We start from the raw sequence: 278,994 nt of genomic DNA, 5'->3' as shown, positions 1-278,994 counted from the left end.
AATTACCCAAGATCAGGCAAGATCCATGGCAAACACCTGCCCAAATTGTCAGCAACATGCCTTTGCTTCTGTCACAGCTGCACTCAATCCAAGAGGACTAAAGACTCTCCAGATCGGGCAATCACACATCACACACCAAGCCCCTTTTGGGAGACTAAAATACAACCCCGTCTCAATCCACACCGACAACGCTGCGGTTTTCGCCTCTGCCCATGCTGGTGAGAAATGAAAAGATGCTATAAAACGTTACATTTTAGCTTTTTCTACCTTCCCAGCTCCACAGGAAATGAAAACTGATCATGGTCCTTCTTATACCTCCCACTGATTCCAACCATTTTCTGACCAGTGGGGTACAAAACATGTCACAGCCATACCACACTCTACCACAGGACACTCCACAGTCCAGAGGGCCCACTGGTCCATCCAAAGGATCCTTGATCAACAGAGACAGGGAGTCCACATATTATCTCCCATTGAGACACTGGCCAAGGCCCTTGATGTGCTCAACTTTTTCGACACCTCATTTATGGAGCCAACTCCCCCAGTCATCAGGCCTTTTGCATTTCATGTGACTGCAGCCCAGTTAAAAGAAAAGCCACCTGTGTTGAACAAAGACCCTGAATCAAAACAAATTATGGGCCCTTTATCATTCATTACTTGGGGGAGAGGATATGCTTGTGTCTCTACAGCAGCAGGCCCAAGACGGATCCCAGCAGAAACATAAAACTCTTCTGCAAATGGCGAGGCAAACACCAGAGCCACCATCAGAAGAACAGAATGAAAGCCTGAGAGAGCAGCAGCCTGGAAAAGAAGAAGATGGACAGAAGAAGATCTCCTAAGCAGCGTGGACCACACAGACCAACACCAAGAGAGCTCAGACACCACTAAGCGGGATATATCACTTAACATTTGGAAAAACTATATTGTAGCATTTATATTTGATTCTTCTCAGAAGCTGAGTTCAAACTCTTGCCTTACAGAAGAGAAAGTTTAGTGGGACCAGAATTTAAGTTTCACATGGGAATCTCCCTATCTCTTTACTTTCAGGCCACCCAAGCCTCCAGCCACTACAAAATTAACTAAAGTCAAAGGATGCTGTCCTTTGTTGCCGCTGCAGCAGGCAGCCGCAAGCAGCAAAGCTCCTCACTATGCCACGTGCCGTCAGCTCGCTGCTTCCACAGCCAAGCCACAATTTCTTGCCCATGGCCACGCTTGTCAACCTCTTCTCACATAGGGACTCAGTATACCAGAGCGTCCAGCTGCTCAAAGACCAAATCAACAAGATCCAGACAAAAGGCAACAACGACTGGCTCACTGGACTTTTGAAAGACTGGGGCATGAAAGGCTGGCTTTCACCTTTACTTAAGACTCTTTTGTGGACTTTGTTTCTTGTATTCATTGTGTTGCTTATTCTATCCAGTTTTGCTCAACGCTTGCAAAAGTCCATGGCAGAAGCCTTCATTCTTGAAAACAAAAAGGGGGCACTTGTGGAGGCCCAGGGGCCTCTCATTGCAACTGTAATACCTTAGGGCAAAGGGGACCAAGGTGAAACAGAGAAACCCCTCTGAATGCAAGGCTCTCACCCATGGCCACTTGCAGCCTCTTGCAATCTGCAGCTTTTCTTGCTATCACCCACTTCAACTGCCATTTTTTCCTTATAGCTACTCTCCAGAGAATGTTCTTCCCTCTCTTCTCCCCTGCTGGTCCTGGCTTTGCCCCTTCTCCACCCCCCATATGAAACCCTCAGTCTCCAGCCTCATTTTCTCTCCGTCCCTGGACCCTCTTCATGGCCATGCACAGCGTTTGGAGTTCCACACAAAGACCCGTCTCTGGCCTCATGCATCAGCACTTGAAGCAAGTGTGCTCCGGGCTCTGGCAGTGCAGGTCGCTCACACGGGCTCACTGTGGACACGCTGCAATCACACAGTCATTGAGTGCACCAGAGAACCTGGCCTCTAATAAAAGGCATGAATCCCACAAATCACACGACCCAATGCCTTGCATGTCTCTACATTTTCCTTCTTCTCTCATCTCTCATGTCACTTTCCCCATTTCCTCTCTCTGCCAGCTTGGCTTCTCTCTCTCTCCTGGCTGCAAGCACATGTCTGGGACCATGCCGGAATACCCTGACCTACAGGGAAGTGGGAGAGGACTCTTTGTCAGGAACTGAAGTGACAGAACAAGGGGGAATGGGATCCAACTGCAAGAGCTGGAATCCATTCCATGATGGGAAGAAGTTCTTTCCTCTCAGGGTGCTTGTCCCTGACACTGGGACCAGTGCAGAGAGGCTGTGCATACCCCATGCCAAGGAACATCCAAGGCCAGCTTGGACAGGGGCCGCAGCAACCTGCTGTGCTGGCAGCTTGCTCAGCTTGGAACCAGATGATCTTTAGGGTCCCTTCCTAGCCAAAGCATTCAAGGATTTCATCATTCCACCATGCCCATCTCCCAGTGTGGAGTGGCCCTGAATCTTCTGTGACATCACAGCTCCCACAGTGTTCCAGGTGGAACGTCCAGCACCTGGAAACCAGCAGAGCAGACACTCTGCCTGCTGCCAGTGGTCAGTTGGCGCTCGCTCTGCGCTCTGCCCGTCAGCGCTCTCTTGCTGCTGCCGCCTGGGATTTTCCTGACGCCTCCTCTGGAGCGCCAATCCCAGCAGGATGAGCACTGCTGCTCCAGTGGAGGTACAGTGCCATTCCAGGGAGGAGCCACCTTGCTTGAGCAGGCTGCAGCCATGTGGGAATGGATGCTGTGGGACAGGAACCCCACTGTCAGATTGTGCTGTCTCTTGCAGACTGCCAGAGACACTGAGGAGGAGATGCAAGTGGACATGGTGCTAGGTGAGGAAGAAAGGATGGAGGTAGACATAGAAGAACCACTTGAGGACATGGAAGTCGACATGGAGGATAACATTGAGGAGATGGAAGTCGAAGAGGAGAACATTGAGGAGATGGAAGTTGACGAGAACGATGAGGAGGAGCCCATGGTCCTTGGATGAAGATGGAGCCCCACAAGTAAGACAGGCAGATGCTCCCCATGCCCTGCCCACAGACACAGTGGCTGCCCTGACGCCAGCCTGGGGCTGGGCTGGATGGCCCCGCTCAGGGACACGCTGCCCGCAGGGGGCCTGGATTGTGCTGCCACAAGCACCAGCCCTGGCCTGCCCTGCACTTGCCTGGGGCCACACCAGCCCTGCCAGCCCTGTCCCAGCTCCTAGGGCCCGGCTCCCAGCCCAGCTGGGCCCAGTGCTGGCAGCAGAGGCCAGCTTTGCTTCTTTCTTCCTTCCAGGACAGATGGAGATGATGGCTGGAGATATGACGACGGTGTATATATGTTGGAAAAGTTAGAAGATTACTGTAAATATGTTCACATGTTAGTAGTTCTCTGTAAATATGTTTTGAAGATTGTTACTCCATAGGATCCCATGTAAATATGTTCAGTAGATCGTTGTTGTTGTTATAAGGATTGTTGTAATGAAAAGTGTTCTGTAAATCCTAGAGTTTGCCAATCTTTGGCAAATAAATACGGCTTCTTTTTAAAACCTGGCTTCTCTTTGCCATTCCTTTGAGCACAGGCAGCCTTTGCACAGTTGGGATTTCCACTTGTTCCGGGATCCCGAGGCTGGAGCTCCCTGGGGCTGCTGCCACGGCCACCCCACGGCTGGGGGTCCCTGTGCACAGGGGGTCCCACTGACACCACTGCTGCCGCTGGGCACTGCTGCTGCTCCTGGGCTGGGGCACAGCGGCGTCCCCAAGAGCTGAGCTGTCACCAGCACAGAGGGGGCTCTCACTGCAGTTATCCCTGCAGCCATGCCACCAAAGCAAGGCAGGAAACTTTCAGCCACCCTTCCTGCTGCAGCCACAGGCACTCCTGGCTCCAGAGCCGCCATCAGGCCACAGGGATGCAAAATCCACCTTCCCGCTCTCAAGGCCATGGCAGCCTTGGCAACTGTGGCACCTGCATCTGGGCTGCTGCAGGGGCTGATGTTTAAGGCTTGCAGCCTCCAAAGGCTCCGGGCTCTGCTTCCCACCCTGCTCTGCACTGCCCTGGCTCCGCATTGCTCAAGAGACAAAAGCCAAGCCAGGGGATCCTCGTCCTGCCCAAATTGCTGAATTGACTGCAGTCCTTAGGACCTTCTCCACTTTCAGAGAACCTATTCTTTTGATCACTGATTCGGCAGATGTCTATGGCCTAGTGCAGCAGGCCGAAAATTCCATTTTCAAAGACATTTCTAACCCCAACTAGAGCATTTGATTTCCCCTTTCATTATTCTTTTGTCACACAGACAACACCCACACTATATCACGCACACAAGATCTCATACTACCCTTCCTGCATTTATAGTAGGCAATGCTAGAGCAGATGCCCCAGCAATGGTTGTCCAAACCTCCCTAGGGAATCTTTTTGACCAGGCTAGGACCCGCCACCACTTCTACCATCCAAACATTCCTGCACCGCTCAGCATCTTTAAAATTACCCAAGATCAGGCAAGATCCATGGCAAACACCTGCCCAAATTGTCAGCAACATGCCTTTGCTTCTGTCACAGCTGCACTCAATCCAAGAGGACTAAAGACTCTCCAGATCGGGCAATCACACATCACACACCAAGCCCCTTTTGGGAGACTAAAATACAACCCCGTCTCAATCCACACCGACAACGCTGCGGTTTCCGCCTTTGCCCATGCTGGTGTGAAATGAAAAGATGCTATAAAACGTTACATTTTAGCTTTTTCTACCTTCCCAGCTCCACAGGAAAGGAAAACTGATCATGGTCCTTCTTATACCTCCCACTGATTCCAACCATTTTCTGACCAGTGGGGTACAAAACATGTCACAGCCATACCACACTCTGCCACAGGACACTCCACAGTCCAGAGGGCCCACTGGTCCATCCAAAGGATCCTTGATCAACAGAGACAGGGAGTCCACATATTATCTCCCATTGAGACACTGGCCAAGGCCCTTGATGTGCTCAACTTTTTCGACACCTCATTTATGGAGCCAACTCCCCCAGTCATCAGGCCTTTTGCATTTCATGTGACTGCAGCCCAGTTAAAAGAAAAGCCACCTGTGTTGAACAAAGACCCTGAATCAAAACAAATTATGGGCCCTTTATCATTCATTGCTTGGGGGAGAGGATATGCTTGTGTCTCTACAGCAGCAGGCCCAAGACAGATCCCAGCAGAAACATAAAACTCTTCTGCAAATGGCGAGGCAAACACCAGAGCCACCATCAGAAGAACAGAATGAAAGCCTGAGAGAGCAGCAGCCTGGAAAAGAAGAAGAAGGACAGAAGAAGATCTCCTAAGCAGCGTGGACCACACAGACCAACACCAAGAGAGCTCAGACACCACTAAGCGGGATATATCACTTAACATTTGGAAAAACTATATTGTAGCATTTATATTTGATTCTTCTCAGAAGCTGAGTTCAAACTCTTGCCTTACAGAAGAGAAAGTTTAGTGGGACCAGAATTTAAGTTTCACATGGGAATCTCCCTATCTCTTTACTTTCAGGCCACCCAAGCCTCCAGCCACTACAAAATTAACTAAAGTCAAAGGATGCTGTCCTTTGTTGCCGCTGCAGCAGGCAGCCGCAAGCAGCAAAGCTCCTCACTATGCCACGTGCCGTCAGCTGGCTGCTTCCACAGCCAAGCCACAATTTCTTGCCCATGGCCACGCTTGTCAACCTCTTCTCACATAGGGACTCAGTATACCTGAGCGTCCAGCTGCTCAAAGACCAAATCAACAAGATCCAGACAAAAGGCAACAACGACTGGCTCACTGGACTTTTGAAAGCCTGGGGCATGAAAGGCTGGCTTTCACCTTTACTTAAGACTCTTTTGTGGACTTTGTTTCTTGTATTCATTGTGTTGCTTATTCTATCCAGTTTTGCTCAACGCTTGCAAAAGTCCATGGCAGAAGCCTTCATTCTTGAAAACAAAAAGGGGGCACTTGTGGAGGCCCAGGGGCCTCTCATTGCAACTGTAATACCTTAGGGCAAAGGGGACCAAGGTGAAACAGAGAAACCCCTCTGAATGCAAGGCTCTCACCCATGGCCACTTGCAGCCTCTTGCAATCTGCAGCTTTTCTTGCTATCACCCACTTCAACTGCCATTTTTTCCTTATAGCTACTCTCCAGAGAATGTTCTTCCCTCTCTTCTCCCCTGCTGGTCCTGGCTTTGCCCCTTCTCCACCCCCCATATGAAACCCTCAGTCCCCAGCCTCATTTTCTCTCCGGCCCTGGACCCTCTTCATGGCCATGCACAGCGTTTGGAGTTCCACACAAAGACCCGTCTCTGGCCTCATGCATCAGCACTTGAAGCAAGTGTGCTCCGGGCTCTGGCAGTGCAGGTCGCTCACACGGGCTCACTGTGGACACGCCGCAATCACACAGTCATTGAGTGCACCAGAGAACCTGGCCTCTAATAAAAGGCATGAATCCCACAAATCACACGACCCAATGCCTTGCATGTCTCTACTTTTTCCTTCTTCTCTCATCTCTCATGTCACTTTCCCCATTTCCTCTCTCTGCCAGCTTGGCTTCTCTCTCTCTCCTGGCTGCAAGCACATGTCTGGGACCATGCCGGAACACCCTGACCTACAGGGAAGTGGGAGAGGACTCTTTGTCAGGAACTGAAGTGACAGAACAAGGGGGAATGGGATCCAACTGCAAGAGCTGGAATCCATTCCATGATGGGAAGAAGTTCTTTCCTCTCAGGGTGCTTGTCCCTGACACTGGGACCAGTGCAGAGAGGCTGTGCATACCCCATGCCAAGGAACATCCAAGGCCAGCTTGGACAGGGGCCGAGACAACCTGCTGTGCTGGCAGCTTGCTCAGCTTGGAACCAGATGATCTTTAGGGTCCCTTCCTAGCCAAAGCATTCAAGGATTTCATCATTCCACCATGCCCATCTCCCAGTGTGGAGTGGCCCTGAATCTTCTGTGACATCACAGCTCCCACAGTGTTCCAGGTGGAACGTCCAGCACCTGGAAACCAGCAGAGCAGACACTCTGCCTGCTGCCAGTGGTCAGTTGGCGCTCGCTCTGCGCTCTGCCCGTCAGCGCTCTCTTGCTGCTGCTGCCTGGGATTTTCCTGACGCCTCCTCTGGAGCGCCAATCCTAGCAGGATGAGCACTGCTGCTCTAGTGGAGGTACAGTGCCATTCCAGGGAGGGGCCACCTTGCTTGAGCAGGCTGCAGCCATGTGGGAATGGATGCTGTGGGACAGGAACCCCACTGTCAGATTGTGCTGTCTCTTGCAGACTGCCAGAGACACTGAGGAGGAGATGCAAGTGGACATGGTGCTAGGTGAGGAAGAAAGGATGGAGGTAGACATAGAAGAACCACTTGAGGACATGGAAGTCGACATGGAGGATAACATTGAGGAGATGGAAGTCGAAGAGGAGAACATTGAGGAGATGGAAGTTGACGAGAACGATGAGGAGGAGCCCATGGTCCTTGGATGAAGATGGAGCCCCACAAGTAAGACAGGCAGATGCTCCCCATGCCCTGCCCACAGACACAGTGGCTGCCCAGACGCCAGCCTGGGGCTGGGCTGGATGGCCCCGCTCAGGGACACGCTGCCCGCAGGGGGCCTGGATTGTGCTGCCACAAGCACCAGCCCTGGCCTGCCCTGCACTTGCCTGGGGCCACACCAGCCCTGCCAGCCCTGTCCCAGCTCCTAGGGCCCGGCTCCCAGCCCAGCTGGGCCCAGTGCTGGCAGCAGAGGCCAGCTTTGCTTCTTTCTTCCTTCCAGGACAGATGGAGATGATGGCTGGAGATATGACGACGGTGTATATATGTTGGAAAAGTTAGAAGATTACTGTAAATATGTTCACATGTTAGTAGTTCTCTGTAAATATGTTTTGAAGATTGTTACTCCATAGGATCCCATGTAAATATGTTCAGTAGATCGTTGTTGTTGTTATAAGGATTGTTGTAATGAAAAGTGTTCTGTAAATCCTAGAGTTTGCCAATCTTTGGCAAATAAATACGGCTTCTTTTTAAAACCTGGCTTCTCTTTGCCATTCCTTTGAGCACAGGCAGCCTTTGCACAGTTGGGATTTCCACTTGTTCCGGGATCCCGGGGCTGGAGCTCCCTGGGGCTGCTGCCACGGCCACCCCACGGCTGGGGGTCCCTGTGCACAGGGGGTCCCACTGACACCACTGCTGCCGCTGGGCACTGCTGCTGCTCCTGGGCTGGGGCACAGCGGCGTCCCCAAGAGCTGAGCTGTCACCAGCACAGAGGCGGCTCTCACTGCACTGGCCCCTGCAGCCATGCCACCAAAGCAAGGCAGGAAACTTTCAGCCACCCTTCCTGCTGCAGCCACAGGCACTCCTGGCTCCAGAGCCGCCATCAGGCCACAGGGATGCAAAATCCACCTTCCTGCTCTCAAGGCCATGACAGCCTTGGCAACTGTGGCACCTGCATCTGGGCTGCTGCAGGGGCTGATGTTTAAGGCTTGCAGCCTCCAAAGGCTCCGGGCTCTGCTTCCCACCCTGCTCTGCACTGCCCTGGCTCCGCATTGCTCAAGAGACAAAAGCCAAGCCGGGGGATCCTCATCCTGCCCAAATTGCTGAATTGACTGCAGTCCTTAGGACCTTCTCCACTTTCAGAGAACCTATTCTTTTGATCACTGATTCGGCAGATGTCTATGGCCTAGTGCAGCAGGCCGAAAATTCCATTTTCAAAGACATTTCTAACCCCAACTAGAGCATTTGATTTCCCCTTTCATTATTCTTTTGTCCCACAGACAACACCCACACTATATCACGCACACAAGATCTCATACCACCCTTCCTGCATTTATAGTAGGCAATGCTAAAGCAGATGCCCCAGCAATGGTTGTCCAAACCTCCCTAGGGAATCTTTTTGACCAGGCTAGGACCCGCCACCACTTCTACCATCCAAACATTCCTGCACCGCTCAGCATCTTTAAAATTACCCAAGATCAGGCAAGATCCATGGCAAACACCTGCCCAAATTGTCAGCAACATGCCTTTGCTTCTGTCACAGCTGCACTCAATCCAAGAGGACTAAAGACTCTCCAGATCGGGCAATCACACATCACACACCAAGCCCCTTTTGGGAGACTAAAATACAACCCCGTCTCAATCCACACCGACAACGCTGCGGTTTCCGCCTTTGCCCATGCTGGTGTGAAATGAAAAGATGCTATAAAACGTTACATTTTAGCTTTTTCTACCTTCCCAGCTCCACAGGAAAGGAAAACTGATCATGGTCCTTCTTATACCTCCCACTGATTCCAACCATTTTCTGACCAGTGGGGTACAAAACATGTCACAGCCATACCACACTCTGCCACAGGACACTCCATAGTCCAGAGGGCCCACTGGCCCATCCAAAGGATCCTTGATCAACAGAGACAGGGAGTCCACATATTATCTCCCATTGAGACACTGGCCAAGGCCCTTGATGTGCTCAACTTTTTCGACACCTCATTTATGGAGCCAACTCCCCCAGTCATCAGGCCTTTTGCATTTCATGTGACTGCAGCCCAGTTAAAAGAAAAGCCACCTGTGTTGAACAAAGACCCTGAATCAAAACAAATTATGGGCCCTTTATCATTCATTACTTGGGGGAGAGGATATGCTTGTGTCTCTACAGCAGCAGGCCCAAGACGGATCCTAGCAGAAACATAAAACTCTTCTGCAAATGGCGAGGCAAACACCAGAGCCACCATCAGAAGAACAGAATGAAAGCCTGAGAGAGCAGCAGCCTGGAAAAGAAGAAGATGGACAGAAGAAGATCTCCTAAGCAGCGTGGACCACACAGACCAACACCAAGAGAGCTCAGACACCACTAAGCGGGATATATCACTTAACATTTGGAAAAACTATATTGTAGCATTTATATTTGATTCTTCTCAGAAGCTGAGTTCAAACTCTTGCCTTACAGAAGAGAAAGTTTAGTGGGACCAGAATTTAAGTTTCACATGGGAATCTCCCTATCTCTTTACTTTCAGGCCACCCAAGCCTCCAGCCACTACAAAATTAACTAAAGTCAAAGGATGCTGTCCTTTGTTGCCGCTGCAGCAGGCAGCCACAAGCAGCAAAGCTCCTCACTATGCCACGTGCCGTCAGCTGGCTGCTTCCACAGCCAAGCCACAATTTCTTGCCCATGGCCACGCTTGTCAACCTCTTCTCACATAGGGACTCAGTATACCTGAGCGTCCAGCTGCTCAAAGACCAAATCAACAAGATCCAGACAAAAGGCAACAACGACTGGCTCACTGGACTTTTGAAAGCCTGGGGCATGAAAGGCTGGCTTTCACCTTTACTTAAGACTCTTTTGTGGACTTTGTTTCTTGTATTCATTGTGTTGCTTATTCTATCCAGTTTTGCTCAACGCTTGCAAAAGTCCATGGCAGAAGCCTTCATTCTTGAAAACAAAAAGGGGGCACTTGTGGAGGCCCAGGGGCCTCTCATTGCAACTGTAATACCTTAGGGCAAAGGGGACCAAGGTGAAACAGAGAAACCCCTCTGAATGCAAGGCTCTCACCCATGGCCACTTGCAGCCTCTTGCAATCTGCAGCTTTTCTTGCTATCACCCACTTCAACTGCCATTTTTTCCTTATAGCTACTCTCCAGAGAATGTTCTTCCCTCTCTTCTCCCCTGCTGGTCCTGGCTTTGCCCCTTCTCCACCCCCCATATGAAACCCTCAGTCCCCAGCCTCATTTTCTCTCCGGCCCTGGACCCTCTTCATGGCCATGCACAGCGTTTGGAGTTCCACACAAAGACCCGTCTCTGGCCTCATGCATCAGCACTTGAAGCAAGTGTGCTCCGGGCTCTGGCAGTGCAGGTCGCTCACACGGGCTCACTGTGGACACGCCGCAATCACACAGTCATTGAGTGCACCAGAGAACCTGGCCTCTAATAAAAGGCATGAATCCCACAAATCACACGACCCAATGCCTTGCATGTCTCTACTTTTTCCTTCTTCTCTCATCTCTCATGTCACTTTCCCCATTTCCTCTCTCTGCCAGCTTGGCTTCTCTCTCTCTCCTGGCTGCAAGCACATGTCTGGGACCATGCCGGAACACCCTGACCTACAGGGAAGTGGGAGAGGACTCTTTGTCAGGAACTGAAGTGACAGAACAAGGGGGAATGGGATCCAACTGCAAGAGCTGGAATCCATTCCATGATGGGAAGAAGTTCTTTCCTCTCAGGGTGCTTGTCCCTGACACTGGGACCAGTGCAGAGAGGCTGTGCATACCCCATGCCAAGGAACATCCAAGGCCAGCTTGGACAGGGGCCGAGACAACCTGCTGTGCTGGCAGCTTGCTCAGCTTGGAACCAGATGATCTTTAGGGTCCCTTCCTAGCCAAAGCATTCAAGGATTTCATCATTCCACCATGCCCATCTCCCAGTGTGGAGTGGCCCTGAATCTTCTGTGACATCACAGCTCCCACAGTGTTCCAGGTGGAACGTCCAGCACCTGGAAACCAGCAGAGCAGACACTCTGCCTGCTGCCAGTGGTCAGTTGGCGCTCGCTCTGCGCTCTGCCCGTCAGCGCTCTCTTGCTGCTGCCGCCTGGGATTTTCCTGACGCCTCCTCTGGAGCGCCAATCCTAGCAGGATGAGCACTGCTGCTCTAGTGGAGGTACAGTGCCATTCCAGGGAGGGGCCACCTTGCTTGAGCAGGCTGCAGCCATGTGGGAATGGATGCTGTGGGACAGGAACCCCACTGTCAGATTGTGCTGTCTCTTGCAGACTGCCAGAGACACTGAGGAGGAGATGCAAGTGGACATGGTGCTAGGTGAGGAAGAAAGGATGGAGGTAGACATAGAAGAACCACTTGAGGACATGGAAGTCGACATGGAGGATAACATTGAGGAGATGGAAGTCGAAGAGGAGAACACTGAGGAGATGGAAGTTGACGAGAACGATGAGGAGGAGCCCATGGTCCTTGGATGAAGATGGAGCCCCACAAGTAAGACAGGCAGATGCTCCCCATGCCCTGCCCACAGACACAGTGGCTGCCCTGACGCCAGCCTGGGGCTGGGCTGGATGGCCCCGCTCAGGGACACGCTGCCCGCAGGGGGCCTGGATTGTGCTGCCACAAGCACCAGCCCTGGCCTGCCCTGCACTTGCCTGGGGCCACAGCAGCCCTGCCAGCCCTGTCCCAGCTCCTAGGGCCCGGCTCCCAGCCCAGCTGGGCCCAGTGCTGGCAGCAGAGGCCAGCTTTGCTTCTTTCTTCCTTCCAGGACAGATGGAGATGATGGCTGGAGATATGACGACGGTGTATATATGTTGGAAAAGTTAGAAGATTACTGTAAATATGTTCACATGTTAGTAGTTCTCTGTAAATATGTTTTGAAGATTGTTACTCCATAGGATCCCATGTAAATATGTTCAGTAGATCGTTGTTGTTGTTATAAGGATTGTTGTAATGAAAAGTGTTCTGTAAATCCTAGAGTTTGCCAATCTTTGGCAAATAAATACGGCTTCTTTTTAAAACCTGGCTTCTCTTTGCCATTCCTTTGAGCACAGGCAGCCTTTGCACAGTTGGGATTTCCACTTGTTCCGGGATCCCGGGGCTGGAGCTCCCTGGGGCTGCTGCCACGGCCACCCCACGGCTGGGGGTCCCTGTGCACAGGGGGTCCCACTGACACCACTGCTGCCGCTGGGCACTGCTGCTGCTCCTGGGCTGGGGCACAGCGGCGTCCCCAAGAGCTGAGCTGCCACCAGCACAGAGGGGGCTCTCACTGCAGTTATCCCTGCAGCCATGCCACCAAAGCAAGGCAGGAAACTTTCAGCCACCCTTCCTGCTGCAGCCACAGGCACTCCTGGCTCCAGAGCCGCCATCAGGCCACAGGGATGCAAAATCCACCTTCCCGCTCTCAAGGCCATGGCAGCCTTGGCAACTGTGGCACCTGCATCTGGGCTGCTGCAGGGGCTGATGTTTAAGGCTTGCAGCCTCCAAAGGCTCCGGGCTCTGCTTCCCACCCTGCTCTGCACTGCCCTGGCTCCGCATTGCTCAAGAGACAAAAGCCAAGCCAGGGGATCCTCGTCCTGCCCAAATTGCTGAATTGACTGCAGTCCTTAGGACCTTCTCCACTTTCAGAGAACCTATTCTTTTGATCACTGATTCGGCAGATGTCTATGGCCTAGTGCAGCAGGCCGAAAATTCCATTTTCAAAGACATTTCTAACCCCAACTAGAGCATTTGATTTCCCCTTTCATTATTCTTTTGTCACACAGACAACACCCACACTATATCACGCACACAAGATCTCATACTACCCTTCCTGCATTTATAGTAGGCAATGCTAGAGCAGATGCCCCAGCAATGGTTGTCCAAACCTCCCTAGGGAATCTTTTTGACCAGGCTAGGACCCGCCACCACTTCTACCATCCAAACATTCCTGCACCGCTCAGCATCTTTAAAATTACCCAAGATCAGGCAAGATCCATGGCAAACACCTGCCCAAATTGTCAGCAACATGCCTTTGCTTCTGTCACAGCTGCACTCAATCCAAGAGGACTAAAGACTCTCCAGATCGGGCAATCACACATCACACACCAAGCCCCTTTTGGGAGACTAAAATACAACCCCGTCTCAATCCACACCGACAACGCTGCGGTTTCCGCCTTTGCCCATGCTGGTGTGAAATGAAAAGATGCTATAAAACGTTACATTTTAGCTTTTTCTACCTTCCCAGCTCCACAGGAAAGGAAAACTGATCATGGTCCTTCTTATACCTCCCACTGATTCCAACCATTTTCTGACCAGTGGGGTACAAAACATGTCACAGCCATACCACACTCTGCCACAGGACACTCCATAGTCCAGAGGGCCCACTGGTCCATCCAAAGGATCCTTGATCAACAGAGACAGGGAGTCCACATATTATCTCCCATTGAGACACTGGCCAAGGCCCTTGATGTGCTCAACTTTTTCGACACCTCATTTATGGAGCCAACTCCCCCAGTCATCAGGCCTTTTGCATTTCATGTGACTGCAGCCCAGTTAAAAGAAAAGCCACCTGTGTTGAACAAAGACCCTGAATCAAAACAAATTATGGGCCCTTTATCATTCATTGCTTGGGGGAGAGGATATGCTTGTGTCTCTACAGCAGCAGGCCCAAGACGGATCCCAGCAGAAACATAAAACTCTTCTGCAAATGGCGAGGCAAACACCAGAGCCACCATCAGAAGAACAGAATGAAAGCCTGAGAGAGCAGCAGCCTGGAAAAGAAGAAGAAGGACAGAAGAAGATCTCCTAAGCAGCGTGGACCACACAGACCAACACCAAGAGAGCTCAGACACCACTAAGCGGGATATATCACTTAACATTTGGAAAAACTATATTGTAGCATTTATATTTGATTCTTCTCAGAAGCTGAGTTCAAACTCTTGCCTTACAGAAGAGAAAGTTTAGTGGGACCAGAATTTAAGTTTCACATGGGAATCTCCCTATCTCTTTACTTTCAGGCCACCCAAGCCTCCAGCCACTACAAAATTAACTAAAGTCAAAGGATGCTGTCCTTTGTTGCCGCTGCAGCAGGCAGCCACAAGCAGCAAAGCTCCTCACTATGCCACGTGCCGTCAGCTGGCTGCTTCCACAGCCAAGCCACAATTTCTTGCCCATGGCCACGCTTGTCAACCTCTTCTCACATAGGGACTCAGTATACCTGAGCGTCCAGCTGCTCAAAGACCAAATCAACAAGATCCAGACAAAAGGCAACAACGATTGGCTCACTGGACTTTTGAAAGCCTGGGGCATGAAAGGCTGGCTTTCACCTTTACTTAAGACTCTTTTGTGGACTTTGTTTCTTGTATTCATTGTGTTGCTTATTCTATCCAGTTTTGCTCAACGCTTGCAAAAGTCCATGGCAGAAGCCTTCATTCTTGAAAACAAAAAGGGGGCACTTGTGGAGGCCCAGGGGCCTCTCATTGCAACTGTAATACCTTAGGGCAAAGGGGACCAAGGTGAAACAGAGAAACCCCTCTGAATGCAGGGCTCTCACCCATGGCCACTTGCAGCCTCTTGCAATCTGCAGCTTTTCTTGCTATCACCCACTTCAACTGCCATTTTTTCCTTATAGCTACTCTCCAGAGAATGTTCTTCCCTCTCTTCTCCCCTGCTGGTCCTGGCTTTGCCCCTTCTCCCCCCCCCATATGAAACCCTCAGTCCCCAGCCTCATTTTCTCTCCGGCCCTGGACCCTCTTCATCGCCATGCACAGCGTTTGGAGTTGCACACAAAGACCCGTCTCTGGCCTCGTTCATCAGCACTTGAAGCAAGTGTGCTCCGGCCTCTGGCAGTGCAGGTCGCTCACACGGGCTCACTGTGGACACGCCGCAATCACACAGTCATTGAGTGCACCAGCGAACCTGGCCTCTAATAAAAGGCATGAATCCCACAGCCCACCCAAACCAATGCCTTGCATGTCTCTACTTTTTCCTTCTTCTCTCATCTCTCATGTCACTTTCCCCATTTCCTCTCTCTGCCAGCTTGGCTTCTCTCTCTCTCCTGGCTGCAAGCACATGTGTGGGACCATGCCGGAACACCCTGACCTACAGGGAAGTGGGAGAGGACTCTTTGTCAGGAACTGAAGTGACAGAACAAGGGGGAATGGGATCCAACTGCAAGAGCTGGAATCCATTCCATGATGGGAAGAAGTTCTTTCCTGTCAGGGTGCTTGTCCCTGACACTGGGACCAGTGCAGAGAGGCTGTGCATACCCCATGCCAAGGAACATCCAAGGCCAGCTTGGACAGGGGCCGCAGCAACCTGCTGTGCTGGCAGCTTGCTCAGCTTGGAACCAGATGATCTTTAGGGTCCCTTCCTAGCCAAAGCATTCAAGGATTTCATCATTCCACCATGCCCATCTCCCAGTGTGGAGTGGCCCTGAATCTTCTGTGACATCACAGCTCCCACAGTGTTCCAGGTGGAACGTCCAGCACCTGGAAACCAGCAGAGCAGACACTCTGCCTGCTGCCAGTGGTCAGTTGGCGCTCGCTCTGCGCTCTGCCCGTCAGCGCTCTCTTGCTGCTGCCGCCTGGGATTTTCCTGACGCCTCCTCTGGAGCACCAACCCCAGCAGGATGAGCACTGCTGCTCCAGTGGAGGTACAGTGCCATTCCAGGGAGGGGCCACCTTGCTTGAGCAGGCTGCAGCCATGTGGGAATGGATGCTGTGGGACAGGAACCCCACTGTCAGATTGTGCTGTCTCTTGCAGACTGCCAGAGACACTGAGGAGGAGATGCAAGTGGACATGGTGCTAGGTGAGGAAGAAAGGATGGAGGTAGACATAGAAGAACCACTTGAGGACATGGAAGTCGACATGGAGGATAACATTGAGGAGATGGAAGTCGAAGAGGAGAACATTGAGGAGATGGAAGTTGACGAGAACGATGAGGAGGAGCCCATGGTCCTTGGATGAAGATGGAGCCCCACAAGTAAGACAGGCAGATGCTCCCCATGCCCTGCCCACAGACACAGTGGCTGCCCTGACGCCAGCCTGGGGCTGGGCTGGATGGCCCCGCTCAGGGACACGCTGCCCGCAGCGGGCCTGGATTGTGCTGCCACAAGCACCAGCCCTGGCCTGCCCTGCACTTGCCTGGGGCCACACCATCCTGCCAGCCCTGTCCCAGCTCCTAGGGCCCGGCTCCCAGCCCAGCTGGGCCCAGTGCTGGCAGCAGAGGCCAGCTTTGCTTCTTTCTTCCTTCCAGGACAGATGGAGATGATGGCTGGAGATATGACGACGGTGTATATATGTTGGAAAAGTTAGAAGATTACTGTAAATATGTTCACATGTTAGTAGTTCTCTGTAAATATGTTTTGAAGATTGTTACTCCATAGGATCCCATGTAAATATGTTCAGTAGATCGTTGTTGTTGTTATAAGGATTGTTGTAATGAAAAGTGTTCTGTAAATCCTAGAGTTTGCCAATCTTTGGCAAATAAATACGGCTTCTTTTTAAAACCTCGCTTCTCTTTGCCATTCCTTTGAGCACAGGCAGCCTTTGCACAGTTGGGATTTCCACTTGTTCCGGGATCCCGGGGCTGGAGCTCCCTGGGGCTGCTGCCACGGCCACCCCACGGCTGGGGGTCCCTGTGCACAGGGGGTCCCACTGACACCACTGCTGCCGCTGGGCACTGCTGCTGCTCCTGGGCTGGGGCACAGCGGCGTCCCCAAGAGCTGAGCTGCCACCAGCACAGAGGGGGCTCTCACTGCAGTTATCCCTGCAGCCATGCCACCAAAGCAAGGCAGGAAACTTTCAGCCACCCTTCCTGCTGCAGCCACAGGCACTCCTGGCTCCAGAGCCGCCATCAGGCCACAGGGATGTAAAATCCACCTTCCTGCTCTCAAGGCCATGACAGCCTTGGCAACTGTGGCACCTGCATCTGGGCTGCTGCAGGGGCTGATGTTTAAGGCTTGCAGCCTCCAAAGGCTCCGGGCTCTGCTTCCCACCCTGCTCTGCACTGCCCTGGCTCCGCATTGCTCAAGAGACAAAAGCCAAGCCGGGGGATCCTCATCCTGCCCAAACTGCTGAATTGACTGCAGTCCTTAGGACCTTCTCCACTTTCAGAGAACCTATTCATTTGATCACTGATTCGGCAGATGTCTATGGCCTAGTGCAGCAGGCCGAAAATTCCATTTTCAAAGACATTTCTAACCCCAACTAGAGCATTTGATTTCCCCTTTCATTATTCTTTTGTCACACAGACAACACCCACACTATATCACGCACACAAGATCTCATACCACCCTTCCTGCATTTATAGTAGGCAATGCTAGAGCAGATGCCCCAGCAATGGTTGTCCAAATCTCCCTAGGGAATCTTTTTGACCAGGCTAGGACCCGCCACCACTTCTACCATCCAAACATTCCTGCACCGCTCAGCATCTTTAAAATTACCCAAGATCAGGCAAGATCCATGGCAAACACCTGCCCAAATTGTCAGCAACATGCCTTTGCTTCTGTCACAGCTGCACTCAATCCAAGAGGACTAAAGACTCTCCAGATTGGGCAATCACACATCACACACCAAGCCCCTTTTGGGAGACTAAAATACAACCCCGTCTCAATCCACACCGACAACGCTGCGGTTTCCGCCTTTGCCCATGCTGGTGAGAAATTAAAAGATGCTATAAAACGTTACATTTTACCTTTTCCTACCTTCCCAGCTCCACAGGAAAGGAAAACTGATCATGGTCCTTCTTATACCTCCCACTGATTCCAACCATTTTCTGACCAGTGGGGTACAAAACATGTCACAGCCATACCACACTCTGCCACAGGACACTCCATAGTCCAGAGGGCCCACTGGTCCATCCAAAGGATCCTTGATCAACAGAGACAGGGAGTCCACATATTATCTCCCATTGAGACACTGGCCAAGGCCCTTGATGTGCTCAACTTTTTCGACACCTCATTTATGGAGCCAACTCCCCCAGTCATCAGGCCTTTTGCATTTCATGTGACTGCAGCCCAGTTAAAAGAAAAGCCACCTGTGTGGAACAAAGACCCTGAATCAAAACAAATTATGGGCCCTTTATCATTCATTGCTTGGGGGAGAGGATATGCTTGTGTCTCTACAGCAGCAGGCCCAAGACAGATCCCAGCAGAAACATAAAACTCTTCTGCAAATGGCGAGGCAAACACCAGAGCCACCATCAGAAGAACAGAATGAAAGCCTGAGAGAGCAGCAGCCTGGAAAAGAAGAAGAAGGACAGAAGAAGATCTCCTAAGCAGCGTGGACCACACAGACCAACACCAAGAGAGCTCAGACACCACTAAGCGGGATATATCACTTAACATTTGGAAAAACTATATTGTAGCATTTATATTTGATTCTTCTCAGAAGCTGAGTTCAAACTCTTGCCTTACAGAAGAGAAAGTTTAGTGGGACCAGAATTTAAGTTTCACATGGGAATCTCCCTATCTCTTTACTTTCAGGCCACCCAAGCCTCCAGCCACTACAAAATTAACTAAAGTCCAAGGATGCTGTCCTGTGTTGCCACTGCAGCAGGCAGCCGCAAGCAGCAAAGCTCCTCACTATGCCACGTGCCGTCAGCTGGCTGCTTCCACAGCCAAGCCACAATTTCTTGCCCATGGCCACGCTTGTCAACCTCTTCTCACATAGGGACTCAGTATACCTGAGCGTCCAGCTGCTCAAAGACCAAATCAACAAGATCCAGACAAAAGGCAACAACGACTGGCTCACTGGACTTTTGAAAGACTGGGGCATGAAAGGCTGGCTTTCACCTTTACTTAAGACTCTTTTGTGGACTTTGTTTCTTGTATTCATTGTGTTGCTTATTCTATCCAGTTTTGCTCAACGCTTGCAAAAGTCCATGGCAGAAGCCTTCATTCTTGAAAACAAAAAGGGGGCACTTGTGGAGGCCCAGGGGCCTCTCATTGCAACTGTAATACCTTAGGGCAAAGGGGACCAAGGTGAAACAGAGAAACCCCTCTGAATGCAAGGCTCTCACCCATGGCCACTTGCAGCCTCTTGCAATCTGCAGCTTTTCTTGCTATCACCCACTTCAACTGCCATTTTTTCCTTATAGCTACTCTCCAGAGAATGTTCTTCCCTCTCTTCTCCCCTGCTGGTCCTGGCTTTGCCCCTTCTCCCCCCCCCATATGAAACCCTCAGTCCCCAGCCTCATTTTCTCTCCGGCCCTGGACCCTCTTCATCGCCATGCACAGCGTTTGGAGTTCCACACAAAGACCCGTCTCTGGCCTCATGCATCAGCACTTGAAGCAAGTGTGCTCCGGGCTCTGGCAGTGCAGGTCGCTCACACGGGCTCACTGTGGACACGCCGCAATCACACAGTCATTGAGTGCACCAGAGAACCTGGCCTCTAATAAAAGGCATGAATCCCACAAATCACACGACCCAATGCCTTGCATGTCTCTACTTTTTCCTTCTTCTCTCATCTCTCATGTCACTTTCCCCATTTCCTCTCTCTGCCAGCTTGGCTTCTCTCTCTCTCCTGGCTGCAAGCACATGTCTGGGACCATGCCGGAATACCCTGACCTACAGGGAAGTGGGAGAGGACTCTTTGTCAGGAACTGAAGTGACAGAACAAGGGGGAATGGGATCCAACTGCAAGAGCTGGAATCCATTCCATGATGGGAAGAAGTTCTTTCCTCTCAGGGTGCTTGTCCCTGACACTGGGACCAGTGCAGAGAGGCTGTGCATACCCCATGCCAAGGAACATCCAAGGCCAGCTTGGACAGGGGCCGAGACAACCTGCTGTGCTGGCAGCTTGCTCAGCTTGGAACCAGATGATCTTTAGGGTCCCTTCCTAGCCAAAGCATTCAAGGATTTCATCATTCCACCATGCCCATCTCCCAGTGTGGAGTGGCCCTGAATCTTCTGTGACATCACAGCTCCCACAGTGTTCCAGGTGGAACGTCCAGCACCTGGAAACCAGCAGAGCAGACACTCTGCCTGCTGCCAGTGGTCAGTTGGCGCTCGCTCTGCGCTCTGCCCGTCAGCGCTCTCTTGCTGCTGCTGCCTGGGATTTTCCTGACGCCTCCTCTGGAGCGCCAATCCTAGCAGGATGAGCACTGCTGCTCCAGTGGAGGTACAGTGCCATTCCAGGGAGGGGCCACCTTGCTTGAGCAGGCTGCAGCCATGTGGGAATGGATGCTGTGGGACAGGAACCCCACTGTCAGATTGTGCTGTCTCTTGCAGACTGCCAGAGACACTGAGGAGGAGATGCAAGTGGACATGGTGCTAGGTGAGGAAGAAAGGATGGAGGTAGACATAGAAGAACCACTTGAGGACATGGAAGTCGACATGGAGGATAACATTGAGGAGATGGAAGTCGAAGAGGAGAACATTGAGGAGATGGAAGTTGACGAGAACGATGAGGAGGAGCCCATGGTCCTTGGATGAAGATGGAGCCCCACAAGTAAGACAGGCAGATGCTCCCCATGCCCTGCCCACAGACACAGTGGCTGCCCTGACGCCAGCCTGGGGCTGGGCTGGATGGCCCCGCTCAGGGACACGCTGCCCGCAGGGGGCCTGGATTGTGCTGCCACAAGCACCAGCCCTGGCCTGCCCTGCACTTGCCTGGGGCCACACCAGCCCTGCCAGCCCTGTCCCAGCTCCTAGGGCCCGGCTCCCAGCCCAGCTGGGCCCAGTGCTGGCAGCAGAGGCCAGCTTTGCTTCTTCCTTCCTTCCAGGACAGATGGAGATGATGGCTGGAGATATGACGGCGGTGTATATATGTTGGAAAAGTTAGAAGATTACTGTAAATATGTTCACATGTTAGTAGTTCTCTGTAAATATGTTTTGAAGATTGTTACTCCATAGGATCCCATGTAAATATGTTCAGTAGATCGTTGTTGTTGTTGTTGTTATAAGGATTGTTGTAATGAAAAGTGTTCTGTAAATCCTAGAGTTTGCCAATCTTTGGCAAATAAATACTGCTTCTTTTTAAAACCTCGCTTCTCTTTGCCATTCCTTTGAGCACAGGCAGCATTTGCACAGTTGGGATTTCCACTTGTTCTGGGATCCCGGGGCTGGAGCTCCCTGGGGCTGCTGCCACGGCCACCCCACGGCTGGGGGTCCCTGTGCACAGGGGGTCCCACTGACACCACTGCTGCCGCTGGGCACTGCTGCTGCTCCTGGGCTGGGGCACAGCGGCGTCCCCAAGAGCTGAGCTGCCACCAGCACAGAGGGGGCTCTCACTGCAGTTGTCCCTGCAGCCATGCCACCGAAGCAAGGCAGGAAACTTTCAGCCACCCTTCCTGCTGCAGCCACAGGGACTCCTGGCTCTAGAGCCGCCATCAGGCCACAGGGATGCAAAATCCACCTTCCCGCTCTCAAGGCCATGGCAGCCTTGGCAACTGTGGCACCTGCATCTGGCCTGCTGCAGGGGCTGATGTTTAAGGCTTGCAGCCTCCAAAGGCTCCGGGCTCTGCTTCCCGGCCTGTCCTGCACTGCCCTGGCTCCGCATTGCTCAAGAGACAAAAGCCAAGCCAGGGGATCCTCACCCTGCCCTCATTCCTACTGCTGGCAGCGGCCACTGGCTCCTGTCTCCCACTCGGGTGACAGCAGGACGGACAGGACAGGCTCTGCTGGGCAGGGGGTGGGAGGCTTTGGGCCCTGTGGGTGCTGCTGCTGGGGACCATGGGCCCAACAGGGCCCCCAGCTCAGCCCCTGCCCAGGCTGCTGCCCCCAAAGCCCCACACTCCCTGAGCATCACCATCACTGGCGGCAGTGGGAAATCCCACGTGTTTCAGGAAAGAAATTCCCCACAGGAACTAAACCAAGGGATCCATGGGGAAAGTTAGCACCAGCTGATATTTAAAGCACCTTTGCAAAGGTGGCTGCAGGGCAGCTGTGATCTCTAGGGACTCTGGCACTGCCTGCTGTGCACCTGAGCCTGTGGGACACAGCACTGGGCTCACACCAGCCCTCAGCCCCTCACAGCTGATCCCAAGGAGCAGGCTCAAAAAGCAGCTTCACACCACTTGCTGCAGATATTTCAAAGGACTTAATGTCATTCAGAGAAGCCACAATGCAAATTTCATTTTGGTGTTTTTGCATACGAAGCATGAAGTTGGGTCTAAATGTGCACTCAGGGCACTTCTACCGCCATCCCAAAGGGAACCCAAAGGACAGGGCTCTGCTTTCAGCACTGCTGAGCTCCTAACACAGCAATGAAGTCTCAGGAAGAGGCAGTCTTGACTGTACCAGAGAACCTGGCCTCTAATTAAAGGCATGAAGACCACAGCCCACCCAACCCAAAGCCTGGTATGTTTGTACCTTTTCCTTCTTCTCTCATGTCACTTTCCCCATTTTCTCTGGCTGGCACCTTGGCTTCTCTGTCTCCTGGCTGCAGGTTCAGCCGCACGTGTGACCCTGCAGGAACAGCCTGACCTGCAAACAAAAGTCACATTATTTCAGAGTACTGCACTGCTCCAGCTTTGGGAGGGACTGTGAGCTGAAGGCACATGCTCCCCCGTGGGAGTAGCTCCTCCCCGTGCCACACAGTGAGGAGTGGAATGTCCACCACTGACCCCTCTCCCATCCAGCAGCACCCCTAAAGTGCTGCTTTTCCCTCCCAGAAGTGCCACCCCAAGCCACCAAAGGTGTCCCTGTGCTGCCAGGCTGGCTCTGATCCACAGTGGAGGTGGAACCATGAGCCCAGCAGACACTGTATCCTTCCTCCCTTCTGGCCCAGGTCCTAGGAGAGCACTAAAACTCCACACCAGCTGTGGATTTGGCGGCTACATGGAGAAAGGGGAATTGTTGCTGATTGGGGCAGACAGAATAAAATGCAGCTGCCAAAGGGAAATCAAAGCATTCCACAGAGTACAGCCAGGTATGCTGCACATCAAGGCTGTGCTGGTGTGGAAATACTGTATTAAAATGAATTTATGTTGACTACTATCTGCCAACGAAAATACACAGAATACATTAAGCTTGGGTTTTAAATGCAGAAAAGGTAGAAAATTCAGAGTGCTTTTCACCAGTTCACCACAAACACATCTCAATGGTCAGCCCAGTAGTGGGTGAAGAGGAGGCAATATTTGGTTGCTACTTCTTGATGGCAATTCTTCTTCTCTTAATGCAGGAATCCTGCCTGTGTAGGACAGTGAAGTTGCAGCTGAACAACCACAGAGCTGCTCACAGATGAACAGACAGACCACACGTGCTCACCCTCCTCCCTCCTGAGGAGGATTCTCAATTCAGCCTTTCCTTTCTATCTTCCTTTTACCTAAAAAGATACCTGAGATAGAGTAACAGCTTGCAGGAGACAGGGAGCATCTCCTACCAAAGGGAAGTGAAGACAAAGGTAATTATTTTGTACAATAAATACATGTACTCACAGACAAAAAGCTCTGGTCTTGGGAACAACTGGAATGATCCCTCCCTGTTCAAGACCAAAGAGACATTTCCCTGATCAAAGGACCTGGTGCATCCTGCGTAACGCTGGGATGTTTGTCACAATTCAGTCAGAAACATTTCAAAGCCTGTAGTCATCCAATAGGTATAAATGCTTTTAGAAAATGCAGGGAAATACATCTTGGAGCATCTCCTTTTAAAAGAGGGTTTGCATTTCTGGTACACTCTCTTTCTTTTCATCAGTCCTGTACACTGCAAGTTGCATTGGTTGGATATGTGAGAGGACAGGTGTGATTATCTCCCCATTCCAAACTAGGGAAGGACAGGTTAGATGCGCCTCCTCCACACTTGGAATCCTTTTCATGGACAGATCCCAACCTCCTCCTGCTCCTTAAACTTGTGATGCACAGACCTTTCATCTCTGTCTATCTATGGGAGCATCCTCCCACGCTGAGAAGCTGGGCTCTGCAGGAATTTGGTGCCGTCACAAATCCCTGCCCCTTGCTGGTGGTGGAGTGCTGGTCAGAAAGGAGTTTGTAGGATCTCCATGAAAAGGGCAACACCACATCTGCTGTTCCTGCCTCGGGCACCGCTGGGACACGGCTCTGCCAATGTTAACCTGCTGCAGTGGGAGATGTCCCTGCCCACAGCAAGGAGGTGGAACAAGGTGAGCTTTAAGGTCCCTTCCAGGCCAAGCTCCTGTAGGATGAAATGCCATTGCGTGCTGAACAGGAGGCAAAAGGACGAGCCCCTCTTCCGCAGACACCGAGGCCTGGGGCAGAGCCAGGGCCCAGCTGGCTGCCTCCCCCAAAGCCCAAAGCTTTCCTGGCCGTGCCACCAGCGCTGGGCAGCCAGATCACAGCCCCAGCAGTGGCTGTGGCAGCTCTGAGGAAAGGCCTCTCACAGGGAGCACAGCACAGCTCCAGCTGCATCCAGCCACACTGGCCTGCCAGGGGAGAGGAAGGAGGTGGGTGGAATCCCATGGAGGGAATCACCCCAAGGAAAAGCACTGGAGCAAGCTCCAGAAGGGCAGGGGCCTGGGGGGCCCAGCCCTCCCGCTCCTATTCCCAGTGTGAGAGATGCTACTCACTTCCAAAAAATTTAAAAGGTTTATTAAAACCTTTTCAAAAATACAACAGAAGACTGAATGGAGAAAATATTACAGCACCCAGGAGCAGATGATTTTCCCCACCATGTGCTCACCCACACAATGGAGGTTTCACCTTTTAACCCTTTAGCCCCCCCAAAGTTCTGTCCATGGACTCCTCCTTCCCTGCCCAGTGCTGGAGATCCCTGCCTGACACCTTGATTGGGGGTCAGGGGCTGCCACAGTAACGAGCGACCCTCCCAAATGCCCCAAACCCAGGGCACCCTGATAACAACACAAGGGGGGGTAAAACATAACTGCAAAACTTCTCTTAACATTTCCCTTTTAATTGTGAGAGTCAACCATGGCATTACTCATCTGTCACACCAGCAAGCAGGAAATAAAACCAAACCCAGGCCTGGTGCTCACGAGCTGCACCCCCAGTACAGCCAAATCTCAGAGGCTGCATCAGCCAAGGCACAAACCCTTCCTGCTCCTGCTTTGCACACTGAATGGGGTTTAACCAGGAGCATCCAAAGCCCAGAGCAAAACTTGCATCCCTGATATGTTTCAGCAGCTCTTGGTGCTCCAGGGATTTCCCCTGGCCGCTCTGCACAGCAGCCCAGGTTCATGGCACAGCAGGACAAACGTCCTGCTTTAATAAATAAACCATGAAAAACATCTCTGTTTTCAACAAAAAGATTGACATTGACACTTAAAAATGTTACAGCTCTTCAAGGAAGGTCTTCTGTCTTATTTAGTTTGGGGTATTTTGAAGTCAAAAGTGTGTTTGAGGGTGGCTTGACTTGAATAATGTGATTAAAATTCCTGATTTAGACAAGTAAGCTGGAAATCTGGAATTTTAATCATGTTTCAGTATGTAGCTTCTAGACATTTCCCTTAAAAATAGTTGATTCTTTTTCATTCCTATAATTTGATACTATTCAACAACTGGGAGCACACACCGGAGCAATACATGTGTAAGCAATTACACAGCTTCACATGCTGCTAAAACAGAAACCATTCTGTTAATAGCTTTTTCCCAAGAGAAATTAATTTTTTACTTATTGTTTGCATTAAGTTGCATTTGGGAAATGAAACTCAATTTAAAAAATACAAAACCACATTTTCATTTAAGCCATTTTGTAACATTTTTTCTCCTTGACACCTCAGACAAATAAAATATGTCTATCCACAGGTAGGCACTGCATAGATGTGTTACTGAATTGTCCCTCTTCCCTGAGAGCTGCAAATCCTACAGCTGCCAGACCTCATCCCTTGCTTCTCATAAAGGGAAAGAAGAGTTTCCATTCTAGTTAATTTCCCAGCTCTAAATCAACTACCCAGTGAGTATAAATAGCTGTGAAATTCCCTCCACAAATGTGCCAGAAGGGCCTCCAGCTGTGGAGGGGGAAGCAGCAAACTCTTGCCCCCACAATTAGTTTGGAACTCTTACCACTTAAAAAATATCCCACTCTTGGGATTTTTTTAACCACAACTAAAATAAATTAAAATAGATTAAAAATAAGATCACAGAATCACAGAATGGTTTGGTTGGAAAGGAACTTTAAGTTAATCCAGCGCCACCCCCTACCAAGGCAGGGACACCTGCCACTGTCCCAGGCTGCTCCAAGCCCCATCCAGCCTGGCCTTGGGCACTGCCAGGGATCCAGGGGCAGCCACAGCTGCTCTGGGCACCTGTGCCAGGGCCTGCCCACCCTGCCAGAGAACAATTCCTCCCTAATAACCAATCTGAACCTGCTCTCAGTTTGAATGGGTGTTATTGCATTTCCTTGGGATGATGGGTTGAGAGAATGCCCCAAGGGTCTGAGCAGAGCTCCCAGTGCCTCTGCTGGGGATGTGCCACCCACCTGCCCCTCAGTCACTCAGCTGCCTCGCAGCCAAAAAGACAGTGTCCAACAGGCAAAGTACTCCCAGAGGATAAAACCCTTGTCACTTCACAAATGACAAGGTCTTTATAGGGAATAAATGTCAAAGAAGAGTGACAGCATTTATTTTCCAAGCAGGAGACACTAATCCTGTGGTGACACTGCAGGGATGGTGTTATTCCTGTTCCTGATCTAATCCCTTTATCAGCTGCAGAAGCACCAGGACAGGCTTTGGTCTCCCATGCCAGCTCTGACTGACACTGCTGTCCCCACAAGCCGTCCCACCCCTGGGTGCTGCCTCTGCAGCCCAAAGCACCTGGAGGTCCCTGGAGCATTAACTCTCCTTCATTTGGATGTGCTCTGTCTATAAAGTTGCTTAAAGAGACACCAAGGAAGAGTTTAATTTATAGCCCCATTCTTTTAATCTTGGTCAGCCATATTTTTTCAGACATCTGTTTGTATCTCCTTATAATATATTGGCTGGAGCAGCAGCACCAGGCAGCAGCTCCCTTGCAGGGGCTCTGCTGACATTTATAAACCGAAGCGATTTCTCTCGTGTGCTTTATGTTATCAGCTAAACCTGTCCACTTAAATTATTGCCTTGTAACCAAATCACAACTATCTGTTACTCTGCTCTGTGCACGTTTCCCAGGCTCTGTACCAATATCAAGCTTTGCAGAGGCTAAAAACAAGATGATAAATTAATAAACAAATGGAAAACAGGACATGCTTCCATCAGGCTCACAACTGAGGGAGGATCAGGCACATTGTGCACCACATTACTAAAAGCAGAGGGCTGCTGTGTGGAATATGCAGCACGCAGTGATATCCAAAGAACCCCATCTCTCTTCTTCTAGACCAACCAAATGACCAGCTGTGTTTCCTCACTGAAGAAGAAAGGTCTCATCCTGCCCAGCTCCTTTCCAGCACATCATTTCACGTTCCACAAGTGGGTTTGTGTTCCAGCATGGGGACAGGGCTGAGCCCCAACTCACTGCACAGCTGCAGGCTGGGAACTTGTACATCACACACTGACCTGCAAACCTCCCACCAAGGCTGTGCAGTAACTCACTGCACTCCTGGCAGTGGCTTCCCCATCCCATCCCATTCCATCCCATCCCATCCCATCCCATCCCATCCCATCCCATCCCATCCCATCCCATCCCATCCCACCCATTGGACAAAACTGCCGGCCACTGACTGCCCATCAAGAGAAGCCAAAGAGGGACAGGAGACTCTCCCCTTGCAGCACTATCCTCTCCCCCTTGGCAGAGGAATGTCCCCAGGGAAGGCTGGAGCAAGCAGAACAAAGGTGATCCAGCTTGCTGAGGCAGATCCTTGGCTTGTCCCCAAGTGAGCATCCTTGTCTGCCATTGTAAAAGAATTCAAAAATCCATCAAGGGTTTGAAAACAAGCCCCAGTTATGAGTCAGTAAGTGGCTCTGCAGCTCTCAAAAATTACCTTGGTGTGTGGGCAAGCCTCAGATGACATCTACCTTCCTTTACTCTTTGTTTCTCTCCATGAAGGGAGGGAAATGGGACTTTCTTTCTAGTACAGGCAACAAAGGAATCTGGAATCAATATGTGAATGTTCCAGCAAAACACACTGGCAGTGCTGCAGTACTGAAATAATCACACTGCCAGAGCATCCATAATAAGTTATCTGATGGCACCACACCTTCTCCCTTAAGAAAATAATGATTAAAAACTACCAGGAGACAAATCCCAGGGAGCAGCAGAGCTCCCCACAGCTGCGGCCCTAGCTGCAGGAGCCACCAGTGCCAGGGCTGGGGAACTGCCTGAGGCTGGGGCATCCCATGCTGGTGGCACACAGGGGACACTGTGCCTGACTCCAGCTGTGCCTGGGTGGATGGGATGTGCCACACCAGGGTGCTTGGAGGAAAACACAGGAGCCAGGCCCAGTCTGGGGGCTCAGCTCATGCCCAGGCTCTGGTTAGAGCTGCTGAGCAAGGAACCAGCAAAGCCTGTGGGGTTTTTTTTCCTTTCTTTCCTACAAAGGCAAGTCCTACCGCTCTGCAGATTGTTTGTTACTTCAAAACAGAACATTTTTACACACAAAAGGAAGACATGTAGCAGACACAGGTAAGAAAGAGAAGGATTACTGATGAGAAGAGTCCCAGAGCCTGAATCTCGTTTTATTTCTTTTGGTCCTTTTTTCACTCAGCTACAGCCTTTTGCATTAGTTCACTGTCTGGCACTCACTGCTCCTCCAAATTAAGTGCCACTAGAAAATGTCATTAATATGCTCTATGTCACCTCCTCCTGATAGCTGGTGGAGAGGTTTCACAGCACTGGAAGCTCCCCCAGCAGCTGCCCCAGCACCCCCAGCATTCCCCACCTCGGGCAGGGAGGAAGCTCAGACACCTGTGTGCACATCCCAAGTACAAACTCCCGTGATGCTGGAAGAAATGCTTTACAAATCCACTCCCTGGGCAGCTCTTCCTCCCACTGCACTGCTGGGAAGCCACAGCTGCCTGCTGAGTGCAGCATCTCCTCAAAGAAGCACCAGCCTGGTCACTGCCTCTCGATTTCTCAGGTAACCAGTAACAGCAGGGACTCTGGTACCTACTGCAATTAATTAGAGAGAAAACTCTTTTATAGAATAACTGTCTGCTGTCCGTATTCATAAAGGGTTCCCTAAGCAGGATGAACCTGCTGGGGTGATGCACCTTGCCCAGTGCCATGGTGCCACCTCTCCCAGGCGCTGCCCAGCTCGGGCTGGAGGAGCTGGGCTGCCTCTGCCTGCGAGTGACCAGCCCTGCTGGTGCCAGCCTGGTTTCATCACTGCTGCTCTGTCTGATCATTGCCCAGAGGGCTGACAAGGACAGAGATGTCCTTCTCTGCCTGGGATTGCAGAGGAAACCCTAAGAAAGGAGTTTTGTCCTTACAGCATGAGCAAACAATTGGCACTGCTGCTTCCTTCTGCCTCCCAGGGCACCCAGATGTAGCAACACGCGGGTTTAGATGGTGGTTGCTGCTACCTCTTCCCCAGTAAGCATCTCCTGTGGAAAAGCTGCCTGGGTAAACATTCAGGGAAAGCAGTCAAGTCCACACACCACACTCACCATGGCCAGCTCAGCCACAAGAGGCAGAAGAGCCTTTTGTATGATGAATTCCAGCCCAGGTTTATTCCAGCATGCCAAAGGGGAATCAGGGACAAAGACCTGGCCATGTGGTGTGCACAAGGTTACGCAGGGGTCAGTGGCCAATGGTCCAAAGGCACCAGAGTGGCACAAAGGGCAGGACAAAGGGCATTGCTCTCGAGGGAAGACACGGAGCCTGCCACCAGGGATACCATAACCAATGGGGGATCAGGGAAAGGAGAAACGACCAGAATTTGGGACATATGGGGAAAGGAACTGGGGTGGTTCATAGTGTTGTGCAAGGCTCCATGGGGAAGTCTTCTCTTTCAGCCTAGGTGAAGACTCTACAGTATATTCTTCCACAGCAAAGCCCTGGGGATTGCCCTGAGGGATTCAAAGGATTCCACACCCAGACACATTGGGAGCAGGCAGGGCCTGATCCCCCAGCCACAGATGTTGCAGAGGCTCTTCCAGAAAGGCCTGAATGGGATGAGTTGTTGAGAGACTGAATGAAGAGTTCAAAGCACCTCAACAAAACCAAGGAACTCTCATGTAAGAACTTCAGTTGGTTAGTTTATCTGACAAACCTTTCAGTAACATTCCAAGCTATGTTAATAAACATCCTGAAAATCGACCTGTCAGAAGAGTGATGTCTAAGTAAGACATCTTCTCCAACACTGATTTTGTTCTGTGCTGCAGTGGAGCAGGGACAGAAGCCATCTGAAATGCTTTCAAGCTTGTCAAGGGCTCCAAAGCCACCCTGTTCCTATACATCCCAACAGCAGGTGTGCTCCTGCCCAGGCTCCTCACAGGTCCCAAAGCAGCAGCACTGCTTTCTGCTGGACTTGAACCCCACTTGAACAGGGGCAGGAAAAGAATTATGGAATGGTTTGGTTGGAAGGGACCTTAAAGATCATCCACTTCCAGCTCTCCTGCCCCAGTGATGCCACCCCGAAAGAGCTGATCCCATGGCAGTTTCTCATTTAGCAAGACAGAAGTGACTCACTGGTGCTTGCTGTGCTATGCTATCCTGTGGCTGATGCCACAGAGCTCACTGGATGGACTCAGGGTGATAAGGCTCCTCACACCAGGATTACAGGGAGACACCCCCACAGCAGCCCTTGGGAGAACTTTCTTGTACCCTGTGATTTTTAATGCCAACCTTGCTGCAATAACCACATCTCTAAGCACCATCCATCAGGCCTTCAGCTCAAACACTTGTTTGGCTGAAAAGGGTTTTAGAGGCACTCTTTTGTCACAGTGCTGAGAGGTCTTCTCTGTAATTTGTTCCCCTCAGCAAACAGAATGAAAATGTTTTTAAAGTGATGCCAGAATCCAATCCCTCCTCCTGTGATTCAATCCACAGCTAGCAGAGAACAAAGCCTCACAAGGAAGGGGCTCTCCACTAAGTAACCCTTGATCAGAGATGTGAAAGCACCATTCCATTTGGACATTGGGCTGGACAGTGCTCACAACTGACCCTTTTCCCTGAGCCAGGGCTGTCCTTTGGCACTGGGATTTATGTTCTCCCAACTGATCAGCCGGTGCCGAGTGCTCTGAACGCTGCTATTCAAACAGAGGCACCCGTGAGGCTGGGCTGGGCTCCCTCCTCACCGCCTGCCAAATCCACTTGGCTTCTCCTGCACCTCCTGCAGCAAGAGGGAAGGAGGGGCAGGCGAGCCCCTGGGACAGGCAGTGCCGTGGGGACAGGCAGGGCCCTGGCTGGCAGTGCCAGAGCGGGTCCCTGGGATTGCCGCCCACCCTCACTGGCAGCCAAGGTGAGGATGATGAAGATGGGCCCAGCCTCCTGCTCAAGAGCTGAGCCTGCTGAACACACACCAAACCTCATCCCTCTCGTGCAGGGGAGCCACGAGGACAGGGGGGTGGCTGCCACACACAGGGCACAGCGTGGCCATCCCATGAGGTGCCTGGGCCCCCTGAGAAGTCTGGAAGTGATGGAAGAGAAGGTGGAGGCCAGTGAGGTGCCTGGGGAGGAGGGATCTCAGGAAAGGAAGGGGTGACAGGAGGGCTCGAGAGGGAAATACAGTGCCTCTGATGGAGGCACTGCTGCAGCATCTGCTGCTGTGTCTGCTGCTGCAGGAGGGAGATGCTTCCTGTGGCAAAGAGCTCCTCCAAGTGCTCTGCCTTCCCACCTCCCTCCTGGAAGGGCTGCTCTGCCTTGCAGTGCAACAGCAGCAAACACACCAGGAAAAAAATAACCACAGGGCAGGAAGAAGGGTTGTCCTTTTGCAGAGTGGGCACAACATGTTTTCACTTTCCCAGCAAACCCTTCTCCCCAGTCTCAAAGCAGGCACTGCAGTGAGTTGCCACAGGCCCGGGGGCAGCAGGAGCCATGTCCTCACGATTTAATACGAGGCACTTGATTTATTTTTTCTTCTGATACTGGGCTTGGAGTCTGTGAACTGCAGCAGTTCAGAGTTTAATCCCACAAAGATCCAAGCAGAAGAAACAGAGAGACCAAAGGAATCCAGCCACACTCTGATATTTCATCTCATCAGCACACCAGGCTGCAGAGACACTGCAGCGACCTTTGTCCCCAAGTCAACATCCATGAGAAGTTTACTTACAAAAGCCAGTTTTAAACCCTCTCCAACTCACTACATTATTTATCCCCAAGCCAATGCTACAATCCATTTAATAACTGTCATTCCTCGGGTCTATTTGTTACTCCAGAGAGCCCATCTGGGATGTTGAAGGCTTGGCTACATTCAGAGAAGATCAATGCAGGATGTGGGCAGAGAAGGACAAGGCAGCTGACCAGGAGAATTGAGAACCTGACAAAAGGAACTGAGGATGATATTAATTATGTGGAATTTTAGGCATTTAATACCTTTTGAGACAGGCTTCTTTACTATGATGGAGGTTAGCACCTCCAGAACATCATCAACCATCATGACTCCCACATCTGTCACTCTCAGAGAGCCTCTCCTCCTCTCTCAGGGATTCAGGAGATGGCCACCAAAGAACCTGGCAATGTGGAGGCACAGAAAGGACATAATAGGGAGGGATAATCCAACACCAGTGTGAGAATCAGAAGGTTTAAAATGGCCATGGTTAACCTGTGTTGGAAACGAGGAGTTAAAGGCTAAAAGGGCTCAACTTGAGAAGGGTAAAGGAGCAAAAGAGGAAACTATTTTCCAAGGGAGGGCTGGGAAGCTCAGGAAGGGACGTTCATGACCAGGCCTCAGACCTCTCTGTTCCTGTCCTCAGCTTCTGAGTCTGTAACTCAGTGCTGAAATTGCAAGGATGAGACGTGTACGACACAAACTCCCTTCTCCCAGCTCCAGCTCCCAGTGGGAGCGTTTCAGGACATGTTGTGCTGCTGTCAGGGCATGCGGCTGACTGCCTTGGATCCCATCTCTGCTCGATGTCTGTCAGCTGGCTCCCCTCACCCATGTCCCAGCACCGGTGTCCCCCAAGCCCAGAGCCTCCCCAGACCCGAGGGCACGGCTCCGCAGTGTTTGGCCAGTGCTGCCCAGTCCAGCCCTGGAAGGTGCTGGTCCCACCAGCCTGGCTGTGAGACAAGCAGGATGGATGAGAAGAGCTGCCTGCCAGCCCCGCTGCCAAGGCAGAGTGAGAACAAATTTGGATAATAAAAGCTGGAATTAGGAGATGCCTTGGAGAGCGCGCTTTGCGAAGCTTCAATTTAAAACCTTGTTTCTACAGCTAACGCAGTCGTAAGGGACATTAGCCTAATTTCTGTCAAGAGAACTTGTCAACACTGCAGTATTTAAGATAGACACTAAAGATGTGTTTTATCTCACAGACAGATCACTAGGAAAGGAAGGAGCTGTGCCACACTTGGTTCACAGGAAAATAAATTGACGTTCTCCCTGGGCCTAATTGGTGGATGCTGCTTCATAACACCACATGCACAAGCAGCCTCACATTTTATCAGTGTGCAGCTGAGATTGGTGCCAAATCCACTGTGGGGTTAGATACAGGGACATGCTTCAAATGGGCAGCCAAGAACACAGAGCTGGGCATTTTCCAGTCACAAAGCAGATGAAACATTTGGCCGTGTCCTGAACAGTCAGGTCCTTCTACTGATGGTGCTCACCAGCTGAGCCACAGGTAGTGGGGTGGGATCTCAGGGCCAAGGGGAGAAAACTGGTGATAGAAGAAGAGAGCTGGCTTGGCTTCCTCAGGACCACCAGCAGGAACTTGCCTGGCCTGTTTTTTAGGGACACTCCATGGTGAGTCAACAGAAAGCAAAGAAAAGAGAGGCTGTACCCTGCAGCTTTAGGAGAGAAGTGTTAGCATGCTCCTGGTCCCATCATAGCCCACTTTGAGGATCTAAAATGTCCCCAGGAGTCCGAGTGTGTTAAGGCTGGCATGGCTCCACACATCCCACGTGCCAGCCTTGGAGCTGGGTTTGAGACATGCCCAAGATAATGCTGGTGCCACGGCACAAAGGTTTGTCCCAGACTTGCAGCTTCTGCAGTGGAAAGTTGAAAATGCCCTTTTATTTGCAGTTGTTACACAGAAATAACAGCCATGTAACCTTGTCCCAGCCTTGGAACAGAAATCAGCTTGCAAAGGAAGCCTGAGGGAGCACGACCCTGAGCTGCAGGCTCGAGGGCAGGAGGGTGGCTCTGCCCTGCCACGGATTCTGCACTTGCAGAAGAACTAAATCACTACAACAGCCAGAAATGTCCCTCGGGAAGGAAATCCTCTCAAAGATAAATCAATAACTCAGTGTAATTTTAGCATGCAGCCAGGAGAATTTACATTGCCAGGAAGACTGAGAGCTCTGCCACAGAGACAGAGGCACAGCATCATCAAACAGCCCTGCAGCAGACCCTGCACAAGAGCTCAGGCTCCGGGTGTTCACTGCAAAGCCACGAGGCTGGGCTCTGCATTTTGGAACCCCACAGACCCAAATCACAGGGACAGCAGTAGGGATGTGGTCCAGCCAAACTCCCTTGGGACAAACCCACCTTTCCCTTTTCTCCTCTACGGCAGCAAGGCTGCAATCATGGCAGTGCTGGCAAACACTCCAGATCCTGCAGGATGAGACAACAAAGCTCAGCTAAACCAGGCACAGGAGCAGAGGGGGAATGCTCCAGCCACAGCCTCCACCCCTGGCCAGGGGGTTCCCACCAGCCAAGCCACCCACAAAACAGCACAACAAGGATGTGCCACAGCCCCCGGTGATTAATGAGACTGCAAGTTACGTAATTATATTCATGCTAAGTACACTCAGAGCAGTAAGTTCAAGGGAACTAATGGCACTTTAGAGCACAGTTCAACACTGAGCAGTAACTCCAGCAAAAGGGACAAAAAAAAAAAGCCCCTAATTATTCAGTAGCTCTTCTCCCAGATTCTCAGGGTCAGCTTGGAGGAGAAGGTGGCCTGAATTATATTTTCGTTTCCAGAACATCAACAGAATTGCTAAGTGAGTTCCAGAGGCAAGGTCAGAGCCTGCCCATTGTTCTGCATGCCAGGCAGGGCTGGGCTGCTGTGTCCCCTGCCAGCGCTGCCACCACCATCCCTGCTATCCTGGGGACACAGAACCAGCTCCCGTGCCACTGTTTGTCCTGGTCCCCAGCACGGACAGAAAACTGCAACAACCAGTTCCTCAGAAGCCAGGTGTAGCCTCCACGTCTGAAGGTGCAGGAGCCTGTCCAGGATAAGCCTGAGGAGCAAACAGCCCAACCCAGCCAGCAGAGGTTTGTGTACACCCAGCCCACTCCAGAGTGCCTGTTGGCACAGCCACAGCCCCAGGCAGATGTGGAGCCTGTGCCAGGACATGCAGGGCTGGGAAGGACTGTGCCCACACACACAGAGCTCTTCCCTTGTACAGCCCACCTGGAGCTGTGGAAGCATTTTGGAGCACTCGTGCTGGCCACGGTCCTCTCACTCCTCACAGGTTCCTGTGGTGCCAACAAGCTCTCACACAGATTGTGCCATCAGTGCTGATGTGCTCCAAGAGCCTCTGTCTGGAAATCCAGCTTTACAGCAGTTACCAACACAGTCTGGGCTTCTGTATTACTTCATTGAGACTTGGACTTTCACAGGTGCCTGCAGTGGACAGGGAATGGCTTCCCACTGCCAGAGGGCAGGGCTGGATGGGATATTGAGAAGGAATTGTTCTCTGGGAGGGTGGGCAGGCCCTGGCACAGGGTGCCCAAAGCAGCTGTGGCTGCCCTGCATCCCTGAGTGTCCAAGGCCAGGCTGGACAGGGCTCGGAGCAGCCTGGGACAGTGGCAGGTGTCCCTGCCATGGCAGGGGGTTGGAGTTGGATGAGCTTTAAGGTTTCTTTCCAACGCAAACCATTCTGGGATCCAATGATTCTGCACCTCTGAAATGCTGAGATCTGCCCCAGAACTGCCCCAAGGGCCAAGGTCAGTGCTTGAAGCTGAAGGTCCATTATGTCCACCCCACACAAAGCCAGGACAATGACTTCTTTTGCTCCTACAACACAGAACACAAAGCTGCCTGAGAAGCCAGGGCAGAAGAACTCTGCAGAGGCAACACAAAAGAGGAGACCCCACAAGCCTTACATGACCCTTGTGTCTGGTTGAAAACCAAACCCAAATTAAATGAACAGTCACAAGTTTGGTGCCTCGGCATTGCACTCAGAGCTCTCCTGGTGCCTTCCAAGCTCAGCAATAGGGAACATGCAGAAGGCAACTCAGTGATGATTAGGAAGACACATATGAAGTTATCCATCACAGAGCAACCTGTGTGCACCTACATATCCTGCAGTACAATCAGAAATCAATAGCAAGATGCAGAAACCCTCAACCACTCAGTAAAATATAAAGAACACTTGCAATACTGATTTTAAAAGTACCTCTGTGAAGACAGTTGAGAAGCCTGAGAAAGCAAAGCAAAATGCCTGAATTGAAACCTTTTTCTTTTTTTTTCCTCAGAAAGACATTAATAATGGATTTTCAATGCAAGAAGAAAAACTGAAACCCACACCAGATTCTCCTGGTAATAACAGCTTTCTGCAAAGCCCAGCTATTAATGTAACAGGGACGTCCATCAATCAAGCACACAGAAAGTACTCTGAGAGCTAAAAAAAGAGCATGCAAACATCTGCTTTTGGCAACTTAAATTTTGCCCTTAAGCACATGGAACATAATAAATTATCACGAGGTTGGGCTTGAACTTGTTTTCCTCCATCCTGGACCTAAATGCTGAGGATAAGGATGAAGGTACACAAACGTGCTGCTGCTGGGATTTGTCCTGACAAAAAGTGGGCAAAAGGAGCACAGTTTCACTGGTGTTTTCATTTGAAAACAGCTGGTGCAAGAGGACACCAGACAGGGGTGTAGCATTTCCCTGGCTGCATTTCAGAGAGCTCCTGTGAGCCCTTTTCCACCTCCAGCATATCCTCAGCACATCCAAGACTGCTGGAGTGGTCCCACAGTGGAGTGACAAACGTGCCAGTGCGCTCCAAGGTGCCCATGGCCTCCCTCCTCACACAGCTCCTTCCCTGCTCCTCATGGAACTGGGGTGATTTTGGCAGGTCCTCAGTCCCTCAGTGTTCTCTTCACCTAACACATCACACTGCCTGAGGTGTCCCAGCAACCCCAGAAAAGCTGGATTGGCACCAAGGAAACGGCTGCAGAAAGCAGCTGGGGTGTCCCCACGCCTCCAGTGTCTCCTCCCTTGTAAAATACAGCAGGTCAGAGCAAGTGCTGGAGATAATGAACACAATTTACTGATTCCAGCACAGAAGGCTGCAGGCATGGCTGCAACTAAGCCTTAATAAATTCTGAAGAGTGACACCATAAAATGGCATTATGGAAGGCTGTATTTATTGTCTCCCCATGCTTCCACCTCCAAGGTGCCACGTTACACTTAATAACAGTTTTCTCCCCAGCTGCCAGTGTTGCAAACCCTGACAAGCTAATGGTTGAGCCAGCCCTCCCCAAACACACACATCTCCACCCAGCACACAGCTTCCATGGCAGGAACAGGCAAAAATTATTAAACCAGTGCTGCCCAGCCTGTCCCCTCTCTGCTGGCTCTGCAGGGCTCCCTGCCACACAGCAGGACAGAAGTTTTGTCCCTGGAAGTGATGCAGAGGAGGAGCAGCTGCTGTAGGGTGGTACCTGCGTGCCCAGTGCTCTGCTGGGACAGGAGCATCCCTGCCCTGCCCTGCTGGGAACACCAAGGCCCTGCCAGCAGAGCAACCCCACCTGAAACTACTGCCTGCTCTCACAGCTCTGGGCAAGGCATCAACACATCCTTGTGGAAAACCACGGGGAACCAGAGTTCCTCACGGAGAACCAGAGGTCCTCATGGAGGACCATGGAGAACCAGAGGACCCCTGGTTCCTTGTGCCAGAAGGGCAGGAAACCTCCCCATTCAGCATTCCAGCTCCACTACCACTGCAGTGTGCACTTCCATGGTTCCATATTTAGCTTTTGGACCATGGATACACTTTTTCTGGAGCATGGTCTCCACTGAGCTTCTTGTTCTCCCTGCTGGTGTAGTGTTCTAAACCTGCAAGAAAATCACCTTTGTGCTTCAGGCAGCTCCTCAGGTATGGATGGAGACTTGACAAGTATAAACATGCTGTTGTTCCATCCCTGCCTGCATCACCTGCACTGCAGAAGGCACAAAAGAAATCATGTGAACCATCTTTAGTTCTCTTCAGAATACAAAAAGGTAACAAAACCCCCCAAACTCACATATATCAGTTTATCAAGTACAGCAAGCAGTACAAACAGTGCAGGTGTGTTTGGCCTCAGAACACTCACAGCGGATGGAGGAGAGTTGTACATCTTCTCACCCAGTGCCCACCCCTCTGGCCACAGCTGGGCTGCACGAGTCTCCATGGCCCTCCACTCTTGCCAGCAGACAGCTACCAGCTCTCCTCAGCAGCCTGGCTCTGCTTCTCCTCCAGAACAAGTCCTTTCCCCTTCAGAAAGCAATCCAAAGGTTCAGAGAGCATCTGAAGAGATCAGTGTGTGAAAGGCTGATGAAACAGGAGTCAAGTGAAAGGCCCTTGACTTCTCTTCCAGCAAAGGCTCTGCCCTCATGGGGTGCCTTCCCTGCAGCCTCTGGCTCCTGCCTGCAGCCCTCTGGACTCACAACTCCCCAGCAGCTCAGACATTTCCTGCTGCCTCTTTTCAGAGAAGACCTTTCTGTGCTTGCCCCACTCAGACTGCAGCTGATGTTAGTGGGGGAGCAGTCAGCACCACCACCAGGGATCGCAGCTCTCTATGAAGCCACCATGAGATTTCTGTCTTAAAAAAGGCACTATCAGACAGTCCCTGATGGCTGAGGCTGGAAGCACCCCTGGGATCAGTCCCTGCTCAAGCAGTGTCCCCTCCAGCCCAAGGCCTGAGCTCAGAGGTCTGAGATGTCCCAGGACTCCACCACCTCTCTTGTGGAGCTGGCCCGCTCTAGTCACCCTGCAGTAACCAGATTTTTCTATCTTTAAGCAGTGTTTTCTGTATGTTTTGCTGTGGAGCTGTCTTGGAATGGCAGCACAGCCAGTGGGACAGCAGCCACTCCTCCACGTTCCCTCAGACACTCTATAAATACCTGCACTCCACCTGTAAAACCCATCACCATGTGCAACCCCCTTACAGCTCCAGCTAATCCAGATACAGCCAGGGATAACAATTTTTTGTGCATTATCTGGTGAAGAACAGACAGATAACTGTAATTAGTAGCACCCTGGTTAGCAGGTGAAATGATAGTGTAATTAATGAAGATCAGATGGGCTTTGTCTCAGATAAGAAAAGCAGCAGATTCTATCAAAATGTAAATGCAGCTTAAAATCCAACCTCTGTGATCACTTAGAGGTGCTTTTAGAAACACCACCAGCTTGAGATGCAGAGGCTGAATGACACATCCTAAAAATAAACGCTGGTCTGGGGCTAACATGTAAATTGTTGATTACATCTATTTATTCACACCCTGCAGTGATGAGGGAGACTTGCAGCTCCCTGTTCCTCCTCTGGCTTTGCAGGATCACAGGCACATTCCTGATATTGCTGCTTGCAAGGGCTCTGCAACCCTGGGAGCTCTCCAGCAGCAGAACAGCAGCAATTCCAAGTGACAGGCTGCATACGTTAATTCTCTATTCAGATAACATCCTGTTGCAAGTGAATGACCCAAGCAAAACTTCCTGCAGTCTTAAGGAGCTGGCAGAAAAATAAGGAGAGAGGAGCCTGAGTCTTTTGAATCAGAAATGTTGTCCCTCATTAGAATTTCCAACACCGCCACCCTTACTCCTTCCAAAATGTAAACACATAATAAAAAATTAAACATGAATCTGGCGTGGAAGAGCTCTTCCAATAAATGGGAATTAGTTCTATGAAACATCAGGACAGACCCAAGGAGATTACATTTCCTTCCCCAGCTTTTGCTGGTACAGCAGGGCTGAAAAAACAGAGCCATATTTATTTTTTAACTGGGAAGCTTCCTCAGGATGCTAAAGGAAGCAGCTTCAGTAAAGCAGAGCCATTTGTCTCAGTGTGTGTTCAAGTAAGAACAAATGCAAAACCAGCTTCTAGGCCTCAAGGAGCATCAAATAGCTTTTTAATTTATGTCCCAAATTCCCTGCAGATTCTGAAATGAACAGAGGGCAGGGTTCACAGAAAATGCCTCGCTCAGTCAAGACAGCTGGATGGATATTCTGAGTTTTACTCAGAGAAGCAAGATGCTTCTGCACCAAAATGGAGCAGGCACAGCACATGGCTCTGGAAGGATCTGCAGAAAAAGCAGACCTGTTGCTTGTGTGACCCTGTAAATAAATACATGGAAAATTGAATCACTTAGGAAAGAAAAAGGAGGGAAAAAAAAAAGCTGGAGCCCCATCTGAGCAAGAGGACAATTTGCAGGCAGGAACTGTGAAGGGGCAAGTGAAATATTCCTCACAGGAGCCATCTGACTGTGCTGACTGCCTGAAAATCCTCTGACTCTGTCCTTGCCCACTCAGAATCAGTTCTGTGGAAGTTTCAGTAAGTCAGGCCTTAGCCCATGGGGGAAGCTGAAGGGAGGAAGGGCCTGAGCAAGACCGTGGAAAATACTCCCTAATTTTGGAAAAAGATAATGATGCAAAGCAGTGGTTAAGGGATGCACATCATCCAGACTGAAAGGCAAGGAAAAACCAGGGATTAGCCCCTAGAGCAGCCACGTTCTTTTGTAATAACTGCCGCACACGACCCAGGGCCCAAATCCAGCATCTCCCGGAGCATATGGCCACATGCATCCTGGGAAAAGGGCTCAGAAATGGTCATCCTGGCCACAGGCTCAGGCACCTGTGCTCCAGCAAACCTTCAGCCAGGGCAGGGTCTGGATACAGAGCCAGCAATGCCAAAGGGACGGATGTGGAAGGAGCTGGAAAGATGGTGCATCCCCTCAGGGCTGGGGCTGCCTCCATCACCACCATCAAATGACAGCAAATACAGGAGGAGAGTGGGCTGAAAACACAATGTCTGCAAGAGATCTGTAGGTCAGGGTTAATTTATGAAATTATTGAATAAAGTCAACAAATTTAGGGGAAAAAAATCTCTGCAGAAATGCCTGGCCCCCAGAGCTGCCAGCCTCTCCCAGAGTGTGTGGTCAATCACATCCTGCAGCAAACACTGCAGTGCCTGCAGTGCTTGTCCCATACAAGATCACACATTTGAAGCCTGAGGCAGTTGCTGTGATTATGTTTGAGCAAACCTTCAGAACAGTTTCAGTGACTCTGGGACCCAAGTCCCATCTTTTGAAACTATATTCCCACAGAAATTGCCCATTTCCCAAGGAAAATGTTGGAGCCATGGGCCTGCTGTGGCTTGCTAGCTTTGGATGGAGGAGAGATGATAGCCAAACTGGAAATTCAAGATAACCAAGGCTGGAGGCACTGCCAAAACATTTTAGAGGAGAGAAAACATTTTTCTTCCAAAGCACTGTTACAAGCTTGAAATAAATGTGCAGACTGTCAGATAAAGACAGAGATAAAAAGAAGCCTGTTATTAAATACCTCTTCTTTAATGAGGTTCATCCTTCTAAACAGCCACACGAAAGTTATTGGAGCTACTGCAAAAAATCCAGCCTGCTTGCACATAAAAACCAGAGCAAGGTATTCCTCATCACCCAGCACACATTTAAGCACCTCTCAGCAGCTCACACGCTCACAGCATCCCTGGCTTGGCAGGAAGGAGATAAAAGCAAGGAATGAGAGATGTCTTCTCTGGGAAACAATCTCTCTTCTTTCAAAGCACTTCCCCCCACCAAACAATGTGCATTTAACCACAGGAATGGTTCCCACTGCTGATGTCTACTGCTATTACACCACCAGCAGCCTGAATACCATTAAAGTGAAGTTTGAAATTATTCTGAAAGCTGCAGTTTAACCTCCTCCTGTTGCACTAAAACCACTGCTTGACTCTCAGCACCTCATCCCCTGCTTTATGACCATTCCAGACCACCTGCAATACCCTGCAGGGCTCAGAATTCCACAAACCACTAGCAGGAGTCATGGCTTGGCTCATGAAAACACAGCACTGCACCCTTGTTTTGGTAATGCCCACAGCCTAATCCATGGCCGCATGTTAGAGAAGCTCAGGCTTTTATTCTGGCTGCTCAGAAGCACAGTTAATTTTTGGCAGAAGGAGCATCACTGCAAAACACTTTTGTAACCAGTTGGAAACCAGTAACATCACGGCCAGTAAGGGATGGGACTGACCTGACACACCAAAAACCCACCCCAAGCCCACTCTGCCCCTAAGCCTGAGCAAACAAGGTAGGGCTTTTTCTCTCCACACCAGTGCTGCCAGGACACTGCCATTTCTGGAAATGACAGAAGAGAAGTTTTACCTGCATTTGGGGAGCAAAAACTGGCTCCCAATTCATGCAATTGGGGCTCCCAATTCTTTACAGAAATGCTGAAACCAAGCTGCAGGGTGGGACACTCGTGCTGTGTCTCCCTGCCCAGAGCTGGCATCCTTCAGACACATCCTCCTGCTGGAGCAGGGGGCTGGGAATGCCTGCTCACTGTCTAGTGTATTTTCAAGGCATCCCCAACAAAGACAGGAATGATGCATCTGACTCCATGTTCTCAGAAGGCTAATTTATTACCTTATTATACTACATTATATTAAAGACTACTATACTAAAGAATACAGAAAGGATACATCCTGAAAGCTAAAAAGATAATCATGAAAACTTGTGACTCTCTCCAGAGTCCCGGCACAGCTTGGCACTGATTGGCCAAAGAGTCAAAACAACTCACACCAGAATCCAATGAAACAATCACCTGTGGGTGAACAATCTCCAAACACATTCCAGATGAGCACAACACAGGAGAAGCAAATGAGATAAGAATTGTTTTCCTTTTCTCTGAGGCTACTCAGCTTCCCAGGAGAAACATCCTGGGCAAAGGGATTTTTTCAGAGACTGTGAATGCCACAACTGGCCCTGCAGCTCCTGAGCCCCAGTCCTCTCCTTTCACCAACAGCTGGAGGGAAACATCACTATCCCTCTTACCCAGACCAGGACTTGGGCATGAAGGATGGGCTTGGTGCACCACATCTGCCTGGCACTGCTTGGTGTGCCACATCTGCCTGCACACGCAAGGCAGGAGCAGCATCTGGAGCTTCAGCCCTGGCACTTCTGCTAAGGACTTGGAATTAGGCACAAGCCAGTGTTAGGGACACTGTGCCTCCTGTGATGTGAAGATGAGCGGCAAAGAAAAGCTCACGAGGGTAGGAAACTGAGAGAGGAGCCCATGAAGGCACCTGGCAATAAAAAAGACAGGCACAAGATATATTTAGGAGATGAAAAGCCTCCTATGCAAGAGGTCAGATTGAAAACAAGCAGAGGGAGAGCTGCCAGGGACCATAACTCAGCTTCCAAGCACTGAACACTTGCTCTCAAGTCAGCCTGACCTTTCCTACCTGCTGGAATCATCCTCCAGCTCTCCTGCCACTGGCCAAACAAGATTATAACAACTCCACAGTTGAGATTCCTCCCCTCTGCACATCAGGAACAAGTCATTTTATAAAGAAACTTGGAAAAGAAGCATATCATCTAGTATAGATGAGGTTTTTAAAATTCCATTTGCCTTCCCTCTATATGCAAATCTGTGCTGATCTGATGAGGCTCCTATTGCCTGGATTAGACACGTCAAACTCTGCAAAAACGAGCATACCCTGGTGGTTTCACTCTGTATTTCACAGCCCGCTCTTGACCGTGCTGCCATAAATATTTCAGAGACCTGCCCACCACTGTCTGGGTCAGCAAGAAGCCCATGGTTTGGACAGTGATTCATTCAGCAAAGCAATTAGCAAGAGCTGCTGCAGCTCAGGACATCCCAGTGAGCAGCAGGAGCAAGGTCCCCACAGACAAGGTGTGAGGGGACCCTCAGCAGCAACCACATCACCAGCACGGGCTGTGGGACAGGCCTGGCACAGATCCCTCCTTCCTCCCCCTGCTTCACGAACCTCTTCTCAGTTTAAAGCAGTGCTGCCTCATTTGGCCACCAAAAGCTCCTGGAAGAGAGACTGGCAATGAAACTGGACTGGGTTATTGCCCATCCTCAGCCCTGCTCCTTCCACAGCCAGTCCTTCAAAGCAGCCTCTGAAAACACCTCCCTGATGTGGCTGCCTGGAGAACTGTGTTTCCACAGGTGTAAAACCTTGTTTGAGCAGCAAATGAGACAGGAGAATACCTGTGACAAGCAGGAGCAGCAAAGATAGCCTGAGGATCCTTGGGAGCTGCAGCCATGGATATTTAAATGCCAAGCAGTGTATCACCGGCTCCCTGCTGAACATAAGATGGTTTCATCTTTGCAGAAGCAGCACTAACAGCATGTTCACATCAGCTTCACTCTGGCAGCCTGATCAGCAGCAGCAGCTATGGCTCCTTGGTTTTTAACTGTGAAATAATTGGGCACTTCAGAAAATTACTCTGGGCAGCACAAACACCGAGGAGTCACTGCAGGTTCAGCTCTGCAAGGCAGAGCTTTAACCACAGCTGAAGGTGCAGGCCAGCTAAGCTCCCTGCTCTGCCCCGAGACATCCATCCAAAGCCCAGAGAGATCCATGCTGCACCATGCCAGTCACAGTGCCAGGCTCTGCTCTATCCCTCAGTCTGCAGGGAGCTGCTCTGCAGCAAAGGCAGCCTCTCTGCCCCACTGCTGCCTGTCTGCAGAGCAATCTGTAAATATTTTGATATTTTGGGCAGAGGAGGTTCTCACTTGTCCATCTGGATTGGAAACTGGACTCATTAACTCCCAACTGTCAGCTGGAAAAGCTGCCAGAGGGTTTCTGCCACATTAGGGAGCAGCAAAGCACTGCTGCCACAGGCATGGGCAGTGCAGAGCCCTGTGCAGCCCCAGCTCTCCACTCATCACTGCTGGGGGGTGGTGGTTAATGCCCTTTTCCTTTCCCAATTAAACCCCTGCCTCTTATATCCTTGCTCTGAATCTTCACAGCAAACTCTTCCCAGAGGAGCCACTGCTGGGTGGAAAATTTCCCACCATGCTTGGTAGAAAATCAGCTGCTCAGTGATACAACTAGATGGTCAGAGCAATCCAACTTCCAATCATCATCAGGAATGCTAAACAAAATATTGAGAAATTTGGTGCCCAAATAACAAAAGTAAAATACGTTCCAGTTCCCAAGGGTACTGTCACCTGGAGAAAGTGTATTCTGAAAGAAAAAAGACAGCAGAGGAAGCTTTTACCTGACATGAGGAGTCAGAGCAGTGGTGTGAACTTTCATTCAGAGGACACAGCAATCCCACTCACTAAACCCCAAAAAACCTCCTGGCTCCTGTGGGCTCCAACCACGGACAGAAGTAAAAGCCCCACAGATGATGCCCAGAAGTCCAACAGCAGAGGTGCTGGAAGCCTCTCCGAGGCACACATCTCCCTTCAGTCTGAGCCCTGCACCTGGTGCATTATTTAGCACCAAGTGAGAAAGAAGCAATGCCTAACGAAGTGTTAAAGGGCTTTGGGAAGTTTCACCAACCTTTCCAGAGCCATCAGCTCCGGCTGCCTGGCAGAAGAGACAACTGATCTTGCTTCCAGATTACAGGCAGCACAGCTCTTAGGGCAACTGTCTCTCTGTGTTTGCATCCAGCTACTTCCAGCAGCTTGAAGTGTGCTCAAAGTGCAAGGAAGCACTTGATCAAAATCCAGCTCACACTGTAGACAGCGAGGAACAAGTGCCCAAAGCACTGCAGACACAATAACAATCGAATTTGGCGGGGGATTTGACAGGTTACAGGTTGATGACACTGCTGCAGTCCCAGTGGAAATGTGGATTGATGCAATTAGCAACAGGGAACTGGAAACTCAGCAGAGGAAAACTGGGAATACATCTATAAAAGATGAGCTGCTGCACCATTGTAGAGAAGCTCAAAATGCTGCGTGAGCTCAGAACAGGAACAAGTTGAAACAGGAGTGAGATGGGGGAAATGCAGCTCCAAACTCCCTCCCAGTGTAAATCCAAATTCTAAATTCAAACATTTGCTTCCCTCAGAGAGACTGGCCTAGTTTGCCAGAGGGATACAACGGGAGAGGGAGTGGGGGTGTCCTGGAGAGATGGGCAGCAGAAGGCAAACTCTGAGCCCAGCCCAGCAGGCTCTGCTCAGCTGCCAGTGAGTGCAGCCACATGGAAAACACGGCAAGAAGCAGAACCAGTGGGTGAGAGATGCTGCCAAGGTGCATGGCTCTGCTGCAGCACCAAAAGGTACATCCCTGTGCAGCCACAGCAGCAGCTTCCCTCGTGCCAGGTCAGCTCCCTGCCCAGCCAGAGCTGTGCTCACACTGGGAAAGCGTGGGCCAGAGGCTACAGGGATGGGCTCATGCTGGCAGCAGGGCCCCAGCCTTGACTAACACGTGCTGAAGGTGTCAGTGCCAGTCCTCACAGGATTTCACTCCAGAAGAACCCCCAGGAGACAGAAACTCAGGCTGGCAACAGGAGACCAAGGCAGGCTCCTCTTTGTGCCATGTCCCCAGTGCTGGGATCTGTAGCAGTCAGAGCATGAGGCAGGACACCATTTAGGTCTTTAGAAGAGTAACCAAAATTACTCTCCTCTGTGAATACTGACAAGCTCCCCACTTCCACAAGCCCTTCACTGCATGTGCCCAACAGGAAATAACTACAAAAATCAAGCAGAATAAGGCACCCGAGCAGTGGAGAAGGTGCTTGTGAACAAACCCTGCAATGAGGTTTCTAATGATTGCAAGTATGTACATGTTCTGCTCCAACAAAGCTGGTGGGGATCTGCCAGGCTGGAAAATGAGCAGGGACACCACACGCCTTCCATACATAATGCTACAGAAATGGAATATAAGTATATACTGCAGCTCTGTGGAACGCAGGGGCTTTTGTAGCCATTTATGTTATACAAAGATTTACATTTGGAAAAGTCATTCTGCTATATCTGGCAGAAATTTCAAGACAAATGGAACCCATACTTATTCTTTCAATGATAATACTGAGCACAGGATAAAGCTCTTAAATTCAGAGCACTTTATAAAAATTAATTACTACTTAGTTCACCCTTGTGAGGTGGGAAGGTATTACACCTGCATATTACATGAGGACACCAAAGCACAAGTGGATTAAACAGCTCATTCAGGACCCCAGCAACAGGCTAATTGTTGAAATATGTATGCACACGTGTATCTGTGTGTGTTTGAATGGGTTTGGCTCCTCCAGAGACTTCCCAGCACACGGAGGCCAAGCTGCTCTGCTGGGCTCCTCTCACCACAGAGTCCCAGGCATGTCTAATGAAAGACACCAACCCAAAGAAAGGGAAGAGATTTTTTTGTGGTTTGCACAGATGGAAATAAAAGATAACTTTTAAACAGCCGAGGAACAGAAAACCCATTGTTAAAAAGCTGTGCAGTGCTCCAGTGACAGCTCCTAATCAGCTTGCCACTGAGCAGCACCACAGCGCAGCACAGCAGACTTGGGAATCCACGTGCCAACAAATGTTATAAAACCTGGCCCTTGACAAATGAAGAGAGAAAGGGCTGTGGAGCCAGTGACAGAGACAGCCCCCCACCTACAAGGGGGCTGGCAGCCCACTCCTCCTGCTCCAGTGACCTGAAAGCCCTGGGGCAGCTGCTCCCCTCCTTGGACGCTTTGCCCACGGCCTCCAGTCCCTGCACTGGGTCACTGCATCCTTCTCTTTATGTGAACACCAGCAAAAGCACACATTGTCATGGGAACAAACAGCTCTTGGAGTGTCTGCACGGCTCCTGTCAGTGCTGGCAGGTGGGTTCCAGAGGCATGCTATAATTAGCCAGCAGCAGTTACCTGGACACAGGGTTTGCCACTGATCCGTGGGGTAAAACACTTCCAGGTCTTCAGGATCAGCGTCATCCTCTGTCCCCAGTTCCTTCCCACTGTCATCTTTTATGTCGCTCTCTTCTATTTTTGTAAAGGCAAACTCCTTTTGGAGAGAAGAGATTCAGCTCATTAGCAATTGCATCTGGGTAATTTAGTGCTGGCTGAGAATACAAAATTTTTTCCCTCGCCAGCAGATTTTTTTTTTTTACATCTGAGATTCTTTCCACGTGGTTAAATTTAGATTTAAAATATATTAAAGGTTAAACATGCATAACTAGCATGACATTTGTGCTGAACAAAGCAACGCAGCTTATTTCCTATTCCAGATCAGGTTGCAGATTCCAAACCAGCTCTCACAGAGCCTCACCTGTATTTCAGTCAGAGGCAGGAGCCCTGGCTATTAGGGTTGTGTAACATTGTAAGACCCCATTTTCCTTTGCCTAAAAATATGTCAAACTTTTAACTTTTTCAGCTGAAATTTTCCACACAAATGGAATGCCTCAAGGCTTGTTGGTTGGTTTGGGGTTTGGTGGGGGTTTTTTGGGTTTTGTTGGTTTTTGGTTCTTTTTTTCTTTTTCTTAAATGCACTTATTTCAGGCTTGGAGAAGATTTCAGCTAAAATAGTTCAACTGTTTCCAAAATAGGACACGGGAAAAAACACACCGAGTTGCCCACATGATACAAATGTGAGGATCCTCTTCTCCACCCTCTTCCAGTGTTCTCCAAGGCTTTTAAAACAATGAGGCAGGGATTTAATCATCACCTCCATGGCAAGCGCAGCACGAGGCTGCCAGAGGTGTGGGAGAGCAGCCAGCACGAGCGGCTTGATGTTACACCAAGGGAAGAATAGGGGAGAACAGCAGGGAAAAAATATCCTTGCTGTGATGGAAAGCTTGGTGTTCAATGGAAAGCCTCCCTAGGGAGCTGGTGGGAGTCATAAAAAACTCTGGAGAGTGCACAGAAAGTACCTGTACTCTCACACCAGGCACTGATTCCTGGGTCTGGGCTGCTCTGGTTCCAACAGGAACAGATGAACTGGTCCAGGCTCATCATCCCCACAGCTCAGTGTCTGCTGAAGGGAATATTTTCAGCTTCTGAGATCACCAGTTCAGTCACCACTGAAGAATTTGAGATAACCAACCTGCAGGGAATGATTAGTCCTAATTGTTGGCAATTAAGATGGAGTTACAGCTCACTTCATGAAGTGTTTGGATCTTAATCCTTAGGATGTTTTCACAGCGAAAAATATAAGTAAATTCAGAGGTTAACTGGAAATTCTGGGACACATTTTGCCTTCAGTTCTTCCACTCTTTGGGAAAAAATGCATGCACATTTTCTGTCAGAATTTGGATGCTATGCATATAAATATCCATTTCCAGCCTAGAAGAGTCTTTCTAAGCAACAGAAATGTCAGCCTGAGCAAAACACACACAGTAGCAATGACAGTGTGGATGTGGCACTTGGGGACGTGGGTTGGTGGTGGCCTTGGCAGCACTGAGTTAAAGGTTGCACTCAATGATCATAAAGGTCTCTCCCAACCTAAACAATTTCACAATTCCATGATTGTGATAACACACAAAAGATGGTTGACAAACCTATAGAATGTTTTTATTTCAGCTGTGGAAAGGGACTGCGATTTCAGAAATACATGAGAAACCAGATCTTAACTCCTGCTTTTGCTGAGCACATCAGGGGCTTGGAATTGTTCAAATTATAACAAATGGTTAAACCTCAGGAACAATCACAGCCATAAAAGCCCAGGTTCTGCAGATGAAAATCAATGTTAACATTTTCTGAGCCAAGACTCAACAGGACTAAAAAGGAGTGAGTGGAGCAGTTATTACTTAGCTGATTTCCACAGCTCTGTGATTATCCAAGAGGGAGTTAGTGATACAGGCTATTGTAAATTTACCACCAGGCTTTCCAGTGCTGGATCTGTTCAAACACATAATGGAGACAGCTGATGTTTACCAGCTCTGCTCAGGAAAAGTGCCAGGGTTTAAATGCTCAGTAAGGATAAAAGGATGTGACTTGGTTCATTTAAGTGTTGCTGTCACTGTCTGGCCACAGTTACTTTGCAATACCCCATTTTCATTAGCATTTCTAGCAAAAGCAGGCAGCACCACACAAGCAATTCTTCATTTGCACAGAAATCAGTAGAATCCTTTCTGGTTTGTTTTCATAATTCAAGCAGGAAAAGACATTTCCTAAAGAATAATGGGCATTTCTTTAAAGGCAAAAAGCATCCATGTTTCATCAGTCTGAAAACAAGCTGGAGCAGCCAAAACTTACACATACTCTGTGGCCCAGGCTGGAGCAGGAGAAGAGCACAGACCCAGCAGCAGCAGCAGGCTGACTCTGGCAGTGGTGGAGAGGAGCCCGGCCCAAGGAGACATTGCCACCAGCCTGAAATGCAAAGCAAAACAAACCCAACAGTATTTTTTTTCCATTTTTGCAGGTTTCAGGACTCTACACAACACTTTGCAACACAGCATGGAATCAGGGGTGTGACACAGCAGGAAGCACAACACCTCGAAGTGTGAGCACAGGGGACTTGTGGGGGGCTCACTGCTAATGGGGTTTGTGACAGGTAATTCCAAGCAACTTATACTGACCCCACAGGGGACAATATCTCTCCTGGAAAATATGAGGAGACCTGCAAGACTTGTTTAAAATCACTGTGTCAGTGCCACGGATGACAACTGGAAGGAAAAATAAAAAGCAGTGCAATCCCGTGAGGGCTTTTTATGCCTGTGCCTCATTTTAAGCACAGAAGTAGCTACGTTAATTCAAATTAAACAAAACAACCAGCTGTCCGAGGATCAGGGGTTCACCTAATCCATATGTAGGTTTTTCTTGAGGAAAACAACATTTTGCAGAGATCAGCAAGGTTTACTTGGTGGTTCCTGCAGCACAAGGCTTTCCCTGCTGCTCAGAGCAGAGGCTCAGCCCAGCCGTGGGGCCAGGAGCTGGCTCTGAGCAGGCTCAGGTGGACCAGGGAGCAGAGCCATGGCACAGAGCCTCCCTGATGGACCACATCAGAGGGGAAATGAAGGGTTCTGGTGTGCCCACCCTGCATGTGAGCACACACACGTGTGCCCCCAGTGCCTCACACGAGGCTCAGGATCCACCCACAGCCTTCAGCTCACTGCTGGGCTAGGGAGTGCAGCAGCCTGCCAGCACACAGGCTGCACAAGTATTTCCTTTGATTGGCTCTAAATTTACATGCTGCTAAATTAAACTAAATGAGGTCTTTTGAAAGAAGATGGGACTGATTAGTTCCGTTCAAACACTCCTTCATTACTCATCCCTCCATCAAGTCTGCTCCTACTCCTATCCAGGTTTTGAAGAAGTTCCTCCCCTACACACAGTCCGAAATACCTCGCTTTGCTGTCCATCAGGATGGCACATCAGGTAGCAGAGTTTTCCCTCCTTGACAACCACTTTGTGTCCCACAAAGCAGAAAACCTGCTCACAGCAGCACCCAACACTAGCTCCTGCCATCAAAGAGCCTCTGCCCCAGAAGCCTTCAGGGACATGAAGGGGAAGCCTCCTCTCCTTCCACACTTTCACTGCACTCCACTTTGTTACTACAAACCCTGTTTCGTTTTTGCCAGAAAAAGAAAAAGCAACCCTCCACATCCCCCTGATCAGTGATGGACAGGAGAGGGACAGAGCAGAGAGCAGAGGTAACAGTGCACCTGATGTACTTCTGCATCTTCCAGAAACTCCTGAGCCAGGGTCTTCCTGAGCAGCAGCCTCTGCCTCTGAGCCACCTCTACCACATCAGCTGGATTTTTCTCATTAATTGGGTTTAAACAGAGATGGATTTCTGACACCACAGCATCCCTGAGCAATGAGTTCCCCTGCTTAACTCACACAGTGCAGGAAAGCATCACCTCCCATTTCCTCCCTCAGTGTCTCCTCTTTTCTAAAGGGTCAAAGAACCACCTCGAGGACCCACAAGCCCTTATTAAACCACAGCTGGAGTAGAAGAAAAGCTCCCTGTTTTCATAAGCCAACCTGTGGCCAGAGCCTCTATCTCTCTCCTGGGACATGGCCAAGCAAAACCAGGCTGCAACCAACACGCTGAGCTGCCACACCCAGAGCACCATGCACAGCCTCAGACTCCCTCTGCTCCCAGATCTTGATCTTCGTGCCCTTCTGGACAGTCCCACAGACATGACCTCAGTCCAGCATGACCACAATACACAATTCCCTCTCAGAACAAACTAATGCTTTTTACACAGGAAACAGGTTTTTGGGTTTGGTTGAGATTTTCTCCGTTATAAAACATGCAGCAAAACTGGAATAATGAAAAATAGATGTATCCCTAAAACTTTATCCGCAAGCCTGGAAATGAAAAGAAAAGGAAAAAAAAGAAGAAAAAAAAAAGAAAAGAAAAAAAAAGAAAGAGAAATTCAACAGAGCAGTGGCTGAAAGCAAACACACACTCCCAATAAAAATAGAGCTCACGTGTACCGAGGAGGCTGCTAGCAAATGACAGCACAGCCTCTTTCAAGCCTCCAGCCTCCTGCCTGCCTGGCAGATGACATCTGCACAACAATTAGCACTTTGCTTCGGTCCCAGGTAGGCAGGAGGAGCCAACATGTGAACGGGGGGCTCTGGAGCTCCTGGAGAGCAGGCTGCACAGGCTGACATCTCCTCACAGACAGATGCACGCAGAGGACAGGAGAGGATTTCCACACAGCATGTTCTGTGGACACAATGGATTTCCAGAAACAACCCTTGCAGCCTGTGAAGCAGAAAGGGTGGTCACGGTGACCCCACCTGCACAGGGAATGTTTGCTTGGGTTTGAGGGCATCTTTGGGGATCTAGCATGTACAGCAGCCAGGCAGCAGCAAAGCTGGACTAGGAAAGCCACAAATTCCCCTTGTGCAGCGTGGAGGGGCTGAATTTTTTCTTAATAATCCTTTTTTGTCAAACAAAATCAGATACTAGGGAAAGAGCAAAGGGTCAGACTCCGAGAAGTCTCCACTGCTGGCAGTAACTGTCCTGTCAGAGGAGGAGATGTTGCTGCCTGGGAGGTTCTGCTCCACAGCTCCAGAAATCCCAGCCTGTGCCAGCGGCGGCAGAAACAGCAGCCCACAGTTGTGCTCCCCATGAGCAGGGACATTCCACTGAGGGCAGAGCTGTGCACAGGCAGCTGCACAGCCCTGGGAATGCAGCTCCCACAGCCACAGGTGACAGCTCCAGGGAAGCCAGTGAGATGAGCACATTTCATTCATGCCTCCTGCTGCTGGCAGCACTGCGCTGTGCTTTCACATCCTGGCACAGAGCCCACCCTGCCCGTCCTGTGCCACTCCAACAAATCCGCCAGGAGCCTCATCTGAGCTCTGACCTGCTGCTCCAGGACAGCACACAGACATCCCCGACGCTCCTCAGCCCCAACATCAGCCTCTGGCTTTGCAGCCAGCTGGAAACAGAATTCCAGAATCATCAAGGTTCAAAGAGACTTCCAAGACCATCGAGTCCAAGCTGTGCCCCATGCCCACCTTGTCCCCAGCCCAGAGCACTCAGTGCCACCTCCAGCCCTTCCTTGGACACCTCCAGGGATGGGCACTCCAAACCTCCCTGGGCAGCCCCTGCCAAGGCTGAGCACCCTTTCCATGGGGAAACTCCTGCTGATGTCCACCCTGAGCCTCTGCTGGCAGAGCTTGCAGGCCATTTCCTCTTGTCTTGTCCCTTGATCCCTGGGAGCAGAACCCGACTCCAACCTGGCACCTCCCTCCTGGAGAAGGTTCCCTCTGAGCCTCCTTTTCTCTAGGCTGAGCCCCTTTCCCAGCTGCTCCTCACAGCACTGACTCTCCAGCCCCTTCCCAGCTCCATTCCCTTCTCTGGACACACTCCAGCCCCTCCATATTTTTCTTGCCATGAGAGCTCAGAACTGGACACAAGATTGGAGGTCCCTCAACACTGCCAGCACAAGGGACAGGCACTGTCCTGGTCCTGCTGCCACCCCAGTGCTGATACAAAAATACCAATTATCTCTAAGAATAAACAATAGCAATAAGCTAATCCTTGTTTTCACCTAGGGATAAAAAACTGTCTGCAGATGAATGGACTCAGGCCAGGTTTTGTCCAGCCAGCCTCCCTGAGATGGCAGTGGGAGCAGCAGCAGCACATCATATGCCTCCCAGCACACAGCACTGAAAGAGCTCTCTTGATGAGTGCAGGGCAGAGATGGGAACCCTCAGGAGCACAGCCCAGGCACCTCCAGCTGAACCAGGGCACAGAGACCTGCCGGCACTCACAGCCTCTGTGGCTGAAGGGGAAGTTTCCTGAGCAACAGCAGTTCAGGGAATGATCTCCAGCCAGCCGTGCACAGGGGCTGTGGGATTGGAGAGGCTCTCAGGACACAGAGTGCACTCACAGCGAGCTGAGATCCCCTTCACACACAATGTCCTTCCAACGGGTGGCATTCACGGCCAAGCCCACCGTGACAGGCTGAGTGATGTGCAGTGCCACGCAGAAAGAGAAGGAAATGCAGCTGACCTGACCTGCAATTTTCCTCCTCTGAGCAAGAGGGTCCCCAGGCCTGTGAGGAGCACTCATGTTCGCTGGTATGCTACAGACACCTTGGGATCACCCTGTGGCTAGCTGTCCCTCCCGCTTGCTGACTGTACAGCTACACCAACAGGAGAAAGAGGAGGCTTGGAGCTGAAATTCAGCCTGCGCCTAGGAGAGGAAACAGCTGGCAGGCAAAAAGGATTTTTGGGAGGCCACACTCTAATGCCCTTCCCCAGTCACGAGCTGGGTCTGCACAACCCCGTGCTTTCAAGCAGGACAACCTGCACACCCCATCACCTGAGGTATTGACCTGGATGATCGCAGCAGCTCTGCTCCTCCAGGCATCCTGTCCTCAGGAAAGCAGCCCTGTGCCTCCAGTGGGTATCCCCAGCCCATTACAGTGAGAGCCCCAAGCCCTACCAGAGGGTCCCACCTGGGCACGAAGCCCCAGCCAGGCAGGACACCCAGGGAGCAGCAGTTGTTTGCAAGCCCCCTCACACCTCCAGGATCTCAGCGGAGAGGGTGTAGATGCCATACAGGCCATTCCATTCATGTCGCTTATGAAATTGCTTTAAAAAAACATTTATTCTTCTTGCTTGCTCCTCATCATTTACTCCTATGAGGACTCTGCTCTGGCATGTTAAAAACACTCCTACACAAAGGGAAAAGTTGTGGAACACCTTCTTGCTGCCTACAGAGAACCTACACAGCAAGGAGGCCACACTTTGAGGTTGGCAGGAATAAACTGGGCTGGCTGGGCCCAGCCTGAGCATGGGCAGCAGGTCCTGCTCCCACCTGCAGCAGAAGCCCTGCTCCAAACTGGAACCAGCCCACAGGAGGGAATTGTGACACGGGCACAGGGTGGGAGGGGCAGGATAACCATGGTACAAACATGTTTACAGAGCTGGCCATCTACTGAGCACTCATGCAACCTTTGTAACCGCTGCTAACAAATAATAACAATAAAAATTAATAATCCCTCCAGGCTACCTGTGCAGCCATCAGCTCATATCAGCCCCTCGAGCAGCATCTTGGCCATGACACCACCCAACACAGCTCTGACAGCACTGCTAGGTGCCAGGAGCAGGACAGGGATGTGTGCAGCAGCAGGAGATAGCCCAGCAGTGCCCGGGCACGGCAGGGGCAACTCTTGACACCAGCAGCTTCACCAGCACTGCCACAGCTCCCCCAAGAGCAGGGGAGGGAGTTGTTGTGCATCACTTGGATAAAGCCAGAACCGCCCCTTCTACCCAGCCACAGCAACCCTGACCCTGCTGTTTACACAACTCGTGAAGTTTAACATTAAGCATCGTTTAGCCTATCATTTAAATTGACTTAATTAATTCGTTCAGCAAGCTGCATTCACACAAAACGCTGCTCTCCAGAGGGCAGGAGCACAGCTTTGTGCTGGGGTGGTTTGAAGCCTGAGCAAGGCTGCCCTCACCCTCCCCACCGCTCCTTAGCAGCCGTGGCACAGGGGCCATGCTCATTAGTGCTGCTGGCAGAAGGGGCCACGCTCCACCGTGGCTCAGCACGACCCCAATTCCATGAGCTGCCTCCCCAGCATCCCTCAGACCCTCCACGCCAGAGACAGACTGCTGAGTCCAGGATCAGGGATCTTCTCTGTCAGCATGGAGTGTGCAGAAGCAGAGCGTGCCTCGGAGATCAGAGGCTGAATTTATCATTTATTATTTATAAGCAGTGCATCTCTCTGAATTTCTGGCAGCTGCTCTCGCAGGGCTCTGCACTGCCTGCACACCACATGACACTCTCACTCCTCAGAGCTCTGGGGTTGGCAGGGACCTCTGGGCCCGCACCACAGCGCTAGTGCTGATTTGCTCCAATTTAGGACTTTAGGACTTGCCTGGAGATGAGAGATGCACAGGGACCTTCAGGACAAACTTCTTTCTGAAAGCTGTCACACTGCCTGACCTCAATCACATGGAACAGCTTTTCCCTTCCTCCTCACCTCCCCACCACCCCGAATCCCAGCCAAAACCACCTCTCGTCCTGCCTGTACCTATTCCCTTCTCCCACTCCTTGCTGCAACTTCCCATGCACAGCACATACAATAAGTGGTGTTTTCTCCCCCAACTCAGATCTATCCTTTCCATCAGTTCCTATTTGCAAGGTGACACCTTGACTCACACTATCCCAGGAGTCTCCCAGCATTCTGTGCGTTTTCATCCCCTCTGCTTTCCCAAACTTGGAGAATCTAACAGGAGAGAAAGCACATGCTGTGCTAACAAGGTCCCAGAGAATCCTGATGTCCCACTGCAGCTGGGCCCATGAATTGCCAAAGATTTAACTGGCTTATTCCCAGCCTCTCTGAAAACAGCTTTTTGTATTTTCCAGGTTCCTGCTGTTCACCCATGGTTCTCATGGGGAATAACAACCTCCTTCCCCTGTCAGATGCCAGCTTCCCTATAAAGAAACTCCATTAAGAGGTTAAGAAACCATGAAAAATTCCTGCCCAGTGTTACAGATATCCAGTGGTGATAGATCCAGCACATGACTCCCACAGCACAGTGCCTGCCCAGCACAACCATCCCTGCCCCTGGCTGTAGCTCAGCCTGTCCCAGCCAGGAGCCCCAGCTCAGCCTGCAGGTTCCCATGGGGATTGCCAGGCCAAGGAACCCCTGCCACTCCCTGTAGAGCACCTGGCACAGAGGTGCCCCAACTGTGGGCATGCAAAGGACTCCTCCAGCTGCCCTATCGATCTGCCAAGAACCATGAGCTGTGAGCCTTATGAAAAATGCATTTTCTCACCTCTCCACAGAGCACCAGTCAGTGGTGACAGCTCTGACTCCCCGTGATAACCGAGGGGACAGGGAGCAGCAGGGAGCAGGGTGGCAGCAAACGTGGGGCTCGCCTGCTACATGCTCTGGAAACGTGGTCAGGAATAATATGGCATAGCTGCTTGTGGATTGATTGCATGGGATGCCTGGCTGGATGTTCAGCCCTGGCTCATGCTTCCAGTTTTGTGGCAAGCTCCCAGCTTGTCACAAAAGGCAGAGGCCACTGGGATCCACCTTGTGGGTCAAACCCAGGCAGGAGCTGCCAGACTGGCAGCAAAACCTGGGATAAAGCCCTAACAAGCCAATCTCAAAACCGCCCCTGAAGGGGAATAAGGAGCTCTCTGGGGATGAACACAACCTGCTGCCACACAGGTTCCCTCAGGACCGGTCCTCACTTTCTCCCAGTCCTGCATCAATCTGGACACATCAATCCCCACGCTGGGGCTCAGCTGCTCGCTCCATTCCAACGTGGACACCATAGTTACAAACACTGAGGTCAGCAGCAATATCTCCCTGTGCTTGGATGAAAGGCTGGCTTGATGCAGGTTTGCTTTTTCCCTCCCTGCACTGGTCCTTTCTCAGTGGTTGCAGAGGATGCCTTTGTTAAGCAATTAAATAAGCCCTGGGACAGGAATGAGCACGAAGGGAGGGCTGAGAGACTGCCAGTCCCACCATCCAGAAGTGACTCTCGTGGTGGTTGCTATTCCTCTATCCAGGCATTTCCCACCAAGACTGAAAAGCAACTCTTGCTCCCCAGCCATCAAAGCTTCCCCAGGACAAAGCCAAAGCAGAACAGCCAGCCACTGCAGGCAGCATTCCTTCAACAGAGTTTTCCCTAAGGAAATTTAAATCAAAACAAGCCCCAAGGACTGCAAATGCAGAAGCAAATGCACAGACACAGAAAGCTGAAAGAGAACATAATTCCTTCCCTCTCCTGTTGTTCATCTGCCACCCCTGCTTTAGAGAATGGTTTTTTGCCTTTTAGAGCTATTTTAGATGTTACTTGCAGCGATGTATGGAGAAAACAGTTGAAATGGGATGGTGCAGCATTCTTTTTAATTAAACAGTCCCTCAGGCACAACAGAATAGCTCCACTCAAGCCCGGGACACTGCAGCTCTGCCTCCTCAGGGGGAGATGCTGGCCCCAGTCCTCCAGCAGAGCAGAAGGTCTCCCAGGCTCCTCTGGAGGTCTGCTATCAGATGGCCCAGATCTTCCACAGGGCTTGTGTCCTTCCTGCTGCCATCCTGGCTTTTTGCCCCGGCTTCTGCTAAGCAGAGCTTTGATCCCCCAAGCAACTCTTGGTTCAGGGACCTTCTTTCCTTCTGCTGCCCAAACACCAAGGACATGGAGCTGGAGCTCCCCAGCACCTCAGCTGCAGATGGGAAGGCTTTGATGTGGCACTGAGTGCCTGGATCTCAGATTCCTCTGGTCTTTTCAAACAGCAGCAGAGCCACAGCTTGTGATCCGTGCAAAAGAGCATTTTCCTTGGGAATGGAAGTCACGTCAGCGTTCATCTTCACCTTGCCATGGCAGAACAAGCTGCATCGGTGCTTCAAAGAGCTCCTCAGCCTTAAATCCTTATAAAACGTTGACTGAGTGGAGAACCTGTCTCTGAATGTCTCATGAATCCCAGCAGAGGTTATGAAACAGCTTTCCTGTGACTGCCTGTGGGACCCCATGCATGCTGCTGGAACCATTGTGCCACAGGGCTCCCCTCACAGGGAACACTCTGCTGCCCCAGGGAGATCTGCACTGATGGGTTATGGAGACAGAATTAAAGAGCTAGTAAAGCTCCCAGGACCCTCCTGGGCCCCGTGACCAGGCTCCCTGCTCCTCAGAGCTGTGGGGTTCACTCAGGAGCAGTACTTTAGCTCCATCCCCACTGGCCCTGAGCCACAGCACTCCAAAACCTGCTCTGAGGAAGGAGAACAGAGATGTGTGGGTTTCCTCCACAATTTTCTCTTCCAAGGGACAATTACTCTGTTTGTAACCTCAGTACCTTCCAGTCAATGCACTGTTTCTCATCTGGAGCTCAGACCAACAGCAGGAGATCAGACACTCAACAGGAAAATCCTTTTGGTGAGACACCCTATAAAGAGCCATTTCATGGACTGGTATATCTCAGTAGTTGAGCAGCACTGGTCCACAGACAGTTCCTTTGACCAAAGACTGGTTCCTTTGACAGTCCTGGCTGTCACTGCACCTCCTGGCTCTGCAAACACCCAAGCAGCAGCCAAAGGACACAGGGACTTTCACTCCCCATGTCTTGGTGTTTGCTGTGAGATGACTGGCAAAGCCAAGAGCTCAAAATCTGCTGCCAGAGTGAGCAGCAGGCTGTTCCCACACACACCCTCAGCTCTGATCAAAGAGGCACCTGCAGCACCTTCCTCTCTGCTGTGAGACACCAGAACATCCTGAGCAGCTGCCTGTGCATCCTGGTGGTGCCATGGCAGGTGTGGACATGGCACAGCCACCACAGGTCTGCCAGACCACATCTGTACATGTCTGAGCTTCTCCTGAGATGACCACAGCCCTCAGCTGTCCCCTCCTGCACGCAGATTTTATCCCCAGCTCTTCTGCATAGCTCCTCCATCAGCTGCCACCTAAATGAAGCTGCTCTGTGAATCCAGGCTGTTTCAGTGACAGCCTCCACAGTGACTTCCAGACACCACACATGTCACATGTCAAGACAAGTTTTGGCACTGACCCCAATGAGTGAGAAATCTCCACGCACCCAGAGGCAGGCAGGGGCAGTTCCTCATATGTCAAAGGGAACAGCAGTGGGAACAGCTCACATGTTTTCTGAGGCAAGAACCCCGTCATTTACGGAACAAACAGTACATTTATTGTGCTATTCAGGAAGAAATAATAACTACAGTGGCCTCCAGTCTCCAGCTCTTTTAAGTCTGTACTTAAAGAAAGGGCAAAAAAAGACCAAAGCAAACAAGCCTTCCACAAAACCCTATGAACTGGCTTTTAGCTGCTGGACAAAAGCGTGGCAGCAGGAACTGCTCTGCATTGTCCCCTCTCGTTCCTGTTTCATAGCAGCCCTGGCACTGCACGCAAAGCACAGCAGCAGCAAAGCCCTGCTCAGTGCTGGAGCTGCCCTGAGCTCCAGCTCTGCCTCGCCACCGTGCTCCAGGTGTGCTCCAGGTGTGCTCCAGGTGTGCTCCAGGTGTGCCCGGCTGCCTGCTGGGCTTGTTCATCCCAGGGCAAGGAGCAGGGAGCCAGCCCGGCCACCTGTGATGCCATGAGGATTTTTTGCCTTTTCTTTTATATACCTTTTATGTATTCTCAGGGCCCTTAACATGCACACTTGTAATTCCTTAAGTCTGATAACTTAGCAGAAACCTGGCGTTCTGGTAGGCCAGAAAACCAAACATCCTAAAGGCCTCTCAGCTGGAGGCTGGAAAGCCCTACGCTATCTTGAGAAACCAAGGTCCCCTCTAAAGTACATCCTGTAAACCAAAATTAAGCCCATCTAGTGAGGAATACTTCAAAAGAGAAAGATATCACACTATTCCTTCAAGCCTCCCATTGAGGCATCTTTGTTAAATATGCTCATTTGCAAGATCTATAAAATTGTATATGCAATCTACCATGTGTGTGCATTTCAGCACATTCCGCCTTGGTGAAGTGGTGCACCATAAAGATCCTTATTAAACACCAAGATAAAAACCCTTTATCCCCTAACCGTGTCTGGCTCTTAAGACCAAGGAAAAGGCATCACCTGGTGGGTTCTACGTGCCCAAGGGCGTGGAACAGCAGCACCCAGGGCTCCATGCACAGCGCCAGGATGATCTCCCAGGAACACGTTCCCAGCACACATAACTCTCTGTCTAATCAGGCACTCAGCCCCGTTTTGGAGGAGATTTACTGAGAGGTTTTTTTTCTCTTGGAAGCAATAATAGATGGACAGCAGGAAAGGGAAGAAATTAATGAACAAGTAATCATTCCCAAAGTTGCAAATAGGAACAATTCCTCACTCTGAGACAACTCTGGAAAACAAGATTAAAATGCTTAGGGGACATATTCTGAAAACTGAAGGTAATAGAACAGATAAAATGTATTTACACTATCTCACAGGGGACATGTACTTTTTATTCTGCTGAGGAATGTAATATTCTGCCGTTCATTGCACAGCTAAAAGGGTGTCCTAAAAAAGGAACTTAACAAAGCATTTTTAGTGGCAACTGGGTCTGGTTCCAGAACACAGGTTCTCCTCTGCCCCGCAGCCAACATGCCACAGGAACCACAACCAGCACCTGCAGACACACCCAGCACACAAACATCATTAATAATCCATGCCAACAGCACCGTTATCATCCAGCAGAAGGGAGGCTGGGATGGCGGGGGGTCAAAGTAATGCTCCCTGCGCTGATGTTTCCCAAGAGAAGGAGGCAGGGCTGCCTTCCTCCACTTCCCAGCGCCCGCAGAGCCGCGGCTGCCAGCGAACAGACTGTGCCTCAAGTAGCCGCCAGCAGAAACAATTTGTCATGTGTCAGATCAAATAAACTCTTATGAGGCACTGTGCTCCCTGAAGCAGACGGCTGCCAAACTCCAAAGGAGAAATCCAAGGAAGTGAACTGGCTGGTGGCAGCCCCAAGTGCTTGTGGAGCCCAGCACACTTCTTGTTGTGAGACACAGCTCCTGTGCAGCACCCCCACGCCAGGCAGCCACCAGCAGTTCCCATCAGGAACAAGGATTTGGTGTTTAAATTATCACTCCACATAGTCCAGAAACTCCACATTCCTCATCCAGTGGCACAGCACTTCGTTCATCCCAGGGAGGCCAGAGGAAGGCTGGTATCTGTAGGTGTCTGGAATGGGCTGCAATGGATTATCACTTGTCTGAGCAAATGTCCCAGCCAGCACATGCTGGAGCTCCCCAGCACCTCAGCTTCAGATGGGAAGGCTTTGATGTGGCACTGAGTGCCTGGATCTCAGATTCCTCTGGAGTGAACAGCTGCATACCACAAGTTACCAGCCTGGAGAGGAGGAAGACATGAACACCACACAGGAATCCTGTGTTATCCCTAAATTCGGTAAAGCCCAAATTTCACCCCACAGTTACACCCATGTGCAAAGATGGAACAGCGCTTCAGAAAAGGACCAATTCTTGAACTTCAGGCAGCTGAGCCCAGCAGCTCAGTACTCACAGAACTCGGGGAGGGTACAGCTGGTCCTGCTTGGCCAGTGATGTTTGCTCCAGTGAAATCTATTTCAGCTCAAGTAACTCCTCTTCCTTAAGCAGTTGGCACTGAGGTGACAGCAGAGGCCTGGTGCAATGAGGTATCCTGCAACCACACCCACCGTGACACACTATTTAGAATAAAAATGAGTATCAATTTCTCCAGAGCAAGTAATTTGCTCTCTTTCAGAGAAGAGCAACTACACAAGGAACTTGGATTGCCTAAGGAGAAAAATGTATTTTTGCTACCTTAGCCACTACTGACAAGCCCAAATATCACTGAGGAGAGACCTATGAAGAGAAAAGGGGAGCAGGAGATGCTGCACACAACTTCCCCCATGCACAGTCTGCTGCTGAGGCAGCTCTGAGTGGGAAGCAGGGCTGGGGATTGTCTCAGAGCTGTGCCAATCCCAGCAAACAAGAAGCCCCAGGTGAACAAAGTTCATGAAAGCTCTTAAAAATCACCTCAGCTTTCAGAAGGAAAGCACAACATCCCCCTACAGAGACCTGCCCGTCACACCTCTGACCAGCACAAAGCAGGCTTTTCACTCGATCCATCTGATGCTTTCAAAAGCCAGAGGAGCTGGGTCTGGCCGAGCTCACCTTCATGAGGCCCAGTGCTCATTAATAAGAAAAAAAAAACAACCAAAGCAACCCAACCCCACACACTTGAGGGGTAGCTATCAGCAATTCCCTGTCACCACAAGAGAAATCCTTGTGTACGAGTCCTGGGAGCTCAGCCCAGGTCTGCTTCTGTTCAACCTTTGCATTAATCGTTTGAACAATGAAAGAGAAACCACTTTTACAAAACCTGAAAGGATGCCCAGGAGTTAAGAGCTGGAAGCACTCTGGAGGTCATGATCAGAATTGATAAACTGAAGAAAAGTTCCCAAAACACCCACAAATCAATAGAAAGAAAAGCAAGGAAAACAATGCAAAGAAGTGCACTTGGAAATGGCACAGAGATCAAGTACACAAACAGAGTCCAGGGAAAAGCTCTCCAGACAGAGGGAACCTGGGGGAAACTGGGCACCAGACTAAATGTGCCAGCACTGTGACACCACAGCTCCAAAGAGCCAAACACCACTCTGTGATCCAGGAACATAAAATACCTAATTCTGGGCTCTGTGCTGGCTATCAGCTCTGAGTTACTGACAAACCAGAGGGTCTGGCCAGCCAGCAGAGCAGTCAGCAGTATAAAACATGCTGCCCCATACCAGCTGTGGAGGGGTTTCTCCATCCCTGCTCCCTCCAGGGCCAGTACCAACTCTCAGATTTTAACAGGGTTTACTTACAAGGAGAACCAGCCATGGGGCTCCCCACTCTATGAAGGCAAGAGACAAACTGCCTGCTCAGTTTGCTGCAAGGGCAAGTTAGATGAGCTGTCAGGCTCTGAGAGTGGGATTCCATCAAGGCCCAGAGGGAACTGGGCCCTGTCCAGATCTGCACTACCATCCACCACTGTGCAGCCTGGAGCCAAGTACCATTCACCTGGCTCAGGACAGGGGCACAGACAAGGAGGCTGCTCCAGCCCGGTATTTCATTTTAGCATCCTCCATCTGGCTACTCCTACAGCAGTGACAAAGCCAAATCAACAGCCTTCTCTTCCCCAAAATACAACAGAGCTCCTCATCCTGCAGAGGGACACCCACACAACACAGGCCCAGCACCACTGTGGCCTTTGTTACCCCTCACAAACAAAGCTCATCAAGCTTCATTTGCCACCTCGCTGTTGCAGCAGAGAAGCCAGCAGGGAATGGGATGCTGCCCTGGGCAAGGGCACAGCTTCCCTCCTCCCCTCCCACCCCACACAGCCCCACCCATTTCTGCACTGCCTGAAGCCCACAGGGGCCATGACCCAGCCCTGCCTACCCCAGACACCTTAATTTGAGGGGACAGTCGTTGAAAGCCATTGAAGTCATTGCCACAAGGTGCTACAAAGCAGGTGACACCAGCTGGTGCCACCAGAACACAGCTGCACTAAACCCAACCAGCAGCTTGGGAGAAATCCAGCGAGGGGGCAAAAGCTACAAATCTCATGCAAAAGCAGGGCTTAGCTCTCAGGAACATTTCACATTTCCCAAAGACTCCACGGGATTTGGGGTTTTGCTGAGCTGCCTCGTGAACCACAGCCAGCATGGATCTGACAAAGCTGCGGTGAGCAGGCGCCGTCTCCCTTGGCAGGGCTGGTTCCCAGAGATCCCCAGCCTTGTGTCACTTCCCACTGCAGGTGCTAAGAATATCTGCGTGTTCATAAAAAATAGCAACCAGCTATTGAGAACTTATCAACTAAATCCTGATTAAAGCTGATTCACCTCCCTCACGAGCCCGAGTCAACCGTTATTTCTCAGAGGAGAACGCTGAGTGTAAGAGCTGAGGTGGGTAACAAAAGCCACGGAGGGAGTCAGTAGCACAGAGGATTAGCACATGGAAAGGCTGACTATTATCCCTAAATTTATCCCAATATTCCACTGCCTCACAAATTCTCAAGGTATGGCTGCTGTGCTTTCAACCCCATCTGCCCAACCAAGCAGAAGCAGAGACAGGTTTGGGGGTGCTGGAGTTTTCCAGGTGTTTTATTGCTCAGGCTAAACGAATTCTCCACTGTAAAAATGAAGAAGGTGGTAGCAGTAGCACCAGCCCTGCTCTTGTGCTGCTTCAGGACATGGGGACAACACTGTGGGTTCAAAGGCTGTTCTGACACTTCACCAGGAATTGTTTCCAGCTGATTTCTTCCCAAGAATCATATTTGTATCCCTTCAAGTTTAGTAAACACATGGTCACACAGACAGCAGCCTCCAGGAACTCGCAACACTGCTCTCTCACCTCTGGTAGCTGGACTCCTACACTGAAGTGTCTGGGACAGTATTTTGGATACTTTCACCATAGAAATGCCCTAGAGGCTGCTGAAAAACAAAGGGGACCAGGCTGGGTCATTTTAAAGCAGGGTTGGGGGAAAGAAAACAGAGAAACTTAGAAGTGCATCCCTTAACAGTGCTACTTCCAGAGAACAAATTAATTCAAATGATCACAGGGAGGCAGGAGCACTGCAGCAGCACGTTGGGTAAATGACAAGGCGTGTCATCATCTCCTAAAAGAGTGTCCTCTGGACGCTTATCTGCACTTAAGAGGCTCCTGCCAGGCTGTGCATGGACCAGCCTCTTCCACAGACAGCTCCACCACAGAAATGCCTCTGCAGATTACCCTCCTTTGGCAGGTACACCGAGCAGCACCGGCACAGGCAGCTCTGCCTCTGCGCTGTACTTGGACTGGGTTAGTTCTAGCAGAAAAACACTGCAGAATAAATAATTTGGCCTTCAGAAATTGTGCCTATAGAACTTGACCCTCCTGAAGGCAGGCAGCACCAGAGCTCTGCCAAAGATCACTCCTAATGCAAGTGTTAGTCAACCACTGAACTTCAACATTTGAAGGCAACATTCCAAACAGTGTTTATATACAAAATCCCATTTGCTCAGTGTTCCCTTCCTGGCCTTGTGGAATGCATCATTTCACCAGTTCTCCAGCCAGAGAACCATATGCAGGCTTATACCAAAGCAATTAAAACAGTTTTAAAATTCAGACCTTGTGTTACAGAGCGCACACCCTGAAGAAACATCCATTTTAATATCCCAGAGATACTCCAATTTCTCCAGCACATTTTTATTCCACAGCAGCCTGGGCACACAGCAGGCGGGGGGTCAGGCAGCCCAGCCTCGTGCTCCGGGCACGATCCAAACTATGCCCCTTGGGGGAAACTTCCATTTAAATAGTTTTGTTTAAAACCCTTCAGTGTAAGGAATCCCTGACCTGCTCCGACTGCAGGTCTAAGTGCCCCTCACAGGGCCCGCTGCAGCACTCCAGCCGCAGACGCTCCTGCGCTGCCAGGCCCGCCGAGCCCCCGGGCCGCACACACACCGTCCCCAACGGCCCGGCCGCGGCCGCTCTGAGGGGAACCGCCCGGCGGGCAGCCCCCGCCCGGCGGGCAGCCCCCGCCCGGCACGGCCTCACCGCCGGCTCCGCTCGCGCGGGGCACAGCAGGGGAGGCAGCGGCCGGTGCCCATGGGGCCGGCAGCGGGGCTCGGGGCCGGCAGCGGGGCTCGGGGCCGGCAGCGCGGGTCCCCGACCCGGCACGGGCCGCCAGCAACACCACTCACCACTGCGCGCTGTCCCGGGCTGGGTTCGCCGGGCCGAGCCGTGTGCCGGGTTGGGCCCTGGCAGGCGGGGCTGCGCTGGGCGGGCAGGAGCCTCCCTGGCTGTGGGCACGGCCTGACCCGGGCTGCGGGCAGCAGCAGCCCCGTCCTGCAGCATCTGTCCCTCACGAGGGGACAGACAGGATTGCCTGGTTTGGCGCGCCTCTGTGCATCGTGTTAGGTTGGACTTCTGGAGGAATTTCTCCGTGGAAAGGGCCAAGGGAGATGGAGTGCCCTGCCCTGGAGATGTCCGAGGAAGGGCTGGAGGTGGCACTCGGTGCTCTGGGCTGGTGACAAGGTGGGAAGATCTGGGATGGGTGCTGGGGATCAGGAGGGAATATTCACAATGATCTGGAGATGTTGGCTTTACACATCACATCATACCGGCCACAGGCTACTTCACCACCCCGTTTATTTTTCACAGGTTTTGAGGAAGGTAGTGAGGTTTCAGGTAAATACAAGGCTGTAAATTCTCAGCCTTGGCACCCCTGGCTGATGCTGAAATGAGGTGAGAAAGTCAGAGAAGGCACAGGGAGCTCACTGGTGCCCTCACCTCGTTCACTCAAAGCACTCTGCTGATTAAAATCATGCCAAAGCATTTCCCACCCCTCTCCCAACTGCAACTGAGTGATGGCATTGCAGAAATGATGGAGAATCAGCCACAAGCTGTGCAGCCCTCCCAGGTCAGGGCTGGACTATGGCTGAGGAACAGGCTATGGGTTCCACTACATGCCAGCCCCAAAATTAAACCTGCAGTGCTTAATCATCTAGTGAAAGATGATCAGCGACATCAGGGGGACCTGTGCCTGGGCCACCATCCCCACGGCTCTGCTCACCCATGCTGTGCTTCACTGCTGGCACCCACAGAGATCCTGGAGGCAAGAGATTGACTGTAAGCAAATCTCAGCTCTCCTTGCCAGTAATTGAATATTTTCAATCTTTCCAGGTTGGTTGTAAACATCTCAAAAACATAATCTGGAATCAAATCCCTCAAAGCCTGTCAGGAGTGCACTAGAGCTTTATTGATGTTTATTATTTTTGTTGGGGTTTATGGTTTCTCAGGCAGCTACGTGATTGCTGCCTGGGTGTAAGTCCTGGCCTTTGGATGGGGGAAAGTACTGCTGTACTTCAGCCTCTTCCTCCTCCTTCTGGGCTCCACACACCAAGCCCAAGGCTGGCAGCCAGGTGGGACTGATCTCTCTGCTTGCAGCCCAGGAGCCAAATGCCAGCTGGGGCACTGGGAAGAGGATTTTCTCCCTGCTTGTCTCAGGATGCTGGCACACCACCACCAGGCCCTTTGGGAAGCCTCACTGAGGTGCTCAGTCCATCCAGAGAAGCACTGCTGCATCCCTAGGCAATCCCAACCAAATCCCACAACTGAAACTGCTCCCACGTCTAAGAGATAAGAAAATACACTCTGCATGTATTACCTGCTGCATCTGAAGTTCCTCTCTTTGGTCTGATGGGGTGGAGGGCTTTTTCAAAAGGTATTAGAAGATGGGTGTGAGAGAGTAATTTGGGACTGGGAGTAATTTTTCATCAGTGTACTTAAAGACAATCACAGCACTAGGAGGGAGGCCTAATTGTGGAGTTGTGTAATTAGTTTTTATGTCACTGCAGTTATTCTGTTGGCTACATATAAAGAACATGGGAAAATGCAGCACTTAATTTTAAATCAAGACTTGATTCTCTTTTAGTAGGTAATTGATGTTGATCACATCACTTAGCAGTGACTATAAAATGTGCTATTTAGATTGTAAAAGGATGGAGAAAAGGACTAAGCAGATAGGTAATTGATGAATCGCGGGCAGCGTTGGTGCAGGCAGCAGGAATCCTTCAGCTGGCTCTGTCTGCAGCTGCTCCTGGGCTTTGGCAGTGCCCAAGGCTTTGACAGGCACTGAGCCCCTGTCCCAGTCCCACAGCATGGCTCTGTCCTGGACAGCAGCGGCAACAGGACAACTGCTCTTCATGGATTGATGCCTCCTGGTTAAACCCCTTCCTTTAAGGAATCCAGATTTTCTTCAGGAAAAGGTGTGTGGGTTTGTTCCCAGGACTGCCATATACTCGTCTGGAGCCACCAGGCTCCTCTCCTCAAGGCTGTTTGGCTTCTCCAGTAGTTCAGTTGTGGCAATGTGTCCCAAACTTGGTCACAAATAAAACTACCTGACTGGTGCTAAACACCCCCAGACACATAATTGGACATTTAAGTCCAAAAGCAAAATTAAGTCACAAGGTGCCAGTGCTGTGAAGCCTCACAGTGCTGCCCCTTGACAGGTAACTCTTCATTTTTGGTGATATTGTCATACTAAAAGTACCTGCAAGTAGTTTTGGTTGGGGGAAGACCCAGAGAAAAGCCATGGATGCTGTTTAACACAGCAAGGCAGAGACATCCAGAGGGTTCAGTTGCCCTCTTCCCTCTGGAAGGATGCCAGGACGAGCGTGAGGGGTGTCTCTCCTGGGTTCAAAGCAAACTCCACAGGAGACTCTTGAGGTCACATTTCTTGGTGGCAGGTCCAGGCTTTGCACTTGCACCTAAATAGATGGATTCGTGGCCAGACAAGCCACTGCACAGAATCCTACCAGGAGTTTTAAGTGAAACACTTTTCCCCTCCAGCCTTTCCTTCCCCTGAGCCTTTTTTGTGTGCTGTAGCAAAATGTGAGATGGAATTTGAGCTGCAGTGGGTGTAATTGTTGAACAGCCTGCCCCGGCCGGCCTCACCACTGCCAGAGCGCTGCCCACAGCCACTTTCTGTGCTGACACAATGAAATGCATTTTTACAACCCAAGACGTGACCCAGGCTGAGTTCAGAGCAGAGCGTTTTTGGAGTACATGTGACTCCAAAGAGGCCAGAGGGGAGCCCTGGGCTTGAAATAGGATGGCATCACAGCTACAGAGTTTTCCCAGTCACTTTTAAAAATGCTTTTTCTCACCCATTTTTTGTGCTGGGACACGAAGGCTATTGCAGGACCTGCTCTGCCATGTCAGCATCAGCCTCTCTGAATTGCTGTGAGGATCAGATGGGTCCATCTTGCAGTCTCTTATTACCACCAGCAGAAACCCTATTTCATTCACCGCCGAAAAAAGACACTCATCCAAGGGCTTTTGCCGTCAGTCCCTCGGAGCTCTGGAGCCGTAAGTGGGATGCGATGAGCCCAGGGGCCATCCCTGCTCTGAAAGGGCTCTGCCGGCGGCGTGCAGCACAAGGGTCACGGCTGAGCTGCTGCCCACGCAGCAGCGGCACAGCTCGGGGTCAGCGCCCGCCGGGTGACAGCCCCTGATGGTTCCTCTGCCTCCGGCCGTGTCCGCAGGACAGCTCAGTCCCCTGGGAGCTCCAGCTGTGCCTGGGTGAGACGGGCGATGCCGGCTGGCTGCCACCTTTCGTTCCCGTTATTAACGGCGCCGCTCGGCACCGCCGGGGGCTTCGCCGCACGCAGGGGCCCCCGGGCTGCCCTCGTTCGCTCCCGCCTGGTACCGGCTTTGGATAAATCAGCGAAGGCTAGACAGTCATCAATTCCCAGTGCTCTCCTCCGGAGCTGGGCACGGATGAGGAGAAAGCAGGGAGGAGAATAAAGCCCAGAGTGAGAGCACAGGGACCTGCAGGTACAGGAGGGGTGTGAAGGGAAATTCAAATTTTTAGTGCCACCAGCTGAGCTGTGACCAGGCAGGGACAGAGACCCTAGGGATGCTTTTGTAGAAGCCATCATGCCAATGACCTGGGCAGGGGCCTTTATGGGTGCTCAAGCAGGGATCTGGGTGAAAAATTGGCCAGCACAGAGGCAGGCAGCATGCAGCATGCAGACAGCAAGGGGACAGTTCAATCCCCTGCCTCCTCCCCATGGAACAGACTCCGGTCACAGACACAGAGTCCTGGTTATCCCCCAGCAGAGTCAGACTCCACTGGCCTGGGGGCAGTCAGTCCCTCCCAGGGCTGAAGGCTTCAGATCACTGGACGGCCATGGGCAGCACTCATCCCTGCCTCCCTGGCTGCCTCCCCCAGGAGCCACATCCCAGCTGCAACCTCCGCTTCACTGTATTTGAAGCACGTCCACATCACAGCACACACGGGCTCAGGAGCAAGGGCAGGGGCAATTTATAAAACACCTCCCCTAAGGTGGAAACATGAGACCCCCCATCTCAGCAGTGTCACACCACTAAAGGAGAGGGGATGGTTATGAGCCATTATTCCCTGCACAAATGGGCTTTAAATCATCATCCGTCACCAACACCCAGCAAAGGATGTTCCAAAAGTGTCCAGCAAAGCCTTTGTGGCTCCTTTCCACCACGGCACAGGTGACCACAGTGCCCATCACCTGGAGATCCTTATGGAGCCTCCACAGCCACACTCTGTTGCTGCTCTGGGAAGAAATCAGCCCTGGCAAACATCAACAAGACCAAACTGCTGCTTTGGGGTCTCAGGTCCATCTCCCTGGGGTGGGATCACAGGAGGGCAGGGCTCCTCAGCTGCCCCACCCCTCCTGGCCTGGCAGGGGAATTGGGTTGTTATGGAGCAGCAATGCAGGAATTGAAAGCCTTTTTCCTTCTGGAAGCCCTTGAGGCTGCCAGTCTCAGCTGAGCTGCCGCTTGCCAGCAGTTTTTAATTTCTTCTCTGTTTCATCTAAACTTTCCATTGGGTTCCTCATCCATCTGAGCTGCAATGATAAATATGGAAATAAAGAGGCATTTACAGCCCCTCTCTTGGGCTGGTTTTGTATATAAACAAGCTGTGCTCACAGCATCTTCCTCTCCACGGTGCTGGTACAGGAGCAGCAGGGTCTGCCCAGCACTCAGTGGGGTGAAGGATTTGGGGGATATCCCTGGGTCACTGTGGGGAGAAAACTGCAGCAAAAGGGATGGGGCAAGCAAGGCCCACAGGCACTTCTGTAAAGGACTACATGGGAAAGAGCAACAGCTGAAGAGCTGAATGTGTGAATTTTGAAGAAAGGCTGTAATTTGCACAGAATCTCTTAATCCATTAATCACAGGGACATTTGTGTATGAAAACCTCCCTCTCATTTAATACTATCTCAGGTTTGTCCAAGAAGGCAATAACTGCTTGGCAGGGGAGTGGGAGGGGCGAGGTGGGACAGGCAGAGGCCATGGGCTTGTTTCCAGGGAGAGAAGATCAGCCATTAACAGTGTGGAGCCAGCACAGGGATGAGCAGCCATGAAAAGCACTGGACACAGCAGCACAGGAGTCACAGTGGCACTGGGGACACTAGTTCCCTGAAGGAGGATGCCCCAGTGCCTCTTGGCTCTCTGGAAGTTGCCTGCAAAGGCTGCACAAACTTGCCTGGGTGCCTGGAACAGAGGGTTTGGGGGTTTAAGAGCAGACTCTGACATCTTCCCTTCCCCTCCACCACAGTCCCTTCCTCTCCATTCACACTGCTCCAGTGTTCCTTCCCTTGCCCCACAGAGCTGGGGGTGTGAGGATCATCCTGGAGGCAGGGGGAAGCTGTGGCAGCACAGCATGGACTGATCTATTCCCTGATCCTCACCTGATGCTTCTCTCAGGTTTAACCTGTTCTGCTTTAATCTCACGTGCTTTCCCAGCAAAGCTGGCCTTGCACTAGACCAGCCAAAGCCTCCTCATGTCCCATGATGGTCCCACAGACCTCAGACTTCCCTGTCAACCAGCGGGTAAACAAAATATCTACAAACCCAGCTGCCTTCCTGGAGCTGCTACCTGTGTTCCTCAAGGGAGAGAATAGGAAAAATTAGTATGCGGCTTCTTCCTCAAGAAATCAATGCGATCTCAACTCACTGTGAAGTTCCCTGACTGTTAGAGATGCTGCACTGGTAAAAACTAACCCTCAGAGGGAAAAGGCCAGGAAAAAAAGAAAGAAAAATAAATTCCAGTGACTAGACAAGTCTAAAATGTTGCAGAAGGCTAAACTGCCACGGCTGGGGTTTGTTTGGAAGTCCGAGAGTGGAGAGGGCTGTGCAGTCCAGCTGCTTATCACCCCACCAAGAATCAGCTGTAATTGTTAATTCTAATTGGAGATGTTGGGTAAAAATGTAATCAAGAGTTTCCATTAGGAGAAAAAAGACATTTCATCAAAATTAAAAATTTTGTTTTTAAGAAAGGGGGTAAACGTTGAAAATTTTGTAACAACCCATTTCAGCATTTTCAAGATGAAAAGGGATGTATTTTTGCTGTGAAATGCATCATCAATTCAAATGTGTTTTATCTTACAGTCTGAAGAGCAAAAAATAGTTTTCAAATCAAAGCAAAAATGGTAATTTTAGGCATTTTCTTTTAAAAAGCCTATCTGGGGGTTTCTGTCCTAATTAAGAATGATTATTGGTTTTCTTTTTTCCTTAATGGAATAAGCTGTTCCTAGTTAGCTGTGCTGTAAAACACTGGGTTGATGTGCCCACCCATCTGTCCCCAGCACCTGACCCCAGGGCTGTGCTCACACCACCCCACTCTGGGTGCCAGCACTGCCTGAAATCCCTGGGATTTGAGTCGGGCTTTATAAAACTCACAGAATCAAAGCAAATCCCTTGCTGTCAAGAGACCTGGTGGGGCACTGGAAGGACACAGGTGTGTTTGGTGGGCCTTGTGCAGGTCTGAATTCCTAAGGTGAGCTGATTGTGGTGCTCACACTCGGGGCAAGGCAGCTGCAGCCCCCTCTTGTACGCCGTGGTTGATGCCATGGGATTGCCACAGCTCCCAGCAGGAGTTTGCTTCCTGGAGGATCCTCTCTCCAGGATTAGCAGATCACATTTATCACATTGAGCCAGTGGTTTAGGATCTGGTAGATGAATAGCAGAGCTTGTGGCTTGTGGTAGGAGCACTGAAGGAGAGGACAGAAAACATGGGTGTTAAATAGGAGCTGGGAGCAGAAGGGGGCAGCAGGGAAGGAGACTGGGCCAGGGAGAAGCTCAGAAGGAGGAGAGGAGGGTGGAAGAGGAGGGGAGCAAAGCTCAAGGGCTCTGCCAGCGATGAAATGGAAAAAGAAATTGCTGTGCAGCATTTTCAGCCCAGAACAGAGGGAGCTGCATGGGCTCCTCGAGCTGCCTGAGTGCATTTTGAACAACAAAACCAGCAGGCTTTGACAGGGCCAGGAGACCCAGGCGGGCATGGAGGGGGAACAGAGAGAGGGGCTGCAGGCCCGGGGGAGGCAGGGTCCCACAGGCAGGGCACACTCCTGCCCAGCCACATCCAGAGGGGCACTGCCCTTGCTGCTGGTGCACCACCCCTTTGGCAGACTGATCGGGGGTTATGTAACCCTTCCCGACTGCTCTTTCTTCTGGACCAAGTGGGGTTGCTGCTCCAGCTCCCTGCAAAGGAACAGCCCGAGCAGCCTTTCCCCCAGCTTCCCAGAGGGACACAGCCAGCCCCAGCCTGTGAGACAGCTGAGCAGCAGGTCCTGCCCCACTGCCACCCCAGGGGAGCTGTGCTGGCAGAGCTGGCACCCAGGGCATGGCACCAAGCCCCACTGGGAGGCTGCAGGCCCTTGGCTGGGGAAGGAGGTGGTTGGATCATGGGTTCTTCTTGCAGGGAGCAACTGGTGGATGAAGCCTGGAGCACCCACTCACTCGTGGGAGCAGACACAGGATAACACACTGCACCAGTGCTTTATGCACCTAACTCAAAATAAGCTTTCTTTTTAAAAAACATATCTGAGACGAATGATTTTTCTTCTTTTTTTTGTTATTATTTTGAAGTTATAAATTACTGAAAGACTTCTCACTACTCTCCCAAATCATTCTCAGGCAAAGAAAAGGCACTTCTACCTTCAACAGTGCTTTGTAACAAAATGAGTCAGGTTCATTTTGCTCATGATTTGCCCTTGGCTCCCTTTGTCCATGTCTTAAACAGCATCCTGGCTTGCTCTGATTAGCAGTGTCTCCTCGGAGGCAGGGGAGGCCCTGCAAGAGCTGGAGGTATTGCAGGTCAAGATTAAAGTGCTCTGCATGCCATTCACTGTCAAAACTATAACTGGCTTAACTCAGTGCAATTAGATGGCTCAGAGGTTATGGAGTAACGGCAGTAGTGTTTCAGTGCCGCTGATTAAAGCACAGCCCTGGCATTAAGGGATGGGATTAAAAGGTGGTGTCAGGGCTGAGACCTGGCAGAGGAGCTCAGCAGGCAGGGTTAAATCCACAGCTTCTTCTGGGGTTGGACACCTCAGGGCCTGGAAAAGGTCTCTTAAGTATCAGCTGAGCCAGCTCAGCTTTTAGGTCTGGAATGCCATCTTGTGATGGCAGTGGGGAAGTGGAAATGGCCCCTCTGTGGAGTTGGAGATGATGGAATTACAAAAAGGGTTGGGTCAGAAGAGACCATAAAAATAATTTTATTCCTCCCCCTGCCATGTCAGGGACACCTTACACTATCGCAGGCTGCGTCAAGCCTGGCCTTGGACAGTGCCAGGGATCCAGGGGCAGCCACAGCTGCTCTGGGCACCCTGTGCCAGGGCCTGCCCACCCTGCCAGGGAACAATTCCTAATTCCCAATATCCCATCCAGCCCTGCCCTCTGGCAGTGAGAGCCATTCCCTGCGTCCTGCCCCTCCATCCCTTGTCCCCAGTCCCTCTCCAGCTCTCCTGGAGCCCCTTTAGGCCCTGGGAGGGGCTCTGAGCTCTCCCTGGAGCCTTCTCCTCTCTAGGTGAGCACCCCCAGCTCTCCCAGCCTGACTCCATGGCAGAGGGACTCCAGCCCTGGGAGCAGCTCCGTGGCCTCTCTGGACTTGTTCCAACAGCTCCAGGTCCTTCTGATGCTGGAGCAGCACTGCAGGGGCATCTCACAACGGCAGAGTAGAGGGGGACAATCCCCCCCTCACCCACTGCCCACTCCTCTGTGGGTGCAGCTCAGCACAGGGGAATTTCTGGGTTCCTGCTGTACATTGTTGGCCCATGTTCAGCTTTTAATCCATGATATCCTCCAAATCCTTCTCTGCTGGTCAATGAGCTCTTCTCCCAGTCTGTGCTCATGTATGGGGTTGGCCTGACCTGGGTGCAGCACCTCAAAGCGTGCTGAATCTCCCAAGAGAGGAAAAGGCACCATCGAGGCCGTGGCTGCCCCACCACCTCTGCTGTGTGGGAGCCGAGCAAGGCTGGTGTCCCTCATAGGGCAGTGCAAGCACCAGCACCCACAAGGTGTCATCATCATGGTCCCCAGCCATGACAGACACCAGGGGGACAAAAGTTCTTCTCACCAGAGCCTGAACGTGCTTGGCTGTGGGTCTGGAGGTGACCACCATGGTAAATGATGATGTACACCCACAAATCTTTTCTTTCATAGGTTTACTGAATTTTCTTCCTCTTCCCACAGTACTACTCTGTCTTTTGCTCTGGTGACTGACGGTGTGGCCAAATGATGTTGAGCCAAAATCTGATCCGTACAGAAGGATCACAGGACCAACCCTGCAGTGCCAGAGCTGAAGGTGAGCAGTGACATGGGGCAGGCAGCGAGCCCTGAGCATGGGTGTGTTCAAGACTGAGGTGACAGTAAAGGATCTCTCTTGCTGCCACAGAAGCTGCAGACATTGGCTACATGGGGGATGTCCCACCCCAGGCTTGGAGCACACGTATTTTGAAGCACTACAGCTCCATGCCAGTGCAGATCTCTTGAGTGGATGCACTGTGCCAGCAGACCGTGCTCATGTCCTGGTTTAACCCATCCTGCTAATTTATGGGAGCAAAATCACTCAGATGTGATTCTCCTTTATGCTGCAACTGAGCATTCACAGGGCAGAGGTTACCCAGGCTTCTAGAGCCTGTTGAGTTGCTTTGAACACAAGCTGCAGGGCTGTGCTGGGATGCACACAGGGAGCTCAGGGGAGGCTGTGTCTAGACTAGAGGAACTCTCCTGAAGGCTAGCTGGGCTTTTGTTTTGTAGTAACTCATATCTCTAATCTGGCTTGCAACAAAGCATCTCCGTCCCTTCAGACCCTGCCACAACACTTGCAGGAGAAAAGGAGGATCTGTTTAGTGGTCAGCAAGCCAAGATGAACAACAGGGACTGGCTGCAACTAATGCAGAGAGCACATTCCTGTGACAGAAAAGGGCTTCACTCCCATGGCAGAGCTGCTGTGTTTCATCTGGTTTGATGCTTTTCACCCAAAGTTCACAAATTATGTGCAGGCCTTTGTTTGAGGCCCCCTCTGAGGCCAGCAAGCAGAGGAAAAGCTGTGCACACAGAGGGAATCTGTACTGGGAAGTGAGGGACTGGTCTTGGCACTGAGAGTTGCTGAGTTCTGGTATTTGGCATTCAGGAAGCTTTTGAAGTATCTCCCCAATCTTGCTGAAAATGTCTTATTAAAAGAGACAAAGCATATTAATTTGGGCCCCATCCTGCGCCAATGAATTAAACAGTTCCAGACTGAAGCTGTGGCTTAGGGTCTCAGCAGAGTCATCATCCATCCCTGTGTGGGCACGTGCCCTCGGTCATGGGCAGCGAGACCCCCAGGAACAAGAGCATGAAATGCTCTGTGTCTGCCCCTACCTGTCTCTCCCCCAGAGAGCTTTTGCTGTGCTGCACTGGGCATAGCTGGGAAACCTGTTCCTCACCAGGTTCATCACTTACAGGGGGAAGCACCGAGCTCCTTCTGCTCAGCACCAGCCTCTCTCCCTGCACACAGTCGTGTCCCGGGCACAACAAGCCCAGAGCTTCCCGGGACAAGGCAGGATCAGGCTGAGCTGGGGAGGAGCACCCCACATCCAGGAAGAATAGCTGCCTGCCTTGGGCTGAAAATAGAGCGTGAAACATTTGAAGACAGAGCTGGAGTGGATGATTGCCTGAGGCAAGGCACAGCTCCAGCTGAGTTCCTTGCTGAGCTCTGAGAGCATAAGGACATGAGGAGCATGTGGGAGGGATGCCAGGCTTTCTGGAAAGGCCTTGAAGTGTCTCACTGGGGCACAAAGCCCAGAGAAAAACTTCCTTTGAATGGATCCCCAGCGAGAGAGGTCACAGTTATGCTGCTGTGCCCAGACATCGATACACAGAGCACTGGGCTGATGTTAAGGCATCCAGTGGAGGCCAGGGAAGGTGTGGAATTGTGCTTCTCCCAGCAAGGCACTCGGCAGCACCCCAAATTTTTCTCTGCTTATTTCACGGCTGGATTTTTGTTGCTGGCAGCTGTTTCTGAGCTGACACTTCTACCTCCTGTGCCTGAAGTAGGACACATCAGGGACAAGCAGAGGCAGCTCACCAGCCCTCTGCTTTCCATGAGCTGGTGCTTGAGTTCAGCTCTCCCAGCTCTACAGATCCTGTGTTTCCTGCTCTGGCTCTGCCAGGGATGCTGGAAGTGTCCAAGGCCAGGCTGGACGGATTGGAGCAACCTGGGATAGGGGAAAATGTCCCTGCCCATGGCAGGGAGTGAGACAAGACGATCATTAAAATCCCGCCCAGCCCATGCCGCTCTGTGACGGATTATCGAGGGTTTTTCCCCGCCCCGGGGGGAGCGGCCGAGGCGAGCGGGGCGGTGCCTGTGGAATCACCTCGGCAGCGCGGGGGGGGCCGGCTCCTTTTGTGCCGCCGCCGCCGTGAGGCTCCGGAGCGGCTGAGGCGGGCCGGGCTTCTCCCTCAGCTCGCCGCCATGGGGGCAAGGAGCGGCTCGGGCGGGCCGGGCTCCTTCAGCTCGCCGCCGTGAGGCTCCGGAGCGGCTGAGGCGGGCCGGGCTTCTTCCTCAGCTCGCCGCCATGGGGGCAAGGAGCGGCTCGGGCGGGCCGGGCTTCTTCCTCAGCTCGCCGCCATGGGGGCAAGGAGCGGCTCGGGCGGGCCGGGCTCCATCAGCTCGCCGCCATGGGGGCAAGGAGCGGCTCAGGCGGGCCGGGCTCCCTCGCCATGAGGGGCCGCCGCCGCCATGAGGTGAGGGGGGAACGGGGCACGGGTGGCGGCGGCAGCGGGGCTGGAGACCGGGGCTCAGGGGAAGGAAGGCGCCACCTGAAATACTCACTTTTTCTTATTTAGCTGTTCTTGGTAGCCGGCAAGCGCTGCAGCCCACTGGGGCCTGGTGCCCGGGACTGGGGGTGTTGCTCGGCTGTGCTGTTCAGCATTAATTCCTCAGCCTCTCACTCGGTGGTGAGTGAGAGGCTGAGCTCAAAAGCCTTCACTCGGCTTTTGTGTTCTGCCATAAGCCAGGCCGCTGCTGTTGAGCTTTATGAATACAGATGGACCTAATGGATTATTTGCGATGTTTCTGCTGTCCTCTCTTTAGGCCTTCAGCCGGTGGGGGGATCGCGGTGACCCGCAGCTGTCGGTGGCCGGCAGCAGCCCTGAGGTGGCCCGACCTTGTCGTGTGTGAAACGCCCAAGCTGTGCTGTGCTGTGCTGGGACAGCCAAGGAGGCTCTCCAGGAGGGCACTTGAACCTGTGGAGAGGAGATGAGAAGGAATAACCTGCCCGTGAGAGACAGGGAGAGCTCTGGAGCCACGCGGGTGAGGTGTGACCATGAGCCAGTGAGGGGAAATGGGGAAAAATGTTTTGCTGTCTTGAATTAACTAAAAGGCCTCTGCTGGCTCCTGTGCTAGCCTCAGGTCCTCAGGGTGGCAATAACATTGCTGGTTTATCCAGCAGTTAGGTTTAGCTTATCCCTCTTGCTGGATGAAGCCTTGATGATAGTAGGCATCATCAGAGAAGTGCCTCCACGTTTTTTCTGCCCTGTAAACCCCCCCGTTTTGGTGGGTTTTTTCTGCCAGCAGTAGTCAGCTGCCCGTGGCTGCTCAGTGCCTGTGCCAGTGTTATGCTGCTGGGAGAGGAAGGTGCTGCTGAGCTTTCCTGGCACCGGTGGGGCCGTCCTGGTGCTCAGTGGTGCCAGGTTTTGGCAGCAACTCTGCATGCCCGAGAGTGGAGTAACCCCTGCCCGTGGAGTTACAGCCTAGATTGGATGCAGACAACACACAGAACATGGAAAATTCTGTTGCAGATATTTTAATGTGCATCTTTTATATAAAAATGAATGTCAGTTAATTAACTGGTCAATGCTAAGGTTTGAATAGGGGTCCTCTTTTCAGCTGTCTTTATTGGGTTTTTATTACAGGTAAATTGTTGGTGTGAGGCTTGCTGGAGCAGCAGGAGTGGTCAGAAGTAAAGCTGTCGATGCTGCTTTGAAGATCCTTGTTTGAAAGGTATTGAGAAGATGGAAACCTGGAGCCCACAGTTTAAATGGGGCAGCTGGAGAAGAATTTGTTTTCAGGATGTGGATGTAGGAATTGGGAACATCAAAGGTGATTTGGGGCAAAGTATAACAAGAATTATGTGTAGAGTTTATTGTTAATCTCCTCTCATTGTTTTTTTGGAAATACATTTTTATATGACCTCAATTAAACGTATTTATATTTAAGCTTGCTCAGTTTGCTTTTCATTATCTTACAAGGCTGTTGGATGCAGCAGGATTTGAGTGAAGACTGGAGAGGCTGTAGTGAGGCACCAGCTCTCATCCCTAGGCCTGGGGGGAAATGAGCCCACAAAGGAAGGTTGGAAAAGGCTGATGGATGTGTAAAATACATCAGAACTGGTGGGGAGGGACAGACAGGGCTTCAGACAAAAATGGTATTTAAATGCAAAAGCTGGAACAAAAGGAGTAATTTGCTTTCCAAAATGAGATTTTGATCCCTTTGCATTCCTTGCAGTCTTCTAGGAAACCCTGACTTTGTGAAATAATCCAGACTCCTTAAATGTCCCTGGCACTGTTAGTTTAGCCATGAGCCCTTCTGCCACCTGAATATCCAGAGCTTTGAATGCCCTTTTTTTGTACTGCACATGGGAATACATGTTAAAATACTAATCACTGGGGAATAAAAGTTTTTCTTGGTTGAAGCCTGAGTTCTGTTGTTTCTGTAGGAGCGAATCCCACCTGCAAAACTAATCAGGGGTTTCTCCATGGATTTATGTTGTGTCCAGCAATTTTCCTCTTTCCCAGGGCTGGGTGCCTGCTGCCTGTGTGGTGTGGGGGGGTCCTGCCTGCTGGCAGCCAAGGAACACTCACTTATGTCAGGGGGCTCTCCTGCTGGACCAGGTATTCCCAAAAGTGGTAAAAAATGGGGAATTTGGGCTTTTGCCAATATCCCATCCATCCCTGCTCTCTGGCACTGGGAAGCCATTCCCTGTGTCCTGTCCCTCCATCCCCTGGAAATTGTCTCTACTTGTTTCCTGTCAGCTCCTTCAGGTAACATCACCCCAAAGTTTCTCTCCAGGTGAACATTCCCAGCTGTGCCAGCCTTTCCTGCCAGCAGAGCTGCTCCATCCCTCTGCTCATCCTGGAGCCTCCTCTGGCCTGGCTCCAGCAGCTGCAGCTCCTCCCTGTGCTGGGGCAGCTCTGCAGGTGGGCTCCCACCTGAGCACAGAGGCACAGGTGATGCCTCAAGTTTTTAGCTTTTATATGTTTCAGATTCTATTCTGCTTTAGTGTGTAAGTTTAGGCTTCATATTATGGGATGGTGAGCTATCTTCACAGAGCAGGGAGAAAAAACAATTCCTTCTCTAGCTGGGGACCAGGGACAAATGATCCAAATCTCAGGCCCAAGAGCACAGACAACATGGACCAAAGAGAGAAAAATGAGAAGGATGGGACTGCATAACCTAAAGCTGTAATTGGACACTTAACTCTAATATGCAAATGGACCAGAACTGATAAGTGTGAAACACTGTGACCAGTCTTCTATCAACCCATTTTGGGTTGTGCTGCCCAAGGTGGATCTATTTGAGGCCTCTTAATAAATACCTACTTTATTCTTTAGCTCCTGCCTAGTCTCTGTTCTAGGTCAGCCTTCACAAGGCATCACAGTGACAGAATGCCTCCCTCCCCTGCTGGGGCTCATTCCAGGGCATGGGGTGGGCTTGTGGGGCATGTCCAGCTTCCAGCTTTGTGCACAACTGGGAAATAAAAAATGGGGATGTCCTGAAAGGTTCTCCAGTGGTCAGCACAAGCACAAGGTCTGCAGCTTGGGGTGTAACCTTTGGCAGGAGGGGGACAGTCTGCACTGTGCAGCTCCTTCTGCAGCACAAGGCGATCAATGAAGGTCAGGATGATTCACCTTGGCCCTGCTCTGGTGCCTTGAGCACAGGACAGCAAAGGGAATTGGGAGAGAACCCATGAGGTCCAAGACTGGCAGGGAAATAAAGCCAGGAAATGGAGCAGGACCTGCATTCGTACTTTGGAATTGACAATGTGATTTATGGTTCTGTTTAGGAGAACCGTGCATTTTGCAATCTATACATGACTTCTGCTAGGCAAAGTGGCTGGATTGCATGACATTTGCTCTGCTTTTACTACTCTGCAGTACCACAGCACAGGAGGATTGTTAACTGAGATTTATGGGCTTGTTTTTGAGCACTTCATTGTTTTTTTGCCTTGAGCTTGTTAAGAGCTGGATTTCTTGTGATTGTTCTCTGAGCATTTCAATATTATTTCAACATGTATATTGTACCACTTACATTTTTTAAAAATACCTTGTGTCATTGTGCTCTCCAGCCATTTACAGAGAAGGAAAATCAGCCTGTGATGAATTGAAGAGGCAGATTTTTCCTTTCCCCTGGAACTTTCCCTGAATTCATGTGTACACCCTCATCTTCCTAAAGCTGCTGGAGCACAGCAGCTTCCAGGCTAATGGGGAGACCGGTTCTTCAGCCACAAAATTAAACAGGGAAGAAATATGCTGACTGCGAAATAAATCCAAATTACGACTAGCACTTGAGGGGCTGTACGAGTACTTTGGTGACAACTCATGGATTTCAGGAGGGCAGCGGCACAGGGACCTCTCCTCATCCAGCACAAGGTGGCAATGTTGGATCAGAAGAACAGCACAGCCTTGCACATCGGCTGCAGGGCCTTTTTACCAGAATCTTCTAACGGCCTCACAGCCAGCGAGAGCCCAGAGTTTTGAATATTTTAGCGATGGTAACACCTGCGTTGTGCTGAGGAGAGCGGCCTCGGGCTGGGCTGGGCGGGGCTGGCTGCCCGTGAGCGTGCCCTGGAACACAGAGAACAGCGTAGGGACCAGAGGATACTGTGGATATCGCGGACACTCTGGATATCCCGGGCACCTTGGATACCCCGGGCACACCCCGGAGCGGCGGTGTCGGCAGTTCCCCTCCCCGGAAGCGGCTGAGGGGAGCCGCGAACCCGCGGCCCCGGGCCCCGCGCTCCTCCCGGGGGGCGTGGCCGCCGCCCCACCCCGCCCCCCGCGCCTTCCCATGTTGCCCCGCGGGAGCGCGGACAATGAGCGGAGCGCGGGCGGCGGGCTGGCGGCGCGCGGTGCAGCGGCGCTCTCGCGAGAGCACGGTGAGCGGCCCCCACCTCTCGCGAGAGCCGTACCGGCTGCGCCTCCTCCCGTCCCCATCCCACATCCCTCACGGCGGGCGGGGCGGGCGGTCCCGGCCAGCGGCGGGAGCGGCGCGGACTCACCGGCGATACCGGAGCCGAGCGGGGCGGCCGCCGCCGGGCACGTGAGCAGGCGGGCAGCGGGCGGGCGTGCTCTCGCGAGCGCGGCGAGGCGCGCGCGGGGCTCGCGCAGCCGCCTCAGTCCCTCTCTCCCTCTCTCAGTCCCGCTGTCCGTCCGTCCGTCCCCTTCCTCCGCCGCTGGCGCCGCACCGAGCGGGAGGCGCCGCCGCCGCGTTCCGTCCCCGCCGGCCCGCAGGTAGGAGCGGCGCCGCGCCCCCGGCCCGCCGCCATCTCGGGGTCCGGCGGCGGCCGCCCCGCCGTGAGGGGAGGGGGGCGGGGGGCGAGGCAGGAGCGCGCGGCGGCGGGGGGGGGGGGCGCGGGCCGGCGCGCGGCGGTCACGCGCAGGCCCGGCCCGGCCGGTGCCGCGGCCCCCGGGGCGCCCCCGCCCGCCGCCAGGCGGAACTGCGGCCGCGCCGGGCTCGAACAAAGCCCCGACCCCCGCCGCCGTCCCCCGCGCCCGGGGACAGCGGCTCCCGCTCGGCCCCTCGGCGCTGCAGCCGTGACCCAGCTGCACCGCGCTTCCCGCTGCCTGGAGCTCTCCCCTGCGCCGTGCCAGCGCCGCTGGCGCCAGCCGCGGCCTCGCGGGCGGCCTTGTTCCTCCCTCCTTCCTTAACTCTCTAAAGGCCGTTAGTCTAAAACTGCTGGTTTTGGTGCCCATCTGGTCTTAAGAATTAATGAATTGAGCAACAAGAGTCCTGACAGTGCAGGCAGCCGTTTGACCCCTCTTTCTACTCAGTTTCACTTTCGTATAATTCAGGCTGTGCTTACAAATCAACCCGCGGGGGTGGTTTTTTTTTTCTTGCTGTGGTGGGTTGATAACGTTCCGTTTCTTTAATGTACACACTCTGCTTCCAGAGTCAGAGTAATGAGCTACAAAGTTCACCTATTCTGAAAACATCCAGAAGTTGAAAAGAACTTTCTGGGAGCCTGAAATACTGCTTTGTTAAATGATAAATGAGGCATTTACGCTATTGAAAGAAAGCTGAACCATCCCTCAGATTCCGAACGTGTGGCTGTTTTTCTTTCCACTGTGCAGACCTTTGGGAAAAAAGTATCTAATACTGGTTCAGACTGCTGAACGATCTTTATTCTTAAAACTCAGCCTTAAATTCTTCAGGCTTTTGTGAACTGTAGGTGGTCCTGATTCCTGGAGTCAGATAAGTAGGGAGCAGCTCTGGTCGCAAATGTACGTTTCTTAAAGCAGTATGTGTAGTTTTCATGGGGAGAAGAAAAGGGTACATTTTCAGGATCTGCTGTAGAAAGAATCTATTGATCCAGTGATTTAATCTTCTCATATTTGAGATGTTAATATTTCAAGTTTTCATTGTGCTAAAATGGCAGATTGCTTTTATAACAATGTAGTGGAACATACTAACATTTTTGTTGTATGCCCAAGAAATTAGTGAACTTCTGTCTTGAATTTTATTTTTAAAAACTTCCCCAAATGATTAATTACTGAATTCTTAGTGAGGATACTGGCACTCAGACCTTGGATGTGTTTGTGAAGTGATAAGCCAGTGTTTGTACTTGTGCATTGTGCACTTGGTGTTACATCCTGGAGCTAAATGATGGGAAAAGAACCCCAGAGAAATTCCAGATAGGGCCTTAAAATGTGGATATCTGTGTTCCTATAGATAAAAACTGAAAATCATTTAAAGAGGAGGGGGATGAAGAGTCAGTGTTTGGGGTCCAGACTGAAGTTTTGTATAGCTGTTATGTTATGACCACTTGGTTTATTCAGGAATAAACTGCATTTAAATAAAAACACTCATTAATTGGGTGAGAAATTAGGAAAAGCTGTGTGCTGCCCTTTGCTGTGACTTGCACATGTCTCTGCTGAGAGATTTGGTGAATACAAAGGTATTTTATAATGTAATACTCAACAGGCTTCTGGGTGGCTCAACAAATCTGGGGGAGAAACTGTTGCAAGCAGAGCTGCAATGAAATTATTTCCATTCAGTTTGTTAATTTATGAGTGTTTTTTTCAATGCTGCTTCCTTTCTTCATCAGCTCTCTGAGTCAACAAGTCTTGAAAACAAAAGCAAATACTAAATGATGTTTCTGAACTCATTTAGTTTGTGAGTGTTTAAGTACCATATTGTGCAGTCATAATTTCAACAAAAGGGTTTTTATTTTGAGCACTGAACCAGTGAAACAGTTCTTTGATTTTTCTCTGCAGCTAGAATACTTCTTGCAACTTCAAGCAGTATTTCAGCTGGGAAAGACCAGGATTTTATCCCAGCCCTGGAAATGCCTCGAGGCAGATGGAAATTCAGCTTACCAGATCAGAACTGTTCTGTGTGAGGTTTTTCTTTTTTTTTTTTTTTTATGGTAAAAATTGGTCTGTGGTTTGTTCTGGTGTTGGTGTCAAGATTTTGGTGTCTGAGGGGCTGTTGGTCTCCACACCTGCTGGGAATGAAGGAAGATTGTGTCCTTGTTGTGCATGGGACACAGTTGTGTTGCTGGAGTTTCCCAGTGCAATCCCACAGCATTCCACAGAGACTCTGGTTTGGGCAGAGCCCCTCTGTTAGTGGCTTTCTGGAGCTGCAAGAACCTGTGTGCATCTTACTGGAGAGTGAGGGCTCTGAAGGTGTCCGTGGCAGTGAAAGCAGTAGAAAGGAATGGCTGGAAGCCATGTAGGTGTTTGTGGTGTGGTCACCACAGTGACAACAGTTAACTTTTGTTTTCTGGGTGTTACTCCTTTCCCTTTAAAAAAATAAATGGGGTTTGCCTTCTTTACTGTTCTTGAATCTTTTTGCTACTTCTGTTTCTATAAAGGAATGAATGCACTTTTAAAATGCACCTCTTATAAAAGAGGGCTGGTTGAATATATTAAATTATATAATGAGCAGAAAAAGGAAACCAGCCTCTTTTGTGTTCCTCTTTGCATTCGGGTGTTGAAAACTGTAGGTCCTTTTAAGATTCTTGATTGCTAAACCAATCATTTTAATTCCCCATTTGTAAATATGCCTGTTCAGAATGTCACACTTCCCTGTTCTGAAGCAATCCTCTGTTACAGTCACTTCAACTCTCAGATTATTTCGTGTTCCTCTGATCAAGGAAGTCCCTGGGATGAAGAAAAACATAATCCTAAGAATTGAAACTCCTCCAGTTGTTGTGTCTGAAGCAGACTGGTTAATCTGTGCCCAGAAAAAGTGTGAGTCCCCTGTGCCAGGTGCTCCTGAAGTTTCATGGAGGGCATGACCTTTGAGGTGGCTTGAACAAGATGAGTGCTTTTCTTGCATGTGGAACAGCAATATTAAATAACCACTCTGAGTATTGGGAGCTGAAATGAGCAAGAATCTGCATTTCTGTAAGGCAGCTGGGCAATTCCTCCTTTACCTTTGGACAATATAGTGGCCTTTTCTGTATTGTCCAAAAGTTAATCCCTTGGATTTGAGATCCATTGTACTTGGTCATTCAGCAACTAGATAACATCTCCTTCTAATTTCCTTGCAAGTTCTTGGTTTTGCTACCATTAATTCTCAGAGCCGCATAGGAGGGCAGCATGTCCAAATTCCAGATCTCTTCCTTCAGTAGCCCTTTTTGCCATGATGTGTTGGAGCCAGTTTTACCAAGGAGCAGAAGAATTCTCCCATGGCAGAATGGATTGGCACGCCAAGTACGATGTATAAGAGAGGAGGAGGAAGAGCTGTAGATGTTTATCCAAAGAGCAGAGTTCCAAAAACTTCTATGGTACTTTTTTCCCAAGGGTATATGGTCTGCAAAAGCATTGTGTTGTTACAAAATCAGGGTGTGTTTTTCAGCTTGTGGATAATTTCGTGTTTTTACTATAACTGAATTTATTTGTTCTAATTTTCACTTGAAGTGAAAGTGAAACTGACTAGAAAGTGAAAACAGTTATTTCTCATTTTTAAGACTTTTTTTTTTCTGTAAATACTGGAAGAGGAATGGGTAAAGGATGAGTTCTTCTAAGAATAAGATTACCATTAAAATTACAGTAATTTTGCATAGGTTAAAACTCCCTGGGAGTGGCAGAAGGAATAGGGAGCTGGGGACTTATTTTCAGCCTATTTGTGTTCCATAAAAGGTGGCAAGCTGAGGTTATTGTGTTCAGCATTATCAATATATTCCAAAAATTCACTGAATTAAAGTTGTTCTCAGGTCAAACATAATATTGGAGCAAGAGTTCATAAGCTTTATTGGAAAGATATGTTCAGATTTACACTAAGAGAAAAACCTTCATAGTGTTTGAAAATCAGCCTCATTTTGGGCTCTGTTTGATAGCAGTGTACTCTGTAGGATTCAAATTCCTTATTTTTGTTGTCTGCCTTTATAGAATACTCTTTTGCAACTTGTAGATAGAAATGGTTTTCATTGTCTGCATTTGTCTGGAAATCTAATAACGTTTTGACTTTCAACTCATTTCAAGATTGCTTAATATTATATATTTTCAAATCTTAGTAATGGCCAAATTTCTGCCCACAGATCTTAAAAAAAGGTGTATCTGAAAGCCTGTCTGTTCCCAATTAGCTGAAATCACATGGAGAACAAGTAGCATAACACTCTGAACTAACTCGTGTCTGACTCTCGAGGCAGCTCTGTTCAGTTCTGCCTATCTTGTTGCTGTGACTCAGTTGATGGCACCCTCTCTCAAAAACTGGCCCTGCTCCATGAGAACCTGTCCCTATTGGATACAGCATGGAATCATCAGCGCAGGAAGTGCTGCTTTAGGATCACATTAAACCTGACCCTGTGGAAGTTAAACATCTTTGGTGTGAGGGTAGAGCTCTTCCCCCACCTCTTTCCATTGTCTTAAAGGATGGGGTTGGTTAAGAGTGGAGTGCAGCAGCCGTTGAACAATGAGTGATGTGATAAATAGTGGGTTTTTGAGGATATTCAATCTCATTAATTTAAGTACTGAAGTACCTAATTGTATGTAGGGCATTTCCTGACTAGCACCAATTGCCAGCTTGTGCTGTGTCTTCATCACACACTTGTCTTTCTGTCCCACTACATGCTTTTCCATAAGATTGTCCCTCTCTGTGTCTTTGTCTTGGTCATTCTCCCATCTTTCCTATTTTTATTTTCCCTTTGCCCCTTCCCTGGGTGTTTGCAGCTGCAGAGCTGGGTGTGGTTTTGTAAAGCTCTAGTCTCAGCATGGCACCATCAGGTCCTGCAGCCCTGGTCCTGCCAGGCCAGGGTGCCATGGGGTTTGTTCCCTGCTAATCTCTGCAGCAGCACACAGTGAACTGCCAATTGACAGCTGTGACAAGAGGATTAGGGAGCATTTGTTCAAATAAAGGGTGTTTTTCAAAAGTAGAGAACTTTCCTGATTTAGTGACAACTTGAATAATGTGGGTCCTTGCACTAACAGAAGGACACAGTGAGCCTGTCCTGACCACAGGGGTATCTGTGGAATTGCTGCTGGTCAGACTCAGAGAGCCCTCTGGAATATCTGATTTTATGAAGAACCCAGTAAGTTCAGCTTCAGACCATTCTGAAAGTGTGTGAATTAACTAGGAGAAAATTTAGGTGTTACAGTTGAATGAGTATGGATTAGCTTGTACAGTTGTCATAAACGTACTTTGAATAATACTGAATGAATGTAAGATAAAAGCATGGTACCCAGGTGAATATTAGAGTTCCTCTCTGTTTGAACTCTGAAGAGTCTTGATTTTTATAATACAGTTCTTCAGTGCTTTCTGTTCAAGTGTCCTCCAGTGTGGCCCCCTTCTCTGGGACATCTCCCTTAGAATTTACCTGGTATGCTCCCCCTGTGTTCTTGTGTTACTGTTTTCCTCTGAAGCTTTCTGCAGTGTTTTTCTGTCTTCTGCCTTGAAATTTTCAAACTTATTTTCATCCCCATGTTTCTCAATCTCTTAACAAATGTCACATAGTTAAGCTTCCTTTTAGTGACTCCAGTGTATTTGAATCTTAAAAATGTAACTGAAATGAGCTTAGATGCATTGATAACAGATTATGTAGCAAATTGTGTGAAGGAGTTACTTTGCAGAGGTAGAGTTGTGTGAGTTATGTGTGCTTTGTGTATTTTTCAGGGAATCCCCCCCCCTTTTTTTTTTACATAAATTCTGCTATAGAGAAAAAACCCCAAGTGGTTTTCAGCTTTGTGCACTGTTGGAACAGGCTGTGTATTGAGCAGGCAGTGGGGCTAGAGATCTCTAACCTTGACCTTTTTCCTTCTCTTTCCAGTACAAGAGCCATTGCCTTCTGCAGAGCTGGTCTCTTCAAGGAAAAGTCCTTGCTTTCGTTTTGTCCTTTCCATTCCTCCCCAAACGTACCTGTTCGCTTGGGAGCTGACTTCATTTGCAGCTGTGCATCCTGTGCCTGTTTCTTTTCCCAGTGATTCTGTGTCTGATGTGCTCCTCGGTGGCAGTGCTGGAGAAGCAGAGCTGCTCTGCCCACACTGGAAAGGGCTTTGCAGTGTCGGGGACCCAAGAGCAGATTATTCCTGCTGGAATATTCTCACGTGTTGAATTGCTTTAAACTTTGTGTATCTGTCCCAAGGCTGGAGGAGGATGGGGTGAAGTATTGCAGTTATTTCTGCTCTGCCCTGAAAGAACATTTTATGAAATTTATTTGTTTCAGCATGCTGTGGACATTGATAGACTGTTTAGTTAGAACTTTGTGTAAACACAGTTGAACCAAATATTTACGTGCTAGGTTAGTATTTTTGTGGGACACTAAAGAGTCACCTCTCTCTTGTGAGCAGTGTTTTAGGATCTTTAACTCCCACAGGTGATCACGGTGTCAGTGCCAGCCACAGGCCGGCAGTGCCACTGGGATGTGGTGCCATCTCCTGACTCACTGGGGTCTCTTCCTGCAGGAGCAGGTTTTTTCTTGGGTCTCCCATCCCAGCACTAAGCCTGACCTTGTTTAGTTTGAGGTCTGAGAATACAGGCTGGTGTCATAGCTGCCATGTAACAGAGTAAAGAATCCCTTCAGAAATGCTGTTAGCAGTGTAACTGCAATTGGAACAAGAGGTCTTGTTTACTTCCTGCAAAATGTAAAACTTGTTTTTCTTGTTCGCATCTGTCTTCACATCAGTAATTGGAATTTTACTGCATAAAGACTGAATATAATGTTTGGTCTTATTTACAGATCTTGTAGCAGAAACTTTTTGCCCAAACTTCAGTTACTTTTAACTTCCTTTCGTCCTGTTCTGTGGTGGTAGAGGTTTCATTTTCAAATATGTGATACATGCCAAAGTCATCTTGGATTCTATGGGCCTAAGTTTTTTGTGTCCTTCTCACAGACACAGTACAGTAATGTAGGGTATGAACAAAGCCATTAACCAGAGATCAAGGCTGACATGTCAGTAAACTTTATAGATGCTTTCAGACATCGCAAACTTCTGAAATTCACTTTTCTTCAGTGTGAAAGTAGGTTTTTGTGGAAGAAGCATAGTATGTATAGGAAACACTACTGTATTTTTATCTGCAATAATATATGTAGGTTCTGGGTACCTCTTGAATCTGTGATGTGATAAAAGCCTTGTAAGATTGAGATCTTTAATGTTTTTTTAGCTCAACATGATGCATAAGTTTAAAACTGCATCTGTTTAAAGGGATTTATGACTAAAACTGCTTGTTTTTCTACAGAATTGTCTGGTGTTTCTCAGCTTGAAGAAGATCTGCAGTCATTATTGATCCTCTTTCTTGGCGTTACCGTTTTTGAAGTGAAGTTTGCCTAGCTTTCTAGTGTGAGCTCTCTTTGCAGCCATCTTAAAAAAAAAAAAAAAACTAAACAAAAAGAATTTTTTTGATCCATAAAGTAGACAAGCTCTAGTTCTACAATGTCCAAGTCATTCCAGCAGTCATCTCTGAGTAGGGATTCACAAGGTCATGGGCGTGACCTCTCTGCAGGAATAGGCCTTCTTGCTGCTGCTACCCAGTCTTTAAATATGCCAGCATCTCTTGGAAGGATGAACCAGGGTACTGCACGCCTTGCTAGCTTAATGAATCTTGGAATGAGTTCTTCATTGAACCAACAAGGATCTCATAGTGCACTGTCTTCTGGTAGTACCTCTTCCCATAATTTGCAGTCTATATTTAACATTGGAAGTAGAGGTCCGCTCCCTTTGTCTTCTCAGCACCGTGGAGATGCAGACCAGGCCACAAACATTTTGGCCAGCTTTGGTCTGTCTGCTAGAGACTTAGATGAACTGAGTCGCTATCCCGAGGACAAGATCACTCCTGAAAACTTGCCTCAGATCCTTCTACAACTTAAAAGGAGGAGAGCTGAAGAAGGTTATGGTAGAGATGGCAGATCATCCACACGGGAACCACCATACAGAGTACCTAGGGATGATTGGGAAGAAAAAAGGCATTTTAGAAGAGATAGCTTTGATGATCGTGGTCCTAGTCTCAACCCAGTGGTTGACTATGACCATGGAAGTCGTTCTCAAGAATCTGGTTATTATGACAGAATGGATTATGAAGATGACAGATTGAGAGATGGAGAAAGGTGTAGGGATGAATCTTTTTATGGTGAGACTTCGCATAACTATCATAAATTTGACAGTGAGTATGACAGAATGGGTCGTGGTCCTGGTCCCGAGAGATCTCTCTTTGAGAAAAAGAGAGGTGCTCCTCCAAATAGCAATATTGAAGACTTCCATGGATTCTTACCGAAGGGTTATCCCCATCTGTGCTCTATATGTGATATGCCAGTTCATTCTAATAAGGTGAGTTATGCACCAGATACTTCTATTTTCCTTTACGTTGTAGTATCTGTTCTGTTTTTACCTATTTCTTTAATTATTTCTATGGCCTGGTTGCTTTTGAAATGATCTGAAAGTTGGTTTGAGAGTGAAAAAGGCACTTGGTTTATTTGCAAGGTAATTGTTGACAAACATTGTAAACCAGGGCTTTACATTAATGTATTTTATTTGCCCAGATTGCTTAACTTCAAGTCAAACAGCTATCATCTACTGGGATATCTTGTTTATATTTTACATCTACATGTTCTCTTAACCACAAACATCTGGCATTCAAGCAGTTTTGGGGTGGGTTTTGGTATTTTTTTGTTGGTTGGGGTTTTTTTGCAGTATCTACTGTGCCATTCCGGAAGCTAGTTTCAGCTCTCCTCCACATCTGTCTTGATTGCTGATTTATATGTAGTTAAGATGCATTCTTGCACAGTTCTGCTTTTTCCCTGTCCAGAGGGAAAGAGTTAATGTAGAGCCCTGGAAGTTATTTGCAAAAGTAAAAACCACGTTTTAGATTAGCTCATTCTTGCCTTTTTAATTTCACTTTAACACTCTATCTCATACTATGGCTGAAATTTGTCGTCATTTTTCTCCTTTTTTCACAACTTTCTTAGAACACTTCAGACTCACTTTTTATTGTCACATGTTGCATCTATCCCTGTAGATTCTCCGAGCAATCAGTCTGCTGTTGCAGTACCCTGCTCTGTGTTCCTAGTAGTGTTCTTTACTTGGCTCACGAGTAGAGTGGATCTTCGGTGTATTCGGTGATGCTGAAACTTCCCTCTTAGTTATCCATGCCTAGTGCAGCTCTGCAAAGGGAGCAAGTTACTCAACATGATTCAGATGGTGTTTTCAGAGCCTTCTCACTTTCACCTTTTCCAATGTACTCATCTTGCTGATTTCTAGTATACTAGGCAATTTAATTGGCTAATTGGCTAATACAGTGCCCCTCTTGTCACAATTAGTGGCTAATGAGCTTGAAGGCCTTCAATTGAAAACATAATACGTGCTATTACTGTAAAATTGATACAATGTGGAATTACTGTTACTAACCATTTCTTTGCAGTTACCTCTCAAAAAGTGCTGTTCTGTACATCTGATCTTTTTGAAACACAAGAATTATTCTGTCCCTGCAAGGAAAGGATCAAACCAGTTCTAAAGCACACGCTGTATGACTCCACCTGATCTGACAGTTTATGAACTTGTGTTGCTTTAATTACTTTTGATATAAAATACAGTAATCCAGGTTTCTTGTCTCCTGTATTTGACGTTTATTTTCACTAAAGTTTTAAGTGTTAACAGTTTAGCTGCCATGCTCAGTTCTGTAAAAGGACTTCATTTGGTTAGATTGAAAACATTAACTTCTGAGGCCCTTGAAGATGGCAACCAGTAATCCTGTAAGTAGGGGTCTTTTTAGCTCTTTATTTTAAAGGCTCATGGCTGTTAGTGTGCTTTGGAGTGCAGATCTAATGAAAGGATATCCTCATGGAAATATCTTTCCAGGTATGAGAAATACCAAATTCTTTTAACAGCATAACCTAAGTGGCTGACCTCTTCTGTAACATGTAAGACTTTTTTTTCTTTTTAGGAATATACTTTGACATTAAAACTGGTAGTACACAATAAAATACTTGTGGTTGGATCATCTGGTTCTTATGACCCAAGTTGGGGTTTTATTTCTGATTTCAGAAATCATGTCACCGCAAGAATTTTTCTCTTTCTCTCCTTCTTTCCTCTGCTTTGCATACCCAACCATTACAGAATTCCTTATTTTGTGTCTTCCACAAAATCAAATCAAGTAAAACATAACTTTTAAAATTATCTGATTTGAACCGAAATGTATGGAAAGCAGAAAGGGAATGCTTTTCATAGCTGGGACTATGTAAATTTATTACTGTAGTAACAAAATCTCATTTTCCCCACCTCCAAATAAAAACATCAGTGATTTTTAAGTGTTTGATCAAGCTATGTATATTTTAAATGCAAGCAAAAGGTGTTAAACACCCTTAGTGTAACTTGAATTGGCAGAATAGTCTTCTAGTGCATTTTTTGTTTTTTGGTTTTTTTTAGTGATGTTCTTAATTGCTTCTTTAATTTGATGTGTGTATATTTTAAGACCATGTTTATTTTCTGTCTGTGAAGTAAATTGTGCCCCAGTTACTTCAGGCATTTTGTCAATCCTGATCCCTGTATCAGGGAATGAGGTGTTAGACATGGTGGGACTGTTTTCCTGCCAGAGACAAAGGCTGATGCAACCCGAGCAGATGAATTTGGAGGTGAAATGCTTGAATGTGGTACATCTCAGAGGGAGAACCTGGCTGTGGCCCTGGGAGAGGGTGGGCTAAAAATAGGTGCTCGAGTGTGGCCTCATTTTCTGAGGAACAGTGTGTCCTCTGGTTTGCATTGACTGAGCCAAAGGGGAATCTGGGTTTTCAGAAACTCATTTCAGGTTTTCTCTTGCTCAGCTTGGGGCCTTTGTGTTAATGAGTTATTCCTGTAAATACAAATAATCTGGTGCCCCAAAAGCCTGGGGAAGGAGTGCTTCCAAATGGGTGCAGGTGGCAAAGGGAATCCAGATCAAGAATTGTGTAATAAAAAATTAATGTAGATGAGCTGCCATTGTTCCCTGGGGGAGAAGAAAAATCTGAAGTTACAATCACATCCCCCTTTTTTGCCAATTGAAAAGCATTTGAATGAGAATTAAATCTGCCAAACTAAATCTGCCTCTAGTTTGCAGATAACTTCTACAACAGTTTTGTGTTGAGACATATTCAAAGCGTGTTATGCCTGGTGGAACCAGCCACTGAGGCTTTACTGACTGTACCCCTGAATTTAGAGGGGTTTGGGGTTTAAAGGACTATTTTCTAGAGTGTAATGCTAACACTTGTTAGCAGGTGTTGAACTGAAGAAACTTCATTTTGAATGGTTCATGGATTTTTTGTGGGTATTTTTAATCCTAATTGCCAGCCTATTTATAGTTGCAGAGCCTACATCTTGTGCAGTTAACAAGAAAAAGTGGTGCTCTCATTTTACATCTTGATAAAAGGCATGACTTCATCTTGCTCCAATATTACTCCATGATGCTCAGGAGCTTCATGGAGTAATATTGTAGTACTTTATGAGAGACTTTAAATTCAGATTTTTCTCCTTTGTAGGATAGGCATTTAACATATGGAAACACTACAGTGAACCTTGGGAATGTCTCATTGTATGCAGGATGGCTGTAGTGTGGCAGAGACCAAAAATTTGGAAAGATAAGGGATTAGGCAAAAGTCCTTTGTGGGTGCTGAGCAGAAGCAGACATTTAACAAGAGCCACATAAAGCAGTTGCCAGTGCACTTTGTGTTCATAGTTGAAAATGTGGCTGATAAGGAGAAACCTTCAATTGGAGAAAACCTTCAGCCCCAAGGTTCTTGAATGACTCTCCCCCCTGTTTATCTCTGCTGGTCCTTTTCTTCCCTGAGGAGCAGCAGAGTGAAGGTCAGGTCAGGCTGTGGCTCCCAGATGTGCAGCGGGGAAACTCCAGAGTTTCTGTCACTTTACAAATGTGAATAAAACACAGATTTGTGCTCTTACTTATAAGAATATAAAGATAAAGAGATCAGGCACTAAAATAACTGCCTTTGTAGTTAAAATGGTCAGCAGAGAAAAAGTAGAAATCCCTCATTCCTTTCTAGTGCTAAAACCAGAACCAGGAGGAGTTTTACCTGGATGATTTGGTTCAATTTCATTATTTCTCCTTTGTACCATCTTGGTTTAGAGCTGCTTTTTTCCTTTATTATTCCCCTCGAGTGGTGATATATTTTATATTTCACCTATATATTTGTAGTTTGTCCTAGCTATGCACTTAGGCTTCTTTTAGTCTTTCCTTTCTGAATTCCGTGCAATTTCTTGGCCTCTTTATGGTTCTAAAAATTGGAGTGTTTACTTCATATTAATCTGTAGAAATCTGAGGAATGAAGCAGAGTAGAGGAAATTCTGCAATGCCTGAAGACATACAAACAGCCTGCAGTTCCAAAGGCTGCCATGGCCCTCTGTGCCTGGGCTGGAGTTTTGCAGGGAGCTTTGCACTCTGAGGCAGGAGCAGCCCCATTCCCATCTGACACCTTTTCAGCCAGGTTAGCAGAGAAGAGGTAGGTCCAGTGTCAGTGTCTCCTCAGAGCACCACCAACAGATTCCATTCTCTATGGATCTGCAAAACTGCATCATAGCAGAGAAGACACTGCTGTAGGCCATGACTTTGTGGGAAGGACTCCCTTGTGTGGCTGCTAATTGTGCCTTGTTTACTTTGCTGCAGGAGTGGAACCATCACATCAATGGAGCGACTCACAGCCGCCGCTGTCAGCTGCTGCTCGAAATGTATGAACTGAAAGTACAGTAACTGGGGAGGAGGGCTCAGCCTGGGACAGCACTCAGGCACAGCCTGCCATTCCTGGGTGTCCTGTGCCGGGCCAGGAGTTGGACTGGATCATCCTTGTGGGTCCTTTCCATCTTGAGATGTTCCCTGATTTTAAATAACTGTTGCACAGAGCAAGTTTAGAAAACTTACTGTGCCTTCTAGGGAATAAAAGCAACTTGGAGCATCTTCAGGACGAAAAGGGATCCTGGTTCATAGCTTTGGAATCCTACTGATGTATATGTAACAGCTGGAACTTAGCAGTTGAGAATCTGTTGTAATTGTAGTTACTGATACCACTTGTACATTTTTATTGTAAAGCCAGCAGTTCTGCAAACAGAGTAGGGAGTTTGTCCTGAAGAGCAGCATTTCTGTCAGTGCTGCTCATGGCTCTGGCAGTGGGCCTGGAGTGTTGCCTGTGATGCAGCTGTGTTACACCTCCAGGTATTGCTGCTTGTGTTACACATCTAGAGGAGATTGCATGTTTCTGACATTTTCTTTTAATTTTGTTTCTTTTAAGATACCCAGAATGGAATCCTGACAGTGATTCAGGACATGGAATGTAAGTAGTAATTAATTTTGAAGTATTTATTAAAATTGTTTATTTGAAGCAGAGGGAGTTCCTAATACTTTATGTGAAACAACACATTTCCTTTGGTTCAAATGGATTCCTCCCTTTGTTTTCCAGCTGAAGGGCAGCAGTAAAAGTAGCCCAAGTTGTGTGCATAGAAGCTCTGCAGAAATTAGTGTGTTTTGTGAATGAAAGCTTCACAGTTTCTTGGTTTAAAATGACGTGTTTTCTCCTCTTTCTAGGGGTGATCCCTTTATGCTGCAGCAATCTACAAACCCTGCACCAGGAATTTTGGGACCACCACCACCTCCATTCCACCTTGGAGGACCTCCTGTTGGGCCCAGAGGTAACCTCAACAGGCACCTACACCAGGCTTAATTTTCAGCTAGGTTTTTTGTGGGGTTTTTTACTCTTATTTCATTTTGTCACTGGTGTTCTAAAACAACAAAGAGAAATGTTTTTCTCAGCACTGGAGCTAAAATACTTTGTCTGTGGTGGAACTAAGGACTGGTACTGAGTTCCCACACTTCACCTTTTTTGCCAGCTGCCAACTCCCTATGGCTGGTGATTTTTAACTGAGATTAATCAACGTGTGTTGAGCACTTGGATTTTTTTTTCCTATGTAGGAGATTTTTCTATCTGTCTTCTGAGTAGCTACGTATTGGTGGAGCTTTCTGGTAAGAATTCAGTGTCCTAAGTGTTTTTTCCTCCTATTTTCAAGGGAATATGAGAAATAAATTGGAATAGAAGTGAGAAGTGGGAACGTGGATGATGCAAGTCTCTTCCTCTCAGGAAAGGAGGCTAAGAATCAAATTCTTGCCTGATGCTCTTACTTCCTAGCTTTTAGATAGTTCAAATGACTAAAAGAGCAAAGCTGGTTAATTTACCTAGCTATCCTGACAGAGTACAAGTATTTTGGACACTTTTTAGATGATAGATGCACTCACACTTTATTACATTAAAATAGCACCGTTAATTTTTCAAAATATCTCAGATTTAACTATAGGCCAAACTATTTGAAAGGAGGTTTTGTTTGTGTTTGGGTTTTTTTGGATTTTTAATGGGTATTGTGATTGAATTGGTGATGTTTTAGAAGCTAAACCTTCAATTGTATAAAGAGTATCTTAGATAAAGAAATCTCACATCCTTTGTGTACAGAGATGTTTTCCTCTGGCGAATCTTGTTTAAAACAAGAGATTTTTTTTTTTTCCCAATGGGCTGTGCTTACTCTCTGCTGTTCCTGAGCACCAATAAATGCAGCTCTTTCTCTAGTGTTAGAGTGAAGAGAAGGAGCAGGAATGAGGACCCCACATGACAAGAGCTCTGAAATAAATAAAAAGCCTTTTTAGTTTTTAGAACTTGGTCTCCTTTTGCTATTACAAGTGACATATCTTTTAAGAACTCATGATGAGACATGTTAATCCCAGTCTTACAGGTTGAGCTAAGCTTGTTCACTCTTCTAATTTCTTAAAGGAGCTGGAAATGGAAATATGCAAGGACCCAGACACATGCAGAAGGGCAGAGTGGTTAGTATTGAAATTCTTTTTTTTTTAACTCACATTTTTGTTGTATAATTTTTCTGTGTTTTCTTAAAGTGTGGATTTTGCTTGTTTAATGAATTGATTGTCTTTAGAAGTGAGATTTTAGAATTTGTGTGGAAGTACTAAAGCTTTGGCATGAGATTGGGAGTTTGTGTTGAGTACTCTACAAAATTTTTATTCCAAAACTGTACAGAACTTCTTTAAATGTTCTCTTCTTGATGAAGCTGTGGGAAGTGAACTTAAGGAAAGGCAGCTTTGGCATGGCTGGCATCTTGCTCTGGAAATCCCTAGAAATTCTGTGCCTTTTCTGGATGCATCTTTTGGTCACTAGTGAAGACAGATAGAAATAGTTATTAAAAACTTAAACAGTTACACCAGCAGAGCAGAGCCTTGGCAGACTTTGGGTTTGCTGGTGCTCAGGTTTTCTCATGCTGTGTGCACATGCTTTGTGTTCAACAGGAAACAAGCAGAGTTGTGCACATCATGGATTTCCAGAGGGGGAAGAACCTGAGATACCAGCTGCTTCAGCTTGTTGAACCTTTTGGGATAATCACAAATCACCTGATTCTAAACAAAATCAATGAGGTAAGGTTGGGTCCCAGGGCTCTGCTGCTGGGGCCGACTGGTGTGTCTGGTGGGCTTCCTGTCACTGTCTGAGCTTTGCTTTTGGAAAAGGATTTGCTCAGCCACCCACTGAGATGCCACATCTATCATCAGGGGCATGTGGGAAAGAAGGAGTGTGTTTCCAGAAATGCTGCACAACTGCATTTTCACTTAAATATTGAAAAATCCTTCTGGATGGTTGTTCATTGCTTTCTCAACAGCACCACATTCTGCTCTTGTTTGAAAACTATCTGAAAACTTATTTGATCTTAAGTTTGTATTATGGAGTGTGACTTATTTTGGAGTGTGAAAAACAGCAATACCATAGAAGTGGAAAAAGCAGGAAGCAATTGAATGTTTTGAATTCAAATCTAGGTGGAATGTAAACAAACAAAATAGTTCTGTTTGTGCACCTAAATAAAGTATCTGCCAAGCTCTGCAGGTCAGTTCATGTTATAACCAAAAAACAGTTTTCATTTCTGATGCAGTTACTTTTAAAAGGAAGCATGGAAGAGCTTGAAAATTTGAAACAAAATTAGATTCCTGAAAGAGCGGTACTTAATTTGATTTTGTATGATTTCAGGCATTTATTGAAATGTCAACCACTGAAGATGCCCAGGCTGCAGTGGAGTATTATTCAACAACACCTGCCCTGGTGTTTGGTAAACCAGTCAGAGTCCACTTGTCACAGAAATACAAGAGAATAAAGGTAAAACACTTCTGCTTTTTTTAGCATTGCCTTATTTTAATCTGGGGTAGTCGGTGTTATGAGGCTGCTGCATTTAAGTTACTCCTAATTTCTGTACTTTTCAGTACATCAGATTAATCAAGGGACAGTCACTCTTGGATATTATACATACAGGTCTTAAAAAATGTCTTTGCTTTTTAATTTAAGAAACCTGAGGGTAAACCTGACCAAAAGACTGAGCCACCAAAACCAGAACTTGGTCGTGTGATCCACCTGAGCAATTTGCCCCACTCGGGCTACTCTGACAACGCCGTGCTCAAACTGGCCGAGCCCTACGGGAAGATCAAGAACTACATCCTCATGAGAATGAAGAGCCAGGTGACTGCAGGGGAGCCCCTGGGGCAGGGCTTGAAGGGGGTGTTAGCTGGAAAGAAATTACACCTTCAGCTGGGGCATGAGTGGGCTTTGTGCTCTTGACATAGGCTTGGAAATTACTCAGGGTCTGTCTAGGTTGGGGGTTTGCTTTGGAGCTTCCTGTGAGATGTCCCTGGAATATGAGCTGCTTTAAAAACAGAAAAATTATATTTCAGCATGGAGGTTTAATGATTGGATTATGCAGATTTTGTGGAGCCTTGGAATTGTTTTCTTAGGGCTGAAAAACCATTACCTGTGAATCACAAATATATTCCAATGTTACATGTTTCTTTATTTACTCTTTATTTTTCATTCTTTAAACAAAAGCAGTCCTGCTGTGCTTTTCTAGCTTAGAAAAGAAAGGTTTGAAGACGACAGACCATTGCACGTGTATAGGGAAATGCAAGATTTCTATAAGTATACAGGAGTTTAAACTATTTAGCTCTATCTTTTTAAGCTTTACTGTCCCAGTTCATTGCTCCCTTGAGTAAAAAAGGAAGTTCTACTGCTTTAACAAAGAGATGGGTGCCTGAATCCCTAATGCCACACTTGAGAAGTAAAAAATTACTAAACTATTGTGTGACCCCTAGGAGGTCCTCCCTGACCTTATGTCACTGGAAAAATAAAATTGCTTTGCTGCCTAAGTTGGCTGCTGAAACAGCTTTCAGTTTTTTGGCAAGGATACTCCAACACAGATGTGTTTGTTTAAAGCTCAATCTGTAGCCTTGTGAGACCTCCTCACAAAGCTGGAAGAGCAGCAGTTGCTGCCTTTCTGTTTCAGCCTTCTCTCAAAAACCAAAAATAAAATACTGAGGTAGTCTCACACTCCCCTAAAATTCCCAGGTACATAAGCACGAAATAGGAGTTTCATTGTCCTGATACTTTTTTATTTAAATCATATTTTACCTTATGGTGACACTTTTGGCAGATTATTTAAAAGCCAGAAATTAGCTTGAGGCTAATCTGGACTTGGACAGAATTGGATTTAATTTCGGAACTGTCTCTGGGACAGATGCTCTGAATGGAAAAGCTGGGGTTTGTAAAGCACTTGGGTAAATGTTCAAGTGTTTGGTGAGGATGGATATAGTTGAACCTTGTGATTTTGTTTCAGTATTTGGAATCTAGTATTTTTTAAGTTAAATCACTGCCTGGAAAAGTGTTGTGTGTTTCAGAGTCCTTTTTATTGAGTGTTTTGATCTTTTCAGGCCTTTATTGAGATGGAAACCAGAGAAGATGCTTTGGCCATGGTTGAACATTGTGCCAACAAAGCGCTTTGGTTCCAAGGCAGATGTGTGAAAGTGGATTTATCTGAAAAGTACAAGAAACTGGTGTTAAGGGTAAGGACTTTTTAAATTGTAGTTGAATATGTAAAGGGAAGTAGATGACAGCCATTGCTTATTGAAAATTCAATGTTGCATGTAGAACTGAGCAGTTTGCTTTAATATTTTCTGGCTCCTCGAGTACAGTTACTTGTTACAAGTAACTGTGTTAGGAGGACAAGTTAAAGGATATTCCTTTCAGATTAAACAAACCACAAACAGTTGCTATAATTCAGATTTTAGAGTAAATTATATAGATTTTAATTAAAATTACTCCATTTAGACCATTTTCTAATGTGGGATCTTTTTTTCCCTTTGTCTTTAAAAATGAAGAAGGTTTGTGAAAACTTTAAATGTATTAGAACTGCACCTCGGCCTGTGCAGCTCATGTAAAGGAGGGAAAGGTTGACTGAAGGGGTTTTTTTACATAACATCAGGGTAATATTCATGCAATATTCACCAATTATGGGTGTTTCTTCATTGGACTAGGGCAGTAGGTACAAAACTGAGAAGAGGTCAGCTGGTCAGAGCATGGTGCTGGTAATGCCAAGGTTGTGGGTTCAACCCTTTTGGGCCATTCACTGAAGAGCTGGACTTGATGATCCCTATGGGTCCCTTCCAACTGAGAATATTCTGTGGTAATAATAAAGTCCTGTGATAATGAAAGCAAGGGCAATCTGAACTGTCAGGCTGTCTCCTAGAAACATCAGCTTTGTTGTGGAGCATGAAGAAATCTTACTGATGCACATGGTAGTGCAGCAAAACAAGCAGTTAGTGGCAATTTGAATAGATTTCCTTGTTACTGCCTACAAGTGACATTTCCTGTTCAGTAATTCATACACAGGTGAAGTGATAGGAGTCTGCTAAAGGCTTTCCACTAATGATGGAGAAAAGTAGAGCTTAGTGCAATCTGTGCCAGTGCCTGCACTACATGATGTTGGTTCATAAACAAGCCAGGAATTGTGTGTGAGTTTTCTGGAGCAGGATATCCCATTTGTTTTGTATTGAATAATTACTATGAATAAAGGCAGGGCATTTCTAGGTTGGTCAGGTCCTGTGTGACAAGAGATAAAGGCTTACTGATCCAGTTGGTGGGTGGCATGGACAGAGTTCCTGGGGGTTAATGTAGCTGGAAGCACTGGGCTGGAGTGGATTCTGGTCTGAATTAATGCTACAGCACTTATGTAAGTCATAGTCTGCTGTGACTCACAGTTTTTTTTAAATTTTATTTTAGATTCCCAACAAAGGAGTTGAACTGCTGAAAAAGGATAAAACCAGGTAATTTCCTATTGTTAAAGCATGCTGTTGTTTAAAGGAAATATGAAAATACCTTATTCAGAGTATAGAAACAATAGAAAAGAGTCAGGCAAGCTTTGAGATCAAATGGCTGGAGGTTGTGCCCAGAGATTAACTGTTTCAAATATGCTACCCACCCTCTTCCTCTAACATTTCACAGCCTCTTCAATCTCCTAAGGAAATCCTTTGCAGTCCCTAATTAGCCTTGCCTTCCTGCAATTTAAACCCACAAACAGTTGTCCTGTCTTGTAAGGATAATTTCTCCTTGGAGCAACAATTTTGTATGTTTGAAGAATCATGTCCTTCAGGGTTTCCATCAGCTTTCTATTTTCTGAACTGAAACACAATAGTTTCCAGGCTTATCTAAAGAAATCTGATCTTTTTCTTTAGTGATTTCTGGACTCTCTCCAGGTTTACAAGCAGCAATGTTCTTTGTTCTTTACAGAAAGAGAACATATTCCCCAGACAGCAAAGATTCTCCCAGTGATAAGAAGTCCAAAACAGAACCTGCTCAGAAACCTGAAAGTGGCAATACAGAAGAAAAAGCGAAAGAGGAGAAACAGGAGGATGCTGCTGAGCCTTCAGGTGCCAAAAGTGGGGAGCAGACAGAGCAAGATGAGCCCAGTTTACTCCTGGAGTCTGAAGATGAGCTGCTGGTGGATGAGGAGGAGGCAGCAGCACTGTTAGAAAGTGGCAGCTCAGCAGGAGAGGATGCAGATGTTGCCAATTTAGCTGATGTGGCTACTGAAGAAAAAAAGGACACACCTGATGATGCAACTGTAAAAACAGAAGGGAATGTTGCAGTCACTCCAGCAGCCAAGAAAAAGCTTAAAAAGGTAACGCACACAGTGAGCTGCTGAGTGGGGGAAGCTCAGTCTAACTTAGGTAGAACACCACGTACATTCTGGTGCAGACCTTCCTGTGTGGGTCTTTAAAACACCTGTCTGGAAAGGAGCAGGTGTTAAAGCTCCTGTAAAGAAAGTGGAAGATCTCACTGGGTGGAACTTGCACATAGATTCAGTTAAAAAGCCCTGATTCTGTTTTGACAGAAGCCTTTAATTTGTGGGCTTCTACCCTTGTTGCTTGCTGGGGATTTGCTTGCTTTTCATCCTTTTTTTGATTAATACTTAAACAGGAACTATGTCCTTCTGAGCAGTTTCTCAGCAAACTGTCTGTTGTTACCATTGAGCCCAGAAAGCATGTTCAAAAAATAATGTACTGGGCTTGGACAGAATTGGATGTACAGCTACACCTTACACTGAGGGGCAGGTAGGGCTATCTGCAGTTAGCCAGGGCCCCTTTCCCACTGGAGAAAGACAAGAATGGGTTTCAAGATGTTTCCAGTCACAGGCTACTTGCTGTGAATTCCCTTTTTCTCACCACATCATCCCACACTCTCATGGGTTTTATGTCCTATCTGCTTTGTCAGTCATTTTGAGTTCTGTGGAGTAGTGTGCAAAGTTGCAGTAATTTGTTGACTTGGATTGTTGTTTTGAAAGAAAGGCATGTTCCTAATTAATTAATGAGATGTGCATGGATCTCAGTTTTGGGGGATCCTTGTCAGGAACCTGGTTAATGGTGCTGAGAATGATACTGGCCATGCAAATGGCATTTCCCAGTTTTGTTAGTGTTCCTTATTGGTATGTGGGCATTGGCTGTGATAAACTGCTTCAAAGCCAGACTTCACTCCTTTGAAGACCTACATTCACAAAGCTAATGTTGCCTCAGTCCTGCTCACAGTTGCTGTTAAGTATGTGGAATATTGATATTGGCATATCAGCAGGAGCATTTCCAAAAATTCTGAATTTAGACTGTCCCTCTTCTAACAAAATCTGGATTTTCAGAGGCTTTCACAGTTTGGGTGGTTGGTGGGTTTGGGCTGGGTTTTGTTTCTGTTCTAGTGGTTGTTTTAATGTGGATGCTCTAAGCTTTCAGTGGTTGAAAAGAGCTTTTAATTCTTTTTGATGAACTTTTATACCATTAGTGGGGACAGAATAGTTCTGGTAAGGTTTTGCCTTCTATTCAGGCCATGAATTCAAGGCTCTTACAGGATTTTCAAATAGAAACAAAATTGGTGCACTCCAAAATTACTTTCACTTAAGGTACTCATGTTAAAAGAACTTTCATCTTGAGAATTTAAGTGGTTTTGGCTCTGTTCTTAAGTTGAAATTATGTTGCTGTGGTGAAACAATGGCCATTCCTGATGAAAAAAAAAAAAATCATTGTGAAAGAGAGTCCTTGATTCTGGGGCAGTGGGGTACAAAAAGAGCTGGTTAAACCCTGAGTAACAGTTCGAGTGAGCAGGCAGCTCTCGTAGGAGGAGTTTGGAGCATGTATTTGTGCTGTGAAGCTCAGGAGGGTTGGAGGGGAGCACTCGGGCTGAGCTGACAGGGCCCTGCTGTCCCCGCAGCGCTACGTGGGCGGCTTCCCGCGCAGCATGGAGGGCTTCGTCACCCTGGACGAGGTGGGCGACGAGGAGGACTCCGACCACCAGAAGCTGCGCAAGTCCGGGCTGGCAGCCAAGGCCGCGGGCAAGAGCGAGGACAGCCTGGCAGAGATCAAGGTGGACAAGATTGAGGAGCCAGAGCAGGAGAGTGAAACATTAGAAAACGGAACGAAAAGCGAAGAGAACGCCAAGGCTGAAAGTGTGGAAGCTTCTGATGCTTCGACAGCACAGGATACTGAGAAAAACACCCAGGAAAACACAGACCCCCAGGCCGAGCAGGAAACAAAGAGTGTTCTGGAGAAACCTCTTGTCCCAGATGAGTTCAGGATTGGGCCATACCAGCCAAACATTCCTGTTGGTAAGGCTGTTTCCATTTCTTTTCCAAAATGTCTCTGTGCATCACAATAGCATTTCTCATTTCATCTGACTTTTGTTTTGGCAATACATTGCCCCATAGCCTTTCATTTTAGGGCTTCCCCCTCCTCCCCCTTCTTCACTCCTGCCCTAAACCCAGTATTTTCTTATTTTCTTAGTGTTTTTCATGACCCTTTCCTTAGGTAGAAATTGACAGAGGTATCTTTTAGCAACACAAATTCAATTGCTAGCACAAAGCACAACAGTGGTAATAGTTCAGAGTCATATTAAATACTCCAAAACTGATCACAAAACATTTTGAGTTCTTGAAGGTCCCAATAAAATTGACCCTTAATCTGAAAGGTGAATTTTTTAATTTAAAAAAACCCAAAACTGCACATATTTAGTTACTGTTAGGCCCCTGCTTGACTAAACTAAATCCAAGACTTTTAAAGATAAAGCAGCTTTTAATGTAAAGTGAATTATGGTTTTAAGATTTAGCTGAAATGACATATGACATTAAAAGAAATGATGTAGAGTAGATCTCTTAGTTTATTTTGTGGTGTTTACTCCTCTAGGTGTGAATTATGTGGTACCCAAAACAGGGTTTTATTGCAAATTGTGTTCCCTGTTCTACACAAATGAAGATGTTGCAAAAAAGACCCATTGCAGCAGCCTTCCTCATTATCAAAAGTTGAAGGTAAGGCAAAAACTTGTTCATTTTAAATGGCTTGATTCTTTCTGGGGAATAGAGCTCAACGAGACCGGACTGAGAATAAAAATACTTTTCAGGCAGTGGAAATTGGCTTTCTCAATAACTTTTAACTCTAGATGGACCTCTCCAAAACGTCATCTTGTGAAAACAATATGCAGAATACACAGTTTAAAGAGTGGCTCCAGCATTTTTTATCTTGTAAATTTGGATTAAAGAGGGAATTCCAATTGGCATAGGGCCAGGCTTAGAAGTAGTGATGCAGAGTAAATACAGATGGCCCGGATCCCTTCCAGTCATCCCTTTGAGAGTGTTTTCAACCACTCAACAAAGCTTAAGATGAAGTTTTTATATGTTTTAAAAAGCAAAAATCTTTGCAACTTCTGATTTTGTGAGCACTTTTCCATTTTCTAACTGGATGAGGTATCACATGATTGCATGGCATGAGTGACAATGCTGCTGCTGTAACCTCATACTGTGAGCTGCAAACATGACCTCCAAGAAAGGGCAATCCCAAAGGAATTCTGATAGTCCTGCAGTGTCACATTAATGCATTTCAGGGCAGTTGATCCCTGAGCTGAAAGCAAACCCCAGGAGCTCCACAGAGAAGGAGAATGTGGCGCCTCATAATTCAAACATTTGCCTTCTTGCAGTAACAGGGAACCCCTAAATAAGCAGAGGGCCCAGGAAGGCAGATGGCATCAAAATTGTCACCAAACAACACTGTGAAGGAGTAGATCAGAAAATCAATTCCTATGCAGGATCTTGTAGGAAGAAAATCACCTCATCCATCACCATAGTGTTTTTTTTCTTTTTTTTTTTTTTCCATTGAGGTACCTGCTTATGGGACATTAAAGCCTTGAAGTGAAAAGGGAAGGGGGGAAATGGCAATTTGTGAGCTTTATTACTTGAATGAAGTATGATTTGTTTTGTTTTTTCTGTGGTGGAAATTATCAGTGAGCTGCTTTGTGGGTGATTGTGACTGTGGTGGGGTTTGGAATTGGGGAGGGAAGGGGGAAATGCAGCTTCTGTTTCACACTGGCACTTGCTTGGAGCTGGGAGTCTGCTTGGAGAGCTGGGAAAATTAAATAGGTGAATTGATGTTGCTGCCAAATGTCATCAAAGTGGTACCAAATTTCTCAGACTTCTAAATTAACCCTTCTCCAGGGAGGGGAGATATTGTGTCCCTGCCTCTGTAGAGGGCAGATTCCACCCAGGTAAGTGGCTCAGTCATGTCACAAGTCCATGACAAAAGGGGAAGGAATTCCTTGGCTTGCCAAGGAGAGCTTCACTCCAGGATGGGGAGAAGTGCCAGCCTTGTTAGTTAGGATCTTTGCAATTGCAATTGATGCTCACAGATTTTAAACTTGGAAGTTTGATTTATGTTTCCATTCTTTATGTTGTGCCTGTGAGAAACTCTTTAAATATATCCCCAATATAACTGCTTTCTTTCAACAGAAAATTCTGGATAAAATGGCAGAAGACTTCAGGCAAAAGAAAGAAGGTTAAAAAGAAGGATGTAAGGAAAGCGTGGCTTTGTTTTTAATGTTAATCTTTTTTAAAAGCAGTACAAGTAGTAGATGGAAATACTGTATTCTTTTTTGTTTTAGTGAGATACAGTAGGCATTATAGGTCTGTTCATGTGTTAAATGTTGTAGCAAAAAAGCATATGCAGTTAAGTTAATGACAACAGTTTGTTCTTAATGTGAGAATGGCAACAACCTTTCATTTGACACTTCAAGCTATTACAGAAAAAGAAATCCTGCACCCTTGTGGAAAGCTCATCTATGAGAAGAAAACTGCGTTTAAATGAAACTTGCTACTTTCAAGCTTCAGAAATTGTCTTTCAATTCCATTCTGAATAAAAAATGAAAAGTAATACTGTATTTTTATTTTATCTAGAACATTCCGTATTTTGGTCTGAGCCTAGCAGCTGTTTAATTTTGAGTGTAAGGCTGTCATTGCATTTCACTTTGGAAAAGTCGTTAAATGTAAGTTGCATTTTTAAATGTTGAATTGCAGTTTCTTTTAATGTCACTGCTGTTATCTATAGCAAATAGGAAAATTAGTGATTAGTCAGCTTTACAACTTTGTGATTTTTTTTTCCTAAGCTCTTGCTAGACTTTCCTATTCAGCTATTCCGTGTATTTTAGTGAGAAGTAAATGCCCATTCTCTGACCAGTATTATTTCCTCGAGCTCTTCCTGCTTTTACTTGAATCTCGTCGCTGTCGTACATCTCTGGTATATCAAAAGCAGCATTTGAGTCCTAAAGGGACAAAGGTATCTTTATATTCTTCACATGGAAGTTTTCATACCTGCATTTTAACACCATTTTTTGTTAAAGCCCGGTTTTGTCAAGACTCTTTAGAACTGTGCACTTAATGTACCTGCACATGTGAGATGTGAACAGGAATTTGCATGTGTAACCTGTGTTTATCTGTAGTTTTTGTTATTTACTGCTTATTTGTGACTTCAGGTTACTAAAGTGATTCCCAATAAACAAAGCTAGACCACAGTGATTTGTTATAGATGTTTGGCATGTTAACCAGTGTTTCTGCTGAACTCTCTATCCTGTGTCACGTCACCAAATCAAAACTCAAGCTCTCTTTTTACAATGTGCATGTTTATAACACCTTTGCTTCAGCAGCTTCCTGCATAACTCTTCTTTCTCTTCCCTAAATCCTCTTGCATTTCCAAACAAATTAAAATATCACGTGTTAAAACCCTGGTAGGTATATTCTGCTGACACTTTTATTTCTGGAGTTTTGGGGTGTTCTCATCAAAGCTGAAGCCACATCCCATTCATGCAGACAAAACAGACTGGGGCCCATTCTTCCAAGCCTGAGCCTCCACCAGTGAGGATCTGGGGCTTGCAAGGGGTTTGGCATGCAGGAGGCTGAGTGTTGATGAAGTTATAATGTCCTTAGTTAAGCAGACACACCCAGCAGACACAGGACTTTGTGTTGTGTGCAAGTCAAGCCTCAAGAACTTGTTTTTCCAGCTGTGACTTTGTGTTGCACCCTCACCCGAGGGGATGCAGTCCCTCACAGGGCTTGAGCCACCTCCAGCAAGGGCAGCAGGTTGTGTGGGGGCCTGGAGAGGGGAGAAGTGCTGAGGAGCAGCTCCAGTGCAGGGTTTGCTGAAATAGCACATCCAAATTAAAGTTTTACCATGCAGTGACTCATCCCTGTACAGAGAGCAGTTACTGCTCTGTACACGATGTTCATTAGTATGCAAAGTGATGTTTGGGTTTGTAGGAAATGGATTAAATGTCAGGCACTGATAGAATCTTAAAGCTTTCTGAGACCCCTGAAAGAAATTAGAGGCACCAGCAGCCCTGCACTTAGAACAAAGTCAAGGATGGGCTTGGAGCCCCATTTAGGTGGCATTTGTCACTCATCTGTCACTGAGAGGCTGCAGACCAGGCACCCCTTCTCTCTGAGGGAGGCAAATAAATTGTTTGCAAGTTCTTCTAAGTTTCCTTACAATGTGCATTTAAGATTAATGTATTGAAATACTACATTCAATTTTTAAAGTAGCCTTTTGTTAGCTAATACTTGTGCTGATCTTGTAGCTTGTGTGAATGCTGACCTGTGTACAGTTAAACATGTACATGTTTAGTGTTTAAACATTAAAGCATTCCCAGGTGTGAGTGACTGTAATTGTAAGGATGCTTTTACATGTCAGAAGTCAAATCAAACCCACTGCTTTGCAAAGTGCCTTCTGTTCCCATGCAGAGGTCAGGGAGAATAGAGCCCTTAAGGTAATTTCTGAGAAAAAGGTGCCAGAAAAACCTGCTCTTGAGGACGGATTCCAGACACGTTGGTGTCATGGGCTGCTTATTTGGGAATAACTGCACTGTGAAGGGTGAGGAAAATCCCAGAGCACAAGGGTGAATGTGAAATGTTGGGCTCTGTGCTTCAGGCACAAATTTCAGCTGTGAGGAGGAACCCCTGGAGCCTGCTGTGGGGAGTGAGTAGAAAGAGAAGCCTTCCAGTGAGAAAACCACATCCTGCTGCATTTGTAGAGTTGGAAATTGTGGAAATAGGAGTATCAGGAGCACAGTGTCATTTTTTTAAGGATGATGCTTGCAGAGGTATTTTGCAGTGTTTGATGGGCTGTGGGGAAAGCCTTGGGCCCTGGGAACAAGTTGGTGATGGTGGCTGGAGGCTGTTGAATGGGCAGGAGAGGCATTCCCACCTTCCCCTAAGGAAAAGGGGAGAGGAGAAGCAAAACAATAAAAACTGCTTTTTGAACCTATTTTGTAAATTGGGCTGAAGCCGCGACACGTCTTTGGTAAAGAATCTCTATTATGTCCCATTTCCTGACACAGAGCCTTAAAACGCAGGAGTCCATGCACGAACAGCACTTTGTGAACAGGCTCGTTGTTCCCTAGCGTTCCATTATCGCCTCCCTCAGTGGGTCAGCCGCTGTCCCGAGGGAGGCTGGGGGCGTTTCGGGAGATGCCCGGTACCGGGGAGTGTCGCCATCCCTCTGAGAGCCCCGGGCTGTTCGGTGCCCGCCCCTCACCGCCGCTGCCACAAGATGGCGGCCGCCCCGCCGGACTGCGCTTCCCGGCGTGCTCCGCGCCGCCGCGCGAAATGGCTGCCAGCTGCCGCGCGGGACTGCAGCTCCCGGCATGCCGCGCGCCGGCAGGAGGGTGGGGGAAAAGACTACGAGTCCCGGTGTGCCGCGCGCCGCCCCCCCGCCGCCGCTGCGGCCTGCCGCGCGCCTGCCGCCGCCGCTTCCGGGGGAGAGGGGGCGGGGCCCGGCGTTGGCGGAAGTGACGCCAGGTCCGGCGGTGTGTGGCAGAGCGGGGCGGGCCGGGCCGAGCGCGGAGCGGGCGGAGCGGAGCGGGGCCGGTGGGTCCGGTGGGGTCCGGGCGGGTCACGGCGGAGCGGCGGCTCCTCTGCGCACCGCAGGTGAGAGGCGGGGGACGGCCCCGCGCACGCACCGGCGGCCCCGCCGCGGGGGCTCGAGGGCGCCGCCCCCTCCCCTGAGGCGGCGCCGGGCCGCGGCCTCCACCCCCCGCGGCGGGGCCGCCCCTCGGTATTGTCTGCGGCGCCATCCGGGGCCTGCGGGGGCGGCTGGTGCCGAACAAAGCGGGGCCGGGGGCGGCGGCCCCGCGGCGTTACCGCCCGCGCGGGGCCGGGCAGCGAGCGGCGCGGCCCGGGGCTACCGGCCCCGGCTCACCCACAGCCCCGGCCCCGCTGCTGCCGAAACGCGGCCCCGGAGCGGGGCCGGCCGGCCGGCCGTCGAGGGGCCCCGTCCCTGCCGGGGCGCTGCTCCCACAAGCCCCGGCTCGGCCCCGCGCGGGCGAGGCGGCTCCGTTCGGTAACCTCCAGCGCAGCGCTCGGAGGCGTTTGTATCAGATAGCGCTGGCGTCCCGCGTGGATTTGATTAAGAAATCTGTTTATTGGGCGAGTATAATTATGAGGCGGTTATAATCAGCTGCCTTGATAAGAGCCGTGTGCTAATCTCGATAGATAAGGAGGAGCTGGGCCGGCGCTGCCGACTCGCAGGAGCAGTCACGGCTGATAAACAAGTCATTGACTTCTGGCCGAGCTGCTCTAAAACACCTCCTTTGATCTTCTGCTCCCACAAAAACCATGTTATTTTTAGGTGCTTAAAGCAAATATCGTAATTTTTTTTTTACTTAATTATTCTCTTTTTCCCTGTGGCGGGTAAGGACCTGTAGTTGCTGCATGGAATTAGGCCTGACCTCACCTCCGGAGAAGGCAGTGGATAATCTTCTTTCGTGACTGGATTTTTAATGCAGACTCTTCAGTCACAAAGCTCTGAATTTTAATGATGGTCGGTCAAGGGCTCTTCATGGCTGTAACTGCAGCGAAATTCAGGGAAATGGGTGAATTAATGGGCCTTAGTGATGCTCTGGAGTAACAAGCTGCACACTGCATACAGAAAACAATTCAGGGTTAACTGAAAGCCTGTTGTTACAGGATTTTTTATTCCTGTCTTCGTTCCTAAGATACAAATCCTATTTTTTATTAGTGTCTTTCCTTATGCGTTTGCACTGTGCTTGCTCCACCACCCCCACTCCACACTAAAATCCCAGAGGAGCTTGGGTCAGAGCCTCAGTGTGCCACCATTGCAGAATTCTCCCTGTTTTCTGATCCTTAGCACTGCCAGTGTTACATTTCCTCTTCTACAGTGAGGAGCTTTGAGCTCCTCTGCTTCCCACCTACTCCCAGATGGAAAATGGGTTATTTTTATTCCCAGCAGCAGTGTAGCCTGGCACTGGGGCTTGTTTCCTGCAGCAGCCTGCTTGGATTGGGACTCTCTGCAAGACTGAAGTGGCATTTGGCTCTCCCCCTCAGAATTCCCTGACTGAAAAGGTTGTAGCAGTGCTGGTGGAACGAGACTGAGCTTGTCCCCGCACGTGAGCACAGAAACTTGCTCTGTGTCTTGAAGTGGAGAAATAGGAAGGTTTATTTGTTCTAGAGGGTTTATTTGTTCTGTTGGAAGCTGCAGAAAATTAAATCAGGAGTGCTGCGAGTGAGGAGCCAGCCTGGGGCTTCCTCAGAGTTCCTGCAGGATAAGTGAGTGTGGGCATGTTTCCTTGTGGGAAAAGCATGAATGGACTGAGGGTTCATCAGATAAACTTCAAATATTCAGGCTGAGCCTGGGTCCTTCTTGAAGATCATCCCCATCATCCTTGGGCAATGGTGGACAAAGCTGCTTTGGTCTAAGCTGGGCTTCCCTTCCTCCTAAAGCTGGAGCTCCTGTCTGGTGGGAACGCTTCAGAAATGGGAAAGCTGGCCTGTGATTCAACAAATTAACCTTCCAAGCTTTCACACAAACAAGTAGGGTTGGTTTGTTTGGTTTGGGTTGGTTTTTTAAATTATTTTTACTATTCTGGACTTGGCTGGGTACAGTCACCTTTGTGTAGAAGCTGCCTGAGCTCCTCACTGCTGAGGCAGTTACTTTCAGGAAAATAATAATATTACTAGCTCACAAAAGAGAAGGTGAAAATACATGCCGGTAAAAAGTGAGGGGAGAAAGAAATACAGTTTTTTAGGCTTTATTTCCTACACTCCAGCCCATGTGTTGGCTTGGGAACAGCTGAAGTGGCTTAAAGCAATTTCAAGCTTGGATTGGGGTGTTAAAAGCAACGTCCTTTCCTGTTTTATGTAAATGCTGCCAGTAATGCTCAGCAAGTTTGTTTTGAAAGAACATCAAAAAGAACCTGTTTTCCCTCACTGTGGAGTGCAGGCATCTGCTCCCAGTCGTGGCACTTCCCAGGGAGCTGCAGTGACTTCCATGCTGGGGTTTGCCTTTGATTGGGAAATGTGGAACACAGCAAGCTAGGCAGGTTCCTTCTTCTTTGTGCTTTCCTTAACTGGTCTCTCAGATGTGGCAGGTTTTTAACTGGTGTTATCAAGAGTTTTGAACCAAAACTTGCATTAATTCCCTAGATAACAGGACCAACTGGAATGCAAAGAGAAAATGTGAGGTGCTGTGTGATAAACCCTTGTACTCTAATAACAACAAGGCTGTATTTTGATACCCTCCTCTCTGAAGAAGTCACTCATATGCTGAAAACAAAGTTTTGTTAATGAAATAAAAATATTTCCGCTTGCTGCTGAAACTTCCATTGTGAATTTTAGCATGAGAAAAGCATTTAAATTTGACTTGAGTCATGGGGTTTTTTGGTCAGGTTTTTTTAGGTCTTTTTTATGATGTTGCCTCACTTTGTGTACTGTTTAAAGAAAATTTCTACTACCAGTGTTAGTTTCCAACAAATACTGAGCTTTGCAGTGTTGATCTGTGTATTTGGGCATGGTACAGAAGGACAGCAATGTTGTGTCACCTCAGAACACACAGATTTCCAGGTGGCCCTGTGCAGGGTCAGTTCCTCGTGGTTTCTGCTCCCTGCAAGGTTTCCCAGCAGGAAAGGGCTGTGAAACCTGGCTCGTGCCATCACACACAACACTTAAAAGTGTTTTGGAAAACAAATTCTCCTTTGAGTGTTTAAATACTTTCCTACTGGCAAGTTTCCTAGTGTTTTTTCCTGTCACTTTTCATTGGCTGTGGTGCTTGGCTTCGGTAAGGTTCAGTTTGGGAATTTAATTTGTCGCTGGAACCCGCACACAATGGGAGCGGTGCCTGTGATGCTGTTCCTTGTTGTGATCTCAGAGCTCTGCTGTAGTCAGGGCAAGGCTGCCTGGAGCCTCCAAATGCAGGTGCAGCCTCTGTTCCCTTGGGCTGGGCTCGTGCAGGGAATGAGGAACGTGCAGGTGTTGAATGCTGCCCTCCTCAGTTGCAGGTTTGGGATCGGAGTGGCAGCCATGAAGGACCCGAGTCGCAGCAGTACCAGCCCCAGCATCATCAGCGAGGATGTGATCATCAACGGGCACTCCCACGAGGATGACAACCCCTTTGCTGAGTACATGTGGATGGAGAATGAGGAGGAGTTTAACAGGCAGGCAAGTCACTCCCTGCTTTCCATGGCCCATCTGTCCTTTGCCATTTCCCAGCTGAGGGGACAGAACTGGGGTCCGCCACAGACAGCCCTTTGGAGAGGAGGTTTCAGATGGGCTCTCTGGAGTGATCCTGGGGAACAAGCAGGTCTCCCTTGCTCTGGCAGTAAATGCAGATCTTCTGTAGTCCTGGTGGAAAATACAGGAAGTGCAGCACGTTCTAATGCATCCATTAATTAATTCCCTGCTTCTGCAGGAGGGAGGGGAGAATGGAGAGTTGACAGAAGTACGTGGCACTTGGGAAGGGCTGGCCCAGGAGGTGTTCGTGTGTGGACATGCTGAGTGCCCCAGTGCTGAGCTGGGGAATTCCAGGTGCACACCTGCCTTGGGAACAGCACTGCTGCTCCACAGGGTGCTGGGTGACAGCTGCTCATTTTAATACTTGAGTCTTACAGCTCCCTTCTCCATCTGGTGGGAAGGAAGCCTTATCTTCCTCTGCCACCTCGCCTCTGTCACCCTTTTCTCTCATGCTCTGGAGACTGGGAACAGCCCACCTCTTTCCACACCCCTTTCCCATTCCCAGCTTGCTCTGTACTCTCCCTAGCTGTTGCCTGTGCTCCAGCAGCTGTGGCTGTGCTGGGTGCTGAGCTACCAGCATGGGATCCTCAGGGTGCCAGCAGCTCTGAGCTCATTCAGAGTCAGGTTTGCTCACAAAACCTCCGTTCTCTCTTCTCTCGTGCATTGTTTCCTGTTTGGTGGCTTTTTCCCTCTGGGAACTGTCCCACAGTTAGCATACAGGGGGTGTAGTTCTTTGGGAAGGAGCCGAGTTGTGCCGTGATTTTTCAGGCACAGATTCCACTGTCAGAGCAGAGGAAAGGTGGATGTGTGAGGGGAGAAGGGTCATGCTCAGACAGACACACTTGGTGCAGCCTGGTCACCTGCTGCTGCAGACACAGTCCTCTGGGAGCCTGAGCAAATTAAACTGGAGCTGGAAAATAAAAACAGGCACTCCTAATTTCCAGCTATTTGGGGAATTAAATGTTATTTAGTACTGCTAGAGCTGCCGTGGAGGCACCTGTAGGGGTACAGGCCTGTAACCAAGCCCCTGGAGCTGGGCAAGCCCTGTGTAACAGGAGCCTGTGGCTGTGTGCCCATAGCAGGAGGGAGGCAGTGCCTCCTGGAGGTGCCACCCAGGCTGGAGTGCTGTTCTGGGGAATCACTGAGTCAGCCTCCAGTGCTTCTGGAGTGCCTGGGTGGTGGCTGTTACCATGTGGGGATGAGTCCCTGCTCCCCAGAGCACCAGGTGAGTTCATGGGTGTGTTTGCCCCAAGGGCAAGGACCCAGATTCCACAGCATTCCCGATAATCTGGTGTTAATGTTTTTGATTTTGTGTTTGTGGTAACTGAATTTCCACTCCGGGATTGAGGAGGTGTTTGATTTCAGAGTGAAGGATAGATGGGAAAACTTGTTCAAGCTTCCACTGAGTGAACTTCTAAATCTGTCCTGAATCAATTTTCCATTCCCTTACATCTGGGCAAGTCCTTCATACCGGCTTCTGTTTCCCTCCTTTCCCCTCTTACACAGTCTGATTCAGGACATGGAAAATTTGTAGGATGATGTCGCTCCAAAGCTGGTTTACTGAACAGCCAAGGAAAACTGCTTTACTCTGTGCACTGCGTGTCAGTTCTGCCTGGATGGGTTTGTCCTGCTCCCAGGACAGCAGGGCTGCATTCCTCACAGCTGCTGGGATCAGGTGGGGTTCCCCAGGAGAGGCTGCTTGTTCCAGGTGACAGGCAGGGGTTATTTTTTCCCCAGGAGTCCCACAGGACACTTTCCTGGGGAGTGTTTCCTGGCTCTGTGTCTTGGCACAGCTCCCTTCCTCATACTTGTAGCGAGCTCAGTCCAGACTAGTTGGTACAGCTGAAATTTTTGCTGGGGGCCTACATTTTCCTTCTCCTTCAGGTGATAACAAGCTGCAAACAAAACGGCTGGGGCTGGGGGGTTCTCCTGCCTCTTCCTTTCAGCTGCAGCCCCAATCCCTTGGACAGAGCACTGATGTCCTTCTTGCTGCATGGACATGGTGCTGGGCTAGGGTGCTGCTGGACAGCTGGGAAGGTCAGCTGGATGGATGCACACACCTGGGAATAAACCCCCCTGGAGCTCACAGTAGATCTGTTGCTGAAGCAGTTTCTTTTCATTGCACAGATTGAAGAGGAGTTGTGGGAAGAAGAATTTATCGAGCGCTGTTTCCAGGAGATGCTGGAAGAGGAGGAGGAGCACGAGTGGTTTATTCCAGCCCGTGATCTCCCACAAACAATGGATCAAATCCAGGACCAGTTCAATGACCTTGTTATCAGTGACAGCTCATCGCTGGAGGATCTGGTGGTAAGCTCAGCTTCTCCTTCTATTTCTGAAGCTCAAGTCTTTGTGTGAGGCTGGGGCTTACTGCTGCTTATGGCAAGAGAAAGTCCTTTCCAGCAGGAAGGAGCCTGTTAAACCCTGCCTGGCTGTGCAGGATAGGTGGGAAGGAGGTGTCTTGATGGGATGTGACCTGTTTGGTGGCTTTCTTCATACCCACGTGGAGCCTTTCCCATGGCACAACTCCAGGAGTGGGTGGGATGTTATGAAAGAAAGGCACTGAGTGGAGGCAGGGCTGGGAAAGGGTCACAGGGTATCAGGACTGACACATTGGGCTGGTCTGAGCCCTGTCCCAGGGCCTGGGAGAACCACAGCAGATCCCTGGAACAATTCTAGGGAAGGAAAGGGCAGCATGTGCTGATTTTCCCTCACAGAATCCACAGTTGCTCGTACAGAGCACAGACCCCACACGATCCTGTCACACAACTGCTCTGAGATTCAGATGCAGACCACAACTTTCCCAAGCTGAAGCAGCTGCAGGCAGCAGTTTCAGCCTCAGTGAGGATCAGAAAAGCCTATGCTCCATTTCTTTGTGATAAAGAGCTCCTTTTGAAGGTGCTGGTGCACACCTTGAACTGCAGGACATGGAGCAGCAGCAGCTTGCCAAGGGGCAGGACAGGGTAGTCACAGACAGAGACATGTAAAAAATCAATACAGTACTCATACACATGAAATTCCCAGAAGTGGCTGAAATTCCTGGAACAAGTCACCTCTTGCTTAAATAAGCAAAATTTTAAAACCTCATGGCACGTTTTAACAGCTCAACTTGAGAAAAGGCTGTTTCAGCATGAGGGGAAGCTGCTGTGTTTGGTGCATGCCTGTGGTTTGCTGCTTATTCCCTGAGCCTTCATCCAGCTGAAACTTCAGGTGGAGCTAAGGAAGATTGGATAACTGGGGGAGTAGCACAGAGGAATGGGCTTTTCTGGGGATTATAGACTGCTGCTAAGTGTGAGAAGCCTGTTGTATACCTGATTGTTCCTCTAAATCCATAAACCTTTGCCTCTGATTGTCTTCCAATTGAAAATGGAAGCTGAAAATAATGATTCACCTTGATTTCTGTTCTTCCCTTCCTCAGGTCAAGAGTAATCTGAATCCAAACGCAAAGGAGTTTGTTCCTGGGGTGAAGTACTTAAACATTTGAGTAGACTGGGCCCTCTTTTGGTGGATGTAGCACAATTTCCACACTGTGAAGCCAGTATTAGAAGATTTAATTGTAAAAGCTCTCTCTTCTTGTCACTGTGTTACACTTATGCATTGCCAAAGTTTTGTTAGTCTTGCATGCTCAATAAAAGTGCTGAGACTGTTATTAAGTAAATCTGTCAAAAGTTTAATGGAAACATAATTGGGCCCTGGCTCTGTGCGAAGGAGGCAGTGAGGTAAGAAGCACCAGTCAAGTTGAGACAAAGTACCACGTTAATAAAACCTTCTGCAGACTCTGACTTTTTAAACAGGACTTGGAATTTGCGGTGAATGGTCTGTTTTTAACTAAAGATGTGTTAACTGGTGCTAGCTTGCACCTGATAATGCCTTAACTTCCAAGTGAAAGTGAGGAGATCTGGTTGTTATGCAAATTAGCTAACTTTCCTTTGAGGTATCAGTGTTGTTACTAATGTTAATTTCCCCCCTTACAAAACATCATGATCCTGGGAAGCAGCGTGAGCTTAACCCAAATCTCACAGACCTGTACAGAGTCGTAGATCTCAGCTCCTGAACTAACATCCAGACGATTGGGAGGAAGCAGTTCCCTGTCCTTTGCAGTGTGTGATCATGTCAGAAACCTTCCCTTCCCTGCTGTTCAGGGAGGTGTGAGATCCATCACACTTCCTGCCAAGAACAGGCATCCCACATAGCACTGCCTATGGAGCCCTTAGCATCCAACTTCCCACAGCTGGATTTAACCAGGCAAACCCCAGCGTTAGTGATTTGAGTGGTGCTTTTCCCTTGCTTTGTTTAATCATCACTACACAATAGTCTACAGCACAATGACTTTTTGGGTTTTTTTTTTATTTTTGGTTTTGTTTTTTTTTTTTTTTCTTTTAATAAAGCTAGAACAGTTTTGGCTTCTTAAACTTCATATTTGGGTAGGTTAAGCTGCCATACGTGTTCAGTGTGAATAGTGTTTAAGTTGAAAATATTGTAAAAAAATTATATTTTTTCAAAAATATTTAAAAAAATAAATAATAGTAGAACTGAAGTGGTGGCTGTCTCATAACTGGGCATCTGGCACGGGAACTCACTTGGCAGCATGTGGAGGACATGGCTGGCACTGTGGAACCCCATGGCCCTGGATCTTGGCTGAAGCTGGACTCTTCATGCAATCACAGACTGCTCTGGGTTGGAAGAGACTTCAGAGACCAAGTTCCTTGAGCAGGGATGCCTTCCACTGTTCCAGGCTGCTCCAAGCCTTGTCCAACCTGCCTCGGACACTTCCAGGGATGAGAATGTATTCCTCTCCTCCCATCCATGCTCTCCTGTCATTCTCCCTGTGGCTGTTCCAGACTGACAGCCCTGGGAGCAGCTGAGCGCTCTCCAGCTGCTGCCTGGGCTTGGCACAGGAGCCCCAGAGCTGGAGTCAAATGCTGCCTGCAGCAGCTTCTCCAGCCCCATCCGCTCTTGCTTCATGGAATATCCTGAGTTGGACCCACAAGGATCAAGCCCAGACCCTGCTCAGGCCAGCCCAGCCTCACTGTTAGATCTCCTTTTTAAGCTCGGATTAAAGCTGAGGCTGCAGGACGGGCAGGGCGAGGCGGGGCCTTCCCGCAGGTGCTGCCCTGCGGCAGAAGCGTCCGGCTGGGTCAGGAGAGCCTCTCCCTGCTGGGGGGGCTCCGCTGCACCAACCCTGCTGCTGCTGCTCTGCAGAATGATCATGGAGTTACCCAGCCCCGTGCTGGCACTGCCCTCCCTTCCCATGCACGGCTGGCAGAACTTCTCCAGGACTTCCACTGACCTGGGGCGAGTAGCACCTAAAGGAAAAGGTCAGCAAACAACACACCGCTGATTCTATCTGCAGTGGGAGTTCCACCAGCCAGTCCTGCAGTTTGTCCACAATCTTTGCCTGGCCACCATCACCTCGGGCTGGTGGCAGCCGAGTGTAGGAGCCAGGGCGTGGAGCCAGCCTGGCCGTGGTGCTCTGCTGGAGCTGGGCTCATCCCTCTCCTGTATCCTGAAGCACTGGGATGTTCACTGGGGAGGAGCTGCCGCTGTCCATGCTGCCCTGCTGGGGCTGGGGTGTGACTGCAGCTCAGGGGGTGGCACCCAGCGCTGAGCAGCACGGGCACTGCCCCCAGGCTCCCTCTCAGTCCTGCTCCAGCCCCAGCGAGTGGGCTGGGGGGACAAGGAAATGGGAGGGGAGCCAGCTGGCCAGAGAGGTGCCACACACAGTGACACCGTGCTTGGCACCAGCACCAGGACAGCAGCCAAAGAGGGGGCTCAGAGCCTGGCTGGTGCTTGGAGGTGGGGAGTGGTTATATTTGCATCCCTTGGGGGTTATTTTAAGTTGGGGTGGTTTTTTTCCCCTCATCTTCACTTTTAACAGATTTTCTGACTTCTCTCCCTGCTCAGGCTTGGGAGTGTGTGTGACAGTGCCACCCCGGGCTGTGACAGGGTTGTGCAATGTTGCCTCAGCTCAACTTTGGTGCTAAATCCAGGCTAAGGACTGGCCTGACCCCGCTGTGGTGGGGGTCAGCCACCTCCGTGCCTGCAGCTGAGAGCAGCCCGGTGACATGGGGCAGTGTCACCAGCACAGCCAGGACAGGGCCAGCGCTCCAGAGCTCCCGGGGCAGGAAGGGTTTGCCGAGGGCTTGTGCTGAGTTCCCTCTCCCACAGCCCCGGGTTCAGGCAGAGCCCACCTGGAAGAAATCCAGGTTGTCTCCGTGCCTGGCAGCCCAGGAGGAGCATGGTCAAAGGTGCTGACGCCTTTGCAGTGCACAAAGGACGAGGGAACGGTGCAGGAGGCAGCACAGACACTGGCCGGGTGCGTGCACTTGAATATTTTATCATTTTTAATGTATCGTCTTAAGTTAGGCATCCTAAGGCTGGCCTGGACACTGCCCCACGCAGAGCCCGTGCCAACGGCTGGGTCACCGTGCCGGAGCCGAGGGCACAGCGTGGAATCCATGGCCCCGGGTGGGATTCGGTGGCCCCGGGGCTCTGGCTGGCTCCGATGTGGCTGACGGGCTTCAGCAAGCGCTGGCCAGCTGAAGCTTCGGGTGCAGCGTGGCACGGGGTGGCGGCCCCAGGCTGCACCCCGGAGCCCGGGGTGTCCCCCAGGAGCAGCCCTGCGTTCGAGCCGAGCACCGGCAGCCTTGGCTTTGGCCTTGGTGGGCGCTACCGAACCCCGAGAGCCCCCCAGGAGCTCGGCTCGGCTCCCCCGGCTGGGGCGGGACCTCCCGGAGCCTCCCCGGGCTCAGACCTTGGTGCACACCGAGCCCCCGTCCGCGCCGTCCGGGCCCTGCGCGGCCGCCGTGCCGCTGCCCCCGGGCCGGGCCCGGAACCCGGTGAACACCGGGCAGACGGGCACCTTCCTGAGCCAGCGGCTGCTCCGCACCGCGCCCATGCCGAAGGGGAAGTCGTAGCTCCTCAGGCTGGCGCTGCTCGTGCTGTCCGAGTGCGCTCCGGCCTTCCACTGCACCAGCCCTCGTTCCTCCTCCGTCCCTGCGGGGTGCCCAGTGTCACCCTCGGCCCCGCCACCCCCTCTGGCAGCTCCAAATCAGCACAAATCTGCCCCAGCCCCGCTGCTTCCCCGGGTGCTGCGGTTACCCGGGATGGTGTTGTCCAGGACGAAGGCGATGGTGCCCCCGACGAACATCTCCGTGGTCAGCAGCACCGTCAGGATCTGGTCCAGCTCGGCGACACCTGCGACAGCGTGGGACGGAGCCGCATTTCCCCGCTGCTCCCCCGGGTGGGCGAGCGCCAGGAGATCTGCCCTCCTCTCTCCCCGGACTCCCAAAACTGCGGCCCTTCCTGGCGGGCCGCACCTGTGCTAATGGCCCCGGGGTGGGAATCCAGGTAGTTTGGCAGCGTCAGCCCGAAGAACATGGCAAAGCCCAGCACGAAGAGGTTTCGGGAGGAGTTCATGTCCACGAACTGCAGGTTGGAGAGGCCGACGGCCGTGATCATTCCTGCCGGCAGAGAGGCGGCGATGCAGGCGGAGGTGCCCACGCTGGGCCGGGCACCGGGGGCTGCCCCAGCCGCGGGGAGGCTGCGAGGGGCCCCCGCTCCCCCCCAAACCCGCCCTGCACCCTTGGGCTCACCAGCCCCCGAGGCTGCGGGGACGTGGCCCGGGGCCGCGTTTGGGGCACACAGTTACCGAACAAGGTGCAGAACATCCCGCCGAGTACGGGGTCGGGCAGGGAGGCGAAGAGCGCCGTGAATTTGCCGATGGTCCCCAGCAGGAGCATGATCCCGGCGCCGTACTGGATCACCCTCCTGCTCCCCACCTGCACAGAGACACCGGCAGCAGGTGACGGAGCCTGCGCCCCCTGGCCGAGCCGGGACCGGCCCCGGTACCTTGGTGATGCCCAGGACGCCGATGTTGGGGCTGGAGGACGTGGAGCCATTGCCGGTTCCCAAGAGCCCCGCGATGATGCAGGAGATGCCCTCGGTGAAAATGCCCCTGGGGAACGAGAGGAACGGGCTGGTGCCCATCCCACTCTCCTGCAGCATCCCTGACCCGTGTCGAGGGATGCCGCGGTGCGAGTGAGGTACCGTAGAGGGGGGAACATCCGGCTGTACCTGTTGATGGCGTGCACAGGGGGCGGGGGCGCTCCTGCCAGCCGGGCACAGGAGTAATAGTCCCCGATGGACTCGATGATGCCCGCCAGCGTTGCACTGAACATGCCCAGCACAGCTGCTGAGGTCACCGTGGGCAGCCCCCACTGGCCTGCGCGGGGGCAGAGCAGGTCAGGGTTGGGGACAGCCAGGAACCCCCAGCCGCTGCTCACCGGTGCCGCTTCGGGCCCCCCGGGTGTTCCCCAGCCCCGGTGGTGCTGCACCAGGTCCCCACATCCCCCGGGGCGAAGGCGTGCCGGGGCCCCAGGGCGCCGCGGGGCTGCCGGGCACTCACAGGGGTAGGGGACGCGGAACCAGGGTGCCACGGACAGGATCTCCCCGCGGGCGTCCGTCCTGGCCTTGTAGCCGTACTCCTCGGGCTGGCTGGGGAAGACTCCGGTGCGGGTCAGCACGTAGCAGATCAGCCACACCAGCATGATGGCCAGGATGATCTGCGGGGCACACACCGGGACCCTCCCGCACCGCCCCGAGCCCGCGCGGGGCTAAACGGGGGAATGCGGGGCCGCCCCAGGATGCTCTCAGCCAGCCCCTACCGGGAACATCTTGAAGATCTGGATGCGGAGCAGGACAAAGCCGTGGCCCCGCCGGTAGCCAGGCAGGCAGATGGCGACCTGCCGCAGGTACTGGGCAAACAGAACAATCAGGAAGATGGTCCTGGGGGAAAGACAGACGGGATCCCTCTGATGCCTCAGTTTAGCTTTTATATTTTTCATGTTCTATGCTGCTTTAGTGTGTGGGTCTGAGCTTCATATCAGGGGATGGTGAGCTCTCTGCACAGAGCAGGGAGACAAAACAATTCCTGCTCCAGCTGGGGACCAGGGACAAATGATCCAAATCTCAGGCCCAAGAGCAGAAACAACATGGGCTGAAGAGAGGAAAACAAAAAGGATGGGACTTCATAATCTGAAGCTATAATTAGACAATTAACTCCAATATGCAAATGGAGCAGAACTTATATAAAAAAGTGACAGACCCCATGACCGGTCATGCATTTTGTGACAATTTTGGTTCACCTGGAGAGCAGCCCTGGCTGGGCTCTTGTGCTGCCCAAGGTGGATCCATTGAGGCCTCCTAATAAATCCCTACTTTATTCTTTGGCTCTGTCCAGCCTCTGTTCTAGGTCAGCCTTCACAAGGTATCCCTCATGCTCCTGACATCCTCCTGGCTCAGTGTTGGACAACCCTTCCCTCCTGTCCCTGTGTCCCCCGTGTCCCCATGCCATACAGCACAGAGATGCCCCAGTGGGAGCCAGCCCGGTCACCAGCCGCCTGGAAAACGGAGAGTCCGATGAGGGACACGGTGGGGGTGACAGTCAGAGGCCCGATGTAGCTGAGCAGTGCCCCGGGGAGCCCCAGCAGCCCGATGACCACTTCCACCAGGCTGGACACTATGATGGCCCCCTGGATCTGCAGGGCATGGAGAGGTGCAAGAGAGAGCATCAGCATCCTGCCAGGGAGTCAGGGTGCCGCGGGGTGCTGCCAGGATGGTGGCAGGGCAGTGGCAGGGCAGTGGCAGGATGGTGGCAGGGCAGTGGCAGGGCGGTGGCAGGGTGGTGGCAGGGTGTACCTCTCGCATGCGGGGCTGCCAGATGTGGGACGTGTTGAGCGGCAGTGACCAGTTGCCGTAGATCTGCTCTGGGGATGAAGGGCGGTGAGGTGGTCCCAGGGGTCGGGGAGCAGCCGGACACCCCCTGCACCCCCCTGCCCTCACCTTCAGGTGGGCATCGCCACTTGTCCAGGGCCAGGATGGACTTGGCAGGGACAAGGAAGGCCAGCGCGCTTGCCTGGAAGAGCGGCAGCCTGCAGGGACAGAGGGATCCTGCGCCCGGGCCCGGGGCTGGGCAGGGGGGCCCGCGGGGCCGTGGCTCTACCTGATGCCCACGGTGGTCTGGATGAGGGTGGTGATGCCCACGCAGGTGAAGATGGTGCCGATGAGGTAGCTGACGGTGAGCTGGTCCTTGCCCACGCACAGGCTCTCGGCCAGCAGGAAGGGGACGGCGATGGTGCCACTGAAGCAGGTCAGGTAATGCTGGGGGGCGAGGGGGGGCTCAGCGGGGCTGGGGGTGCCCCACACCACGGGGAACGGAGATTTGGGGTCTGACACTTTCCAGGCTATACCTGGAAGCCGAGCAGGATGCAGAGGTACCAGGGGGGCACGTCCTCGATCCTGTAGAGCATGTCCACCTCCGTCCGAGGGGGCCTGGTGCCCGCCCCGGAGTCCTGCTGTGGGGGCACAGCTCAGCCTGGGGCTGCTTGCAGGGATGGGCACCCTTCCCTATGGGAGCCCCTGTGCCCGCAGGGATGGGAGGGGTCCCGGCTGGCCGGTCTCCATCTGCAGGTGTGTCCCAGGCGGATTTGGGGTGTGGTGCTGCCCACGGGGTGCCCCTGTACTCACCCTGCCCTCCACAGGCAGCTCCTTCCCGGGGGTGTGCGGGGAGCCCGCGGGGGCCAGAGCCAAGTTCCCATTCTGGCAGTGGGGACGAGAGGGGAGCTGGGTCAGTGTGGACCCAGGTGTCCCACGGGAGAGGGGCTGGGCTCTGCTCTGAGGGATGCAGGTGACACCGGGCCACGGCCCAGGGTGTTTCCTGTCAGTCCCACCCGGTGCCCGCTCTGACCCCCAGGAGGAGTCTAGGCTCCTAAACCCACCGATCCCTACGTAGTATTTTGTTCCTGGAAAGTCTGGAGGGGGATCCCCCCTGCAGGTGATGGGAAAGGTGGCACAGCCAGTCCCAGCCACAGCGTTCCAGCGTCTCCCCTCGGTCCCGCGATTCACTGCAGTCCCCAGGCTCCCCCTGGCCTTTGCCAGCCCCAGCAGAGCATCCTGACCCTGAGCTGGCCATCGCTGGGGTCAGTGTGCCTGGCCACCACCTCCCTCCCCACCGCCCTGGGATGACACCGAGGGAAGGGATGGGGACAGGGACGGCGCCTGCATTCACCTGGGGCTGAGCCAGGTCTCCTGAGCGGGTCCCCATCCTCCGACGTGTCCCTGGCGGCGCTGTCCCTGCTCGGGGGGTTTTATGGCCGTGGGAAGGACTTTAGTCCCCGGCCGGGCGGTGGCGGTGGCGGGGGGAGGCCGGCCATTGGCTGGGGGTTGTGAAACCGGCGAGCGCAGCCCCGGCACGGATCAGCCATTAACTCCTTTAATTGGGGCTGCACCCGCCCGGAGCAGCGCCGCGGTGAAACATTACAGCCCGTGGGTTACAGAGTAATTCCCCGCTCGCCCGGACGGAGTCCACGGTGCTGCTGGCACGGCCGGGCCGGGCCCCGAGCGACAGCGGCGACATCGGTGACAGGCGACACCGGGAAGGCGCGCACCTCCCGGCACGTGTCGGCTCCCGCTGGGGACGAAGTCGGCTCCGAAGGTCGCCGGGGCATTAAGCATTAACCACGCCGGGCTACAGCTCGTTCTGCAGCGCCTTGCGGGGGTCCGGGCGCTCCTTGCGGCCGGCACAGGGTCCCTTGTCGCCGTGGCACAGCAGCTGCCGCAGCGCCGCCGGGCCCCGCCGGTGCGCGCCGTAGATGTGCGCCTCGCCCCGCTCGCCCACGTAGCCGTGGCACAGCTTGGAGAGCCTGCGAGGAGCCGCGGTGTCACCTGGCGGCGAGGGCACGGTGCCAGCCCCCCCTGCACCGCCACACCCCGACTCACCTGCCCGGCCACGGTCCCCCCGACACCAGCACGCTCAGAGGCTGCTGCCCCGGCAGCCCCGGCCCCGAGAGCCGCTTCTCCCCGTCCAGCTCCAGCACCCCGTAACTGCGGGAGAGGGGAGTTAGAGGGAAAAGGGTAGCTGGGGACACCCCTGTCCCTGGGGACACCCCCGGGGCACTCTGACCCCTGGGGTAGTGCCGTCCTCGGGGACATTCTGACCCCCGGGGACTCGCCTGTAGCTGGGATCACCGTGATCCCAGGGACACCCCCATCCCAGGGACACCCTGCTCACCTCTCCCAGTCCTGTGAGCAGCTCCTCTCCAGCACCTCTATGTAGTCCGACTCCTTCAGAGCCTTCTTGCCCACCTTCCCTTCTGCCTTGCTCAGCTGCTCCTCAATCTGGGGTGAGAAAAGGCAGAATCAGGGCACTGGGGGTGGCAGCCTGTCCATGACCCGCTCCCGAGCGGGACTGGGCTCTGCAGCCCCTTCTGTGCAGCCCCGGCAGCAGAACATCATCTGGGTCAGAGGGTCCATAAGGAGCCCCAAAAGGTTTTTTTGAGGTGCCAAAGGGGAATATCCATCAGGGGCGTGCCCCAGAGGAGCAGCAGCATCTCCCCAGGCTGGAGCCTCCCCACAGGGGTTCTCACTGCCGCTTTTGGGATGCCGTGTCCCCGGTCCCCACCTGGAAGGCGATGGCGTGGCAGGCGTCACAGCGCAGGGATTCGGGCATGTGGGGCGAGAGCCGCTCCTCGGGGCTGAGCTGGGGCGCGGGGATGGAGCGGGTCGGGGCGGCGGGGGGGTCCCCGCACGCGTCCTGGGCCCCTGTCCCCCCCAGCAGGCTCAGCACCAGCCACGCTGCCAGCGCCGCCCGCATCCTGCCGCGCTCCGAAAGTGCGGGGCGGAGGCGTGGGGTGGCTATAAACCCCCCCGGCCGGGCTGCAAACCCCGGGGCGGGCTGTAAACCCCCCCGGGGCGGGCTGTAACCCCCCGGGACCGGCGAGCGGCGCCGAGGCGCGGCCAGCACGCACCTGCATCCGGCTGGGGCGGCCCGTCCGAGCCGGGCGTCGCGGCAGGAAGGGGGCTGTGCATGGGCTGTCCCCGACCGGGTGCCCCCTCAGTCCTGCAACTCAGCCTGATCCCTTCTCCTCAACCTCAGTCCTTCCTGGGATGGTGTGGACTTACAGGGGCTGGGCCTGGGTGGGGATTTGGGGTTCAGAGCTGGGATTTGGGGTTAAGGACTGGGGTTAGAGGCTCATGGTTGTGGTTTGGCGCTCAGGGCTGGGGTTTGGGGTTTAGGGCTCACTGATAACTGCAGAGTCTCCTCCTGCTCCTCTGGACAGGGTGGATATTCCAAGACAGAGAGAAGCACTGCATGTTCCAAGTGCCTCAGCCCCTCGCCTCCCTTTACAGACCACACAAGCACAGGATGAATAAGCAGATTTAAAGCTGTTTCAGCATTTTTATTACTATTTTGGGGTATCTGTGCTGCAGCCATGGCTGGGGGGACTGGGGGTGTCCAGGCCATCACCCCCTGGGTGAACCAGCTCGGGTCATCCTCGGGATGGGACTGGCAGGACAGGGGGAAGCAGGGCCTCTGTGGTCCCTTTGCTGGCCGGGGCCCACACCTCCATGTCCCCCTAGGGCTGCCAGGAACTCACAGTGGAAAACACCCTTTTTGTCCCCGTTTCCATGAGAAGCCAGTGAAGTCCAACCAGTGCCCGCTACCCCTCGGCACTTTGCCAGCTCAGCCGTGGGCAGAGAGGCTTTCCCGTGCCAGGGGTGGTGCTGACTTTGGGCGAAGCCGGGCCAGGGGAAGGGACATGCCCGCGGATCCATCCCGTCACATGCGGAGCAGCGAGCCCTCGGGCGCGGCAGGGCTGGCGCGGGCCGGGGGCTGCTCGGGGCCGGGGCTGGCCCGCATGCCCGTGGGGATGTAGTACAGGCTCTCCAGGTAGCCGCAGTCGGGACCCCCGGCAGGGGACGACCCCTCGCCCTTGGGAGCGGAGCCGGGGGTCCCGGGGTTGTCGGCAGCCGGCAGCGAGGGGTGCGGCGGCGAGGGGGCGGAGGGCGGCGGCGCCGGGAGTCCCGGGAAGCCGCCGTAGGATGCGTAGGAGGGGGCATAGACCCCCGGGGCCATGAGCACCGGGTTGAAAGGTGCCTGGTAGAGCCCGGTGTGTGACGCCACCGGTGGGACCAGCACCTCCAGGTACTGCCCCGTCTCGGGGTCGTAGAGCGTTTTCATCTGGGGCTGCCGCGGCTGCTCCACGTAGTAGCACTTCCCGCTGCTGGGATCCACGAGCATCCTCCGCTGGGCAGGCACGGCGGTGGGGAAGGGCTTGGGGGGGCTCTGCCTGCTCCTCCCACTCGGCGAGGAGCCATCAGTCCTCCTGAGGAAATGAGGAGCATCCTCCAGGTGGGGCTGGACTGGGGGCTCCACAGCAGCCGAGCCCTCGGGGGGTCGGGGAAGGGGGGGCTCAGGGCTGGGCTTGCCCCAGGGCACTTCCCCACCAGGAAGGGGATAGGCACCGGTTCCCAGCGGAGCGCTGGCTGGGTTGGGGACAAAAGGGGATCCAAAGAAAGAGCCGGCCACGTTGGAGACTGATGGATGCCCAAGGGAAGTGGGGGCTGGGTTGCTGACCAAAGGGGACCCAAAGGATGAGCTGCCTGGGTTGGGGATCAAGGGGTTCCCAAAGGATGCACTGGATGGATTGGGGACCAAGGGGGACCCAAAGGATGCACTGGATGGATTTGGGATCAGGGGGTTCCCAAAGGATGCACTGGATGGATTGGAGACCAAGGGGTTCCCAAAGGATACACTGGATGGATTGGGCACCAGTGGGGACCCAAATGAAGCACTGGATGGAATGGGGACCAAGGGGCTCCCAAAGGACATGCTGGATGGATTGGGCACCAGTGGGGACCCAAAGGATGCACTGGATGGATTGGAGACCAAGGGGTTCCCAAAGGATGCACTGGATGGATTGGAGACCAAGGGGTTCCCAAAGGATGCACTGGATGGATTTGAGACCAAGGGGTTCCCAAAGGACATGCTGGATGGATTGGGGACCAAGGGGTTCCCAAAGGACATGCTGGATGCATTTGGGACCAAGGGGTTCCCAAAGGATGTGCTGCACAGGTTGGGCACCAGAGGGGCCCCAAAAGACTTGTTGGAGCTGGAAACCAAAGGGGTCCCAAATGATGTGCTGGCCAGGCTGGAGGCTGATGGGAAGCCAAAGGATGAGCCAGTCACGTTGGTGACCATGGAGGTCCCGAAAGAAGCACTGGCTGGGTTGGGGGCTGAAGGAGCCCCAAAGGAGGCGCTGGCCGGGCTGGGGACAAAGGGGGTCCCAAAGGACGCACTGCCTGGGTTGGGGACCGAGGACAGCTTTGGCATCTGTGTGGATTTGGGGGCTCTCTCGGGGATTGCCAAGTAGTTGGAGTTCTCTGCCGGGGCAGCAGGCGGGTAGGGCTCTGCAGCCGTCGGCCACTGCGGCGGCGGGTGCTCCCAGGCCTCCCTCTGCTCTGGCAGCCGCCCCGGGGAGCCTTCGCTGCTGTGCCCGGCTCGGAGCGGGGCGGCGGGGCCGGTGCCACCGGCAGAGCCCCCGCTGCCCACCGACACCCGCCGGCCGCCGGGCTGCTCCTGCCTCTGCTCGCTGGCACCGGGCTCTGCCGCGCTCCTCGCCGCCGGCTCCGCAGGCCGCGGCCGGGAGCTGCTGCCGCCCGGGGCTCCGGCTCGGGGGTCGCGGCTGTCACCGCCGCGGGGCCGCTGCCCCAGCGGCTCCGAACCCTGGGCAGCGGGGAGCGCCCCGCTGCTGCCACGGCCGCGTTCCTCCTCCCCCTCCGCCGGACTGGGCGGCAGGAGAACGGTCTTCTCTGCCCGCAGCAGCGCGCTGCTCTGAGCCGGGGAGCGCTCCCGGGCCGCCGGGGCCGGCCGGCCCACCAGGACGTGCAGGTGGCTCTCGACGTGCGGCACCCGCTCGGCCCGCGGCGGCACCCGCAGCTCGCTCCGCTCCCGGCGCGGGGGCGACGCCGGCGGCTCCTCCGCGGGGGCCGCTCCCCTCCGCGTGGCCTGGACCCTCGTGATGTTGATGGGGGAGCTGTGCGGGGCCTTTGCGGGCCCCTCTGCACACGCCGGGGCTGGCTCTCGGCCGGGGGCTGCCAGCACCTCCTCGCCCGCCGGCTCCGGCGGCGGCTCCCGGCGGACCGAGGTGCAGTGGATGACCAGAGGGGTGGCTGGTGGCGGCTCCCCGCTGCTCGCCGGGGCCACGGTGCCGCGGGAGGCGCCGGCAGTCCCGAACTTGAGGCTGTAGCTGCTCTTCACCAGCTTGCGCACGTCCCGGGGCTGCGGGACGCGCCCCTTCCCCTTCTCCTCTGGCTTGGGGGGCGCGGCCGGCGGGGACCCCCGGGGTGCCGGGATGGTGCCGGGGCTGGGCGGCCGGCGGGGCACTGCTGGTGGCTTCTCCGGCTGGCTCTGCGGCAGCGCCCTCGCCTCCTGCGCCCGGGAGGAGGCGAAGGGGCGGCGCGGCGGGGCGGCGGGGAGCGCCCGGCTCTCGGCCTTGAAGGGGAGGCTTTGGGAATGGATGGGGCCGATGGCTCGCTCCTTCAAGCTGGGCCACGGCCTCGGCGCCCTCGCAAACCGGGGAGCGACATCCAGCACCTTCCCCACCCCGGGCTGGGCCTCGAACAAGGCGCGGGCTCGCTGGTAGCAGATCCTCTCCGACGTGTGCTTCTCCGCGGCCGCGGGCAGCCAGCGGCCCTCCAGCACCTCCTGGTACTTCATCCTCTGGTTGAGCTCGTTGAACGTCTTCCTCAGGTTGCAGACGGTCTCCCTCGTGGCCTCGCTGAGCACCACGCCCTTGGTGGGATGGGTGGTGGTGGCGGAGCTCCCTGCGGCCGCCGTGGGCACCGGCATCCCGCCGCCCCGCAGGTCCTCGGCCGAGAAGCTGCAGTCCGAGCGGGACAGCGAGCTGGACTTGCCCTCCAGACCATCCCCCAGCAGGTCGGTGCCGGCGGAGGACGGCCCCGAGGAGGTCGAGCTGCCCCGCAGCCCCTTCTGCTCCATCTTGATGCGCTGCTCGTACTGCATCTTCTTGGCCAGGACGTTTTTCACCAGGCACGAGGCCGCCCTGGTCCTGTCGGTGCCGGCCTCCAGGGACGCCGCCTTCATGAACTGCTGGTAGTTGAGCCTGAAGTCCTCGCCGACGGCTCTGCCCTTGCTGGGGGGCTCCTTCCTGGCAGGGGGCTGGGGCGCTGGGCCATCCCCCCGGGGGCCAAAGCCTGTCTCCTTCCTCTCCTTCCTCTTCAGCAGGATCTGGCGCTTGGGCACCGTCCTCTTCTTGCCGTGGCCCTTCCTGGCCTCTCCGCTCTCCAGCTCCACGTCCACGCACTCGAACTGCTCCTTGCCCAGCAGCTCCCCGTCCATGCCGGCGAGGAAAGGCCAGCCCACCCTGCCGTGCAGAGCTGTCGCCGCGCCCCGGGGCTCCCCGGCGCCCGCCGGCCACCGCCGCGGCCGCCCGCCGTCCTCCGACAGCGAGTTGGAGAGGCTGGAGGAGGTGTGGGAGCTGCACATGTCGAGGCGAGCTCCGGGGAGCCCCGAGAGGCTGCGGAAAGCCCTGGCCGTCAGCGCCTGCACCTCGCCGTCCACCTCGTCCGAGTCGCTGGGAGCCCCGGCGAGCATCGCCCCGGGCTGCCGGGGCACGGCCGGCTCCCCGCCGGCGGCCGCGGCCGGCACAGGCTGCCGGTCCCCACCGAGGGGACCCATCCTGCCCCCCTGGCCCGGCGCTGGGCTATTCTTAGCCGCGCTGGACAGCTGAGCCCGCTGCGGGCGGGCGAGGGGGCCGGGCGGCGGGGGCACGCCGGGGGCCCCCGCCGGAGCCCAGCGGCCCGGGGCAGCCCGGCCGGGCGATCCCTCCTCGTCCAGGAACTCCAGGCAGTCCTTGAAGGTCTCCGTGCCGTCCGAGCACAGGGCGGAGTGGTAGGAGGACACGGAGGAGCTCGACATGCTCTTGGTGAGGTCGTCGCGGGGCAGCCCCGGGAGGTGTCCGTCCTCCTCCTCTTCCTCCTCCGCGGAGCGCCGGCCGTCCGCAGCCGCGCGGGGACCCTCGCCCTCGGGGGACAGCAGGACCGGGTCCCTCTTCCCGCGGGGCATGGTGGCAGGGAGGAGCCCGGGGGCTTCAGCCGGTGCCGGGGAACCCTGCTCGGGGCTGGGGCCGCTATGCCGGGGCCGCTGGCTCGACCTTCTGGCTCCCTCGCCGTCCCGGCGGCTGGACCCGGCGGCGGCACAGAGCAAGCCCGGGATCACATGGACTCGGCGAGCGCCAGCCGGGACAGCCGATGCCAAGCGCATTGCAGGGATGCCACCGCCGCCCCCAGCCTCGGGGACCTGCCGGGGGGCCGCCGGCTCATCCCTGCCCCTCACCCCGCCCCGCTCTCCCCAGACCGCGGGACACGTCCCAGGGGACCCCATACAGCTCCCGGGTGTGATCCCACGGCCTGGGCTGCCCTGGAGCGGGGGAGCCCTGCAGGGGACATCTGGGGGTGTCCCAGTGCTGAGGGCACGGCAGGATCCAGAGCTGCAGCTCCATCCCCACCACGGCTCCTTTCCCGGTGCCACTGCCCACCTCACCACAGCAACGGTGTGCCCACGCTGGGCTTTCCCCTAAACACACCCTGCCCCAAACAGGAGCTGCCACACAGCCAGTCCAAGTGGCCAGGAGCAGACTCAAGGCTTGGGATCAACCCAGGCATGGAGCTGACCGAAGGACTGCAAGCATGTGTCTTTTTTGGGGACACCCCAAGCCAGTGGGGGGGTGGCTGGGGTGGCACGAGGGTCTCTGCAGCTTGTCCACCCCAAGTGCTGCTGGTGCAATCCAGTCCCAGCTTTTGGGGGAATTTTTGCCATGAAACAGCAGCAGGTGCTCCCCAGCGCTGCCAGTCCCGAAGCAACCTGATGCCCACGTCCTCTGGGTTCATGCAGGGACTAAATTTAAACCTTGGCAAGGAGGAGAGGAAAGCTTCCCGCAGAGCTGGGCTGGCACTTAACCCTTCCCTGCTGAGCTGGGCTGGGCTTGCAGGTGGCATTTGTGCCCAGAGGGACTGCAGGGGACCTGCCATGGGCAGTGCTCAGTGGTGTGGTGGCCTTGTGCAAGGAGTGTGTATGGAGAATTTCAAACCCCCAAAGCCCTTTCTTCATGCTCAGGCACAGGCACAGCCTGCCAGGGCAGTGCTGGAGTTGCCATCCCTGGTCCTGCTTCTCCACGGAGCTCCAGGCTGTGTCTGGGGCCATCCCACCTCCTGCAGCACCCACAGAGGGTGCCGGGAGGCGGATGGACAGAGGATGGACAGCGGATGGACAGAGGATGGACAGCAGGTGCACACCACAGCCGGGTGTCCGGTGCTGCTCTCCTGCCACCCTCGCAGCCTCCGGTGGTGTTGAGTCACTTGTCACAGCTGTTGTCACTGTGACCATTGTGGTTTTAGCAGGACCTGGGTGTTGGAGCAGCAGCAGCAGCCAGGACTGTGCTGAGCATGAGTGTTGGAGTGGGGCAGGGGAAAGGCTGGGAGAGCTGGGGGTGCTCACCTGGAGAGGAGAAGGCTTCAGGGAGAGCTCAGAGCCCCTGCCAGGGCTTAAAGGGGCTCCAGGAGAGCTGGAGAGGGACTGGGGACAAGGCATGGAGGGGCAGGACGCAGGGAATGGCTTCATACTGATACAGGGCAGAGTTAGGGGGGATATTGGGAAGGAATTGTTCCCTGGCAGGGTGGGCAGGCCCTGGCACAGGTGCCCAGAGCAGCTGTGGCTGCCCCTGGATCCCTGGCACTGTCCAAGGCCAGGCTGGACAGGGCTTGGAGCAGCCTGGGACAGTGGGAGGTGTCCCTGACATGGCAGGGGGTGGGAGTGGCCTTTGGGGATCTTTCCAACCCACACCAGTCTGTGATTCTGTGACCCCCAGGATGCTGTGAGCAGCCCCTCTGGGGGTGCTGTGGGAGCAGCAGAACTGGCCAGGCATTGCTGTCACTGCCCTGGCAGCAGCCCCAGGCTGCCAGCAATGTGCCAAGCCAGGCCACGCTGCAGACCTGCACCTCCTCCTGCTGCTCCCGAGTTTGTCCCTCGGTGTGGGGAGACCCCCGGGCTCCTCCTGCCAGATGAAACCCAACCAGCACCTCCCAGCAGCCAGAGCAGGTTGGGCTGTGCCTGTGGGGCACAAACATGTTACAGAACAGCGGGTGGACCCCGGCTGAGCCAGATTTGCTAATTAAACACTCATTTATGTTTAAGCCAGCATGATACTGCCTGTAAGCCTCACCACTGTATTTGCTTATTAACCTGGGTTTTGTGCCAGCTCGGAGCGTGCTCACCTCAGTGCTGGCAAGCCTGGCACGGGCAGCGAGGAGGAGGAGGGAGGCTGCTGGTAGCTGCTGAAAGCAGGATGTGCCTCTCCCACGCTGGAGCTACTTTTTGCGGCTCCGGAGGAGCAGGAAACACCGGCCCAGCTTGGCAGGGGCTTTCAGAGCCGCCTCGGGTTCAGGAGGGACCTGGGCATCCGGGCCGCGGCAGCAGCGCCTGGGAGGAGCCCAGGCCCTGGGACAGCCCAGGGCGCTGTGTGACAGCGCTGTCCCCGAGCCAGGGTGTCCCGGGGCAGCGCCGAGCCGGGGCTGCGGCACAGCGGCGATGTCCGGGCTGGGACACGGCGGGGCAGGAGCGTCCTGCGGCCCGCGGCGCCGTGCCAGGGGCCAGCCCCACTCCCAGCCCCTGTCCCGTTCCCGGCACCGCTTGTAACCTCCTGCCTCATTCCCTGTTCTGTTCCCAGTCCCGTGTCCCGTTCCCAGCCCTCACTCCCGTTCCCGATCCTGTGTCCCGTTCCCATCCCTCAGTCCCGTTCCCATCCCTCAGTCCCGTTCCCAGCCCTCGGTCCCGTTCCCGCCGAGCCCCACCTCAAGGCGGGGCCCGCACACAGAGCCTCCGGCCCCTCACGCACGGACAGAGCTCACTTCCCGGTCCCGATCCCGATCCCCATCCCGGTCCCAAGCCCTCAGCCATGTCCCTGCGGCAAACGGCGGCTGCCTCCTCCTCCTCCTCCTCCCCGGCCCCGTCCCCACCATCCCCCGCAACTCTCCCGGCACCAGGCTCGGGCAACCACCGACAGGCACAGCGATGTCACGTCTTTATTTAAAAATAAATAAATATATATACACACACAAACCCATGTTCAAGCGCTTGGTGCACTCTGGAACACCCTCTCCTCCTGTCAGAGCCCCACAAAGAACCCCAAGTACCCTTTGGAGAAGGACAGCAATGTGTTTCCACATCGGGACTCTGGAGAGGATTCTCCTTTTCCCCGAGGAGCACTGAACAAACACAACTTGTCCTGTTTGTCACCGCAGAGGTCCCAAGCCACACGCCCTTCCTCACAGCACACACCAGGACCAGCACCCTGACCCTGGTTAGGAACAAAACACTTATTGCTTTTGGGGATGTTTTTACCTCCCTCCTGAGTTTCCCAGCTGATTGTGCTTCCCACAGGAGCTCTCCATCAAGTACTCGAGGTCTTTGGATGAAAAAGGTACCATCTGGCTTCAGTGCAAAATGCTGTGGAGGAGTTCAAGCTCCGTGCAAGACATTGTGAGTCCAGGAAGTTGCCAGATTGGGTCTCCCTACCTGCATCCCTCTACAGTCACACGGGAACGGCAGGGAAGATTCCAACCCTGGAACAAAGTCCAACCACTTAAATAGATTCCTAATATATTCTACAAGCTATTTAATATATAAAAAGCAACATTATTTTCACTTTTTGTACACTCATGTGCTCAAAAGTGGGAAATACCAGCATTAAGGCTGCCTGCTGTGCCAGCCACCAAGCTGGAATCATCACCCATTTCTGCCCTTAAGCTCGGACAAGCCCTGGCACTAAGAATGCTCCACACCAACCCCCTCAAAATGCCATTTTCACTAGTGCTTTTCCTGTTCCAGGTGCCCCAAAATTTCAACTCTACTTCGCCACATTCCTACAAGGTTTCTTACAAATGGATCATAAAAATGCAATTTAGAGTCACTGTGTCGGTTTTTTTTCCTTTTTATGACATCCAACCACAGCACTGCTGCTGTCCCTGGACTGTTCTCCTCCTCTCCTGGGATGTTTAGGGCTGGTGTACAGAAGCACCAGGCCTCAAACCAATCCCTCATCCTTGTGCAGACCCCAGGAAAGTTTTTTTTCCCCCAGCTTCCTTTCTTGCCAAACCTCCAAGGGCTGTATGGATGGGACAGGACATGGAGGGGACACACTGTGGCACCAACATCTCCAGTTCCATCCAGTGAGACTCCTACCCCCCTGCACCAGTGCCCAACACACAGTCTGAGCTTTAAAGGCAGGCTTAATCCTGGCATTTCCCAAGCTTTTGAGCATTTACTCCTCAGGTCTCAGCCAAGGCCACCTGTGCATCCTGTGTGACTCGAGTTTCAGGCATGTGGCAACAGCAGAGCACTGCTCAGGTGTCACTGACTCCCATTCCCAGGGTCAGAGGGGAGCAGTGCTGCTCTGTGAGCCCCCACCCCGGGCAGGAATTCCCTGGAAGAGCAGCTCATTCCATGCAGGGCATACACCAGACTGCCTCGGGGGGTTCATGGTGCTCAACTGGAGCAACACTGCTCTAACACTGCTCTGCTGCTCACCAGGACAACCCAGCATCAACCTGCCTTCAAGGCCTGGCTGTGTGAAGGAGGACCAAGAAAAAACAGGACATTGCCACATGGATTTTTCTCTTTGCAGTATCATGCCTACAGTGAAACATTCATAGCTGCTCAACAGAGTAAAAATATGCTACATGAGAACTGTACCAGAAAATGCAGGATCCTGGGAGAGCTGGGGGAGTGTGCAGATAAAAACCAGAATGGAACAGCCAGCTTCGAAATATGCCACTGGAAACAGAGGAGGGAATGACCACAGTGCTGCTTTCCCAGCAGTCTGGCAGACACTGGAATGGGTGCAATTCCCAGGCTCCCATGCTGGTGTCAGGACGGGCACAGCCCTCCCTGGGAGCAGCACGGACACACACGGGAGAACTGGGAATGTGCTCAGGGGCTGCTCTCAGGCAGGGACTGTCCCTCCTGCACTGGAACCACCCCAGCTCTGTGGCACAGCCCGGAGGGACAGGGGGAGGTGACACCCAGCCCCAGCACGGCGCTCTCCGGGGATCCAGGGAGCTGCAGATCCATAGGAAACAAGGGAAGCAGAGAGGAGCCTGCTCTCCTGGGAAGCACACACAGCCTGGATGGCAGACAAACCACCCACACAGCTGGGGTCCGAGCTCAGAGCGTGTCCTGGGGAATGAATTTACAAAGTGCCATTGGTCCTTGGACCCAAATCTAATGTACAGGATATATTACAGCAAACAGCAGCCCTGCAGCTTGTGCCAGCCCCTCTCTGCACTGCCTGCAGGAGGACTCCAATATCTACACTCTTTACAACAGACTCCTTCCTTTTCACATGGAGGAAAATAAAAACATAAGTTAGACCAGCAATAAATAAAAGTATGGAACGTGTGCGTCCTGGTCAGCCCCCTTTATGCATCCCAATCAGACTGGAGAGCTTCTCACAGTGCTCGAGTTTCAGGGACTCTGCTTTCTGTTTTAACCGCTCATCTCTGTAGAGCTTGGCCAAATTGGACAAATCAGACTCTGAAAGATAAAAAAACAAGATGTATTAGGATGAAGTCCTGAGCCTCCTTTAAAGTACTGTTTCTAAGTGCTTTGTTATCCTTGTGGCACTTCTAAATTTTAATTTTGGTGGGTATTGAAGCCAGGGAGGTGAACAGCTACCCAAGGGACTCATCTGAAAGGCCTCCCTGCCCTTTTATTAATAATCTCAAATGTACTTTGCATTTTGTTCCCCTTCTTCTCAAAAGCCACATAAAACTGAAATAATTCCATTGTTTAAATTATTTCCTCCCAGTAATTCAGAGAAGTTGCTTTTGCTGATTAGCTGAGGAAGTCTTAATATAGGTTTCTCCCCGCAGAATAATTTGGCTGCAGGATTAGATGCACCGAGGAGAACAGCAGTAATTTACTTCTGAAAAGGTCAACATCTCCGTAAGCACAGGCTACCTGATGACACTCCATTTTCCAAAGAGCTTTTATACACCTTACAAGCCCCTCACTTTACAAAATTATTCAGAGTGGAAAGAACTTCAATAGATCCTTTCATGCCTTACGAATTCTGTCCCTGTCCCACTGAAATTTAAAGCCATTTACCCTCCTCCCACTCACTGAAAAGCTTCACAAACTGACAGGCAGGAACAGCTCATTTTAGAGCAGGAATCCATTTCCAGGTTTATAACCAAATGCCACTCAAGCAGTGCTGGGCACAGCCTTGTCAAGCCTCCAGTAAAAAACAGGCTCAGGTAATTGTCCCTGAGCCCAGAGTCCCTGGAGCTGTGCACTGGAGAATCTCAGTTTACACTTATCCAATTGAGGAAAATTATTCCCTGCACTTTTGACAGCATTCATTCCATCACATTTGCTCCTTGTGGGTTTCAATCTGTTACACAGTAGTTCTTCTGAAGCCTTTTCTCTAACGAAGTTCTAAAATATTGAATTCCAGCTATATTTACACTGGATATACAGAAGAAATTCCTCCCTGGGAGGGTGGGCAGGCCCTGGCACAGGGTGCCCAGAGCAGCTGGGGCTGCCTCTGGATCCCTGGCAGTGCCCAAGGCCAGGTTGGTCATTGGGGCTTGGAGGAGCCTGGGATAGTGGGAAGTGTCCCTGCTCATGGCAAGGGGTGGAATTGGATAAGCTTTAAGGCCCTTTCCAACCCAAACCACTCCATGATTCTGTGATACTTATCCTGACTTGGTTTTCAGTTGCCTTTTTGTGAGTCCGAGCTCTCTGCAGTCTCACTTTACAACTGAGCCATCCCAGCTGAAACATCTCCTGTAAAACCTGGCATGTGCTTTTTGAACCTAACTGTGCCCCAGATTTCAGAAGACCCAAACCCACAGCACACCCAACTTTCACACACTGCTCTGCTGAGTCTGCTGCAGCACTGTAAAACTGACTGGCTGAACAACGTACAACCAATCCATTATTTTAAAGGGTTTTTTTTAATGTTATTGGACACCAGGTAATGCTTTTCAAGTCTTAAAATGAAGGACTTTAAAACCCAAGCTGTTCCTGAACTACTCATCTCTGTCTGTTTTGCTGGTGCTCAAGGGAAATCTGCCCTCAGTAAACACAACAAATGTACTATAAATAGGCATTTAACTGACAAAAACTCATCACACCAATTCCAACACTTCAGCAAGGATTAAGGGACCAGGACTGTGCAGCAACAGCTGACTAAGAACCGCCTCAGCATCTGCAGAACATTTCCCCAGCACTCCATCCTGTACTCAGAGTTTATTTTTACAAACATGACTGTCCTAAGGTCAGCCCAGTCTCAGTTATGGCCAGGATGGGAAGCACTCTGAAAACGGTGAGTTTTTAATGACAGCAGTGGCCTCAGGCTATGCTAACTGTGGCTGCTGTGAATGTATTTGTAGCTGGTGACCAACACAACCCCTGAGTGCACAAAGCTCTGGAGGAGCATGGCTTGGCAGGCACTTGGCATTCCAGGCTGGATCATCTCCCCTCTCTGGCTCCTGGGCTCTCTCAGACTCACAAACCTTGTCCCCTCTTTGGGACTGGGCTCTCCCCAGCTCCAGCTCTCTGTGAGACAATGTGGCGACTTTCAACTGCATGAGGTCAATTAAAGGGACTTTTCTGTAAGAGAGAAACTCTCCCCCTTAGCAAGCGTACATTTATGAGTATGAACATCCACACTATCTATCCCTGGAGGCTGCTCCTGCCAGCCACAGATAATCAAAGCTGATAAACACACCAAAAACTTCAGGGCTTTTATGGTCTTATACTATACGTTCTTTTCCTTTTTAACTTCAGAGCCTACATATTTTTTATTTCTCTTTAAAAGCAGGATTGGTAACTTTTATGTAAAGTAAGCCAAAACAAGCCTTCCTATCAAACACCTGTAAAGAACCTGGAGTTAGCAACACTAGTTACCTCACCTTTAGGATTAAATGAGTCTTCTTTAGATAAATTGGTAAACAAACTGAAAACAAGTGCAAAGGCACCTTTTAGGAGTGTGCTGAGGAGTGTTCTGCACAGAGTAATTAAAAACCCTCACCAGTGTGTGAAAGCAGCTTGTCTGCTGCTACTGTACATTCACACAACTTGTTCCAGCTTCCTTTACACACAGCACCACTCGGTGTTGACTCATTTGAAGGTGATGAGCACTTTAGGTGAATAAAATCACTGAATGAAACCAGTCACAACATCCCAGCCTAAGCTACTCCTTGTGATTTGATTTCTGTTATTTCTTACCATTATGCAACAGCAGGAATTTGCTATCTCTTCAACGAACCAGATTAGTAGCAATTAACAAGCAATAAAATATGGGTTAACATGCCTTTTTTTTGTGCCACTGATCCACTCAGGGCTGAGTGAGAATAACAATTCTGAATGCTCACATCTGTATTCTTCCTTTCTGCATTCAATTCTTGTTTTTGAAAGACTTGAAAATGGTGAAAAACATGATCTGTAACTCAGCTAAAGATAGAAAATGCAAATAACACCCAAACCACAGAAGCATGCTCTGAAAACTGATACCAGGAACACAGCCCACTGCAAGGGAGTCAAGAGCACCTGGACACACTCGGGACTCTTGGAGAAATTTTAAGGAAAAAGTTACAGAAACTTCTTGTGGAGACAGTCAAAGCAAAACTGATTCTGCTCCAACAAAGGAAACGTGGAATAGGTGATGTCTCAAGATCTTTTCCAGCCTAGCAATCTGTCAGGGCTGGATAAATGTGGTGGGTTGTATGTTTAAAACATCACTAAGGGTTATTCAAGCATAAAACCTGAGCGGAAAAAAGTGTCTCAAATGGTGAAGTCTACTTTCCACTCATCTCTCAGAATCACTTGAAATGGATTTTGACAGATCTCAAGAATAGCAAATTCACTGTTAGGAGCAGATGTGGCACACCTTAAACCAGTGCAAGGCTGAGATGTTACAAGGACTGGAAACTGAGGCTAAAACCAGCAGAGCTTTGTGAAGCACAGCCACCCCCCAGCCCCTGAAACACCCTTGGGACAGAAATAACTTACTTTGCTGTTTCTCCTTCCAGCAGCTGGTCTGAATATAGTCTATGTAATCTTTCTCAACTGTTTTCTCAAGCTCCTGAAGTTCTGCTCCTTGATAATTCTTTTCAAAGTTTTTATCAACATAGTAAGGCACCTGCAAGTTCTCTGTTTCTCTGCTGACAACATGGCCTATGGACCTGTAGGAGCAGAAGGGAGAAATCAGATGTATCAGCAGTTCAGACCTCAAAAAACCAAGAGCTGTTTCTCCATATTAGCACTTCTAGAAGAAAATATTTACAGGAATGTTTGTACAGTTCATTTCTGCAGGATTATGGCTCCCTCAACCATCAAGTCAGGAAATTACAATCTCAGGGACAGCAAGCTGTGCAGTACAAACAGAACCCACCATCCTGCTACAACCATAGGAAAATATCCCAGAGTCTTTAAAGACTTAGGGCACAATGCAGGTGGATCTGGATTTTCCCGTTTTTTGGATACTTTAGTAGAAATACAATTTAGCAAGGGGGGATTCTAGTTACACTTTTCTTCAAGGTTTTATAATCATAAGTAAGCAAAGTGAGGCATGGAACAGGCTGGAAAATACCCTGTTGGAAGAATCAGCTCCTCTGACACAGTTACTGGGTTAAACTGCACTCCTGGAGTGAATTTCCTTACTTACGCAGATACCCAAGGCCTCTGCTCAAATCACTGCCCCCAGAGAGAGGCAGACAGCCAAAACACAAAGGTTACACTCAAAAGAATCCTGTTTGCCCCTTTTTCCTGGACTCTTTTCCTTCCCCTCCCTGTGTCTCAGAGGTGTCCCCAGTTTCTTTTGGTTTTTAGGCTGTTCAGTGTTTTAAGGCTATGATTTAGATAAACAGCCTAACTCTGAACCAGGCTCAGGCCTGACTCTCTCCCATCACCAGGAGAAGGGGAGGTGGTGAAGAAAAGCAGCTCAGCTGCTGTGGGGGCAGCGTGGGAGGTTTCACATGGGACTGGCAGATAGCAAAAACACTCCCTGGGAAAAAAAACCACCCTAAAAACATCCACCCTCCTTTTCTTTCCTGGGGGCCTCACACTGACATCGTGTGGTAAAACAATGAGGGATGTTGGGCTGCTCTGGCACAGCAGAGCAGGGCAAGGCTGCACTTGAGCAGTTTTACTCCCAGAAGGGAACAAGGGGACAATCTGGAGCACTCTGCTGGCTGCCCCAAACCTGCCAATCCCACTCCTCTCTGAGTAAGGGCCAGCCCAGGTCAGCTCTTTCCCTCCTCCAGCCCTGGAAGCTGAGAGCAGCACGTGGGTTTTCCTCTGCCCCACAAGCTCCCAGGACAGCAGCTCTGCTGGGTCCTTCTGCTCCTTGAGCCTGCTAGTTCCCAGGGCCCTGATTCTCTGGAGAGGTTAAACCAGGGCATTTCAAGGCTTTAACGATTTGTTGAGCTTCCAGTGGAATTCATGCTCCAGAAAAGATCTGGATTTATACTGCAAACCACAGGTTTCATTTTTTAGCTGCTTTCCAGAGGAACCTCAGGGGTGATCCACAGATTCTGGGGTTTGGTCAGATGAGAGGCTGATCTACATCCACACTCCCCATCCTGTATCACTGTGCAAAACCATTCCATGCCAGCTGAGCAAGGTTTCTGACCCTCACAGTTCAGCACCCTGTGCACTGAAGCTCTCCACAGGTAACATCACAGTGCTCAGAACTCAGCAGTGCAGGCTGTTGGTATTTCCTTATTTACAGAGTGGTAACATTTTCTATAAAAAGCAGAACATTAATGTGCATTTTGCTATCAAACCCAACTTCCATCAGCCTCCATACTGCAAACAGCAGCAGCAGAAAAATGTGGTTTTAAAGGACTTACGATTTGTAGAATAAGCTGTAGGGTGGGTTGGTGGCCATCAGCTGGGTTATAACTGACACTATTATGATGATGAAAACTGGCATCAACTGGATAAATGCAGAGTATGAATTCTGAAAAGTACAAGGATTAGCAGTCAAGAAAATACAGAGATGGAAAAAGGCATCTGTTCACAGAAGCCAGGCTATCAATCACAGATCAACAACATGTTACATGTAAACTCTGAAGAAAAAAGAGGAAGTACTTTGTGATTTTGAGAGGGAAGACATTCTAATTTCTAAATAACCTTTATTAATAATATCAGAACACTCTTCGACATAATTTTCTTTCCCTTTCTTTCTGCCCCTTCCTTCGCAGTGCCCACAGCACTACTGTACCTGTTAGTGTCCAATCCAGCCTGCAGGAACACCCTGCAATTCCTGAGTGCCTACAGCTTTCCTGCACCCTCTGAATTTGCTCTCCATTGCAAAGATCTCAGCCTCTGCCCAAGCCCTGAGCAGTAAAGGGTTAAGAGCTCCCATGCAGTGTAACTTCAGACAGGATGCAAGCACCAGGCCTTTGATTAGATTCATTTGGCAGAACAAAAGAGTGGAAACACTATCAAAGAGAAAACACTGATCTTTCCTTCTGCTCTTCCATTTCTTTCTAAACTGGCTTCTAAAATGCCTTTTCTTATGCAGAGGAAAATATCATATGCAGCTCTTTAGGCTTTGCCCTCTGCCTTGGGATAGCAACAAGGATTCCTGAATTCCAAGAATTCACAGGATCCCGGGATCACTGAGGTTGGAAAAGCTCTCCCAGACCATGGAGTCCAAGCTGTGCCTGATCCCCACCTTGTCCCCAGCCCAGAGCACTCCGTGCCACCTCCAGTCCTATCCAGGACACCTCCAGGGATGGGCATGCCAAACCCCCTGGGCAGCTCCTCCCAATCCCTGAGCACCCTTTCCATGGGGAAATTCCTGCTGGTGTCCACCCTGGCCTGCCCTGGCCCAGCCTGAGCCCGTTCCCTCTCTCCTGTCCCTGTTCCCTGGAGCACAGCCCGACCCCCCGGCTGTCCCCTCCTGTCAGGAGCTGTGCAGAGCCACAAGGGGCCCCTGAGCCTCCTTTTCTCCAGGCTGAGCCCCTTCCCAGCTCCCTCAGCCTCTCCTGGGGCTCCAGCCCCATCCCAGCTCTGTTCCATTCCCTGGACACGCTCCAGCCTCTCAGTGTCTTTCCTGAAATGAGGGGCTGGATTCACTTCTCCCAGCTTAGCTGTCTATCAGCTGTACCAGGGTTTTTTTCTGAGCCTGAGACTCACAAGGCAAAACTCATCTTCCTTGGAGAATGATCCCTGGAGGTTCACAGACTGTCTCCTGAGGAAGATCTTGCCAAGGCAGGTGGCAGGTGTGTATGTGCACTGACAACAAAGGACACCTTGTGTCTCATCTGGAAGTCTCAGCTGGCAGCAATGTGTCCCAAGCCCATCCTGTCCCCAGCTGGAAGAGGCCTGTGCAGCCCCTGGGTGCTCATTTACTGAAGGATTAAATCCACACTGAGGACAAGCCACTGCTTCCACATCCATCACCAGTCCCCATTTGGATTCATTGTTGCTGGATTACCAAGCACTGGAGCTTGCAAAAAGCAAGCAGCAGCAAAACCCTCAGTGACAGAAACTGGAGTGCCTGAGATGCTGAAATAGAACAGATCTTTACAGCAGTGGTTAACAAAAGCCAATCCAGTGACAAAGAAAATACCCAGTGTGGCTGTGGCCCTTGAGGATAAACACTGAGCACTCAAGCTTGGGAGGGTTTGTCCTGGCTTTGGAAGAGGATCCCTCACCCTGCTGAGCTGTTTAAATATTTAAGCTGAGGAGATCTCTGTTCCCAGCTACCTGTGGCCTGTGCTCCTCCTCCTCTGGCTCCTGTGTCCACGCCCTCTCGGCCCGGTGCCTCCGTGGGTAATAGTGAGCATCTCTGGCTACATTGGAGAACATGTGGATATTCCCTGCAAAGAAACCAGGACACACTCATGTCTCACCCAGCTGCTGCTACTCACCTGGATTCCTCAGCTTCTACTGAGTTATCCAGGTTTATACTCCACAGCCAGAATTACAGCTGGGAGATCTCAAAGTAAAAAGCACAAACCACCTCAGAATTAAACCACCACAATGTTATTCCAAAAAGTCTACCAGAGAAATTGTAGTGTGCTCCAATCCATCTTAATTTAAATTAAGCTGCAGAAACATGTTCTGATTTGTATGATTTTATCTCATATTTTAATGCTGTTCGTGTCACATTCACTTGCAAGGCTGTGGCAGGAAAATGAATTTGCTTCACCATGCTCAGGCTGTGAATTATGGTCTCCCATAATTACTGAATGTGGTCTTCTACCCTCATTTCTAATTCCTCTGCCTTCAAGCCATTAATAATTTCACTTAATTATTTTATATAAAGAAAGAGATTTTTAAAAGAGTAAAAAAGGAGAACCATTCAGGGTTTTCTTTCCTGCACACAGAATGTGGTTGATTTATTTTTAAAAAATCTAAAATGAGGGAAGAATTGCATTTGCTGCTTCAATTTGAAGCCCAGGATCTGATTTTATCACCATATGAATATCTTAATAATAGCTGTGCTCTCCTCTTTTGAAATTCAGAATATCTTTGTGCTAGAGAATTGAAATCTGTGGCTTATCATCACAACAGAAATGCAAAACTATTTTTAAGCCTTGGGAAAGATGTCACATTATTTTATACTCTTATCCTGTCCTTTTTTTGAGTTTCCCAAAGAATTCTGCAAGAAACCTGGGCAAAAGTGACCTCTGCTATTGTGTCAAAACCTCTGTTCCACTGCTTGTTCAAAGATTTTCCAAGCTTCAGGCATGTGTGCAGTCAGAGCTCCAACAGTGAGCCAAGCCAGGCTGGCTCCAAGGAGGAAAGGTGCTTTTGGGAAAAAAAGAAAGTTTATTTCTATCGTTCAACATTGCTCAGACAGGATTTTATCAAGCTGTCAAAAGAAGCAGCCAGTGTGGGAAAAGAAGAATGGCTTTTACAGAGGTGCCTAGAAAAAAAGTCTTCCCAAATTTTAAATTTCTCCAAGGATTTCAGGCAGAGGTTTCTTTTGTTCCATATGCATTTATTTTTTATGTGAAGAACTTGTATCCTCTCTTAGTTACAACTGCAACACTCTGCCAAGTGGAGTCTCCTTTGAGTTTTATCACGTTTAAAATTTTAACTATTTTTCCATGGAATATCCATAGAGAAAAACTGTTCAGTAAAAATAAAGCCATAAACCTGCCCTCAAAAGCCCGGTGAGGAAACTCTTATTTACTGGCAACACCTACTACTACAAAATTACATTTTTACTTTTTTACTCTTTGCTGCTTTGCCAAAAATTCCCATTTTCTCCTCCATGCCAGTGTCCCTGATAAACCTGCCATGCCCCATACCCAAACTCCTCCCACAGCTCCTCAATTTCCTGTCCTCAACTCCAAGCATCCCTGTCCCCCACAGGCCCATTTCATGAGAGTGATGTCCCACACAGGACACATCCAGATGCAATTCCTTGCACAGTCAGAGATGGAAAACTTGCAGACTCCAGCTGGAATTACACCATGCTGGGGGTGGCTCTGCATATCCACTGGTGCAAGTCTGGGATCCGAGGTCCCCTCAGCTGCAACATGCACCACTCACAGCAAGCTTTAGCAAGTAACTACTCGTCTGTGTGTCTTCAGATTGTACTAAGTGGTGTGTACCTCACTTTTTGTGACACCTTGGTGGTGAAAAGTTCCCAGGAGTGCTAAAGCAATTCCTTAGATGCTGCCAGGAAGGCCCTTGAAGTCCCCACAACCTTCAAATTTCCTTTTAATCCAGTGATCTTGCAGGATCTTTCTATTTTTTCTACAAATCCAAATGCCAAGGCTGGGCTGAGACATGTACCGAGCTGCTCCAGGTGCAGTTCCCATTGCTGTAACACTGATCCTGCACAGACCCTGGATCCTGCACACCCCCTGGATCCTGCACACCCCCTGGATCCTGCACACCTCCTGGAACCTGCACACCCCCTGGATCCTGCACACCTCCTGGATCCTGCACAGCCCTGGATCCTGCACACCTCCTGGATCCTGCCCAGACCCTGGATCCTGCACACCCCCTGGATCCTGCACACCCCCTGGATCCTGCACACCCCCTGGATCCTGCACACCCCCTGGATCCTGCACACCCCCTGGATCCTGCACACCCCCTGGATCCTGCACACCCCCTGGATCCTGCACACCTCCTGGATCCTGCACAGCCCTGCATCCTGCACACCTCCTGGATCCTTCCCTGGCAGGCAGCACTTGCTGAGCTCCCAGGCTGTGACTCCATTACAGCACAGGCTGCTGTGAATCACAGGAGCTCCGGCTTCCCCTGAGACCACAGCTCCAGGAGCTGGGCCCTGCTGGCCTGGAATGCTGTCAGGTGCCTCAAGTACAACCCAGGCATGGAACTGTTCATGTTGGAAAAGACCTCTCAGGTCACTGAGTCCAACCATCATGGAAAACAACTCTGATCCCTTCTCATTCACATCCTCTGTTACCTCCCATACCATTACTGGCTTCAGATGATGGAGGGAATGAAAGAAAGGCAGAAATCAAATGTGAAAAGGTTTCTGCTCTTTTCAGATATATCATCAACTCCCTGAGCAGTCCCAAGGGAAGCTGAACTTCCTCATGGTTCACAGAATCACAGAATATGCTGAGTTGGAAGAGACTCCCAAGGATCATCCAGCCCTGGCCCTGCACAGACCCCCAGCAATCCCCCCTGTGCATCCCTGCTGTCCAAAGGCTCCTGGAGCTCTGGCAGCCTAGGGGCTGTGCCCATTCCCTGGGGAGCCTGAGCAGTGCCAGCACCCTCTGGGGGGAGAAAGGAATACTCCCAGAATCCAGCCTGGCCCTGCCCTGGCCCAGCTCCAGCCATTCCCTCGGGGTTAGTCAGTCCACTGCCCTTTGAATCCACTGCAGCCAGGTACTGACCTGTAGGGAAGTGCCCACCAAAAAACACATTGAATATTTCTTCTGGTGTGATGTCTGCTTCGAATTCTGTGTAGTAATTGTAGTGCCTGGCCTGGCCAGTGCTGACGTGCTCGTGGTCACTGCCGAGTTCATCGTAGCGGAGCCGTTTCTCAGGGTTGCTCAGAACTGCAAAAGCATTGCCTATTGCTGGAGAGGGAATTAAAACCAGTGTTACATTCCCAGAGCTCACACTTTTGGAAGTGCAGCTGCAAAAAAAGTCCAAACAAGCCTAGGAAATCTGTGCTTGACCAAAGACTGAGCTACTTCTACAAAAGATGTGTAACAGCCCTGCCACCGCCTGTGATGAAACCACTCCTGTTGTCACTGATAACAGGAGAAACACAAAAGTGTCCAAGTATATGCAGGGACTTGAATATTTGTAAAACTGACATGAGAGTTCACTTCAGCCAAGAAATTGGGTGAGAATGGAGAATTTTATCAGCTCAAGCCAAATGCAAGTTTGGTCTGAGTGCACCTCCATATCCCACAGACAACTAACACAAAGTTAATAACTGCAGGCACCAGTTAAAATGCATAGGGCTATCCCAAGTTTTTCCTGCTGGCTGAGATGCTCCTGAAGCTCTGTGGCACATCTATTTCACACCTCACATCCAACCACTCAGAAGGGTTTGTCTGGCTCATCTTCTTCTTTGACCTCTGACAGAACAAGTTCATAGACAAATACAACTCAAACACAAACAGATAAAAACCAGCCCTCCAGAAGCTCCTTGTTTTAACAGACTGAATGAGTCACTGGCTTTCCTCATGCTGGGCTGCATGGAAAGGGGAGATGTGTATGAGTTTAGACAGTAACACTGCAGCATCACTGAGACACTGCATGCTGGATTTAATTTCATATTTTTATACACATATATATAAAAATAAAAATTTATTCATGACAAGGTGCAGTTGTTGATGACAAGCACTCAATTCTCCTGCATGGCCAGTGCCAGTTCCAAATTCTGAACCTTCTTCAGTATCACTGAATCCCAGAATGGCTTGGGTTGGAAGGAACCAAGAAGATCACCTCATTCCAATTCCTTGCCATCAGCAGGGACAGCTCCCACTTGACGATGTCGTTCCAAGCCCCATCCAAGTTGGCCTTGGACACTTCCAGGGATCCAGGGGCAGCCACATCTGCTCTGGGCACCCCTGTGACAGGGCCTCAGCACCCTCACAGGGAAGAATTTCTTCCTAATATCCCATCCATCCCTGCCCTCTGACAGTGTAGATGCCATTCCCTGTGTCCTGCTCCTCCAGACCCTTGTAAAACTCCTCAGAAGTATCTGGGAATGGAACCTGGGATGCATTCCCATCGTTTCTAAGGGAGACGCGTATTTTGCAGAGAGAATTGCAAACCCTGCGGAGCCGCAGCGGGGTCCTGTGAGGACGCTGCAGTGTCCGTGACCCCTCCCGGCTCCGCGGGCCGCTGGGCACCGGCGCTGCCCCCACGGCGCCCCGGGCCCCTCACCTTTGAAGGCCTCGGTGGCTCCGGGCGCGCGGTTCTTGTCGGGGTGGAACTTGAGGGCCAGCCTGCGGTACGCCCGCTTCAGCTCCTCCTCGCCGGCGTCCCGGCTCACGCCCAGGATCTCGTAGTAATCCCGGCACCGCTTGATCCTGAGGGCGCACACGGGGTCATACCGGGGCGCCCCGGGCCCGCTCCCCGCTGCGCACCCGGCTCGCCCCGCCCCTCCCCGCCGCCCGCCGAGCTCCCGCGGGCCCCGCGCTGCCGCTCACCGCTGCACCCCGTCCAGCTGCTCGGCCGTGTAGGTCATGTCGGCCCGCGGCCGCTGCCGCCCCTCGCTCACCGCCCGCCGCCCCGCGCCGCCATCTTGTGCGCGGGGGCTGCTGGGAGCGGGCCCGGCGGCGCCGGCGGGGCGTGACGTCACGGCGAAGGGTGGTGACGTCATGGGGGTTCTGAGGGGAGCGGGAGGTCACGGAATGGTGGAATCGTGGAGTTGTGGAATGCCGTGGAATTATGGAATTATGGAATGTCATGGAATTGTGGAATGGCCCGAGCAGGAAGGGACCCACCAGGATCATCCAGTCCAGCTCCTGGCCCTGCCCAGACCCCCCAGCAATCCCCCTGTGCATCCCTGGCTGTCCAAAGGCTCCTGGAGCTCTGGCAGCCTCGGGCCGTGCCCATTCCCTGGGGAGCCTGGGCAGTGCCAGCACCCTCTGGGGGAGAACCTTTCCCTGTGTCCATCCCAAAGCTCCCGTGCAGCCGCTGCCTCCTTCCCTGAGCTCTGCCCTGGGCTCCTCTGCTGCAGCTGAACCAGCCCAGTGCCCTCAGCCCTCCTCGGGTGGCTCCTCCAGAGCCTTCCCAGCCCCGGCCCCTGCTTGGGGCACTCTGGAACAGCTTCAGAAAGGGTTTGGGGGCGCTGGTGACAGCAGCTGAACGTGAGCCCAAGGTGGGCACGAGGCCGATGGCTGCTGGGCTGTGCCAGCCCTGGGGTGGCAGCAGGGACAGGGCAGTGCCCGTCCCCTGTGCTGGCACTGCTGGGGCACCTCACGGGCAGGGCTGTGTCCTGTTCTGGCCCCTCACTACAGGACATTTCCTGGTTGCCTCCATCACTGCTAATGCTCTTGGTGGTTTCCCCTCATTCCACCTGCCAGGGTCACCTTCCACCATCCCAGGCTCCTCCAAGCCTATCCAGCCTGGCCTTGGGCACTGCCAGGGATCCAGGGGCAGCCACAGCTGCTCTGGGCACCCTGTGCCAGGACCTGCCCACCCTCATTTTAAGACCCTCAAGGGCCTGTGGGAAGAAGGAGGTCAAAGGAGGGAAAAGAGTGGCAAGATCCTATGGAATCTCAGAGGTCCAGGGAGATTTGTTAAAGCTTTACTTTCACTAAAAATCTACTTCTTGTGCTCGATGTGTGGAGTCACATGTCTCTGGGAACTGGAGCTGTCTGGGTCCATCTAACTGGGAATTATCTGGGACTCTGTGTTAAGGAAACTCACCAGTCTAGTGGAGCCTGGCTGAGTGACAACATTTTACTTTTCATAAATGTTACCAGAAAAACTTCATTTATTAAGAAACAACTTATTAAACTACCCGGTGCAGATGTCAGAGGTTAAAAGTATGTTGGCTCTTATCAGGAGCTTTGAAAATGTTGCCTTTTTTTTTTTTTCCTGAACATTTCCTTGCCAGCTGCAAAGCACAGCTGCCTCTGGCATTGCACAAGGGGATGCTGCTCTTCCTGGTCCCAGGAAGCTTTGGGGAAGCAGTGGTGGAGACCACTCAGAATTCGCAGAATCACCAGGTTGGAAGAGACCTTCAAGATCATCGAGTTCCAACCCAGCCCCAACACCTCAACTAAACCCTGGCACCCAGTGCCACATCCAGTCTGTTTTTAAACACATCCAGGGATGGTGACTGCACCACCTCCCTGGGCATGCCATTCCAGAACTTTATCACCCTTTCTGTGAAAAACTTTTTCCTAATATCCACCCTATATTTCCCTTGGAAGCTCTCCTGGCAAACTTGGCCTGCCACACTCCAGGAGCTGAAGGAGCTCAGCGTTTTGCTTGTGGCCATTCATTTTACACTGAGATAAACCCTGATCTGTGCAGGGTCTTTGTTCCTTACACTTCAGCTGAGCACGTGGGCAGATAACGATCTGCCTTCCTGAAGCTCCGTTGTTATGAATAACAATATTAATAAAGTGTTTAAGATGGCAATTTGCATTTCAGCAGCACCTTTAATTCACAGCTCTCCAAACGCTTTACAGACAGAGCCTAACGAGGCCTCACAACAGCCCTGTGAGGTAGGGGGATGTGACCATCCCACTGCTGTGGGGACAATGAGGGCACTGGGGATAAGGGGCTTGGAGCAGTCATGCTGGGATTTGACCCAGAACTTGGGCATTTAAGTCCCATCAGGCCTTCAGCTTCGGATCAGGCTGTCCCAAAGCACGGGTCTGGCACCACGTGGGGCTATGCTGATTAACGAGCCTGTGACTGCCTGGCACAGACTATAAAGGCCATTCATCTAAGGCAGAGGTTTATTAGTGAAGTGGATGGTGCCTTGGTGCTTCTTGCTGCTGGAATTATCTGAGTGTTTGAAGGCATATCAAAAATAGAGTTAGATATCAACCACTGAGTGTGGCAGGCTGTAACTGGAGAAAGCCCTTAGGCCCCAGGTGGGGAAGCTATGTAGGACACTACTGTAAATGTACTGATCAGAAAGGACATAATAATTTATATATAAAGTCCACCCTTGCTCTTTCCCCGAAGGAAAAATAAAAAGAACCTAGAAAGCCACTGCTGGTTGTCACATGTCAGCTTCAAGCTCTGGGCTCTTGGCTTCATAGCACCTGCCAAAAGAAAAAAACGTGGTCATCAGTGGCCTGGCTGGGCTGACAAAGGCACTAGAGCAATGTGTTCTCCCAAACTCAGTCCCAGCTTTAAAACAACTGAAAATTATATGAATTCCTCATGTGGGATGGACTTGAGAGCACTGATGGGGATGTGCTTCAACCACCTGAGGGGCAGGAGTGGATAAGCTGGGCTGGAGGGTGAGACCTCGATTTCTCACAGACCTTTCCATTTAATGGCAAACCCCTCCAGCTTTGCAGCTGGCCACAAGTGATGTCACCTGTGTACATGAGGTAAACTTGGCACCTCGAGTTCAGCCAGCCCAGGTAAACCTGAGATGGGCACTCAAACTTTTCACCAGGCTCACTGGAAGCAGTTTGGACCTTTAGAAGTTTGGTGGCAGCTGGTTTTTGTCATATTTCTGAAGGAATAAAAGAGCAACTAAATACCTCAAGGCATGCTCTTATCCAGCCAGAGAAATGATCCCCAGCTGATTCCCTAAAAAGCAAGGCTGAAAAGGGAAACCTTTTCTGACGGGGGGTAGCTCATGCTGTTGTTGGTGTTGATGTTCTTCATGGAGATCAGAGTGATGCTGTTCCCCTTCTGGCTCGTGTCTGCCGAGCAGCTGCCAAGGAAAGGAGATAATTAATTACTCTGGGAAACAAGAGACAGAACCACAGAATCACAGAGTCACTGAGGTTGGAAAAGACCTCCAATATCATAGAGTCCAACCTTTGAGCAATCAGCACCTGGTCAAGCAGACCAGAGCACTGAGTGCCATGTCCAGGTGTTTTTTGGACACCTCCAGGGACAAAATTTCTTTGCAAGGCAAAGGCTGAGGCTGGTGCAGGGCACCAGGTTTGGTTTTCACCACCCACTGAGCTGCTGTCCTGATTCAGGCCCATCTATAGGGAGTCACAAGGCTTGGGAAGGTGGAATTACCCTTTTTTCCTACCATGAGGGCTGGGATGTGCATTCCTTGCCAGTGGAGGCTGGATGACTTTGGGGTCAGGGAACCTTAGGCACTGTCCTCTTTTCTGGCATGTTCTACCTCAATGGCTTCAGATCTCTTGGATCATGATCGTGAAGGGTATTTAGTGACCACTGAAGCTGATGCAAATTTGGCACCTAAATACTCACAGACTTTGCTCCCTGTGTCTCTGGTCTCTTTCCAAAGCAGGATTTAGGAAACTATCAGATGGAAAAATAGCAGCAATATGTTTTGGTCCCTTCCAGCTCATTTCCTGCTGTTTTCCCACATTCAGCCTCTCCTCTGGAATAGCAGTGATGGACCATGGGGTTCTGATGGACCATTCTCTGCTTGATGCTTCTCTCCCAAAAGTCTCTGAACTGGGGCTCTTTGTCCTGCTCTCACTGGGAAACAGTAATGGGCATCTTGGGAGATATCTGAAACTGTTCTGAAATCCAGAAACTCCAGTTTAGACTTTAAGGCTCTATCTAGCCAAGGAAGATAATCAGCCTGCTTTGGGAAGGTGGGGAGGCTTCTCTCAGTGCAGCTATGGGATGAGCCCCCCAAATATTAATCTATTTATGTGTCTATCAGAGCATGAGGTGTTATCAAAGCTGATTTTGCTTTCCTAACTCTCTCAAAGATGTCTTGACAAGCTTCCTTCCACCTGAAATAACCAAAGCAGACTAATTTCCTTGCTAAAATTAGCTCTGGGATTAAACAGGCACTCTCAGTAGATGTGGGTGGCATGAGCAGCCTTACCTCTCTGATACCATGGAGGTTCCTGGTTTCTGTTTGTCTGGGGGGAGAAAAGCAGGTGGTGATGTAGAGGTGAGAAGTCATAAGATAAGTCAGCTCTTTTCTGAATTACTTCATGCAGGGGTAGGAATGAAATCTGAATGAGATTGGAGACACTGTGGGGGATACTTGGGAGTTGATTAGAGAAAACCTTTCAGCTAAGGGGATGTAGGACCTGCTTGCACTGCTGGGCTTTAGGAAGGATTTTGCCTTGCTGCAGAGCAGTCTTGCCCTCTGCTGGGCACTGCTTCATGGAAAATGGGATTCCTAAGGAAAAAGTGTCAAACTCCACGATTTTTGCGGAAGAGTTGCCCACCTCTTGGAATTTGAGCTGCAGGAAATTTGAGACCACACCCAGATGAGGCTGGGCTGGGACTCTAGTGAGAGGGTCACAGTGCATTCCTGACTGCTCAATCCATGTTCCAGTCTGGCTTCCAAACCTCCCCACCATGATGTAAGCTTTTCAAATGCATCTTTTAGGAATTGCCAGATCCACATGGAAACTGGTGGCTTGTTGATTAAGGAAGCACAGATTCCCCCAGACAAATACCTTCCGAGTCCTTGGAGTGGTTGCACTTGAACCTCAGGCTGACCACGCTGACCAGGATGATGACCACCACAATCAGGATAACGACAAAGCTGATGACACCTGGGGATGGAGGAAAGAACTGTCTGAGCAGCAGAGAGACTCTGACATCAAAACTTGGCTAGGAAATCAATATTTTCATTAATGTGAGCATGGTTCGTAATAGGCAGAGAAGCAAACAGTTGTTAGAACAAATAGCTTTATCCTCCTGTGTTTTAACCTCAAAGGGCTTCTATGAATACTTAATCAATAAATAATTAATTGGTAAGGCAGTGCCAGGAAGGCAGAAGTCAGCTGATTACACTGGGGATTGATAAGAGTCCGTATGTTCCTGCTGCACTTGGTAAATCTTATCCCAAAAGTGTGTAAAGCCAGATAAATAAGTAATGTAACAGGGAGAGACAAGCTAGAGATGTGGGTGATGTTATCTGTCCCATAAACCATCTTTAGACTCTTTAAATCAAGTGTAGATTTGATACTGACATCAGGCCTCAATAAATCAAACAATTCTTTGCACAGGAAATTTGTCCTGATAAGAATCCCTCAGACTTGGAATCCTGGAATGCTTTGGGTTGGGAAGGACCTTAAAGCTCATCCCATCCCACCCCTGCCATGGCAGGGACACCTCCCACTGTCCCAGGCTGCTCCCAGCCCCAGTGTCCAACCTGGCCTGGGGCACTGGGCCACAGCTTCTCTGGGCACCCTGTGCCAGGGCCTCATGAAGTTGGGTATCCAAACCAGCATTTTTTCTCCCAAAACTGTCCTAAACCAGGACACCTGGTGAAAGAGAACCCCCTCCTCCCCCCAGGTGGCACAAGACCTTACCAAAAGCTGCCACTGTCAGCGGTGATTTCTCGTCTGTCGGGGTGGGCTCGGGCAATTGGCTGGAGGAGTTGGGTGTTGGGGTGATGGGTTTTGAGGTGCCTACAGAGGGCAGAAAGGTAGATTTACATAATAGTCATTCTTCCACGGCTGGGAAGAGGTTTCCTAGCAATGCTAGGGGCCCTAACTTTCACTTGCACTTCACTGAAGAGACCAAGTTTGGATCCTGGTCAGGCCCATCAGTATTAACAGCAAAGTGAGCAAGACCTGTGTGGAATCATTGCCTTGGTGGGGCCCCTTTTATGGACAAGCTGAAAGCACCCACAGGGCTTCCTTCTGGGACGCCAGTGGGGAAAGGTCAAAGTCAACACTGGCACTGTGTTTGAGGAAGGAATTTGTCCAGCCTTCCTGCTTTCACAACCTGTTGCCATAATGGCACCTTTCCTGCTGCTCCTAGGCTCAAGAGGTTGCCCTGAAGTGCTGTTCCTGCAGAGCTTTACAGGCTTTTCAAGGGCTGGATGGGATGTTCATCACCCCTCAGGAAATCCTTGGTGTCCATGCTGCCTTGAAGACAGCTGTGTGATGGCCTTGCTGCTGACTGTGCAGAGGAACATAAAATATGGAGCAGGAATCACCTCTCTGTGAGGAGGAAGCACCTTGAGTCGCTGATGTTGTGGTGCTCTCATTCCTCATGGGATCCTGACCTGCATAGGGAGACACAAAATGTGAGTCTTGACTTCCAGTAACATTCAAGAACCAAAGGAATTAATGGAGAGGAAAATGGATTCACAGTAGTGCCAGTGATATCTGAGGAAACCTAGAATTTATACTCCCAACTCCATACTAAAAGCTTCCCACCAAACATACTTTATCCAGTTTTCCTTGTCCAAATGGAAACCTAGGGAACCAAAATTCAAATACCCTTTTGTGAACTCTTTAGGGTCTGCAGTCCAAGGTACAGGTTTGGGGCAGAAACAGCAAGGCAAGGTTGGAAGGCTGAGCTGGGAAAGTTATAGATGTGCTGTAGGTCATAAACATTGAGACTTTAAAATAAAGTCTGATTAGGGGAAAAAGTATTGCAGAATGTGGGTGTGGATTGTCCCTGGACTTAAAGTGAGTGGATTTGCTGTGCTGGGTTATCTAGAAGTAATTAAACCTGTTTGAGTTAGGCTAACTTGTACACCATATGTAGTCTAGCTGTGGCAGCACAGAGGTTTGTCCAAGCAAGGACTCCAGCTTTCAGTGGGATAAACTGGCTTGTGTGAAGCTGCTTGGTTCATGACAGCTGGTTCCAGTGCCTGTGCAAGGAAATATAAATCCAGCCGTGTGTTTTACTTGTACAGAGAAAAAACATCCTTTGCTGCCTCCAGGCTGTTGTTGAACAGCCAGTGCCTGCATCAACCTTAATGAGCAGCTACAGTTCCTGTCAGGAGACTCAAAGTGATACTTCAGAGCTTCACAAGATCATCTGTAGGTCAAGCAGGATCTTCTTCCCTGCTTTCCATGCCCAGGTTCCCAGCTGCAGCGCTGGCCAAGGGGATGTGGTGCCTGGAGGGGTGTGCACAGCTCCTGGCACTGCCTGGGGAACAGCTGAACCCAGGTCCTGTCCCACAGAGACATCTCTGCTTTGGAATGGCATTTTGCCAAAAGCCAGAAGAAAAAAGGGAAAAGGCATGAAATAATAACTTCAGCTGTTTCAGAAGTCACAAGGAGCAGAACAGTCTGGAGAAGCAGGGTCTGCTGCTGTACAATTTTTTGCCCACTCATCAAATTCTTTGTTTAATTCTGAAATTCTTCTTCTGGCCACAGGCAGAAGCTGTGGTTTGCTGAGCCTGGCACAGATACCCCATCCCTGGGAAATGTTTGGTCTCACACAATGGGAGACCTGGCTTCTGGAAGCATCAGCATCTTTATTCAAAGATGTGTGGACCTTCTCAGTGGTAAATCAGGGCTGGAATGAACAGCAATCTGCTCTGAGCAAAGGGCTCCTGGCTTAGCTGGGCACAGCTGTGCTGGGTGGGCATCTGTGTGTGCACAGCTGACCATGGCTTCCTCACCTTGCTTGTGTTAGACATCTGAGAGGTACTTGCAGAGGCAGAGCAGTTTCTTGACCGTTGCAGATTTTTGGGGCTGCATTTTTAATGGAGAGTCAGCTCAGCTGTCAGAATTAAGTCTTCCAGTCACTTGGATTCTGCCCTTATTCTGAAAAAACTCTTACTGAATTCTCTAATTTGTACTTATATTTTGGGTAAAGCAAAGTTGCACTTTACAAGTTGGGTAAAGCAAACTGTCAAAAGCAAAATTACATTTATTTTAAAATATTTTAAAAGGGCTCCCCTCTGCTAAACAGAGACTCGTTGTTCAGTTGCTCAAGTTCATCCCAGCAGAGGATGTTAAGAGAATTCATCTCATGTTTTATCACTGCTTATAAAGACACCAGATGTGATTTTGGATGGCTCAACCCCCAAAAAAGACTCATGCTTAGAGAACCTATGCCATCGATTGCCATCAAATTTTGTGATCTTATTGTTAGTCTGTAAAAGGACAAAGTACCTCGAGGTGCTGAAGAAGGAGCTGCCGTGCTTCTGTTTCCACTGGACGTATCATCTAGATAAAGAAAACATGGGAAAGGACAATTAACTTGGGAAGCCACTGCAAATTCCACTCTGGAGAGCTGCTGGGTGTCCATGGAGTAAAAATCTTTATTTGCATGCTACTTTCCCTCCAGACAGACATCAGGAAGCCCAGTTAGCCAGGTGTGGAGTCAGCTCAGAGTGTACCTGATGGGTGAGCTTGGGGGAGGGAGCCTGGGGAGACCAGAGCTGCTCCAATATTTGATAAAGCATGATCTGGATTTTCAGATATGAGCTTGGCCTGGCTGTGTCCTTCTGGGCAGCTGGAATGAGCTGCTTTTTCAGCAAAAAAAAACTCTAAGAAATTCAATATTTGCAGAATTGCTGAATAACCAGCACAGTGTGGACTAGGCCCAAAATTCTGAAACCTGCAGTTTGGCTTGAATAAGGAGGGAGGCACAAACAGGTCCTGCCTGAGCAAATATTTGAGTTTTCCATCCTTACCTCGCTCAGTTGTTGCTGTCAGGGTTGTTGTAGTAGTGGGGGAGGGCTTGGCTGTAGTAGTTTGGCCCACAGTGGTGAGGCTCAGGTTGGTCAGTGGTGTTGATTTTACTGATGGCTCTGTAGGGAAATTGTGGTGTTACTTCAAAAGGTTCAGCTCAGAAACAGCTTGGAGAGGGCACAGCTATTGCAGAGCCCTCAAAGTCCTCGACAGTTAGGAATCATCTGCTAGGGAAAGCATGGAAATAGCCTTCATCCTGCTCAGAGTCAAGGAGCTCTTGTACTTTGGAATTTCCTTTTGCTCTTTTCACTGTGAGGAGATGCTGAGCTGGCAGAGCTCAGCAAACACATGGAGAAAGTCAGGGTTTGCCACTGCTTCTTTCCCTGCTGTGAAAAGTGAAGGTGTTTTTGTCACCAGACACTTGACCTGCCTGGAGCTGCCAGGCACCCTGTGATCATTTCCTTGTGCTCTGAAATGCCAGCTTCCACCTTTCATCTCACTGAGAGTCTCCAAGCACAAATAATTCAGCTCTTGAAGTGGTCTGGAGGCTGTGCCTCAGCCTGCTCCAAACTGCCCCTGATCCAGAGCAAGATGTGAGGGGAAAAGCTTTCAATAATCCCTCTGCAAGGAACAGTGGATCACAAGCTGGGAATTTATAGGGAACTTCCTTGTCTAGACTGCTCTTGGCTTCACAATAAATTGAGAAAATGGTGAAATGGTTTTAAGGTTAGTGTGGTGGGTTTTTTTTCCCCTTTATCCAAATGTTTCAGTGAAATATGAGAATTTAGGATTAACTTTAAGGTGGTTTTTTTTGTTTTGTTTTGTTTTTGGTGGGTTTTTTGTTTGTTTGTTTGTTTGTTTGTGGTTTTTTGTGTTTTTTTGGGTTTTTTTGGGAGGCTTGGAAGCTGAAGCAGAGGTCTTTTTGAGATCTTATTCCTTGATATTTTTGGGATCCTCCTGGAAGGGTAGCTATGCTTAGATTATTTATTTTTTTTTCCTGAAACATAGCAGGAAGAGATCTGTCTCCAAAGATCCAAATGGACATTAACAGACATGAAGCTGGAGAGATAATTTCTTTTGTGATTGGTTTTCTGTAGATATCAAAAATTATAGGAAGGCTTGTGTTGGAAGATCTTAAAGGTCAGCCAGCTTGGACAGGACTTGGACAACCTGGGATAGTGGAAGGTGTTCCTGCCCATGGGGAATGGGATGAGCTTTAAGGTCTCTTCCAACTCAGACCATTCTGGGATTCCACTGGATGATCATATCATTCTCCCTGTTCAATTTAGTGATATTTTTGCCCCTGGTTTTGCTCACACCTGTGCCTTGATCCCTGTGGGGTGAGTTGGCAGGATCAGAAGCCCTGACACCACCAAATCTCCTTCCTCCTCACCACTGTGCTCTGCACAGCCCCAGTTACTGCGGCGTGGCCCAGCTGGAGTGAGCTCAGAGCAGTTCCCCACTGGGATGTCCCCAGGCCAATCTCCAGCTGAGCATTACCTGAGTCGTGGTTCTTGGCTTCAGGGCTGGGTGTTGTTGGTTGGGATGGACCTGGAACACAAGCAGAGACACGGAGGTGACATTTCCAGGCTGGTGGGATCCCACAGGGAGGGTTGGAGGATGGGCCAGAAAGGGGCCATGGTAGCCAACGAGAGCAGAAAGGGTGAGGGGAACAAGAGATGATGAGGAGAGGGTTTGTCCCTGGTGTGGCTGTAGGGAGCAGCTCCATCGATCCACTGCTGCTAGGGAACAGGGAGCAACGAGGAGGCAGGATCCCTCTGCTTTCCCCAGGCTTCCTGGAACACAGCCTCGGTCACCCTTCTGGACAAAAGGGAGCCAAGCCAGGTCAGCCCCTGGGGCACAGTGCCCTCCATGTCCCCTGGAGGTCTGGGGATGACTGCTGATGGATGGGGTAGGCAGAGGCAGGATCCTGGAGAAGATCCCTCAACAGATGGGAGTTTGGAATCAGGGTCCCATCTGGGGCTTCTCCCCAAATTTGCATCCCCCATTTCCATGCGCATCCACATCCAAACAGGCACATAAAGCACATGACAAGCAGAGGTACCTGTTCCAGCGGGGGTGGAGGAGTTTGTGGGAGCTGTGGAACCTGAAAGGAAAGAGCAGAGGGTGAGTGGTGCTGATCTGTGGTGGTCACTAACACACTGCTGTTCTTGTTCCTTGTGGGGTTTGGGTTTTCCTCATCTTATGTCAGAATGACTTGGAAATACGGGATTGCCCCAAAAGCATTAGCAGAGGAATAGTAGCAAAGAAGTTTTACTGAGTGTAAAACTGTCAGGCTCTGAGTAAATTAGTAGTGGAGTTTATCCAGCCAGGATAAATGTCCTCCTCCCCTTTGGGGGGCCACAGAAATCCATGGGGTCATTCCCTCCCCGTGAGCTGTTTGCCTCAGCCCAGCCCTGGCACAGCAGGGTGTGTGACCTGTGTTCTGGAGCTCTTCAGAGGTGAGACACACATCTGAACACTTTGTTCCCTTGAGACCTTAAGGAATGGATGGATGAGGTTTGTAAAGGCTTCCAGGAGCTGATGGGACTGTTCTCCTTCCTATCCTGCATGTCCTGGGAAACTGAAGCCCAGGGCTGTGAGTCTGGAGGGAGCTGCAGCCTTCAGGAGCTGCCTTCCCTGTATAGTCCTGCAGGTCCCTACAAGGCTGCAGGTGTTCACTGGGTCCCCAGTTCCTCAAGTGAAAGAGTGCTTTGTCTGGTTTATTTGTTTGCTTTTCTTTTGGATTCATGGCAAAGCATCTCTGCCTCAATCCCTCACATTTCCTACTCTCAGCATCTGTGATATTTTCCTGTAAGCCCCAGCTCCCCGGGTCCTGTGCTTATGGAGTCACAGAGCAGAGTATTTTAGTTTGGAAGGGAATTTTCAAGGTCATCTAGTCCAACCCCAAGGGTTAGATGAGATGGTAATTAAAAATGCTGCCCTTGAAAATGGGAGAAAGAAATGTCCCACACTCTAGGACAAGACCTGAAAAATATAAATACACTTTAAATGCTCAAAATCCAACCCAGCTGTTTAACTTTGTGAAGGTGACTTTGAGTCTGTCATTGCTGCAATGTACCTCCTAATTGGGATTTTCAAATGGTTATTGCTGGTGACCCTGGTGCTCTCCATGGTTAAGTGTAACAGCAGAAATGACACTACAGGTACAGAAAGCAGCTGAATCTGACTGCTCTGGTGATCCATCTCACCAGAGTCCCATGGGAGAAAACGGATTTGGGCAGAAAGGGACAGCAGGGAAAGTTGAATCCTTCCAGCATGCTGTCCCGTAATGATGCCTCAGGGCTCTGTGGTGGGAGCAGTGCCTTTGCAGGGGGTGCAGGGGAGGGTCCAGCCAGGGCAGCTCCAGCCAGGGCACAGCAGTGCCCATTTTCAGCCAGAACCTGCTCTCCTGGAGGGAAATTCTCCCTGGGAGGGTGTGGAGGCCCTGGCACAGGATGCCCAGAGAAGCTGTGGCTGCCCCTGGATCCCTGGAGTGTCCAAGGGCAGGCTGAACAGGGATTGGAGCACTCTGGGCTAGTGGAAGGTGCCCTTGCTCATAGCAAGGGGTGGAATGAGATGAGTTTTAGGGTCCTTCCCATCCCAAACCACTCTGTGATTCCAGGATTTGATGCCAGGAGCGGTAAGGGTGGTGTAGATGAACTCTGGGGGGGTTTCCATGAGCTGCTGGTGCCTGGGAGGCTGAAGGCCTGGGCAGGGAGGGGTGTCTGGAAGGAGACCCTGAGCACTGAGTGTGGGTCTGGCTCAGAGCTCACCCTCAGCACCCTCTGGGTGTACGGAGTTCCTGATTGATCTCATTTTCCTCATGGAATTGCTCTGGAGCCGTAATTGTTTTTGTGTCTGAGGCTTTATGACAATGATCCCAGCCAGACAGGAAGTGTGTAAACCATGGTGAATACATAATAAAATGTGGTTTATTCCCAGACATGGCTTGGCTGTGAAAATCAGACTGGACTTTTCAGACCTTTTCTCTTCTAATTTACTGGGCAGCAGGCTGGGGAAAATGTCCTGTTCAATCCATGAAAGAGGAGACAGGATCAGGTCTTTAATCACACAGAGAGGAAAGGTCTGGTTGATTTTCTGACTCCATTTGGAGCAGGATCAGGAACTAAGGACCTTTATGTACGGCAAGGAAAAGGGAGGCTGGGAAATAAGAACCTGTCTTAGCAAAGGCCTAGTGAGGTGCTAGGAGTGATTGTGATGGAGAATTTATGGGATATCTTCCCTGGAGATTTTGAAGAGCAACTTAAAGGAGCATAAGGATGATGACTCAGGTTTTAGCTTTTATATTTTTCATGTTCTGTGCTGCTTTAGTGTGTTGGTCTGGGCTTCACATTACGGATGGTGAGCTCTCTTCACAGAGCAGGGAGACAAAACAATTCCTTCTCTAGCTGGGACCAGGGACAAATGATCCAAATCCCAGGCCCAAGAGCAGAAACATCTTCTGTGGACTGAAGAGAGAAAAACAAGCAGGATGGGACTGCATGGGCTGGAGCTGTAATTGGACAATTAACTCCAATATGCAAATGGATCAGAACTCATAAAAAGGAGAGACCCCATGACCGGTCGTGCATTTTGTGACCATTTTGGTTCACCTGGGGTGCAGCCCTGGCTGGGCTCTTGTGCTGCCCAAGGTGGATCCATGGAGGCCTCCTAATAAATCCCTACTTTATTGTTTAACTCTGTCCAGTCTCTGCTCTAGGCCAGCCTGCACAAGGCATCAGGGCAGTAAGAGACAGGGTTGTGGGCAGCTGTACCATCACCTACCAAATAAATTAATATAATGGGGGGAAAAAAAAAGTTTTAGCACATGTTTGCCCTTCCTCAAGAAGTAGAGATGTTTCTTTTGAGGAAGGGGGATGATTCTGGACATTGGTTTGCAAATGCCTTAAGATACTCTCTACATTCAGCACAAAAAATAAAGCGCTGAAATTGTCCTGGGGGCCAATATACTCACACAGCTCCCCTTTCTCCAAAATTCCCTTGCAAGACCCATTGCCAAGTTTTCCTGAGGGGAGAAGTAACTGTGGCACACTTATGGAAATGCTCCCAGGTACTTTTTCATGGACATGGTGGAAGCACCCAGAATCACTGGAGAAAGAGATGCTGTCTGCACTCAGCCTTTGCTAAAGGAAAAGGGGAAAGGAAGGTGCTCAGCTGGACATTTATTACACCAAAGGTGCAGATGAGGAGAAATCTGAGAGCTTGAACAGAGCCTCTGGGGATGGGAGGAAGCTGAGGGTGAGAGAAGTGATACTGCTCTGCTCTGCCATCCCTGATGGGACCATCCACGGGCCAGATCCAGCATCTCTTGGACAGGAGGAAATTGTTATACTCAACATTTTCTTCACTGCAGCTCATCCTGTCACTGAGGGTCACACTGGAGACTTTCTGAAGTTCTCTGCAAACTTAAACCTTGTGGTTATTGTAAAAAAGATGAAAAAGCAGGTTTTTTCCCACTGCTCAGTTCTCAGAGTTCCTGTGGCTGGGCTATGCTTGCCCTGCTCTGGAGAGGCTGAGGGCTGGAGATCCCTTCTGGCATTCTGCTCCGGAATAAACGGCCCGGCCTTCTCTAAACACATCCACACTTCATCTCAAAGTGCAGGAGGCCTGGCTCCGGATTCTGGCCACTGCTGCTTGTTGTGCCTTCCCTTCCAACTCAAATAAGCAAAAGCCCTGTTCTATTGGGTGTTTTCTTCTGGGGAGGGTGCTCAGCATCCCCGGTCCCACAGGAGCAGGGTGGATCTGTGCAAGGCAGGATGAGACCAAGCTCCCGTTGTGGGGCTGGGCTGCAGGATGGCGTGAACACAACGCGCCACGTGTCACAGCTCCCTGCAGATATCCCGGGGGATCATGGAGTTGGAAACCATTCCCTCCAGAGCTGCTGCCAGCATGCAGAGCCCTGGCTGTAGAAACAGCTCCCAGCAATAATCAGGACACGGCTGGCGCAGCTGGAATTGCAATAAACATCAAAGCCCTTCCACAAGGGCAAGCACTGCCAAGGAGTTCGTTGCGTGTTTGGGTGCAAAGGATTTACAGCTGGATTGTGCAGTCCTGGGTGGAGACTGGGAGCTGGCTGAGGGATTTACGATGGGAAATACGGCTTTGTGCTCGTGCTGTCATGGGAAAGTCCCAGTTAGCCAGAGGAACTGCGGGGCTGCACAGGAGCACGTCGGGGCTGCAGCTGCGCTTCGCTCTCGCTGCTTTCCTGTTAATTTTTCCAAAGGGTAAACAGGAGAATTTTGGATTTCTGGTTTTGGCAGTTGTTTTTCTGTGGGGTTAGGTGTGCCGAGACTGACCTGGAGCCTTTTCTCATGGCAGCTGAGACACTCCCAAAGCCAGCAGCTCACCCCTCTCACTTCTCAGCACAAAGAGGGTGATGTCAACCAAAAGACAGGTGAATTTTAGGTATTTCTGCTTTGGTATTATTTTTGGCAATTGTAGACATTTAAAGCATGGTTTTTCCAGCTGCTGAGCAAAGAGAGGGACTACTTTAAACCCCCAAACTTTGCCAGGGCATCATATAGAGACCTGAGCCAGCTATTGGAAAGGTTTCAGCAGGGTTTAGATCAGGCTCAGGTGTCCAGCCTGTGTTCATGGAGGGCTGGAGTCACTGGGGAGGACCTCTGGCACTGGTGTAGAGTCACGACTGCTCCTGTCCGCTCAGAACTGCTGATGGGGAGGGAACATCTATTCCCAGTGACAAGGAACCCTGGGCTCATCCCTTCCCTGGCAATTCTGGGGGATGTCCCACCTGCAGAGCCCACGGGGCAGGGCTGCACCTTCGTGTCACCCTGAGCTTGAAAATGCTTTCAGAAAAGAGATCCAGCAAGCTAAAAATAGGCTTTGCAACTCAGATATCGGCACTTCTGTCAGATGACCCAAGACAAAAAAACCCCAACCACTTAACACAGGTGCAGCTGTTTCCTGGGTGAAACACCGCAGCAGTAAGTGACACCCAATTCTTAGGACTTCCATATGGAAAGAAACCCTCTTTTAGGACACCTGGAAAGCAGAGAGTCCTGCCAAAGCCTAGGTCCTATTTTATTAAGTGCCTAAATAAGGTGTCTCTGCCTTGAGGGTCTCACAGCAGAACAGGTTGGGTGGGAATTGTGGAGGAGAGAGGAAAAGTGTTGTTCTGCAGGGTGGATAACTGACAGCCCAAATTAGAGCCAGATCCCCAGAAGTGTTCAAGTGCCTAATTCCCAAATGGAATGGGGGGGTTGGCAACTGGCTGCCAAGTTGTTCTGAATTATAATGACTCAGTCAAAGTGTTATGGAAAGTTTAGAAAGCCGGGAATTAATCCCGGATCTCATCAGCAATTAAAATTAATCGTTGCCTTCCTCTGCCTGTCCTCAAGGGCTGGGCCTGGGCATCCTCTCCAAGCACCACATTCCCTGCTCCTCTCTGGTGAGCCAGTCTGGAAGCAGATCTTAGTGGGAGGCAATTAAAACCCACTTGGATGTAGAAACAACCCGGGAGACAAACAATGTGGGGAAGCTGTGAGCACGGAGCAGCTCTGCTGCACCCCTGTGCTGCCCAAGGCTGTTTTTTCCATGTGAAGGGATTGTTCCTGGAAGGAAAAGCAGCCTGGCTTTTCTCCTGGCTGCACCACCCCTGCTCTACCAGGCTGCTGCTCCATCACCCTCCCCACTGCTCACTGGTTCCATTTTCCTCCTGCCCTGCTTATTTTAGAGCTCTGGGTTTGCTCCTGGTGGTGTGGGTCCTGTCCTTCTCCTGGCCATGCTGCTCCTCAGGTTTGGAGCTGGGTCTGGGATTTTGGAGGGGAAATCACTCCATGCCCAGTGCAATTGAAAAATGGGGGCACCACCAACCCAGCCTTGATGGGACCCATAGCCCAGCCTGTGCTTTTTGCCTACCTACAGTTTTTTAATAATATTACAGATTAGCAGAGCTCAAAGCACTTTACAGAGGAGACTTTCCAAGTTGCTTCCCAAACTGATTATTCTATCCAGTGATTCTGGGATTCCCCAGGTTTATTTGAGTGCTGCTCTGTGATGTTTATTAACCACCAAGCAGAAATGTGATCTGCTGGGGCTGGTTCACTAGACAAGGTGTGAAAGTGGCTGGGTTGGTGGCTAAGGGACTTCTCAGAATTCCTGTTCTTTCCACCTGCTTTTCTTGAGTGTCTCAAGTGTCAAGGGGAGCACTTGAAGAATAACCCTGCCTGGAAGAGGTTCCAGTCTCACAGCAGCAACTGCTACAGGCCAGGTAAAGCATCTTGGCCTGACAATTCAGCTGAGTCCAGATTTTGGGTGAATTACCCAGGTTTTGCTCCCACATTTCCTAACTCTTCACGTATCCCCCACATCTCATATCCCCACAGTGTGGGCAGAGGGGCAGGGGGGATTCTGACCCTCTGCCCTACTTGGGTGAGACCCCACCTGCAGAGCTGCCCTCCTTCAGTTTAAGGACATTCCCCCTTGTCCTGCCCCTCCATCCATTGTCCTCAGTCCCTCTCCAGCTCCCCTGGAGCCCCTTTAGGCCCTGGCAGGGGCTCTGAGCTCTCCCTGGAGCCTTTTCTGCTCCAGGTGAGCACCCCCAGCTCTCCCAGCCTGGCTCCATGGCAGAGGGGCTCCATCTCTCTGACCATCCTGGTGCCTGCTCTGGACTCACATGGGAGCTGCTCCCCTTTGAGGTGGCTGGGTTGTGCTGGGTGGGCTCCTCCGGGAACTGGGGCCAGGAGAGCTCCCAGCTGGGACTTTGCTGGTGCTGCAGAAGCCCCAGCTCCCTTCTCCAGCCTGGCTTCCCAGCAGGAACGTTCCTGGCTTTGGGACACCACCTCCTGCAAGGACACCTGTTGTTGACTCACCTATTGTAAATGGGACAGAATTCCTGGAAACTGCTGCTTCAGATCTGCAGAGTCACCGAGGGGTTTCATGTTACCGAAGGGAGTAGTTTGTTGTGTGAGCAAACATTTCTCCAAACCACCTCCTGCTTTCTCTTCCTTGTTCACTGCCTCAGGGCTGGGCTGGCCTCGCCCTTGGCTGAGAAATCTGCTTTAGGATGCCCTGGTTTGAGGATGCAAGTCTGGAATCCAGGTGCTGGTCCTTTAGATGCACCCCATCTTTTTGATTATATCAAAAATATATCTCAAAACACATCCGCTTTTGAAATACCACATTTCTCGTGGCATTATCCATCCACAGGCTGTGGCACAGATAAGGAGAGCAGTGGATGGAACAACAACAGTGGGAAATCCTGCTGGGGTTTTCATCAGCTTTGAGGAGGCATTTTTTCAGTGGAAACCTTTTGTCTGGAAAACGCCTGCCCATTGTAATGGAAAGGGTCTATAGGAAGAGGTTTGTTTGGACAAATTTTCTGCTAAGTGTTTCTAGGACAAGGAAAACCGAATTGGAAATGTGCCACACCTTCCCAATTCAGCAATTTCAAAATAACAGTTTGAACTTCCCTTATCTGAACCTCCCTTCAGAAATAACCATGAGAATGGAGAAATTTAATTTAGGAAATGATAAAATAATAAAATACTGAATCTGCACCAAGCAAAAGCAAGAAAGGCCTGTGTGGGAGCAGGCAGGTGTTAGTGTCCAGCCTAAGCTGATTCTGTGTCTCCTCAAGGTTACATCCATCTCCCCCAGGGCAGGGAGCCTTGTTCCAGAGCCCCTAATTCCCTTTTTCAGCTGCTGGTGTGCCAGGAAACCAGTGGCACCATGGAGCCTCTCTCCTAAGCTGCTGCTTTGCCTTGTGCAGAAGCTTCCCCCAGGGGCTGCACCACCTTTGGGACTTGCTGTAAAATTGAAAATGAAATTAAAAAGCCATGTTGGGGCTGTTGGATCAGTGCAGAAGAGGGAGGCAGGACATTCCAGGGAAGGCCGGTTTGGTGGGAGAGGTGTGACAGTGCTGTGACCATGGAGGGGGACAGTCTCTGCCCCTGATTTTAGACAGGTGGCTTTGAGGGGACAGAGTGATGCTGTCGAGACTGAAGGATGGAGGGTGGCATCCCTTCCACCTGTGCTGCAGCACTAGGTGCTCCTGGAAGCTGGAATCCTGGGATTTTGGGCAGTGCTTCTGGGATTCCCACTCCATGGACCTTGGCATTGTGCAGCCCAGCCAGGGAAGGGGCCTGACCCCCTCTGTGCCATTGCTGCCCCATAAAAGCCCTTCTGAGCAGTTTTAAAAGGAAAAGCAGTGCTCTGGGTGGGCATTAAGGAGTGTCACACGGTGGCCAAGGTGCTCAAAGCCCCTTGGTGTGATCCTTGCTCTGATCCCAGGCACAAATCCCCCCTCAGCAGTGTTGGCCTCTAATAAAGAGAGAAAATTTCCAGTCCATGTGCTCTTATTTCTTGGAATTATACAGCTACAAACTGAATTGCTTTCTATATTCTGCAGAACGAGATGATCTTTCCCTTCCAACACAAACCATTCTATGATTCTCTGCCTTTTAAAAATCCCATTATTACCAGCACAGTGGCTGTAACCCGAGGCGGCTTCTATGGTTTAATGATAAAACCTCAGAGTTGGAGACACATTATTTTATATTCCTTTGAATCTATTCCAGCTCCCAGCTACTACAGGTGTCAGCAAGGGAAGAGGGGCCTGACAATGCAGGGAAAAGCAACCTGTCATCCTTTGGAGCAGGAAACCAGCTCCTTCATCCCACACCTCGACTCAGATGGGAAAGAGAAGTTAAAGAATAATTACCCCAAAGCAGCAGAATTATTACAGCAAGGACAAGATGTGCTCTGCACGAGCCTTGCACGTGGGCTTTGTATTGATACTAATGAGAGCAAAAAGTGCAAATAAAAAGTATTTTTGAGGAAAACAATGCCCTGTACATTGAAACATTCCTCCTTGACTATTTCTTGACAAAAGTCACTTACTCCAAACACCTCGGCAGAAGCACTCCTTTCATTAATCAGCAAACAAATCCTTGTATTCCAGCAGTGCCAAATAAAGCCTGCAAACCTGACAAAGCCACGTTTTCCCCGGCAGCCCGACTGCTGCCCCCGCTGAGCTGCAAGGCTGAGCTTTCCCGTGGCAGCTCCCGGCCTCTGCCCGGTTGCCTTTGGAGCCCCCCCGGACCCGGGCCCCCCAAATCCCCCCGTCCGGCAGCGCCTCTGCTCGCCGGGTGCGGAGCAGCTCACCTGGGAGCAGCAGGAGGAGCCAGAGCAGAGGATGGAGGGACGCGAGCGGCATCTCCGCGCTGCTCTGCGGCTCGCGGAGCCTCTGGCCATCCCGGGAGGGACCGCGAGCAGCGATTCGCCCGCCTGGGCTGACTCTCACACAGCTTCCTGTTAAAGAATAGGAGGAAACGGGCTCAATCCACAGGGGAACTGTGTTTTTCAGCCCATTATGGCCGGGGAGGATGTGAGACATCGCTCACCGGCGGCAGAGGAAACCTCGCCGAGCTTTGCCGGGGCTCGGTCCCGCTCGGAGCGATGCCCTGCTCGGCCTCAGCGCCTTCCCTACGGTGCCGGGGTGTTTTGGGAGGCGTTTTGTGTGTGGTGCCATGTGCCCCAGGTCCCATCCCCCCCACATCAGCCTCCCTGGGGTAAGAGCTGCTGGAGGAGCCTCCCCAGCACCTGAGTGGAGGTTTCTTACACATCCGTGAGGAATTTAGGGATAACTGCTCCTTGTGGGGCCAGGGTGGCTAAGCAGCTGGGCCTGCCTGTACCCTGTGCCTCCCTGGGCAGCTCTAGCGAGTCTGGGCACTGGGACGTGCCAGCTTTGGCATGGTGGCCTTGGGATGGTGGCCTTGGCATGGTGGCTTTGGGATGGTGGCTTTGGGATGCTCCTCTTCTGGCAGCACAGCCTCCCTCCCTGCAGGACACACAGCACATACTAGCCTTGGACCTACCCTATTCCCAGTTCCTGGAGAAGGGCAGGAACTGGGAAACTGGTTCTGGTTCTGCCCCCATCCAGCCCCAGGGGCTCAGGTATTCGGTTTCTTGGCCCTGACCTTGTGTTGTGCTGCTCTGTGCAGGTCCTGCATGTCACAGTGTGTGTGAACCCCAGAGGTTCTGGGTTATCCTGTGCTGGGTGTCAGTGGTGTTCCTAGGTGTCCTCACCTAGGAAAGGCCCCTGTGTCCTTCTTGGGGGGTCTGTGTGGGTGTTCAGGATGCACAGCCAGAGGATTCTGTCTGCTGGTCTGAGGGGCTTGTCCAGCCGCCTCCCACAGCCCCCCAAAGCCACAGAGCCTCAGCCAAAGGCCAAGGAGATTCTCCTTCGCTGCATGGAGAGCATCAAGGGTTCCTATGCTGTCAGCAGGAGCCTTGCTCCCACAGCTGGCAGACAGCAGCAGCACTGGTGGGAATCATCCCCCATGCATGGCACAGCTCCCCATATTCCAAGGGTCTCTTCCAACCCCTCCAACCCCCCAGGAAAACCACCAGGCCCAAGGGTGCTGGCCTCCACAGCAGCCTTGCTGGCACACACCCCCTGCCAGCAGCCCCCCCATCCTTTTGTCCCTTGCACAGATGTGACGCTCAGAGATTATGCTGTAGATTAAGGTTTTACTGGATCCTGAAATGAGTGCAAATACCCAGAAGCTCACACGCAGTTGAATCTCTTCTGGATGCTCGGCTGGATGGGAAAAGGCATTTCCCACCGTGTCCTTCCCACGTGCAGGAAGGACAGAGCCCAAATATTCACTCCAGCCTGTCTGCTGAGAGCCTGCAGGTAAGAGCAGTGGTGTTTTGGGGTGGAAGGATGGGAAGATGCGTTTTGTAATGGCTGAAGCTCTGAGAGGTCCATATTTTCTGCTCTGCGATGTGCTCAATGTCACTGCTGGGCAGAGGGTGTGACACACGGCACCCCTGGGCCAGGGGGATGTACCTGTGTGCAGGGTGGGGACAATGTGAGGGGAGGGATGTGCCAGCCCTGACCTGGCTCTGGCTCCTGCCTGTGACCCCCAGCAGCTCACACAACCCTTTAGGTTGGAAAAGCCTCCAAAATCATTGAGTCCAACCATTGCACTGGAGGCCCAAAGCACCCAGAGCTCCCGATGGACTCACCCCACAGCCGTGCGGGCAAATGGGCAAATTCTGCAGCAGCGGGACCCCCGGCAGGAACCATCATCGCCGGGGCTGTGCCATCCCTGGGGACAGGACAAACAGCTCACAGACCCCCGGCAGGAACCATCGTCCCCGGGGCTGTGCCATCCCTGGGGACAGGACACCCAGCGTGCGTGTGCCGGGCTGTGCAAACAGCTTACAGGCCCAAGGGGATTTTTTACACCCATTCCTTCACCTCATTCAATTTTCACGCCCCGCCGGTGTTAGCCGGGAGGTTTCCTGCAGCCGCAGGGGGAGGAGGGTGCCTCTCCCCAGACAAAGGGGCCCTTGTCGCGCCGCGGGGACAGGAGGGTCGCGGCGCTGATGTGGCAGCGGCACGGACGGGATGAGCGGGCGCTCCGCGGTGCCCCGGGAGCCCGGCGGGGCCGGGCCGTGACGTGGCAACTTCCGAGGTGAGGCCGGCTGCACCTTCCCCGGAGAGCCAGCCCGCGGCTCGTGCTGCTCGCCCCGCCGGCTGCTTCCCAGCCCCGCCGCCGGAGATGATGATTGCCAGGCAGCAGGGACGCCCAGGTACCCCGTGGGGCTGGCAGGGCTCTCCTTCCTTCCTCTCCCATTGTCCTCTGCTCCCACCCGTGCTGGCTCCACGGGCTCTTGTCTCTTGCGAGAGACGTCTGATGGGGTTGGGTCCCCCAGGGAGGTTCCCGTGGGGTTTGTTCCTGGATCAGCTCCGTGAGGCTGGGGGTGGAGGGGGACGGGCAGAGGGCTCCCCACAAGAGCCAGGTGTAGTGCCCAAAGGCACCCAGGACGGGAGGATGCGGGGATTGCCCCATCCTGCAAGCCCCAGACTTCACCACCAAAACTTCCCCGGTGCTGCGAGCCCGAGGGAGGGGACACTCACGGGATCGTCCCATTCCCTGGCAGCTGCACGTGCAGGCAGGAGCTGCGGGCTCGGGGGCATGAGATGAGGACAGGGACGGGCTCAGCTCGGTGGTCACCGCCCGTGTCCCCGTGCCAGGTCACCCCGCTGAGCCATGAACGCCTCGGTGCCCGGCAGCCAGCTGAGACAGCCCGAGCCCCAGGACGTGGCCGCCTTCACTCCCGTCTCCATCGTCAAGAGCGTGACCAAGAAGTCGGACGCGCTGCCGGTGATCTCGGTGATCGTGGTGCTCTTCGTGCTGCTGGCCGTGTTCATCGTGCTGGTGGTGCACTACGGGCCCCAGCTGCGCACGGTGCAGGTCACGCTGCACCACGAGCCCATGGCCCAGCACATGGACAGCGTGCTCCTCACGGACTGGAGGCGCCTGGAGGCCCACGGGAAGATGGGCTCGGCTGGAGTGACCTGCCACTGCTCCTGCAGCCACCACCTTCCCCACGGGAGTGCTGAGCCCAATGTCATCGAGATCACCTACCTGTGACACGGCCTGGGGCCGCCTGGGCAGGGCTCGAGGGACGCGTCCCACCGGAAAAGCTGGGATGGGGTGTTCGGGTATCCCGGGACTCGCTGCTGCCCACACACAGAGGCTGCACCTCCCCAGACCCGTGTCTGGCCCCAGGAATGCTCATTCAGGAGGTTCAAGACCCATCTCCAGACCCCAAAAGTACAGCTTGGGGTGTCACTGTCCCCAGGCAGGAGCTGGGTCCCAGCCTGGGCTCTGGGGCTGGCTCAGCCTATGTGGGACAGCTTTAGCATCTCCTCTGGTTTTACCTGTCCTGGTTTTACCTGTCCCACACTGCCTGGGAGTGGCCAGCAGAGCTGCCTTGGTCCTTGCCCCAGCTGGGGAGCTCTGGGGCTGTGCTCGTTCCCCTGGCAGTAGCTGGAAGTTGCATCATCTGGAATTGTTTTCCAGTGAAAGATGTTTCCACACTCACGGTGTCCTCGTTACATGTTTATATGGCACAGAGGAGCTTCCAGCCCCTCTTTGCCTCATGCCACAGCCCCTTTTCCCACACTGGAGGGTTGGAACATGATCCTGCCCCTGCCAGCCCCCCAGCCCTTCGGGCAAACAGCCAGAGGAGAGGAGGGCAGAGGATGCAGCTCCTGATTCCGTGCTGGGTGGAGCCAGTGACACGTGTCCTGTCCCCAGTGGAGGTGGGTGAGAGAAGAGCGGTGACACAGCAGAGGCAAGAGGTGATAATGGCACATCACAGCTGGCTGAACATCTGGAGGTGCTGGCACCGGAGAGGAAGCTCTTGTGACTCTGGGCAGAGCCTGCAGCATCTCTGTGCAAAGGGATGGGGAGACCTGAGGCCACCCTCCCTGTGGTCATCTCTCTGTGCCCATCCCTGAGTGCTGACCCAGGGAGGGAACGATGGTGGGGTTGGCACTGTCACCCTCAGTGGGGTGGTGTTGAGGTGGCTCTGTCACCCTGGGGAGAACCTTGTAGAGGTGGCACAGAGGGATGAGGAGAGGTGAAACCGGAGCCCTGCAGGCTCCTGGGGCTGTCGGAGCACGGTCCCTGTTCAGCCCTGGGGTCTCTGCTGCTGCAGGCCTGGGATCTCTGCAGTCCCAGCTTCTCCTCCTGTGGTCGGCACAGGACCTCAGTGTCTGCAGTGCCTGGGGAGGGAGCAGCCTCTGACATTCCCTCGAGGATTCATTCTGCTGGACAGCCCCAGAAATCAGGATACAGTTTCCACCTCTCCCATGCTGGAAAAGCCAGGTCTGTGTCTGCCCTCAGATCCCTGGCACAGATCCCTGCGGGCACAGGTGGACAAGAGATGGCTTTACCTGCTCCTCCAGGTGCTGGAGGTATTCCCAACATGCCAGATGCTTCAGGATCCCTCCTCTCACTTATTTACATCTCTTTTCTTGCTTTAAACCTGGACTTGCTGGAAACCTTTTGTCTCCACAACAAACATAATTTATATTACTTTTTGGGAGGGTTGTTTTTTTTTTTTTGAATTTGTTCCCATTTGTTTTCCAGGGCTGATAGGGCATTATCAGCTCTCTCACACCGTGTTAGAGGAGATAAGGGCTGTCATTTCCATTGAAAATCTTGGAGTCTTGCTCCCCTTTCCATGTCAAAAGAGGGCTTTGTTTGCAATGTGTATCCCTAACGGCACCCCTGAAAAGATAATCACCTCTAAGGACTTCTCCTAATTAAGAAATCCTTTCTGTGAGGTGGGCAGGCCCTGGCACAGGGTGCCCAGAGCAGCTGTGGCTGCCTCTGGATCCCTGGCAGTGCCCAAGGGCAGGCTTGGAACAGCCTGGGACAGTGGAAGGTGTCCCTGCCATGGCAGGGGCTGGCACTGGATGGGATTAAAGGTCCTTTCCAACCAAAACCATTCCATGATCTCTTTAAATGACATCTGTGGGCTGTGGTCACCCCCACCAAGAGCTGGAGAAAGCCCCTTGTGACCATCACAAGATCTGCACTGTGACACCCAGAGAGGCTGCACCCTCCTCCTGGGGACATCAGCCAGTGTCACCTGCCCTGGCTGAGGCAGCAGGGCTGTCCCCAGCTTTGGTGGCTGTGTCATTCCTGCTCAGGGAGCAGCTCCATCCAACACAAAGCCTGTAATTAGAGGAACAGGAACTTTTCTGGCAGCTCCCTCTGAAGGACACCCACAGCAGGGAAACGTCATGTTTAGAGAGAAAAGATTAAAAACGTCTAAATATTAATAAAGAGAAAGACAAAATGGGTAATTATTGCTGGCACTTATTGATTTGCAGCCGCTGGGGACTCGTAAAGGTCTGATTGATGTCACAGCGTGCTGGGGCCCGGATCCATCACTTACCCTGTGCAGCACAGGGAGCCCACCCCGGGCTGTTGTTCAGGTGTTTTGGGCTGTCAAACTAAAATCAAATCAAAGTGGCAGTGGAAGGTGGTGCTGCTGGGTGCCCCCTGCCCCATCCTGTCAGCAGCCCCCTGCACTCTGGGAAAATCCAGCTCTGAAGCCCCAGCCTTGGGGAGTTCTTCCATGTGTTTCATTTGCAAACAGAAATGTAGATACAAGCTTTTGGAGCACAGGAAAGAAATTACTGTAAGACTGAGAATAGCAAATTAAATCATACAAGTGAGTGACAATATGCTGCCAGCTTTCTCCTCCAGAAGGACATCAAGGGTTAGATCTCAACTCATTGCTTTCTCCCACACAATAAAATATAATTTTTACAGCTTCTCCTCGTTTCTCTTTGGCCAGCTCTCCCTCTCTCTGCTCACAGAATTGCTTTTTGTAGCACCAGCTTTATAAAACACGTCAGGGTCCTGGAGCAGCAGAGCCGTGCATGACATTACCATAACATTATTCCTGTCTATTCAAACACCCAGCCTGGCCCAATTTACTTCACTTACGACTTTCTTCCCCTCCTTAATAATAATTCTTTTATGAGCACGGAGCAACAATAACTCTCCTTATCGTCCCCTCAGTGCAGGGCTGCTCCTGGAGCCCGGCAGGCAGGAGCTGCTTTGCTCAAAACCAGGTTTTTGCCTGGGGAAGCTTTCAGGAGCTGCTACATCGATAATTAACTTTGTCCTCATCAGGGATCGCCCGCACCCCCTTTTATTTCCCCCCTAATTAAGGTGTTGCCCTGCAGGAGGGGAGGCACCTCTATAACCCCCCCAGAGGAGGGTTTGCGGGGGTACAGCGGAGTTTGGGGGACACTGCTGTGATGCTGCTGTGTTGCCTAAAATCGTGCAAAACTCAAGGCAACGCCCTAAAATCGTTTGAAAGAGAGGGAAACACCCTGAAACTCTGCAAAACCGGGGGAAACACCCTAAAATCGTGTGAAACCGAAGGAAGCACCTTAAAACCGTGCCAAACTGAGGGAGGCACACGCTGAGGATGGAGGGGAGGCAGCTGCAGCATCGCCCAAGCCTCCCTGCAGGGCTGGGGGCGGCGGAGCCCCCCGCACCGTCCGCCGGGGCAAGGGTGGTCGCAGCCCCGCTGTGGGGAGAATTTGGGGGGCTCAGCACCCCCAGCCCCTCGGGCGGCGCCGGGGACAGGCGGGACAGCGGCGGAGCCCAGCGCGGAGCAGCAGTGGGCTCTCGTGGTGGAGGCATCCAACTGCACAGCGCAGGCATCGCCGGGGCTGCGCCTTCCCCGGCCCGGCAGGCGCCGGGAGCTGCGGGCAGGCAGCGCCGGAGGAGCCCGCGGGCACTCCGGGATGGTTGGTGACGGTGGTGGAGGATGGAGCGGGTGGCACGGCGAGGTCACCTTCAGCCGGCGTCACCTGCTGGTTGTACGAGCTCAGGGAGAGCCGGGCCACCCCAAGGGAAGGTCCCCCCACCTCTTGCAGAGCTCCGTACCTGGTGGGAGGGGGGGAATCACGCCCTTCCTCCAGAGAAAGGGCCCCCAGGAGCCTCGCAGGTCCCTGCAGGCAGCTGGGGATGGGGAAGGTTCTGGGCTGCCTTGTGCAGTTGCACCTCACACATCTCATGCTCAGAGAGGGATTGTTTACCCACTGAAAAGGGAGGGACACTCCTAAAGGAGCAAAGGCTGTCTTTGAAGGGCTGAAAATTCATGGAATCATGGAATAACCACAGTTAGAAGGGACCCACAAGGATCATCCTGTCCAGCTCCTGGCACTGCACAGACACCCCAACAATCCCACCCGGGGCATGCCTGGGAGCGGTGCCCAAACCCTCCTGGAGCTCTGGAGGCCTTGGGCACTGGAAGGGGCTTCAGGTTCTGTCTGGAGCTTCCTCTTGTCCAGGCGAACATGCCCAGCTCTCGCCCTGTCTTCATCAGAGAAAATTATTAGATGTGAAAAAGTCTCTTCGTTCTCATTTCGAGCTGCCCTCCGCTCCCTGCTGTGTTGTGGCACAGCTCCTGGTCCCAGGCTAGCACCGTGTCAGCCCAAAATGACAAAGTTTGAAGACCTCCAGCTGTGCAGTGGAGCTCGAAATAACCTGGTGGTGCTGCTCTCTGCCAGGTGATGGACAGGGAGAGTGGTGCCTCCAGCACAGCTCTGCACCCCTGGGAGCTCAGGGTGTGCCTGTGCCCTGCTCTGGAGCCTGGAGAGCAGCTGAGCTGCAGAGAGCCAGGTTGGCACTCCTGAAATGGCATTTCCAGCTGCTCTGGGCACTGACAGCATCGGGCAGGAGCTGAAGGAAGCATTGCACACAGTGAATGCATGAAGTGCTGTAAGAATTCCACGTAGCTGAGGCTCTTCCTGAGATTTAAATGAAAGGGTTCAGGTGCAGTCTAAACCTTAAAGGGGGTATTTTGTGTTTGTAGCCACCACAGTGTCCATGGTGGTCCTGAAGCACGTCAAGAGCCTGCTGGGGTGTGAACAGGAAACAGGAGGAGACATGTTTTGTTTTTAGCACCAGATCTCATTTCCCTGCCTGTGCTTCTGGCAAGTCTCAGCTCGACCCTGTTTTTCTTTCCTATTTTCTTGCAGCTTTACTCTGTCCATCTCCCTCCACAGCACTGATTTGCAGCTCAGCCATGCTTTTGCAGCATCCTTCTGCCAGCTGAGAATGTTCTGATGGCTGGGGGTCACAGGCCTGGTCTGTAGGGGTTTATTCCTGAAGAATCATCAATAATTCATGCAGGAGCTCCTCCAGCTCCTCCTGGGTAGGCCAGACCTGTCACCAGTGCTGGGATCTGTACAGCCAGGCTGGGGACAGTGCTCAGGGGACTCACAGCCTGGTGACAGTGACTTCTCCTCCCAGCCTTTCCCTGAACAAACTGGTACCTAAAATCCCACCTGGTCCCTGTCTTTGGGGAGGAAAATTAGTGTTTTGGAGGTTTAGAATCCTCCCAGATGAGGGGTGGGGATGGCAGCAAGTGGAGTCTGGCAGGTGGGTGCTGGAGTTGGGGGGAATTCACCTCCTGCGGTGGGTGGCTTGTTCTGCAGTGAGATTGGGAGGTGATGGGGAAGGAAACCCCAGGCAGGGCTCCTCGGGGAACCCCCACAGTCCTGGGGCATCATATTTATTTCCTTTCCCTTCCAGCGTTCTTCTGTTCCGCTCCATTCCTGAAAAGGAAAAGCATTAAAAAAAATGCGAGGTGGAGAGATAACGGTCCCAGCAGAAGGAAGTGGCCTTCCCACCTCCCCTCCCAAAATCGGGCATGGACTCAGAGACATCCGCTCTGCACCCGGAGCTCCGCGGGCAGCGGGAGCGAGAGGGAGCATCCCTCCGGGAGAGCCCCGGGCTGTGCAGGAGGAAGCGCGAGCACAAAGCAGGGAAATGACTTGGCAAAGGTCACCTGGAGCTGGGGCCGAGCCCAGGAATAGCACCGGCCTTTGGCCACCCCCCGCAGCACTGTCCCTTCCTCCCGCGGTGCTGAGGGCACAGCTCGTGCCACTGGGGTGGCTTTGGTTTTGCTGCTCTTTGGGGCATCAAAACTCACCACGGCAAAGAAAAGCGATGACAGCAGAGCCTCACCTGGGAAATCCAGAGTGGTGAGGGGCGCTGGGAGGGATGGGAATAGGCTGGGGGGACAGGGGTGCCCATCAAGGCTGGAAAAGCAGGAGGAGAGGGTGAGGTGGGCACAGGACACCAGGGGCTGCTGGATGCTGCCTGGAAGGTGTGGAGACACAAAGACGATGTGGCTGGTGGGGCTCCAACCACACCTTGAGGATGCTCCATAACAGCCAAGGAAAATTCCAGACAACCTTCCCTGTCCTGAATGCCTTCTGTCACCTTGAGACCAAAGCAAACCCAGCCTGGGGTCTGGGGGCTCTGCAGGCTCAGGAGGAATACCTGGAACACCTTCAGGCTGTGCTACCTGTGTGTGCACAGCTGGCCAGCTGTGGTGATACCAGTGGAACAGCTGGGCAGCCTGAAGGTGGGGGCTCGGGGTGAGGTGCTGAAATAAGGCCAAGAAGGGATTTGATGGCACAGGAGTGACGCCAGGGAAATCAGTACTGAGCCAAGCTGGGATGGAGCATGTGCCAAGAGAGGGAGCAGCCAGGACAGCCGGATGCAGGGATGGGGAGAGGCCTGAACGGACACAGGCTGTGTCTGCCAGCGCCTCCTCCTTCCCTCATGCCCTCCCGGCTGTGTTTGGTGTGGCACGCTCCTGCTGATTCATCAGCTCATTCTGGTGTGTCCAGCTGGAACTGGTGACATCATCACCTTTGTACTGGGAAAGGTGACTTGGGCACATCACCCTCCAAAGGCAGAGTAAGGAGCAGGGATTGCATTTGGATTTAGACAAAATGAGAATAAGTCAAAGTCTGAGATGTAAGTGTGGGGAACAAGGCTTTGGGTCAATGCAGGAGCAGGAGTCCATCACCCCTACTTGAAGCACAAGAGGTTTGTGGTGGGTCAGGGCCTGAAGGAATCCCACCTTCTAGGCAGTTGTGCTCTGCAGGTGACAGCAGTGATGGTCCCCCTGGGCTGGGATTGGAGAGCATTCCCACAGCCTCTCGCAGCCGGGTCCCTGCCGCCCCAGGAGCCCCCACCCCGCCCCGGCATTGTACCAGCCCGGTCCTCCCTTTTCCTGTAGGTGGGGTTTCCATAGGATGTCGGCCGCTCCATCCCCAGCGCGGCCAGCCGGCCGGTGGCTGCTCCGGGGACGGTCCCTCCGCTCCGGGCTGTCCCGGCCCGGGGAGCCCCGGTGATGGCAGCGCGGGGGACAGCCATCAGCCCTGCTCGTGATTTCCCCTCCTTTCCAAGCTCTGGCTGGAGCCCACGGCCCTCGGAGATGGGAGAGGATGCCGAGGCCCTGCGGTGGCCCTGAGGACCCTCCGGGGATGCGGTGGCCGGCGGGACAGCCCATGGCAGCGCGGCGGGGCCGCGGGGGCTCTGCCAGCAGCGTGCTGGGGCTGAGCCGCTCGGCGCTGCGGCTGCCGGCGCTCTGGTGGTGGTACCTGTTCCTGAGCGCCGATGCCCAGGAGGTGGCCACGTTCACGGTGCAGTACCGGGTGCTGGAGGAGGTGCCCCCGGGCACTGTCATAGGGAGCCTGGCCGAGCACTTCGAGGGCGGCGAGAGCGGTGAGGCAGCCGAGACCTTCCAGCTGATGGAGACCCCCGGGAGGTTCCCGCTGCACGTGGGCAGTGGGGATGGGGTGCTCAGCACGGCCGGGCGGGTGGACAGGGAGCAGCTGTGCCGCCACAGTGATCCCTGCTGGGTGTCCTTCGACGTGCTGGCCGCCCAGAACCCGGCCCTGATCCACGTGGAGGTTCAGGTGATGGACATCAATGACAACGCGCCGCGGTTCCCCACGCCCGAGCTGGAGCTGGAGATCTCAGAGAGCGCATCCCTGCGGACGCGGATCCCGCTGGATCGAGCCCTGGATGCTGATGCTGGCCCCAATGCCCGCTGCTCCTACGCCCTCTCCCCCAGTGAGCACTTTGCTCTGGAGGTTGTCTCCAGCTCCGATGGGACGAGACATGCGGAGCTCGTAGTGGTGAAGGAGGTGGACCGGGAGCTGCACTCCTCCTTTGACCTTGTGCTGACGGCCACTGATCATGGGGAGCCACCAAAATCAGGTACTGCTGTGATTAAAGTCATTGTCCTTGACTCCAATGACAACAGCCCCGTGTTTGCTGAGAGCTCCCTGATGGTGGAAGTTCGGGAGGACGCCCAGCCCGGGACGCTCCTCGTGACAGTCACGGCCACTGACCCCGACCAGGGTCCCAATGGGGAGATTGAGTACAGCCTGAGCAGGCACGCGCCCCCCGAGGTGCTGAGCACCTTCAGCATTGATGCCCGCACGGGCAGCATCCTCCTGAGGCTCCCTTTGGACTATGAGGAGACCCATGCGTACGAGCTGGATGTGCAGGCGCGGGACCTGGGCGCCAACCCCATCCCGGCGCACTGCAAGGTCCTGGTCAAGGTCCTGGACGTCAACGACAACGCTCCCGATGTCCACGTCACCTGGGCCACGCGGGAGCCCGTGCTGTCCGAGGCCCTCCCCAAGGACAGCTTTGTGGCCCTGGTGACAGCCAGCGACCCTGACTCGGGAAGCAACGGGCAAGTGCTCTGCTCCCTCAGCCAGGGCTATGAGCACTTCAGGCTGAAGAGGACCAACAGCCACAGCTTCGCGCTGCTGACCAACACCTCGCTGGACCGCGAGCGGCGCGCTCAGTACAACCTGACGCTGGTGGTGCAGGACATGGGGGACTTGTCCCTGGCCGTGCTGAAACACCTCACCATCTGCATCAGCGACGTCAATGACAACGCCCCAGCCTTTGAGAAGGCTGCCTATGAGGTTGCTGTTGCAGAGAATGGTGAAGCACCTGCCTTCCTGCTCACCGTCCGTGCCACCGACCCTGACCTGGGCTCCAATGGGAAAGTCACCTACAGGATCCTGGACCCCTCTGCTTTGGGGCTGGTCTCAGTTGACCCCATCACTGGAGACGTTTTTGCCCTCCAAGCTTTTGATTACGAGCAGGTGAGGAGCCTGGAGTTCCTAGTGACAGCAGAGGATGGAGGACATCCCAAGCTGGCATCCAACATCTCCATCAGGCTGGCTGTGCTCGACCGGAATGACAACGCACCCATCATCACCACGCCGGCACTGGTGGGAGGGGTGGCCACGCTCTCTGTCCTGGTCAATGTGGACACCGGGTGCTGCTGGGTGGTCCCCGGGAATGGGAGCACCCAGGGGGCTATGGCAGTGACCAATTCCACACTTGTGTCATGCCCTGCCAACCCCTTCCTCTTCACCATCATGGCCAGGGACGTGGACTCCGGCATCAACGGGGCTCTCCGGTATGATCTGGTGGGTGGGGATGATGCCGGGCTCTTCATCCTGGACCCCCTCCTGGGGCAGGTGTCCCTCAACGCCAGCAATGCCAGCAGCCTGGCCGGCAGCCAGCGGGAGCTGCTGGTCCGGGTGAGTGACCAGGGGGACGCCCCGCTGCACACCCTGGCCCGGCTCCGCTTGCTGTTCCGGCGGCACGGGGCCTTCTCCAAGATGTCAGCGCGGGATCCCGGCTGGCCCAGTCTCTCCGTGGTGCTGCTGATCTGCCTGGCCGCTCTCCTGGGCGGGTGCGTGCTGCTGCTGGCGCTGACCCTGTCCCTGCGCAAGAAGGACAAGAAGGACGGCATGGCCTACAACTGCCGGGAGGCAGAGGACGCCCGCAGGCAGCAGCAGCTCAAGAAGCCGCACAGGCAGATCCAGAAGGCCGACATCCACCTGGTGCCGCTGCTCCGCGGCCGCCCCCGGGAGCCCGAGCCCGCCCGGGCCTGCCAGGAGGAGCAGCCCGACACAGCCACCCCTGCGGCCGGGGGGTCCCCGCAGGCTCCCCTCCACCTCACCCCCACGCTCTACAGGACCCTGAGGAATCAGAGGACACAAAAAGGCTCGGAGGAGCAGCAGGGCACCTTCGAGCTGCCCGTCCTGCAGCGCCGGCCCTGCCAGCCCCACAGGCCCAAACAGTCGGTGAAGGAGGCTGCGGGCCCCCCGGAGGCACCGCTGCACGGCAAGAGCTTGGTGAAGCCACCCATGGGGGAGCCCCGAGTGCCAGCCGAGCAGCCCGTGGGTGCGGGGGGAGCCGGGCAGCCCCAGCCCCACCAGCAGATCCTCAGGAGCCTGGTCCGGCTGTCGCTGGTGGCCCTGGCGGAGCAGAGCCCGAGCGGGGAGTTCGCCATGGAGTCACCCCCAGTGCAGGTAGGAGCTGCTCTGGGCGTTCCCGGAGTGTGGGCACCCCAGCCCTTCCTTGTCCGGGCCGTGCCCACCCTGGAGCAGTGGGAATGTGCAGCCTGAGGGTCTTTGCTTGGTCTCTTCCCTCAGGCCTGGGTAGGATGAGCAGCCCCGCCACCCAGCAGGGTCACCCCAGCAAGACAGGCAGGAGCGGGGCTGTCACAGGGGAAGGGGACAATCCCAGGGACAGGGAGCAGCAGGAGGGGTGCAGGGGAAGCTCGGGCCCAGGTGGGCTGCCCAGCGCTTGTTTTTCCCCCGGTGTGGGGATGCTGAGCCATCTGCAGGAGGAGGAAACACTATAAAAAGGGGGGGATGTCCTGGCAGGAAGCAGCTTGAGTGGCCAGCCCGGGGCTCAACAGGCTTTTCCTGCCTTGCAGCAAATCTCCCAGCTGCTCACCCTGCTGCACCAGGGCCAGTTCCAGCCCAAAACAAACTACAGAGGAAACAAGTACACGGCCAAGAACGGCAGCAGGTAAGGCTGGCTCCCAGCACTTCCCTTCCCCACTCCCCCTTCCCCTGCTCGAGCCCCACCAGCCCAAAACCTCCAAGGGCAGAGACACACAAGGAAAAGCCTCATCTGCTCAGATTGGAGGTTCTCTCTTCAGGGGCAGGTTGTGCTCCTCTGGTCCTGGTTCCCAGTGGTATCCAGCTGCTCTTTGCCTCCTTCCTGGGGTACCTTTGGCAGGTCCCTCCATACTCATCTGAGCTCCTCCATGGCCACGAACCATCCCTTGCCAAGAACTGCGATGGTTCTGGGTGCTCAGGAGCACAGAGGGACCCAGCTCAGGAGGCAGCAGCACAAGGATGAATGTTCTCATGGCTCTGGACACTTCCTTTGTATCTGCCAACATGAGTTTGGGACACCTGACCCTGTGCCAGAGGGCAGATGAGTGAGGAACTTCAGCAGGGCTGGAGGCACTGAGATATCCCAGCTGTGTGCCAAAGATATCCCCAAACTTCATGGTGATCCCATTAAATTGTGCTGGGTGCACACTCCTGAGGATGCTGAGTCTTCATCACTGCCTTGCCATGTCCCCCTGTGCCCACCCGGCCAGGTCATGGGCAGACACAGCTTTCTCCACCTTTCTCACCTGCAGCTGCAGAGGATGGAGAGGGAGGGAGAGCAGCTCCAGGCTATCTGGGGTGCTCCTCACCTGGTCCTGCAGGGGAAAGCTCCTGTGAATTAAGAGGGAGGAGCCAGCAGGTCCCTGTTTGCTCAGGATATGCCCCTAGGTCCCTGGAAATGTTCCAGACCAAGTTGGACGGGGCTTGGAGCAACCTGGGATTGTGGAGGGTGTCCCTACCCATGGCAGGGGGTGGAATGAGATGAGCTTTAAGGTCCCTTCCAACCCTTCTGTGGTTCTCTGATCTTGCTGCAGAAGGATAAAAACCCATTCAGGCAAGAAATGTGGGGAAACCCCCAAACCTCATTAACTGAGGGGCACTCGAAATGCCTTTGGTTCTATGAGCGGTGCACGGGGAGGGTGCCTAGAGCCCCTCTCCAGGGCATTTTGGGGGGATAGAGACCCTTCCAAGGGCTCCTTGGGGCTGAAGTGACCTGGGTGTTGTGACCCCTGGCAGGGCTGCAGGGCTGGACACGGGGCTGGACACGGGGCTGGACACAGACTGCCTGAGCACCAAGGACAGCGGGCACGGCGAGAGCGAGGCCGGGGACCGCGACTCCGACAGCGCCTTCGAGCTCTCCGTGCAGCAGCTCGTGGGAGAGGAGCTGGAGACCCTCCTGGAGCCACAGGCAGGTGAGCTGACCTTGCTGCTGGGACGGGGTGGAGCTGGGGGCTCCAGCAGTGACACTTCCTCGGGTAACCCACACTAACCCCATGCAGCAGCCAGAGCACATTGCACCTCCCAGAGTGGCTCTGGCAAGGGCAGTGCTTGGGGCAGCATGTCTGGACCATCCCAGGCTTTTGGTAGCAGGCCAAGGGACTTGCTGAGCTTCACACTGAATTTTTCTATGTGTTTATGGCTGGTCTTCCCTCCCATGGACGTGTCTGCTGAGGTTTAGCGTTTAGTGATGTGTGAGCTTGGCCTCTGTCATTGCTGGGGGTGAGGGCCAGTTGCACATTGCAGCTGCTGAACTGCTTCCCGTGCTGGCCTGAGCCCTCCCTTTGTGGTCTCCTGGTCCATGCAGAGTGAGGAAGGTGGACACGTGTCCTTGTCAACCCCCTCAAGATGTTATTTACCCTCAGAGCCCCACTGGGTCCTCCTTCCTCCTGTGACCAACTTGCTGCTAATTTTATCTTTTTTGAGAAGTGTGACCAGAACTGTGTGCAGTGTTTAGGGTCCACTGGGGGTACAAGGAGGTTTTCTGGTGTATTCCTCATTCCTGTCCTGCCCAAGCTCCACGCTGAGCCCTGTTTGTTGTAACTCCCAAATCTCTCCTCTGCGTAGAGGGAGAGCCATCAACACATGACAGGTTGTTGTTCCCTGTGACAATTATCTGACAGTTGGTGACACAGAAATTCACCGGCCACGTTTTGCTCTTGGCACTCAGCATTATCAGGTCCTTCAGCAACCCTCTGCTTTTGGGTGTTTTAGTGGAGTCAACACCAACATTGTCCCCTTGCCATATCATTTATCACTGTGTTGAGCAGATACTCTGGGACTCTGCTAATGACCTCCCTTGGTGAGGAAGATTAATTATTCCTACCCTTACTTCCCAGCTTTTAACACATATTAGTCCCTACAGAACCTGGCTGTAAATTCTGCACAGCTCAGGTCCCCTGCAAGCCTGGTGCTGTTCCATCAGCTCAGGTGACCCCTGCCTTCACAGAATTGAATTCTGGAACGGTTTGGGTTGAAAGGGACCTTGAAGCCCATCCAGTGCCACCCCTGCCATGGCAGGGACACCTCCCACTGTCCCAGGCTGCTCCAAGCCCCAGTGTCCAGCCTGGCCTTGGGCACTGCCAGGGATCCAGGGGCAGCCACAGCTGCTCTGGGCACCCTGTGCCAGGGCCTGCCCACCCTCCCAGGGAGGAATTCCTAATTCCCAATACCCCATCCATCCCTGTCCTCTGGCTCTGGGAAGCCATTCCCTTTTCTTGGTACTCCAGACCCTTGTCCAAAGTCATCCAGGACTCTCCATGCAGCCCTTCCAGACTTCCAGAACACAATTCCCCATGTGACCATGTCAGGTGGTTCCTTTGGGAGCTGCAGCTCCATGGCTCTCTCTGCTGAGCCTTGCACAGAAGGATTTCTCTGAATCTGCCTGGGCTGGATTCACCTTCACACACTTAAAAACTCCTGTCACCATTTCCACCTCCCCTCCCTCTGATCCCGCATTCATTTGAAGCAGTAGTTAATGAACAGCAGCTAATAAACCAGGCAATTTCATAACTGAGTTCCTCTGGCACTCCGGGGTGAATACCATCTGGGCCTGACATTTTCTACATGTTCCTTTTATTGATTTGTTCTAAAAATCTCCTCTCTTGGCATTTCAATTTGAAAGAGTTGGGCTGACTCATGTCCTGTAGCAGAAATTTCATTGTGGAGCCTCTGTGCTCCTCCGTAGAAGAGAAACTCATTGAACTTTGCTGCTGGGGTGGCTTGAATTCCAGAGCTGGGCATTTTTGGTGCTCTTCCTTTGGGACAGAACCTGCTGCTTCTCCCCCTTTGCCTCCCTGCTCTTTTATTCCAGTAAGGAGCAAACGAAGGAAAGGCTGAGACCTAAAAGTTTCCTTGGATTCCAAGGTCCTGCAGCCAAGAGCAGGGAGCAAAGAGGAGCCCGGCTCCATCCCAGGTGCACTGACATGCCCTGATCCCAGAAAAGGAACTGGGGGAGCTGCCAGCAGCTCTGGATCCAGTCCTGCCCTCACAAGGATAGAAAATCAGAGCTATGGTGAGGCTGATCCATGAAGTGCCATTCCCGTGATCCTTGGATCTGTCAGGAAAAAAATCCTTTTGGCCAAAGTCCCGGAATTCCACAGGATCATTAGGGCTGGAAAAGCCCTCCCAGACCATTGTTCCCCGGCACTGCCATGTCCACCAGCGACCTGTGTCCCCTGTGTCACATCCCCATTCCCGGGATGATGATTCCACCACTTCCTGGGCAGCCTGCTCCCTGCCACAGCCGGGGCTGTGTGGATTCCTGCTGGCCATGCCCAGAGGCTGATCTGTTCCAGAGCTGCCAAACCTTCCCCAGGAGCCCAGAGCTGCCCGCAGAGGCGGCTGAGCGCAGCCACTGGAGCTGCCGGGCTCCTTCCTCCTCTCCCAGACACAAACAGAGCCGTGGACTTGCATCCTGAGAGGGAGGAAGGAAGCACTGCTGGTGCTCAGGAGCATCCTAACAGCTGGCTGAGGCTGGCTGGGCCTTTGTGCTGTTCCCAGTGGGGGACTGCAATCCCGGGCAGCTCTGGGATTGTTGATGTTGTGGGATGAACTCGCAGCACCGTCTGTTAGCTCTGATTCCCCAGCAGCCCAGCACAGCACTCCCAGCAGCAGATGAGAGATAGAACTTTATGGATGATAAAAACAACCCCTGCTCCCCAAACACCATTAAAACAAGGTAGTAAAGAGTTATTGGTCAAATTAAACATACCTAATTATGAGGTTTTCATGGCCATGGGACCGTTAGCCCAGCTCTCCCTGCAGAGAGCAGACCAGTTGTGCCTTGCTCCAGAGGCAGCCAAATATTCAGGGAATGAGGTGGCTTCTTGCAGGGGAGAAAACTGCTTATTTTACATCAAAACCTGCAGCACACTTGGGTGATGTCTCCAGGAACAGTCACTGCAACTCAAGTATAGAGACTGCAGAAAGAAACCCCTGGATGTGAAGCAACACAAAAAGAATTTTAGGGCTCCACCTGAAACAAAAATCTAAGGCATATAACTGCCCTTCTTTCCTTACCAGGCTCGAGTCCCAGCTCTCACCCAACATCCAGGGCAGTTGTTTTCCAGAGAAAGAGGAGCAATTGCTCGGCTGGCTGAGGCAGGAGCCTTGTCTCAGTCACTGACTGCAGATCCCAGGTCCCAGCTGAGGCAGGGTATTGCCCACCCTCTGGAATTAGCAGGATAAGAGCATTGGAATGGGGACCCTCCTTTCAGATGCCACTTTTTAGTTAGAGCCACACAATTATTATTACTACAGTGACATCAGCCCTTGCCACCCTGGGACTGCTGGGTTTTGTTACCAGTGAGGTTTTGCTGTTCCCAACACCTTTCCTAAACTGGCTGGTTGCTCTGAACTCCCCTGAGGTTCTGGGATGTGCCTTGGGAAGGAATAATGAGGGGCTGGAATGCAGCCTCTGTGCACCGCAGCACGGACTCTTGTTTACCAGCGACCTCAAAAAACAAGAATCCTTGTTCCCCTTCCTGCTGTCTGACGAGGAAGCTATTCCAGGCTCTCCCTGCTATGGGGTCCTTCCTTTATTTTCCAGGAGATGTTTATTCATGGACATCTATAATCACTTCTTCTCTTGCCAACACTATTTTAAGCATAAAGATTTCCTCTGTTGGCGCATATCTCCTCAAAATAATGACAGGTTGCAGTCAGATCCCTGGAGAGCACTTGCTTCCTTAGGAGCAGCAACCCCCAGCTCTTGGGGGTCTCCATTGTGTCAGCCTGGATCACTCCAGGTTTCATCTCCAGAGTTTTCCCTGTTAGTGTCGTTTCAGCTCCCTCTCCCACAGACAGATAATCAGATTTGTGTGTAATTCCCCTAATCAGACCCAGGAACAATCCACCCTGGCTGTGCCTCCCTGCCAGCCGGGAATATCCTGAGTCCTCTGTGTGATTCCAGTTGCCCATTGTGGGCCACAATCAAATTACTGCTGCACTAACGAGCCTGCCCCAGCCCCCAGCCCAGGCTGCCCCTGCTCCTCAGCTGTTTCCAATCGAGGAACAACTACTTTAGAGCTCAATTGTTCGCTCCCAGTCTCCAACCAGCCAGCTGTGCATTTCATAATCCAGAATTTCATTCTGGTATTATTGTTTTCACAGTAACCCATTTCTTTTCAGTCTCAGTCTGCCTCCTTAGCAGCAAATTCCCACCCTGGAGTGACCCTGAAGGGAAGTCCACTATCTTTGTGTCCAAAACTTCCCCCTGGAAAGCTTTTCATTGTCTGCTCCCCTTCAGCCAGTCCTAAACCCTCCCTCTCCCAGGCTTTGCTAACAATTTAGTGAAGTGCTGATTGAGACAGCAACAAATGAGAATGCACAGCGATTCTAATGGCTATTATATTAAAAACAAAACAAAACCCCTAACAGTTTCAAACCAGTTCTATTTTGTTTCGCTTTTTTAAGCTGCTGGTTTGCGTGGTGTCACCGGTGATCTGTTTATAATCATGCCTCTTAGTTGATTTTAGATATTTTCATTTATCAATATTTTTATCAATTTATTCCCCCCGCCTCTTCTCTGCTGTGCTGTCCCTCCCCAGAGCTGGCCCTCAAGAGGCTGACAGCTGCAGACCCAGCGTGGGTGGCCCGGCTGTCCCTGCCCCTCACCAGCAACTACAAGGACAACGTCTTCTGCCCCGACTCGCCGTGCTCCCCCGAGGATGAGGAAGCTGCAAGGCAGGAGAAACCGAGGACCTTTGAGACCTTTGGCAAAGGTGCTGGGGCTGACCCTGGTGACAGTGGGACGAGGCTGGCCAGCACCTTCCTGTCAGAGATGAGCACCCTGTTTGAGATGATCCTGTCCCAGAAGGCGCAGGTGCACAGCGAGGCGGGCGCGGGGCTGCTGCGGCAGCTGTCGGCCCGCGGGCACAGCCTCGGCCTGGGGGACGCTGCTCCAGGGCTGTAGCAGCTCGGTGGCTGTGGCAGGGAGAGAACAGTCAGAGATTTGGGGTGCCCAGGCCTATTCCCAGCCCCAGCAGGGTCACTGTATGACCCATGCCTAGACAGGTGTATTTCTTCCTTTGCCTCACCCCATTGTATTTCTCCACAACTGATTTCACCTTTCACCTGCCTGTCCTTGCCTTCCTCCTTCTCCCACCCTGCTCTCCCAGTGCTCTGCCAGCCTCCCATCCCACCCAGCAGCAGGAGGGCCCTTTTCTCCCAGGACAGGCCCAGGCAAGGGGGTTGTGAGAACAACCACAGCACAGTGAGATACATCTGTGTGATCACAGACTGTGAAAATACCTGTCACGGACACTGCTGCAGCTGGGCTCCAGGGTTTCAGTTATTTAAATAAAACTGGTTTTTTTCTAACACTACCCCCTCTGTCAGCAGTGGAGCTGACATAATATATGTGCAGAAAGCCTGAAGTGGCAGCTGGGGAAGGGGAGATGTGCCTGTTGTTTCCCACAGGTCCTTCCAGCTTCTGTGGTTCTGCCACTGGGAAGTTGGCATTTTCTGAAAGCCCCCAAAATCAGCACTGGCATCTCTCCTATGCCTGCTCCAAGTGCCCACCACTTCCTTCTCCACAAGGACTGGATGTGGCACTCAGTGCTCTGGGCTGGGTGACAAGGTGGGGATCAATCACAGGTTGGACTTGATCTCAGAGGCCTTTTCCAACCTTAATGATTCCATTCTATTCTGCTCTCTCCTTTGAGGCCATTGGATTTTGGAGCACAGTCCTCATCCAAAAGCAGACACCAGATGGCTGGAGTCTGCCAAAGGTAACCTGGGAAAAAGGAAGTGTGAAAACACTGTTTTGAAATATTCAGTCACAAGCTTCACCCTTTTTATGGGTTTTCACTTTGATCTGTCTGTCTGGGAGCTGAAAGACAGCTTTGGGATAATAGCATGGGTGGGAAAACCAAGCTATTGGTGGCAAAGGAAGAAGCACACAGGTGTCTGTGCCTCTGCACTCCTGGAGAAGTGAAGGGCACTGCTGACCCAAGGGCTCATGCAGCAGCGTGGGGATGGCAGGTAAGGGCTTCTGGGCTCTCCTGGACCATCTCAGGTATCCCACTCCTGTTCTTTTCACTGGAGGTGACAGTTCCCAGCTTCAGGTGTGTACACAACTGAGCCACAGCACCAGACAATCACACAGCCCATTTAAAGCAGAGTAAATGAGAAAGTTAGCCCTTTCTGTTGCTTTTGGGGCTAAATGGTAAGAACAATGGAGAGAGATTTCCCCAGGTGGACTTTTTAATATCCAAAATGTTCTGTTTTATTTCGAGTCTCCAAAATGCTTGTACAGATGAGCCTATGTCTGGCATCCATCCATGGATGGGTTTGGCCTGGCCTGCTCGTGCTGCTGCTCTGCTAACACAAATCTCTCGCTGGTTTGTTTTACAAACAAAACAGGTTCTTGCACCAAAACAATGTCAGAGAGCCAGATTCTAACTGAGATGCAGCTGTGCAAACCGTGAGGGAGGCATTTGTGTCTGAGCCCTGTGGGATTCCTCTGCACCTTGGGAGCACAGGCAGAGGGACAAACAGCCAGCACAACCCCACTCTCCCTCTGCAAAGTTGCTTTGATGTCCCTGTCACAGGAAAATCCTTACACAAAAATACCTTATAACAAGCAGGTTTAAAAGGAGACAAATTCTTCCCTCCTGGTTCAATTTCCGGATTCTGCAAACTGCTTTCAGCCCCCCCCAGCCCCTCTCCCATCCTGACCAATGCGTAAGCATGCTCTGGATTATCACAGCATAGGAAATCCACCCCAGGAATTTCCTGCTCCTTGTATCCTGCTTGATAAAGGAAATGGTCTAAGAAAGTTTGGTCTGAGCAGAAGGAGAGAGCAGACCAGAAGAACAATCAGATGTGTTGAGGGCTGGCTGTGCCCCTCCCTTGCTGCATGGAGAAGTTCAGGATGGGGCCATTGCCTTTGTTTTGCAGAGCCTGATCTACACAGAGCACCAGGGCCACAGGAAGCTGGGCAGCTTGCACAGATGCCCTTGAACCAGTTTAAACTGGTGTGAACAAATGCTTTTTTCCGGATTCAGCTGCCCCAGTGGAGGAAATTATCACACCAGCTGCCTGCTGCTGCTGCCTGCCAGTGGTGCCTTCCCACTGGGAGCATCCCTTATCCACTCTGCTGAAAATGAGCTGGCGTGCTCAGCAAACAGGGACACGAGGGATTTTGAAGCAAACCTTGCTCACTGTGTCTCAGACAGGTGTGCCTGTGGCAGCAGCTCCCTGCCAGGGCTGCAGGAGCAGGAGTGGGGACAGAAGGACACTGACATGGTGCAGGATGGCTGGGGACAGCTGTCACCTCACTGCTACAGGTGGATCTGTCACATCCCATAAAAACTCTGCCCAATGATGAGAATTCAGTCTCTTGCTTGCCCAGCTCTGAAAGCAGATTAAACTGCCATGATGGCAACACAGAGCTAACCTACCCTGTGCAGGGGCACTGTGGGAACTTGCCTTGGACAGAGAAAAAATTGCCTCAGAGGGTGTGGGCCAGGACAATCCCAGGGTTAGCTGCCAACATCCCCATATGGTACCTTGTAAACCTCCCTGGGGGATCATGAGCAAGACATGAAGGGCTACTGGAATGAGAACCAGATCACACCACTGTGGTGCAGAACCACAGAATGGTTTGGGCTGGAAGGACCTTAAAGCTCATCTTGTTCCACCCCCTGCCATGGCAGGGATACCCTCTACCATCCCAGATTGCTCCAAGCCCTGTCCAGCCTGGCCCTGGATACTTTTAGAGATGCAGGGGCAGCCACAGCTTGGCTCTAATACAAAAATGCAGGTGCAGAAGCAACATCCCTGTGTGGAAGGTAGAGTACTTGGTGCTGCAGGAGATATCAAAGTTTATTCTCAAAGCCCAGGTATTTAAAATGCCTCCTGTTCCATGAACAGAGAGCTTTCTCTCTCCATTCACTGCCAGCCTGGTTCCAGCCCACACCAAGGGCTGCCTTGCCCTGTGCCTGCTGGTGTCACTTACTGTCTGCTCTACTGCCAGCAGTGCTGGGGCTCCCAGCCCTGCAGCTCCAGTGGCACTGTCCTGGCTCCAAAGGCACAGCTCCACCCTGCACTGCTGAGCAGCATGATGTGCAGGGTGCCTGTGCTCCAGGAGTGGGGCAGGGTTAGGCCACACTGGCCTGGCTGGCTGCTGTGGAGACCTGCAGACACAGGCTCAATAGTCCAGAAATCAGGGCTGGAGGAGGAGGCTCTTAATCCTGAAGGGAATGGAAGCTTTGTGTGCACATCTGAAAGTACAGAAAAACAGGGTGTTAATGACACTGGCAAAGGCTGGGCTTGATCATACAACCACAGAATACCCTGAGCTGGAAGGGACCCTTAAGGATCATCAAGTCCAGCTCCTGGCCCTGCACAGACACCCAACAATCCCACTCTATGCCTGAGACCATTGTCTAAATGCTTCTTGAACTCAGACAGGTTTGGTGCTGTACCCACTGCCCTGGGGAGCTTGTTCCACTGCTCAACCACTCTCTGGGTGAAAAACCTTTTCCTGGTATCCAGCCTGAACCTCCCCTGACACAGCTCCAGCCATTCCCTCAGGTCCTGTCCCTGGTCACAGGGAGCAGACACTGGAGCCCTGTGCAGCCCCTCAGGAGGACGTTGAAAACCACAGTGAGCTCTGCCCTCAGTCTCCTCCTCTCCAGCTGAACAAACCAAGTGTCCTCAGCTGATCCTCACAAGGCTTCTCCTCCAGACCCTTCCTCATCCTCGTGGCCTCCTCTGGACACTCTCTAAAGGTTTAATGCCTTTTTTTATACTGTGGTGCCTAAAACTGCCCACAGGACTGGAGGTGAGGCTTCCCCAGAGCAGAGCAGAGCAGAGCAGGACAATCCCCTCCTGGCCCAGCTGGTGATGCTGGGCCTGGTGTCCCCCAGGATACAGTTGGTCTTTTCAACAGAAATGATTCTGTGACACATCCTACTATGGGAACAGCTTCTCCAGCTGGACTGGAAAGAGGTGAGGAGGAAAAGTGGGGCCTTCCCTTCAGCACAAAGAACTCCTTTGTGCTGTGGCCCTGTGCGAGCCCTCCTCTGGCAACAAAGGCCCCACTTTCACAGGGCCACCTGCCCATGCAGTCCCCCAGCCCCTGGTGCCCTGCTGGCCCTGGTACCTTGCAGCTCCTGCTCCCATGCCCGCAGTCTCTCCTGGGCCTGCCTGTTCCCCGTGGCTGCCGACTGCCGGTAGTGCCTCAGCGCTTCCGCCACGTTCTGCTGCACGCCCAGGCCCTGCTCGTAGCAAACGCCCACGTGGAACCTGCTCTGGGCATCCTGGCACAGCAATCACACAGGAAAGGAAACAGAGAGTCTTTAGCACCTTCTTCAGAGTTTACTGCTCTATCTTTGGTCACCTTGCTAAGTTTACTGCTCCATCCCTTAGGCTGTATCTTCAGTAGTTTAGTCCCCTGGAGAGAAGCATCATCTCTGGGTCTGCTCCTTCCTATTCCTTTCTAATTAAATTCACTGATTTCCCTTCAACACCCAGGGCTGTGGCAGGGAACAAAGGAGCAGCTGGCTCTGCAGAGCAGCTCAGTTGTCTCAGAGGTCAGAGCTGAGGTGTCTTGGGCAGCCCTGACTGCGCCACATCCTGATTCCACCCAAACTCCGAGCACGCCCTGAGACTGCCCTAAGAGAGTTCAAGCCCAAGTCTTGTAAAAACATCACAAATGGCACAGAGGTACTTGCTGCCAAGGGTTGGGAAATTCCCCTTTAACACAAGAGTGCAGCACTCTCCTGCTCAGCCTCACCTCATTCTATTCCAGAAGAAATCTCAGGCAGCAGAAATGAAGTAAATGAAGCAAATATGCACTAGAGAAAAAGCACCTGAACCACTCAGACATATGTAACTGCTGGGAATGAACTGGAAAGCAAAGGTTGGCACTGCAGTGAAGCCAAATCCAAACCCATGACATGTTTATGTGTCAGCAGTGCATTTTATCCTTGAGATCCAATGGGAGGCAAAGGGTCTCAGAGAGCAGGAAAGCAGGATGACACTCCTGAAGACATTAAAAAGACTGCATGGACTCATGGTTACACAGACCTTTCCAGCAACAAAGCCAGCAGCATAGCCTAAAGAGTGTGACTGCCAGAAACATGATCTAAACAAGAAACAAGGCTTTGCAAAAAAAAAAAAAAGAAAAAAAAAAGAAAAAAAAGGAAAAAAAGGAAGGAAAAAAAACCCCAAGTAAGTAGCAAGTTTTAATAGAGACACTAGAAAAGAACATATTGCAAGTATTGCTGTCTAGGATGTAGCTGGTAGAGGCAAGTGAAGAACTCAGTGAGTGGGTGCTTTGCAAAATGTTGCAAGTCTCAGCTTATGACAGCAATAAACTCCTTAGAGATGAGATAAACAGGCTGAAGGATTGGCACTTCAGCTGTGACAAGAGATAGGGTTCAATCAGAAGAGCTGCACCACCATCTCTCACAGGATGAACACCTCAGAGCCAAGACTGCAGCAAGGGGGGATCCCCAAATTAGCATGGCAGAAGTGACTGCAACACCCTTGGAAATCTGCAGGTCAGGCCCAGTTCTCCAACAGAACCCTTTATTAGGGGTTTATATTCCGTGGCTGCATGTAGGAAATCAGGGAGGATAAAAAGTGGGAAACAAAGTAGAACACAGTTCTTGTGTTGGAAAAACACTTGTCAGAGTTCCCAGCTCAGCTCTAGCAGAGAGAGCAACCAGTGAAATGCTGAATCCATGACTTTTTGTGCTGTTTTCCTTTTTCTGGATTTGTACTAAACGATGCTGTCCTTGCTTCATCCATGCCAAGTGTTCTTTCAGCCAACTAAACATCTCTTCCAACTGCAGGGTAATGGGAAGTGAACCTGTCCATGGAGCCCTTCTCCCAGGAAAATGGGCACATCCCATCCCAGGGAGCCCACCATCAGCTGCCCTCAAGGCTGAGGCCCTGAAGCATCCAGAGCACCTGCTGAGCAGCAGAGATGGGGAAGGATGCTTGGGGTCTGAAACTCTGACCAAAACATGCCAGGGGTGCAGCTGAGGACCTGCAGTTACCTGACAGATTTTGTGTTGTTAAGGCATTACCAGTAAATGCCAATCATCTGTTTAATGAGATAACTCAATGTGATACTGTTCAGCGTAAACCTCTGACTCCAGGCTGGAATAAAGGAGCCAAGGATGAAGCTTAGGAGAGATTTTTAGCAGATTTAGAACTGAATACTGTGTACTGTGATGTCTGAGCTGCTCTGGCAAGTCAGGCCTTGTCTCAGCAGACTGAAAGTGAGTGTCTCCATGCTGGAAAAAGGGTGAAAACCCAAGTGGCAAAGTTTACAACGATGTAAAAATGACCACTCAAAATGGTCAAACTTACTACAAATAATTAATTTAAAGAACATCTCACACACCTAAGGAGTGGGCAACACAATCACGAAGGAAACAGTATTGCCAAATGCAAAGTAGTGCTGATAGGAAGAAATTTGGGTATCACACTGTGATAGTTCCCTGAGACCATCTCATCACTGCTCAGTGCCAGGCAAAGGGCAAGCAGGGCTAGGAATTATTGGAAGGGAATGCAGAACAAAGCAGAGGAGCTCATTATGTGAGATCCATGGCATACCTCCATCCTGAGTCCACTTTTAGTCCAAGCATCTTAAAATGGTCAAAGGAGCATTAGAAAAATAGACAGAAAACTGACAAGCAAAGTAGAACAGCTTAACTACATGGAGACACAAACTAAACCAGCACTGCAGCCTGCAAAAGAAATGACTCAGAGAGGACACACTAAAGGGCACCACAACCACAACTATTAGCCAGCAGAACAGGCAATAGCTATTCATTATTTTCCATTGCACAAAAGCTGTGGGAACTGGAGTTAAAATGAACAAGTTCTTCAGGAAAAAAAAAAACAAACCTGGCCATTACAATGCAGCTGAAAACAAGAGGACAATGGCAAGAAACAGAACTGTGGGATGCAGAAACCTGGCTGCAAGACATGGGATCCACACTCCTGCTCCTCTAAATGCTGGTGGGGGTTCAGGAGAGTGCTGTGCCCACACTGTTGCACTACCCTTCAAGTGAGAGAAGCCTGGGCCACTTGGGGAAAGTGCATGCAAGAAGATTCTTGGGGATCTAACATGACCTGTGAAGAGAAACAGCAACAATGGGGGAAGGCTGAATGGAGATTCAAGTGTTTCAATATGTCAAAAGTGCCTGAATTTAAAAATAAATCCAGAAACAGTCTTTCAATCCTCTCTATAAAAGAAGAGAAACAATGGGCCAATTTTGAAGAACAGATCTGTGATAAACAAAATGAAGTTCTCCAAGTGATGCAGTAGTGAAGGGTTTTGACTGAAGAGGGTGTAGATGCTCCATAATGGGAAAGCTGTACAATGCTGGATACAGGCACTGGTGCTACAGGAACTCCTCCAGCCCAACAGGGCTGTTTCTGCAGGGTCTGTGCCCAGGGCCTGTCTCCTCTCTAAGAGGCACCAAGGCTCCGCTCTGTCCCTTCACACTGGGCAGTAAAATCCTGACACTTGCTCCCGTTTCCAAGAAAGCCTGAAATCCTCCACCTGCAGATCCCAAGCTGAGGACAATCCCTGGCAGAAGGATCACTTACCCCACTGTTTGCTGCCTGCAGCAGGTACTTCAGACCTCTCTTCTCCTGAGGCTGCAGCCCTCTCATGTAGAACACTCCAAGATAAGCCTGTGCCTGTAACAAAACCACATGGTCTAGATCAGCCAGGATTTTAATTATTCAGGTTTTTTTACTGATTTTGCAAGCTGCTGGGGTTACTGTGGCAGTGTGGTAAGGACCCTGCCTGGGCAGGGGCCCTTGGGAGAGCCAAGGCTGCCCTAACAAAAATCAGCGTGACTTGGTAAACAAAAGAATTCACATTTGAGAGCCAGAGTATCATTTCAAACTCCCTGTGGGAGTCAGAGCCAGGGAATGGCTCCCACTCATGTCCTGTCCCCAAGATGCAGCAGATGCACCCCCTGGCCAGTGAGCTCCAGAAGGCACAGGCACTGCCAGCCTGGCATTCCCAGGGTGAGATGGCACATGCCTAAATGCATCTCCTGGAGTGGGAAAGAAGGGCAGGAGACAGATCTGCACGGATGAGTCATCTCAGAAAGTCACAGATACAAAATGAGGATCTGTTCTTGCTTCAAGCACTGGAAGCTCCTTTAGAACAGCGACCTGTACTCTTGGAATTGAGAGGAGATAAAAACTGAGCTTTGTTTTCAAGCACAGGTCAGCCCTCCCAGCCAAAGGTTTCATGTAAGAGCCCCACTGATAACAGCCAACCAACACGTGGCACAGTGGCTCCGTCTGCAGGCAGGGCTGTCTCCCAGACACTGTCAGGAATATAAACAGAGAATCAAAGAATGGTTTGGCTCAGAAGGGACCTTAAAGATCCTCTAGTCCCAACCCCTGTGCTGTGAGCAGGGATAAACACACTGGAAGGCTTTCCCTTCCAGTGCTGTCTAGGATGTGGCTCCAGCCCTTCAGTCAGGGCTCTCTGCTGGCTCTCTGACCTATGGACACCAACCTCTGTGATGCCAGCTGCTGCTGCTTGCTCCAGGAGTGCCACAGCCTTGTGCTGCCTGTCCCAGGGGCTGCCAGGGCCGTGCTGGAGCAGGTGCCTGGCGTAGCGGTACTGGGCCATGGGGTGATGGCTGCTGGCTGCCTGGCAGTAATAAAAACCTGCCTGAGAGAGAGAGAAACCCAGCTGATGCATGCCCTGAACATGACATGGCTCCCTTCAAGCTTCACCTCTCTGGCTAGACCCATCACAAGCTGCCTCCCTCCCCAGAGCCCTCCCACAGCAGAACATCAGCTGGGTCAGGTGAGACAGTGGACAGGGAGTGCCCCAGAGCCCTGGAACCACCTGGCCTGAGCTGAAGGGGGTGGCACTGGGCCAACCATGACTCAAACCAATCTGCCTTTGCAGCTCTTCCCAGCTCCTGCTGGCCAGCTTGCACTAGGTGGCAGGCTGGAGTTACAGGAGCCAAACTGGAGATCTGAGAAGCCCTGGGATGTGCAGTGGTGTCTTAAATACAGCAACATGACAGGTTTCTCCTTGGAACCCCGCTGGGTGCTGGTAGCACAGCCTGTGCACCTGGAGAACCTCAGAAGCTGTGGGAAAGGGATCTCAGAACACCTCTCTGAGGGGACTGGTGACACTGAAAGCAGCTCTGCAAAGCTGCAATTTTTATTATTTCCAGCATTTTCTACTGAGTCTTCAGAGCCTGGGCTCTCCCAGGCTCCCCAGGGAATGGGCACGGCCCTGAGGCTGCCAGAGCTCCAGGAGCCTTTGGACAGCACTGCCAGGGATGCACAGGGTGGGATTGTTGGGGTGTCCGTGCAGGACCAGGAGGTGGATCAATGATCCCTGGGGGTTCCCTCCAGTTCAGGACATTCCATGACTCTCCCAGCCATGTCAATGGAACACGGCTCTAAGCACCCAGCACAGATCCCTCTCCTGATGTGTGCTGCCCACCCTCACGCCCCAGGCAGGCCCTGGATACCTTCTCCAAGTCCTTCTCCGTGCCCCTGCCGTGCTCGTAGCACAGCCCCACGTTGAACTGGGCTTTGCTGTAGCCCCGATCTGCTGCCAGCTTGAAGCAGGTGAAGGCCACCCGGCAGTGCCCCGCCCTCATGCTCTCGATCCCTGAGGAAAACACAGCCTAAAAGCCATGGAAAACAGGGAAAAGCACACAGCCACAACCCAGCCTCCAATGCAGCAACCTCCCCCACAGCCACTGGGCCTTCCTTGGCTCACACCAAGTGCTCTGGGCCACTTCCAGCTGGCTCACCAACCCTCCTTCCACAGTTTCCCTAAGAAAAATGGCAACACTGCATTTTAGGGATTTTTCTGGGCTCGTGGCAGAGAGATCACAGGCTAACACAACGTATGGCTCACACAGAAACAACTTGCTTTTCAGTGCTGCAACTAGTTGTGTATATAGGGCAGGGACTTTTCTTAGCTCATTGCATCTTCCTTCTGCTTTTCTTAGAGTTGCAATCCTGCAATTGCTTTTTCAGCTTGCCAGGAAAACCGTGAGCTCAGACAATAAAAGAAGGATACAAGGATATGACATCTTGTGTTGCAAAAAAGACAGAGATGGCTTAATTTCCAGCTACAGATGTCAGGACAACAGTGCAGGCTTCAAGCAAGCCTGGATTGAAATATGCTGAGATAAATCAGGTGGCACGATGGGACAAAGGGCAATAAATCTCTCCAAGCACAGTTAAATTGCTGAAAGGAGGCTTCAGCTTGGGTATTTGCCATCCCTGCCTTCTCAGAAGACCTGCAACCATTTGGAGGTCCTCCAAAATGAGAAACCTGTGGTTTAAGGGCAAAACAAAACCAACTCCACATTACCAAGGATATTCAATGCAATGGAAATATCAATTCGGAAAATCTGCTGCAATTGGAAAGCGGCTTCCTCTAAATGCCCTCGCTGAGCTGGGTCACCCTGAGGAGTCAGAGAAAAAAGCTATTAAAGACAGCTAAATCATATCAACCCTAGAGGAGATGCTGGCTTGGAAACCAAGCAGTGAGACCTGTTTGTATGGTAGTTCAGCCATCAGGGGAGTGAGGTCGTGTGTACACACAAAACCCTCCCTGTCCTACACAGCCACCTTGCTGGGGAAGCTGTATGGACACTGCTCTCCTGCCCTCTGGCCAGGCAGCTTGGTGCAGCCTCTCAGGCACCAGCAGACCTTTCAGAACTCAGCAAATACCTCATCCTACCCAGCAGTATGCAGCTCCTCTGGAGGGGCAGCACAGGGACAGCTCTGAGCTCTGCTCTGGGACAGGGCCAGCAGCCCTGGAACGGCTGGAGCTGGGCCAGGGCAGGGCCAGGCTGGATTTTGGGAGAAGCTTCTCCCCACAGAGGGTGCTGGGCACTGCCCAGGCTCCCCAGGGAATGGGCACGGCCCGAGGCTGCTCCTCCAGGAGCCTTTGGACAGCACTGCCAGGGATTGTTGGGGTGTCTGGGCAGGGCTGGGACTGATGATCCTTGTGGATCCCTTCCAAATCAGGATATTCCATGATTCTAAGATAACTCCCCCCTCCAAAAATAACATTACCCCTTGTTCCCTCTCCCACACTGTGCTCAGAGCAGAGTCCCTGCCAAAACACCCTCACACCTTTGCTTTACCCAGTTCCAGCTGAGCTGCCCCCTCAGCTGCACTGAGCACTGCCCAGTGCTGCTGAAACCCTGCAGGGCACAGCAAATCCTTCCCTCCTGGGCAATGAACAGCCCGGGCCATGGGAGGAGGCTCAGCCCAGCCCAGCTCCACACCCAAGTGCCATCGAGTGGCAGCAGAGTTCAGTGCACAAAGGGAAGCCCCCTGGCACCCACAGCTCCACTGCTGAGCTGGGGGCTACTCCCAAAGGCCAAGACAGGTCCAATGCCCATCCCTGAGCTGCTCCATGACCCAGCTGCAGGCTCTTCCTCCAGCCCTGCACAGGGGGCACCTCCCAGGATGGAGAGATCCACGCTCGCCCCCTCAGCAGATCAAGCAAATTCCTCCTTGGTGCCTTTTGCAGGAACTCACTCTGCTAAAAGCTGAATTTACCTCACCCTGCTCACAGTGTCCTTGAGCGATTACTCAGCTGAGTGATTATCTTAAAAAGGGAATTATTTGCATCTAAGATGTGAATTGCAAAAAATTGGCAGGTTTAATCACAACAAGAACAATAATATAATTTATGGCCTTGTGACTCTCAAGCTGATGCACTCTCTTCAAGCCCCAAGTGCTTCCCTCTTTACCAGACAAGAGCCAGCCCTGATTTGCAGCATTTGGAGTGACACCACCTTCCCCAGTCATGGGTTGTCTGGTAAACACCAAAATAGCAACAGCATGTAATCACCTAGTGAAAGATTGCATCAAAATGCATATACACAGCAATACACTGGTGCTGCTGAATTTATTTTTTTGTTTGGTTGCTTGGTTTGGTGTTTCTCACCATTTTCTTTCAGTGCTTCTCTGCCAGCAGCCCTGTTACACAGACACATCAAAGGATGGGGATAGCAGTCTGTAAATCCTGGAATTTTCTGGCTATAGCAGAGGTCAGTATATCCCAGCTCCCTTTTTTTTTTCTCAGTCTTGTGTGTGAGTGTTGCTCAGGCTGTGCTTGGGGTAGCTCTGGGAAGGTGCAGACAGAGGGGGTGGAAAATGAAACCTTACCTTTGCACTGTGGAGAACTGGCCCCACCCCAGAGCTCACAGGGATTTGGAACTCCCCTGCATTAAAAAAAATACAACAAAAAAGCAAAGTTTAGCAGTGCTACATCTCTGCCTCTTCACATCCTCTCTATTCTACAGCTCTTTCCTAAAGATCTGATCTCCCATTCAGTCAGGGACATCAGGAACAGAAGGAATCCCAACCAATCTGACCTTTGGAGCAAAAGCAAGCTCTGGAATCCAGCCCTGTGGCTGCAGCTCCTTCAGAAAGGCCCCTGGTTTTGATCTGAAGACACCAAAAGTAGAGAATCTTCTGCTTCTCCCAAATGTTCCAGTAACTTGCAATCACTGCTTTAAACCCCTGTGCTTCATTTCAAATTAAAGTACTTCTACTCTGGGTTTCTGCTCCCAGGCACTGGCTCTTCTAGGTTTTTTCTTCTTTACTAAAAAGCCAATTCCTCCTTTTGAAAGTTCTGACACGACTAATCAGCCCCTCTTGATTCCTGTCTGTGATTCTAAAAAGGCTGCACCATTCACATATTTCAACTGCAGCACTTTTCTGTCAGCCTTGGTTAATTTTATGACTTTTTGCTACTATTCCTGAATTTCCAACAGGGTTACTGAGGTGCAGCAGTGTCACAGGAGGGGTGATGTTGCCTCCTCATGCCCAGTTTGCCTGCATCAGAACTGCTGCAGCTCCCAGCTCACCCAGGGCATCACACCCAACCCTCAGCTGAGGTGCTGCCTCCCCATGTCCTTCTCCAGGTAATTTCTCTGCAGGGTACAGCCCTGCTCCAGTGCCAGGGGATGATCAGCCCTCTCAGGCACACTGGGACAGCCACGAGTTCAGCACTTTGTCACCAGCTGCAGTCAGAATTATCTGACAGAGCATCTCCAGCCCAAGCTAAGCCACCTTGCTCAGAGCAGGACTGTGCTGGCAGTGCTTACAGTGGCATCACTCCTGCCACTGCAAGAGGACAATGACCTCCACAAAGAGGGGACAGCCTGAGGCCAAGGGTTTATAACCTGGATCACCACAAGCAGCTGGATTCCACAGGACACTGAACTCCAGGTGCTGGAGCCTGGAGCACTTAGAGCCAGAGGTGTGCCCTCCCTGTGCCTCCCTCTCAAGCTGTGTGAGAGCCAATACAAGTGAAACAAAACATCCTTTTAGGGCCTGATTCCTCGACTCCTGGCCCTGTTTGGCTCCAGGAGCAGCAGCAATGAGGTGTGCAGCAGGGAGGAGTGCTCCTTGCAGTGCCTGTGCTGTACAGCACGCAGGGAGCTGTGGCCTGTGTGCCAGCTGCAGCCTCATTATTCCCAGACAAACAATTCCCCCCTGGCTGTATTCAAATGTGTGTTATCTGAACAGGCCCCACTCACCCAACAAGCAGCATCACTGTGGCAAACATGACTTCTATGCAGCATTCCACCTAAAGTAGTATAATCTGTGAATTTATTAGTTGTGCTTTCTGTTTCTTTGCAGAGCAGGCATCAAATTATCTGATATTTCTCACTGTAAGGCTCTATCGTGTATCTCCCTCGTGATGTAATTTGGGTTTTTGCCACACAAACAACTGCAAATCCCATGGAAAAAAAATGGTCCGTATTAAGAATTCTCCACTACTTGTTTAAACAGCATTAGTACATCTACACTTTAAAGAAACTGTACATTTTGCATGGGTGTCTACTCCTAAATCAGAGACTCCTAATTTACTGAGAAAATGTTGTAATTTGGACAAACCACTGAATCATGAAAAATAAACAGCCACTAATTCTGAATTCTGTCAGCCTGCAGAAACACCTCGCACCCATCTACCACAGGAAACCCCTCCTCATTCAAGTCTCCACAGATCAGGGTTACCAATCCCAGAGAACATCTGGAAAAAAGCACAGGGACCAACCTATCCTGACACCCAGCCCCAGTCCTGAAGGATCAGAGAGTCCCAGAATGGTTTGGGCTGGAAGGGAACTTAAAGCTCACCCAATGCAACCCCTGCCATGGCAGGGACAACTCCCACCACGGCAGGCTGCTCCACACCCTGTCTAACCTGGCTTTGGACACTTCCAGGGATTCAAGGGCAGCCACAGTTGCTCTGGAAGACCTGAATGACCTCAGAATCACCTTTGAGGCTGGACAAGCTAAATTATTCCTCAGGTTATGTTTAAAAGATGGGAATATCACAGCTGGAATTTTCTGCGTGACTTTATTTCTACTTCTTCAAACCCATGCTATAATGCAACATGAGTGCACATTCTTTTTTCCATGCAGTCTTGCAGCTTTCAGTGTTCTGGATGCCCAACGCTCACATCTTCAGCAGTTAATAAATATTTTTGTCTCTCTTCACTGTTCATCCTGGACTAATCAAGTGTTGCTCACAGCTAGCTCCAAATGAGGAATTAATAATCTTCTCCTAGACAGCCTAGATTGCTCATCCCAAAACATCCACAAGAACGAAGTCACAACAAGAGCTGGCCAAAATCCAGCACTTCTGCCTCATGGAAAATTTCACTGTTTCCAATTGGTTTCATTGTGCTTTGAAATGAAAACACACTTTTGCAATGTCTGTAATCTCAGAATTGAAATAACGAATTTTACAGTTCTGCCAGGGGTAAAATACAACTCCCCAGGGCATCATTCAGCTGCTGTAACACTGAGACTGGCTGTAATCACCTGCTTGCTCACTCTGTGCCTTTAACTTCCAGAAAAACCCTCTGAGTGAGGCAGAAATTGCATGGAAAAAAATAAGATGTGAACATAGAGCTGAGGACTTGCTGGCAGCGATATCCAGAATGCTACTTAAAGCAAGTTTTAGGTTAATTTCCTCAAGTTTTCTTTTTAAACAAAGGAATAGATTTTGATCCTATTGTGCTCCAGTAAAATTGGAATGGCTCTTGTGGAAAGCTGAGATGTTGGGATCCATCCCACAGATCTTTGCCACAACAACAGCAGATTGTCACTGCACAGGGACACCAGCACCAGCAAGTGTGGAAATGAACTGAAACACCCAGAGAAAGGGGAAGGACATGGAATTCTCTCCAGAAGATCCCTTGCATTGCTGGCAGCAGCCAGGGTACATTCTGCTGCACTCTGAGCTCTGCTCTCTCATGGCAAGGCTTTGCTACCAGATTCCCCTGCATCATCTGCCAGGCGTCTGTCCTTCCCTTCCTTCTGCTCTCCCCAGCTCCCTGCTGCATCCTCATTTTGCCAGCCTCACCCTCTTTCAGTAGCTAAACACCAGGGGGAAAAAATCCTGTACCTCAGGCAGGTTTTTCTGTAGAAAGCAAAATGTAGTGAAAGAAAGGGATCATCAAGCTTCACTTTCCATGGAAAGATTCCCAGGACTTCTCACATGACAAAACCCTGCATCTTTTCAGGCAGTGCAGATTACCAAATCTCTTCCCCCTGACTTTTCTCCATAAATTCCCACAAAATGGAGGCACAACAAAATGTGGAATGTAACCCGAGGACTTATGTACGGAGCAAAATCAAATTATTTCTGACATATATTATCTCTGACAAGTGACAGTTGGAGATGCTTGGGCAGAAAGGGTGAGGAGCAGGGATTATAAAGTCACGCTCTCCCTGGCAGAACTTTCCAGCAATCAGCTGTTCTGTGATCTGAGCAGGAGGCTTGGCTGGACTAATTAAGTCTCATTTCAATGTGTAATTTTACCTAATCACTTCTTGGAAGCCACTTGTATTTCTGGCCTGTAGCAGTGAGTTCCACAATTTACCTGGGTACTGGCCAAACACAAAATGCCTTTTGCTTTTTTCCAAACGTGCTGCCTGACCCTTCTGTGCTGCTTTTTAATATCAGCATTATGAAAAAGACTGTCCCTATTCTCTTTCTCTGAACACTTCTGGTTTCACAGAGCACCAGCACATTCTCTGCCACTTCTTTTTTTTCAGCTGAAGAGTCAGTCTGTGTTTGGATGTAATTGTCTCCCTGTCATATTTTCTCTGCAGTTTTTCCCTTGTTTTTCAGGCACTGTCTTTTCCTTAAGTGCTCAAGACGTGGCTGCATCCCAGACTCACATGAACCCACAGCACTGCCTTGTCCTCAGCTCCTTCCTTCACCATAATTAACATTTAATTGGCCTCACTGCTGCCGAGCACTGACTTAACCTTATCAAAAGCACATCCACAGTGACTTCAAATGTTCCCTCTGCAAGACTATTATTAATTTGACACTCCTCACTCTGTGTGTGTATTTACAGCCACGCTCCCCTGTGCACACTCGTTTAACCCACCTGGGGATTACCCTGCCTTTGGTTCTGTGCAACCTTTGCCTGTTGACTTTCAGATTTGACTGTCCTGAAGAATTTTGTACCATTTGCTGCTTCTGCTGCCTCGTTCATCACCTCTTTTCCTCAAATCACTGCTGACTGTGCTGAACAGAACAGGTTTAACAAAGGACAGGGGAATCCTACAGTAATGGCTCTCCACTGTGAAAACTTTCTTGTGCTTTAAGGAGTTACCAGCCCAAGAGTAACCCCTCCATGTTTCCTAATATCAGCCTTAATTCTTTAGGTAGCTTTGGTTTAGGTCCTGTCTGGATGATCTTCAGAAAGCTAAAAGCTGGATTATCTTGCTCCACATGCCTGTTGACTTCTCCAAAGAAGTCATAATAGATTTACAACTCTCTCAAGTCTCTGCAAGGGAGCTAGCTGGCCTGAGAAATGGCTTCCTAAATCCTTCCAAGAGCTTTGATACAGCCCAGCATCTGACACCTCCATCCTCTAACAGAGTTTCTATCAAATTAGAATCACCTTTTTTCGCAGTTCTGTGCCTCAAACCAACTGCCACCCACCCATTTTTAAAAGCCAAGCTGTGCAATCTGTCAGTGCTCATTCCCCTGGCCACAGAGCAGGTTTGAGCTTGGGATTACACATCATCCTCGGAGGCTCAGTGATCTCCCAGCTTCTGAAGAACATCTGAACAAAGACCACGTGGCCTTAGTGACTTGTCACTGTTCAATTTATCAGTTTGCCCAAAAGCTCTTCCTGTTGACTCTCAGTAGGAGCTGTTTGTCAGACACACAGGCACTCCAGGACATTCAGCTGTGCCAACTGCAGGCACTGCTGTCTCCACTTCTTCCCACCACTCCTCCCAGAGGTCCATGTCCAGTCACCTGCCAGTGCTGGAGTGCTTCTTAATATGCTCCAGGCTAAAGCAGATGGGTTAAACAGTCTAATTGGCAGTTTAGGTAAATTAACCTGGCTGTTTTCCTGGAGTTAATTAGGAGACATGGAAACAAAATGCTCCATTTGCCAACTGATGGGAATGGTAACCTCTGGCAGGAGAAGGTTTGATAAGCAGTGATGGGCAGTAGCTGAAATCAGCACAGAAGGAAGCCAAAATTCTGAAAGCAAGCAGAAAATGGGAAACAGCTCCAACCTTTTCCGCAGCACCTTCATTATTTAAATTCTCCCTTCTGAGGGTGTGCTGAGGCCCTGGCACAGAGAAGCTGTGGCTGCCCCTGGATCCCTGCAAGTGTCCAAGGCCAGGCTGGACAGGGCTTGGAGCAGCCTGGGATAATGAAACGTGTCTCTGCCCATGGCAGGGAATAAGAAGAGCTGTCAGGTCCCTCTCAACCCAAACCAGTCTGTGATCCTGTGATTTAGCCAACATCTGTGGTTGGTTTCCTGATGTGCCTCTTCTACACCACTGCTGAATGTTGTCCCCTTGCCATGTGTTCCAGCAGGCTTCCTGCTTCCAACAACTTTCCTGAGGCCATTATCAGTGTTTCTATATCTAGGAGCTGTAGGCCTCATCTGATCTTCCTTGGTGTGACTTTAAATTCCCTATGTAGGACACACTTTCCTGGGCGAGACTTCAATTTTGTTGGAGTCTATCTTTCTATTTTTATAAAACTCATTTTAATAATGTCTTTGATACCTTCTTCCACTGTCTTATCTATGGCATAAGAGCTCAGAAATGCATCCTCATCTTGCAGGAGGAGAATAATTCCTCCAGTTTCACACCACATACACCAGTCTCCCAGATCAATGGTGCATCATCCTCCTGAATCCTTCTGGCTGCAAACATCTGTCCACAATAAAAGAACAGGACTGGATGCTGCAATCAGTCTGCTAAGGCAGAGCACTGTTGGGAAAGCTGTTGTCACCTGCAGTTACAGCACAGCCTTGTCTCTGCCTTCAGGAGGTTTTTTTCCTCCTGTCTCTGGACTCTGATTCATCTCTCCGAAATTCTGCCTTTCCACTCTCACCTGCCTCCTCTAATGTCAGTAAATAGCTACACACTCTGTGGCTCCGAGCTTGCCTTGGAGGAACTCCCAGGTCCTTCTGCCAGGAGTATCCTGCCCCGCAGCACATGGCACATACCTGCTTCTGCCCAAGGCTGCCTCTCTCCTTGCCCCGAGGGGATGCCTGAGGATGAATTCTCTGCTACAGCCTCTGGACTTGCTTTCTGCAGGAACTGGGACCCCAGCTGCTCACCAGGACTGCTGGTTGAGGCTTCAGTCACCACTGTAACACAGAGCACAAAGGCTGTGTCTGCTCCAGGTGACAACACCGCGCTGTGCAGGTACTCAGTGTCTCTGAACACACAGACAAGCAGGAGGAAAAGTTCGTGCAGCAGAATCCAGAATGGAAAACAAAGGTAAGGGCACCCAGAGTGGGATTGTACCAAACCGTTAAGAACCAGAGATTCTGCTGACACTCTCCCCAGGGCCCGAGAGCGGCCCTCAGCCTCTCCCGGCTCCCTCCCAGCCTCACTCGGCACAGCACGAACAGAATCCCAGCCGGCAGCCCCGCCGCCCTCGCAGGCCGCAGCCGCTCACCTGCGGGCTGGGGGGGCAGCGGGGAGCGCCAGGGAGGCCTTCGCTCTGTCCGGGCGTCCTGCAGCGAGCGGAGCCCCGCGATCTGCCGGAGCAGCTGCAGCAGCAGCGCGCCCACAGCTCCCTGCGGAGAGGGACACGGTCAGGGAACGGCCCCGCTCCCGCCCGGCTCTGCTCGGGGACCCCCGAGGTGTCCCCGGCGCTGCTCCTCACCCAGGTGACGGCCTCCCGGACGGAGCAGCGGGGCACCAGGCCGGGCAGCGGCTGCCGCCGTCCTCCTCCTCGCTCCGGGCCATCCTGACGCGCGGGCGCCCTGCAACAACCGCACACACACGGGCGCCGTGAGGCCGCACCGCGCCGCCGGCCCCGGGGCGGGGGACACCGAGCCGCACTCACCGCTCCGGGCTGTGGCCGCGGCCGCCGCCCAGCCCGGGGGCACAGGCGGGGCGGGCGGGGGTGGGCGCGCAGCGGCCCCGGCCCAGCAGCAGCAGCCGCCACATCCCGCCCGCCCCGCCGGAACGCGCGGGCCACAGAGACGGGCGGGCGGGCACGGCGGGGGCACAGCGGGCCGGGGCTGCGGGCACGCAGGGGACAGCGGGGACAAGGGCGGCTACAGGGCGGGCGGTGGGAGCGGCAGCATCGCCACGGAGCCGGGATAGAGCGACATGGGCGCCGCGGAGCGAGGACAGAGCGGCAGCAGCACCATAGAGCGCGGGTAGAGCGGCCCCGCCGCCATGGAGCGCGCACAGAGCGCCGCCCGGCCGGGAGGCCCCGTGTGGGCGCTGAGGGGGTTCTGCTCTGCAAAATGTGGAATACGTAAAACGTTTCTGAAGAAAATGTGTTCACCGGGGTTTGATCTCTGTCTGCTTTCCAGCCTGTTCAGCAAGAAGGGTGATTGTGTCCGTGAAACAGCAGCTCACGAGCTCTAAGTGATGTCCAGGTGTTCCAAAGACCGATTACTTGTTGGTAGAGTGACCTTGCAAATGGCGCTGACATTTCAAGAGTCAGAAATAGTTAACAATTTGTCCAGAGTGTAACACGGAGTGAGAAGGGGGTTATGAAACAGGGTGCTGCCTTTTTGTTGCAGAATGTGGAATAAATTAAAATTAAGGAAGGGTTTTTCTTTGGTGCTTGATCTTTGTATGCTTTCAAGCCACATCAACAAGCAGGGAGATTTAATCCCTGGAACAAATAGCACCTAACAAGCTCTAAGTGATGTCTAAATGTTGGAAGGACAAATTGCTTGGAATCGCCTTGCTAAGATTTAGGGCTGGACGTGTTTTAATGACCTCAGACCTCAGGGAGGCTGAGGAAGCTTGTAAAGAAGGATGCACCACTGATGGTGGACACAAGGCTGAATTTATCGACACAAGGACATTTGGCAGAACCCACAAGATAAGGAAGAATGTGATAAAGCCAACTCAGCAGCTGGGCTGAAATCAGCTCTGATTGGGTAGAAGGTAATTCCAGCAGGGGCAGGTCGCAACCACTGACCCATGGCCCAAGAAACCACTGACCCAAAAGAGGAGAAGGACTGAGCCTGGGACTAATTAGCATGAGAAGCGAGAGACTCATTAACCAATAGAAGATAGAATACTAATTAATACGAGAACTAGGTGACATGTAGCCAGTGAACACGGATGCCTTTGTTTGCTAAAATGTAAACTAAATAAATCAAATACCTTGGCTCCGTGTGGATCAGCCCCTTCACACAGGAAAGAACCTGTTTTGGGCTCACAGGGGAGTCCCTTGGGATCTGCTGTTGTGTGGGATGGGGGTAACTCCTCCTAGGAAAGCATGGATAGGGACACACCCCAGGCTTGTAATACCCGGGTTGTTCCTGCAGCTTTGCAGTGTCTGTGAGTGCTCCCTGAGCTGTGGGGGTGACAAAATATAGGAACCACCTTCATAGTGGGGAGTGCTGAAGGATTCCTGTTATTGACCTATAAACTGAATAAGGTGCCCTTTCCTTACCCAGAGCTGTACCCAACAGAGACCATAGCATGCCAGCCTGAGAAAAAAACAGCTTCATGTCCTCCCCCTGGTTTCCACCAGGAGTAAGAATATTGCCCTGCTCATTCCTGCTAAATGCTTTCGTTTATTTCTTTGTTCTGTAGGCACAGAAATTCTTGGTCATTCCAGCTTGGTCTCTCTTTCTGGAATGTGGTGTTTTCTGTGCTGGTAATTCCTGTTATGAGCTCAGAATTCTTGTTCAGTATTAGCTGTGGTTTATGCTTGAATGGCCGCAGGTTTAATTCCAGCTGTGGAAGATCCATAATTGCTCTCCTTCATCAGCCTAAACACTTGCTTTAAATTACCAAATTTCTCTCGGTGTTCCACAGCTTCTTTTTTTTTTTTTTTTTTTTTTTTTGGTAGTGTCATATGGGACACAAATCCTTTATCCTTTTCACCCCAGATTTGGCTTAATAGTGTAATTACAAAGTCATTTAGTTGCCTGTTTCACTAAATGTGTCTGTAATTGTCTCATGTTAGTAGACTGGTGTTTGCTAAGCTACTACAGTTTGTTTGGGGATGAAAATTACATGCAAAATAGAAATATCAGCATCTCCACTCTATAATCTTGCCTTAATTTTCTTGCTCATCAGGTTGATACCACTAATTAATGCTCCAAAAATGGAACCTGCACTTGTTGGTATTGGTTCATCCACAATCTTCTCAGCTGATCACTGAATTTTTAATGCTTTGGTCCTGGTTTCCTTTCAAGTCCCCAGCCAGGTGGTGAGGGATAGTCTGACTTTTCTGTGCCTGGAAAGGCACGAGCAGAGCTGGTCTGGTTGGATTCCTGTTGTGGGGATTCCCCAGGAGCTGCAGTGCTCATGGTGCAGTTGTGGGTTGGTGTCTGACCCTGGAGAAGGAAAATCACCGTCTGAAGGTGAGGGGGTGAAGGAGAGGAGATGCTGAGAAACGAGGAAGGAGCTGTGCAGGGAAGGACCAGCGGGCCAAGGAGGCCAGTGGGATCCTGGTGTGCTTTTCCAGCAGGTCAGGCAGGGATCCTGCCCCTGTGCCCAGCCCTGGCTCCTCAGCACAGCAGGACAGGAGCTCCTGGAGCTGAGCAAGGGCCTGGAGCAGCTCGGTGCTCAGGAAAGGCTGAGGGAGCTGGGGCTGCTCAGCCTGGAGAGGAGCCCCAGTGAGAGGGGCCTCAGCCCTGGCTGTGCCTGTGTGCCCCCATGTGTCCTTGAGTGTCCCTGTCTGTCTGTCCCTGGTGTCCCTGAGTACCCCAGTCTGTCCCAGTGTGTCCCCCAGTCTGTCCCAGTCTGTCCAGTCTGTCCAGTCTCAGTCTGTCCCAGTGTGTCCCAGTGTGTCCAGTCTGTCCCAGTGTCCCAGTCTGTCCCAGTGTGTCCCAGTGTGTCCCAGTCTGTCCCAGTGTGTCCCTGTCTGTCTGTCCCTCTGTGTCCCCCAGTCTGTCCCTGTCTGTCCCAGTCTGTTCAGTCTGTCCCAGTGTGTCCCAGTGTGTCCCAGTCTGTCCCACTCTGTCCCAGTCTGTCCCTGTGTCCCCCAGTCTGTCCCAGTGTGTCCCAGTGTGTCCGAGTGTGTCCCAGTCAGTCCCAGTCAGTCCCAGTCAGTCCCAGTGTGTCCCAGTCTGTCCCAGTGTGTCCCAGTCTGTCCCAGTCTGTCCCAGTGTGTCCCAGTCTGTCCCAGTCAGTCCCAGTCAGTCCCAGTGTGTCCCAGTCAGTCCCAGTGTGTCCCAGTGTGTCCCAGTCTGCCCCAGTGTGTCCCAGTGTGTCCCAGTGTGTCCCTGTGTGCAGGCTCAGGGCAGGCCCAGGCTCTGCTCCAGGCCCAGCCATGGCCCCAGAGCCACGGGCAGGGCCTGAGCCCAGGAGCTGCCCCTGCCCAGGAGGCAGAACTGCTGCCCTGGCTGTGCCAGCCCTGAGCAGATGGGGCAGAGGCTGTGGAGTGTCCCTGCCTGGGGACACTGCAGAGCTGTGAGCACACCCTGCTGTGCCCTGAGCTCTGGGCTGGCCCTGCTGGAGCAGGGAGGTGGCACCAGGTGAGCCCTGTGGCCCCTCAGCCTGACCCAGCCTGGGACTCTGTGAAGGGCCCTGTCCAGAGCAAGGTAAGGCTGAGCTGGCAAAGCTCAGAGTTGGGGGCTGCAGGAACGTGGCTGAAGGAGGAAATGTCTCTGAAGGAGAGAGTGGCCCAGGCTGAGGCAGGAGAATGTTCAGACTCTTCCACCTGAGGTTCTGCTGCTGGGCTTGCCCAGCTCAGCCAGTCCGTGTCCTTGAAGGCAGAGTGGAAAGGACATTGAGGAGCAGGAGGTGACCAGCCCTGAGGAGCTGCTGCAGGTGCAATGTCTTGCTGCAGCTTTTCTGTCTGCTGCTGCTGGGATTTTGTTCTGTGCACCCAGGGGCGGTGGGGGACGTGGCCAATGTCATTGCAGAGCCCCTTGGCAAGGTCACAGCAATCAGGAGAGGATTCTGCTGACTGAGAAAGGGCAAGCAGCATACACTCAGTGAAGAATTCTTCCCTGGGAGGGGAGTGAGGCCCTGGAGAAGCTGTGGCTGCCCCTGGATACCTGGAATTGTCCAAGGCCACCTTGCACATTGGGGCTTGGAGCAGCCTGGGACAGTCGAAGGTGTCCCTGCTCATGGCAGGGGGAGGGACTGAGGAGCTTTAAGGTCCCTTCCCACCCAAAACATTCTGGGATTTTGTAAGGGTAAGAAGAAGGATTGGACAATTCTAAAACATTTGATTTAACCTGATTCTTGAGAAGGTGAGGGGAGCTTTTTCCTGGAAACTGTTTTAAGCAAGATGGTGATGGGGAGCAGGCAGGATGCATTTAAGGACAGTGATGCCAAAGGAGCCTGACTGCCTCAGAGATGAGATTGGCTCAGAGCATGAGGGGAGAGCAATGGGTGTTGTTTACTGGACTCTACCACAAAGGTGTCATTTTACCAGCCTGGTGGGTGAGGTGTGGATGGGGTAAATGGCTATAAATTGGATTGAAAGCAGCCTGGATTGCTGGGCTCAGCTGCTGGTCAGCACTGGGTTAGCAGCACATAGAGAGTACCAGAAGGGGCTGAGAAAACTCTGCTTGTTATCATGATAATTTTAGGAAAATAAATACTTTGCTCCTGAGGGAAATAAATACTGTACTCCTTAAGAAATATATTTATTTTGGTTGGAAGAGGGAACCAGCCTGGTTGTGGAAAGCAAGCTAAAAATAGGCATAGAAGTTCTAGAAGGTTAAAAATAGACATGGAAGTTCTAGAAGGTTATACATATTGTGAGTTCTTTTAAAAACCTTTGCAGTTGAAATCACTCTTTCAGTCACTGGTTTAGACAGTCATTAATCCCCATTCCTCCCCAAAGTGCAGAAAAAATGAATGTATTTCTAAGGTTTTGATTATTTTTTTGAGGCACATTTGGCACTGGAACTTTATTCTCTGGAGCTGGTTCCTCTTGTCTTATAGTCGCCTCCTGCTAACTTACGGTTTCATCTGCATTTTTATGTTTCTGCATCTTGAGCAAAGTAACTTAGTGGACCATGTAAGCTTTGATAGATAATAGTTGTTATTTTAAACTAAACCCAGAAATTTATGACCAAAAATCTCACTGTCCCCCTTTGACCAAATATACTTCAAACAGTGTAATTACAGGGGATATCTCGTTTCACAGCTCACAGACAAAGCAAATGTGTTTGTTTTACTTTATTAGATTTCTTATAATACGTTCATACAAATCCAAATGTGCATATACACACTCTGTCAATACTGCCAACTGCAATTTATTAAGTTTTATAATTTTTTTCTACTAGGTCACTATGTTGTTAAACAGAGAGTGAAGGCAGGATCAATGCTAAAGATGGGAAGGCTAAATTTCCAAATAAACAATCTCAGCTTTCTCTAAATAAGTTTATAAGGGATATTTTTAAGGAAGGCTAATTAATCACGTGCCTGAGACCTCTCTTAAGCAGTTGTACAACAAGAAAAGAGAAGGGAATAAGAAAATAAAGGTGTTTGGGCATAAGCTGTGGCTCTTTCTGCTGCTTCCCTGTTCCCGGTGTGCTGCAAAGCCCCTCAGTCAGTCACTGTAATCCAGAGCTGGGACTGGGAGCAGCTTTGGGCATAGATCTCGTTGCTTTGTGATGAACTCGGAGGCCCTGGGAGAATCTCTTGGTGTTGACAGCCCCTGACAGTAAATGTCACATGGATTCGGAGGGAGCTCAGAGCCTTCTGGTGACTGCTATGAGAAGAGACATGGTGACAGCAAACCTGATTGATGAGCCGTGCCACGAGGACAGGGAGCTCTGGGTGGTGATTGTCTGTAATTGAATGGTCCATGGAAGTTATTTCTGGATTTCCACAAACACTCCAGGAGAGTTTGCACAGGGGAGGGGGGTGAATTCAGACTGAGGTGCTCAGCAAGTCCTTGTTAAGTCAGCCCTAACAGACTTTAAAACTTAACGGGCTGCTTTAGCTGCGTTCCCAGAGCTATAATGAAACAAACGGCACATGGAGATGGTCAGTCCTGCAATTACCTGTAGGAACGTTCCTTTGTCAGCTTCTGCCTCCTCTTTATAGTGCCCTGTCCTCGTGGCTGGGCCGTGTGATGTTGGTGATGGAGGTTGTCCCTGGCTGTGACACGGCTGTGCTGTGACACCGGCTCGTCCAGTGACGCTCCAGGCGTTCACCGCGAGTGTGAGACCTCAGAGCCCCTCACCCAGCCAAGCACTGCTGGCCCTGACCAATTAAATTGACCTCTCTCTCATTAAAACCCCTGTGCAGGCTCTGGTGTGTCACAGATCTTTAAAATCTCCATTATGAATTCCACTTTCTTGTGGGTATTTTTAGTTTCTACTTGAAGAAATGATTATTGTCTCTTGCACTTAAACATATCAGTTTCGGCTCTGCAGACATCTCCTCTGGGCCATAGTCAAAGACCTGATCTGACTTGAACTGCTGAATCCTCAGGGAGGATTTCAACACAGCTCCAAGCACTCGGACATTGGAACTGCGCAAGGAGGAAGAGGGAAAGAAATCCGAGCCCTCCCCCCTTCCCTTTGGTTAGGCAGGAGCACATCCCTTACAGATTTACTTGGTTGTGCCAATTTAATGTGATTGCTTCTGAGGGCCTGGAACCACTCAAGGAAGGCTGACAGGTTTTATCAACAGAATGGAAACTGAAGTGATAAGGTGAGAGTTGTTGACCTGATAACTAACAAACAGAAAACTCCAGTGTCCCTCCAGCTAAATATTGCACTCCTCAGGTAAGTAAACGATGGCAGCAGCTGTGGTCTTGTCACTGAGCGAGAGTGTGTTTGAGTGCAGAGGAGCAGGAGGTGAACTGTGAAAACAAACACATTCACTTTGCCACAGACTATTTCCCTCTATTACTTTTAATGAGAGCTAAACTCCAAAATGCACAATGGGACAATAATATTGTGGGGAGAAGGAACTCTGCTTGCAGCTCCAAAATTCCAGACACCCGGCTGCAATTAAAATGATTACTGGTGTATTATTAATGGCTCACCAGGAGTTTGAGGCTGTTACCAGGTTTGGGACCAACTGGTACAAGTCAGTGCACAAGTGACTGAAAGGCAGAGCTGAGTTAACAGCCTGAACCCACAGTGCTCAGAGGAGCTGGGAAATGAGGGAAGTGTGAAAAGGTGAGAGGAGCCGTGTTAAAACACATCCCTTAAGGGGCTGGCAAGAAACAGCTGGGTCACCATAGGCAGATGTTAGTAAACACAGCCTAAGTGTGTGTGGGGGGGCTTATTGCTTTTATTTATTTTAATTCTGAAATTGTGGTGGGGGAGGACAGCTGGGAAAGGAAGTGGAGACCTCTAATGAGCAACGATTTCGAGGTAATGGGCACAAAAAGCACTGCCAGCCTTTCATTCCTCCTTTCCCCTCACATCTCCCTGAAAGCACGCTGGGATTATGTAGGAAACGGAGCTGTCACAGTCCTCCCAGAGCCCTCGGAATTGTTGCCTGACAGGATATGAAGGCTTCAGCAGCTGAACAAAGCGGCACACGACAGAGCTCGTGTTCGGTGTCCGTCTCCCCTTGCTGGCACCTGGCCTGCTCGGCACAATTGGCAACGACAAATGCCAAGCCATCCCTTCTTGCTCAGCCTCTCATTCAAGCTAACTCGGTGTCTCACATGAAAGCACTTTGGTACTCCCCATGTTTGTCATCCTGCCATGTAGCTTTTCTTTTTGCTGCTACAGTTTCTTTTTGTCTCAGGTGAGGGTACCAGAGACATGCTGGCTGTTGAAGCTGAGCTGCCGTGAATGCAAACAGGGGCAAGGCTGTACTTTTCTCTCCTAGGAATTCAAAACTTTGGGGGGTTTTTTTGTCTGCTCTTGAGCAATGGGGTCATATATTCATAGAACAGCTGTTATAATGTTGAGATGTGTTTCCTAAATTGTGCAAACTAGCTCAGAGCCCATCACTCTGCATGTAAAGTGTTGCCTTTTGTGGATAACCAGATTATAGTTGTCAGGGCTGAAATTTATCTTCCACTTTGTCATGAGGCTTGTTCAGTGTCATGGCATCTTGAACTTTTTACAGTAAATATTATCCTAATTAATTTAGTTTTTATCAGAAAACTTCTTCACTTTTCCCCCAACTTTTCAAATCATTTCTGAGCACATTGAACACCGTGGACCTTAATCCCCGTGGGACTCCACTGCTGATCATCTTCCACTGTGAAAACTCATCCTTTAGGATAATCTTCTTTTTCCAATGCTAAATTGTAACTCTGTGAGGTCCTTACCTGTAGTCCCTGGCTGTTTTAGTTTATTTAAAAGCCTTTGATGAGACCTTCTATGCATGAGGTTTCTGGAAGCTTGGGGTGAGTTGGAAATGCAGGGAAAAATTCTCAGCTGGAGCTCTGCTATTTACATGCTTTTGACTCCTTCAAAGAATTCCAGCAGATTCAGAAGGCTTGGATTCCTTTTACAAAAGTCATGTTTACTTTTCCTTAACATGTTACTTTTATTCATGTATTCACTAATTCTGTTCTTTACTGGAGCTTCAGCTAACATGACCCATATGGACATTGGGCTTAGTGGTCTGAGGCTTCTTGAATCGCCACTGGATTTATTTTAAAAACCTGATTTCTTATTAGTTACCTTCTTGTCCTTTGATAATCACAGCAATTTTCAGCAAAAGGTTACGTACTCAGGGTATTAGCTCAGTGATGATTCATATTTAACATTCTATAAAAACCTTGGATGAATTCCATCGGGCACCCAGTGAAAAGTTGTTATTCTTTTTATCTGCTTTGTAATCTCCATTTAACACCCTTAAATTAAGAGAAACATTCTGTGAAGGCCTTATAAACAAGATCCTGGTTCTAGAGTTTCCAGGATTCTCCAGGTGAACAGAGGTTTGAAAAAAATTTTGGGATTTTTTGTGATTGCATTGTGTTTTCTGAGTGCTCCTTCCACACCTGTGTGACTCTTGCAAGCTCCTTGCTCCTGACGTGTTCAAGAAGGATTTATAACACTTTTCTATTTCTTTAGCAAACTGCTTCTAAACTCTTTCTTCCATCTATGTTATTGTGCTTTTACATTTAGTCTGCCAGAATTTATGTTCTTTTTAGATTTCCTTTTTCAGACACAACTTCAGCTTTTTGCAGGATACCTTTTAACTTCCAAGAGCCTCCCTGATCCTGCTGTTTTATGATGCAAGCTTTTTGTTTTCCTCTCAAGTCTTTTTTTTTTTGACAGGTTATATGCATTTGCTTTGAGCCTCCAATATAAAATCCTAAAATAGTCTACCTGCCATCTGAAAACATTTTACCTTTCTGGCTGCCACTCTGAGTGTTTTCTGTAACAAATTCCCTCATTTTCCAATTTTCCTTTTGCTGGAATCAGGCACAACCACTTCATTTGCCAGCATTGCTTCATTTCAGAGGATGCAGTCATGAGTCAGATAAAAGGATTAAGGGTTTAGCCTAACCCAGTCTCTGGAAAGGCTGGAAATACTAGCCATTAACATTTCACTAATGGTAATTTCCCTAATGGTAATTTCCCCGATTTAATTACCTGAGGAGCAGGCAAGGAAGCAGCTTGCCAAAGCTGGTGATGGTGAAAATTCCTGCCCTGGAACATCCACTTCTGTCTGCGGCCTACAAGGGACCAAATGGCAGAAAACTGGGGAAAGACAACCAATCTGAGCTGATTCATCAGCACGCCGCTGAAGTTTGATACTGATTGGCGTGAGTGATTTGGGGCAGGGTGTTGATGGGGGGCAGAGTAAGGAGCAGAGGCACAATGACAATGTCCAGCTGTCACATCAGCAGATCAGGAATGATCCAGGGTGAGGGACAAGGTGTGAGAGCAAGAGGTTCTTCACACCAGAGAACCACAGAACCATGGAATCCCAAACTGCTTTGGGTTGAAGGGGCCCTAAAGCCCATCCAGTGCCACCCCCTGCCATGGCAGGGACACCTCCCACTGTCCCAGGCTGCTCCAAGCCCCAAAGTCCATCCTGGCCTTGGGCACTGCCAGGGATCCAGGGGCAGCCACAGCTGCTCTGGGCACCCTGTGCCAGGGCCTGCCCACCCTGCCAGGGAACAATTCCTAATTCCCAAGATCCCATCCAGCCCTGCCCTCTGGCACTGGGAGCCATTCCCTGTGTCCTGTCCCTCCATCCCTTGTCAATTGTCTCTCTCCATGTTTCCTGGGGCTCCTTCAGGCCCTGCAAGGCCACAGTGAGGTCACCCCAAAGCTTCTCCTCTCCAGGTGAACAATCCCTCAGGCTTCCTCATGGGAGAAGTGCTCCATTCCTCTTCTGACAATCCTTTTGACTATGCCAAAAGCTTCACAGAAGTCCAAATAATCAGGAGTTTCGACTTCATCTAACACAGTCTTGGGTATGCTCTGACCCACAAGCTGCTACAGGATGATTTGGACTCCAGTTCTTTTTGTCTCCACAGTGACTTCTCCTTGCAGAAAGCAGGAGCTGCTCGTGGACAGCTCCAGAACTGTTTGGGCTCAGCAGCCGTGCCAGGCAGTGAGGAAAGCCTTCTCCCAGGTGAGGAGCCCCGGTGAGGGGGAAAGGCAGCACCCCCCGGGGACTGCAGAGCACCTTGAGCCACCCCACACCGTGACAGTGGCACTGCTGAGTGGCACTGAGTGCTTAGCAACGGTGAGAGTGATGGGGATACAGATGAATTGACTGTTTTCTGAGCAAGCTGGGTAGGAACAGAAGTAATTAGCTGCTAGCTGATGAAAAGGCATGCTTAATTATTAGTATAATTATAGATATAATAGACCAGGAATTATTCAGTAAAAGTAAGAAGGCCAATATGTTACAAAGAAGGTAATGGGAATGGAGGAGAGAATGACAGCACTGTGAATTCTTGTGAGGAGATGTAAAGAATTAAGACGATAAATCAGGAATCTTTTGGGTTTCTACTCTCTGACATATCAACTCAATTTAGCAGTGGTAGAAGGGTACACAGAGCTAACGAGGTCTGTGACTTGCATGATTTCTTTTATATAAGAACCCCTATATATAAGGGTTTATATAATGTTGATTTAACTGATGGAATGCCAATGAAATTGAGCTGTGCTTCATAAATCTCAGAACCTGCACAATTTCACAGGGATCTTTGCTCTTCTTCCAGCACAGCCATTTATTTCAATGGATCCTGCAGGAATCTCAGCTGTAGCTGCTTCTGATCAATATTGGTAATTGATTATAATTGTTTGATAAAGCAGGACTGCTTTCCCTGATGCCCTGAGAATTCATCTGGCTTACAAGCTGTCATGTTAGTCAGCCTGGTCACTGCAGCTAAAACTGCTCTCCATGGGAAAAATGGCTGGAGAAAGCAGGCTGAACTGCACTAACAGCAGGGATAAGTGGTTGATGTAGGATGTAGAATCACTGAAATGGATAATCTGGGGAAGATTAAAGTACTTGAAGATTTTTTTCTGATGTCAGAATGGACACAAGGAGAGCTGGTCCTGCCTTTGTGCCAGGGATTGGACTGGGTGCTGGAGGCAGCAGCAGTGACCTGATGTCTCTGTGACAATCTGCAGCTGAGACACCCGAGTGTCTACAATGTCTGCTAAAACTGTAGTTGTTTCTAAAATGCTGTCAGTGGGATGGGAGGCTGGCACCAGCAGCTCTGATCTGCATCCTGTGAGTCTGAGAGAAGCAGTGCCAAGGATGACGAGCCCTTTTGCTCATTGCACTGCTTGGGAAGGAAAATCAAGGTCCAAAGATTTTATTGAATTAGTATTTGAGGACTAATTATTAAAATGGCTTTTGATGGATGAGCTGTGAGTCATGCTGGTCTGGCAAATAGCATTTTGATAAGGTGTTTGTGAGACAGGGAGTCCTAAGATGGTAAAATGAGCATAAACCACTAACCTTAATGATGATGTTAATGCAGAAATGATACAAACGCTGCGTGAAGCTGCTGGGGTACATCTAGGCAAACTGGGGACTGACAAACCCTGATCAGCCTGAGCTGGGCACAGAACACTTGAAAAGTGAAGCTGGATGAGCTGTCAGCTGATCACTCAGTCCATCTCCTCCTTCCACGGCAGATCAGAGCTGCTTGTGCTGAGCAGTTGTTTCAGTTGCATTTTTAGCAGACTGACCTGGCACAGGGCTGTTCCTGCACCAACCCTGCACTGTCAGGGCTGTTCCTGCCCCTCTCCATGCTCTGCTCTCTGTTGAGCACCTCCTGTTCACAGTGTCTGGATTCAGGTTGTGTTTTCCTTGTCCTGCTGCTTTGCCTGTCAGTCTTTCCCGAGGAGCAGCACCCAAACCTGGCTGTGCCTCTGCACTCAGGTGTTTCAGAGGACAGCAGAGAACCTGTGAGATGTCTGGCAGGTAATTCTGCTAATAGACCTGCTCAGGATAATAACCTCTCTCTCTGCTCAGGATAATAACCCTGGACAGCCTGTGATCCAGCAGAACCTTCAGATTGTTTGTTTTTCCAGACTGCTTTCTGCCAGCTGGTGTCTGTCCTGTATTTGTGCACTTTAGTCCTGCCCAAGTGAAACCACTCTGCTTTTTTACCAGAGAGATGCCTTCTGTATTTATAGACTTGTCCAAGTTGTCAAAAGTTTTTAATACTGCTCTCCCCCATGTATTTGCAGCCACTCTTCACAGATTTAATCTTGGCAGATTTAATAAACACACAGTCCATTCCCTCATCCAGGCTATCAATAAAATATTGAATGGATCTTCTGAGCAGCTGAGTAACCATTCAATTTGTCCTTTGCATTTCACAGTGAGCCATTGGAAACTGCTCTCAGACTGCAGGTTCCAACCAGATTTGTGTCAGGACTTCTGCCAAGGCATTCATCACTTATGGATGTCACGTGGGACCATGTCAGGAGCCTCAGGTGTGTGGGATCTGCTGCTTCTTCCTTATCCACAAAATCTCATCCACTGGAGAGCAGAATTGGATTGCATCAGCTTGTTTTGTTCCTGAGGGATTCATGTAGACAAGGACTCATCTCCTGTTAGTTTCTGTACACTTAGAAAACATTCTGATTATTCTGCTGTTTTACTTTTCCCGGGTGTTAAATCTTTTGATATCTTACTTGTCCTGTTTGATTTGTGGACATCTCCCAGTGTTTGAAAGTGTGAGAACTTTGTGGACAGTTGGGAAGGCAACAGATCCAAACCTCTCACTGGGAGAAATGCTGTGCCAAATGTGAAATTCCTGTGATAATTCACAGAGTCACAAGTGGTTTTCAAGAGAGTGGTGGAAGGAATGTTTTGACAAAAAGAAATTATTTCATTTCAGTCTGAGAAATGATGATGCAAATCAGCATGACTTAAAAAAGAGATTTCAAGGGAGTCTTGAGAGAATTCTGAACAGTTTGAACTGCAAGTCTGAGCAGCCTTGTAGAAATTGTCTGGTAGATTAGAAATTGAGAAGAAATTCTTCCCTGTGAGGGTAGTGAGACCCTGGAATAGATTTCCCAGAGCAGCTGTGGCTGCCCCTGGATCCCTGGAAGTGTCCAAGGCCAGGCTGGACAGGGCTTGGAGCAGCCTGGGTGATTGGAAAGTGTCCCTGCCCATGGCAGGGGATGGAATGAGTTGATTTTTAAGGTTCCTTCAACCCAAACTAGTCTGGGATTCTGCAGTAAATATGGCCAGGGTCATGTAAAAGAAGAAGTTGTGAAAGAAGATGTTGTGAAACACAATTTTGGGGTGCACTGACTTTTTTGCTATAATAGATTGGTAGTGAACATCTAAGAAAACAGAACTAGAGATTAGACTAAATTTCATAACCTTTTAACCCAGAGAGCCTGGCTCTTGTTTGCAGAGTGTTTTCTGAACTCTTCTACAGGCTCAGTGTTGACAGGAGTTTAATCACAGCACAGGGTGACCTTTGCACAGCTCAGTGAGAAGTGCCCCTGTGCTGGGCTTTAGAATCTCCTGCTCACTGCACACACGTGGCTGCAGGTTTGATCCCTCCAAAACAACGGATTATCCTGGGCTCTGGAGCACTTGTGGAGTGTTTGATACTGTGTGGGTGGGAAGTGCATGCATATTTATGTGAACACTCCAGCAGATGAGTGGAGGAAGAAAGAATAACCATTGCAGTTGGGATGAATGATTTGCTGTTAACCAGAAACACTGATTTTGCCTGAATTCAGTATTTTACAAAAAAAAATCACCCAACAAACTCTTAGCTATGCGTGCATTAACAAGCCTTTGGGTCAGTGCCTTTTCTTCTCTGCATTTTTGTTATGTGGAATTATCACCATGGGAATGCCTTGACTTCTTTGGAATAAACCCAGAATGCCAGACTGCTTTGGGGTGGAAGAGATGTCACCCAGTGCCACCCATGCCATGAGCAGGGACACTTTCCACTATCCCAGGCTGCTCCAAGCCCTGTCCAGCCTGGCCTGGGACACTGCCAGGGATCCATGGGCAGCCACAGCTGCTCTGGGCACCCTCAGTGCCTCCCACCCTCACAGGGAAGGTGGAACTGCTGGTGGAGGAGAAAACCAAAAAATGTCATCAAGCTCCCCAAACAGAGGCAGATATATTCCATCAGGCATCCTGAAATGTGAGCAGGGGCTCTGTTATGATGCTTCCTTTTGTATCCCCCATCTTCTGCAATAGAGATCTCCTTCTGCTCCCTCAGCCTCACAGCTTCAGGAGCTGCAGAACTATTTTAGATGCCATTTGTGTGTGAAGTGTTCTTGCTTGCTGGTATTCTTTTTTTTTAATGTCCCCTGCACAGGCAGGGTCGGGAATGTTCCTGGTGACGAGGCAGATCCATGTGAATGTTCTGAGGAGAGGGGTACAAGGCAGTGTAGAATAGATTTATAACACTGAGGTGAGTCAGTTCTTACCAGAGAGGGCTCGGGAGTATTAACTCCCAGTGACTTCCACTACAAGGCAGCTGTTAACATATTACTGTGAATTGGTTTAGGGGAAAAAAAAAAAGGATTAAAATTGCATAAGTAGATAAATTTTAAAGCGACAGAAATAATAATGACATGAAAATTGGCTGCAAGACCTGAGCGACAGTAACAATGGAACGTTTTAAAAATAAATGGGTAGCCAGGAAAGGGTGCAGGGAGAGAGGCTGCCTACAGATCACAGAGGCACCTGAGCTTGACAGTTTCTATGACTGCATGAAACAGAGCCACAGCCGAGCCCCCACTCTCAGCAGCACATTCTCCTGCACAGCAATCAGCCTCAGCACCAGGCTGCTGAGGAGAAGCCTCCCACTATTTAGTATTCATTAGAGATGGCATTTTTCAGATTGCAGTGCAGAGTGTAAACAAGCCACGCTGGAGGGAGAGTGGAGAGCAGCCTTTCTCCCAGCTCTGATTTATTCCTTGTTGATGTTTGCTCACTCCACAAACCTGTGGTAGCACCAATTTTGAGGAGCTGTCAAGCCAGCCCTGTTTTCCAGCGTTCTTTGCAAGGAGCCAACCCACCAGGAGGCACAGCACAGTCCCTTGCAGCAGGACAGGAGAGTGGCTCCCTTGTGGGGCTGAACATCTGGCAGGTTTGTTTGTGGGATCTGCCAGCTGCCTGCTTGCTATTCCATGGCCACTGCAGCTTAGAACCTTGTCTGCAGGAGGGGGGAGCCTGTCCCCAGGGCTGGGCACCTGCAGCTCTGGGCAAAACTGCCTGGACACATCTTTTATTATATTTCCATTTAAATATACACATGCTTCCTCCCTACACGATATCAAACACTCCAGAAGTGCCAGGATCCCGAGTGCTCTGAGTGTGGCCAGCTGCTGTCACATCCAGGCAGGGACAAGTCACCAGGAGAGCAGGGCATGGCCCACACTGCATCCCCTCTTTTGCTGCTAGGAGATTGTTTGTTTTTCAGGGGAGCTGGATGCCAATCACCCAGAAGAGATCCAGGGGTGCTTTTGCAGCAGCTCTGAGTTCCTGTAAACCATAATTCCTGAGCAATGGGGTGGGGGGTGCACACAGGCTCTCACCCCAAGCTTCCCACAGCCCCCCCCAGGTCCTGCTGTTAAAGACAGACCTGGAATGCTGAGGGAAAGCCACATGTGACAGCTCTGCCCCCCCCACCCTCTCTGTGAGTGTAGGGAGATCCTTCCAGCTGAATGCGGAGCTCACATCATCCTGCTGACATCCTGCTTTTGAACAGGAATTTTCCTTTGGGAATTGCTTCTCTGAATTCCCTCCCTGTCTTTCAGCAGGCCCTTTTGGGTGTTGGTGCTGGGAGTTCCTTTGCCCACCTCTCCCAGCACCCAGGTCCCTGCTCCCTGCAGTGCCAGGGCAGAGTCCTCCCCATCCTTCCCTTTCCAGCTGGAGCTGCTGCACATCCTTTCCTCCCCAGCTCCCTCCTTTGGAAGCCTTGGTGAATGCCCCTCTCTTTTTCCAGAGGGATTTGTGAGTTATCTGAGGAATATTTGATTTCCCCCCACAACTCCCTCAGAGTACCACCTAACTTAAAAATGAGACCTATTCAAAAGTGCAGGAGCTTCCTAAAAGGAAATTAAAAGCAGCTGCTCTAAGGATGCAGGAGATGAGAAAGGAGATAAACCCACCCCATCTGAAGCTCAGAGCAATATATCACTAAGTGAAATAATTCTACCAGGGACCAAAAAGGCAATATTCTAACAGCAGAGTGGAAAGAGAGTATTCAAAACCAGGGGTTTCTGAGCAAATAAAGAAACTATGGGGAAAAAAAAAAAAAACAACAAAACCCATTAACTGTGCAGCTAAACCTGTAGGGCAGGCAAGTGAAAATTTTAAGGTGCAAACTCACTAAAGGAATCATAAAAATATTGTACCTATATATTCAAAATTGCCAGAATCCTATTTTTTCCAGCAGTTTGGTAAACAGATGAGCAGTCTCTAATAGGATTTCCTGTAGGAGAGGAAAGTAAAGTGAGCTTTGTGTTGGTGCTGTCTGTAGTTGAGGGAGGTTGTTCTCCCATGAGAACCAAACTTATGGGGACAAGTGTAAGGAACCGTCTCAAATTAAATGACAATAAAATTCATTTTAGGACTAATTGATAAGATGAAGAGTCAGAAATTACCAAGACCATCTGGTAATCACTCAAGAGCTCTGGAGGAAAACAAATATGCAATTATAGAGCTACAATAGTGTGTAACCTGTCACTTAAATCAGTTTCCCTGCAGGAGGGATGGAAGTTGGGAGATGTCACAACAATCCTGGAGAAGGTCCCCAGGAGTGAATGCAGAACTGCAGATGGGCACGGTGGAGGCTGTGCTGAGCAAGGGAGGAGGAATGATAAGGAAAAAACAGAACAAATGGATAAGCCCCGATGTATTTGGGATATTTTTTCTAGTGAGTAACCACAATTCACAAGTTTGGAGCTTGTGAAAGGGTCCTGAAAGGGCACTAAAGGACCTACTCAGAACTAGAGAAGAAAGGATCTCATGGGTGAGACCATGATTCCTCTGCCTGCACTGTCCACCTGTCCCAGATATGACCAGAGAATCCCAGAATCCCAGAACTGGTGAGGTTGGAAGAGACCTACCATGGAGTCCAAGCTGTGCCTGATCCCTACCTTGTCCCCAGCCCAGAGCACTCCATGCCACCTCCAGCCCTTCCTTGGACACCTCCAGGGATGGGCACTCCAAACCCCCCTGGGCAGCTCCTCCCAATCCCTGGGCACCCTTTCCATGGGGAAATTCCTGCTGGTGTCCACCCTGAGCCTGCCCTGGCCCAGCCTGAGGCCGTTCCCTCTCCTCCTGTCCCTGTTCCCTGGAGCACAGCCCGACCTCCCGGCTGTCCCCTCCTGTCAGGAGCTGTGCAGAGCCACAAGGTCCCCCCTGAGCCTCCTTTTCTCCAGGCTGAGCCCCTTCCCAGCTCCCTCAGCCTCTCCTGGGGCTCCAGCCCCTTCCCAGCTCCGTTCCCTGCCCTGGACACGCTCCAGCCCCTCCAGGGCTCTCTCACAGGCTGGGGTCCAGACCTGGACATGGGCCAGGAGTGGTGGCCTCACCATAATTTTACAAGTTTCACTCACATCCTCCTCACTCTCTCCAAAGCGAGGAGCCCCTTTAGTGTCTCTTGCAAAGCAACAACTGAAAATCAGCATAATGTGGTTGATGGTTCTTGACAAACCTTGTGATGGAGCTGTAAAATCCCTTGCCACGGGATATTATGGATGCTCGGAATTTACTTGTGCTCCGGGGGTAGCGGGAGAAGTTAATGGAGGGGAGTTAAAGCAGAACCTGTTCAACAGTAAAACCAAGGATTGTGACTCGCAAAGTCCCAAGACACACATTGTTGGGAAACACAATAACATTCCAGGAAAGCGCTGCTGCATTCCTGGTGTGCTCTTAACCCCTTCCCTGAGCAGCTGGATGGGAAAGCTGCTGCTGGAGCAGGGGAACCTTCCCTGACCCAGCGCAGCCTTTGCTGTGCTTTGTTGTGTTCTGTCAGGAGCAAATGGAACGCGGCTCGGAATGTAAACACTTGTGATGGCTCCTCTCCCCACTACACAGGCAAACAATGAATTTTTATTTGAATGCTAATGAAGATCTCACCACGAGGCTGCTGGGGCTCGGCGAGCACTAGAAAGAGGAAAGCTACATGGGAGAAATAACGAGAGGGTCTTTAGAAAGGGATGAATATGTATTGGAGAGATTGATGTCATTAACCACTCACGGGTCAAAAATACACTTGAAGCTACTGATGTAATTTGAAGTAGGTAAACAAGTCGAGGGAAGAAAGTTTTCTTACAATTGGTGCATCTGTTGTGATCTGAAAAGGAGAAATTTGTACTTCTTGTATCGCTTTAACTCCAAATGATCTGGGCTTTGTAGTCAAAAAGCAGCTCTTTCCACAGGCATCTAATCTGGATCTCTTTTGGTTTTTGGATCAGAGCTGAGACAAGCTCCTTTTACAAATTTGTGCTGCAGTCTACTAAAAGAGCTGTTCCTTGCCAGGAGAATATTACACACAGTTCTGAGAAAAATGAACAGAGTCAGCTCGTTTGAGAGCTAACTGATGCTTACTCACAACGCTGATAAGCCTGACATTTACTGAGGAGTGCCACAATTCTCAGGCCAATAAAAAATCCCCAGAGGATGCGGGTTCTTTTTTTTTTTTTTTCTTTTTTTTTTTTTTCCTCATTGATGCTTCACATCCTATTGATTCAGGATGAGCTTCACTCTTCTGAAGTATTTGACTAAAAAACTCCAAGGATGCGGAGCCCAACTCCTGAATTCCACACAGCTGTACCAGCCTGCCTCGGCGCATTTGTTAATGGCTGTGGTGTGCTTAATGATGCTCCACAACTTGTCAGCGCCTCATGTGTCATTTTTCATTCCTGTAGTGTATTAAAAGCACTTGTGCAAGAGTTCTTGTTGCCTTGATTGCAATTAAAAATGATCCTTGGAACGATGCCACTTAACACCTTCGCAGAGGAGCCCGGGCTGGGAGGAAATTCCACTTTGTGACATCAGGGCTCTGCCTGGTGCCCTGTCTGTGCTTTGCACTTGGGAGCATCCACAATCTCAGGATTCCTCGGGATTAGTCCTGCCTGAAAACCACTATCTGAAGGCTCTCGAGTGCTCAAGTAGATTATGTCAAGCAGTTCCCTTTTGATCATGATTATAAAGAAATGTTCAAATAGTTCTGGAATATTAGTGATGCAAAATTTTCATTACAGTCGCTGCAATAATTAACTCCTGCCATATCATACTCCTTATCTAGGAATTCCATTATTCTGCTTTTATTATCATTTTGACCAACTTTCAACATACAAAGCTGTTTCTCTGTCTCATCTTTTATCTTTTTTAAGTAGACAAGAAACCCGAACAGTGGCGAAGAATTTTCTGACAAAATTATTTTTCAGGGAAGAAAAAAATCCTTATTTATCAAAACTTGAACTTTTCACAGGAACATATGTTCCAGATGTCAAGAGTTGAAAAATCCATCACTTCAGGTGGTAGTTTGTTCCCAAATTTAATCATCACTGCTGTTAAAAAATGTGGGTTTCATTTCTGCTTTGAATCACTTTCATTTTTCAGTCCTCAGTCTTTCTTCTGTCTCGGCAAGATTAAAAAGCCTTGGTTGATATTTCCCCCTTGTGAAAGTTCTTATGGAATTGCCCCACAATTGAGCTGTTTAAGCTTCCCAGCTACACATTCTCCTCTCCTCATATCCTTTTTATGGCTCCTTTCTGCCCCCAATCCAATCTTCCCACAGTGTTCGATGGGAACACCAGAATTGGATGTACTGGGGCTTTCATTGCTGGACTCAATGGACTCAAAGGTTTTTTCCAGCCCAGTGAATTTTCTGATTCTGTGGGATTCTATTTCAGTGCTGCTGGGGGGAGTGAGTTCCTTATTTCTGACCCCTCCTCCCATTCCATCTCATTTCACCTTGAATTGTGGGGAGCTCTGTGCCTGCTGAGACCTCTGAGGTCTGCACTTCAAGAGGAGTTTTGTGCTCCAAGAGCAGCCCAAGTTCTCTGCTGCTTCATCCCCTGCCTCTTGTTGAACTCGCTCTTGTTGCAGCTCACAGGAGATGAAGCAGGAGCAGCCCCTCAGTGCCTGCTCAGGCTCTGCACAGCAGCCTCTGCTCCTGCAAATTGCTTCTCTAACCTTTTTTCCCCTTTGTGCCATTATATCCATTTATTTTATGAATAATAGAGGGGCCCATGTTTGGTATTTCACCTCTCAGCATTAAGCACTCAGTCTCCTTTCTCTGGTGACTGATGGGGTAGCTCTGCTCATATATTTACATTTTCACTGCCAGACACTTTCAGTGTATGGTCTTTTCCAGTAAGAATTTCAGTCTGACTCGATTCCTTAAAACATTCTCTTTGATATGAAAAAAGAATCTTTCACTTTTATGACTTATACTCACTTTTCTGTAGTTTATGGCCATATATTTTAGCACTCTGTTGGGTTTGTCACTGGGATTTGCTGTTTGCTGCTGATTTTATTATCTGCGTTTTATTTCATCCAGCTTTTTTTTTCCCCTTTAATTTAACACTGCCCCATTTTTATATACATGTATTTATAATTCTTAATTAAGGGGGCAGCTTTGTTTAGTTTCTTAGTCCATTTTGAGATATAAAATTTCACCTATTATCTGTACTAAGCTCTTTCTCTGCACTGGCTCGATACACTGAGTACTTGCGTTGTACCAACGCTCAGCAATCTGTTTACCCTTAGCTCATGACAGATTTCCCCCAGCTCCCACTTAATTAAACACATCCTATACATTTTCCTGAGCCTGATTTCCCAAAGTCTGATTTCTGTGGAGCTCTGATGGAGCCCATCACCTCAGCAGAGCATCTCCTCCCCCTGTGCCTAATTGGAGCTGCGTGTGGAATTGGGAGCGTTTCAGAGAAACTGCCAACAGCACCCTGGGGCTAAATCTTCAGCCAGCAGCCTGACTCTGCCTCCCAGGATCCTTCACTTGCATTTCCCTGTAGGATCTGTGCCATGCAGCAAGACCTGCTGCTCCTCCCCAGCATTTCCCACCCAGGTGTCTCAGGAGAGGCCCCTTTGTGCCATCCCTGGAAGTCAGCAGATCTGTCAGCACTTGTGCAGCTGCTCCCTGCTCCTGCTGTTTGAATCCCCGGCAGCACAGTTGACCAAAACCTCTCAATTTCAAATGGATTTTCAGCCAGAGCCTTCCTGGAGCTGGCAGCCTGCTTCTCCTCAGCTGGAAGGCAGCTTCCTGCTAATTTAACACCGTGTGCCGTGCCTGCCCCATCCCTGGGAGTGCCCAGGGCTGGACAGGGCTTGGAGCAGCCTAGAAGGGCTGGAACCGTGGCAGGGAGTGGAACAAGATGAACTTTAGGGTCCTCCCAACTCAACCATTGTATGATTGTGCACTGGGCTAAACTATTTGTTGTGAAAGGAGAGCAGAGGGTGAGCGAGGCCTCGTCCCTCTTGTCCTTTTTCTCCGGGTTTGTGCTTTAGGTTTGTTCTCTCTTTCTCTTCCCAGATTAGCAGCTCTGGCCTCACACTGCTCTGGGGCTGTGCTGGCAGAGCCACGTGGGCAGGACAGGCAGGAGCTGAAGCAATTATGGAAGCTTTAGTGGCTGCCCTGGAAGCTCCTGCAAGGCAGGTGAGATCACTGAGCCCTGTCCAAAGGCAAGCACAGTTCACTCCTTTGAAAAAAACACACCATGAATGAGGGACCACTCTTCCCAAAAAAAGGTCTGACAAAAAAATATTACATGATCAATTTAAAGGAAATAGGAGATGGAAAGGCAAAGACATAGATTTAGCAAGAATTAATCATGCGAGCTCGCTGTAATTTCTTTCCTTGAGAAAATAATGTCTAGGAGATGAAGAGGAGGCAGCAGATGGGACATATTTTGCTTTAGGAAAGCTTTTGAAACTGTTCCACATGATTCTCTGAGAAGCAGACTAAAGAAATATGGTCTGGATCAGTGTGCCCAGCATTTCTGGCTGGGCCAGCCACTTACCTTGTTTCTGTGTGAGGCAGAGCCCATCTGCTGCAGTCCCTGCTCTGATGGATGTCAGTGCCTCGTGCAGGCACAGGAACGGGCCTGGGGCACAGATTTATTGCTTTTGGGAGGGCAGGTCCATGAGCAGAGGCACTGGGTGGGCTCCCAGCAAGGCTGGCCTGCCCTTGCCCACAGCAGCCCCTCTGGCAGCCCTGGATCCAGCCAAATTCCCTGTCCTGGCACCTCAGAGCTGGCATTTCCTCATGCCGAGGTTTTTATTGTAATGTGGGTGCCCTGTCAGGCTGGAGTTTGGGCTGGGATCCTGCTGCTGTGTCCTGGTGTTCTGTTCAGTTGTTTAATTAATCATCGATGTGATTTTACAAAGAGCTTGCTCAAAGGCTGTGGTAAAAGCAGGATGCACTTTGAAGGTCAGGATCAGATTTTATAACCTGGAGAAGAAAGTGATCAAAAAATCAACAGATAAATAGAAACAAGTGCTTTGTACCACGTTTATGAAAGAGGAAACAGATACCAAAATATATAAAAAAAGATCCAACTGCCTGCCTGAAGCATGCCAGGAACAGACATGGGAATTAGAGAAAATAAAAAATTTAACAAGAGTGAGCAATCACCAAAGTCTCAAACCAGGAGGTGTTAATGAAATGTATTACTGAAACATGGGGGAAAAAAAAGCTTCATTTTCTGCAGTGCTTTGAGCTCTGCTGGACTTCTGTGTCCACACTTGGTGCTAGAGGGAGCTGGTGGTGTGAGTGATGTGGGTACCAACGTCAGCAGTGAGTAGGAAAGAGACTTGGAAGTGAAATCACTGAGTTATAAATTGTCACAGCAGCAGACAGGCAGATTCTGAGTCGTTGGTGAGGTAGTTTTTACAGTGGAGATAAGCTATATAAATCAACATTGCAAACTAGGTTTTAACATTCCGGAGCAAGGAGGGATTTTTATAGCTGGCAGTTGTGGAAACTCACCAAATAAACAACTGCACATGGCTCCAGATCACAGCTCCTCTTCAAGAGAAAGAAGAAAATTCATGTGATTTAGAAAAATGGAGGGAGCTGAAATCAATAACATCAAGGAAGGAAATAGCAAAGAATGGGCCCAGCAATTAAAGTCCCAGCTAAGCAGGTCCCATGAAAAATGGGCAATGAGATCAATAAAAAATGTAAAAATATATCTATACAAATGCTGTAACTCTGGAGCCCCAAAGAGGTGAACTAGACTGATTTTAAAGGAAATTATTGACATAATAAATGCCTCAGAAACTTGGCAGAAGGGTAGGAAACTGTAATAATAGGGAACAAATTACAGAGGAAGGCTGGGAAGGGGTGCATTAGTGGTGAAGCAGTGGAGGGCATGAGGAATTGTCCCTAAATGAAGTTCCAGCAGAGGACATTTTGGAACAAATCAATAAAAGGAGCAGTCAGAAAGCAACAAGATAAGATGATACTCGATCAGGAGCTCTGAAAGACCTCAAACAGTAGATTAAGAGAAAGCTAAATGTAGCATGAAAAGTGTCACTCGAGTTGACCACACTGCAAGAGGGATGGACAGTGGCAAATGTGTCTTCAGCCTTGAGGAAAAGGTCTCCAGGACAAATGGGGAAAAGCAGGGATCAGTAAATCTCCCTTCAGCCTGAATAAGTGGGTAAAAACTACAATAATAAAGAAGAGAACCAGGAGGCAATTTCATAAATGTGATTTATTTGGAAGAAGTCATTACAGTTCTTGCAGAAGGAGGCCGTGTCTCATCAATCTCTTGGAGCTCTTTGGAGATGTCACCCAGCTCGTAGGTAAGGCTGGTGCAGCTGATAAAGTGCACATGGACTCCCAAACAAATGCCAATAAGTCTTTCTCTAAAGACTCTTCAAGTGGTTAAGCTGAGGTAATCAGATGTCCTCTGTAAGGAAATAAGATTGAGATAAAATGGGACAAAAAGTGGGAGGAAAGCTCGGTTTTCCCAGATAAAGGATCTCTGCAGCTTGGCCATGGTAAGGAACTCATCAGTGATTTGGGAGGAGGGTGAAGGTGGCACTGGCAGGGCTGGGGGGTGACACAGAATCAGCTGGGATAGTCCAGTATAACCCTGGGAAGGGCAGCAGATGGTTCCTGTGGCTGTCAGGAGCAGCAGGTGGAAGTCAGAGCTAAGAAATGCAGAATAGTTCATCTATTCAATTCTATTTTATACTTAATTTAAGAGCATTATTATCACTCGAAAATAGAGCTGCTGTAGAAAAACTCCATGAAAACATTGGAGCAGTGGCCCCAGCACTAAAATATTCCAGTTGAATGAGAAGGAAAATTTCAGCAAAGGGGAGAAAAAGGAAAACACGATTATGTGATCATGTCACTGTATAAATGTTTGGCAAACCCACCTATTGATTAATATCTGCAGTTCTCTTCATCCTGTCTCCATAAAGATTAAAACAGAGCTAAAAAGGATGGGTGGGAGTTCTTTAGCTCAGAGATTGAGACTCCTAAATTTAGGTTTCTACCTGGAGGTGTCAATCTATGAGGTAGAGCAACTCCAAGAGGAAATCAAAGCTTTTTAATCTGAATTCCACCCACAGAAAGTAGATGAGGACAGAATGGTTTTGGGAACAGGACGGGAAATAGTCAGGCATGGGACAGAAACCTTGAGATCTCCTAGCTAGGAAAAAATAAGAGGGAATGGGAGAAGTTAAAATAAGAATAGGAAAAGTTCAGGATACTCCATGAAATTACGAGGCATCAGGTGTAAATCAGAAAGTCAGATGTTTTCATATAACTGATTAATATATTGTACTGCCTCGGGCTGCTGTGTAGGTCAAAAGTAGAAATGAATTAGGAATTCCTGGGTGGCTGATGGGGACTCACTGTCCTGACAAATAGAATTAGGGAGGCTCCTTCAGCTGTCAAAAGCCAAGCAGAGGGATCTGGGAAGGGCCTGGAGCAGGTGAAGAGGACAATAAAGGCAATTTTTGGGGTAGAACAGACACTGTGTGTGAGGAACTGGGGAGCATCCCACCAGCAGTGGGGCACCAGGATGAGAGAAGCAGAGCTGGGATCTCAGGAACAGGAAGTGTGGGATGCTCCAGCATGGACTTAGGGGAAGGAGAGGGAAAAGCAGAGAGAGGAATCCTGTGGAGAGGTTTTAGAAAAGGAGGGAAGACCACTGACAGCCATAAACCAGAATTCCTTGCAGAGGGAATGTCCAGAACAGGAATCAGGAGTGTTTGTAGCCATGATTTCAGCACCTCAGGGCTGCCTGGACTGAGACCATCCAGGAGCAGCGCAGCTCTTCCCAGGGATTCCCAGCCTGGAGCTGGGATTGCAGGCCCTAGAATTCACCTGCTAACTCTGGGCTTTGGCGGGTGCCTTTTGAAGACTGAAATTGGTCAAACCCTCGTTCAGCCCAGTTTATCTCTTTCTGTCCAAACTCCCAGGTTTCTCTGGAGAGCGGTTTCATTATCAGAGAATCACACAATCATTAAGGTCAGAAAAGACCCCCAAGGTCATCAAGTCCAGCCTTTGGTTGAACTCCCCCATGTCCACATCACCAAGTGCCACATCTCCTCATTCTTTGAACCCTTGCAGGACCGGTGACCCCTGTCCCAAAGCTCCTGTCACTGAAGGGAACTTGAGTACAATCCAGAATGATCCAAACACAGAGATTTTAGATGGATTGGCTCAGAAGAGCAGATAACAAGTTGTGCAGGGAGAATAAGGCTGGAGAACATCTCCAGCTCCTCCACATGGGGGAGACCTGAATTATGGATGTGGCTGCGACTGCAGCTCAGTTAGTTTAGTCTAAAACTGCGTTTAGTGATCCCAAACTTCCCTCTTTCCATCCTGCTTTCATTTTCCATGTTGTTTGGCTGTATTTCCATCCTTCATTTCATGCTTTAGAGGAACACTTGTTCCTGTTGGGAGTTTCTGTACCAGCTGTCCCCAGGGTGTTTCCACCTGCTCAGAAATGGTTGCAGGTATTTGCTGTGTGCTTGGGCAGCCACAGGTTTGGCTTGGGGAGCTGGGAAGGACACGGAGTGCTCTGGGAAGCAGGATTCCTCATCTGCAGGGTGCAAACTCAGGGAATGATGATTTAATTAGTTTGGGAGTACTACTTAAAAGCAAAATTGGGATCTAATGCAGCTGCCTTTAAACTGCACTCCAGTGTTACATAAGGAGCCCATTATAACATCAGAAGTGGAAACCTTTAAGTGAAGGGAAATTGGATGGCAACTTTATTGTAAAGTAGGTCGAACTGCAACATGCTAAACCCACAGGATCAGGGAAGATCCTCAGCTGGAAGGGACCCCAAGGATGATCCAGTCCCACCCCAAGGATGATCCAGTCCAACCCCTGGCTCTGTTCAACAATCCCCCCTGTGCATCCCTGCTGTCCAAAGGCTCCTGGAGCTCTGGCAGCCTCGGGCCGTGTCCATTCCTTGGGGAGCCTGGGCAGTGCCAGCACCCTCTGGGGGGAGAAACTACTCCCAGACTCCAGCCTGGCCCTGCCCTGGCCCAGCTCCAGCCGTTCCCAGGTGCTGTCCCTGTACCAGGGAGTGAAGCTCGGAGCTGTCCCTCTGCTTTTCCACAATCCTTCAGTACTTTGAGGATTTCTTTTTTCTTTAAGTCAGGAATTATTCATCCTGGGACTCTTGGGGTTGTCCTGTGCAGGGTCAGGAGTTGGACTCTAATGATCCCTGTGGGTCCTTTCTGACTCAGGATATTCTGGGATTCTGGGATCCTATCCATCAGCTCAAAGTTCCTGTGCATTGTGCTGGTACTGATGAAGGAGGTACCAACCTCTCCCAGAACACCCCAAGGCCATGAGCCTGGTAGGAAAACACTGCAGCTTCCCTGTTACACAGGAAATTCCTGCTTTGATAAGGAATATTTATTTATTTGTTTTATTTATCAGCCAAAGACCACCATTACAGGTCCCTTTCTCCCACTGCAGGATGAGACTTAAGCAGTTTTCACTCTGTGCCCAGTCCCCTTTGACCATGACGAGGCTGCCCAGGAGCCTGGGACAGATGGAGCTGCCCAAAAAGTCCTTTTCCCCCAAAAATGGGTGGGATCCACCCTGATCTGGTGTAGCCCCAACACAGCAGAACTGTCACAACTGTGGGGGTGTCGTGGAGCCTCTTTTGCTGAAGAATATTTCTTCTACAGCCTCTGAAAGGAAAAGATTTGTAATTACAGGGAAAAAAGGGAGTGCTGGGAGTAATCTCGGAGCTTTGCTTTGCATATGGATGTGCTTCAGTCTCTGGGTAGGGATGATCTGCTTTACATGAGGACTTGTCACCAAAGCAGGACTCTGAGCTTACTGCCTGATGCTCCGTGTGAATCCTGGCACTGCAGGACCGTGCCTGGCATTTCTCGCCTTTCCTGACCTAGAAAATATTTACTTCTTTTTTTCTTTTCCTATAAATCAGAACTGCTATCCCTCGAAAAAATTTAATAAGGTATTTTGGTGCCTGCCAGGGAGTTGCCAATTGAAATCGGGGTCAAACTGGTAGCATGGTTCTGGACTTAATTAGATAGGCTGCTGCTTTTGGGAAGAAGTTATTTTAAAGAGTTGGACACTGGGGAATTTTCTGCATGGAGTTAAGAGGAAAACAGCTTTAAAATGTGTTTCTCCATTTCCTAGAAAATGAAGTTTCTACACGGTTTTGGATTGTTCAGCCAAATGTCTCTGCTTTTTCATGATATGTTTCACAACATATTTGTTACGTCCAGACAGAGAAAGTTAGAATTAATCAAACCTGAAATATTTATGGAGAAAGCCATTTCACGTCCATCTCTGTCATGAGACTGGCTGCTCTGATAGGGATTAGAGGTTGTTACACTAATGACTTAGACTTTTGTCTCATTGCCAGAGCAGTTTCCCAATTTAGAACCTTTTCTTCTGATTAATATTTGTATTCCTCCCACAATTCCTCTTCTTATAGGAACTCGTACTGGGAATTATTCCAGACCTACATAATGTCTCTAAAATCTTTTTATCCCTCTGTTTGCTGATCAGTGGAAAGGATTTTAATGCCAGGTTAGGTAATCGAGATAAATCCGAACTTCATCTAACTTTATCCCTCGACCATGTCTTGGATATTCTGGAAACATTTTTTGTGATCCATAAATAAATTCACGTAGGGTTTTGATTAATCTTTTTTTTCTGCTCCTCTGTTTTTGGTGAAGCCTCATTACGTTAATGGGAGATCCAACAGTGTTTTACAACTTCCACTCTGCACAGCCTTGTTTAGGGCAACGCTTTTTGGGGGGGTTGAAAACATCAGGGAGTTGCAAAGGGGAAGTTTTGTGACCAAAATATTTGGGTTTGGGGTGGTTTTTGGTGCTACCCTGAAGCAGAAAAGGCTTCTGGTATCTCTTAAATCTTCCCAGCCCCCTCAGGTCTTTGGAGCTTACATGGGGGTGTAAAGTGAATGGTGATTTAATTCACTTCCCTTCTTGCTGCAGAAAACAGGAGTTAAACTTGTTTAGAGCAGCTCTGGAGCTGGCACTCGGAGCCAGCAGAGGTGTGGGTTTGGGAGAGGGAGGGCTCCTGGCTCTGAGAGCCACAGCACAGCACTGCTGGCTCTCTCTGTGCCCATTTTGGGACATTTCATGGCCACAAACCAGCTTTGCACAGCACTGGGACCAGGGTACAGCCAAAGAACAGCTTCACAAAAATCCTGGTTAGAAACTCCTGCTCCTGCAGGTGGGCAAGAACAGAGCACAGCTTGAGCCCAGAGCTTTTTTTGTTTGACTCTTACCTCCAGCAGAAAGTTTTGAGCTGGCCAAGAAGTCAAGGTTTTATTATGGAGAAGAAAACTTTGGTCTGAGTGAGTGCCAGGTGACATCCCTGTACCTCAGAGCCACCAGCCTGGGAAAGAGGGTGGCTGCAGTTTGTCAGGAGAGCTGGACCCTCACTGGAGATACTCCAGAACCTTCTGAACTCAGTCCTGTGCTCTGTGCTCTGGGGTGACCCTGCTGGAGCAGGGGATCAGGTGAGCCCTGTGGTCTCTCCCTGCCTTCCCCACCCTGTGATTCCCTGATTCCATGTGGCTCCAAGCTCCCCTTGCCCGTGCTAATGACAGACAGGCTAGAACAAACCCTCCCTTACTGTGACCCAGGGCTGCTCCTTCCTCCCATGGTTCATTGATTCCTGCTGCTTCCCTTCTGCTTGAACAGATTTTGATAAGTTGGGCATTTCCAGATCTGCTGCTGTTGCCATTCAGCATCAGCAGGGCCTGAGCTCCTCTGCCAGCGGTGCTGATTTCAGGCTCCTCATTGCTGAGAGAACCTCACATCCCTCTCAGCTCCTAATAGACTGGAAAGTATTTCATCATCTTCCAGCAATGAAAGCAAATCATCCTTCTTTCCAAATACCGACTAAAAGTCTGTTTGAACCCTTCTGCATTTTTTGCATAATCCTTCCCAATTCTCCTGTCTGCACTGAGCAGTGACCCCGTACTGTTGCTAGGATTTCTTCTGCAAACACAACTTCCCCGTGCTAAGCTCTGTCAGCCATGGATTTTATTCTGAGGTTTCTTTGTTTCCTGCTTCTGTTCATGTAGGTCAGGAGTTTTTCCTGGCGATTGATTTACAACCAGCTCGATGTCATAGCAGTGTTTGACATTTTGGGGCTTTGTTTTCGTTTGCTGATGTCACCACCAAACTTTGACCACGCCAGTCAATTTTTTTAAGGTTTCACACCGAATGTTTGACTCTGTGATATTTTTTAAAGTGTCAGGTGAAATGGCAAGAGGATTAGGGAAAAGACACCATTTTCCCAGTGTTTTGGATACATATCTATCTCTGTATAATGTGTTATTATGTGTCATCCATCAGGAGCTGCAGTGGTAGGACAAGGGTTCAGCCTAAAAGAGGGGACATTTAGGTTGGATATATGGAAGAAATTGTTCCCTGGGAGGGTGGGGAGGCCCTGGCACAGAGAAGCTGTGGCTGCCCCATCCCTGGAAGTGTCCTGGGCCAGGTTGGACACTGGGGCTTGGAGCAGCCTGGGACAGTGGAAGGTGTCCTTGCCATGGCAGGGGTGGCACTGGATGGGCTTTAAGGTCCCTTCCACCCCAAACTGTTCTGGGATTCTGTGATTCCATTTTTAATAGATTTATTTATATTTATTATGTAAATAACTCCCCCAATATCAATGCCAAATTTGCCAAGCCATAGTCTTAACATTTAAAGGCTTGAAATTTGGGAAAGCAATAGCCCCAGTGAAAAATGTGTGGTTTTTAATTTTTTTTCTTTTCCTCTGAAATGTGCCACGTTCTGAGGTTCTCTCCATGCCAGTCTGTGGATGTTCAGCTCTGGATCCACAGAGCCCTTGTGCAGCAGCAGCCTCGTTCCTGGCTGGAGGCAGGAGCAGCACTGCCCTGCAGGGCAGAGCACAGGAGCTGGGATGTGCCAGCAGAGCCCACAGCCAAGGCAGGAGGGAGCATTTAGAAGAAAAACAGATGCAAGGTAGGAAGAGAATCAGAAATACCTGGAGAGGCACAGGTGGGACCAGGGAAAATCTGCAGCACAGAGGTGGAAAATTGGTGCTTTTCCACGTGTGATGCTTGTTGAGAGTGTGGGATGGAGCCCAGCACCACCCTGTGCCTTCAGATTCGGCCAGGTGAAAGTCTTTATCAAGGGTGACTATCTCCTGTTGATCTCAGAACCCCCTTTATTGGTAGATCCCAGGCCACAGAAGGGGATGAGGACAGTGCAATGCGGTTTTTCTCCTCAGCAGTGTGTGGGGAAGAGCTCAGGGCTAGCTGTGCTCTGCCCCTGGCATCCTGATCCATCCTCAGCAGGGCTGCAGGTACAGGAGATCATCCCTGAAGTTCAGGTGATCCCTTTCCAAACCCTTCCACGCTCCCCAGGCTCTCTCGTGCCTTGTGGTCCATTCCCATCTGTCAGAGATCCTTTATCAAATCTCATTCCTTTATCACAGCTTTTATCTCCTCTTCCCAGCAGCCTCCTCATGGAGTCACAGAATCCCAGAATGGTTTGGGTTGGAGGTACCTTAAAGCTCCTCCATGTCCTTCCCATGGCAGAGGGACACCTTCCCTAGCCCAGGGTGCTCCAAGCCCCAGTGTCCCCCCTGGCTTGGCTGATTCCCTGTGCTGTCCCTGGAATGGATGGGCAGGATTCCTGCCTGGACAGATCCATGTGTGCAGCTGCTCCTCCATGGCCCATGACCCTGTGTCTTCTCCCTCCCTTCACTGGTGTTTGCTTTGGGCTGTAAATGTTGGTGGCCACAAGCCAGGAACTGATAATCAGACAATTACCCAGGAAAAGTGTGTTTATTTGTCCTCTCTGTTAGGCTTTCCCACAGCACTCACTCCAGGCCACAAGATGTGAGCAGGGAGAGCCCCTGGTCCTTTGCTTTGTCTGAGCAGGAGGATTTTTGTGTTCTTTGCACCTGAAAGCCCCCAGCTTTCTTTTCTTAGAGCTCCACTTGCAGCACTTCCAATCTGCAGGGCTTTTCCTTAGTGAACCTTTCCTTGTTCTCCCAGCACTGTTTCTCTTCATTTTCATTATTAGCAGATGGAGTGTGAGTCCCAGTCCTTCCCTCCCATCCTTCCTGCCAAGAGGTCTCTGGGTTTATTTTCTGGATATTTAATCTTGCGCTGCTTTTCTTCCACTGGTTTTGATTAATTTTATTCAGGTACATAAAATTATTTTGTGAGTGACACTCACCATTAAAAAATCCTGTGGAAAGCTAAGATGCTCTAACCTGATTCCAGGGAGAGCATTTCAGGCATCCTTCTTCTCCAGTCTGAACTTCACAATTATTTTTCTGTAATTCATTTTTAATTGCGAGTCCCCTGCATTCTGCTGGTTCACACGAGGTGGCTGCTGGGGAATATGGAAATTCCATGGAAATTCCATGGAAACGTGAGGCCCATCCTGTGGAACAGCCTCTCCAGGCAAACCCATCTGGGGTGACACATCCTGCCACATTCAGAGGGAGCTGCAGCGCTGCTGGGCTGGGGCTGTGCAGCTCTAATGAGCCATTGCAGCAGCCAGCAGCTTCCCACTGCATTTGCTGCATATTCATGTGCCTTCCTTCCCCTTGCTCCAAAATTCTTTCCGGTAGATTAACCAGGAATTCTCAGTTGTTCTGTCAAGTGCTGTGGTGCCCAAGGATGGTCCTGTCCTCCCCAGCCTTGGCTGGAGAATGGGGCTGATGTTTGGAGAGTTCTTCTCCTGTGGAACCAGGCTGGAAGAGCTGGGGGTGCTCACCTGGAGAGGAGAAGGCTCCAGGGAGAGCTCAGAGCCCCTGCCAGGGCCTAAAGGGGCTCCAGGAGAGCTGGAGAGGGACTGGGGACAAGGGATGGAGGGGCAGGACGCAGGGAATGGCTCTCACTGCCAGAGGGCAGGGATGGATGGGATATTGGGAATTAGGAATTGTTCCCTGGCAGGGTGGGCAGGCCCTGGCACAGGGTGCCCAGAGCAGCTGTGGCTGCCCCTGGATCCCTGGCAGTGCCCAAGGCCAGGCTGGACAGGGCTTGGAGCAGCCTGGGACAGTGGGAGGTGTCCCTGCAGGGGTGGGATGGGATGGGATGGGCTGGGCTGTGAGTTCCCTTCCAACCCAAACCATTCCATGATTCCATGAAGTTGGAATTCTCTCCTGTCTCATCTTGCCCGTCGCTCAGAGCTGCCGTCAGTCTGGTGCCCAGCTCTGAGACAGCCAGTTAATTGGGGCATTAATGAAGGGCTAGGGCTGCCCCTGTGGCTCAGCCCTTCTGGGGCTCAGCCCTTTGGGAAGTCTTCTCACCCATGAAAACCCATCTTCCTTTTCTAGTGGTGCTGGCAGGAACAAACCTCTCTGTGCTGGATCCAGAGCCCACTGAAGGTGCCCGTGGTGCCCCTGTACTGCCCTGGGCTTTGGGCTGAGCTTTGGCACAGATTTTGCCTCGCCCAGCTGGGCTGGAGCTCTGTGTCCTGCTGAAGAAGGGCTGGGCTGGGGCTGCTGGAGCAGAGGGGCACAAATCCACAAATACAGTGTTCACTTCTGCCCCTGGCTGGGTGAAACCAGAGATTTCAGTCCTGCTGTTTGTAAAGGAAAAGCTCCCAGAGCGTCTTTGCTGGTATTTTTCTTTTCCTAGGTGTTCATTGCTAAGAATAAGCTGCTGCTTCACCTGCTGCCCACCCTCCAAGCTGCTTGGGGCCAGCCTTTTAGACTTCAGCCGGAGCTGCAGACAGTGAGTGACCTTGTTTTCCAGAGAGCTTCTTCGAAGGAGCAGGAGCTGGATTTTGTCTCCATTTCCCCCTGAAGGAGCTGCCCCAGGGGGGAAGGCAGCTCCTCACTGGGGAGACACACCCAGGGAGGCCTGAGCAGGAGGCAACCATGCTGGGATAGTTTTCCTCTGGGAAATCAAAAGCGGAGCGAGCCATGAGCTGAGACAAGCTGATTTTTGGTTTATTCAATGTGCTTTTAATTGTAACAGATCTCTGGAGAAGGCCTTGCCCTCCTGCTCCTCATCCTCAGCCTGTCCCACAGCTCCTGCAGCAGTCTGGTGTTAATAGACATCCAAAGCAAAGAAGTGAGAAGCTGTGGGGGAGGTTTGGGAGAGCACAAACTCTGCTGGTTTGGGTCCTGCCCCAGCCTCACTGCTGTGGGATCGACTGAGGCTCCTGAGGGCCCACAGAGCACATGGGCAGAGCTCCTGAGGGCCCCAAAGCACAGATTCCCAGGGAAAATCAGCTTGAGAGCACTGGGACACTCTGAAAATCACATCAAGGCCTCTGTGGGCGCTGCAAAAGAAACACAGGGGCTCCAGGGGTATCCAAATCCTCCTGAGGGGCTCAGTTGGAGCAGGACAAACAGCAGGGCTGGTGTCCCTCTTGTCTCTCCCTCTTGCCTCTCCTCTTCCCTTTCCATCAAGGGAACACAAAAGCAAACTAAGAGCTGAGGGAAGCAGAGGGAGCCAGAGGGATTGAGAGCACAGAGAAGCAGATGGAGGGATTTGAGGGGCCCTGGTGGCACCAAAATCCATATGGAAGCACAAGAGGGATCACCATCAAAGAGCAGAAGCCTCTGGGGACACGGGAGGGGCACCAAACCCAAATGAATTCCATATGTGTGAGACCTGGTGGGGTTTTTTCAGCCTGAGTCCTGGATCTGTCCTCTTTCCTCCATGTGCTGGCATCCAGGTTTCAGATGGATTTCACGGTACGTGAGCGTCCCGGGAGAATTTCCTGCTTGTGGGAGAGCAACACTCCCGTTCCCACCCGGATCTCACAATGCCTTGTCAGTGACAAAACATTCCCAAATCCTCTCATTTATCAAATGGCCAATCCTGTTAACAGCTTAAGAAACATAATTACCTGCAATCTCTTCTGCTATTCATTTTCTGCTTGTACTTCCCTTCCCTGGCAGCTTCCCAGGAGCCAGGCAGGAGCTGCAGCCTCAGCACTGCAATTCCCTCTGCAGTGGGAGCCACCGTGCTCCCAGGGGCTCTGCCTCCCTCCTGGGAGCTGCAGGACTCAGGTGAGGGGGGAAGGCACCAGCTGGGAGCAAAGTGCTGATCCTTCCGGATGGTGGGAACATCATGCGCCAGTTTCTGCTTTCAGGGTGGAAGAAATCCCAGCCAGATTTCATGGAACCATGGGATGGTTTGGGTTGGAAGGACATTAAAGATTAGTCCCATGGGCAGGGACACCTTCCACTATCCCAAGGCGCTCCAAGCCCCCTCCAACCTGGCCTTGGACACTGCCAGGGATCCAGGGGCCTCCACAGCTGCTCTGGGAAATTCATTCCAGGGTCTCATCCCCTCCCAAGGAACAATTCCTTCCCAACAATCCCATCCAGCCCTGCCCTCTGGCAGTGGGAAGCCATTTCCTGTGTCCTGGCACTCCAGGCCCTCTCCATCTTTTTGGGGAGCTCCCTATAGGGACTGAAATGCTACTGCAAGGTCTCCCCTGATCCGTCTCTTCTCCAGACTGAATTCGCTTGCATCCCCTGATCTGTGGTACAGGTGGCTCTGGGAGAAGCAGCAGGAGAGGCTGGAGCAGCTTTGGGTGCTGGAAGGGGCTGGGGGAGCTCCAGCAGCAGCAGAGCAGAACCTGAACCATCAGGGAAGTGATGGTTCAGGTGAACCAACAGGGGACTGGTGAAAGGGGGAAATTGGGATCAGCTGGAGCCAGCATGAGTTCCTGGTCATGGCACTGCTGAAAGGAGCTGATTTTCTGATTTTCCAGTGCATTTCCAGCTCCTTCCCAATGCCTGTTTTGGCCCAAATCTCAGGAGGGGTTTAGAAGAGCAGTGTTTGCAGGCTGTGGATTTGCTGCCTTCCAAAAAGTTGGTTCTGCTTGGAACAGCTCGATCTGAGGAGAAGCCTCCAGGACCACAACAGCTTCTCCCAGAAGCAGAAAATTCCCAGCTGTGTCCTTGCCACGTCTTTTGTGCCCTAAAATCTTGTGCCACGCTGGCATCCTCACTGTGCACTGACTGGCCAGGACAAGCTCTGACTCCTCTCTGTGTTCAGACCTGCCTTGGGTTGGGGAGGATTTTTCTGATTCCTGCTCCCCTCCTCTCTCAGCTATTTTGGATCCTCAGTGTTTTGGATAACTGATACACATTCCTTCTGACACTTTCATATGTTATTTTTAAGCGTTTTTTTTAAATGCTGCTTGCCAACATTTTCTCCTTGCAGTTCTTTGAATTTTGTATTAAAAACCCCCATGAATAAACTGTGTACAAATCACAAGGTCTTTTTTTTTTTTCCCCCCAAAGCTGGGCGACATCTTAGGGGATTTGAGACTTTTTGATCCTAAGATGCTGAATTCAAGAATATTTTGGTCACTATTATAGAATTACCCTTTCTTAAGAACAGTTTGAACCTTGAATACTGTGTGTGGCCAGAACTGCCTAAAAAAACCTGCTTTTCCTTTTGGAAATAGTTTAATTCATGTCTCAAAATTCAGCCACTCACAGACCAAACATCACCCAGACCCAGAGATTTTGGATGATTCTGGGTACCTGCCTGGAGCAGGGAAAGGAGTGGGATAAGAAAGTATCCAAGTCTTGAGGGGGGATTGAACCAAGCTGGATTATTGTATTTAACAAGATATAATTTATATATAGGGAGATAAAGAGCTGCAAGTGAATAAACTGTACCAAAAAAAGGGGAAAACTGCCCCAATAATAATAATAATAATAAAAAAGTAGGACAGCTGTGCTTTTCTAGCAGAACTTGCTATTTCTTTTATGACATTTATCTCAAATCATGCAAACCCTTCAGAGCAGCACTAATGCCCAGTGGAGTTCTCCAACCTAAATGTCTCGTTGTCAGTGCAAGAAACAAAGATAATGGAATTTGAATGCTGGATGCTACAACAGGGGCTGCTTCTCCCTGCTCCAAGCGGGAATGATGGCTCCAAAGAGCCTCACCAGGACAGACTCAAGAGCAGACACCTGATTTGTGAAGAAATGCCTGAGATCTCAGCTATTTTTCCCCATGATTTGTTTCTTCCTGGAAAGAAAAATAATAATAAAAAAAAACCCACACAAAACAGTTGCATAAAGACGCTGTGGTTTCAAAGCAAAATTTGAAAACATTTCTGATTTGCAAATGGCATCTCAGCATTTTCATGAGAATAAAATGCTGCTGTGATGCCGTGGTTAAATATTTCATTCCAGCTCCCTGAGCAAACTTAAAATCTTATTAGGAGGCTTTTTGACATAAAAGTGAGCTTCTCTGTGGTGCCCAGAGCTGAGACATCTCCAGCTCCAAGTGCAGCTGCAGGAGCCCTCGGTGCCAGGGAATGATCAAAGGTGCCACCCGTGGGCCCCTACTTGTCCCCACACCTAGCCCAGGAGGAAAAACACATCCTGAACATCCCCAGGGCTGGGGAAACAGCATGGAAAATCCATGGAAAACACATGGAAAACACACACTGCTGTCAGAACCCTCCTGTGAAAAGGTTGGGCGAGTTTAGCAAACAGCAATGTTCTGCCTGGGTTCAAATTGTGCTGCAACAAAACCTCAGCCACTCTGGCTGCTCTGTTTCATGTGCAGCCTTGGGAGAGGGAAATGTTGGAAAAAGGATTTGGAGAAGGAAACATCCCACGAGGGATTTTTCCAGAGGTCCCTGCAACCCCCACAAGTGCTGCCCTCAGATTTGGGGGGTGGCTTGTGGCAGCTCCAGGGATGTTCCTGAGGTTATGAGCTGGGATAGAGGTGATTCCCAGTGGAATTACCTGATGTGGGAGCAAGGAGCTGTTGTTCCCCTCTCAGAGGCTGGAGCACATCTCCCACGGGAGCTGCTGGCTTTGCTCTTCCCCATTGTGGGTGTTTAACCCCAAAACAGCCATTGCTGCCCTGCTGGTGGGAGGAGGATGTGGGAGCTGCTCCATGCTGTGCCACTGCTGGAGCTGGAATGGGGATGTTGAGCAGAACTCCGTTTCCCATGTTTATTCCATTGTTCCTCATGGCTCTGTGCCACGCTGCTCCTGCTGGGGCTGAGATCTCCAATGCCACTCTGCTGGCTGCTCTCCTGGGCCTGTTTTGGGACTCTGAGCACCCCCACACCTCCTGGATGTTCCTTCTGGTGCCTGGCTGCCCTTGGCACGGCCTGGCCCACGGGCTGGGTGCAGGGCTGAGCCTGCAGAGCTGAATTTGTGGCTCTGTGTGTCTCAGAGTGGGATGTGCTGCAGGACATGCCACAGGGTGCTTTGCTGGCCCCTGCTCATGGGCCACACAGCCCCAGGAGTGCCCCAGGCTGGGGCAGAGGGGCTGGGAACGGGACCAGGGAAATGATTGCTGGGTACAGGCGAGGTCCCTTGAGGGCTGTGTCCTGTTCTGGGCACCTCAGGAAAGACCTTGAGGGGCTGGAGTGTGTCCAGGGCTGGGAACGGAGCTGGGATGGGGCTGGAGCCCCAGGAGAGGCTGAGGGAGCTGGGAAGGGGCTCAGCCTGGAGAAAAGGAGGCTCGGGGGGACCTTGTGGCTCTGCACAGCTCCTGACAGGAGGGGACAGCCGGGGGGGTCGGGCTGTGCTCCAGGGAACAGGGACAGGAGGAGAGGGAACTGCCTCAGGCTGGGCCAGGGCAGGCTCAGGGTGGACATCAGTAGGAATTTCCCCATGGAAAGGGGGCTCAGGGATTGGGAGGAGCTGCCCAGGGGGGTTTGGAGTGCCCATCCCTGGAGGTGTCCTGGATAGGACTGGAGGTGGCAAGGAGTGCTCTGGGCTGGGGACAAGGTGGGGATCAGGCACAGCTTGGACTCGATGGTCTGGGAGGGCTTTTCCAATCTCACTGATTCTGAAATTCTCCCCCTAGGGCTCCACCCAGCCCCCAGGCAGCCTCACAGAGGCTCTGGAAGCACCACCGTGTCGCTGAGCAGCTTAACCAGCTCTTGCTGTGTGTGAGTGAGGCCCCATCCTCACGCAGGGAGGGTACGAGCAAGTGGAAATCAGGGCTTATGTTTGCCACTGATAAATGTATTAATCTTTAGAGCAGAATTTCAACTACAACCCTTTTCCAGGCACCTCAGCGCTCCCTTATTTTGCAGGCCTTGTAAGGGAATGTGATTTTGCCTTTTAACTGGAGTGTATCTTATGCTAAGCAGCGAGATTAAGCAGAGGGATCCAAAAGAAGTTGCTGAATGGCAGAATTGCCTTTATAAATAACATTAATAATTTATCCGATCCAGGGGTTTTTTGGGTAAATGAAATACCTGCCTCTGTATAAAGCCCACTGAATAGGAACACATCTCTGCTTTTATGAGGCTGGGATTAAAGAAGGGAAATGCTAAGGGGCTTATCTTCGCTTCAATTTGCAGCCCTTCCGGCTAATGGCAAACTCATTTAAGGAGCTGCTGTGTTTGTGCCAGCTCTGGCTTTGTTCTCGGTGCTGGAGCTTGGCTGCATTTCCCACCACGGCGCTGGGGAGAGCTGGGAGGAAGCACTTTGTTTTCCTGACCTCAGATTACCAGACAAAAGCCAGCAAGAATCGTTTTCCTCCGAGCCCTCCCTGCTCCGGGCTGGGCCAGGACCCCCGTGTGGAGAGGCTGGGGCTGGATGAGCCCAAGGAGGATCTGTCAGACTGTGCTGGGACACTGCCCCGAGTCCTCCTCACCAACAGGCGTGAAATGGCAACGCTCACCCTCCCCAAAGTCCACGAGCTGTCACTTCGCAGCTTTTCTTTCATGCCCGGTGAAAATCAATCGCTTCAAAGTTCACTGAAGGTGAAGGCAACGTTTGCTTTCCATTCAGGGCTGAGCCATCTTCAGGAGCAAACCTCTCGAAAGAGAGAATAGCAAAAATCAGCAGAAAAAACCGCTCTGAATAATTCCAACTAGGCAAAGGAAAAGCAATTTGCTCCTAGTTATTCCTCAGACAAAAGTATGAATATAAAAAATCATCGGCTATTTACCCTGCCTGGACTGTTTGCATGAGGTTTGTGCCATTCCAGTTTTGCTTCACCGACCCTCAAAGACCTCATCACCGGATCCTTGAGGCATTTCAAGAAATCAAGGGGCTTGGGGGATTTTTTTTTTTTTAATTTTTTTTTTGCATCAGCAGGGCCCAAAAGCAGAGAAAACAAAAGAGGTCCTAAATCTGACCCAAGCTGCTGCTCGTGTGTGCACTGACCTGGATCAGGCTCTGACCGACTACCAGCAAGAAAATTTTATCCAAAATAATGTTACAAGCTCTGTGCTTTGCATTCAGAGAACGAGGCTGTGGCAAAGGCAGGTGGGAATTTACAATCTGCTTTAGCAAAAGCTGAGATTGTCTTTAGCTGGGTGTTTAAAGGCAGTTTTATGTCACCCACATCTGCTGCTGCCCAGGCGGGCCCGCAATCCTCAGAGCTGTGCTGCTGCAGAGAGGAGAGGAAACAGAAAGGGAGTTGAAGACCTTCTAAGCTTTATCAAACCCCTCCAAAAAGTCAGGAGATTTGGGGATTATGCCGTGTAATTACATTACCTGCAGAAAAAAGTTGCCTGAGAATTTCCTGTCTTGTGCTGCCAGCGCTTTTCAGCCATTAGTAACACACAACTTCCCATTGTCTTCTCCTGAGGCACAGATGGGCTAATTTTCAGCTACCTGATAATTACACATTGTTTGAAACTATATCAAAAGCTTCCACTCCTTCCATCCTGCAGCAGCCATTCCTGCAGCTCCCAAAGTCCCTGGATGGGGTGTGCAGGAGTCCCCATCCCTCAGTCCATCTGTCCCTCCAGGAGTGAAACTCTGGAGCCTCCACAGTCCCACTCAGGTTTCCCAGGCTGTTTTTGCAGGCATTTGCACCTTCTCCAAACGGGTTGGAGTCACTGAAGCTCCACCAAAAGCACCTTCCCTGCCCCTTGCCAGCATGCCAGGTTAATATGGGGTAATGCTACATCAAGGAACGCTCGTGGGGATGCTAATGTTGTGGGGAAATGGAGGATAAACCAACATGAGAGGCTAAAAATCAGCACAACAAATGTTCAGTCTCCATTTTCCTGGGCAAAGCTGGGGATTGCCAGGCTGGAGAAAGGCAGGATGAAAAGGGAGCGTGACAGCCCCTCCTCTAGAGCTAAGGTGGGTGCTGGAGAATCGACTTGTCCCCTGATCCCTCCTCTTCAGGAGTTGAGTCCCTCCTCTGCCAGTTGAGCTCTGATTGGATTTTGAGGGTGTTTTTTTCACTGGGAAAATGCAAAAGTCCTCATCACTTGTGTGTTTACTGCTCCCCATCATCAGGTCCTCCTGTTCCCTTATCAAAGAAGGAAATTAAATGGGGTTGACATGACTGTCTCTTGACAAACCCATGTTCTTTGATTTTATTCATCCTTTTACAAGTTACTCATTTAAGCCTTTCCTCCAGCCTCTTTCAGGGAATTTAGACTAAGATGATTATTCAGATTTCTTTCTATTTTTTTTTAATTTTAAGTATCCTCTTCAAAGAGAGGTGCTTCTCTCATCTCCAGGGACCTCTGTACCTTCATCAGTTTTGAAGATAACCACCAAGGGTTCAATGTTCCAGGGTGTTTTTCATCAGATCCTCTCATTTTGAATACATCTGACACATCCAAATGGCTCCAAACTCCTTCCCTTCCTCTGGCCTTCCCCACAATTCCCTTCAAAGCTGTTTCATTACATTTCGTCCACAATTAACCTTTGGATAAAGACTGAAGCAATGGAGATGGGACAAATCCCTGCCTGGAATGCTCAGTCTGTTCTCCCTCCCCAGACATTCAGGGCCCTCCACATTTTCCTGTTCATGTCTTACATCTGATTTATTTGCAGCCCCTTCTGGTTGCCTCCAAAACCTCGTGAGCAGCTCCCACTGTGTGAACCTGTAGTATCCCTTGTTATTCCCCCAGGAATGTGCCTGTTCCCACTCTCCACATGATTTTTTTCCAGCTCCCAGATGCCACTGCTGCCATAATTCCATCTAATTATGCTCCTTATCAGCTTTCCCGGGAAGCAGTTTGTTGCTGTGCACCATCTTTGGTGTCTTATGGGAACTGCCAGTTCTCCTGTGTTTCCTTCTTGCACGTTCCCATCCAGGAGAGCTCCTCCAGCACAGCCCTGATCTCTGGCAGCTGCTCATTATTTTGTTATTTCTATCATCCTGCCTCACTGTGCCACTGGGAAGAGACGCTCAGGTGATCCAAAGCTTCTCCTATTCCCAAATCTCTTGGGATGAGAGTTAAGGACTGGCCTGATAACGCTGCAAAACTAAAGGGAGGAGGTGGCTGAAAGCTCCTGAAATGCTGGTGGTGACCCTGAGAGGGGAAGATGTTCCCTGGGGGAAAAAGATCCAGAGCTGGCCGATTTTTCCGTGTTGGATTGCACGTGGGGAGTGCCAGAGCCTGGCATCTCCTGTTGTACCCCCTGCACATGGGATGGGATGGGATGGGATGGGATGGGATGGGATGGGATGGGATGGGACGGAAAAGCAGCTCTGTCCATGCCTTGGATCTTCAGGACTTTCACATCCTCGGCTCAAGAGGCCCAAAGTGTCCCCACCTCCATATCCCTGTTTTTGGAATCCTTGCCTCATGCTCCTGAAGTTTCCACCCTGGTCCAAACATCTCTTTGTGTCTCCTGTGGCCACTTGGAGTCAAGAGCCACTGGAAAGGCGTCTCCCAGAGGGAGGAGTTCCAGGTGCCCTGGAGATGTTCCTTGCTGGGCTCCGGGTGTGATTTAGTCTCAGGTTTGATGAACGCTCTCCCTCTCGCTCGCTCGCCTCGAGTAACGAAGCAGCGAGATAAAAGGCAGGGCCACGGAAGGTTGTCAAAAAATTACTTGCAAATTAACGTGAGGACAAAGTGTGTGAGTTAATATCGTCTAAAGACCCTTGAAAGCGGCGCTGGCGCGTGCACCCTCCAAGCACCGACATTCCCAGGCACAGCTACACTGGTAAACCGAGCCCAGGGGGCTTGATTAACAGGAAATTTTCAGAATGCCAATTAGAGCAAAGTTTACCGAACAAATTGTTTGCACTTGTACCCTAGAACCATCATGAATTTTAATTCTGCATGGATTTATGTGGCTGAAACAATAATTAAAGATACATGAACGCCTCACGTTCAGGAGAATCCCCCAGGGTTGTGCTGGAGTTTTGGGTGGGGAAGGGGACGAGGAGCCTGTTTGGGCAGGAGCTGCTTTCTCCTGGGGGACATGGGGTGGAGAAGACTTTTCCCTATGGGAATGAGCAGTTTTCCAAGTACAGAGCTCCCAGATTTGTGCTGTGTTTTGTCTTTGATTTATTTTTTCTCTCTTTTCTATTCCTTCATTTCTGTAAGCTGACAAAGAATGATGCATGAGATGTTTTCTCAATAAACAGTGGCTTGTCTTTTCCTGCCTCCCACTTTTGGGGACTGTGGGATCTTAAATCAGCTCCTTGTCTCCCCCAAAACTCGAGCCTTGCCCCTCCCTGCAGCCTGGGAAGGTACAGAGGAATCCCTTTTCTCATCCCTGTTCTTGCTCAGGCACTTCCAGGTTGGATATGGGGGAAAGACGAATGGGGATGGATCCCTTTACTCCTGATCCCTGGCTCCTGCTCAGCCATTCCTAAATTTGGAAATAGGGGAAAGGCAAATGGGGATGGATCCCTTTTCTCCTGATCCTTGCCCAGCCATTCCCAGGTCTGGATGTGGGGGAAAGGCCTGGAATGCACAGGGAGCAGCTTTGCCCCCAGGAGAAGTCACAACCAGCAGTGTGATGTCAATGTGTGTCTTCATTTGAATTCCTCTCCTCCTCTCCTGGTTGCTGGTAAATAAGTTACACATATTTTTAGAAGAAGTTATTTTCTGTCACTGCACTTTTAAATGTCAAGCTCCTGGAGAGGAGTCTTTGAGAGAATTTAAGGTCAGTCAGGCTTTAAGGAAGAAATACAGGTAGGGAAGAGCAGCAGTGGTCGGGCTTTGGTCCAGCCTAAGCCTGGCTGTGGTTTAAATGCTGGGCAAGCAGGAGCATCCCCCACAGTGGTGACAGCCAAGGGCACAGCTCTCCCTGTCCCTCAGTTATGGAAAGGTGGAAAACTTTGACCAAAAATGCTGGATGAAAGTTCTGTGTTGTCTTGGTTGAGGAGCACTGATGAATAATTCTTCACCTCAAAGGTCAGTTTACAAATGATTAATTAACCTTAAGAGAAGTTGTCCTCATTGGCAACATCTGCTGTCCTGAACAGCTTCTTCATGGCTGCATGGGCTGTTTAAGCACAATTATTTGGGAAAAGGCTTGAGGAACCTCTGGGCAAACAGAGAGGGCCCAGCACCAGCCATGGGGATCATAGCAGCTCCTCAGGCTTTGCGGGGCCCCTGTGGGGTAAACCAGGCTCAGGCACTGCTGAGATGTGGCTGGGAAGTTGCTGGAATTGCACAGAGAGCAGTTCAGCATTTGTTTTCCTGCTTTGGTGTGGGAGTGTGGCTCTCCTGGCGGGAACGCCGCTCCCGCTGGGCCTAATGGCTGTGGGGGCACTGCCTGGGCCTGGCGTCCCAGGGCTCGCTGCATTTGTTACCTGCCATTTCTCATGTGCATTTATTAACAAAGTGCTCCTTAAAAGCTCTCCCAGTGTCTGGAGTCATTCCCGGCTGATGCCTGGATGCCTCTGGTGAGCAGAGTCTCTGCTGGAGCTGCCTCAGCTCAGCAGGGTCCCAAGAAACTGCAGCTGCTGGGGACCCCCTCACCCCTCTGCCCCCTGATTCAGGCCCCAGGAGAGCCCCCAGCTCTTGCCAGGGTCACTTGTGATGCTGATGTTGATTTATTTTAATTAATGGATGTGTTTTATTTTGGCAGGGGCAATGGCTGAAGGCTGGGCCCCTTCAGGACCTCTCCCAGGACCAGCATGTGGAAATCTTGTCTACATCATAAAGTTGCTGTTCCTCCAGCTCCTTCTTCTTCCTCCCCCTCCCAAAATCAGCAGGACACCAGGTTCTTGCACTAAAACCAATTTATCCTCTCCCCTGACACAGCTCCTTCATTGCACAAAGTAAAGTTGATTTATTCTTGCCTTTTTTAATCCATAAAGTGGCAAAAGCAGCACATTCACACCTGAGTGCTCCCTGTCCTGAACAGGGGGAAGTTTCCCAAATGTTTCAGCTCAACTCCACTGTTTCCAGGAGCAGAGGGATCACAGAAAGCACAGGAAGAGTCTGGGGGAGAACAGAACAAAGATTCACATTCTGAGCAGTTGGGTTTCGCTTTGTTAAGCGGGGCTGGACACCAGAAGGGGCGTCTGAAGTGCTGCTTTGGTGGGGTGGGGAGCCAAAGCTGGGTTCAGTGACTCATGCTGGTCATACTGGTCACTGAACTGGGAATTTGGGGTTCAAATTAAAAGGGAAAACTAGGTTGGATGTATTGAAGGAATTCCTCCCTGGGAGGGTGGGCAGGCCCTGGCACAGGGTGCCCAGAGCAGCTGGGGCTGCCCCTGGATCCCTGGAAGTGTCCCAGGCCAGGCTGGACACTGGGGCTTGGAGCAGCCTGGGACAGTGGGAGGTGTCCCTGCCATGGCAGGGGGGGGGATAAGATGATTTTAAACGTCCCTCCCAATCCAAACCATTCCGGGAGTCCCTGATTCTACACAAACATCTGTGAGATGTTGATGGACCCTCTGGATTCAGCCCAAAAACGATGGAGAACCCATGCACAGCTTGATGTCACCACTCAGCTGCCAAACCACCAAGTTCTTCCCACCTGTCTGCTCCTCTCCTGGCTGCCAGTCCCTGCAAAATCCCTCCCAAACTGCTGGAACTGGGAGCAGTGGGCTCAGGGCCACCATCCAAGTGACATCAGAGTTGCAGCACCCACTGTGTCAGCTCTGCCTGGTGCTCCTCCAGCTCAGGCACCTCCTGGAGCTCCAGCTTTAATCCCCATATTTCTGCATTTGTAGGGTTTTTTTTTTTTAGAAGCATGAAAATGATTTACAACATTTCACATTGCATTTTTTTAATCCCTTGAAATGAAAACAAATCTTTTCCCGACTTCGCCCGATTTCAAGGCCTCGCTTTTGTTCAGCTCTCGCTGCAAAAAAAACTATGGGTGGGAGAAACTCCTAAAATCCCCAACCACTGGAAAGAAAATTGGTATTTTTCCAAGTTAAGTACTCTGACAGAGCGAACATACATGTTTAATTTGAAAATGTTGATTCCAAATGGATTTTTGTTTAAAAAAAGCTTTCCTCAAGCAAGTCAATATTTGTAATCAAATTGAAATTTCCTCTGGGAATTATTTATTTTCATGAGGTCTAATTTTTGCAAGGAAAAATTCTATGCAGGAAGGGTTTAAGGCGCTTTAAAGCAGCTTTAGGAATCTGGGAGATGGGAGGGGGCTGGGAAATCCCACTCAGGCTGAGCCCACTTGCTTTTGATGAGGGTGAGCTGATGAAAGAGTTTGAAGTGACTCTTTCTTCTTTGAAAAAGGAAAAGAGTGAGCAGGAGGAAAGGGGAGGAATTGGAAGGGAGGAGACATCCAAGACCAGTTCCCTCCCAATCCCCTCCTTTATATTCCTCAAAAATCAAATGTGGCCCTGGAATTCCCCTTGGAAACGTTGGACAGCAAATTGAGGGACCTGAGCTGGACTTGTAGGGTTCCTGCATAGCCAGAGGGGACAAGGAGCATTCTGGGGAGGTGTGGAGCTCCCCTGCCCTCACCTGGCACCAGCTGCAGGAGATGAGTTGTGCAAAGAGTTCATTTGCCTCGAACCGACGAGCTGAGGGTGGCAGGTCCATGGCCACCACACTTCCATGGCCACCACAGATCCACATCCACCACAGATCCGTGTCCACCACAGATCCGTGTCTACCACAGATTCTCATCCTTCAGGGAAAATTGTCACAGCACAACCTCAATATGATTTTCCTGCAGAATCTCTGTCCATTTTAGAGCAACACTTGAGGTTAATGATGTGCATAAATTACATTATTATGCCTTTTATTTATTTTTATTATTATAAATTGCCTGCTTTCATGTTTCTCTTCATGATGATGCTCTGGGAACAGGATGGAGTGGTAGGAAAACAACCAGAGAGCCCTGCAGTGTCAGCCTGGAGCCTAGAGCCAGCATTCCCGGGCTCCAGCCACTCCCAGGAGCACGGCACCATGGCAGATCCATAGCCAACCTGCAGCTTTATTGGGAATGGAAACAAGGGAATTCAGGGTTTTTTTGCCCTCCAAGAAAGAGGCAGGACCAGCTCCCAGCATCTCCTGACACTGCTCCTCTGCCTGCGGCCACGGGCTGGGGGTTTTGGGGACCTCTTCCAAAGGAGCAGGATTTCCCTCCTTGTCCCCAGGTGTACCCAAGGAGATGGAGAGGGATTGACTCCAGTTTTGCTGTAGCTGGAGGGGGATAAGGAGACTCCAGGCTGTGGTGGCTGCAGGCACAGCTCCTGGGGCACCGTGGGTGGCTCCTCACCACATCCTCAAAGCTTTTCAAACATGCCCTGATTACTTTCCAAAACTATTCCTTACCTTTCCAATCTTGTTGGTTCAGCCTCTTTTCCCACAGATTGGGGTGAACTGATCACCAAACAAAACCCTTTTCCATCCACCAGACCCTGCTTTTGTTGCTCTGCCCAAACACAATCCCTGCCTGGGTTTGGATACCTGTGGGGAAAGGCCCTGCTGAAAACATTTAAGGACTGGCAGGAAAATCATCAGAATGATTGGGGTGATTAATTTGGAGTTGTTGAAGTCTCTTTTAAAGGATGCCCTAAATGTGTTCCTAAAAACCACGCTGATCACAGAAGCAATGAAGAAATGCACCTTGATGAGATAAGAGGTGAAAGAAGCAATAAAACCAAATAAAACAACCTATATAAGAAATGGGATAAGAGCAAGCTGACAGCAACAATCACTGAGCAGAAAAGAAGGGATGCAAACAGGGCCTGACAAGAACCTGAGCTGGTAAAAGAGCCTCAGTGGAGATGGAGAGGTGGTTTCCCAATCCAGTGTTTGGATTCCCAGGTGTCCTGGCAATTCCTGTGAGGAGGGAGCACAGCAGTGCAGCTCCAGAGGGTCTGTGGTGGTTATTTTAAATGAACAATTCCTGATTTGGACAATATCAAACTGGAAATACTCCTGCCTCCCCTCAGACAGGGATTTTAAAATAAATCTGAAATCCAAAATTGCTTACCAAAGAGTTTGGAAACCAAACTCTTCAGCTGGAAAGGCTTCTGATCCATCTGCTTTAGCTCTGCTATCACTCCCAAGGACATGGAAGAACACCTTGTGTTTTCCTGTCATCCAGAGCGCTGACTTACCTGGAAGGACCTAAACCTGTTGTTTTCAGGGTTACAGGAGCAAATCCAGCATTTCCCAGGGCTGGAAACATGTTGGGAACATGCAGGACCATTGTGGCTGCTGAAAATCTCCTCCTCCAGGTGCCTGGGAGCTTTGGCTGCACATGCACAACTGGCCAGGTACCACAAAAGAGAGATGGGAGAAATTCCTGCTGCTTCAGGGGTCTGTCCATAAAATGGGGTTTTAAATAGTTTTGCTCTATCTGAGGTTTGCATCCAGGTTTCTCCAGCCTGGAAGTTGGGAAAGGCTTGGCTGGGGGCTCAGGGTCTCTTGTTTCCAACCCTGGGCAGAGGGGTGGGAAAGATTCCCCTCAATTAGCCAAAATCCTGGGAAGCTTCGGTCTCTGCTGTCACTGGCACAGAAACCAGGAAAACAAGGACTTCCAGGGGGAGATGAAAACACAGGGAACTTCCAGTTGCCAAAATCCCATCAAACCTGACCCGTGATGAACTGCAGCCTCCACACTCTCAAACAGCCCCTGCTCAGTATTGGCACTGCAATAATTTCCCTTGGAGGGCTGGAGGAGCAGCAAAGCCTGTAGGTCCCAGAGACGTTGCATTCCCAGGTTTTCTGTGCCTCTTCCCAAGGGGAAAGGCAAACCCCAAGGGGAGAGCCCATGAGAACTGTGGAGAGAGCCCAGAGAACTGTGGGTTTGGGGTTATCAGAGCACCTGAACCTCATCAATTACAGAAAATCCAGAGTGAGACAGAAAGAAATGATCTTTCAAGCAGGATAGACCTTTCCCTCAGGTTGGTTTTCAGACTTGGAACCCCCCAAGGAAAACCTCCAGGAAAAGCCTTTCCTGCCTTTGGAGCAGGGCAGATACCCTAGGGAATAAACACAGTTAGAAATAATGGGAAACCTTGGGGAAAAAAATAATCTGAGTTTGATGATAACCACAAAAGAAGAAATTGAAGCTTCTCTGCAGGATTCTTCACCTCCCAAGCCAAGGATTTCACCAGACCTCAGTTCTCTTCAGCACTACAAATATATCAACAATTTATTACCTTGCTCCCTGGATTACTCCAAGCTTTTTGGAACCAGTCTAAAGCACAGGCAAATCCATTAAAAAATTGATTCCTTGTATTTCTTTATACCTGCCTCTGACTTGAGTCCCTTCTCTGTTAAACCTCAACTACAGCAAATTCACCCTTTGCCTTTCCTCTCCCCAGGAAGGTGTTACTGACAATTTTGGGGTGTATCCCTCATCCTGCCATGGGGTGGGAGATGCAGCTGCAGCTCCTGGGAATGGAGGGATAAAGTCCCTCCTGCCTCCAGCCCGGGACTGCTGTTAGCAGCTCCCGATGGGCAGATTGTCCCTGGCTCCACCTGCACCCCAAACCCCAGGCTGTGGGGTGCTCGGGGTTCCCCTGGACTGAAGCTCCTTCTGCCAAATCCGAGCCTGGAGCAGAGCTCCTCTTGCTGTGGGGTTTATCCAGATCTGTGGCAGAAGTTGCAGCTTCCCATCCCAGCTCCACAGCCTGAGATCTGTCTCCTTTGGTGCTTCAAATCCAGCAAATGCAAAGCACAGCCAGGGGTGGTTCAGGCTGGATCAGGCACTAAACTGTTCCCAAAAACCTGAAAGCAGCCTACAACAATCACCACTGCCAAACACCTCAAAAATCACAGATTTTCACACGGTTGCTGAGCAGCAGGAGCTGAGGGCAGAGTGTTCCCAGCTTAAAGCTCCCTCCTGCAGCCCTGGCTTTGCCCTGGTGGGTGTTTGATGTCCCTCCAGTGATCCCCACCACTCCATGGTATTCCATTCCATTCCATTCCATTCCATTCCATTCCATTCCATTCCATTCCATTCCATTCCATTCCATTCCTGCCAGGCCACTGCTGTGCAAAGCCCTGGCAACACAGGGCAGCAATGCCAAAATCCTCCAGCCCCAGCGTGTGCTGCCAGCAGGGTCACTCCCTTCTCCAGCAGAGCTGGGACCTTCCAGGCCAGGTCACTGCTCAGCTGGGCTGGGATTAAGCAAAACTTAAATAAATTCTGGGATCTGGGCTCCAGCTGATCACACTGAGGTTGTTACAGAAGGTCCAGGATTGCAAAATGTTCCTTCCCACCCAAATAAGCTCCCAACAAACCAAATCCTCTCCTGGAGCAAAGCATTCCCAGCCTGGCCAAGGAGTGATGGAAGTGCTGTGCTAAGGGGAAGGACATGCTTGGAAAAGAGATGCCACCTGGATTCCTGCTTCCAGCTCTGGGGGCCACAGCACAGGCAGGACCTGGAGCTGCTGGAGCAAGTCCAGAGAGGCCACGGAGCTGCTCCCAGGGCTGGAGTCCCTCTGCCATGGAGTCAGGCTGGGAGAGCTGGGGGTGCTCACCTGGAGAGGAGAAGGCTCCAGGGAGAGCTCAGAGCCCCTGCCAGGGCCTGAAGGGGCTCCAGGAGAGCTGGAGAGGGACTGGGGACAAGGGATGGAGGGACAGGACGCAGGGAATGGCTCCCACTGCCAGAGGGCAGGGCTGGATGGGATATTGGGAATGAGAAATTGCTCCCTGGGAGGGTGGGCAGGCCCTGGCACAGGGTGCCCAGAGCAGCTGGGGCTGCCCCTGGATCTCTGGCAGTGCCCAAGGCCAGGCTGGGCAGGGCTTGGAGCAGCCTGGGACAGTGGGAGGTGTCCCTGCCATGGCAGGGGTGGATTTCAATGACTTTTATGGTCCCTTCCAACCCAGACCATTCTGGTGTTCCTTGAAGGCTCGAGGGAGTTATTCCTTAAAAACAAAAAGTGGTTTTGAGCCCAAATCCCCTGGATTTCCCTTTGGCTCCCTCTGGTTTCACAGACAGAGGCAGAATCCTCATTCCCCTGATTAAACATCAATTCACTTGTAAGGCCTCAAGATTTATAATAAAATTGAGGGCACTTAATTAAGGACCCTGCAACTTTATTTTGCTGATATTCTGCTGGAGCTGTGGTGATTTCACTCAGAGCAAACCCCTGAATGTCTCAAATCACCCTTAATCCCACAAATCCTGCATCAAACCTTCCACCTGCTGGGAGCCAACAAATTAAACAGCTCCAAACTTTCCCTGGAATAACGAGGACAATCAACTTCAGCAGCAGAGAGAAGCCCCAGGATCACAAGATGCTTTTGGAAACAATTTTTATTCCCCAGCTTATAAAAATATGTTTGATGCCAAGGGGAAAACAAAGGAGGGGGATTTATAGGATAGGCCCAGCCTAAGATAAAAGGGAGGAGGGAGGAGAAGCTTTAGGGGACAGTGGCACTTCCAGCTGGGGGCTGGTGACAAACCCCAGCCCCATTTTTCACCCTCTTGCCACCACCTCAACACCAGCTTTATTCTTGTAAAATATTTAGTGGTTTCCCTCCACAAATTTCCAAACAACTTGGCTGATCTTGCAGGTGAAAACTGGTTTAAAAATTAATTGCAAGCTTTTAAAAATTAATAATTATTTCGCTTAATTAAGCTTGCAGCCTCACAGATTTTTAAGCTGTGAACAATTTGGGAGCTGCTGCCGTTGGGATGGAAAATGTTGGGGGATGAGAGCTGGAAATCTGTTCCCTTCATTGTTTCCCAGAGCAGATTTTTGGGCTTTTCTGCATCATCTGCATCGTTATTGATGGCATTCCTGCCCCTATCAAAACCTGGATCTATAACACAGCAATTTTGCTGGAATTTCTTTTGTTCCAGCCTCATCTAAAATGTTTTTTTGTTGTCCATAACACATTTGGATATGGATTTTTTTTTAATGGATACTTTTACTTCTCACATCCATTGTTCTTTATTTCCCACTGTCTAATTTTTAATCACAGCCATTATCTTCCCCTTTTCCCTGATTTGTTACTTATTATCTGTAGGCCGGCTCTTTCCTCTGGCTTCTTTTTTTTTTTTTTTTTCCTGGATGTGTTGTGATCTTTTCTTTGTGATCACCATAAATACTCCTGTCAAGAAGGAAGGGAAACAAAAGCCAGCTATTTCAGGGAGAATCTGAGAAATTTCTGCTTTCCAGTGAGGCAGTGGAGAGAGCTTTAACAATTGCTGCGTGTGTGAGGATGGCCCAGCAGATTTTGCTGTGGGCTTCAGCCTGATTCCTGCATCCAAATGGGGTTTTTAATCTTTGGGATCTCTGTGGCACGTGGCAGGAGCTGTTCTGCACCCTGGCCTGCTCTCTGCCCCCCACATCCCCTCAGGTTCCTCCATCATGATTTACAGTGGTTAGAAATCCATAAATCCGAATTAATATTGTCCTGCAGGGGTGGATGCACGACAGGACTCTGCCTCTTTAATGGCTTTAAGCTGGAAAAAGAGAGATTCAGATGGGATATTGGGAAGGAATTCCTCCCTGGGAGGATGGGCAGGCCCTGGAATGGATTTCCCTGAGCAGCTGGGGCTGCCCCTGGATCCCTGGCAGTGTCCAAGGCCAGGCTAGACTGGGTCTGGAGCAGCCTGGAGTGGTGGGAGGTGTCCCTGCCCATGGGTGCCTCTAAGATCCTTTCCATCCCAAGCTTTTCCAAGACCTCCCTGCCTGGAGCAGGGCTGGAATTGTGGGGGTTCAGAACAGGGGGTGAAATGTGGGAAAAATGTGGTTTTTAGTGTCCCCCAGGCCAGGAGGAGCCAGGCAGAGCTTTTCCCTGGAGCTCTGTGCCATCCCCAGCTGCAGTGCTGCTCTGGCTGCCCCTTGGTTTGTTTACATTGATTTTCGAATAATGACTTTTCATGAAATAAATTTCACTGGAGAAAATAAATTATTTTCGGGCCTGGGCCGCTCCCGGCGCTGATTCCCCATTCCCAGCACCTCATTGGCATCTCAGCATTTCCATTCCAATGCGAGGCGTTCACAACTTTATGTATTTCCCTTTTCATGCAGAAAATCTGCCTATTTCTACTCAGCACAAGAGGAACTTTTGCTGGGTTGTTTAACCTTGAACAAATGCTGCTTTAACCATTTTCAGGACAGTGGAATGACAAATTCTGCCTCTGCCTTTCTGCTCCACTGCTCCGTGGTTTTAACCTGAACGTGGCAGAACTGAAAGCAAAATACAAAATATATTTCTTTTTTCCCCCCAGTGCTGCAGTGGAAACGTGCTTTGAGTCCTGCTGGGGTTTAGAAATGTTCTTTGAAGCTGTGGCCTGTTGTTTGCTGGCCCTGGCTGTGTTTGATGACCTGCCAGCCTTCTGCTCCACACAGGATCCCATGGTGGTGATCCCAGAGGTGCCTCCTTGGGTGCAGCTCCAGCAGGGCTCCTCTGCTCCAGGCCTGCAGCTCTCCTGGAGCGTGAGGTGAATTTGAAATCATTTTCCTCTATTGCTGTTGAAGAATTTAAGCCATGAGCTCGTTTCTGCCCTCACAGTGGTGGAAGGTGAGCTATGTGCAGTGGGGAATGCTCTTGGAAAGCAGCTGAATGTCTGCTCCATAAGGAAAATCTTGCTTTGCCACCTCAGACTGAGGGAGACTCTGTTCCCAGTTGGGATTAGATAAACACAGACCTGTGCATGAGACCACATCCTCACCCTCACAGAATTCACAGAATTACCAGGTTGGAAGAGACCTTCAGGATCATCGAGTCCAACCCAGCCCCAACACCCCAACTCAGCCCTGGCACCCAGTGCCACATCCAGGCTTTGTTAAACACACCCAGGGATGGGGACTGCACGACCTCCCCGGGCAGCCATTCCAGAACTTTATCACCCTTTCTGTAAAAACCTTTTTCCTAATATCCACCCTGTATTTCCCTGGGCACAGCTTGAGGCTGTGACCTCTGGTTGTGTCAGTGCTGCTGGAGACAGAGCCCAGCCCCAGCTGAGCACAGGCACTCAAGTGAGGGCTGGCCCAGCCACCCATCCCAGGAGATTCCTGAAGAATCCCCAGCTGAAGCTTCCAAACAAGGAGGAGAATTAAAGAAAGCAAACCTGGCTGGGTGTGGGGAGGCCAAGGAGGCCCAGACCAACCTCTTTGCATCTCCCTGGGGGTTTTGGTTATACTGCAGCCCACACAAACCTGGCCAAATCCTGTGGGGAAGAACTTTAGGGACACAAAATCTGAACAAGGCAGGTTCTTCCTGTCCGTGTGGAATGTCCTGATCCATGTGATATCCCATTTTCTGAGCTGCAGGAACTGAATTATCTCCCCTGTGCCAGCCCTGCCCATCACTCACACTTTGCTCAGAGTGAAGACTCTCAATCCACGAAATCTCTCTGCCTGCAGAGACATTCCTCAACCCTTATCTTCCCCACTTCTCTCTCCATCTTTCCTCCTTCCTAGGATTTTTTTTCCCTGTCTTTTTTTTTTTTCTCCTCCAGTGGAGGGAACAGATCTGCAAACAGTAGTTAAGTAGCAGGTGAAATATTGATCTGTGCAATGACAAATTGATCTCTTCTGTTTTGTTTAACATTTTTCCCCTGAAAAATTTCCACACTCAATTTACTTTTAGGCTATCACAGATCACTGAGGTGATTTTTTTTTTTTCTAACTGTATCTGCAGTGTGGGCATGCAAGGAAAAAATCACATTTCCTGAGTAGTTATAGCTTGGTTAAGGCTTGTGACTGGTTCAGCTCAAATCCCAGAATCCCAGGATGGCTGGGGTTGGAAAGGACTTTAAAGATTAATTAATTCCACCCCATGGGCAGGGACACCTCCCACTGTCCCAGACTGCTCCAGCCCCAGTGTCCAACCTGGCCTTGGGCACTGCCAGGGATCCAGGGGCAGCCACAGCTGCTCTGGGCACCCTGTGCCAGGGCCTGCCCACCCTCCCAGGGAGGAATTCCTAATTCCCAATATCCCATCTGAATTTCCCCTTTTTAAGTTTTAGCGCATTCTCCTTTTCCTGGCTCTCCAGTTCCTGACACAAATCTTTGTCCAGTTTACCTTTAACCCATCCAGACACTGGCAGAAGCTCTGAGGTCTCCACCCTTCCCCTTCCCCTTCCCCTTCCCCTTCCCCTTCCCCTTCCCCTTCCCCTTCCCCTTCCCCTTCCCCTTCCCCTTCCCCTTCCCCTTCCCCTTCCCCTTCCCCTTCCCCTTCCCCTTCCCCTTCCCTTCCCTTTTCTCCAGGCTGGGCAGTCCCAGCCCTTCCCACAGGACTGTTTCACCTTCCCACAGGATCTGGCACATTTTGCTCTTGTTTTCCTGGCCTGTTGGGGGCTCCTGCCATGGCTTTGCACCAGGAACTCGGAATGTTGAAGAATTATCAGCAGCTTCATAGTTTAAATGCTTTCCTTTCCTTCTCCTGACCTGGAGGTGCTGCTCCACCGCAGGTCCCTGGTGCTTCTCTTGGGACTTTGCAGATTTATTCCTGAACTGTGTTTCTTGCACAGTTATGAGACTCAGCAGAATTTTCTCTTTAACACTACACTTTTACACTGCACACTTACCTTCTTGAAGAGTCGCTGATGAGGACTTTGCCAGAGCTTTTCCCACATGCACCCCTGCTCTGGAAGCTCAGGGGCAGCAAGAGCTCTGGGTTCAGTGACTCTTCCCCACTATTCCAGATTTATTCCTGTGCTCCTGAGGTCTCTGTTAGATTTTCCTGAGCGCAGAGCTGGGCTGGGCTATCCCTGGATTGCTGCTGGAAGCATCCCTGCATTTCCCACCTGCAGCTCCTCCAGAACCACCTTATTTTCAATAACTCCTTGCTCAGCATCACTAAATGGCTCCTTCCTGTGCCACATCCTTCGGGCTCTGGGCGGAATTCCAAGTGCTCCTTGGAATATTTTCAATTTCCCCATTTTGCTCCACCACCCCCTCAAAGGCTGCTGATTTTGGGATGGACCTTCCACTGTGGAGGCTCCACAGCTGCTGAGGGGGTTGGTAAAAAGAGTATATTTATTAACAGTAATAATATATAGAATATATAGAATATATAGAATATATTTATATATTAGATATATTAATATTACATATTAATAAGATGCATTAAGATTTCATTTTAATTTTATTCGAGTTTCATATTAGATTTTTACACCTCCTCAAAAAAGGGCTTGTCTCTGCTGTCACAGCTTTGTCTTCTCACACTCCTTTTCTCATTTTTTTTCCTTTGAACATGACTTCCACTTTTTGAAGGATACTGTTTTACCTCTGACAGCCTCCTTTGGTCTGCTCTTTAATGAGAACTGCTAATTTTTTGCCCTTTTAAGGTCTCTTTTGATAACTGTATAGGTTTGCTCTCATTCTCTAATGGAAGATCTTTAAACAATGTCTGTGTCCCCTGGAAAAATGTCATCCTTCTGGTGGCTGCTTTTAATTTCTTTTTAACAAGCCTCTCCCCTTTTATGTGGAGAGCCTTTTTGAAATGAAGTCGTGATGAACTTTTGTGGGTTTATTTTTAAATTCCTACAATGTTACTGAGTTTAAGTACATCGAGACACTTTTACAGAGCAACCCTTCAATAACAGCATTTAAAATCAGCCCTGCGGCCTGCTCAGGATTAAATTTGGCACTGCTTGCCCTGGCTGTCCCAAGGAGGAATTCTCTCCTGGGTTGTCTCTATCCATTTTTCCATGGAGGTTTTGGAATTCTCCCCAATTCTGGGCTGGTTTGCACCCCCTGAGCCCCAGACTCTTGCTGACTTTTATGGTTAAGGGTCACCTGGGCAGGTGGGTGCTGGTGTGGCCTCAACCTTTTGCTTTGGTTTTGAATTTAAACCCACAGAATGAGTTATTTTCCAGTATTAATTGTTCATTAATTTTTCATTGCACTAATTAATACCCAGCCCTCTCCTGCACGTGCCCCACTGCTGCTTTCTGTCCTGGCTCTCATGGGTTGGGGCCTTGTTCCTCTGATTTCCACAGAAAACCCAGAAGCTGTGGTGAAATCCCACTAGATCCCACCCTGGCCAAAAGGGACATCCAGGATCCCCCTTTCCCTGGACAATTTCCCACTCCAGCTGGGATTGTTGCTCCTGGGAATGGACACATCCAGCTTTACCTGGCTTTGTGTGTGGTGCCAAATAAATCTGCATGAGAAAACAACACCAAATAACTCATTTTAGCAATGGGAAGTTTATGCTGATAATGACAGATTTTAAGGAGAGCTCCCAGCCTCCCTCAGCCCCCAGAGCTCTTCCCAGGGAAGGAGGTTATTCCAGCATTTGCCACAGGGGAGCCAGGAATGTGCGACCACCCAGAGGAAGGTGGTGACAATCCCAGCACCTTCCCCGTGCCAGGCTCTAGGCTGGGAGCAGGATTGTTTCCCAAGTCCCATCATTTCCTCTGAGGTTTTTAGCACAGCTGAAAACTGCCAGGAACGTTCAGCAAGGCAGGAGGGGAGGAGAGGGAGACCCAGGAGCAGCCCCCCACCCTGGCTGGGTCTGCTTGCAAACATTTGGAAAGTGAGACTGCTCCCCTTAAAGACAGTGGGAAAAGTCTTGTCCATGCCAGAAAAATCTGTCCTGAAGTTTGACACGGATGCCCTGAGCTCCAAAGGAAAGGCAGGGCTGGCTTTGCTCCTGTCCCAGGAGCAGCACAGGCTCCACTGCATTCTCTTATTTCCTCTTGGTTCTTTATAATCTGTTGTAAACTGGTAGGAAGTCACTGCCCTATTTCTAAAAAAACCCCAAATCCTCAGCATCACCCTAAATCAGTGGGGTTTCTCTGCTTGCCCAGAGCAGCTGTGGCTGCCCCTGGATCCCTGGCAGTGTCCAAGGCCAGGCTGGATCACCCTGGGACAGTGGGACATGTACCTGCCCATGGCATGGAATGGGATGAGCTTTAATGTCCCTTCCCAGCTGTGCTTCTGTGATAAATCCAGGCTTACAAAACCCAGCAGGTTTCACTCCAGGTGAGTGCAGACAACATTTCCCAACATTTCCCTTTTTCCCTTTTAAACCCCCAGCCTGTTTATTCATTCACAGCTGTCACAGTTTCATTTTCTCCCTGTTCTTGCCTCAAGCATCTCCTCTCCTGGCCTGCCTCTGGAGCTGCTGGGCACTGCCCTGCTGGAATCAGGGGGCAGCCACAGCCACAGCTCCACTTGTGTCTGCTCCATCCCCTCCTGGAGGCTCTGAGGATTCTGTTTGCACTGCACAGGCTCAGACCCTGGGCTTTAGGGATAAGCCAGATTTTCTTCTGATTAAAGACTTCTGGAAGATTAAAGATACACAGCCGGGGCCCAAGTCAAAGCTGCAAAGCAAAGATCACTCTGCAACTTTGCACTTGGCAATTTGATTATTTTTCTTTCAGTCTGTTCTCCTGCATTTTTAAACACAGAAATAGGGAATGACAATCATCTGCCACAGAGCAGCACAGTGCCCAGCTCAGGAGCAGGGCTCAACACGGAGAGCCAGAGTGGAGTCAGAACAATTCCCAGGGTTTTGGCACAGCCAGTCCAGCTCTGCTGGATGCTCTCCCACTCCCTACACAGCCCCAGGCTCCTGCTTCAGTCTGCCTTTGTTCTGCTCTGCTCCACTTTCCCTTTCCCTGCCATTCCCAGCAATTGTCTCCATCCCACACAGCCAAACCTCTCTCCATGGCTCTGCACGTCCTCTCCCTCAGCCTGCATCAAGCAGAGATGCCTCCATCTCCTCCAGCAGCGTTTTCCCCCCATCCCACAGGCAGAACAGGCTCCCCTCACACACCTGAAGCAGGAACAGAGAGGGGCTGTGTCATAGTTTGAAAAACCTACTTCACCTTTCTCTGAATCCTATCTTCCTATCTCACATCAAGAAGTGAGTATGTTAATACATTAACCAAAAAAATATCAAAATTAACAAAATATCAAATTAACAAACCAAAACCACTACATAAAATTAGAATTATATGCAATTTCAAACTAAAACCTCCACAGGCTGGTTGGACAAAGGGCAGGGGACACATCCCCCATCCCGAGTGGGCAGTGGGGGCACAGGGCAGTGCCCATGGGAGCCAGGACATCTCTGCAGTGCCAGGGACACAGCCTGGCACATGAGCAGCTGCACTGGATCAGGATCCACCACTGGGGCAGGCAAACTCTGCCCCCCCTACCCATCTCTCTGGTGCCTGCTGAGCAGCATCTCCCCAGAGCCTGACCTGTGCCATCACCCCAAAAGCCCTTCTCCAGCCAAGAGGGCTGTTCCCATAGAGCTTCTGCAGTGCCCAATTTCTGTTTCTCTCACCAAACACACCCAGCCAGCCCTGGGCACAAGGGATGGTGCCCTCGGTCCTGCCAGACCAGACCCCTATGGGGTACCTGTGTGAGGTGGTCTGAGGATTCCCCTCTGTCATGGGGCATTCAGGAGTACCCAGGAGCCACCTGAGCCACGTCAGTCTGTCCTGAGCTGGAAAATGATGAGCCTGGAGCAGTCCAGACAGGCCTCCAGCTGGCCCAGCAGCTGCTCTGGGACCCAAATCCCACCCGTGGGAGCTCCTGGTGGCTTTGTGTGACCATGGATTGTCCTGTCCTGCTGCCACCAAGCTCATCAGCGGCTGCCATAGCCCTGAGAAAATCCACCCCATTTCCTCTGTGTGGGGAGCATTCCCAAAAGGCTTTTAGAGCAAAAAGGGCCTGTTTTGTTTGACTCTGTGTTAGGTTACTTCCTCTCCTTCTGGAACGAAGATAGCTCAAAGCGACAGTCAAACAGAGAGGAAATAAAGAGAGTTATGAGGAGAAATAAAAAAAGGGTTTATGATCACTTTTCCCATCCACCACGTCCTCGCTGGCTGCTCCTTCCTCCCAGCCCAGCTTCCAGCTGCCAATAACTCACAGAGCATTTCCAGCATCAGCCCTGGGCTGTTCATCCTTCCACCCCCCTCTCTGGCTGCACACTCCCAGCTGAGCCCGGCTCTCCCTGCACCTGAAGCTGCTCCAGGTCTGGGTTTCCTCCTCCCAGGGAAGGAGCCAGCTCCCTTCAGAGGCATCTCCTGACTCCACCACTGCTGTTGGAGAGACCTGCCACACACACACGGAGAGCACCCGCAGATCAAACAGATGCTGTCTGTCACAGAGCTTAGAGCCTAATTACAGGAGATTACAGAAACTATTTATAAATATTTATACCCATTTAAATATATTTATAAACGTATCAGGATTGGATAAAAGTGTATATTGTTGTTTTAGCTTAAGACACACACAAGTATCTTTTATACAATGCTCATACAATAATCATATATTTGTATTAAGCTGCTTTTTGACGAACATGGACAGCAGCTGTTAACATTTGAATCACTGTTAATACAAAGTAGGTTGGCACCAAGGAGCTGAGGAGGATGGGTGGATGCTCAGGAGTCTGGAGCAGCAGAGCAGGTGTATGACAGAGCAGGAATCTTCCCCTTGCGAGGCAGAAATCTGCAGGATTCATCCAGAAGGAGACTGGAAATACACAAATAGATGATCAATCTTTTTTCATTATCAATTTGCTCATTTATTTTGGCAGAATAGAACCTTCTCCCATCCCTCACCTGTGCTACACCTGGGGGAATTTTCCCACACAGCTCCTGGTGCTGCTCTCTCCACCAGAATACTCTACCTGGGAGCAGCACTTGGCAGGTGGAACACCTGAATCCCACCAGGTGGAACACCTGAGTCACACCTTCCTGTCACCCACAGGTCTCCCAGCCTCCCCATTTTGTGTCTCACTTTGGGCCCCAGGAGGAGCCACGGCTCCTCCTGAGCCAGGGCAGGGCTGTGCCGCTCTCTGTGCAGCAGCTTCACTGCTCTGTCTGATGCTCAGGAGAGGCTCCAGCAAAAACATTTGGAAAATCCCGTGGGATTTCTTCTTTCCTTTCCTTTGGCTGAGGGACACCACGTGTGTGCTATCCAGAGGTGTGCCAGGCATTTTGGGTCACAGCTGGCAGAGGCTGTGCTTCCTGATCCAGATGCGTCCAGGAAAGTTGGGGCATGAACCTTTCAGTGAGTTCTTGTGGAAAACACAACTGAAACCTTGCCTTTGGCATCCAGGAGCAGCCAGTTATCCGGGGCATGTGGGCATGGGGGCCACCAGCCTGGCTGGAGGTCTGGACTGGCCTGGATGTGAGAACCTGGAGAAGGATATGGATGACTCAGGTTTAGCTTTTATATTTTTCAGATTCTGTGCTGCTTTAGTGTCTTGGTCTGGGCTTCATATCAGGGGATGGTGAGCTCTCCTCACAGGGTAGGGAGAGAAAACAATTCCTGCTCTAGCTGGGGACCAGGGACAAATGATCCAAATCTCACACCCAGGAGCACAAACAACATGGGCTGAAGAGAGAAAACGAGAAGGATGGGATTGCATGGGCTAAAGCTGTAACTGGACAATTAACTCCAATATGCAAATGGTGCAGAACTGATAAAAGTGAGAGACCCCTTGACCAGTTGTGCATTTTGTGACCATTTTGGTTCATCTCGGGTGCCCAAGGTGGATCCATTGAGGCCTTTTAATAAATCTCTACTTAATTCTTTAACTCTGTCCAGCCTCTGTTCTAGGCCAGACTTCACAAGGCATCACCATGGGTGGAAGTGCAGGAGGAAGCAGCCGAGTGAAATTTGGGAAGCGTTGGAGAGGAGGCAGCTTGGAGCAGCAGCAGGGAGCTCTTGCTGTGAGCTGCCCCTCGGTGCCCATCCCAGGAGGCTGCAGGTGGGCTCTGAGCAGCTCAGACGCTGCCCTCCATCCCAGGGGTGCTGCTGTGCAGGGTCCAGCCCAGCCCTGCCTCCTCTCAGACACCTTTTCCCCCTCTCTCAGCAGAGACCAAGGCAGGGAGCTCGCTCTGTGCTCTCAGCAGGGCAGTTCTGAGCAGGACAATCCCTGGGTCAGCCATCAAACAGCAGCATGTGAACCATCTGCTTCTCCACTCCAACACCCCGAGAAAAGCTGCTGGATTGGAAAAAGGATATTAATCTGAAAAGCACACAACAAAGCAACTGCAGGGTGTTTCCCCCCCGAGCCAGAGCAGGCGAGGGAAAGCTGATTACCATGACACACAGGAGCCCTGATCTAATATTCCACTTCAAGATTTGCAAATAATGCGCCCATTAACATTCATTAGCTCTTTAAATAATACCTGCCAGACCTTCCAGGCACGGAGGAAAGGCCCCTTCGCCCAGGAATCAATCACCTAACAGCCTCTAATTGTGCGTTTTCCTGGGCTCCGGGAAGTTTCAATGAAAACAAGGCAGGACAGAAGAGCAAAGCTGGAGCTGTCACTGCTGGGAGCTGAGCCACCCTTGCAGCTCCCGGGATCCTGCTAATTAACAGCTCCTCTGCGACAGCTCTCAGTGGCAGGGGTGCTGGGGGAGGCTTCCTGCAGGAATGTGTCAAGGCACAGCACCCAAAATAACTCCTGTCCTGCAGCTCCTAGGGCAGCCTGCAGACACAAGTGCCAGGCAAAGGGTGCGGCGCCCGTGATGCCCCAGGAGGTGACGTTTTGGGAATTCCCCTTAATTCCCAGGCGTGGATAGGTCTGAGGGGTCTCCTGCAGCCCCTGTGGAGGTCACGCCCTGGCAGAGGTGGAAAACTCCAGGTTTGACATCTGGGCATGGTCGTGGAGCTGTGGTGCTCCTACAAACCCATTGCTGATTGTCAGTGGGGCTTTCTGCCCTCCCAGCCCCTCAGGAGGGGGAGCTCCTCTGCCAGAGGCAAACGGGAGTCTGGGACAGGATCCTCTGGTCTTGGATGCCCAAATCAGCCCTCTGGATAAATCCAGTTTTCCAGCTTGCACTGAAAACTGCCCCAGCTGAGAGTCTTGTGTTCAGCCCCTGCCAGGGACCTTGTCCTGTCCCCTCTGTGTCCCATCCCTCTGTGGCCACATCCCAGGCAGACTGAGGGCTGGGAGTGAGAGGCTCCACCACAGGAGCACAGAGAGGTGAAGCCACAGGGCTGCTTTTATCCTTGTGGAGATGATTCCCAAACCTGAATCATGGGAACAGGTCCTTGCAGGATTCTGAATTCTGGGAATTACAGAGTGAAGAGCCCTGGGGAACACAGGGCAGGTGAACCATGAGCAGGCAGCTTCCTGGGGAGGGTGGTGGGGTGGAGAAGCAGCGCCACTGTCACCTTCTCTCAGCTGATTTCCCCGGATGGCCACAGCCCCTCGGGTCATCCACTGACCAGTGGGACCTTGCTCTGAGCTGTGCTGAGCTCTTTGGACACACTTTGGACACACACTTTGGACACACTTTGAATCCAAACCAACCCAACCTGCCGGGGAGAGAAACCTGGGCAGACCAAAGGCTGGCCTAAGCCTGGTGAGCTGCTCCATCACCGCTGTGATTGTCACCTCCCAGCCCAGCTCTGAGTCACTCTGCCAGCACTCAGAAGAACTCTTAGGCACCGTACAGCACAAATTAATTGTCCACACAAGCACTCTGCATTTTCCTGGTGTGTTTTAGTGCTTTTAAAAGCAGCTACAGCACCAGATAAGTAGGTCCCTGTGCTCAAGGCCATGAGCAAGCCCGGAGGCATCAGGGGGGGTCTGTGGCACATCCTCGTGTTCCTCAGCAAATGGCTCTTCTTGTCACAGATCTTACAGTCAGGGGGAAAACACTTTGGGAAAGGCACATTTTCCTGGGGAAGAGCTGTGCAGCTCTTCAGAGTTGCATTTAATCAGCCCCAAATGAGATTTAGGCTGTCAAGAGAACCCTGAGTGGTTTGTGTGGTCTGGGGACAGCAGGAAAAGGATGGGAACAGCCAAGGGGCTGCACCTCGGCAGGATTGGTGAGAACTCTGCCCCAAACAAGAATATTCTGGAGCAAAGAGAAGACTGGAGAAATGCCTTCCAAGTGTGAAGGTGAAATACAAAGAGAGAAGGGGACAAACCCTTTTTTAATGTGCAGATGATCACAGAGCAGCGGGGAAGTGCTCAGGAAAAGGAAATAGTTTGGTGTAAGTGCCTCTCTCTGTAGATATTGCAAAGAAATGCAAGAGCAGGATGAGTTTATGAGGGTGCTTAAAGGGCAGTGATCTGATGAAGAGGAGAAATGCAGAATTAATGTTCTCTCCTGGATTTCTCCACGAATTTGCTACACAAGATTTGGCTGGATCGCTCCACACCTCTGAGGGAAATTAAAGGGAATTTCCAGGGGCAGAGTGGAACAGTGGTTGTTACCACCACACTCTGATATGCAAAACACAGTGGCCATCACTGCTCATGGAGAAAAGAGATAATTTTTGGACTGGTCTTTCCCCAGCCCCAGTGTCAGGTCTGCCCTTTTGGAGCCAAGGTCCCCCCAACTTCCAGGGTGACAATTCCCACCCCAGACCTGCTCTCCATTATTGCTGAGCTCCTACTAATCCTCCCTGTTATCTCTCAGCAGCTCCCATCTCATTTATCCTACCAGCTTCCACAAACTTCTTTAATCTCAAACTCCTGTAAACTCAAGAAAAAATCCGATTTCTGTTATGTACTCCCCATTCCCTCCTCCTGCACCTGTGTGAACATGGATAAAATCACTCTTTAATAGTGCTGGTCAAGCCTGGCTGCTCCTTCTGGAGCCTCCTGCCAGCCCCTTTGGATCAGCTATTAAAAGTTTGTGTGAAACTTGGGAATATTAAGGAGTGGAGGGAAGGATGGGAATGCCTGTAACAGCTTCATCCCTGGGACTGCTGTGGGGGAGACAGCAGGGAGAGGGGATCCCTCCAACAAGGTCTCAGAATCTCCATCCCAGGAGTCTCCCACATTCCAAAGGCACTTGGACATGACCCAGCCCTTTCTGAGAGCTCTGACGGAGGCTGGAGGAGTCCCTTTTTCAGGGACAAGGAAATGCCATCCCATGGGAGCTGTTGCCCACCAGGATCCCTCATCCAGCTGCTCCAGCTGGGACCAGGGCCGGAAAAGTCACGGACGACAGACCCTGGCCAAAGCCAACCCTGTGGTGCCTCTCCAGAGTGGGAAAAGCTCCACCTGGATCAGTTTCAGGAAGGTTAAATTTATCCCAGAACAAGCACTCGAGCAGTTTTCAGCTCCTTTTCCCCACAGGTTTGGTTTGTTCCCGTTCCTTCTGCAGAGCCTTGACTCACCAGCCTCTAATTACTGCCTGCAGATATAAACATGCACTTCTCCCAGGAAAAAAGTCCATTATTTTTGCCTAAAATGGAGGGCAGTTTGCAGCTGCTTGGGTAAAGCGAACACTTGCAATATGTTATCAAAACAAGCCCTCCCCTCTCTGCTCTGAGGGAGGGCAGACGGGGCTGTCTGCACCCATTTCCGAAGTTTTGTAATCCCAGCCCCCAGTCTGAGGAGCACCAGACTCTGTAATTTTCCAGCACTAAAATCAGGGAGCTGGGGACAATTCCACAGCAGAGTTAATCCCTCCTGCAGCCATTTGGAGCAGGAGGGGAAGAGCAGAGGCGTCAGGGAGCCCTTTCAGATTTCACAATTATCTCAAATCGCTCGAGCTCAGTCCCTGTGGAGCATCGGCAAACTCAAAGCCCAAAGGCAGAAGAACTTCAGACAAAAGGCAGTTCCCACCATGTCCTCACACCTTTCAAACATCAGTACCCGCCACATTTCAAAGCTGCAATGATGACTGGATTAAACCACCTGCAACAAATCATCCTAAAGTAATTTCAGTATTAAAAAAATCCTTGTGTCATTGTTGGCCATGGATAAAAAGTTATGAGAGGAAAGGTTATTTTGAAAGCAAAATTATCATTGTGGCTTTCCTTGATTAAATTCTTGCAGCATTTGAGGAGCCCTACTCCAGTTTAAGGCTTAATTTTTGACAAAATAGCACTTTGATAGGGAAAAAAATCTTCTAAAAAGTAGCTGGCTCTAATGTTGGAGAACCCATAAAAGTGCAGGAAAATAAAGTGCTGGTATTAATTTTAATATATAACCTATTAAATAGAAGCAATAAAATGTTAAACAGAAATAAAATATTATATTATATTATTATTATTAGCATAAGGAAGAACATCCAAAGCAGTGTTGGATATTCAGGAAAGGGTAATCCCTGACTCAGTTGCGTTGGGAGGGACCTTCAAGCTCATCCAGGTCCATGGGTAGGGACACCTTCCACTATCCCAGGTTGTTCCGAGCTCTTTGCCAAATCCAATTCCATCCCAACCAACCCTTCCCAATCATTTATCCCAGGGGGGTTGGTGGTGACCCCAGGGAAGGGCCCCTTGCAGCCACCCTGGTGAAGTTTTGGAGCTGCCATTGACCCTTGGGACACCCAGAGGTGTTTTCTGCTCGAGGATTGGCATCAGCACAAGAGTGAGACAGATCCCAGCGATTTTATGGCTCTGATATCGATGATCCTTTTCCATATTAATGCCTAGCCCTGGTGTTATTGGAGCTGGGATAATAACAGTTTGTTACATTTGATTAGACTGTTCAGGCTCTAATCAGACCAACAGTAAATCCCTGGCTCTGCAGAAATGTTCCCATTCCAGCCCTGTGTAACAACTGGGGTCTGACAGGCACGGGGAAGGGGCAGCCACAGCTCCTGGCTCCCTGCAGACAGGGAGGAAGAGAATCCTCAGGGACCTTGTTATGGCTTTGAAATGGAGAATCCAGAGCAGGACAATGCATGAGCATGGCAGGGAAGGGTGGCTGAGGACAGCCCGGGGTGGCTCCAGTCACCAGGGCAGGAGGCTGCCCCTCCCAGCAATCATTACTGGCCAGGGCCTCAATTAACAGCCATTCCAGCAGAACTTCCAGCTGCACAATTAATTAGAGGTCAGGAAAGGCTGGAGCTGTCTCACCCAAACTGAGGGTGCTCCTCCTTTTGTATTCCCAGAGCAGCCAAAATGCAGCAGGGGCTTTCTTCCCTGCCTTCGGAGGAGCAGGAGGTGCTTCCAGGTGGGAATCTCCTCATTTTAACCTTTCTGATCCATGAGTGCCAGGAACTACAGGCACTTTCCAGAAGGGGCTGGCTAAACCCACGTCCCTTATCCTGCTCTCCTCTCCCTGGAGCCCCAAACATCCCAGGGAAAGCTGGGGGAGCAGCCATCAGTCCTTAAATCACATCCACAACCAGCATCCCCTTAACTTCCTCTGCAATCCTGTTTAGGGAGCGGCCTCGTAAGGTGTGGAGTAACAACAACGTGACTTTCATATCACTTGGAGAGAACATACTTGAATGCATTCATGGTTTATCTTGGAAAGCAGTGCCTGCCACTGCAGCTGGAGCTGGAGCTCTCCCTCCCCTGCTGGCTCCAGGTGATAAGCCCCGCACGGAGCTGATCCTTGTGTCTCCTTTACCCAAGTGACAAGATGCCTCTTGGTGTCCAAATTCTCCTCTGGAAGCTCCTACCTGAGTGATTGTCACCTGGGTGAAAGGCTTGTGAGGGACTTGGGGCTGTCCTGGATTTACAGGGAGGGGAGTTGCTGCAGGGTGGGAGCAATTCTGAGGCGGAGAACAGCCAGGAAGCCACCCCATGCTCAGCTTGCCTGCATTTCCCTGTTAATGGTTGTTCAGCACATCTGTTCTCAGTGACAAAACACACAAAAAGCACAAAAAGCCCCAGCCTGTGGTCACAGGGGTGGTGCTGTGAGCATGCTGAGCCACCACAGCCTGGATAGGTCCTGGTTATCCCACAAGGATCCCACACCAGGAAAAAAGCCCTGGAGAGAGGCACATCTTCAGTCCTGGGTGTGGGGGCTCTGTTCAGCATGGCCTGGGAGCTTGCTGGTAAAAAGTTCATCCAGGGAATGGGAAACTGCCAGGAGCAGAGGGTGGGATTTGCTCCCTAAGTGCCCCCAGGGTTAGTTCAGAAAGTGTGGAGTGAAGAGTTGAGGGATTCTCCAATCCCATGGGTCTGGGATGGAGCCTCCCCTGAGGTGTGCTCTGCAGGACTTGATTGATCCCACTGAGGACTTGATTGATCCCACTGGAATGAGGCTTAGAGGGCATGGGATGGAGCCCTGAGTCCTCAGTGCTGCTCCCACTTCCAGGGGATGTGGCACAAGGCAGGCACAGCTGGAATGCTGCAGCCAGAAACAAATTCGTGGGGTGATAGTGAGGGATCTGAACCCTCCCAGAGGCTCCTCCAGCACTGCAGGTACAGCTCAGCTTGCCTGTGGAGCTGTAGGATAACGTGGATTAACTGATTTAATTCCTTGTATCCATGTTTCAACAACTACAGTTGAACTCCCCAATTTCACATGTTCCAAGCATGTTTGGGTGGCCTGTGTTTTATTCGTTGTAACTTCTTATTTTCTTGGTTCATTCTGTTTTGCCTAATAAAGTGCTTTCATTTACCTTAATTTCCATATTGTACTGTAGCTAAAGAACAGAGATAAAGAGAGCTACGAGAAACTCGGAATAGATAATTGGTTAATTAAAACAACTTCCCTGGTATGTGGTTTATAACATATTGTTCTCATGGAAGCAACAATCTGGTGAACTGCTCTGGATAGGTAATTCCAACTTCCAGCTGCCTTTAATGAGTGTGTCCTGTAAAAGGGCTGGGAGTTATGGAATCTGGATAACCAGGCTCCTTTTCCCAAGCAGATTTGAGTGGCTTTGTATTAAATCTGTATCCACTTTTCTCTCCCTATCCACTAAAGACAATTTATAGTTGTCATGGGAATTTATCCATTGCACACCCACCCACCCTCTGCTGTCACCAGGACCTGTGGGAAGCACCTCGTGTGGAAAAGACACATTCCCAGCTGTCTCCCTTTCCTGAAAGAAGTTTGGATCAGGTGGGATACTGTGGAGAGAGGGCAAATCACTGCTCCAGGCAGAAGGAGCTGGAGGGGACAGGATGGGTGGGATCAGGGTTGGGATGCTGGGGCTGGGAACCTGCAAAACTGTCTGAGATCCCATAGTGAGGGACAGGGGTCGAGGAGCCAGACCTGGGAGAAAGTGGGAAGATCTGGGATCAGAAGTGGCTGCTGCAATCCCAAAAATCCATTAATCACTTGCCTAAACCAAGTCTGGAATCTATAATCTGCCTGAAGGGACACCCTGGGTAGGAGAAGAGCTGTTAATAACCCTTTAGAACAT

At 50.7% G+C, this 278,994-nt stretch overlaps 10 protein-coding genes, 5 long non-coding RNA genes and 1 other non-coding gene across 29 annotated transcripts; 8 read left to right on the top strand and 8 right to left on the bottom strand.

Annotated features, from left to right (window-relative positions):
• The first annotated feature begins 70,339 nt into the window (after positions 1-70,339).
• On the top strand, positions 70,340-76,581 carry LOC135280205 (uncharacterized). Its single transcript, XR_010347240.1, has 2 exons — positions 70,340-70,523; positions 76,200-76,581. It is a non-coding gene; the product is annotated as an uncharacterized LOC135280205 (long non-coding RNA).
• Positions 76,155-79,091, bottom strand: LOC135280204 (uncharacterized). The gene is made up of 2 exons (XR_010347239.1): positions 78,826-79,091; positions 76,155-78,208 (listed from the first exon to the last, which is right to left on the bottom strand). It is a non-coding gene; the product is annotated as an uncharacterized LOC135280204 (long non-coding RNA).
• LOC135280203 (uncharacterized) lies at positions 78,394-80,210 on the top strand. The gene is made up of 3 exons (XR_010347238.1): positions 78,394-78,737; positions 79,087-79,310; positions 79,908-80,210. It is a non-coding gene; the product is annotated as an uncharacterized LOC135280203 (long non-coding RNA).
• Positions 79,562-79,765, top strand: LOC135280478 (small nucleolar RNA SNORA74). Its single transcript, XR_010347396.1, has one exon. It is a non-coding gene; the product is annotated as a small nucleolar RNA SNORA74 (small nucleolar RNA).
• Positions 80,211-82,870: 2,660 nt separating the features above from the next.
• MATR3 (matrin 3) lies at positions 82,871-108,856 on the top strand. Of its 7 annotated transcripts, none has more exons than XM_064387971.1 (16): positions 83,020-83,149; positions 90,892-91,976; positions 96,298-96,359; positions 96,917-96,958; positions 97,210-97,313; positions 97,594-97,644; positions 98,441-98,493; positions 98,968-99,093; positions 99,695-99,820; positions 100,007-100,177; positions 101,419-101,550; positions 102,767-102,810; positions 103,274-103,664; positions 105,239-105,632; positions 106,207-106,328; positions 107,799-108,856. In XM_064387971.1, exons 2-16 carry the CDS (start codon positions 91,086-91,088, stop codon positions 107,847-107,849), a joined length of 2,760 nt encoding a protein of 919 aa, XP_064244041.1. In that variant the 5' UTR covers positions 83,020-83,149; positions 90,892-91,085; the 3' UTR covers positions 107,850-108,856. The 7 variants fall into 7 exon arrangements, with proteins under 7 accessions (XP_064244047.1, XP_064244041.1, XP_064244044.1 ...); XM_064387970.1 differs by lacking the exon at positions 83,020-83,149 and adding an exon at positions 83,231-83,504; XM_064387977.1 differs by lacking the exon at positions 90,892-91,976 and having other exon boundaries at positions 82,871-83,149.
• Positions 108,857-111,110: 2,254 nt separating this feature from the next.
• PAIP2 (poly(A) binding protein interacting protein 2) lies at positions 111,111-118,515 on the top strand. Of its 6 annotated transcripts, none has more exons than XM_064387699.1 (4): positions 111,111-111,134; positions 114,623-114,788; positions 116,988-117,167; positions 118,276-118,515. In XM_064387699.1, exons 2-4 carry the CDS (start codon positions 114,651-114,653, stop codon positions 118,339-118,341), a joined length of 384 nt encoding a protein of 127 aa, XP_064243769.1. In that variant the 5' UTR covers positions 111,111-111,134; positions 114,623-114,650; the 3' UTR covers positions 118,342-118,515. The 6 variants fall into 6 exon arrangements, with proteins under 6 accessions (XP_064243769.1, XP_064243773.1, XP_064243772.1 ...); XM_064387703.1 differs by having other exon boundaries at positions 111,120-111,134; positions 114,629-114,788; XM_064387702.1 differs by having other exon boundaries at positions 111,128-111,142; positions 114,629-114,788.
• Positions 118,516-121,584: 3,069 nt separating this feature from the next.
• On the bottom strand, positions 121,585-125,978 carry SLC23A1 (solute carrier family 23 member 1). The gene is made up of 15 exons (XM_064388021.1): positions 125,926-125,978; positions 125,385-125,456; positions 125,108-125,209; positions 124,861-125,018; positions 124,701-124,789; positions 124,557-124,624; positions 124,215-124,396; positions 123,524-123,644; positions 123,265-123,421; positions 122,934-123,081; positions 122,709-122,814; positions 122,509-122,638; positions 122,177-122,320; positions 121,959-122,054; positions 121,585-121,853 (listed from the first exon to the last, which is right to left on the bottom strand). The coding sequence occupies exons 1-15, from the start codon at positions 125,959-125,961 to the stop codon at positions 121,606-121,608; spliced, it is 1,857 nt and encodes a 618-aa protein (XP_064244091.1). The 5' UTR covers positions 125,962-125,978; the 3' UTR covers positions 121,585-121,605.
• Positions 125,979-126,113: 135 nt separating this feature from the next.
• Positions 126,114-127,605, bottom strand: MZB1 (marginal zone B and B1 cell specific protein). Its single transcript, XM_064388022.1, has 4 exons — positions 127,318-127,605; positions 126,928-127,034; positions 126,636-126,740; positions 126,114-126,559 (listed from the first exon to the last, which is right to left on the bottom strand). The coding sequence occupies exons 1-4, from the start codon at positions 127,507-127,509 to the stop codon at positions 126,385-126,387; spliced, it is 579 nt and encodes a 192-aa protein (XP_064244092.1). The 5' UTR covers positions 127,510-127,605; the 3' UTR covers positions 126,114-126,384.
• An 870-nt stretch (positions 127,606-128,475) lies between these two features.
• Positions 128,476-132,981, bottom strand: PROB1 (proline rich basic protein 1). The gene has a single exon (XM_064388226.1). The coding sequence runs from the start codon at positions 132,979-132,981 to the stop codon at positions 128,476-128,478; it is 4,506 nt and encodes a 1,501-aa protein (XP_064244296.1).
• Positions 132,982-135,783: 2,802 nt separating this feature from the next.
• On the bottom strand, positions 135,784-150,526 carry DNAJC18 (DnaJ heat shock protein family (Hsp40) member C18). The gene is made up of 7 exons (XM_064387455.1): positions 150,393-150,526; positions 150,127-150,272; positions 148,617-148,802; positions 145,498-145,610; positions 143,631-143,740; positions 141,790-141,962; positions 135,784-138,306 (listed from the first exon to the last, which is right to left on the bottom strand). Exons 1-7 carry the CDS (start codon positions 150,428-150,430, stop codon positions 138,182-138,184), a joined length of 891 nt encoding a protein of 296 aa, XP_064243525.1. The 5' UTR covers positions 150,431-150,526; the 3' UTR covers positions 135,784-138,181.
• A 1,811-nt stretch (positions 150,527-152,337) lies between these two features.
• Positions 152,338-170,528, bottom strand: ECSCR (endothelial cell surface expressed chemotaxis and apoptosis regulator). Of its 2 annotated transcripts, XM_064387453.1 has the most exons (11): positions 170,373-170,523; positions 161,290-161,331; positions 160,725-160,775; positions 159,227-159,343; positions 158,703-158,756; positions 156,785-156,853; positions 156,153-156,251; positions 155,292-155,390; positions 154,706-154,742; positions 153,499-153,598; positions 152,338-152,972 (listed from the first exon to the last, which is right to left on the bottom strand). In XM_064387453.1, exons 1-11 carry the CDS (start codon positions 170,422-170,424, stop codon positions 152,964-152,966), a joined length of 729 nt encoding a protein of 242 aa, XP_064243523.1. In that variant the 5' UTR covers positions 170,425-170,523; the 3' UTR covers positions 152,338-152,963. The 2 variants fall into 2 exon arrangements, with proteins under 2 accessions (XP_064243523.1, XP_064243522.1); XM_064387452.1 differs by lacking the exon at positions 152,338-152,972 and having other exon boundaries at positions 152,999-153,598; positions 170,373-170,528.
• A 1,571-nt stretch (positions 170,529-172,099) lies between these two features.
• Positions 172,100-176,353, top strand: SMIM33 (small integral membrane protein 33). The gene is made up of 2 exons (XM_064388382.1): positions 172,100-172,811; positions 173,257-176,353. The coding sequence occupies exon 2, from the start codon at positions 173,273-173,275 to the stop codon at positions 173,654-173,656; it is 384 nt and encodes a 127-aa protein (XP_064244452.1). The 5' UTR covers positions 172,100-172,811; positions 173,257-173,272; the 3' UTR covers positions 173,657-176,353.
• A 3,955-nt stretch (positions 176,354-180,308) lies between these two features.
• On the top strand, positions 180,309-191,867 carry PCDH12 (protocadherin 12). The gene is made up of 4 exons (XM_064388379.1): positions 180,309-183,753; positions 184,164-184,258; positions 185,368-185,543; positions 190,179-191,867. The coding sequence occupies exons 1-4, from the start codon at positions 180,850-180,852 to the stop codon at positions 190,541-190,543; spliced, it is 3,540 nt and encodes a 1,179-aa protein (XP_064244449.1). The 5' UTR covers positions 180,309-180,849; the 3' UTR covers positions 190,544-191,867.
• On the bottom strand, positions 190,419-210,205 carry DELE1 (DAP3 binding cell death enhancer 1). Of its 2 annotated transcripts, XM_064388381.1 has the most exons (12): positions 209,984-210,205; positions 209,801-209,900; positions 209,591-209,711; positions 209,133-209,276; positions 202,789-202,844; positions 200,975-201,068; positions 200,118-200,260; positions 199,139-199,297; positions 198,208-198,300; positions 194,741-194,897; positions 193,592-193,856; positions 190,419-190,554 (listed from the first exon to the last, which is right to left on the bottom strand). In XM_064388381.1, exons 1-11 carry the CDS (start codon positions 210,085-210,087, stop codon positions 193,600-193,602), a joined length of 1,428 nt encoding a protein of 475 aa, XP_064244451.1. In that variant the 5' UTR covers positions 210,088-210,205; the 3' UTR covers positions 190,419-190,554; positions 193,592-193,599. The 2 variants fall into 2 exon arrangements, with proteins under 2 accessions (XP_064244451.1, XP_064244450.1); XM_064388380.1 differs by lacking the exon at positions 190,419-190,554 and having other exon boundaries at positions 191,818-193,856; positions 209,984-210,204.
• LOC135280462 (uncharacterized) lies at positions 209,163-211,273 on the top strand. The gene is made up of 2 exons (XR_010347389.1): positions 209,163-209,409; positions 210,462-211,273. It is a non-coding gene; the product is annotated as an uncharacterized LOC135280462 (long non-coding RNA).
• Positions 211,274-222,634: 11,361 nt separating this feature from the next.
• On the bottom strand, positions 222,635-228,491 carry LOC135280080 (uncharacterized). Its single transcript, XR_010347152.1, has 3 exons — positions 228,131-228,491; positions 226,830-226,906; positions 222,635-223,008 (listed from the first exon to the last, which is right to left on the bottom strand). It is a non-coding gene; the product is annotated as an uncharacterized LOC135280080 (long non-coding RNA).
• Between the last annotated feature and the right edge of the window lie 50,503 nt (positions 228,492-278,994).

This window comes from Passer domesticus, chromosome 13 (genome assembly GCF_036417665.1).
Source record: "Passer domesticus isolate bPasDom1 chromosome 13, bPasDom1.hap1, whole genome shotgun sequence".
Taxonomy (NCBI): domain Eukaryota; kingdom Metazoa; phylum Chordata; class Aves; order Passeriformes; family Passeridae; genus Passer; species Passer domesticus.
Note: the sequence above shows the minus strand (reverse complement) of the source record. Positions and strands in the feature narration are given on the sequence as shown.

What these genes read in the sequence shown, in the direction of transcription:
- MATR3 (XM_064387971.1), top strand. Translation starts at nt 91,086, where the DNA reads ATGTCCAAGTCATTCCAGCAGTCATCTCTGAGTAGGGATTCACAAGGT. An exon ending in TTCTAAACAAAATCAATGAG is followed by an intron (nt 99,094 to 99,694) that starts GTAAGGTTGGGT and finishes GTATGATTTCAG; the next exon opens with GCATTTATTGAAATGTCAAC. An exon ending in ACAAGAAACTGGTGTTAAGG is followed by an intron (nt 101,551 to 102,766) that starts GTAAGGACTTTT and finishes ATTTTATTTTAG; the next exon opens with ATTCCCAACAAAGGAGTTGA.
- PAIP2 (XM_064387699.1), top strand. Translation starts at nt 114,651, where the DNA reads ATGAAGGACCCGAGTCGCAGCAGTACCAGCCCCAGCATCATCAGCGAG. An exon ending in AGGAGGAGTTTAACAGGCAG is followed by an intron (nt 114,789 to 116,987) that starts GCAAGTCACTCC and finishes TTCATTGCACAG; the next exon opens with ATTGAAGAGGAGTTGTGGGA. An exon ending in CATCGCTGGAGGATCTGGTG is followed by an intron (nt 117,168 to 118,275) that starts GTAAGCTCAGCT and finishes TCCCTTCCTCAG; the next exon opens with GTCAAGAGTAATCTGAATCC.
- SLC23A1 (XM_064388021.1), bottom strand. Translation starts at nt 125,961, where the DNA reads ATGGGGACCCGCTCAGGAGACCTGGCTCAGCCCCAG. An exon ending in GCATCCTGCTCGGCTTCCAG is followed by an intron (nt 125,019 to 125,107) that starts GTATAGCCTGGA and finishes CTCGCCCCCCAG; the next exon opens with CATTACCTGACCTGCTTCAG. An exon ending in GATGTTCTGCACCTTGTTCG is followed by an intron (nt 122,321 to 122,508) that starts GTAACTGTGTGC and finishes CTCTGCCGGCAG; the next exon opens with GAATGATCACGGCCGTCGGC.
- MZB1 (XM_064388022.1), bottom strand. Translation starts at nt 127,509, where the DNA reads ATGCGGGCGGCGCTGGCAGCGTGGCTGGTGCTGAGCCTGCTGGGGGGG. An exon ending in GCCACGCCATCGCCTTCCAG is followed by an intron (nt 127,035 to 127,317) that starts GTGGGGACCGGG and finishes TTCTCACCCCAG; the next exon opens with ATTGAGGAGCAGCTGAGCAA. An exon ending in TGCTCACAGGACTGGGAGAG is followed by an intron (nt 126,741 to 126,927) that starts GTGAGCAGGGTG and finishes CCTCTCCCGCAG; the next exon opens with TTACGGGGTGCTGGAGCTGG.
- PROB1 (XM_064388226.1), bottom strand. Translation starts at nt 132,981, where the DNA reads ATGCGCTTGGCATCGGCTGTCCCGGCTGGCGCTCGCCGAGTCCATGTG.
- DNAJC18 (XM_064387455.1), bottom strand. Translation starts at nt 150,430, where the DNA reads ATGACCTACACGGCCGAGCAGCTGGACGGGGTGCAGCG. An exon ending in TACAGCTTATTCTACAAATC is followed by an intron (nt 141,963 to 143,630) that starts GTAAGTCCTTTA and finishes CTGCTCCTACAG; the next exon opens with GTCCATAGGCCATGTTGTCA. An exon ending in CTGGAAGGAGAAACAGCAAA is followed by an intron (nt 138,307 to 141,789) that starts GTAAGTTATTTC and finishes TTTATCTTTCAG; the next exon opens with AGTCTGATTTGTCCAATTTG.
- ECSCR (XM_064387452.1), bottom strand. Translation starts at nt 170,424, where the DNA reads ATGCCGCTCGCGTCCCTCCATCCTCTGCTCTGGCTCCTCCTGCTGCTC. An exon ending in TGCTTCCTCCTCACAGAGAG is followed by an intron (nt 156,252 to 156,784) that starts GTGATTCCTGCT and finishes TGCCCTCTGTAG; the next exon opens with GCACCTCAAAACCCATCACC. An exon ending in ACCTCCATGGTATCAGAGAG is followed by an intron (nt 153,599 to 154,705) that starts GTAAGGCTGCTC and finishes TTTCCTTGGCAG; the next exon opens with CTGCTCGGCAGACACGAGCC.
- SMIM33 (XM_064388382.1), top strand. Translation starts at nt 173,273, where the DNA reads ATGAACGCCTCGGTGCCCGGCAGCCAGCTGAGACAGCCCGAGCCCCAG.
- PCDH12 (XM_064388379.1), top strand. Translation starts at nt 180,850, where the DNA reads ATGCCGAGGCCCTGCGGTGGCCCTGAGGACCCTCCGGGGATGCGGTGG. An exon ending in ACGGCCAAGAACGGCAGCAG is followed by an intron (nt 184,259 to 185,367) that starts GTAAGGCTGGCT and finishes GACCCCTGGCAG; the next exon opens with GGCTGCAGGGCTGGACACGG. An exon ending in CCTCCTGGAGCCACAGGCAG is followed by an intron (nt 185,544 to 190,178) that starts GTGAGCTGACCT and finishes GTCCCTCCCCAG; the next exon opens with AGCTGGCCCTCAAGAGGCTG.
- DELE1 (XM_064388381.1), bottom strand. Translation starts at nt 210,087, where the DNA reads ATGTGGCGGCTGCTGCTGCTGGGCCGGGGCCGCTGCGCGCCCACCCCC. An exon ending in GCTGCCCCCCCAGCCCGCAG is followed by an intron (nt 209,277 to 209,590) that starts GTGAGCGGCTGC and finishes TCTGTGTTACAG; the next exon opens with TGGTGACTGAAGCCTCAACC. An exon ending in CAGCAGCTGGCATCACAGAG is followed by an intron (nt 198,301 to 199,138) that starts GTTGGTGTCCAT and finishes GTTTTGTTACAG; the next exon opens with GCACAGGCTTATCTTGGAGT.